The 267,500-nt window shown below is 45.9% G+C and overlaps 2 protein-coding genes across 2 annotated transcripts; one reads left to right on the top strand and one right to left on the bottom strand.

Annotated features, from left to right (window-relative positions):
* Window positions 1-907: 907 nt before the first annotated feature.
* Window positions 908-50,716, top strand: LOC144498422 (transcription factor E2F7-like). The gene is made up of 14 exons (XM_078219495.1): window positions 908-1,020; window positions 1,629-1,727; window positions 4,721-5,005; window positions 9,700-9,868; window positions 11,652-11,951; window positions 13,672-13,833; window positions 14,637-14,774; window positions 22,799-22,945; window positions 24,220-24,304; window positions 25,168-25,735; window positions 26,850-27,059; window positions 41,380-41,482; window positions 43,969-44,351; window positions 46,728-50,716. The coding sequence occupies exons 2-14, from the start codon at window positions 1,629-1,631 to the stop codon at window positions 46,890-46,892; spliced, it is 2,814 nt and encodes a 937-aa protein (XP_078075621.1). The 5' UTR covers window positions 908-1,020; the 3' UTR covers window positions 46,893-50,716.
* A 22,592-nt stretch (window positions 50,717-73,308) lies between these two features.
* Window positions 73,309-231,878, bottom strand: zdhhc17 (zDHHC palmitoyltransferase 17). Its single transcript, XM_078219497.1, has 17 exons — window positions 231,749-231,878; window positions 208,116-208,219; window positions 194,579-194,701; window positions 153,070-153,147; window positions 139,593-139,737; window positions 123,556-123,620; window positions 118,028-118,190; window positions 116,207-116,332; window positions 114,113-114,255; window positions 112,724-112,824; window positions 108,594-108,718; window positions 97,098-97,160; window positions 92,162-92,255; window positions 83,020-83,103; window positions 82,778-82,935; window positions 76,791-76,885; window positions 73,309-75,559 (listed from the first exon to the last, which is right to left on the bottom strand). Exons 1-17 carry the CDS (start codon window positions 231,749-231,751, stop codon window positions 75,421-75,423), a joined length of 1,809 nt encoding a protein of 602 aa, XP_078075623.1. The 5' UTR covers window positions 231,752-231,878; the 3' UTR covers window positions 73,309-75,420.
* Window positions 231,879-267,500: the final 35,622 nt, after the last annotated feature.

Raw genomic sequence — 267,500 nt, 5'->3', positions numbered from 1 at the left:
AGGGAGAGGGAGAGACAGGGAGAGACTGAGACAGGGAGAGGCTGAGACAGGGGGAGAGGGAGAGACAGGGATAGAGAAAGAGGGACATAAGAGAGACAGATAGAGACTGAGATAGAGAGAGACAGATAGGGAGAGAGGGAAAGACATAGGGAGAGACAGATATGGACAGAGGGACATAGGGAGTAGAAGAGACTGAGAGTGGGATAGAGAGACAGGGAGAGACTAAGATAGGGGTAGAGAGAGTGGGAGAGACTGAGATAGGGGTAGGGAGAGACATAGGGAGTGGGAAAGTCTGAGATAGATAGTGGGATAGAGAGAGACTGGGAGTGGGATAGGGAGAGAGACATAGGGAGAGAGGGACATAGAGAGAGAGGGGGACATAGAGAGAGATAGATATACACAGAGAGATAGGGAGTGAGAGAGACAGAGTGGGATAGAGAGAGGGACATAGAGAGATAGGGAGAGTGGGGTAGAGAGAGAGAGACATAGAGACAGATAGACATAAAAAGAGTGGGGGAGAGAGAGACAGGGATAAGGGAGAGTGGGGTAGAGAGAGACAGAGTGGGGGGAGAGAGACAGGGATAGAGAGAGTGAGGGGTTCGACAGGAAGAGAGAGACAGAGAGATAGGGACAGATAGAGAGTGGAGGGAGAGATAGGGACAGGAAGGGAGAGAGACACACAGTGAGAGTGATAGAGGGACAGAGAGAGAGAGGGGCGGGGGGACAGAGATGGAGAAAGAGAGAGTGGGAGAGAGATAGGGACAGAGAGAGGGAGAGAGACAGGAATAAGGATAGAGAGAGAGAAGGACAGAGAGTGAGACTGGGAGAGTCGAAGATACAAAGACAAACAGGGAGAGGAGGTAGTGAGAGAGGGAGGGAGAGGCAGAGATAGGAACATAGAGACACACAGGGACATGGTTAGACAACTCCACTAACCGGGATAGAGTGGCTGCAGACTTTATAATTAGTTTAAATAAATCCCATTTCTCTGTTTGAAAAGGTTCCAGTCACAGCGGCAAAGTGAGTGAATTTCAATAATTTCATACTTAATAATTGTAACATTTTCTAGACGTATTAATGTAAAATTGTTTGGTCTGTTTGGGTGTTTCTGCTTTTCTCTTGCTAGTTTCCTGTATTAATTTCTGGATCATACTGAGTAATGACCCTTTGAGAAACTCCTGTAAACTCTGACACTCAGTTTGTCTGACCCCTTCCTCAGTCTGAGATCTCAGCCACTCAGAAGAGCTAGTTTCTGTAGGAATCCTGCCCTCAACTTCCCATCTTTGCGCCAATTTTAAGCATTAATTTAAGGGGTTAGAATAATTCTGCTGTTTGAACTCGGGGTCAGATTGACGATGTAATTAACCCTCTGATTGAAAACAAAATCCGACTGCCCTGAACCGCTAAAAGGATTTTTCCCAAGTTTTGTGAGAGTTTCTGCAAGAATTGTCTGGAGTTGGGAACTTGGTGCTGGGAAATAGTGACTCAGGAGAGAAATATTCCCAACGTTTAAATCATTCCAACATTCAGGAATAGTTAGAATGTTCGGCAGTGAATTTAACCCAAATGCGATTCTTTAATTCCGAATGATCTTGACTTTGTGTGTCTACATTAATTTTATTTTCTAGATGAACTGTTTGAAGTTAGAGGATCTTGTCAGTTCACGGATCGGAAAATATGAAGCCCCCTCGCAACCCCTGAATGATGGAAAGAAAGCGGCGCAGAAGGTAAAGCTGCAAATCTCTTTAGTGTTGTTAAAATTAACTTGGGGGATACACAACCTGATCAGATCACTGGCTTAATAATAACGATGTGGAGATGCTGACGTTGGACTGGGGTGAACACAGTAAGAAGTCTCACAACACCAGGTTAAAGTCCAACAGGTTTATTTGGTAGCAAATACCATAAGCTCCGAAGGAGCAGTGCTCCGAAAGTTTATGGTATTGGCTACCAAATAAACCTGTTGGACTTTAACCTGGTGTTGTGAGACTTCTTAGTTAATGAATAACCCCAACATTCCCAGGATTAGATTTCGTTTTTGCATCGGGGGTTCAGTCTTTGTTTTCAGGAACAGGAGGAGGCCATTCAGCCCTTCAAACACATTGCACAGGAAGAGGCCATTCAGCCCTTCAAGCCTGTTTCACTGTATAGGTGGAGGCCATTCAGCCCCTCGAGCTCATTACACAGGATGCACTATTAGACGTGGTTCTTGGAAATGAGATGGGCCAGAAGATCAAGTGTCAATGGGAGAACATTTAGGAAACAGTGATCATTGTATTGTAACATTTAGTATGATAATAGAAAAGGATAATCGGCAATCCAGAATAACAAAAATTCCATAAAGTCTGTAGCCTCTGGCTGTGGGTATTATGACAGTGTTGCATTGTGGGAGTAAATTTAAAATATCATCTATCCCAGCGTGTGCTTCCAATTGGCCAGTTGGAATAGTGGAACAGTGATTGGTAATTGCGGTGAGAGTATTTGAATCACAGAATCAAACAGTTCAGAAGAGGCCCTTCAGCCCATCAAGTCTACATCGACACACAGAAACACCTGACCTCCCACCTAATCCCATTTGCCATCACCACCCTCTGGATAACAGCATTTTTCCTCACATTCCTCCCAAACCTCCTGCCCCTCACCTTGAACCCGTGTCCCCTCCTAACTGACCCTTCAACTAAGGGGAACAGCTGCTCCTTATCCACTCTGTCCGTGTCTCTCATAATCCTGTACACCTCAATCAGGTCGCCCCTCAGTCTTCTCTGCTCCAACAAAAACAACCCAATCTTACACAACCTCTCTTCATAACTTAAATGCTCCATCCCAGGCAGCATCCTGGTGAATCTCCTCTGCACCCCCTCCAGTGCAATCACATCCTTCCTATAATGTGGCGACCAGAACTGCAGCTGTGGCCTCACCAAAGTTCTATACATCTCCAACATGACTTCCCTGCTTTTGTAATCTATGCCTAGATTGATAAAGGCAAGTGTCCCATATGCTTTTTTCACCACCCTACTAACATGCCCTTCTGCCTTCAGAGATCTGTGGACAAACACACCAAGGTCCCTTTGTTCCACAGAACTTCCTGGTGTCCTCCCATTCATAGAATACTTCCTTGTCAAATTACTCCTTCCAAAGTGCATTACCTCACACTTTTCCGGGTTAAATTCCATCTGCCACTTATCTTCCCATTTGACTATTCCATCTATATCTTCTTGTAGTCCAAGACACTCCATTTCACTGTTAACCTCCCGGCCAATCTTTGTGTCATCCACAAACTTATTAATCCTACCCACCACATTGTCATCAATGTCATTTATATAAATGACGAATAATAGGGGGCCCAACACAGATCCCTGTGGAACACCACTGGACACTGGCTTCCAGTCACTAAATCAGCCGCCTGTCATCACCCTCTGTCTCCTACAACTGAGCCAATTTTGAATCCACTTCATCAAATTACCCCGTATCCCATGTGAATTTACCTTCTTTACAAATCTCCCATGTGGGACCTTGTCAAAGGCTTTGCTGAAATCCATATAAACTACATCGACTGCACTCCCCTCGTCTATACACCTGGTCACCTCCTCAAAAATTCAATCCAAATTGTTAGGTATGACCTCCCTCTGACGAAGCCATGCTGACTATCCCTGAGCAATCCTTGCCTCTCCAAGTGGAGATAGATTCTCTCCTTCAGAAGTTTCTCTAATAGTTTCCCTACCACTGGCGTGAGACTCACTGGTCTGTAGTTCCCTGGTTTATCTTGACAACCCTTCATCAATAGCGGACCCACATTAGCTGTCCTCCAGTCGTCTGGCACCTCCCCTGTGGTCAGAGAGAAATTGAAAATTTGGGTCAGAGCCCCTGCAATCTCCGCCCTTGCCCCCACAGCAGCCTCGGGCACAACTCATCTGGTGGCTCTGCTGTCAACAGTTACTGGCCTCTGATTGGTTAACAGCTCCCGGCAAGCAGATCTTCCAGCCTCAGAGTCCTTGACTCCAGGGGAAGGACCCCTAGTGGCCTGTCCAGTGCCTGAGTGGAGCAAGATGTGGTGGACATTTCCCATAAAGTGATGACGCAGGGCTTTTGGTGGCTCTCTGGCCAATGCCCCCTCCCCCAGGTCAACACCCATCGCATCGTCACCTCCACAAGATTCCACCGTTTGGTCAAAACGGTGGATTTTAAGGAGCATTTTAAAGGAGAGAATGGAGAGTTAAGGGCCCAAGGAGCTGAAGATAGAGTCACCAATGGTGGAGCTTCCCTTGCTTAATAAAACAAAGAAGAATTGTGTCTGTTCTTTACTGGCTGATTTCGAATCTCTGGTTTTTGATTTGATTTATTATTGTCATATGTATTACCATACAGTGAAAGTATTGTTTCTTGCGCGCTATACAAACAAAGCATGCCATTCATAGAGAAGGAAAGGAGGGAGTGCAGAATGTGGTGTTACAGTCATAGCTAGGGTGTAGAGAAAGATCAACTTAATGCAAGCTAGGTCCATTCAAAAGTTTGACAGCAGCAGGGAAGAAGCTGTTCTTGAGTCGGTCGGTACGTGACCTCAGACTTTTGTATCATTTTCTCGACGGAAGAAGGTGGAAGAGAGAATGTCCGGGGTGTGTGGGGTCTTTAATTACACTGGCTGCTTTGCCGAGGCAGCGAGAAGTGTAGACAGAGTCAATGGATGGGAGGCTGATCTTTCCGGATTTTATTTTTGCTTCAGGAGAATCTCTGTATGGAACCCAGGAGAACGCCACCCAAAACCCCTGTGAAACCCCAGGCGACACCAAGCCTGGTCTCGTGGCGGAAGGCTTGCTCCCTCAATCGAGTTCAGGTTACTCCGGTTAAACTGGGTGACAAATCATCGCCCGAGGCCTGGTCACCCACAGCAAACCTGAGGATGTTGATCAGTGCTGCCAGTCCCGACATCAGGGACAGGGAGAAGAAGAAGGAGCTGTTCCGTCAGATTGAGAACGAGAACATTGGAAACAGCAATCACGTGATTCAGGTATCGAGCTTCACCGGTGCAGCCTGTTCCCCCCCCCCCGTCCTCACTCCCTCCCCCCGTCCTCGCTCCCTCCCCCCGTCCTCGCTCCCTCCCCCCGTCCTCGCTCCCTCCCCCCGTCCTCGCTCCCTCCCCCCGTCCTCGCTCCCTCCCCCCGTCCTCGCTCCCTCCCCCCGTCCTCGCTCCCTCCCCCCGTCCTCGCTCCCTCCCCCCGTCCTCGCTCCCTCCCCCCGTCCTCGCTCCCTCCCCCCGTCCTCGCTCCCTCCCCCCGTCCTCGCTCCCTCCCCCCGTCCTCGCTCCCTCCCCCCGTCCTCGCTCCCTCCCCCCGTCCTCGCTCCCTCCCCCCGTCCTCGCTCCCTCCCCCCGTCCTCGCTCCCTCCCCCCGTCCTCGCTCCCTCCCCCCGTCCTCGCTCCCTCCCCCCGTCCTCGCTCCCTCCCCCCGTCCTCGCTCCCTCCCCCCGTCCTCGCTCCCTCCCCCCGTCCTCGCACCCTCCCCCCGTCCTCGCTCCCTCCCCCCGTCCTCGCTCCCTCCCCCCGTCCTCGCTCCCTCCCCCCGTCCTCGCTCCCTCCCCCCGTCCTCGCTCCCTCCCCCCGTCCTCGCTCCCTCCCCCCGTCCTCGCTCCCTCCCCCCGTCCTCGCTCCCTCCCCCCGTCCTCGCTCCCTCCCCCCGTCCTCGCTCCCTCCCCCCGTCCTCGCTCCCTCCCCCCGTCCTCGCTCCCTCCCCCCGTCCTCGCTCCCTCCCCCCGTCCTCGCTCCCTCCCCCCGTCCTCGCTCCCTCCCCCCGTCCTCGCTCCCTCCCCCCGTCCTCGCTCCCTCCCCCCGTCCTCGCTCCCTCCCCCCGTCCTCGCTCCCTCCCCCCGTCCTCGCTCCCTCCCCCCGTCCTCGCTCCCTCCCCCCGTCCTCGCTCCCTCCCCCCGTCCTCGCTCCCTCCCCCCGTCCTCGCTCCCTCCCCCCGTCCTCGCTCCCTCCCCCCGTCCTCGCTCCCTCCCCCCGTCCTCGCTCCCTCCCCCCGTCCTCGCTCCCTCCCCCCGTCCTCGCTCCCTCCCCCCGTCCTCGCTCCCTCCCCCCGTCCTCGCTCCCTCCCCCCGTCCTCGCTCCCTCCCCCCGTCCTCGCTCCCTCCCCCCGTCCTCGCTCCCTCCCCCCGTCCTCGCTCCCTCCCCCCGTCCTCGCTCCCTCCCCCCGTCCTCGCTCCCTCCCCCCGTCCTCGCTCCCTCCCCCCGTCCTCGCTCCCTCCCCCCGTCCTCGCTCCCTCCCCCCGTCCTCGCTCCCTCCCCCCGTCCTCGCTCCCTCCCCCCGTCCTCGCTCCCTCCCCCCGTCCTCGCTCCCTCCCCCCGTCCTCGCTCCCTCCCCCCGTCCTCGCTCCCTCCCCCCGTCCTCGCTCCCTCCCCCCGTCCTCGCTCCCTCCCCCCGTCCTCGCTCCCTCCCCCCGTCCTCGCTCCCTCCCCCCGTCCTCGCTCCCTCCCCCCGTCCTCGCTCCCTCCCCCCGTCCTCGCTCCCTCCCCCCGTCCTCGCTCCCTCCCCCCGTCCTCGCTCCCTCCCCCCGTCCTCGCTCCCTCCCCCCGTCCTCGCTCCCTCCCCCCGTCCTCGCTCCCTCCCCCCGTCCTCGCTCCCTCCCCCCGTCCTCGCTCCCTCCCCCCGTCCTCGCTCCCTCCCCCCGTCCTCGCTCCCTCCCCCCGTCCTCGCTCCCTCCCCCCGTCCTCGCTCCCTCCCCCCGTCCTCGCTCCCTCCCCCCGTCCTCGCTCCCTCCCCCCGTCCTCGCTCCCTCCCCCCGTCCTCGCTCCCTCCCCCCGTCCTCGCTCCCTCCCCCCGTCCTCGCTCCCTCCCCCCGTCCTCGCTCCCTCCCCCCGTCCTCGCTCCCTCCCCCCGTCCTCGCTCCCTCCCCCCGTCCTCGCTCCCTCCCCCCGTCCTCGCTCCCTCCCCCCGTCCTCGCTCCCTCCCCCCGTCCTCGCTCCCTCCCCCCGTCCTCGCTCCCTCCCCCCGTCCTCGCTCCCTCCCCCCGTCCTCGCTCCCTCCCCCCGTCCTCGCTCCCTCCCCCCGTCCTCGCTCCCTCCCCCCGTCCTCGCTCCCTCCCCCCGTCCTCGCTCCCTCCCCCCGTCCTCGCTCCCTCCCCCCGTCCTCGCTCCCTCCCCCCGTCCTCGCTCCCTCCCCCCGTCCTCGCTCCCTCCCCCCGTCCTCGCTCCCTCCCCCCGTCCTCGCTCCCTCCCCCCGTCCTCGCTCCCTCCCCCCGTCCTCGCTCCCTCCCCCCGTCCTCGCTCCCTCCCCCCGTCCTCGCTCCCTCCCCCCGTCCTCGCTCCCTCCCCCCGTCCTCGCTCCCTCCCCCCCGTCCTCGCTCCCTCCCCCCCGTCCTCGCTCCCTCCCCCCCGTCCTCGCTCCCTCCCCCCCGTCCTCGCTCCCTCCCCCCCGTCCTCGCTCCCTCCCCCCCGTCCTCGCTCCCTCCCCCCCGTCCTCGCTCCCTCCCCCCCGTCCTCGCTCCCTCCCCCCCGTCCTCGCTCCCTCCCCCCCGTCCTCGCTCCCTCCCCCCCGTCCTCGCTCCCTCCCCCCCGTCCTCGCTCCCTCCCCCCCGTCCTCGCTCCCTCCCCCCCGTCCTCGCTCCCTCCCCCCCGTCCTCGCTCCCTCCCCCCCGTCCTCGCTCCCTCCCCCCCGTCCTCGCTCCCTCCCCCCCGTCCTCGCTCCCTCCCCCCCGTCCTCGCTCCCTCCCCCCCGTCCTCGCTCCCTCCCCCCCGTCCTCGCTCCCTCCCCCCCGTCCTCGCTCCCTCCCCCCCGTCCTCGCTCCCTCCCCCCCGTCCTCGCTCCCTCCCCCCCGTCCTCGCTGCCTCCCCCCCCGTCCTCGCTCCCTCCCCCCCGTCCTCGCTGCCTCCCCCCCCGTCCTCGCTGCCTCCCCCCCGTCCTAACAGCCTCCCCCCCCGTCCTCGCTGCCTCCCCCCCCGTCCTCGCTGCCTCCCCCCCGTCCTCGCTGCCTCCCCCCCCGTCCTCGCTGCCTCCCCCCCGTCCTCGCTGCCTCCCCCCCGTCCTCGCTGCCTCCCCCCCCCCGTCCTCGCTGCCTCCCCCCCCGTCCTCGCTGCCTCCCCCCCCGTCCTCGCTGCCTCCCCCCCCGTCCTCGCTGCCTCCCCCCCCGTCCTCGCTGCCTCCCCCCCCGTCCTCGCTGCCTCCCCCCCCGCCCTCGCTGCCTCCCCCCGTCCTCACTCCCTCCCTCAGCCTTACAACTAGACTGTGACTCCTCTCACTCTGGCACCTGTCCGGCCTCCCCCTTCCTCGTTCTATCCTTGACTCCACAGGAATCCACCAACAATCTCAGCAACGTGAGATCAAATCCCACCTCCCCAGCTGGAAAATTTCATTTCAATTCCATTTTAAAATCTGGAGTTAAAAACGGCTGTCAGTAATAAGACTGTAAGATATAGGAGCTGAAGTAGGCCATTCAGCCCATCAATTGTGCTCTGCTATTCAATGAAATCTGATCTGATAATCCTCAATTCTCTTTCCCATCTTACCCCCAGAACCCTTGATTCCCTCACTGTCTCAGCCTTGAACATACTGAATGACCCAGTCTCCACAGCCCTCTGCGGGAAAGGATTCCACAGAATCACTACCCTCTGAGAGAAGAAATCCTCCTTTACTCTGTCTGAAATGGGCGACCCCTCACTCTGATTCCACCCTCTGGTCCTCGATTCTCCCACAAGGGGAAACATGCTGGTCCTAAGTCTACCAGATTATTGTTTAAAAACCCCTCTGGTTCATTAATGTCCTTTAGGGAAGGAAATCTGCCGTCTTTACCCGGTCTGGCCTACATGTGACTCCAGAGTCGCAGCAATGTGGTTAACTCTTAAATGGCCGAGCGAGCCACTCAGTTGAAGGGCAATTAGGGTTGGGCAATAAGTGTTAGCCTTGCCAGCGATGCCCACACCCCATAAAGAATAAAGAAAAAAATCCTTTTGGATCTGGAGGTAGCTGAGTGCAGAATTCAGTAGTTTAACATTGAGATTAATCCAGCGTGGGAGGTAATTTACTCCATCGGTTCTGTCTTGACTCTGTGCGCACTATCCAATTAATCCCTTTCCCAATATCCCCAAAGTTTCCTTTTTCAGTATTTATCCAACCCCCTTTTGAAAGTTCCTGTTGAATCTGCTTCCACCGCTCTTTCAGGCAGCGCCTTCCGGATCACAACAACTCGCTGTAAAAACACAAAACAATCTCCCTTCCGGAATGGTTTGGAATGTGAGTTGTGAGAATGCATTTGATTATCTGTATTTAAAAATAATAAATTATCAGTGAGTTTTCGAGCTCCACAAATGCAAGATTTACCGTGTTTATGGAAAAAATTCCCTGTCTCCCAAGTTTCTTGGAAGGATAACAGAGTAACTAATCGCACCAACCCCAAACTTCGAAACCTGGTCCTCAGACCTCTTCCCCCCAACCCCCCCCGCCCCACCCCTTTGCCGGTTTAATATTCACCTCAACCGCCTCCTGTAGAATGAGTTCCACATTCTCCGGTGAAGTTTCTCCTCAATTCATGTTGGGTTCATGAGGAGTCGTCTCATGTCTGGGGGGGGGAAGAAGGGGGGTTCTCTAGAGAGACTCTGCCTCATTCTTTTCTCCTTAATTTCCAACGAAAGGTAGATTGTTGTTGGAAGGAGAGTTTGTGGACGGAGAGACGGCTGCAGCTCCATGATGGGCAGTTTCTTTACTTCACTTTCAGATCTCTGAGATTGCTGATGGTGCCACAGATGATTTGGAACAGCAGAGGCCAAATCGGAAACAGAAAAGTCTCGGGCTGCTGTGCCAGAAGTTTCTTGCTCGCTATCCAAACTATCCCATTTCAACAGAGAAAACTGAAATCTCCCTGGACGAAGTGGCAGCTGAACTCGGTGAGGCAGTGAGTGGAGGGAGGCCAAGAGCCCAGCAATGAAGGGCGTTGGGTGAGGGGGGGGGGGGGAATATATTGGGTCAGATTTGTGCTGTAGCAATTGAAAATCTAATATTCATTAGACTTTAACAAAACACCTCGAACTTCAAACCCTTTCTGCAGTTATTGGCGGTTTCAGCTGGTATCAGCCGAAGGGGGAAACTGGACATTGAGATTTCAGCGAATGGGGAATAATTCGATTGGGAAATTAACAGATCTTGAGCTGGAAATCAAATGGCACCCTGCTAATCCAGAAAGAAAGCTTCCAGTGTAGACAATAAAAATATAACAAAACATACTCCAACTTATAAATCAGAGAAAGGGTTTAATAAAGAAGCTATATTACTCCAAACTTGAGGCCTCACCCTGGGCCACTCCAAGCTCCCCACAATTTCCAACATGTTTTGGGTGACACAGTGGTTAGTACTGCTGCCTCACAGTGCCAGGGACCCGGGTTCGATTCCCGGCTTGGGTCACTGTCTGTGTGGAGTTTGCACATTCTCCCCGTGTCTGTGTGGGTTTCCTCCGGGTGTTCCAGTTTCCTCCCACAGCCCAAAGATGTGCAGGCTAGGTTAATTGGCCATGCTAAATTGCCCCTTAGTGTCAGGGGGACTAGCTAGGGTAAATGCGTGGGGTAATGGGGATAGGGCCTGGGTGGGATTGTTGTCGGTGCAGACTCGATGGGCCGAATGGCCTCCTTCTGCCCTGTAGGATTCTATGATGCTATGTTCTAATATATACTGTCAGCTGGTCAGCTGATCATCAAATCATTCTGTCATTGGTTACATGGTTTACTGGGTCAGCTGACCCTTTGTAGCTTATTACCATTGGTCACATTACAACAGATCCAATGTTATCACCAGTCATTCTACACACCCCAGCATCACTCCCATCAACTGAAACGTGATTCTCAGGCTCATTAAGGCATTGTTGTTCTGGGTGTTTGTTGTGTACGGAATGGCTGATACATTTCCAACTTCACAACATCGCTTCCCGGCTAAGATCAAACCCAAGATGGGCCAAGTCTCATCGTGTCAGCTTAGACCCTGTTTGTCTCTCTTGTGGGGACCGGGAATTGGATTTAATTTGAATCTGTTTTTTGGGGCAAGGTTCGGGTTTGCCTGGTCCACTCTGCACATTGGCCTGGTCACTCCGAGAATGGAGTAAAAATTAATTAAATAACAGAATCTCGCAGCTCCGCTGATTAGAATAAACTGCAGTCGTGAAAAACTCCATTGGAATTCTGTCTTTGTTTTAATTTAGAATTGGGGATTTAATATTAAATAAATAAATTTAAAAATCACATTTAAAATTTGACTTTTTAAAAAATCTCTGAATTCGTCATAGTTTAGCAATGTAAATAGTTAATTTTTAATTATTTAATTAGCCATCATTAACTATTATCACATTGTTAACAGGTTAGTGTTTACACAAACTTCCCACCGTTCGATACTTCTTAACGGTAAGATTGGCAATTCCGATTAGTGTTTAACGCCATAGCCGGGGTTTTCCAGCCTCGCTCACCCCAGAACTGGAAAATCCTTGGTTCCTTCGCCCACCAGGATTCCATGGCGGGCCGTACGGGGAAATTCCCCCCATTTTTCCTTCTTGCCTGAAGTTTCTGCAGCATTTACAGAGAAATAACCGGAAGGCACTGTTACCATGGCAGCAAATTCCGCAGGCTCCGGTTTGGTTTGCAGTTGTTATTTCGTGGTGTGAACTGATCCTGAATCTTGTCTTTGCAGGAGTGGAACGCAGACGTATTTACGACATTGTCAATGTATTGGAGTCTCTGCAGCTGGTCAGCCGCTTGGCAAAGAACCAGTATTCGTGGCATGGACTCCGCGGCCTCCAGCAGACTCTGGCCATGTTGAAGAAGCGAGCAGAGCAGCAGAAATACGCAGAACAACTGACTCACATCCGTCACAAAGTCCTTGACTTCCACGGGGAGGGAATGGAGAAGAGGGAGTCCGCTCGGAAAACATGGTCCAGCTGTCCAGAGCTGAGCGGGGAAACAAAGTGTGTGGAATCCGAGAATAAATCGGGTAAGTTATTGTGGGGTGGTGTAATCTGATATTTCCAAACTCTTGCTGCATTTATTCTGGGAATAATCTCCAAGAATTGAAATAGGAATCAGAAGTCAGTCATTGAACCTGCTTCAACATCCAATCAGTGTGACGATACTGTGCCTGTAAGAAATGTATTTGTGTCATGTTTCTTGTGCAGGATTTGTTTTGCAGGCAGTTCTATTAACGGTGTGCTTTGTCTATAAACAGGCGGCCCCTGTAGTTACTGCAGCAGCAGAATTGGTCATAATTGTTAAAATGTTTGTTTTAATCTGAACTAATGCAGTTCCTTTATTTTAGTGTTTTCACCTGAGGGTTTTCAGAATGGGGTTTGATTAGGTTGATTGACAGGAAAAATCATGTTTAATTGGTGGGACTAGATTTACACAGAAAAATAAGCTCAGTTGATACTTGGAATTGTTAGAGAGAAGTCGCTCTATCTGTGTGTCCCTCTCTCTCTCTCTCTCTCTCGCTTGATTTGGAGACTGGGAACTGCCAGAAAATGGGTCTCTTGCTCTGAAGTTCTGCTGTTTGAAGATAGATATTTCTCTGGAGGCTGCTGTATGGGAATCAGAAACCAGGTGTTTTTCTGCATCTCTGTCCAGAGTGTTTAAAAGCTGGAATTGTGGCATTCACATGAGCATATCTGTTTTTGTGCTAATTGATTCTGAAGAGGGATTTATGTCTATGGGGATATTGCTTAAATTGGAACTAAAGAGATATCTAGCCATTAATAATCATCATAGAATCCCTACAGTGCAGAAGGAGGCCATTCGGTCCATCGAGTCTGCACCGACAACAATCCCACCCAGGTCCTATCCCTGTAACCCGACATATTTACCCTGCTAATCCCTCTGAACTACGCTCCTGGGACACTAAGTGGTAATTGAACATGGCCAATCAACCTAAACCGCACATCTTTGGAGTGTGGGAGGAAACCAGAGCACCCGGAGGAAACCCACGCAGACACGGGGAGAATGTGCAAACTCCACACAGACAGTGACCCAAGGTCGGAATTGAACCCGGGATCCTGGAGCTGTGAGACAGCAGTGCTAACCACTGTGCTACTGTGCCGCCCACGAGGAGAGTGGCGTGGTGGCACCTTGTCATGTTTAAGTATTTTAATTGTTACCCTGCCCTGACTCTGGCAGTTCTGGTATTTTCTGAATTTATTGCAGATTTCCAGCACGCACGGTATTTGCTTTTGGTTTTCTCCTAAAACAATTCATCAGGGTTCCTGTCTGCTCGTCACCGGCGGGGAGTTTGCTGTGTGCAAATTGGTGCAGTGTATCCCACATCATTGACTACACTTCAGAACAAAAGTGATTAATTGGCTGCTTAGGGCTTTGGGGCACTGTGAAGGGCGCGACAGAAATGAATAACGAGTTAATAGTAACAGGTGGCTGGCTGAGCAGCTTTTGAGTCCGGATTTATCTGCTACTGTTTAAGGTGTCGTTAACTCCCAGTTTACACTGTACAGTATTAAATACAGTGGAGGTGGCTCGGTCTTGTACTGTACTCTGCTGCTCCCTTCTGGCTGTTTATTGAACAGCATGTGGAGACGATGAACGTGATTCCAACCTCTGTACTCTCCAGTGGAATTTGACCATCTGAATTACTGTAATGGACATTCTAAATGTGCAGAAGCTGAAGAATTGGAAGCTGTTGTTCTTTAACAATGCTGTCTGTTGTCTCTCAGCATCTGTGAACAGCAGGAAGGACAAATCTCTGCGCATCATGAGTGAGAAGTTTGTGATGCTTTTCCTTGTGTCTGACCCTAACACTGTCGCTCTCGATGTTGCTGCGAAAATCCTCATTGAAGAAAGTCATCAGGATTCTGCTGATAACAGCAAGTTTAAAAGTAAGTGAAACAAAAGCAAAATTCCACAGTATTACTGCTGCAAACACACATTCACAAACTAGATATTGGAGGCGATTCAGCCACACCTGGGGAGAGAGAAAGCATCATAGTTCAGAAACATTAACTCTGTGTCTCTCTCTCTCGAGAAGCTGCCAGATTCACTTTTCACATTTTCTGCTTTTATTTCAGGTTTTGAGTGTTGGTGCACTTTCTCCACAGTTTGTGTTCTCCCCCTTCTGTCTCTTTCAATATAAATCCCCTTCTCCACTTTAATGTCTTCCTTTCATCCTCTTTCAGAATGTTGTGTTTAATTTATATGAAATGTAACCTGAACTTTGTAGGGTTGGATTGTGGGAGCTGTTGTTTAACCGTCTGTATTTCATTCACAGTCAGTAATCCACTGGGGGGTTGATGACGGAGTCTGCCTTTATTGACATCGGTCACTGCAAACACTTCACTGTGGATCTCAGCTGAAGGTGTTGGATTTGACGTGTTTTATTTGGGAACTTAGGTCCCCCTGGTGTTCAGGACAAGGGCTGATGCTCGAATCAGCTACAGTTCTTCAGACTGATGTTTATCTTTGTGAATAAGTTGGTTAAAAAAACTAAAACCCGAACAGAAATTCCTCGATTTGAATCGTAGCTGAGACTAGAAGCAGCGTCACGTCCGACAGGAATCGGTGTTCGCTGTGAACCTCTCACAGACCCGTGCGAATTCCCTCTCTCTGAAATCTGTCTATTCTGCAAAGCTGCCTATCAGTGAATAGTCTCTATAAAAACTTACACATTTGCTTGGTTTTACAGCTAAGATTCGCAGACTCTATGATATTGCCAACGTGCTGACTAGTTTGGGCCTCATTAAGAAAGTTCATGTGACTGAAGAGAGAGGTCGGAAACCAGCATTCAAATGGGTTGGACCAGCCAATCGGAACCAATCGGGTGGTGAGTATTGCTCAGCTTTACTGGGCAGGGTTTTCTTTTATTCATTCATGGGATGTGGGCGTCGCTGGTTAGACCGGCATTTATTACCCATCCCTAACTGCCCTTGGGAAGGTGGTGGTGAGCTGCCTTCTTAAACCGCTGCAGTCCATGTGGTGTAGGTGCATCCACAGTGCTCTTAGGGAGGGAGTTTGACACAATGACAGTGAAGGAATGGAGATATATTTCCAAGTCAGGATGGTGAGTGGCTTGGAGGGAAACTTGCAGGTGTTGGTGTTCCCTTGTATCTGCTGCCCTTGTCCTTCTAGATGGAAGTGGTTGTGGGGTTATGCTGCAACTGTACAGGACCTTGGTGAGACCACATTTGGAATATTGTGTGCAGTTCTGGTCACCTCACTATAGGAAGGATGTGGAAGCGCTGGAAAGAGTGCAGAGGAGATTTACCAGGGTGCTGCCTGGTTTGGAGGGTAGGTCATATGAGGAAAGGTTGAGGGAGCTAGGGCTGTTCTCTCTGGAGCGGAGGAGGCTGAGGGGAGACTTAATAGAGGTGTATAAAATGATGAAGGGGATAGATAGAGTGAACGTTCAAAGACTATTTCCTCGGGTGGATGGAGCTATTACAAGGGGGCATAACTATAGGGTTCGTGGTGGGAGATACAGGACGGATATCAGAGGTAGGTTCTTTACGCAGAGAGTGGTTGGGGTGTGGAATGGACTGCCTGCAGTGATAGTGGAGTCAGACACTTTAGAAACATTTAAGCGGTTATTGGATAGGCACATGGAGCACACCAGGATGATAGGGAGTGGGATAGCTTGATCTTGGTTTCAGATAAAGCTCGGCACAACATCGTGGGCCGAAGGGCCTGTTCTGTGCTGTACTGTTCTATGTTCTATGTTTGGAAGGTGCTGTCTAAGGATCTTTGGTGAATTGCTGCAGTGCATCTTGTAGATAGTACACACTGCTGCTACTGAGCGTCGGTGGTGGAGGGAGTTTGTAGATGGGGTGCCAATCAAGTGGGCTGCTTTGTCCTAGATGGTGTCAAGCCTCTTGAGTGTTGTTGGAGCTGTATTTGAAGAACAAAGAAAATTACAACACAGGAATAGGCCCTTCGGCCCTCCAAGCCTGCACCGACCATGCTCCCCGTGTGAACTAAAACCCCCTACCCTCCCTCTATTCCCATCCTATTCATATATTTGTCAAGACGCCCCTTAAAAGTCACTATCGTATCCGCTTCCACTACCTCCTCCGGCAGTGATGCACATCAATTTAGACACGAGGCTCGAGGCTTCAGTAAATGAAGGCTTTTATTGACTATTAATGAAGCTATCAGAACTTATATACACTGTCCCAGACTGAAGGGGTCCCGGCCAGAGCAGGGACTCTTATACCTCTCCCAGGAGGCGGAGCCCGACTGGGATGTGCTACAACAGTAACAAACACAGGTGTAACAACCCCACCCTAACCCCAACAGCAACAGTAGTACAATCCAACAGTAACATATGTACATCCTTGTAGTACTGGCCAGCCCTGGCTCAGTACTATCCAGTGGGAACCAACGATGGTTCACCACATTCACCCCTCCTTTGAGAACAAAGCCGGCGGGGTACAAAAACAGAATGAAGTGTCAGCAGTCTATAAGTTCAGACGGTCTGGAGGACCGCACCGTCGTTGTGACCTCCTCAATACCGGCGGTGACACCGGAGTAGGCACTCGCGGTGGCGTTCTCCCCAAAACGGCGTCCAGCTGTTCTTCCACGGACTCACGGGCCGGTTGACCCTGATGAGACGGTAGTGCAGGGGATCCTGACACGCCCTGCGGTGGCGACCATCTTCAGGGCTCAGGCAAGCTGTGCATTGGAGTAAAATTGTTAAGCAATGGTCCCGATGCTGCCCGCGCCGTGTCCGGGGAAGAAATAAGAGATAATGGGTTTGTTACTGGGGGTATGGGAGCGACAGGAGTTGCTACGTCCCCTGCAGGCGCCAGGTCTCGGATCGAGACCATGTCCTCTCGCCCGTCAGGATATGCCACATAGGCATACTGAGGGTTGGCGTGGAGGAGGTGGACCTGTTCGACCAAGGGGTCGGACTTGCGGGCCCTTACATGTCGCCGCAGGAGGACGGGTCCTGGGTACGTCAACCAAGCTGGTAAAGATATCCCCGAGGAAGACTTCCGAGGGAATGAGAACATCCTCTCGTGGGGAGTAGCATTGGTTGCCGTACACAGGAGGGAGCGAATAGAGTGAAGCACATCAGGGAGGACCTCCTGCCAACGGGAGACTGGAAGACCTTTGGATTTCAACGCCAGTAAGACAGCCTTCCAGACTGTAGCATTCTCTCGTTCCACCTGTCCATTACCCCAAGGGTTGTAATTCGTGGTCCTACTAGAGGCAATCCCATATGAGAGCAGGAATTGCCTCAAGTCATCGCTCATGAACGACGAGCCCCTGTCGCTATGGATATAGCTGGGGTACCCGAACAGGGTAAAAAGATCACGGAATGCCTTGATCACCGTGGCAGCGGATGTATCCGAGCAGGGGACAACAAACGGGAACCGGGAGTACTCATCGATTATGTTTAGAAAGTACACGTTCCGATCTGTTGAGGGAAGGGGGCCCTTAAAATCCACACTCAGCCTCTTGAAGGGGCGAGTGGCCTTGACTAAATGTGCCCGGTCAGGTCGGTAAAAGTGCGGTTTGCATTCCGCGCAAATCCGACAGATCCTTGTTACCGACCTGACGTCCTCCACCGAGTAAGGCAGGTTGCGGGCTTTTACAAAGTGGTAGAGCCGAGTGACCCCAGGATGGCACAGATCATTATGGAGGGCGTTCAAACGATCCTCCTGAATACCAGCGCATGTTCCGCGCGAGAGGGCATCCGAGGGCTCATTGAGTTTCCCTGGATGATACATGATATCGTAGTTATAGGTGGAGAGTTCAATTCTCCACCGCAAGATCTTGTCATTCTTGATCTTGCCCCTCTGCGTGTTGTTAAACATAAACGCCACGGACCGCTGGTCCGTGATCAGGGTGAACCGCTTTCCCGCCAGGTAATGGCGCCAGTGTCTGACGGCCTCCACAATGGCCTGGGCCTCCTTTTCCACCGCTGAATGCCGAATTTCGGGGCCTTGGAGGGTGCGGGGAAAAAAAGCGACGGGCCTGCCCGCCTGGTTTAGTGTGGCGGCCAGGGCGAAATCAGATGCATCGCTCTCCACCTGAAAGGGGATGGATTCGTCTACTGCGTGCATCGTGGCTTTCGCGATGGCGTCTTTCAATTTCTTGAAGGCCAATTGGGCCTCTGGCGTGAGGGGAAAAGTCGTGGACTTAATAAGCGGACGGGCTTTGTCCGCGTAGTTGGGGACCCACTGCGCATAATAGGAGAAGAAGCCTAGGCATCTTCTCAGTGCTTTTGCGCTAGCGGGCAAGGGAAGTTCAGCAAGGGGGCGCATACGGTCTGGATCAGGGCCAATGACCCCGTTTTCCACCACGTATCCCAGGATGGCTAAATGGCGCGTACGGAACACACACTTCTCCCTGTTGTAGGTCAAGTTCAGGCGAGATGCAGTGCGTAAGAAGTTTTGGAGGTTTGTGTCATGGTCCTGCTGATCATGGCCGCAGATGGTGACATTATCCAGGTACGGGAAGGTAGCCCGCAGCCTGTTCTGGTCCACCATTCGGTCCATAGCACGCTGGAAGACTGAGACCCCATTGGTGACACCAAAGGGAACCCTAAGAAAATGATACAAGAGACCATCTGCCTCAAAAGCCGTGTATTGTCTGTCCTCTGGGCGAATGGGGAGTTGGTAGGCGGACTTGAGGTCTATGGTGGAGAACACCCGGTACTGCGCAATCTGATTGACCATATCAGATATGCGCGGGAGAGGATACGCATCCAGCTGCGTATATCGGTTAATGGTCTGACTGTAATCAATGACCATCCGGGGTTTGTTCCCGCTCTTGACCACAACAACCTGTGCCCTCCATGGACTAACACTGGGCTGTATGATCTCTTCTTTGAGGAGTCGCTGAACCTCAGATCTGATGAAGATCCGATCCTCAGTGCTGTAACGCCTACTTTTAGTAGCGATGGGCTTGCAGCCTGGTACCAGATTCTGAAAGAAAGAGGGTGTGGTGATCTTTAACGTAGAGAGATTGCAGGCGGGGCGCGTTGGGCAATTTGGAGACTGCAGCTGTTCTCCCACTGCCAGCGAAGGGAGTGGCCCACCGTACTGTAGGATTACACTCCTCAAGTGGACCATGAAGTTTAGTCCGAGAAGTATTGGCGCGCAAAGATGCGGCAACACAAGGAGCTTGAAGCGCTCGTAAACTGTGCCTTGTACTTTCAAGGTTACCACGCAACTCCCCAGCACGGCAACAGACCGGGACCTTGATGCCATAGATATTGTCTGTTTGGCAGGTTGAATCTGGAGTCCACACCTCTTCACAGTGTCAGGGTGGATAAAGTTCTCAGTGCTCCCGCTGTCAAACAGACAATAAAGCACATGATTGTTTACCTGGATATCCATCATTGAACGATCGAGCCTATGAGGCTTAGCCTGGTCCAGGATGATCGACGCCACCGTTGGTTCATGAACGCCACTGCAGGCAGCTGAAGTCGATGCTGAGGACCCCTGCTGGTCGCTCGTGGTCATTGTCAACCAACATGGCCGCCCCCATGAATCGCACGTGAGTGAGGGCGCCAAACTCAGCGACCCCTGGTGGTCATACTCCTCCGACTTCAAAGAACAACAAAGAACAATACAGCACAGGAACAGGCCCTTCGGCCCTCCAGGCCCGCGCCGCTCCCTGGTCCAAACTAGACCATTCTTTTGTATCCCTCCATCGACAGTAATGGCGTCGTCCTGGACTCGCACGTGGACGAACCCCGCGACGACTTCGACGATGATGGTGATGATCCAAGCTCCGAAGAATCGCAGGCCGCACTGCCGTTCCTGGGTTTGGATCTGCACACCTTTGCATAATGACCTTTTTTACCGCATGCGGTGCAGATTACCGCTTTAGCGGGACACTTTTGTCGGGTATGTTTTGCTCCTCCGCAGAAATAGCACCGCGGGCCGCATGGGGCTGCAGCCGTCGTCTGGCCCAAATGGGAGCACGCCATTACACAGCATTTCGAGCCCGAGGGGCAAGGAGGGATTTGCGACTGCTCCTGCCACGTTGTCTCCACGTGGTCCTCTGGATATAAGACTAAACTCTTTGAAGCCGACTCGAGCATTTCAGCTAATTCGATGGCCTGGGTAAGGTTGAGATTACCCTTTTCCAGCAGTTTGAGACGGATGTATGATGACCCGACCCCGGCCACAAACGCATCTCGGGCGAGGTCGTACATGCTCTGCTCAGCCGACAAAGCTTTGCAGTCACAGCCCCTGGCTAGTTGTAAGAGCTCATTGGCATAGTCCTCCATGGTTTCGCCCGACTGCCGACGTCGTGTGGCGAGGAGGTAACGAGCGTGTATCTCGTTAGGCGGTTTTGTACAGCGCTTCTTTAGAAGCTCGAGGGCCTTAGGGTAATTAGTGGCCACACGGATCGCAAGGTAGACTGTGTCGCTTACCCTCGCATGGAGGACCCGAGTCTGTCATCATCTGTAGTGACCGCTGCGGAGGCTGCCAGGTAATCTTCGAAACACTTCAGCCAGTGGTCGAAGGTGTTAGAAGCGCCCACCGCACGTGGATCTAGCGTCAGACGTTCTGGCTTGAGAACTGGTTCCATACTCTCCTTTCTTTTTTCTTCCGTCGAGAGTTTAATAATAGTTAATAAAATTGATGCACATCAATTTAGACACGAGGCTCGAGGCTTCAGTAAATGAAGGCTTTTATTAACTATTAATGAAGCTATCAGAACTTAAGTACACTATCCCAGACTGAAGGGGTCCCGGCCAGAGCAGGGACTCTTATACCTCTCCCAGGAGGCGGAGCCCAACTGGGATGTGCTACAACAGTAACAAACACAGGTGTAACAACCACACCCTAACCCAACAGCAACAGTAGTACAATCCAACAGTAACATATGTACATCCTTGTAGTACTGGCCAGACCCTGGCTCATTACTATCCAGTGGGAACCAACGATGGTTCACCACAGGCAGCGAGGGGTCATAGGTTCAAGGTGAAGGGGGGGGAGGTTTAACACAGATATCAGAAGGACATATTTTACACAGAGGGTGGTGGGGGCCTGGAATGCGCTGCCAGGCAAGGTGGTGGAGGCGGACACACTGGGAACGTTTAAGACTTATCTAGATAGCCACATGAACGGAGTGGGAATGGAGGGATACAAAAGAATGGTCTCGTTTGGACCAGGGAGCGGCACAGGCTTGGAGGGCCGAAGGGCCTGTTCCTGTGCTGTATTGTTCTTTGTTCAGGCACCCACCACCCTCTGTGTAAAAAAACTTGCCTCGTACATCTCATTTAAACATTGCCCCTCATACTTTAAACCTACGCCCCCTAGTAATTGACTCACCCTGGAAAAAAGCTCCTCACTACCCACTCATCCAGCCAAGTGGAGAGGATGCCATCATAATCCTGATTTGTTCCTTGTACATTGTAGACAGGCTTTGGGGGATCAGGAGGTGAATTACTCACCACAGGATTCCTAGCCTTCGACCTGTTCTTGAAGGCGCAATATTTAAACAGCTCGTCCAGGTCAGTTTCTGATTAATGGTGACCCCCAGGATGTTGATAGTGGAGGATGCAGTGATGGTATTTCCATTGAATGTCAAGACATGACGGTTGGATTCTCTCTCTTTGTAGATGGCCATTGCATGGCACTTGTGTGGCTCCAATGTTACTCACCACTTGGGATCCCTAGCCTGCATCTTGTCCAGATCTTGCTGTGTTTGGATTTGGACTGCTTCAGATCTGAGGAGTGATGAATAGTGCTGAACATTGGACACAACCATTCATCATTGGATGTGGCAGGACTGCAGAGCTTAGATCTGATCCATTGGTTGTGGGATTGCTTAGCTCTGTCTATTACTTGCGTAAGAAGTCTCACAACACCAGGTTAAAGTCCAACAGGTTTATTTGATAGCAAATACCATAAGCTTTCGGAGCACTGCTCCTTCAAGGAGCAGTGCTCCGAAAGCTTATGGTATTTGCTACCAAATAAACCTGTTGGACTTTAACCTGGTGTTGTGAGACTTCTTACCGTGTTCACCCCAGTCCAACGCCGGCATCTCCACATTATTACTTGCGTGCCAAACGGCATAAGCAGCAAGTACTCCTGTGTTGTAGCTTCACCAGGTTGACATCTCATTTTTGTGTGTGCCTGGTGTTGTTCCTGGCATGCTGTCCTGCACTCTCCATTCTAACTCCATTGATAACGTGTCGATGGGTATCATTGGCACGGTCGACATTTATGGCTGACCCCAGTATAGCTGGGTGCTTTGTTTGGCCAGTTCATACGAAGAGCTGGAGGCCCTTCAGCCCCTTGCTGCCTATCTCCTGCCTATCTGTCATTCAATCAAATCATTAATTAGTATTTTAATTCCACTGTTCCCCCCGAACCAATCAAACAAAAACCTCGGCTTGACCTTTTCAGTGGCAATCTCATTGGTTAATGGAAATATCCATGATTGTCAGTAACCAATGGGACCTGGGCACAGACAATGTCAAAAGCACTGGCGATCTTGTGCAGTTATTCTGGTCACTGTGTGAACCAGTGAAACTGTCAGTACATAAAAATAAAAACACTTTACAGCAAATACGAATATTTAATTATCTCCGTGCTTTCATCCTCTGATGGATTTCCACCAATCCACCATTGACAGTTGTGTCTTCATCTGTTTTGACCATAAACATCTGGAATTCTCTCCGTTATGGTTCTTGTTAAAACCAGCCTCTTTGGCCACGCTTATGGACATTGGCCTCATGTCTCCTGATGTGGCTCGGAGTTTGAATACTGCTGCTGTCAGGGGGCGTTTTATATTATTGCTGCTAAATCCATGTCATTTTCTAATACAATCGGTTTTTTTGCACAGATGTTGGAATGAAATGTTCTCTTGATTTCTGTGCAGATATTCCGAGTCATTCGATTGCGTTATTCGCATCGGGAGGTTCTGCAGAGACAGAGTTTCCAGTGAACACGAAGGAGAGGTTGGAGTCCGTACCTTTGATCCAGAGTTCCCGTGCCAACCTGTGCAGCCCTGCGAAGTTTCGAAAAGGTTTGTTTTTGAATAAAGTTTGCAGTTAATGAGTGATAATTTGCATGTCCCCCCCCCCCCACTCCCTCCTCTGGACCTCTCCTCCACCGCCCCCACTCCCCCACCTCCTCCGGACCTCTCCTCGCCACATCCCCATGCTCCCCCACCACCACCACCACCTCTCCTCCCCCTGTCACCCCAAACCCTCCTCCCCAAGCTGCCCCCATCTCAAACACGCATGAGTTTACCTGACATGTTTCTCATGGTCAGATGATCTGTGTTTCCCTGGGGATATATCCCGAGCTGTACGGTGAGGTGCAACATTGTCACAAGAACAGGAGGAACTCATTCGCCACCCAGCGCCCAATAAGCCTCCATCGATTAGTCACAGCGTGGTTGATTTTTGTCTAAACTCCACCCACTGCCTTGGTTCTGTAATCCTCAATCCCCGTTTCCAACAAAAAACAATCAATCTCAGCAGCTTTTCTTGGTTCGATTCCCGGCCTTGGGTCACTGTCTGTGGAGTTTGCACGTTCTCCCTGTGTCTGCATGGGTTTCCTCCGGGTGCTCCGGTTTCCTCCCACAGTCCAAGGATGTGCAGGTTAGGTGGATTGGCCATGCTAAATTGCCCCTTAATGTCAGGGGACGAGCTAGGGTAAATGCATGGGGTGATAGGGATGGGGCCCGGGTGGGATTGTGGTCAGCAGAGACTCGATGAGCCGAATGGCCTCCTTCTGCACTGTAGGATTCTATGATTCTATGAAGCAGGAAGTGCTGGGAATACTCGGCAGGTCTGGCGGCAGCTGTGGAGAGTTAATGTTTCAGGCTGATGAGCTTTTGTCTGAACTGGAAGAAACTGATTTAGTCGTTTCAATGCATGGGCAGAGTCGGGGGAAGAGGAAGAACAACGCAAGTGGGTAAGGGAAGCACACGTGTGGGGAGTGGTGTGTGCGGGAGGCAGTGTGTGTGGGGGTAAGGGCAGCGCGCGCTCGGGAAAATGGAAAGTAGGACTATTTACAGAAACTAAAGGGATGATTTTGTGATTGAAGGTGGAGTGGTGCAGAGAAAATAAAAAGATGTGTTTTGCTGATGAATGAATCTAATCTCCAACTCTCTCTCCGTGAACCCTTTAACCAAGCGATAGTTTAATTCTCTTTTGAAAGTCCTTTTAGACTCTGAGGGGCGGAGTTTAAACGTGGAAATTCACTGCCAGAGAAGATGTTTCTCTTTTGTAACCCCTCCTTTTAATGTGTATCTGTGATGATGTTGAATTTGTGTCTTTATTCCGGCTGCAGTGCGGACGATTGAAGCACAAGATTGCTGTAATAAAATGGTGCATCTGGCAGCTGCCTGCAGACTGCAGCTCGAGGAAGATCAGAAGTAAGTTTCAATTACAGAGGAACATGCAGAACCCTCTGGATCCAGTGCAGAATTCACTCAGACAACTCTGGATCCAGGGCAGTATTCACTCACCGACAACTCTGGATCCAGTGCAGTATTCACTCATTGACAAATCTCTGGATCCAGTGCTGTATTCACTCATTGACAAACCTCTGGATCCAGTGCTGTATTCACTCATTGACAAACCTCTGGATCCAGTGCTGTATTCACTCACTGACAAACCTCTGGATCCAGTGCTGTATTCACTCACATTACCAATTGAATGTACTATTTTGACGATGAATGTTTGGCTTTGATGTTGTAAAGTAAATAGTTTATAATTATTTTATACTTTTGGCATTTAAAAAAAAAGTTTTCTAAGAATCTGCCAGAAATGTGACTCTGCGCCACATGGAGAGGTTTTGAGAAGGTGAGAGGGGTAACAACATGAAGGTTAGGGATGGAATTGCAGAGCTTGGAGACAGCTGACAATGATGGAGCGATTAAATCAGGGAGCAGACTCTGCGAAGCTCCAATATCTGAGGGAGAGAGAGGCTGAGACCCTGGAGGGATTGGAAAACAAGATTGAGAATTTTAAAATTGAGGCATTGCTTGACCATGTTGGTCAGTGAGCAGAGAGGGTGATAGGTAAACAGGACTTGGTGTGAGACAGGACAAGGCAGCAGAGTTTACAGAGAGCGGAAATTGGGAGACCCGTCGGGAGAATGTGGGAATAGTCTGACCCCGAGGTTATAGAAGCTCGAGTGAAAGTTTCAGCGGTGAGTGTCTCCGGCGAGCAGGAGCTGAGCGCGGTTACAGCCTTTCATGTTTGATTTTGCTGAAAAATGTATTTTCTTCTGTAGGAGCTCGGAATCTCTCCGCAATCGGGAAGATCATCAACTCAACCCCGTTCCCTCGGCTTGTCCCCTGTTAATTACCGGCACGGCCGGAACTGTTGAATCTCCTGTCATTCCCCGGCAACACTATGCCTTCTCTGTTCCCCAGTCTGAACCGTCACTGCCATTCGGCCTTCCTAATGCTGCCACAGAGCAGCTGACATCCGGGCCTCCACCTGCTGCATCCAACACAGACAAAGGCCACGCTTGCCCCCTGAAGAAGCAGCCAATTGTCTACTTGCAGAGTTTGTCGACAGCCCCGTTGCTCCTGTTGTACAGAAACAGGGAATCCAGCGCTGAACACGCGACGGGATCCAGTGAGGTTCAACCTTCTCCACACGAAGAAGATTCATCGCTCGAACGCAGCGAGATGGAGGCTGCTTCATCCACTCGACCATCACAGAAACGCAGCCCCAGCGAACAATGTGCGCTGCCCGGTGGGCCTGGGCACGATGACAAACCAGAAGCTAAACGAGGGAAAATTCATTGTTGCATTGAACATACGTCTGTGCTGTCTTCATCATCAGTGGAGCAGGTCTGTGTCTGAGTGACAGCATTGAGAGAAAACCAGTCTCCCAGAATTAGATTGTGGGGGTCTGTTACTGTTAAATTATTCCCCATGTCAGAGGGTCAGTGCTGAGGGAGTGCCGCACTGTCAGAGGGTCAGTGCTGAGGGAGTGCCGCACTGTCAGAGGGTCAGTGCTGAGGGTGTGCCGCACTGTCAGAGGGTCAGTGCTGAGGGAGTGCCGCACTGTCAGAGGGTCAGTGCTGAGGGAGTGCCGCTCTGTCAGAGGGTCAGTGCTGAGGGAGTGCCGCTCTGTCAGAGGGTCAGTGTTGAGGGAGTGCCGCATGTCAAAGGGTCAGTACTGAGGGAGTGCCGCATGTCAAAGGGTCAGTACTGAGAGAGTGCCGCACTGTCAGAGGGTCAGTGCTGAGGGAGTGCCGCACTGTCAGAGGGTCAGTGCTGAGGGAGTGCCGCACTGTCAGAGGGTCAGTACTGAGGGAGTGCCGCACTGTCAGAGGGTCAGTGCTGAGGGAGTGCCGCACTGTCAGAGGGTCAGTACTGAGGGAGTGCCGCACTGTCAGAGGGTCAGTACTGAGAAAATGCCGCACTGTCAGAGCGTCAGTACTGAGGGAGTGCCGCACTGTCAGAGGGTCAGTACTGAGGGAGTGCCGCACTGTCAGAGGGTCAGTACTGAGGGAGTGCCGCACTGTCAGAGGGTCAGTACTGAGGGAGTGCCGCACTGTCGCCTGTTCAGCTGATGGAATTTGTGTTCTGATCAACATTCCCCCCTTGAGCAGAATGATTAAACAGATGAATTATTCTGGAGTCTCGCTGTTACTGTGACCTTACTGTGCAAAATGCTGACTGTGTTTGTCCACAAGTGCATGTCATTGGAACAGAAGGAGACCATTCAGCCCCTTGAGTCTGTTCTCCACCCCAGCCATTGGATATCCTTTCCCCAACAGAAAGCTTCACTTTGGGTGTAAGTTGTAATTGGCCAGTTGTTCAGGAGTCCGAATTTCAGAGTAATTTGGATGTTTCAGAGAGGCAGTAAGGTCACATAACAAGGGACTGGGGGGATGATGTAAAAGTATTTGATTTGCTTCTTCGTCTATGACTTGAATCAATATTTATCTGTTTTTAGAAAACATCTACCCAACACACAGTTGTTCTGAGAAATCACACCAAGTGTCTTAACCGTATTTCTGAGGCTGCTGTCTGTCCCCCAACTGGAAGCATCAGTGTGAATGTGGAGAATCATTGCCCCTCGACCCAAACCCAGGATGACGACTGTCACAAAGACCCCAGGTACACTGAGGGGCAGAATCAGATTGGAACGGTCGAGAAGGAGAAGGTAGGTTGATCTGTCGCTCATTAACCTGTTAATGAAAGAGGATTTAAGAACAGAAAATGCTGGAAAAACTCAGCAGGTCTGGCAGCGTCTGGGGAGAGAAACACAGTTAATGATTCGAGTCGTTCAACTCTTCCTCAGAGTTAAAGAGAGTGATAAATGTGATGGATTTTATACTGTGGAAAAAGGGGTGGAGTTGGGTAGAAGGTCAGTGATTGGTGGGAGCTACGAAAGATTGCAACAAAGACAGAGGAAGTGTTATTGGCAGCGCGAAGGACGAGAGTAGGTGCTGATAGTGGCATTGAGGTGAGATATCAGAGCGCAAAGGTTAGTGTTTAGTAAAAGCAAAACTTTTCAGCTTTCATAAGAACATCCAAATGAGTTTTTCGAGGAAGTGACGAAGATGATTGATGAGGGTAGGGCAGTGGATGTTGTCTACATGGACTTCAGTAAGGCCTTTGACAGGGTCCCTCATGGCAGACTGGTAAAGAAGGTGAAGTCGCATGGGATCAGAGGTGAGCTGCCAAGTGGATACAAATCTGGCTCGGTCAAAGAAGACAGAGGGTAGCAGTGGAAGGGTGTGTTTCTGAATGGAGGGCTGTGACAAGTGGTGTTCCTCAGGGATCAGTGCTGGGACCTTTGCTGTTTGTAATATATATATAAATGATTTGGAGGAAAATGTAACTGGTTTGATTAGTAAGTTTGCAGACGACACAAAGGTTTGTGGATAGTGATGAGGACCATCAGAGGATACAGCAGGATATAAATCAGTTGGAGACTTGGGCAGAGAGATGGCAGATGGAGTTTAATCCGAACAAATGTGAGGTAATGCATTTTGGAAGGTCTAATGCAGATAGGAAATATACAGCAAATGGCAGAACCCTTAAGAGTATTGATAGGCAAAGGGATCTAGATATACAGGTACACAGGTCACTGAAAGTGGCAACGCAGGTGGAGAAGATCGTCAAGAAGACAAGTCATGTTGCAGCTTTATAAAACCTCAGTTAGGTTGCACTTGGAATATAGTGTTCAATTCTGGTCGCCACACTACCAGAAGGATGTAGAGGCTCTGGAGAGGGTACAGAAAAGATTTACCAGAATGTTGCCTGGTATGGAGGGCATTAGCTTTGAGGATAGAACATAGAAAGCCACAGCACAAACAGGCCCTTCGGCCCACAAGTTGCGCCGATCACATCCCCACCTCTAGGCCTATCTATAGCCCTCAATCCCATTAAATCCCATGTACTCATCCAGAAGTCTCTTAAAAGACCCCAACGAGTTTGCCTCCACCACCACCGACGTCAGCCGATTCCACTCACCCACCACCCTCTGAGTGAAAAACTTACCCCGACATCTCCTCTGTACCTACCCCCCAGCACCTTAAACCTGTGTCCTCTCGTAGCAACCATTTCAGCCCTTGGAAATAGCCTCTGAGAGTCTACCCTATCCAGACCTCTCAACATCTTGTAAACCTCTATCAGGTCACCTCTCATCCTTCGTCTCTCCAGGGAGAAGAGACCAAGCTCCCTCAACCTATCCTCATAAGGCATGCCCCCCAATCCAGGCAACATCCTTGTAAATCTCTTCTGCACCCTTTCAATGGCTTCAACATCTTTCCTGTAATGAGGTGACCAGAACTGCGCGCAGTACTCCAAGTGGGGTCTAACCAGGGTCCTATAAAGCTGCAGCATTATCTCCCGACTCCTAAACTCAATCCCTCGATTAATGAAGGCCAGTACGCCGTACGCCTTCTTGACCGCATCCTCCACCTGCGAGGCCGATTTAAGAGTCCTATGGACCCGGACCCCAAGGTCCTTCTGATCCTCTACACTGCTAAGAATGGTACCCTTCATATTATACTGCTGCTTCATCCCATTGGATCTGCCAAAATGGATCACCACACACTTATCCGGGTTGAAGTCCATCTGCCACTTCTCCGCCCAGTCTTGCATTCTATCTATGTCTCGCTGCAACTTCTGACATCCCTCCAAACTATCGACAACACCACCTACCTTGGTGTCGTCAGCAAACTTACCAACCCATCCCTCCACTTCCTCATCCAGGTCATTTATGAAAATGACAAACAGCAAGGGTCCCAGAACAGATCCCTGGGGCACTCCACTGGTCACTGACCTCCATGCAGAGAAAGACCCCTCCACAGCCACTCTCTGCCTTCTGCAGGCAAGCCAGTTCTGGATCCACAAGGCAACAGCCCCTTGGATCCCATGCCCTCTCACTTTCTCAAGAAGTCTTGCATGGGGGACCTTATCGAACGCCTTGCTGAAGTCCATATAGACCACATCCACGGAGAAACGTGCTTTGGTCTCACTGGAACGACGGAGGTTGAGGGGTGACCTGATAGAAGTCTACAAGATTATGAGAGGCATGGACAGAGTGAATAGTCAGAAGCTTTTTCCCAGGGTGGAAGAGTCAATTACTAGGGGGCATAGGTTTAAGGGGCAAGGTTTAAAGGAGATGTACGAGGCAGATTTTTTACACAGAGGGTTGTGGATGCCTGGAACCCATTGCCGGGGGAAGTAGTGGAAGCGGATACGGTAGTGACTTTTAAGGGCGTCTTGACAAATACGTGAATAGGATGGGAATAGAGGGACATGGTCTCCGGAAGGGTAGGGGGTTTTAGTTAAGTCAGGCAGCATGGTCGGTACAGGCTTGGAGGGCCGAAGGACCTGTTCCTCTGCTGTTAGTTTCTTTGTTCTTTGAGTCGGAGAGACAATGAAGGGAGGCTGGATAGGCCAGGCTTACTTTCAACAAAGAACAATAGAGCACAGGAACAAGCCCTTCGGCCTTTCAAGCCCGCGCCGCTCCCTGGTCCAAACGAGACCATTCTTTTGTATCCCTCCATTCCCACTCCGTTCATGTGGCTATCGAGATAAGTCTTAAACGTTCCCAGTGTGTCCGCCTCCACCACCTTGCCTGGCAGCGCATTCCAGGCCCCCACCACCCTCTGTGTAAAATACGTCCTTCTGATATCCATGTTAAACCTCTCCTTCCCCCCTCACCTTGAACCTATGACCCCCCGTGAACGTCACCACCGACCTGGGAAAAAGCTTCCCACCGTTCACCCTATCTATGCCTTTCATAATTTTATACACCTCTATTAGGTCATCCCTCATCCTCTGTCTTTCCAGTGAGAACAACCCCAATTTACCCAATCTCACCTCATAACTAAGCCCTTCCACACGAGGCAACATCCTGGTAAACCTCTTCTGCACTCTCTAAAGCCTCCACGTCCTTCTGGTAGTGTGGCGACCAGAACTGGGCGCAGTATTCCAAATGCGGCCGAACCAACGTTCTATACAACTGCAACATCATATGCCAACTTTTATACTCTATGCCCCGTCCTATAAAGGCAAGCATGCCATATGCCTTCTTCACCACCTTCTCCACCTGTGACGTCACCTTCAAGGATCTGTGGACTTGCACACTTCCTTCGAGCAGATGAGGCTGAGGTGGGACCTGATTGAGGTGGACACAATTATGAGAGACATAGAAAGGGTAGAGAGGGGTCAATAACCAGGGGGTACAGATTTAAGGTCAAGGTGCAAGAGTTTTAGAATGTGAGGAGAAACATTTCCACCCAGAGGTTGGTGGGAATCTGGGACTCGCTGCCTGAAAGGGTGGTTGAGGCGAGAACCCTCACAACATTTAAGAAGCATTTAGATGAGCATTTGTAACGCCGCAGCACACAAAGCTATGGACCGAGTGCTGGAAAATGGGATTAGAACATAGAACATTACAGTGCAGTACAGGCCCTTCGGCACTCGATGTTGCGCCGACCAGTGGAACCAATCTAAAGCCCCTCTAATCTACACTATTCCAATATCATCCATATGTTTATCCAATGACCACTTGAACGCTCTCAACGTTGACGAGTCCACCACTGCTGCAGGCAGGGCATTCCACGCCCTTACTACTCCCTGAGTAAAGAACCTACCTCTAATATCTGTCCTATATCTCTCACCCCTCAATTTAAAGCTATGTCCCCTCGTGCTAGCCAACACCATCCGAGGAAAAAGGCTCTCACTATCCACCCTATAGAACATAGAACATAGAAAGCCACAGCACAAACAGGCCCTTCGGCCCACAAGTTGCGCCGATCACATCCCCACCTCTAGGCCTATCTATAGCCCTCAATCCCATTAAATCCCATGTACTCATCCAGAAGTCTCTTATAAGACCCCAACGAGTTTGCCTCCACCACCACCGACGTCAGCCGATTCCACTCACCCACCACCCTCTGAGTGAAAAACTTACCCCTGACATCCCCCCTGTACCTACCCCCCAGCACCTTAAACCTGTGTCCCCTCGTAGCAACCATTTCAGCCCTTGGAAATAGCCTCTGAGAGTCCACCCTATCCAGACCCCTCAACATCTTGTAAACCTCTATCAGGTCACCTCTCATCCTTCGTCTCTCCAGGGAGAAGAGACCAAGCTCCCTCAACCTATCCTCATAAGGCATGCCCCCCAATCCAGGCAACATCCTTGTAAATCTCCTCTGCACCCTTTCAATGGCTTCAACATCTTTCCTGTAATGAGGTGACCAGAACTGCGCGCAGTACTCCAAGTGGGGTCTAACCAGGGTCCTATAAAGCTGCAGCATTATCTCCCGACTCCTAAACTCAATCCCTCGATTAATGAAGGCCAGTACGCCATACGCCTTCTTGACCGCATCCTCCACCTGCGAGGCCGATTTAAGAGTCCTATGGACCCGGACCCCAAGGTCCTTCTGATCCTCTACACTGCTAAGAATGGTACCCTTCATTTTATACTGCTGCTCCATCCCATTGGATCTGCCAAAATGGATCACTACACACTTATCCGGGTTGAAGTCCATCTGCCACTTCTCCGCCCAGTCTTGCATTCTATCTATGTCTCGCTGCAACTTCTGACATCCCTCCAAACTATCCACAACACCACCTACCTTGGTGTCGTCAGCAAACTTACCAACCCATCCCTCCACTTCCTCATCCAGGTCATTTATGAAAATGACAAACAGCAAGGGTCCCAGAACAGATCCCTGGGGCACTCCACTGGTCACTGACCTCCATGCAGAGAAAGACCCCTCCACAGCCACTCTCTGCCTTCTGCAGGCAAGCCAGTTCTGGATCCACAAGGCAACAGCCCCTTGGATCCCATGCCCTCTCACTTTCTCAAGAAGTCTTGCATGGGGGACCTTATCGAACGCTTTGCTGAAGTCCATATAGACCACATCCACCGCTCTTCCTTCGTCAATGTGCTTGGTCACATTTTCAAAGAACTCAACCAGGCTCGTAAGGCACGACCTGCCCCTGACAAAGCCGTGCTGACTACTTTTGATCATACTAAACTTCTCTAGATGATCATAAATCCTGTCTCTCAGGATCCTCTCCATCAACTTACCAACCACTGAGGTTAGACTCACCGGTCGGTAATTTCCCGGGCTGTCCCTGTTCCCTTTCTTGAATATAGGGACCACATCCGCAATCCTCCAATCCTCCGGAACCTCTCCCGTCTCCATCGACGATGCAAAGATCATCGCCAAAGGCTCCGCAATCTCCTCCCTCGCCTCCCACAGTAACCTGGGGTACATCCCATCCGGTCCCGGCGACTTACCAACCTTGATGCCATTCAATAGTTCCAACACATCCTCTTTCTTTATGTCCACATGCTCGATCCTTTCTGTCCTCCGCAATCCAGCAGTACAACCACCCAGATCCCTTTCCACCGTGAATACCGAGGTAAAGTATTCATTAAGCAGCTCCGCCATTTCTAACGGTTCCGCACAAACTTTTCCCCCTTCACCTTTTAAGGGTCCTATGCCTTCACATCTCATCCTTTTACTCTTGACATATTTGTAGAAAGCCTTGGGATTCTCCTTAATCTTACCCGCCAAGGTCTTCTCATGACCCCTTCTCGCTCTCCTAATTTCCTTCTTAAGCTCCTTCCTACATCGCGTATACTCCTCTAAATCCTTAACACCTCCTAGCTCTCTGAACCTTCTGTACGCCTCTCTTTTCTTATTCACCAGGTTCATCACAACCTTCGTGCACCACGGTTCCCGTACCCTACCAACACCCCCCTGTCTCATCGGAACGTTGTCATGCAGAGCTCCAGACAAACATTCCTTGAAAATCCTCCACTTTCCTTCGGTACTTTTCCCCAAGAATGCCTCCTTCCAATTTACCCGTCTAATTTCCTCCCTGATGACACTGTATTTCCCTTTACTCCAGAGAAACACTTTCCTAGCCTGCCTGACCCTATCTCTTTCCAATGCTATCGTGAAGGAGATAGAATTATGATCGCTATCCCCAAGATGCTCACCCACCGAGAGATCCTCCACCTGTCCAGGTTCATTAGCCAGCACCAGATCAAGAACAGCCTCTCCTCTAGTAGGCTTATCCACATACTGTGTCAGGAAACTCTCCTGGACACACCTAACAAACTCCTCTCCATCCAAACCCCTAGCCCTAGGGATATTCCAATCTATGTTTGGGAAATTAAAATCTCCCATCACGACAACTCTGTTATTCCTACATCTCTCCAGGATCTGTTTCCCCATCTGCTCCTCAACATCTCTGTTACTATTGGGCGGCCTATAGAAAACACCCAGCAAAGTTACCGACCCCTTCCTGTTCCTAACCTCCACCCACAGAGATTCCGTAGTCAGTCCCTCCACGGCGTCCACCTTCTCTACAGCCGTGACACTATCCCTGATCAACAGTGCCACTCCCCCCCCTCTCTTGCCTCCCTCCCTGTCCTTCCTGAAACATCTAAAACCCGGCACCTGAAGCACCCAGTCCTGTCCCTGAGACATCCAAGTCTCCGTAATGGCCACCACATCACAATTCGAAGCAGCAATCCACGCTCCAAGCTCATCCACTTTATTCACTACACTCCTGGCATTAAAATAGACACATCTCAGACCTTCAGCCTGAGCACTTCCCTTCTCCCTCACTCGTCTAACCTCCCTCTTACCCTGTCTACATTCCTTATCTATTTGCGAGCTAACCTCCTCGCTCTCAGTCCCCTCATTTCGATTCCCTCCCCCCAACCTTTCTAGTTTAAAGTCTCACCAGTAGCCTTAGCCAACCTTCCCGCCAGGATATTGGTCCCCCTGGGATTCAAGTGCCACCCGTCTTTTTTAAACAGGTCACACCTGCCCCTAAAGAGGTCCCAATGATCCAAGTACCCAAATCCTTGTCCCTTGCTCCAGTCCCTCAGCCACGCATTAATTCTCCACCGATTCCTGTTCTCACTCTCCCGCGGCACAGGCAGCAATCCCGAGATTACTACCTTTGCATTCCTCTTTCTCAGCTGTCTACCCAACTCCCTATATTCTCTTTTCATGACCCCTTCCCTCTTCCTACCTATGTCAGCAGTACCTATATGCATCACGACCTTGGGCTCCTCTCCCTCCCCCTTCAGGATTTCTGGGACTCGATCAGAGACATCCCGGACCCCTGCACCAGGGAGGCAAACCACCATCCGAGAGTCCCGTCTGTGTCCGCAAAAACGCCTATCTGACCCTCTCACCGTAGAGTCCCCAATTAGCACTACCCTCCTTTCCTTACCCCTTTGCACTACTGGGCCAGGCTCAGCTCCAGAGACACTGCCACCGCTGCTTCCCCCAGGTGGGCTGTCCACCCCAGTAGTACTCAGACAGGAGTACTTATTATTAAGGGGCACATCCACCGGGGTGCTCACCATCACCCGAGCTTTCTCCTTCCTCACTGTTACCCAGTTACCCTCCTCCCGTGGTCCCGGTGTGACCACCTGCCGATAGCTCCTGTCAATGACCTCCTCACTATCCCTAACCCGGCGAAGGTCCTCGAGCTGCAATTCCAGTTCCCTAACATGGTCCCTTAGGAACCGCAGCTCAACACACCCAGCACAGATATGGTCGTCTGGGAGGCTAGGAGCCTCCAGGACCTCCCACATCCTACATTGGGAACAACATACTGGCCTGACAGTCATACTTGCCCTTTTAAACACAGGGAAAAAAGTGAATGAAGATTATTCCTCTCTGTTCCAAATTATTTCTACCAAGGTACCCGGAGAAAAGTAACTTATAAATAAAATTTTTTAAAAATAAGAACCCCTGCTCGCCCTTTCTGCCTAAGCCCGATGAGCCAAAGCCCCTCAGTTCTCACTCAGCTCCGTCTCACTCCGCTGCCCGCTCCCAACGCTGCCCGCTAGATAGTGGGACCTGCCTTTTAAACCTCCTGTGCACTAAAAAAAAAACTCAAGAGACCCTTTCCAGTAAACCCCGCGGCCACTGCCGGTTGCGCGCCAAAATTTAACACTAAATTAAATAAATAAATAACACCCGCGGAAAAGTACTTAAAACTAATTCTTACCCCAAAAATCCTGTCACCAGTCACAGCTCTGCCTTTCTCCACAGCAACAAAATCCTCTGATCATCTTGAATGCCTCTATTAAGTCACCTCTTAACCTCCTTCTCTCTAATGAAAACAACCTCAAGCCCCTCAGCCTTTCCTCATACGATTTTCCCACCATACCAGGCAACATCCTGGTAAATCTCCTCTGCACCCTTTCCAACACTTCCACATCTTTCCTATAAAACGGCGACCAGAACTGTACGCAATACTCCAAATGCGGACGCACCAGAGTTTTGTACAGTTGCAGCATGACCTCCTGGCTCCGAAACTCAATCCCTTTACCAATAAAAGCTAACACACCGTACGCCTTCTTAACAACCCTATCAACCTGGGTGCCAACTTTCAGGGATCTATGCACATGGACACCCAGATCCCTCTGTTCATCCACACGACCAAGTATCTTACCATTAGCCCAGTACTCTGTATTCCTGTTACTCCTTCCAAAGTGAATCACCTCACACTTTTCCGCATTAAACTCCATTTGCCACCTCTCAGCCCAGCTCTGCAGCTTATCTATGTCCCTCTGTAACCTGCCACTTCCCTCCACACTGTCTACAACTCCACCGACTTTAGTGTCATCTGCAAATTTACTAATCCATCCTTCCACGCCCTCATCCAAGTCATTAATAAAAATGACAAACAGCAGTGGCCCCAAAACACATCCTTGCGGTACACCACTAGTAACTGAACTCCAGGATGAATATTTCCCATCAACCACCACCCTTTGTTTTCTTACAGCTAGCCAATTCCTGATCCAAACCACTAAATCACCCTCAATCCCATGTGTCCGTTTTTTCTGCAAAAGCTTACCATGGGGAACCTTATCAAACGCTTTGCTGAAATCCATATACACCACATCAACCACTTTACCTTCATCCACCTCTTTGGTCACCTTCTCAAAGAACTCAATAGGTCTGTGTGGCACGACCTACCCTTCACAAAACCGCGCTGACTATCCCTAATCAAATTATTCCTTTCTAGGTGATTATAAATCCTATCTCTCATAATCCTTTCCAATACTTTGCCCACAACAGAAGTAAGGCTCACCGGTCTATAAGAGAGGCGCGAAATGAATATTTTTCATCAGTATTCACGCAGGAAAAAGACAATGTTGTTGAGGGGAGTACTGAGATGCAGGCTGTTGGACTAGACGGGATTGAGGTTCATAAGGAGGAGGTGTTAGCAATTCTGGAAAGTGTGAAAATAGATAAGTCCCCTGGGCCGGATGGGATTTATCCTAGGATTCTCTGGGAGGCTAGGGAGGATATTGCAGAGCCTTTGGCTTTGATCTTTATGTTGTCATTGTCCCCAGGAATAGTGCCAGAAGACTGGAGGATAGCAAATGTTGTCCCCTTGTGCAAGAAGGGGAGTAGAGACAACCCTGGTAATTATAGACCAGTGAGCCTACTCCTGTTCTGGGCAAAGTTTTGGAAAGGATTATAAGAGATAGGATTTATAATCATCTAGAAAGGAATAATTTGATTAGGGATAGTCAACACGGTTTTGTGAAGGGTAGGTTGTGCCTCACAAACCTTATTGAGTTCTTTGAGAAGGTGACCAAAGAGGTGGAAAAGGGTAAAGCGGTTGAAGTGGTGTATATGGATTTCAGTAAAGCGTTTGATAAGGTTCCCCACGGTAAGCTATTGCACAAGATATGGAGGCATGGGATTGAGGGTGATTTAGTGGTTTGGATCAGAAATTGGCTAGCTGTAACAAGACAGAGGGTGGTGGTTGATGGGAAATGTTCATCCTGGAGTTCAGTTACTAGTGGTGTACCGCAAGGATCTGTTTTGGGGCCACTGCTGTTTGTCATTTTTATAAATGGCCTGGATGAGGGCGTGGAAGGATGGGTTAGTAAATTTGCGGATGACACTAAAGTCGGTGGAGTTATAGACAGTGCGGAGGGAAGTGGCAGGTTACAGAGGGACATAGATAAGCTGCAGAGCTGGGCTGAGAGGTGGCAAATGGAGTTTAATGCGGAAAAGTGTGAGGTGATGCACTTTGGAAGGAGTAACAGGAATACAGAGTACTGGGCTAATGGTAAGATACTTGATCATGTGGATGAGCAGAGAGATCTGGGTGTCCATGTGCATAGATCCCTGAAAGTTGGCAGCCAGGTTGATAGGGTTGTTAAGAAGGCGTACGGTGTGTTAGCTTTTATTGGTAGAGGGATTGAGTTTCGGAGCCAGGAGGTCATGCTGCAACTGTACAAAACTCTGGTGCGGCCGCACTTGGAGTATTGCGTACAGTTCTGGTCGCTGCATTAAAGGAAGGATGTGGAAGCATTGGAAAGGGTGCAGAGGGGATTTACCAGGATGTTGCCTGGTATGGTGGGAAGGTCTTATGAGGAAAGGCTGAGGGACTTGAGGCTGTTTTCGTTCGAGAGAAGAAGGTTAAGAGGTGAATTAATAGAGGCATACAAGATGATCAGAGAATTAGATAGGGTGGACAGTGAGGGCCTTTAACCTCGGATGGTGATGGCTAGCACGAGGGAGGGGCATAGCTTTAAATTGAGGGGTGAGAGATATAGGACAGATGTCAGAGGTAGGTTCTTCACTCAGAGAGTAGTAAGGGCGTGGAATGCCCTGCCGGCAACAGTAGTGGACTCGCCAACATGAAGGGCATTTAAATGGTCATTGGATAAAGATATGAATGATATTGGAATAGTGTAGGTTAGATGGGCTTTAGATTGGTTTCACAGGTCGGTGCCACATCGAGGGCCGAAGGCCCTGTACTGCGCTGTAATGTTCTATGTTCTATCTAAAGAGATGGAGAGGTTCCCGGAGGGAATTCCAGAACCAGGATTTCAATGCCAGGAGTATTGTGGGGAAGGCAGATGAGCCGAAGGCGTGGATGGACACATGGAAATATGACATTATCGCCATTAGTGAAACTTGGCTACAGGAGGGGCAGGACTGGCAGCTCAATGTTCCAGGGTTCCAATGTTTCAGGCGGGATAGAGGCAGAGGGATAAAAGGTGGGGGGGTGGCATTGTTGGTCAGGGAAAATGTTACAGCGGTACTCAGGCAGGATAGATTAGGGAGCTTGTCTACAGAGGCCCTATGGGTGGAGCTGAGAAACAGGAAAGGTATGACCACATTAATGGGCTTGTATTATAGACCACCCAATAGTCAGTGAGAATTGGAGGAGCAATTCAGCGGAGAGATAGCTGACAACTGCAAGAAACACAAAGTTGTGATAGTAGGGGATTTTAATTTTCCACATATAGATTGGGACTCGCATACTGTTAAAGGTTTAGACGGGGTAGAGTTTGTAAAATGTGTTCAGGAGAATTTTCTACATCAGTATATAGAGGTGCCAATTAGAGAGGATGCGATATTGGATCTCCTATTGGGAAATGAGTTAGGGCAGGTGATGGATGTGTGAGGGAACACTTTGGATCCAGTGATCATAATGCCATTAGTTTCAACCTGATCGTGGATAAGGATAGATCTGGTCCTCGGGTTGAAGTTCTGAACTGGAAAAAGGCCAAATTTGATGAAATGAGAAGGGATCTGGGAAGTGTGGATTGGCACAGGCTGTTCTCTGGTAAGGATGTAAATGGAAAGTGGGAGGCCTTCAAAGGAGAAATTTTGAGAGTGCAGAGTTTGTATGTTCCTGTCAGGATTAAAGGCAAAGTAAATAGGAATAAGGAACCTTGGTTCTCGAGGGAGATTGTAACACTGATTAAGAGGAAGAGAGAGTTGTATGAAATGTACAGGCAGCAAGGAACAGATCAGATGCTCGAGGAGTATAAAAAGTGCAAGAAGCTACTTAAGAGGGAAATCAGGAGGGCTAAAAGAAGACATGAGGTTGCTTTGGCAGACAGAGTGAAGGAAAATCCAAAGAGCTTCTATAGGTATGTTAGGAGCAAAAGGATAGTGAGGGATAAAATTGGTCCTCTTGAAGACCAGAGTGGTAGACTGTGTATGGAACCAAAAGAGATGGGGGAGATACTAAATGGTTTTCTGCATCCGTATTTACTGAGGAAACGGGCATGGAGTCCAAGGAAATAGGGTAAACTGGTAGGGAGGCCATGGAACCTTTACAGATTAAAGGGGAGGAGGTGCTCGCTGTCTTAAGGCAAATCAGAGTGGATAAATCCCCAGGACCGGACAGGGTATTCCCACGGACCTTGAGGGAAGCTAGTGTTGAACTTGCAGGGGCCCTGGCAGCCATATTTAAAATGTCAGTATTCATGGGGGAGGTGCCGGATGATTGGAGGGTGGCTCATGTTGTTCCGTTGTTTAAAAAAGGTTCCAAAAGAAATCCGGGAAATTATCGGCCAGTAAGTTTGACGTCGGTGGTGGGCAAGTTATTGGAAGGTGTGATAAGGGATAGGATCTACAACTATTTGGATAGACAGGGACTTATTAGGGAGAGTCAACATGGCTTTGTGCGTGGTAGGTCATGTTTGACCAATCTATTAGAGTTTTTCGAGGAGGTTACCAGGAAAGTGGATGAAGGGAAGGCGGTGGATGTTGTCTACCTGGATTTCAGCAAGGGCTTTGACAAGGTCCCTCATGGGAGGTTAGTTAGGAAGGTTCAGTCGCTCGGTATACATGGGGAGGTAGTAAATTGGATTAGACACTGGCTCAATGGAAGAAGCCAGAGAGTGGTTGTGGAGGATTGCTTCTCTGAGTGGAGGCCTGTGACTAGTGGTGTGCCGCAGGGATTGGTGTTGGGTCCATTGTTGTTTGTCATCTATATCAATGATCTGGATGATAATGTGGTAAATTGGATCAGCAAGTTTGCTGATGATACAAAGATTGGAGGTGTCGTGGACAGTGAGCAAGGTTTTCAAAGCTTGCAGAGGGATTTGGACCAACTAGAAAAATGGGCTGAAAAATGGCAAATGGAATTTAACGCAGACAAGTGTGAGATATTGCACTTTGGAAGGACAAATCAAAGAAGAACGTACAGGGTAAATGGTAGGACTCTGAAGAGTGCAGTTGAACAGAGGGATCTGGGAATACAGGTACAGAATTCCCTCAAAGTGACGTCACAGGTGGATAGGGTCGTAAAGAGTGCCTTTGGTACATTGGCCTTTATAAATCGGAGTATCGAGTATAAAAGTTGGAGTGTTATGGTAAGGTTATATAAGGCATTGGTGAGGCCGAATTTGGAGTATTGTGTACAGTTTTGGTCAACTAGTTACAGGAAGGATGTAAATAAGGTTGAAAGAGTGCAGAGAAGGTTCACAAGGATGTTGCCGGGACTTGAGAAACTGAGTTACAGAGAGAGATTGAATAGGTTGGGACTTTATTCCCTGGAGCGTAGAAGATTGAGGGGAGATTTGATAGAGGTGTATAAGATTTTGATAGGTATAGATAGAGTGAATGCAAGCAGGCTTTTTCCGCTGAGGCTAGGGGAGAAAAAAACCAGAGGGCATGGATTAAGGGTGAAAGGAGAAAAGTTTAAAGGGAATATTAGGGGGGGCTTCTTCACGCAGAGAGTGGTGGGAGTGTGGAATGAGCTGCCGGATAAAGTGGTAAATGCGGGGTCACTTTTAACATTTAAGAAAAACTTGGATGGGTTCATGGATGAGAGGGGTGTGGAGGGATATGGTCCAAGTGCAGGTCAGTGGGACTCGGCGTAAAATGGTTCGGCACAGACAAGAAGGGCCAAAAGGCCTGTTTCTGAGCTGTAATTTTCTATGGTTCTATGGTAACTCCATCACTGCTGATGGTGGTGTGGCTAAAACTGGGGAAACTCAAGACAGAGGAGTGGAGAAGTGCAGAGAACTCGAGGGTTGTAGAGCTGGAGGGAGGGTTCACAGAGGGACAGAGACACTCCCTTTCAGAACCATTATTTAAAAAAATTATTTTTAGTCTTTCTTTCTTTCAAACCCGTTTGTCTGAATATTTTGTGGTGAAGGAATGTAACACGTCTAACGTTTGGATAACTGGCGCTGTTCCTCTTAGACGCTGGTGTCCGCTGGGAATCTCATCTCGTCTCCATTTGTTATCCAAGGCTCCAGTGGATTCACCGAAAATAACCAGAGGTGTTGTTTGGCAGCTTCTCCCGGTGAGTGCTTCCCGTTCTGTTCAGATACTTTGCCTTGCTGCAGGCACTGCCTTTCTCTGCAGGACATTGGCCAACTTGTTTGGTCTCTAGAAAACTCTGGAAGCTTCTCTCTGATGCCAGCCCACAGATTATCAGTGATCGTTTCAGTGCAGACAACCCAGTTCATCACTTCTGCCATTGAAATAAAAATGAACATAGCAACAGTAATTGTGGCTGGAAATAGTCCCTCAACTTCACCCCATCCCACCAGAATCAAACCCAATCCCATTTCAATTCAGTTTCACCATGTGTCATTGTCAGATCTCTGGGTCCAATCTTTTATCTTAACAATAGAATAATATATTACACTTTGATCTCACTTCTATCCTTAATAAATCAGCAAATCATTGTGGTTTACCATGGGCAATGGTGCTGGGGATTCACAGCTAACGCAGGTCACTCTTAGCAGTAGAAAAGTCATCAATGTTCAACGTATAAAGAAATTTCCAATTCATGAATTGTTCAGGTCATAGAGGTTTACAGCATGGAAACAGGCCCTTTGGCCCAACTTGTCCATGCCACCCTTTTTTTTAAACCCCTAAGCTAATCCCAATTGCCTGCATTCGGCCCATATCCCCCTATACCCATCGTACCCATGTAACTATCTAAATGCTTTTTAAAAGATAATCTGGGAAGCAAAACATTGCGAAATAAAAGCTCGTGTTGCTGTTTTCTGAGCTGAGATCCACCAGAGCCCAACAATTTCGATCTCGACTGGAACACTTCAAGCTGCAGTTTCCCCTTCCACTACTGACTCACCCTCAGGTTAAAGGCGACGGCATCACCCAAACCAGAGACTCTCCATTTTCCATCCATTTAAATTAATATTTAGAAAGTTGAGTTGTTGCCATTGCAGTTTTCTCACACGGTATCTCTGTGCTTTTTAGCACAAATCTCCCGTGTTTTATATTAGTTTATTTATTAGTGTCACAAGTAGGCTTACATTAACCATGCAATGAAGTTACTGTGAAAATCCCCCAGTCGCCACACTCCGGCGCCTCTTCGGGTACACTGAGGAGAATTTAGCGTGGCCAATGCACCCTAACCAGCACGTCTTTCGGATTGTGGGACAAACCAGAGCACCTGGAGGAAACCCACGCAGACACAGGGAGAACGTGCAGATTCCACACAGTGACCCAAGCCGGGAATTGAACCCGGGTCCCTGGCACTGAGGACCAGCAGTGCTAACCACTGTGCCTCTGTGCCACCTCTGATCTATGATATAAGAGGTTGTGCTCCCAGGGCCCAAGCTTCTATATCCCAAGCTTCTATATCCCAGGGAGACCCCTCGCCCTGCCTCAGCAGAGTCAACCCACACAGCACCAGCGAAGGAGGAACCACAGAAAGGCCAACTGATGGAGCAGTGAGGGGGAACTGGGTCCAGGTGAGGTGGCAGGGAGGGTGGAGCACTGGGGGCGAGATGAGTGGGACGGAGGGGCTGAGTGAGAAGGGGTTTGGGCAGAGGAGCTGGTGAGTGAGTCGGTGGAGGTGGTTTGGGAAGGGGGGGGGGATGTGTGTGGCAGGGAGGGAGGAGCTTTGGGGAACATAGCAATTGGCTGAAACCTACAAGAGTACATCACATATTTTTACAAAATGATTTGAAACACAGGTTGGTTTTATGTATGTATTCTATGTTGATCTATAATATACAAACTTTAACAATTCCATATTGAATAATTCAGCTGTCTGGAGTCATGTTCATTTTCAGGAGTATTTTTCTTTTTGGGCAGGATTTTATGGCCTCACTCGAGCGAGACTGGAAAATCCCGCCCGAAGTCAATGGACATTTCCATTGTCCGCCCCTCGCCCGCTCTGACTCGGTGGCGGGCGGGGCAGTAGAATCCTAGCGAATCTGTTTGATTTGGGATGTGGGTGCTGCCCATCCCTAATTGCCCCTGAGAAGGGGGTGGTGATGAATTAAAATGGGTTCAGAGTGGAGAGTAATTTGTGAAGTGTTGCTGTGTCCTGTGCTTGTGCAGAGTGTAGCGAGGTCACGCTGTGTTTGACTCTCACCCTGTATCGTACACACTAACTGCTGAAATACTGGCGTCACTTTGGTGAAATGAGACAAATGCATTTGTCCAATGCTGATAGAAGGTAAACAAAGGGGAATGAATAGTTCTGGCTGTTTGAATTTGAATAATTCCACCCGTTTGGAGTGGTCTAGACTAGACAACAATTACTTGTCACAGGAAATGTTTAGACCTTTTTGTCCTGAGGCACTTCCAATCCTGCAATAGTGACAATGCTTCAAAAGTACTTCACTGACTGGATTGTTGAAACCCACAATCTAAATGACATCTCTCACCCTATCACCTGCGCCCACTTTGTCTCCATGGTGACTCTCTCGGTTGCTCCTTTCTCATGTTTTATAAACCAACAGTTTAAGATATTTCCGTGTTGTTTAAAGAATGATTTTTGTTTTCTGTCCACTTCCTGTTTCACAGGTTTGAGCGAATTGAATTTATTTATTTCCACCAATCAGAGCCTCAGTGGAATGGCCATACCCCCGGGCCTGGCATCAGTGAATCTTCCCTATCAGCTGATGGTGCCAGTGATTTGCCAGCCAATTCCTCCAACACAATCTGCTGGGAACTCCCTTCACAACAGCGCCCTAGTACACTTCAACCTCCAAAACCTCAACCTGGTACCGAGCGGCCAGCTTCTAATGGCTCCGGGTTCAGTACCAACACCAACCAGAGCCAGTGTGAGAGCCTCTTCACCAGGACAAATCCATTCTCCGGTTCTCACTCCGGCTTCTTGTGAAGATCTTCCCACCAAAACGGAGTCTCCTGTTCAGCAGCCCGTCACTATCAAACTCCAGGAACAGGTATGGGATTGTGGGATGAGGGAGTGGCAGGGATTGCAGCGTGGCCATTTGGGCAGCAAGTGGCTGACGAGATCCTATTCTCAAACCCGTATTTTCTTCATCGTATTGAGTTGCAGCCCACACAGAAACTCCACTTCCTCTTCAATAGTGAGGTGAAAATTCCCGTTTATTTTGGTTTTTTTGTTGGGGGGGCAGGGGGACATCCCTGGAGCTATTCTGGGAAATGTCCACTGCGCCCCCTCAAGGATCCTCCCATCTTTCCAAAACTGTGACAATCGGAATTGAATGCAAACTCGAGGCTGAACCCGAACTTTATAAAAATTCAGCAGAACTTTCCTGCCTTTGGAAACAAATCCTCCACTTCTGAAACCCAAAATTCCATTCTCTTTGCTAACCGTGTGTCAAGCTACCTTGAAAGATCGATACACGTGAATGCCCAGGTGATTCTGTCTTTTGAACTACAACATTAAGTGGACATTGCCTTTCTGTCAAACGACATCAGTCCATTCTTCTCTGTATTAAATTCTATCCGCCATTTGTCTGCCCGTATATCCTGACACAATCTATTTCTGTCGTTTTCATTTCCGCTATCTCTCTGAGTTTGGTATCATCAGTAAATTTTGAAAGTTTATTCTCAATTCCAAGTCATTTGTATCTTAAAAAGCGGTGATCCTAGCACTGAGACCTGACGAGCATCGCTGTGCCATTTTCCAATCTGAAAAATAACTATCCACCACAACACGCTGCTTTCTGTCCTTAAACCCATTTTATATCCAAGCTGACACTGACCCTCTGACTCCGTTGGGCTTCCATTTTGTTGATCAACCCTTTATGTGATACCTTGTCTGACACTTTCTTAAGATCCAAATAGACAACATCCACCACATTCCCTGCATCAACCTTCTCCAAAAGATTCAGTTTGTTTAGTCGAGCACAATCTGCCTTTTAAAAATCACTGCTGGCTCTCTTTAATCCACTGAAGTTCATTAGATGTGTTCAAGAGGGAGCTGAATGTGGCCCTTGCGGCTAAAGGGGCGAAGGGGTATGAAGAGAAAGTGGGAGTGGGATACTGAAAGTGTATGATCAGCAATGATCATATTGAATGGTGGTGCAGGCTCGAAGGCCGAATGGCCTACTCCAGCTCCTGTTTCTATGTTTCTGCTTCTACTGATATTTTGTCAGCATTCTCTTAGTTAAAAACTATAAGACCAGAAGACATAGGAGCAGAATTGGGCCACTCGGCCCATCGAGTCTGCTCCGCCATTCAATCATGGCTGATATTTTTCTTATCCCCATTCTCCTGCCTTTTCCCCAAAACCCCTGATCCCCTTATTAATCAAGAACCTATCTACTTCTGTATTCTATGATGAAAAGGCTGGTTAAACTTAAAGTGGATAAGCCGCTTCATCTGGATCGTTTGTAACCCCGTGTGCTGCCGGGCAAGGTGGTGGAGGCGGACACACTGGGAACGTTTAAGACTTATCTAGACAGCCACATGAACGGAGTGATACAAAAGAATGGTCTAGTTTGGACCAGGGAGCGGCGCGGGCTTAGAGGGCCGAAGGGCCTGTTCCTGTGCTGTATTGTTCTTTGTTTTGTTCTTTGTTGCTAAGGGAAGTGGGAGCAAAGATAGTGGCAAGGCTTGGCATAATCTTCAATCTTTCTTAAATATGGGGAGGCTGCAGAGGATATTACTTCCTTATTCAAGAAAGTTCAGTCCATGCAAATACCAAAACTGATGCAAAGTACTCAATTATTCTCGCCTTTCCCTGTGACTCTAAACTTCCTTTTCTCGAATAGGACCCACTCCACCTCTCACTATCCCCTTTATTATTTACACGCCAGTAGAAGATTTTTGGGTTCTTTATGTTAACTTCCATTCGATTGTCATTTTCTCTTTGCCAGTCTTATTCTCTTCTTCGTTTTCCCCCTCAACCTATCGTATTTAACCTGGTTCTCACTTCAGAACCTTACCGAGTGTGGATCAGACATCATGATCTCTGTGGCCCTCATCTTCCACAGTGCCTTGTTTTTGACTCCCTTGCGTTTTGCCCTTGTTGAAGTGTACGGAACCTGTACCCAAATCACCCATTGTTGGGTTGCAGCTTTTCTCTCCGTCTCTGGTTTTGTTTTACCCTGGCCACATCTCCAGCTGTTGGATCGTCAAGACTGAGATCATTAAACTTTTGGACATTGAGGACATAGGGAGATAATGGGGATAGAGAGGGAATGTAGAATTGTGGATAGATCAGCCATACTCATATGCAGTGGCAGAGTAGGCCTGAGGGGCTGAATGGTCTTCACCTATTTCTTATGGTGCAAGGGATTCATTTGGGGATAGCATTGTACAGATGGCTTCTATTCTTTGCTTTCCAGTCACTGATTCTGAACACACACAAGGATGGTCAGCAGTCGTTTGTGCAAAGCTATTTCCATACACCTGTTCCCACAGTGCAGGGAAAGAAGATGGAGGGACTTCTGGTCAAAGTGTCGTCCCCTGCCCAGCGCAGACTGGAAATTGAGAATAACGTGACAAAGTAATGGATTCTACACAGCATCTTCTGACTAGGAGATTAACAGCAGTTGGCAATAATTTCACCCGGTGGACAGTGTTGGGATTGTTGACATTTAATCCAGTGCGAATATATCTCGCTAATTTGTTTACAAACCCAATCCACATTGAGTCATTGAGAGCCTATTGCTGTGAGGTGAATGGGTGCACGTACAAGACATCTCTAAGCACTAAGAACTTCCAATCATTTTCTTTTTTCCTGCAGTTTATGGGAGCGGTTTTATAATAATGTTACAATTTACATTTTAATATATTAAGATTGTCAGAAAAATTGCGAGCTGGCAATTGAATTCACAGGAAGCCCAAAAACAGCAAACGTCTTTCAACATAAAAATGAAGAGAATGTAAAATAAACACTGGTCATCCACAATATGTCGGAACCTGATTAATAATTCGTTATTATGTGAAAAAACACTTTAATGTCACTTGTATTTACATCTGAACCCAATCTGTGGTAGAACACTGGCTAAGGTGGACACTGAGATGTGAGAGTCTTAAATGATTGCAGAATATTGAGACTTGAATAATTGTACTGCATTTTTGTCTTTACTTGTTGACTGACAAGTTTAAATATATCCTGTCCAAACAAAAACCTCTCGGAACAGAGAGGACAAAGGGCTCATTTCCAGTAATTATACCAGACAACAGGCTAATCAGAGCTGTCCTGTATAATTGAGATTATCACTCAGTGTTAATGTATTGCATCTCTAATTAACATATTCTGTTTCTCCTGAGCCACTCATCAACCATGATTCACAATCTCACCTCCTTGTTAAAGGATCCTTTATAAACCCCGGTCGGTATTTTACGACCTCACTCCGGCGAGGTTTGTAAAATCCTGCCGAGGCCAATGGAGAATTCCATTCTGGGAGCCTTGCCCACCTCGATTCCAGGGCAGGCGAGGCGGTAAAATTCCAGCCCCCAGCTCCCAAACAATGCTGCAGCTAATCATCCACATTAACATCAAAACCGTTCCTGATCCAAACAGTGGTCTCATTGTTCCAGTGTCCTAGACACCCCTCACCCCACCTTTCACTGCAACCAAGTTGTAATCTTTCAAAAAGTCTTGCATTAAAAAATGTTTTTATTTTAAAAAGATCAAGTTAACCATTGAGAAAGGTCTTCAGTTCGCCAGCTAGGCCCTCATTCTTTTAAAAGTTGCTCTTCATTCTTCTTCAGGTTTAGGACGTTACCCGGTTGGTAGCTCTTGACTCTCTGGAAGGAAGAATTGCTTTGGTTGTTCTGAATGGTAATTTATTATCTCCGAGCATGGACACTCCCTGCAGCCCACATTTAAAATTTGAAATTCCAGTTCCTATTAATTTGTATTTCTCCAGCTGGATTTTTGATGTTCCCCTTTTTATTTTCTCGCCTGTGAAGTAACAACTCTTTCCTAAACTCCATTCATGAGACAACCCAGCAAATGAGAAAAAGCTATCCGTAGTTTGAGATAGATAGTCTGTGAGATGGATAGTCTGTGAGGGCCTAATCGATGGGCGTTGAGTGAACCTGGATCATTGTTTGAACACTTGCAGCCAATTACATTCAGCTAGGTGCAAACTGAACATTAATGGGTTATTCCTTTAGATCTGCCTGTCAATTCGCAGTTTGCTTCCTCGAATCCTACTCCAGACCCAACAAAAATATTCCTGATCGCTGCCTTGTAAATCCTGATCTGTGTATTCACAGGAGCTGTGTCTCGCTGGCAAGGCCAGAACTTATTGCCCATCCCAAATTTCCCCACATGGGAGTCATTTTCTTAAGCACAACCGAGAAACCTTTGAGGTAATTTCAGAGGGCATTTTAGGGTCAGTCACATTGCGGTGGATCCAGGGAATACGTAAGCCGGACTGGGTAAGGATGCCAGATTTCCTTTCCTAAAAGATGTCTGTAAACCAGATGGATTTTTAACGACAATTCAGTAGTTTCATGGTCACTGTTATTGAAACTAGACTTTTATTCCAGATTTATTTATTCAAATGAATTTGAAATTTCCAGCTGCTGTCATGAGATTTGAACTAATGTCTCCAGATAATTTGTGCAGAGCTTTACGTTACTAGTTCAGTAACATCCTACAGAAACTCTGAAACTTTTCAGCTTATTTCGGCAGTGATGTAAATTGGAATGATCCTGCAGGTGGCATCAGGGGTTTTAAAATGAACAATATTGTAAAACGATGGCCTTGTATAAAATGTCCTTGTGCTGGTTTTTCTTGTTATTGTAACATTGTCAGTGTAGTTTGGTCAGTAATGAGTTACGGTGGGCAGATTATTCCTGCTGGCACTCTGTGTGTTGCTGCTGGGATTGTTATTAACCAGGAGGGAGCGCTATCGCACAATTGCTTCCAAATGAGAGGAATTGTGATCGTTTCCTCATCTGCCTGCAATCCCAATCAGGAAGCTTTACCACAGAATGTTTTGATTTCTAGCTTCTTAATGGCAAACACTTCTGTGCAATAATTAATTGATGGGCTGAATGGTCTCCTGCGCAGTATGATTCAGTAACGTTGACCAGGATTTTCTAGATTTGTCTGTTACTCCGAGTGCCGGGGGATTTGTGAGGGATAATGTTGGGAGTCTTACCCAGTGACTTCAACATTGGAAAATACCAACATGTAGATGTTTGGTGAGGATGGGCCCAGTTCTGTTCAGCCTCTTATCATCCCCACTAGCCAGGTGAAGACCGAGTAGGCTTACATTAACACTGCAATGAAATTTCTGTGAAATTCCCCTAGTCGCCAGCGTTCGGGTACACTGAGGGAGAATTTAGCATGGCCAGTGCACCTAACCAGCACGTCTTTCAAAGGTGTTGGATTAGTGAATCCTATCGATTAGTGTCAGAAGAGAACAGGAGAAATGGACCTTCTGTCCCTCCATTCAATACGATCCTTCTCACCAATTCCACTTCCCCATCCAGCCCCCAACCCTTCATTCCCTCACTGCTGAAACATTCCACCTCCAATCGGAGGAATCCAAAGATTCATGGCCCACTGGGTTCTCCTCAGTCCTCACTGAATACCCCTTTATCTGAGAATGTGACCCCATGTTCTGGAATGTTGGGTGGTGCAGCAGGTTAATGTGTTAACACGGTGTTATTTTAACTGGGCCTTTCAGTTCATGTGTATGTGAAGCCATGATGACTCCCTGGGTAACTCTCCCTTGCTTTTCCCTTGTTCAAAAGGACCTCAAGTTGATGAAGGGACAAACATGGGACAAAGTCATCCAGCCCCTCAAACCTGCTCTGCCAATCAGAGTGTGGCTGATCTTTCTTGAACCCAATTTGTACCTTTGCTCATTAATCCCTTGTTTATAGGAATTCTCCAACAAAAATCTAGATTTCAGATGTCCTTCAACATCCACTGCCTTGTGCAGGAGAGAACCAACCAGGTGTCTGCATCACTGAGCCATCCCTGCCTCAGGAATTCTGAGGGCCATTACCTAACTGGTTAAATTGGGTCCTAAGTATTTTGGGGAAGTGGGATGAAGTCCGTCCCATAGACTTTATCCATTTGTAAGTGAAAATATCAAATGACAATACTTGACCGTTATAAAAATGTGTTTACATTGTAATGGGTACAGATATGGTGCTGCCTTTGTATCTAAATGCTGGAGTCTTAATTTTGGTGCTACTCGCTGCAATGTATGTATATGGATGTTTGTGCACTGCTAGTTAAATTAGTATTTCTGTCAACTTTCCATGTGATGTAGTAACGAGGCTTGTATATGGAGGCATCTTTGTGCTTCTAGAATGCCTTGTGATGGATGGTGTGATTAAAGTCTTGTTATTTTCTGGTTAATTTATTTTGTCTTTGCTGCAAATGTCATCAAGCCCAGAATTCCAGGAGAGAAATTACCTTAATCTACAAAGCGGAACTTCCTCACCAGGTTTGCCGATGTGCATCTCTGCTGCCAGGATATCCTGAGGCACAAGATAATTTCTGTCTTGTAAGTGGCTGGTCACACTGTTTACACTTTGAACTATCCTCTTACAAATCAGCTTTTTAATACAACTCTAATTCATTGGTGTTGGGTTATCAGTTGATGAGGAAATGTCCTGTGATTACTTTCCCTTCATTTCAATGATATAACATTGCCCGTTCACAATTGGACATCCCACAATAGTGGAATATTTGATGGTAGGGATTGGTGTGAGGACTATCACCACATTCATACTTATTGTAGATGTGCTATTTTTATTTGTTCATGGGACATGGGCCTCTCTGGCTGGCCAGCATTTATTGCCCATCCCTAATTGCCCTTGAGAAGGTGGTGGTGAGCTGCCTTCTTGAACCGCTGCAGTCCATGTTCTGTGGGTTAACCCACAATGCCGTTAGAGAGGGAGTTCCAGGATTTTGATCCAGCGACTGAAGGAATGGTGATATATTTCCGAGTCAGGATGGTGAGTGGCTTGGAGGGGAACTTGCAGGTGGTGGTGTTCCCTTATATCTGCTGCCCTTGTCCTTTAGATGGAAGTGATCGTGGGTTTGGAAGGTGCTGTCTAAGGATCTTTGGTGAATTGCTGCAGTGCATCTTGTAGACAGTACACACTGCTGCTACTGAGCGTCAGTGGTCGAGGGAGTGGATGTTTGTGGATGTGGTGCCAATTGAGCGGGCTGCTTTGTCCTGGAAGGTGTCGAGCTTCTTGAGTTGTTAGAGCTGCACCCATCCAGGCAAGTGGGGAGTATTCCAACACACTCCTGACTTGTGCCTTGTAGATGGTGGATAGGCTCTGGGGAGTTAGCAGGTGAGTTACTCGCCACAGTATTCCGAGCCTCTGACCTGCTCTTGTGTTTATGTGGCGAGTCCAGTTGAGTTTCTGGTCAATGATAACCCCAAGGATGTTGACAGCAAGCAATTCAGTGACGGTTACACCATTGAATGTCATGGGGCGGTGGTTAGATTGTCTCCTATTGATGGTCATTGCCTGGCATTTGTGTGGTGCGAATGTTATTTGCCACTTGTCAGGCCAAGCCTGGATATTGTCCAGATCTTGTTGCATTTGAACATGGACTGCTTCAGTAGCTGGGGAGTTGTGAATTGTGCTGAACATTGTGCAATCATGAGCGAACATCCCCACTTCTGACCTCATGATGGACGGGAGGTCATTGATGAAGCAGCTGAAGATTGTTGGGTCGAGGACACTACCCTAAGGGACTCCTGCAGAGTTGTCCTGGAGTTGAGATGCTTGACAACCACAACCATCTTCCCATGGAAAACTCCCCTGACACCCATTGATTCCAGTTTCGCTAGGGCTCCTTGATGTCACACTCGGTCGAATGCTGCCTCAAGGGCGGCACGGTAGCACAGTGGTTAGCACTGCTGCTTCACAGCTCCAGGGACCTGGGTTTAATTCCCGGCTTGGGTCACTGTCTGTGTGGAGTTTGCACATTCTCCTTGTGTCTGCGTGGGTTTCCTCCGGGTGCTCCGGTTTCCTCCCACAGTCCAAAGATGTGCGGGTTAGGTTGATTGGCTATGCTAAAATTGCCCCTTAGTGTCCTGGGATGCGTAGATTAGAGGGATTAGCGGGTAAAATATGTAGGGGTATGGGGGTGGGGCCTGGGTGGGATTGTGGTCGGTGCAGACCCGATGGGCCGAATGGCCTCTTTCTGTACTGTAGGGATTCTATGATGATTCTATGAATGTCAAGGGCTGTCACTCTCACCTCATCTCTGGAATTCAGCTCTTTAATCCATGTTTATAACTACGTCTGGTCAGGGAGAATGAGGAGGTGATAGATAGGAGTTACAGGCAGGTGGTCACACCGGGGCCATGGGAGACAGACAAGTGGGTCACGGTTGGGAAGGGGAAAGGTCGGGTACTAGAGAGTACCCCAGTGGCTGTGCCCCTTAAAAATAAGTACTCCTGTTTGAGTGCTGTTGGGGGGAGCAGCCTACCTGGGGGAAGCAACAGTGGCCGTGCCTCCGGGGCAGAGTCCGGCCCGGCAGCTCAGAAGGGGAGGGAAAGGGAGGATGAGCAAACTGACCACAGCACCAGGGTACAGGGAGCTGTCCAAGTGGGGGGAGAAACACAAAGAACAAAACAGCACAGGAACAGGCCCTTCGGCCCTCCAAGCCCGTGCCGCTCCCTGGTCCAAACTAGACCATTCTTTTGTATCCCTCCATCCCACTCATTCCCACTCTACACAAAATGTAGTAGAAATTGGAGATAGTACACTTTTGGATGCTGTTGGGGGGGGGGGGACTTTGCAGGGGTAAGCCATGGTGTACAGGTCACTGGCTCAGAGTCTGTCCTTGTTGCTCAGAAGGGAAGCGGGGAGAGGAGTAGAGGATTAGTCATTGGGGACTCCATAGTGAAAGGGACGGATAGGAGATTCTGCGGGAACGAGAGAGACTCGCGGTTGGTGTGTTGCCTCCCAGGAGCCAGAGTCCATGACGTCACGGATCATGTTTTCAAAATCCTTAAGGGGGAGGGGGACCAGCCCCAAGTTATGGTTCACATAGGCACTCAAGACATAGGTAGGAAAAGGGATGGGGATGTAAGGCAGAAATTCAGGGAGTTAGGGTGGAAGCTTAGGGCTAGAACAAACAAAGTTGTTATCTCTGGTTTGTTACCCGTGCCACGTGATAGTGAGGAGAGGAATAGGGAGAGAGAGCAGTTGAACACGTGGTTACAGGGATGGTGCAGGAGGGAGGGATTCAGATACCTGAACAATTGGGGCTCTTTCTGGGGTAGGTGGGACCTCTACAAACAGGATGGTCTGCACTTGAACCAGAGGGGTACCAATATCTTGGGGGGGGGGGAATTTGCTAATGCTCTTCGGGAGGGTTTAAACTAATTCAGCAGGGGGGTGGGTACCTGAATTGTAGCTCCAGTGTACAGGAGGTTGAGAGTAGTGAGGTCATGGATGAGGTTTCAGAGTCGCAGGAGTGTACTGGCAGGCAGGAAGGCGGTTTGAAGTGTGTATACTTCAACACCAGGAGCATCCGGAATAAGGTGGGTGAGTTTGCAGCATAGGTTGGTACCTGGGATTTCGATGTTGTGGCCATCTCGGAGACATGGATAGAGCAGGGACAGGAATGGTGTTGCAGGTTCCGGGGTTTAGATGGTTTGTTAAAAAACTTTTCCAATTCAATCAAATCAAATCCAATTCAGAGTTTCAACAAGTTGAGACATTTCAGATCCAGGCTGACAAGACAGGGCAAGCGACCAAACCACCCTGTCCTGGGCCTGATCTACATGAGTCAAGCTGATTGGAGAAGGGGGAGGTTCCTCCTCCAAGACTTGAGCTCATTTGCATCTTAGCCAAAAGGCCGAGATGCCGCTTTTAAAAATTGCTTCAGATGAAACATATGAAGCTTCAGTGTAACCTAATGACCTCAACCAAGTGCAGGCGATTCATACTACACTTGATCTTAGCCAAAAGGCAATGTTTCAGTAAGTGCAGGGAAGGTGGTAAAAGAGGGGGAGGTGTGGCATTGTTAGTCAAGGACAGTATTACGGTGGCAGAAAGGACATTTGATGAGGACTCATCTACTGAGGTAGTTTGGGCTGAGGTTAGAAACAGGAAAGGAGAGGTCACCCTGTTGGGAGTTTTTTATAGACCTCCAAAAAGTTCCAGAGATGTAGAGGAAAAGATTGCAAAGATGATTCTGGATAGGAGCGAAAGTAACAGGGTAGTTGTACTGGGGGACTTCAACTTTACAAATATTGACTGGAAAAGCTATAGTTCGAGTACTTTAGAGGGGTCGGTTTTTGTCCAATGTGTGCAGGAAGGCTTCCTGACGCAGTATGTAGATAGACCAACAAGAGGCGAGGCCACATTGGATTTGGTACTGGGTAATGAACCAGGCCAGGAGTTAGATTTGGAGGTAGGTGAGCACTTTGGTGACAGTGACCACAATTTGATTACGTTTACCTTAGCAATAGAAAAGGATAGGTATATACCAAAGGGCAAGAGTTATAGCTGGGGGAAAGGAAATTATGATGCGATTAGGCGAGATTAAGCTGGCATAGGTTGGGGAAGGAAACTGCAGGGGATGGGCACAATTGTAATGTGGAACTTGTTCAAGGAACAGCTACTATGCGTCCTTGATAAATATGTACCTGTCAGGCAGGGAGGAAGCAGACATGTGGGGGAACCGTGGTTTACTAAGGAGGTTGAATCTCTTGTGAAGAGGAAGGAGGAGAATTATGTTAAGATGAGGCGTGAAGGCTCAGTTAGGGCACTTGAGAGTTACAAGTTCGCCAGGAAGAGTTAAGAAGAGCCAGGAGGGGACATGAGAAGTCTTTGGCAGGTAGGATCAAGGAAAACCCTAAAGCTTTCTATAGGTATGTCAGGAGTAAAAGAATGACTAGGGTAAGATTAGGGCCAGTCAAGGACAGCAGCGGGAAGTTGTGCGTGGAGTCTGAAGAGATAGGAGAGGCACTAAATGAATATTTTTCGTTGGTATTCTCACTGGAGAGGGACAGTGTTGTCGAGGGGAGTACTGAGATGCAGGCTGTTGGACTGGATGGGATTGATGTTCATAAGGAAGAGGTGTTAGCAATTCTGGAACGTGTGAAAATAGATAAGTCCCCTGGGCCGGATGGGATTTATCCGAGGATTCTCTGGGAGGCTAGAGAGGAGATTGCAGAGCCTTTGGCTTTGATCTATGTGCCGTCATTGTCTACAGGAACAGTGCCGGAAGACTGGAGGATAGCAAATGTTGTCCCCTTGTTCAAGAAGGGCAGTAGGGACAACCCTGGTAATTATAGACCGGTGAGCCTTACTTCTGTTGTGGGCAAAGTATTGGAAAGGATTATGAGAGATAGGATTTATAATCACCTAGAAAGGAATAATTTGATTAGTGATAGTCAACACGGTTTAGTCAACACGGTTGTGCCTCACAAACCTTATTGAGTTCTTTGAGAAGGTGACCAAAGAGGTGGATGAGGGTAAAGCGGTTGATGTGGCGTATATGGATTTCAGCAAAGCGTTTGAGAAGGTTCCCCATGGTAAGCTTTTGCAGAAAATACGGACCCATGGGATTGAGGGTGATTTAGTGGTTTGGATCAGGAATTGGCGAGCTGTAAGAAAACAGAGGGTGGTGGTTGATGGGAAATATTCATCCTGGAGTTCAGTTACTAGTGGTGTACCGCAAGGATCTGTTTTGGGGCCACTGCTGTTTGTCATTTTTATTACTGACCTGGATGAGGGCGTGGAAGGATGGATTAGTAAATTTGCGGATGACACTAAAGTCGGTGGAGTTGTAGACAGTGCGGAGGGAAGTGGCAGATTACAGAGGGACATAGATGAGCTGCAGAGCTGGGCTGAGAGGCGGCAAATGGAGTTTAATGCGGAAAAGTGTGAGGTGATTCACTTTGGAAGGAGTAACAGGAATACAGAGTACTGGGCTAATGGTAAGATACTTGGTCGTGTGGATGAACAGAGGGATCTGGGTGTCCATGTGCATAGATCCCTGAAAGTTGGGACCCAGGTTGATAGGGTTGTTAAGAAGGCATACGGTGTGTTAGCTTTTATTGGTAGAGGGATTGAGTTTCGGAGCCAGGAGGTTATGCTGCAACTGTACAAAACTCTGGTGCGGCCGCATTTGGAGTATTGCGTACAGTTCTGGTCACCGCATTATAGAAAAGATGTGGAAGTGTTGGAAAGGGTGCAGAGGAGATTTACCAGGATGTTGCCTGGTATGGTGGGAAAATCGTATGAGGAAAGGCTGAGGGGCTTGAGGTTGTTTTCGTTAGAGAGAAGGTTAAGAGGTGACTTAATAGAGGCATCCAAGATGATCAGAGGATTAGATAGGGTGGATAGTGAGAGCCTTTTTCCTCAGATGGTGTTGGCTAGCACGAGGGGACATAGCTTTAAATTGAGGGGTGAGAGATATAGGACAGATGTTAGAGGTAGGTTCTTTACTCAGAGAGTAGTAAGGGCGTGGAATGCCCTGCCTGCAGCAGTAGTGGACTTGTCAACATTAAGACTATTCAAATGGTTATTGGATAAACATATGGATGATATTGGAATAGTGTAGGGGCTTTAGATTGGTTCCACTGGTCGGAGCAACATCGAGGGCCGAAGGGCCTGTACTGCGCTGTAATGTTCTATGTTCTATATTGAATGGCAGAGCAGGCTTGAAGGGCTGAATGGCCTACTCCTATTTTCTATGTAATTGGCCTGGTTGGATTTGTCCTGCTTTTTGTGTGCAAGGCATACCTGGGCAATCTTCCACATTGTCAGGTAGATGCCAGTGTTATAACTGTACTGGAAGAGCTTGGCGAGGAGAGCAGTAAGTTCTGGAGCGCAAGTCTTCAATACTATTGCCGGAATGTTATTAGGGCCCATTGCCTTTGCCGTATCCAGTGCCATCAGCTGTTTCTTGATATCACGTGGAGTGAATCGAATTGGCTGGAGACCACTGGAGAAGGCCGAGATGGATCATCCACTCGGCCCCTCTGGCTGAAGATTGCTGCGAATACTTCAGCCTTATCTTTTGCAGTCAACAAGACAGGTTTATTGAGAAGCTGTTCACTATACAAAGGTTTAGTCTACTCTGACTAAAAGCTCACAAGTATTTTCACAGTCATTAAAAGTACCAGGATAGACAACAAATCATTACACAGTAATAAGAGTTAACAGAAAAGGCAATCTGGCGGGCAGATATTCTGCACGGACTGCCAGTGCACTTCACGGATTGGGTTGTTCTTGACCTTCGAGGTATCTCAGGGTCTTCAGAGGATGTCTCGACCCCGGAAGGTGTTACAGTCTCCGGTGCAGAAGGAGGACTAGCAGCAGCAAGATATTCCTCAGCAAACTCGGTCTCTGCTGATGAGTCACAGTCTCCATATCTGGTGGTATTGATGGTGTTCACCCTGAGGTTGTTCTGGCACACGAGGCTGGTATGTTGATGTGTGTGGTTGACAACTGATCCATGTGTTATCTCCAGACAAGCTCACCTTCAGTTTGTATTGTATAGGAGATACGGCCAGTTTGAGCCAATACAGTTACAGGAACCCATTCTTCACCAGTGGACAGTTGTGTGCCAAAATCTGATCACCTTGTCCAAACGAGAATCTTTTGGAATTACCTTCTCTGAGATTTGGTCATACAGCATAGAAAAGGCCTTCTCGCCCATCACCAATATCTACCACTAATGTTGCAGCTAATCGGAGGCTTTTTCCCAGGGCTGAAATGGCTGCTACGAGAGGACACAGGTTTAAGGTGCTGGGGAGTAGGTACAGAGGAGATGTCAGGGGTATGTTTTTCACTCAGAGGGTGGTGGGTGAGTGGAATCGGCTGCAGTCAGTGGTGGTGGAGGCAAACTCGATAGGGTCTTTTAAGAGACTTCTGGATGAGTACATGGAACTTAATAGGATTGAGGGTTATAAGTAAGCCTATTTATAAGCCTTGGTAGGTAGGAACATGACCGGCGCAATTTGTGGGCCGAAGGTACTGTTTGTGCTGCATTTTTTTTCTATGTTCTATGTAATCCCATTTCCTGCACTTGTCCCATATCCTGCTCTGCACAAGATTGCAAGGAACTACAAATGGTCGTGAATGTTGCCCAATTCATCACGCAAACTAGCCTCCCATCCATTGACTGTCTACACTTCCCACTGCCTCGGCAAAGCAGCCAGCATAATTAAGGACCCCACGCATGCCGGACATTCTCTCTTCCACCTTCTTCCGTTGGGAAAAAGATACAAAAGTCTGAGGTTACGTACCAACTGATTCAAGAACAGCTTCTTCCCTGCTGCCGTCAGACTTTTGAATGGACCTACTTTGCATTAAGTTGATCTTTCTCTACACCATAGCTATGACTGTAACACTACATTCTGCTCGCTCTCATTTCCTTCTCCATGAATGGTATGCTTTGTCTGTGTAGCACACAAGAAACAACACTTTTCACTGTATGTTAACACGTGACAATAAATCAAATCAAAAAACCTCAAAAAATTCAAATTTGTTCGGCCTGACCTCCCTCTGATGAAGCCATACTGACTATCCATGTTCAAGCTTTGCCTCTCCAAGTGGAGATAGATACTCAGAATTTTTTCCAATAGTTTTCCTACCACTGCCATGAGACTCACTGGTCTATAGTTCCCTGGTTTATTTCTTAGGGCAGCACGGTGGTTAACACTGCTGCTTCACAGCTCTAGGGACCTGGGTTCGATTCCTGGCTTGGGTCACTGTCTGTGTGGAGTTTGCACATTCTCCTCGTGTCTGCGTGGGTTTCCTCCGGGTGCTCCGGTTTCCTCCCACAGCCCAAAGATGTGCGGGTTAGGTTAATTGGCCATGCTAAAAAATTGCCCTTAGTGTCCTGGGATGCGTAGGTTAGAGGGATTAGTGAGTAAATATCTAGGGATATGGGGGTAGGGCTTGGGTGGGATTGTGGTCTGTGCAGACTCGATGGGCCGAATGGCCTCTTTCTGTGCTGTAGGGTTTCTAAGATTCTAAGATTTCTACACCCCTTCTTAAATAGCAGAACCATATTAGTTGTTCTCCAGTCCTCTGGCACCTCCACCGTAAGAGTTTTAACAACACCAGGTTAAAGTCCAACAGGTTTATTTGGTCGCAAATGCCATTAGAAATCATAGAAACCCTACAGTACAGAAAGAGGACATTCGGCCCATCGAGTCTGCACCGACCACAATCCCACCCAGGCCCTACCTCCACATCCCTACAGATATACCCACTAATCCCTCTAACCTATGCATCTCACGACACGAAGGGCAATTTTTTTTTAGCATGGCCAATCAACCTCACTCGCACATCTTTGGACTGTGGGAGGAAACCGGAGCACCCGGAGGAAACCCACGCAGACACGAGGAGAATGTGCAAACTCCACACAGACAGTGACCCAAGCCGGGAATCGAACCCAGGTCCCTGGAGCTGTGAAGCAGCAGTGCTAACCACTGTGCTACCGTGCCGCCCAATGGTTGACTGTCGAGATTCGCATTCTAATCAGTATTCTGTAACTTGATTTTGTGTCTCTGTGCCCTGTTTGAGAGCAGATTTCCACTCCATCTGACGAAGGAGCAGTGCTCCGAAAGCTAATGGCATTTGCTACCAAATAAACCTGTTGGACTTTAACCTGGTGTTGTTAAAACTCTTACTGTGTTTACCCCAGTCCAACGCCGGCATCTCCACATCATGACCTCCACCATGGCCAGAGAGGAATTAAAAATTTGGGTCAGAGCCCCTGCAATCTCCTCCCTTACCTCCCACAGTGGCCTGGGACACAATTCATCTGACCTGGAGATTTGTCTACTTTTAAGCCTGCCAACACTTCCAATACCTTGTCCTTCCCAATGTCAATCTGCTCAAGAACCTTGCAGTCTCTCTCCATGAATTCCATACCATCATCCTCACTCTCTTGGATGCAGACAGATGTGAATTATTCATTCAACACTCTACCAATGTCCTCTGACTCCATCCATAGATTGCCCTCTTGGTCCCCAATGGGCCCTACTCTTTCCCTGGTTATCCTCTTCCCATTGATATACTTATGAGATATCTTGGGATTTTCCCCACTTTTATCAACCAGCACTTTCTCATATCCCCTCTTTGCTTTCCTAATTGCTTTCTTCAGCTTCACCCTGCACTTATTGTACTCCACTCATGCCCCCGCTGATTTGCTCCCTTTGTACCTGCTAAGTCTCTCTTTTCCTTCTCATCATATCCTTAATATCTCTGGTCATCCATGGTTTTCTAGGCTTGTTACTCCTTCCCATCACCCTAGAGGAAACATGTTGGGCCTGTACCCTCCCCTTTCCTTCTTGAATGCCCCCCCACTGCTCTGATTTCCCCTTGAGTCGCTGTTCCTAGTCTACCTTGGCCAAATCTTGCCTTATTTTATTAAACTTCACTCTCCCCGAATCCAAAACTTTTTTTTGCAACTCGTCTATTTCCTTGTCCCTAACAAGCTTAAATTGTACCATGTTGTAATCACTCTCATTAAAATGTTCCCCATCACCTCAACCACCTGTCCGTCTTCACAGAAAATAGGTGTAGGAATAGGCCATTTGGCCTTTTGAGCCTGCATCACAAATATGATCATGGCTGATCATGCACTTTCAGTATTCCACTCCCACTTTCTCTCCATACCCCTTGATCCCTTTAGGCGCAAGGGTTACGTCCAGCTCCCTCTTGAACATATCTAACGAACTGACTCTAACAGCTTTCTGTGGTAGAGAATTCCACAGGTTCACAACTCTCTGAGTGAAGAAGTTCTTCCTCATCTCAGTCCTGAATGGCTCACCCCTTATTCTTAGACTGTGACTCCGTGTTCTGGACTTCCCCAACATCAGGAACATTCTTATTACATCTAGCCTATCCAGTCCCATCAGGATTTTATATGTTTCTATGAGATTCCCTCTCATTCTTCTAAATTCCAGTGAATAAAAGCCCAGTCGATCCAGTCTCTCTTCATATGTCAGTCCTGCCATTCCAGGAATCAGTCTGGTGAACCTTCGCTGGACTCCCTCAATAGCACGAATATCCTTCCTCAGACCAGGAGACCAAAACTGCACACAATACTCAAGTTGTGGCCTCACCAAGGCCCTGTATAACTGCAGCAAGACACCCTTACTCCTATACTCAAATCCTCTTGCTATGAAGGCCAGCATGCCAATAGCTTTCCTCACTGCCTGCTGTACCTGCATACCAACCTTCAGCGACTGTTCCACCATGACACCCAGGTCACGTTGCACTTCCCCTTTTCCTAAACTGCCGCCATTCCGATATTTTTGCCACCAAAGTGGATAACCTCACATTTATCCACATTATATTGCATTTGCCAAGTCTTTGCCTACTCAGCCAGCCTGTCCAAGTCACCCTGCAGCCTCTTAGCATCTTCCTCACAGCACACACTGCCACCCAGCTTAGTGTCATCTGCAAATTTGGAGATATTGCATTCAATTCCTTCATCCAAATCATTCATGTATATTTTGAATAGCTGAGGTCCCAGCAATGAACCCCGCGGTACCCCACTAGTCACTGCCTGCCACTCTGAAAAGGACCCGTTTATTCCCACTCTCTGCTTCCTCTCTGCCAACCAGTTCTCTATCCACATCAATACATTACTCCCAATACCATGAGCTTTAATTTTGCTCACTAATCTCTTGCGTGGGACCTTGTCAAAAGCCTTTTGAAATTCCAGATACACTAGTTCAGCCTTGTCCCCTCTACTGGTCACATCCTCAAAACATTCCAGAAGATTTGTCAAGCACGATTTCCCTTTAGTGAATCCATGCTGACTTGGACCGATCCTGTCACCGCTTTCCAAATGCTCAGTTATTACATCCTTAATACTGGACTCCAGCATCACCACCACCGATGTCAGGCTAACCGGTCTATAATTCCCCATTTTCTCTCTCCTGCCTTTTTTAAAAGTGGGGTTACATTAGCTACCCTCCAATCCACTGGAACTCTTCCAGAGTCAATAGAATGCTGGAAAATGATCGCCAATGCATCCGCTATTTCTAGGGCCACTTCCTTGAGTACTCTGGAATACAAAGCATCAGGCGTGTTTTAATCCCAGCAATTTCCCCAGTACAATTTCCTGACTAATAAGGATTATTACCCCTTATTCATTTTCTCCTTCATGCTAGACCCTCTGTCCCCTAGTATTTCTGGAAGGTTATTTGTGCCCTCCTTAGTGAAGACAGATCCAAAGTATTTGTTCAGCTAGTCTGCTATCTCTTTGCCATCCTGATAAATGCGAAGTGATGCATTTTGGTAGAAATAATGTAGGGAGGACCTATACGATAAATGGCAGAACCATAAAGGGTGTAGATACGCAGAGGGACCTGGGTGTGCAAGTCCACAGATCCTTGAAGGTGACGTCACAGGTGGAGGTGGTGAAGAAGGCATATGGCATGCTTGCCTTTATAGGACGGGGCATAGAGTATAAAAGTTGGGGTCTGATGTTGCAGATGTATAGAACGTTGGTTCGGCCGCATTTGGAATACTGCGCCCAGTTCTGGTCGCCACACTACCAGAAGGACGTGGAGGCTTTGGAGAGAGTACAGAGGAGGTTTACCAGGATGTTGCCTGGTATGGAGGGGCTTAGTTATGAGGAGAGATTGGGTCAACTGGGGTTGTTCTCCCTGGAAAGACGGAGGATGAGGGGAGACTTAATAGAGGTGTATAAAATTATGAAAGGCATAGATAGGGTGAACGGTGGGAAGCTTTTCCCCAGGTTGGTGGTGACGTTCACGAGGGGTCATAGGTTCAAGGTGAAGGGGGGGGAGGTATCAGAAGGACATATTTTACACAGAGGGTGGTGGGGGCCTGGAATGCGCTGCCAGGCAAGGTGGTGGAGGCGGACACACTGGGAACGTTTAAGACTTATCTAGACAGCCATATGAACGGAGTGGGAATGGAGGGATACAAAAGAATGGTCTAGTTTGGACCAGGGAGCGGCACGGGCTTGGAGGGCCGAAGGGCCTGTTCCTGTGCTGTATTGTTCTTTGTTTGTTCTTTGTTGCCCATTATGAATTCACCTGATTTTATCTGTAAGGGACCTACATTTGTCTTCACATATCTATAGAAGCTTTTGCAGTCAGTTTTTATGTTTTCTGCAAGCTTACTCTCGTATTCTATTTTCCCTTTCCGAATTAAACCCTCTGTCCTCCTTTGCTGGGTTTTTAATTTCTCCCAGTCCTCAGGTTTGCTGCTTTTTTGGGCCAACTTCTATGCCTCCTCTTTGGCTTTAACACTATCCCTGATTTCCCTTGTTTGCCATGGATGAGCCACCTTCCCTGTTTTACACTTATGCCAGACAGGAATGTTGAATTTCATCCATATGTTCTTTAAATGTCTGCCATTGCCTATCCACTGTCAACCCCTTAAGTACCCTTTGCCAGCTTATCCTAGCCAATGCACGTCTCTGCAGCAGAAGGCTATGGAGGCCAGGTCATTGACTGTCTTTAAGACAGAGTTAGATAGGTTCTATGATTAATAAGGGGATCAGGGGTTATGGGGAAAAGGCAGAATGGGAATGAAAAAAATATCAGCCATGATTGAATGGCGGAGCAGACTCGATGGGCCGAGTGGCCTAATTCTGCTCCTTTATCTCATGGTCTTATACCAACAAAGTTAGCTTTCCTCAAGTTCAGGACCCAAGTCTCAGATTTAACTGTGTCACTCTCCATCTTATTGAAGAATTCTACCATATTATGATCACTCTTCCCCAAAGGATCTCGCATCACAAGGTTGCTAATTAATCCTCTCTCATTACACAATACCCAGTCTAGGATGACCTGCTCTCTGGTTAGTTCCTTCACATATTGATCGAGAAAACCATCCCTTTTACATTTCAGGAAATCCTCCTCCATCACATTGCTACCAGTTTGGTGAGCCCAATCAATATACAGGTTGAAGTCACCCATAATAACTGCTGTACCCTTAATGCACACATCTCTAATTTCCTGCTTGATGCCATTCCCAACCTCACGAATACTGTTAGGTAGTCTGTACACAACTCCCACCAGTGCTTTTTGTCATTTGGTGTTCCGCAGCTCCACCCATACAGATTCCACAGGCTAATGTCCTTCCTCACTATTGCATTAATCTTCTCTTTAACCAGCAATGCTGCCCCATCCTCTTTCCTTTCCATCTATCTTTCCTGAATATCGAATACCTCTGGATGTTGAGTTCCCATCCCTGGTCACTCTGGAGCTTGGTCTCCGTGATCCCAATTATATCATATCCATTAATGACTGTCTGCGCAGTTAATTCATCCACTTTAATACAAATGCTCCTTGCGTTAAGCCACAGAGCTTTCAGGCTTTTTTTCTTTGGCATTTATTGCCCTCTTAGAAGTATGATGTAACGTGGCCCTTTTTGATTTTTGTCTTTGGTTTCTCTGCCTTTCACCTTTCCCCGTTCTGCCTTTTGTTTCTGTCCCCACTTTACTTCCCTCTGACTTCCTGTATCGGTTCCCATCCCCCTGCCACATTAGTGTAAACCCTCCCCAACAGCACGAGCAAACACTCCCCGAGACATTGGTTCCAGTCCTGCCCAGGTGCAGACCGTTCGATTTGTACTGGTCCCACCTCCCCCAGAACCGGTTCCAATGTCCCAGGAATTTGAATCCCTCCCTGTTGCATCATCCCTCATGCCTCGTATTCATCTTAGCTATTCTGACATTCCTACTCTGACTAGCACATGGCACTGGGAGCAATCCTGAGATTACTACCTTTGAGGTCCTACATAGAATCATAGAATCCTACAGTGCAGAAAGAGGCCATTCGGCCCATCGAGTCCGCACCATCCACAATCCCACCCAGGCCCTATCCCCATATCCCTACTCATTTACCCACTAATCCCTCTAACCTATGCATCCCGGGACACTAAGGGGCTATTTAGAATGGCCAATCAACCTAGCCCGCACATCTTTGGACTGGTATTTGGACTAGAACAAAGAACAATACAGCACAGGAACAGGCCCTTCGGCCCTCCAAGCCAGCGCCGCTCCCTGGACCAAACTAGATCATTCTTTTGTATCCCTCCATTCCCACTCCGTTCATGTGGCTATCTAGATAAGTCTTAAATGTTCCCAGTGTGTCCGCCTCCACCACCTTGCCCGGCAGCGCATTCCAGGCCCCCACCACCCTCTGTGTAAAATACGTCCTTCTGATATCTGTGTTAAACCTCCCCCCACCTCACCTTGAACCTATGACCCCTCGTGAATGTAACCACCAACCTGGGAAAAAGCTTCCCACCGTTCACCCTATCTATGCCTTTCATAATTTTATACACCTCTATTAGGTCACCCCTTACCCTCCGTCTTTCCAGTGAGAACAACCCCAGTTTACCCAATCTCTCCTCATAACTAAGCCCCTCCATACCAGGCAACATCCTGGTAAATCTCCTCTGCACTCTCTCCAAAGCCTCCACGTCCTTCTGGTAGTGTGGTGACCAGAACTGGGCGCAGTATTCCAAATGCGGCCGAACCAACGTTCTATACATCTGCAACATCAGACCCCAACTTTTATACTCTATGCCCCGCCTTATAAAGCCAAGCATGCCATATGCCTTCTTCACTACCTTCTCCACCTGTGACGCCACCTTCAAGGATCTGTGGACTTGCACACCCAGGTCCCTCTGCGTATCTACACCCTTTATGGTTCTGCCATTTATCGTATAGCTCCCCCCTACATTAGTTCTACCAAAATGCATCACTTCGCATTTATCTGGATTGAACTCCATCTGCCATTTCTTTACCCAAATTTCCAGCCTATCTATATCCTTCTGTAGCCTCTGACAACGTTCCTCACTATCTGCAAGTCCAGCCATTTTCGTGTCGTCCGCAAACTTACTGATCGCCCCAGTTACACCTTCTTCCAGATCGTTTATATAAATCACAAACAGCAGAGGTCCCAATACAGAGCCCTGCGGAACACCACTAGTCACAAGCCTCCAGCCGGAAAAAGACCCTTCCACTACCACCCTCTGTCTTCTGTGACCAAGCCAGTTCTCCACCCGTCTAGCCACCTCCCCCTTTATCCCATGAGATCCAACCTTTTCCACCAACCTACCATGAGGGACTTTAAACGCTTTACTAAAGTCCATATAGACGACATCCACGGCCCTTCCCTCGTCAACCATTCTAGTCACTTCTTCAAAAAAAACCCAGGTTAGTGAGGCATGACCTCCCTCTCACAAAACCATGCTGACTATCGTTAATGAGTTTATTCCTTTCTAAATGCACATACATCCTATCTCTAAGAATCCTCTCCAACAACTTCCCTACCACGGACGTCAAGGTCACCGGCCTATAATTTCCCAGGTTATCCTTCCTACCCTTCTTAAATAACGGGACCACATTAGCTATCCTATAATCCTCTGGGACCTCACCTGTGTCAAGTGGCGAGACAAAGATTTGCGTCAGAGGCCCAGCGATTTCCATAGAACCATAGAAAATTACAGCTCAGAAACAGGCCTTTTGGCCCTTCTTGTCTGTGCTGAACCATTTTTTGCCTCGTCCCACTGACCTGCACTTGGACCATATCCCTCCACACCCCTCTCATCCATGAACCCGTCCAAGTTTTTCTTAAATGTTAAAAGTGACCCCGCATTTACCACTTTATCCGGCAGCTCATTCCACACTCCCACCACTCTCTGCGTGAAGAAGCCCCCCCTAATATTCCCTTTAAACTTTTCTCCTTTCACCCTTAACCCATGCCCTCTGGTTTTTTTCTCCCCTAGCCTCAGCGGAAAAAGCCTGCTTGCATTCACTCTATCTATACCCATCAAAATCTTATACACCTCTATCAAATCTCCTCTCAATCTTCTACGCTCCAGGGAATAAAGTCCCAACCTATTCAATCTCTCTCTGTAACTCAGTTTCTCAAGTCCCGGCAACATCATTGTGAACCTTCTCTGCACTCTTTCAACCTTATTTACATCCTTCCTGTAACTAGTTGACCAAAACTGTACACAATACTCCAAATTCGGCCGCACCAATGCCTTATATAACCTTACCATAACACTCCAACTTTTATACTCGATACTCCGATTTATAAAGGCCAATGTACCAAAGGCACTCTTTACGACCCTATCCACCTGTGACGTCACTTTTAGGGAATTCTGTACCTGTATTCCCAGATCCCTCTGTTCAACTGCACTCTTCAGAGTCCTACCATTTACCCTGTACGTTCTACTTTGGTTTGTCCTTCCAATGTGCAATATCTCACACTTGTCTGCGTTAAATTCCATTTGCCATTTTTCAGCCCATTTTTCTAGTTGGTCCAAATCCCTCTGCAAGCTTTGAAAACCTTCCTCACTGTCCACGACACCTCCAATCTTTGTATCATCAGCAAACTTGCTGATCCAATTTACCACATTATCATCCAGATCATTGATATAGATGACAAACAACAATGGACCCAACACCGATCCCTGCGGCACACCACTAGTCACAGGCCTCCACTCAGAGAAGCAATCCTCCACAACCACTCTCTGGCTTCTTCCATTGAGCCAGTGTCTAATCCAATTTACTACCTCCCCATGTATACCTAGCGACTGAACCTTCCTAACTAACCTCCCATGAGGGACCTTGTCAAAGGCCTTGCTGAAATCCAGGAAGACAACATCCACTGCCTTCCCTTCATCCACTTTCCTGGTAACCTCCTCGAAAAACTCTAATAGATTGGTCAAACATGACCTACCACGCACAAAGCCATGTTGACTCTCCCTAATAAGTCTCTGTCTATCCAAATATTTGTAGATCCTATCCCTTATCACACCTTCCAATAACTTGCCCACCACCGACGTCAAACTTACTGGCCGATAATTTCCCGGATTTCTTTTGGAACCTTTTTTAAACAACGGAACAACATGAGCCACCCTCCAATCATCCGGCACCTCCCCCGTGAATACTGACATTTTAAATATGTCTGCCAGGGCCCCTGCAAGTTCAACACTAGCTTCCCTCAAGGTCCGTGGGAATACCCTGTCTGGTCCTGGGCATTTATCCACTCTGATTTGCCTCAAGACAGCGAGCACTTCCTCCCCTTTAATCTGTAAAGGTTCCATGACCTCCCTACCTGTTTGCCCTATTTCCGTAGACTCCATGCCCGTTTCCTCAGTAAATACGGATGCAAAAAAACCATTTAGTACCTCCCCCATCTCTTTTGGTTCCATACACAGTCTACCACTCTGGTCTTCAAGAGGACCAATTTTATCCCTCACTATCCTTTTGCTCCTAACATACCTATAGAAGCTCTTTGGATTTTCCTTCACTCTGTCTGCCAAAGCAACCTCATGTCTTCTTTTAGCCCTCCTGATTTCCCTCTTAAGTAGCTTCTTGCACTTTTTATACTCCTCGAGCATCTGATCTGTTCCTTGCTGCCTGTACATTTCATACAACTCTCTCTTCCTCTTAATCAGTGTTACAATCTCCCTCGAGAACCAAGGTTCCTTATTCCTATTTACTTTGCCTTTAATCCTGACAGGAACATACAAACTCTGCACTCTCAAAGAGATTTCATCTCTCATCTCCCTGAGCAGCCTTGGATAGATTCCATCAGGCCCTGGGGATTTGTCAGTCTTTATATTCCCTAAAAAACCTAACACTTCCTCCCTTGTAATGGAGATTTTCTCTAACGGGTCAACTCCCCTCCCCTCCAAGACACTCCCAGTCAACACATCCCTCTCCTTTGTGAATACCGACGCAAAGTACTCATTTAGGATCTCCCCATCTTCTTTGGGCTCTAAGCATAATTCCCCACTTTTGTCCCTGAGAGTTCCGCTTTTTTCCCTGACAACCCTTTTGTTCCTAACGTATGAATAAAATGCCTTGGGACTACTTTTTAGTTTAACTCCTAACTCCCTAAATTCAGCTTGTGGGACCTCATCCCGTTTTTTATCTTATATTGTTGGTGCCTATATGCACCACGACAGCTGGCTGTTCACCCTCCCCCTCCAGAATGTCCTACAGCCGCTCCACGACATCCTTGACCCTTGCACCAGGGAGGCAACATACCATCCTGGAATCTTGTTTGTGTCCGCAGAAACACCTGTCTATTCCCCTTACAATTGAGTCCCCTATCACTATCGTTCTGCCACTCTTTTTCCTGCCCTCCTGTGCAGCAGAGCCAGCCATGGTGCCATGAACCTGGCTGCTGCCACCTTCCCCTGGTGAGCCATCTCCCCCAACACTATCCAAAACGGTGTATCTGTTTTGCAGGGAGATGACCACAGGAGCCCCCTGCACTGCCTTCCTACTCTTCCTCTGTCTGGTGGTCACCCATTCTCTATCTCCCTCAGTAATTTTTATCTGCGGTGTGACCAACTCACTGAACGTGCTATCCACAACTTCCTCAGCATCGTGGATGCTCTAAAGTGAATCTATCCACAGCTCTAGGGCTGTCAAGGGGTCTAACAGGAGCTACAATTGGACACACCTCCTGCACTTGAAGGAGCCAGGGACACCGGAAGGGTCCCTGAATTCCCACATCGCACAAGAGCAGCATGACACGGGTCTGGGGTGCTCTGCCATGACTTAACCCTTAAGTTAACTTACACCTACAATTACAATGCCAACAGAAGAGAGAAAAAAGAAAATAAAAACTACTTACTAGTCACCAGCCAATCACTTACCTGCTCGTTGTGATGCACGGTTCGATTTCTTTCTACCTCTCACTTGCCCAAGAGTCTCCCTCGCAGGTCCACCTCTCCACTCCTGCCAAAGATGAGCACCATTTTCCCCTCAGCACCGAATTCCTACTTAGCCCCAAATTACCGATACCCTCACTCTGGCTGAATGTCACTCCAGCTGCAGTCTCTCCCCCTGGTGTGCGCAGGCTCACTGGCATTCATTTCCAGGGGATAAGGGGGGTGCGCCCTGGACATTGCCAGCCTGGCCCCCTGGCACTGCCCAAGGGGCAAAGTGGCAATGCCCAAGGGGGTGGGGCCAATGGGGGGACAATCAGTGGGTATGGGAGGTTCCGCTGCCACTCTGCATAAGGACCGGTGGCAGGAGTAAAGGAAGCGGCTGGTCAGGGTTGGCCCAAAGACGTCCAGGAGGCCAGCGATGTGGGGTCGTGGGGCTGGCTATCGATCGGATGGCCAGCAGCATGGGACTACTGCGGCAATGCGCCGATCTCCGCTCTGACAGATTGGCACATGCGCAATGGCGCTTTCAGCACTATGCTGCCGGCCTCTCCAGCGGGAATAGGCCCCATCCCCTGATTTTCAGCGTGAATCTCTCTGAGGCACTCTGCAGTGCTCAGAGTGCGAGCAGTAAATCCTGCTAAAATAAACAGCGGGAGTTACTCCAGTTTTTACGCAAATTCGGCATTGAGATTTTTTTTGGGAAAATCCCGGCTCATACGTTCATACAACTACACACAGGAAGACAATTAACGAAACAGCCACAATGTGCAACACTGCATCCAGACCAGCCAAAGCACAGCTAACCGTATACTGCATGGTTCCATTTTCTCCACAGACTGTAAAAATCTTTAAGCCTGTCCTCTTATTCTACCATCTGTAATAGTGTGTGTGTGTGTGTGTGCAAGAGAGTGTGGGTGTGTAAAGCACGTGTGTGTAAAGCACGTGTGTGTAAAAGACTGTGTGTAAAAGAGTGTGTAAAGCGAATGTGTGTAAAAGAGTGTGTATAAAGCGAGTGTGTGTAAAGAGAATGTGTGTAAAGCGAGTGTGTGTAAAGAGAGTGTGTGTGTAAAAGTGTGTGTAAAAGAGTGTGTGTAAAGTGTGTGTGTAAAAGAGTGTGTAAAGTGTGTAAAGAGTGTGTGTAAAGAATGTGTGTAAAGAGACTGTGTGTGTAAAGTGTGTGTGTAAAGTGTGTGTGTAAAGTGTGTGTAAAGTGTGTGTGAAGCGAGTGTGTGAAGCGAGTGTGTGTAAAGAGAATGTGTGTAAAGAGAGTGTGTGTGTAAAAGAGTGTGTAAAAGAGTGTGTGTAAAGAGAGTGTGTGTGTAAAAGAGTGTGTAAAGAGAGTGTGTGTAAAGAGAGTGTGTAAAGTGTGTGTGTAAAAAGTGTGTAAAAGAGTGTGTGTGTAAGAGTGTGTGTGTAAAAGAGTGTGTGTGTGTAAAAGAGAGTGCGTAAAGTGTGTAAAAGAGAGTGTGTAAAGAGTGTGTGTAAAGAGTGTGTAAAGAGTGTGTGTGTAAGAGTGTGTAAAAGAGTGTGTGTGTAAAAGTGTGTGTGTGTAAAAGAGAGTGTGTAAAGTGTGTGTAAAAGAGTGTGTAAAGTGTGTGTAAAAGAGTGTGTGTAAAGTGTGTGTGTAAAAGTGTGTGTAAAGAGTGTGTGTAAAGAGTGTGTGTAAAGAGTGTGTGTAAAGAGAGTGTGTGTGTAAAAGAGTGTGTGTAAAGAGAGTGTGTAAAAAGAGTGTGTGTGTAAAAGAGTGTGTAAAAGAGAGTGTAAAGTGTGTGTAAGTGTGTGTAAAGAGTGTGTGTAAGAGTGTGTAAAAGAGAGTGTGTGTGTAAAAGAGTGTGTAAAGCGAGTGTGTGTGTGTAAAAGTGTGTGTAAAAGAGTGTGTAAAAGAGTGTGTAAAAGAGTGTGTGTAAGAGTGTATGTAAGAGGGTGTGTGTAAAGCGAGTGTAAAAAGTGTGTAAAAGAGTGTGTGTGTGTAAAAGTGTGCACGGGTAAGAGTGCACAATAGTGCACGTAACCAGGGAATGTATCTGATGTATGAATGGTGGTTGTAATTTATCACATCTTTAACATTCAGGAAATAGTTTCAATAAACTTATCTTGTTCTTTGTTTAAACTCCGAAAACCTGTCCAATTCTTGATAATGTGGAAGTATAAAATAGCGGAACTCCTGTAGTGATGGAAAAGTGCATCCTGTCTAAATTCAGGGAAAACCCTGTTAGAGTCAGAGCTGGAGTAATATCAACCCTGACTCACATGGTCATAACGTTACTCACCGCTGAATTTCCAGCCTCTGACTGGCTTTTGTAGCCACAAATCTTTGAAGCCCTCAAGCAGAAAGCAGCCCGATAATGAACAGTTCACAGACAGATGCCTCAGTCTTACAGACACACACACAAAGTGATTTTACACATTGGCATCAGAGATCAAACAGGCTTTTCTAGAACAACGAAGCCTCTATATTGATAACATGGACCAGATCCAGGTGGGAGAAAAAAGATGAGAAGGAATGGAGGACATAGATGGAAGTGAAAGAACAGTGCCCAGGGCTTGGATCAGCTTCAGAAAAGGAGGAACGGTAATGATGAATAATGTTGGCAGGAAAATGGGAAATTAGTGAAGGTTACTGAGAGCTGGAACAATGGAAGAGCAAGTCTTGGGGATAAGTGGAGAGGGGTAACGGTAAGCCCAAGCTTAATGGTGCCAATAAATAATAGTCACCAAATTTATAAAAATAATTCACCTACCTGATGGATAATCCACTCAATGTTCTCTTTGCTATTAGACTTAAATTGGAGTGCTAGAGTGCAGAGTCAGTGAAAATCCACAGAGTGAGGAACCCTGGAGAGTTTGAGGGTGCGAATCAAGTAAAGGTGATTAATGGATGGATTGTGTCTGTGTGAGGGTGGGAAGGGGCTATTGATGGAGGAATGTGTGCTCTTTGTGCAGTGATGGGGCTGAGGTATCTAAAGGTGGAGCTTACAGTCCGTCTGGTGGGTAGTCAGAGCTGAAGATCAGACTGGTTATGCTGATCATGTGGGTGAGAAACTCTGACCAAAATCACAAATAAATGCTGAAAGCATGCACAAAACAAATCACAAATTTTACAGAAAAAATCGAGAGGCAAATTTTGAAGGCACAACTGATAAAGGGATGGACAATGGGTATGAACTTCAACCAGCAACTAACTGCACTCACTAAAAAAAAACATCCTGCAAGCAGCAAGGCATGTTGGATAGCGATGAATGACTAGATACAACTGATTTATTAGTTCAATAATTTACAAAATTGACAAACTGATCCAACCATTGGAAGAACAGCCAGCTTTTTAATATTACAGTCCTATATTTTGTTCTCCACATTGTACATAAAGGGTCTGGATAGTAGCAAAACAAAACACTTGGCACAGTTATAAATAATGTCATACAAAAACAAAACAATATTCACAATTTGCAGAATGTAGTGTCTCCCGATTACTAGTGAAATGTAAAACTCAATTACTTGCGAGTATGAAACTCAGACACGCACACACAAGAAAAACTGGCCTGGGATAGTGATCACAGAAAGTGAGAGTAAATTACAGGTTATTCAAAGTACAAACAAAAAGTCATGATGATAAATACCAGTGTGTTAAACTTTAAAGAGGGTGAGACTCTCCTTTTGAGTTGGTGCAAAGCGTGGTAATAACATCGCACTCTGAACTGGTTTTAATTCCTGCCTGATCCCTGTTGGTCAAACAGTGTAAAGTGGGCCACTTGCTGCAGTCCTGCCTCTCAGACAGGTTTCACATTCAAGAGTCTTGGCGATGTGATGTTATATCCTATGTGAGCACAAACTTGCAACATGCTCCAACCTGACAGAAAGTTTCCTTGCTTTTTTAAAAATCTGATAGACATTCAAATTGACTAAAATTACAATACTGCAAGTCTTGATATCCGGTACACTGCTAACAAACTGTATATGCCTTCTACTACAAAATAAACAGCTACTGAAAATTCTTGTACTTTGCAAACACAGGACACTTGCTATTTACAAATTCACTGATCTTCCGCTAAGGGGAAGAAGCTGAAATAACACTTTATTGTAAGCTGTTGTGATGTTTTATGTCCTACAGTCTAGGGAGCTGCCATTTTTAAAAATTTATTTTTGCCAAGCATCAGACATGCAGTGAATTCAATGGTTGAATAGTTACCAACATCAGAAGCAGCACCAGAAGCAAATGAACTACATTCCTAACTTTTTTCTCATGGAGTTGAAAGTCAAGTTCATAGCTCCAAACTAACACTGACAAAATTACGCACTGGTAAAACTAGTTGATAAATAATTTATATACAGATACGACCGACTTTTACACTGGTTTGACAAGCTGATTAGAAGCGTTTTACACAGGTTTCTTGAGCTTGTAACCATATCAAACTTTCAACTGTCAATGTTAGTTTCCAGAAAGCAGCAGACAGACAAGTGTGATTAAAACCAAAAGGCTGTAAAAATATCTGACAGTAATCTGAGTGGAGAGCTTCTCTTCTCCCCTCAGACACAGGTTTTTTCTCCAGTCAGAGCCACTCGCCACCCTGGGCTGTTCAGACAGGAGACTTGCACCACACTGGGGCTGTGCTCCAGACCTGTGGTCAACCTGTATAAGACACTGTCCGAGTGAGCTTTTCCTCTCTCTACTCTCAACACCCAAAGCGAACAGTTCTGAGGCTCATTTTCGCTCAGCCTGCTTCAGAATTGTGCAAATCCACCCAGTCATGGGTGAGTGAGTGAGAGCGACAGTAATGGAATGCAAGCTCATGATTTTCCTGTCAGCAATTATCAACACCTAATTATCTAGAAATACAAGTTGGACATTGATTCATTCTCTAACATGATTAAAAGAGAAAAAGGAAATATTTAGAATAAACCAACATCTGATAGAAAAGGATTTTAGATGTTACCTCTGCACACAACCTTTGATCATCGATATCTGTCATTCTGCTAAGAAATGTAAAGTACCATGAAAATAACGCACAACAAGCAGCACAACTGAAACAGACACATTTCTGCGTGACTTGGAGCCTCCAAACGAATGGGTCAGAATCAGGATTCCAGAATGCATGCCTCATTGTTCTTCTGACACTGAAATCAGAGCTAAACATAATGTTATGTTAAAAACTAATTCCTGTGAAAAGCAGTCTATATTTCTTTTAAACAAAAGGTCCCATTCGGCCGTCCGCTTATACCACAGTTTGATCATAATGGGGAAAGGAAACAGGCAGCAAAACTGTCCCTGCATAATTTCTGAATGTGACACATCCAGAGGAAATCACTTCCCCTCAGTAATACATTTGCATTGTAGATACTGGAGAAGGAAATGAAGGAGATTTGTCAGGCACCAGTTCAGAGGGTTGACGGTGAAGTGGATTCACCCTGTGGGTTTGGATCCCACTACACAAGCTGATAGCCGCTGCCTGATGTCTGGTCGTAGTCTATCGTATACTGATGTGTCCAGTCCACCATCACAGGACGAAAGAGACCAAAACATCTAAATTCGAAGAAGTCTATTATATTCCTAATGCAACCATGGCTGGGAGAGAAAAGAAGAACAGAAAAAAATTTCAATCATCTGATAGGATCAAAGCTGCTTAGAATTTACAACACATTTGGTCAAACTGGTCTATTTTTGTGTTTATGTTCCACTCAAACTTCCACCGATCCTTCTTCATCTAACCCCATCAACAAATCCTCCCATTTCTTTCTTCATGTGTTTATCTAGTTTCCTCTTAAATGTATCTATACCATTCACCACAACCTCTCCCTGTGAGAGTGAGTTTTGCATTCTCACCACTCTCTGGGTAAAGAAATATCTTCTAAATTCCCAATTGGATTTATTAGTGACTATCTTATATCAATGACCTTCAGTTAGAGTCATAGAGGTTTACAGCATGGAAACAGGCCCTTCGTCCCAACTTATCCATGCCGCCCTTTCTTTTTTACACCCCGAAGCTAATCCCAATTGCCCACATTTGGCCCATATCCCTCTATACCCATCTTACCCATGTAACTTTCTAAATGCTTTTTAAAAGACAAAATTGTACCCGCCTCTACGACTACCTCTGGCAGCTTGTTCCAGACACTCACCACCCTCTGAGTGAAAAAATTGCCCCGCTGGACACTTTTGTATCTCTCCCCTCTCAGCTTAAACCTATGCCCTCTAGTTTTAGACTCCCTTACCTCTGGGAAAAGATATTGACTATTTAGCTGATCTGTGCCTCTCATTATTTTATAGACCTCTATAAGGTCACCCCTCAGCCTCCTACGCTCCAGAGAAAAAAGTCCCAGTCTACCCAGCCTCTCCTTATAACTCAAACCATCAAGTCCCGGTAGCGTCCTAGTAAATCTTTTCTGCACTCTTTCTAGTTTAATAATATCCTTTCTATAATAGGGTGACCAGAACTGTACACAGTATTCCAAGTGTGGCCTTACCAATGTCTTGTACAACTTCAACAAGACGTCCCAACTCCTGGATTCAATGTTCTGGCCGATGTTCTGGTCTCTTCCACAACTGGAAATGTCATGTCAGACTACCCTAACTGCAGCCTGTTCAGCCTTTCCCGCTTGACATCCTCTCTCAGGTCGGCTATTCTCATGTGACAGTGGTGAATTATTTGCAACATTATAAAAATAATCTCCATAGAAACTCTTCCTAAGGTCTTTATCTGGCTGATTTCTTCACTGAAAAGCCACTTTAAATTTCAGTTCAATGCGCCTTAAGTTCACAGTTAGCATCATGCTGAAATATTTACGTAGTTACTCACTTGAAGGGACTTTCAATAGTGGTTGTTGTAACTTTAAAGTGCTTGTAGCGTCTTGCATTCATCCGTTCATTTGTGGTTATTCCAAGGCAAGCAATCTTCATCAATCAGAAATAAACTGGTTAAGATTTCAAAGAGAGGTGACTGCCTTCTCAAAGTAGCAGAATGTTAATGATAGCCCTGTGAATCCTGTGCATTTGGAAACCATTCCCAGGCCTTTTCTTTAAATTTAAATAAAAGCTTCACCTTTTGAAATCATGCAACAACAACTTGCATTTATATAGAGCTTTTAACACGGTAAAACATCCCAAGGTGTTTCACAGGCGTGTCATCAAACAATATTGACAGAGTAATACAAGGAGACATTAGGATAGCTAACCAAAAAAGGCTTGGTTTTAAGGAGCATCTTGAAGGAGGAGAGAATGAGAGAGATGTGGAAAGATTTAGGGAGGGAATTCCAGAGCTTAGGGCCTTGGTAGTGGAAGGCACAGCTGCCAGTGGTGCAACAGTTAAAACTGGGAATGCACAAGAGAGAGAGATCATGGGGGCTTGTGGGACTAGAGGCTGTTACAGAGACCATAAGACATAGGAGCAGAATTAGGCCACTCAGCCCATTGAGTCTGCTCCGCCATTCAATCATTGCTGATATTTTTCTCATTCCCATTCTCCTGCCTTTTCCCCATAACCCCTGATCCCCTTATTAATCAAGAACCTATCTATCTTTGTCTCAAAGACAGTCAATGTCCCGGCCTCCACAGCCTTTTGCGGCAGAGTTCCACAGATTCACCACTCTCTGGCTGAAGAAATTTCTCCTCATCTCTGTCCCAAAGGATCATCCCTTTAGCCTGAGGTTGTGCCCTCTGGTTCTAGTTTTTCCTACGAGTGGAAACTTCCTTTCCACGTCCACTCTATCCAGGCCTCGCAGTATCTTGTAAGTTTCAATAAGATCCCCCCTCATCCTTCCAAACTCCAATGAGTACAGACCCAGAGTCCTCAACCGTTCCTCATACGACAAACTTTTAATTCCAGTGATCATTCTTGTGAATCTCCTCTGGACCCTTTCCAAGGCCAGCACATCCTTCCTTAGGTACGGGGCCCAAAACTGCTCGCAATACTCCAAATGGGGTCAGACCAGAGCCTTATACAGCCTCAGAAGTACATCCCTGCTCTTGTATTCTAGCCTTCTTGACATGAATGCTAACATTGCATTTGCCTTCCTAACTGCCGACTGAACCTGCACGCTGAACCTGAAGAGAATCTTGAACAAGGACTCCCAAGTCCCTTTGTATTTCTGATTTCCTAAGCATTTCCCCATTTAGAAAGTAGTCTAAGCCTCCATTCCTCCTTCCATAACCTCACACTTTTCCACATTGTATTCCATCTGCCACTTCTTTGCACACTCTCCTAACCTATCCAAGTCCTTCTGCAGCCCCCCTGCTTCCTCAATACTACCTGTCCCTCTACATATCTTTGTATCATCTGCAAACTTAACAACAGTGCCTTCAGTTCCTTCTTCCAAATCGTTAATGTATATTGTGAAAAGTTGTGGTCCCAGCACTGACCCCTGAGGCACACTACTAGTCACCGGCTGCCATCCTGAAAAAGACCCCTTTATCCCCACTCTCTGCCTTCTGCCAGTCAGCCAATCCTCTATCCATGCCAGGATCTTACCATGAACACCCTGGGCTCTTAAACTTATTTAACAGTCTCCTATGCGGCACATTGTCAAAGGCCTTCTGGAAATCTATATAAATCATGTCCACTGGTTCTCCTTTATCTGACTTCCTAGTTACCTCCTCAAAGAACTCTGACAGATTTGTCAGACATGACCTCCCCTTGACGAAGCCGTGCTGACTCAGTCCTATTTTATCATAAGAACATAAGAAATAGGAGCAGGAGTAGGCCATCTAGCCCCTCGAGCCTGCCCTGCCATTCAATAAGATCATGGCTGATCTGATAGTGGTTTAGTTCCACTTATCCGCCCGCTCCCCATAACCCTTAATTCCCTTATTGATCAGAAATCTATCTACCTGTGACTTAAACATATTTAACGAGGTAGCCTCCACTGCTTCAATGGGTAGAGAATTACAGAGATTCACTACCCTCTGAGAGAAGAAGTTCCTCCTCAACTCTGTTCTAAACTGACTCCCCCTTATTTTGAGGCTGTGTCCTCTAGTTCTTGTTTCCTTTCTAAGTGGAAAGAATCTCTCTGCCTCTACCCTGTCTAGCCCCTTCATTATCTTATATGTCTCTATAAGATCTCCCCTCAGCCTTCTAAACTCCAACGAGTACAGGCCCAATCTACTCAATCTCTCCTCATAAGCTAACCCCCTCATAGAAACATAGAAAAACTACAGCACAAAACAGTCAGTTGTGCCGAACATATCCCTATTTTTTAGGCCTACCTATAACCCTCCATCCTATTAAGTCCCATGTACTCATCCAGGAGTCTCTTAAAAGACCCTATTGAGTTTGCCTCCACCACCACTGATGGCAACCAATTCCACTCGCCCACCACCCTCTGTGTGAAAAACTTCCCCCTAACATCTCCCCTGTACCTACCCCCCAGCACCTTAAACCTGTGTCCTCTCATAGCAGCCATTTCCACCCTGGGAAAAAGCCTCTGAGAGTCCACCCGATCTATGCCTCTCAACATCTTATGTACCTCTATTAGAACATAGAACATAGAACAGTACAGCACAGAACAGGCCCTTCGGCCCACGATGTTGTGCCGAGCTTTATCTGAAACCAAGATCAAGCTATCCCACTCCCTATCATCCTGGTGTGCTCCATGTGCCTATCCAATAACCGCTTAAATGTTTCTAAAGTGTCTGACTCCACTATCACTGCAGGCAGTCCATTCCACACCCCAACCACTCTCTGCGTAAAGAACCTACCTCTGATATCCGTCCTGTATCTCCCACCACGAACCCTATACTTATGCCCCCTTGTAATAGCTCCATCCACCCGAGGAAATAGTCTTTGAACGTTCACTCTATCTATCCCCTTCATCATTTTATACACCTCTATTAAGTCTCCCCTCAGCCTCCTCCGCTCCAGAGAGAACAGCCCTAGCTCCCTCAACCTTTCCTCATATGACCTACCCTCCAAACCAGGCAGCATCCTGGTAAATCTCCTCTGCACTCTTTCCAGCGCTTCCACATCCTTCTTATAGTGAGGTGACCAGAACTGCACACAATATTCCAAATGTGGTCTCACCAAGGTCCTGTACAGTTGCAGCATAACCCCACGGCTCTTAAACTCCAACCCCCTGTTAATAAAAGCTAACACACTATAGGCCTTCTTCACAGCTCTATCCACTTGACTGGCAACCTTTAGAGATCTGTGGATATGGACCCCAAGATCTCTCTGTTCCTCCACAGTCTTCAGGCTATTAGGTTTCCTCTCATCCTACGTCTCTCCAAGGAGAAAAGACCGAGCTCCCTCAGCCTATCCTCATAAGGCATGCCACTCAATCCAGGTAACATCCTTGTAAATCGCCTCTGCACCCTTTCATCTCCGGCATCAACCTGGTGAACCTTCTCTGTACTCCCTCCAAGGCCAATATATCCTTCCGCAAATAAGGGGACCAAAATTGCACACAGTACTCTAGTTGTGGCCTCACCAGTACCCTGTACAGTTGCAGCAAGACCTCCCTGCTTTTATACTCCATCCCCTTCGCGATAAAGGCCAACATTCCATTTGCCTTCTTGATTACCTGCTGCACCTGCAAACTGAGTTTTTGTGATTCATGCACAGGACCCCCAGGTCCCTCTGCACAGTAGCACATCATGCACTTCCAAGTACTCCGCAATGTCATCTTTAATAATGGACTCTAAAATCTTGATGTGGAGTTGCCGGCATTGGACTGGGGTAGGCAGAGTAAGTAGTCTCACAACACTAGGTTAAAGTTCAACAGGTATATTTGGTAGCACAAGCTTTCGGAGCACTGCCCCTTCATCAGGTGATCTTGCCAATGACTGAAGTCAGGCTAACCAGCCTAAAATTTCCCCATCTGCTGCCTTCCTCCCTTCTTAAACAGCAGTGTTACATTAGCTACTTTGCAGTCTTCTGGGACCCTCCTTGTCTCCAGTGATTGCTGAAAGATCACCACCAATGCCTCCACAATTTCCTCAGCTGTCTGTTTTAGAACCTTGGGGGTGTATTCCATCTGGTCCAGGTGACTTATCCACCTTCAAACCTTTCAGTTTCCCCAGAACCTTCTCCTTAGTGATGGAGAAGGCTCATAAGGACATGGAGGGTTTGGAAAATGAGGATGACGATTTTAAAATTGAAGAACTGCTGAACAGTTAACCAGTATAGATCCGTCAGCATATTTATGTTGGGTAAATTAGACTTGCTGCAAGTTATGATGGCAGCAACATTTTGGACAAAGTCAAATTTATATATTGAAATAGTCTAAAAATGGGACCAGAGGCTGTTACGGAGACCATAAGACATAGGAGCAGAATTAGGCCACTCGGCCCATCGAGTCTGCTCCGCCATTCAATCATGGCCGATATTTTTTTCATCCCCATTCTCCTGCCTTTTCCCCATAACCCCTGATCCTCTTATTAATCAAGAACCTATCTATCTCTGTCTTAAAGACACTCAATGACACTCAATGAAGGAATCATTCATCATTCTATTTCTTTTTAATACATTCCACCCTGATAATACGAGAGCGAAGTTTGTTTTTCTGGGCCTTGTGAATGCAGGAAGGGTCTGGGTCATTTTGTGTGGAGTTGGTTCATCGCAATGCAGGAGCCAATAGGAACTGCAGCAATTGCTCCTTAGTGACTCGAATAAGAACGTTCCAGTGGGGACACTGTCAGCTCCAACCCTGTCCTTGCTTAACGAGATCCTCAAACAAACCGAGTTAAAATTCATTCTACTGTATGTCTGCATCGCAGGCAAGGTGGCATTTATTTACAAAAACAAAACTAATGTAATCATGTCGATCACCACACGTGGAACAAATGCAGGTGATTTTGATGTAAATACGTAACTAGGACTTGGAGACAACGCATTTGGATTTAGGGTTGTGGTTCTAAGTTATGGAACTGATGGGAGTTCCTCACAACATACTAAGTGCTGTTTATTACAATTTAATTTACCGGCACAAAACACTGTGTACAAGGTTTGAAGCTCAAGCCCTCCGGAACCTGTGAATGCCCATCGACTTGGCCTGTTAGCTTTTTTTAAAAAAGGATGACTCACATATATGAAGGAGGACCCATTGCTTTCTTTTTCCAGGTCTTGTTTTGTTCAATCTCTTCTTCAAATTCTCACTGTTCCTCCGGGAAAGATCAGAGGGAAGTGGGACTAATTGCATAGCTTTACCAAAGGGCCAGCATGGGCAATGATGGGCCAAATGTATTCCTTTTGTATTGTATAATTCTTAGCACAACCATGTTGGGAGCTGCCACAAAAAGGTGGGAAGTAAGACTACTTTTGTGAATTCCTCTCAAGGTGAGATTCCAATCTCCCTGTTCAGGTGGGGAAAATATCCAAGGGAAAAGTCAGCATTCTCGTGACTGGTGGCATTCGCAACGACCCAGAGACAGGTGATCTTTCCGGACTTTCATGAGAAAATAGTATCAAAGATCAGACGAGCAGGAGTATTGTGCCCCCACCATCAGCTGGCCAAGGTAATAAAGAGCTGGAAGTTCTTTAACTAAGAAAGAAATACTTCAGTCTCAGTGGCACTGTGCCGACAGCTAGCACAGCAAGTCTGTGTGGCAAAGTGCTCCCAGAATGCTGTTAGGAAAGGAGTCCCGGGACTTTGATCCAGTGATGGAACGCCGATCAATGTCCTGGTGAGAACTGCCCTGTGCAGGATGTGGGAAGGATTTAGTGTCACAGGGAGATTGAAGAGTAAATATGTCAATACAAACAAAATTCAAAAAGCACAAACTGGTGAAGTTCAATGGCTGGAATCTTAAAAGACCGAATGTTTGGGAAGAGAAAGAACAGTTTTCCCTGTTTACCTGATACATCTGACACATGAGTAACACTGCCACCCACAGGAAGTGAAAGAGACTATTCAGAAACATCCAAAACACCCACGGGGAACAGCTCGCAATTTCAGTGATGTACGTCCAAAATCCGTCTTTTGGGTAGTTGGTCTCACAATGGACACTCCAGTCTAAACGATAAAGTTAACGAACCATTAATATCTCCCAGGAACAATGAGCAGCAAAGCAGATTCCAGTTGGTATGCTTTACTTACATAAGAAACAGCCATAAATCATCCAAATGATCATTCCTAATAGGAAAAACAGATATCCAATAAAGTATCTGTGGTTCCCCGCTCCTAGAAAACAGGGAAAAAGTTCAGCTATAACTTCAGGTTTTATGATTTTAGATCACTATCTTCACAAACTGCCGCTTAATTCAGTAACAAATAAAAATCAAAAGGGGATTAAGAGAAGGATAAAGGCCTGTGATAAGGGTGGAAAACTGGAGAGATTAAATGACAGAAGGGACAATTCCCTTGCTGAAAACATCTCTAAATTCTTCCAATTCTGGCAAAAGATCACTGGCTTGAAATGTAAACTCATTTACTCTTCGCAGCTGAGTGTCTGCAGTATTTTTGGTGTGACTTGGCTATTGATAGTTTGCATCCTATCTGCTAGGAACGTATCAGAATTCAAAGATTATCTTTCTATTGTTCCTGTGATTCATCAGGACTTGCCCAATTTCTTATTTACAACACTGATAATCCTCACACAGCACTTACAAATCTTTTTAATCCTACCCCCTCTTATTCTTGCTAACCCATTTAAAATGCAGCAGCCTAGATTTTACAATGGGTATTAGCCAATTAAAATAAATGGGTTAATGCAGGAGTTAGAACAACATTGATTGGAAAATCCAGACAAGTATTTGTTATTTCCTTCCTATTTCAAGCAGCAAGATAAGAGTCATAGAGGTTTACAACATGGAAACAGGTCCTTCGGCCCAACTTGTCCATACCGCCTAGTTTTTACCATTAAGCTAATCTCAATTGCCCGCGGAAATTGGCCCATATCCGTTGAGTATTCCGTTTTGGATACTGTTGGGGGTGACGACTTAACAGGGGTAAGCCATGGGGTAGAGGTCTCTGGGACAGAGTCTGTCCTTATTGCTCAGAAGGGGAGCGGAGAGAGGAGTAGAACATTAGTTATTGGGGACTCCATAGTTAGGGGAACAGATAGGAGATTCTGTGGGAATGAGAGGGACTCGCGGTTGGTGTGTTGCCTCCCAGGTGCCGGGGTCCGTGATGTCTCGGATCGTGTTTCGGGATCCTTACGGGGGAGGCGGACCAGCCCCAAGTCGTGGTTCACATAGGCACCCAAGACATAGGTAGGAAAAGGGATGGGGATGTAAGGTAGAAATTCAGGGAGTTAGGGTGGAAGCTTAGGGCCAGAACAAACAGAGTTGTTATCTCTGGTTTGTTACCCGTGCCACGTGATAGTGAGGAGAGGAATAGGGAGAGAGAGCAGTTGAACACATGGTTACAGGGATGGTGCAGGAGGGAGGGATTCAGATACCTGGACAATTGGGCCTCATTCTGGGGTAGGTGGGACCTGTACAAACGGGATGGTCTACACCTGAACCAGAGGGGTACCAATATCCTGGGGGGGAAATTTGCTAATGCTCTTCGGGAGGGTTTAAACTAATTCAGCAGGGGGATGGGAACCTGAATTGTAGCTCCAGTGTACTAGAGGTTGAGAGTAGTGAGGTCATGGATAAGGTTTCAGTGTTGCAGGAGTGTACTGGCAGGCAGGAAGGTGGTTTGAAGTGTGTATACTTCAATGCCAGGAGCATCCGGAATAAGATGGGTGAACGTGCAGCATGGGTTGGTACCTGGGACTTCGATGTTGTGGCCATCTCGGAGACATGGATAGAGCAGGGACAGGAATGGTTGTTGCAGGTTCCGGGGTTTAGATGTTTCATTAAGAGCAGGGAAGATGGTAAAAGAGGTGGAGGTGTGGCATTGTTAGTCAAGGACAGTGTTACGGTGGCAGAAAGTACGTTTGATGAGGACTCGTCTACTGAGGTAGTATGGGCTGAGGTTATAAGCAGGAAAGGAGAGGTCACCCTGTTGGGAGTTTTCTATGGGCCTCCGAAAAGTTCCAGAGATGTAGAGGAAAAGATTGCAAAGATGATTCTGGATAGGAGCGAAAGTAACAGGGTAGTTGTTATGGGGGACTTTAACTTTACAAATATTGACAGGAAAATCTATGATTTGAGTACTTTAAATGGATCAGTTTTTGTCCAATGTGCGCAGGAGGGTTTCCTGACACAGTATGTAGATAGGCCAACAAGAGGCGAGGCCACATTGGATTTGGTACTGGGTAATGAACCAGACCAGGTGTTAGATTTGGGGGTAGGCGAGCACTTTGGTGATAGTGACCACAATTCGATTACGTTTACTTTAGCGATGGAAAGGAATAGATATATACCAAAGGGCAAGAGTTATAGCTGGGGGAAAGGAAATTATGATGCGATTAGGAGAGATTTAGGATGCATAGGTTGGGGAAGGAAACTGCAGGGGATGGATACAATTGAAATGTGGAGCTTGTTCAAGGAACAGCTACTGGGTGTCCTTGATGAGTATGTACCTGTCAGGCAGGGAGGAAATGGTCGAGTGAGGGAACCGTGGTTTACTAAAGAAGTTGAATCTCTTGTGAAGAGGAAGAAGGAGACTTATGTAAAGATGAGACGTGAAGGCTCAGTTAGGGCGCTTGAGAGTTACAAGTTAGTCAGGAAGGACCTAAAGAGAGAGTTAAGAAGAGCCAGGAGGGGACATGAGAAGTCTTTGGCAGGTAGGATCAAGGAAAACCCTAAAGCTTTCTATAGGTATGTCAGGAATAAAAGAATGACGAGGGTAAGATTAGGGCCAGTCAAGGACAGTAGTGGGAAGTTGTGCGTGGAGCCTGAAGAGATAGGAGAGGCGCTAAATGAATATTTTTTGTCAGTATTCACGCAGGAAAAAGACAATGGTGTCGAGGAGAATACTGAGATACAGGCTATTGGACTAGACGGGATTGAGGTTCATAAGGAGGAGGTGTTAGCAATTCTGGAAAGTGTGAAAACAGATAAGTCCCCTGGGCCGGATGGGATTCATCCCAGGATTCCCTGGGAGGCTAGGGAGGAGATTGCAGAGCCTTTGGCTTTGATCTTTAGGTCGTCATCGTCTACAGGAATAGTGCCAGAAGACTGGAGGATAGCAAATGTTGTCCCCTTGTTCAACAAGGGGAGTAGAGACAACCCTGGTAATTATAGACCGGTGAGCCTTACTTCTGTTGTGGGCAAAGTTTTGGAAAGGATTATAAGAGATAGGATTTATAATCATCTAGAAAGGAATAATTTGATGAGGGATAATCAACACGGTTTAGTGAAGGGTAGGTCATGCCTCACAAACCTTACTGAGTTCTTTGAGAAGGTGACCAAAGAGGTGGATGAGGGTAAAGCAGTTGGTGTGGTCTATATGGATTTCAGTAAAGCGTTTGATAAGGTTCCCCACGGTAAGCTATTGCAGAAGATACGGAGGCATGGGATTGAGGGTGATTTAGCGGTTTGGATCAGGAATTGGCTCGCTGCAAGAAGACAGAGGGTGGTGGTTGATGGGAAATGTTCATCCTGGAGTTCAGTTACTAGTGGTGTATTGCACGGATCTGTTTTGGGGCCACTGCTGTTTGTCATTTTTATAAATGACCTGGATGAGGGCGTAGAAAGATGGGTTAATAAATTTGCGGATGACACTAAAGTCGGTGGAGTTGTGGACAGTGCGGAAGGATGTTGCAGGTTACAGAGGGACATAGATAAGCTGCAGTGCTGGGCTGAGAGGTGGCAAATGGAGTTCAATGCGGAAAAGTGAGAGGTGATTCACTTTGGAAGGAGTAACAGGATTACAGAGTACTGGGCTCATGGTAAGATACTTGGTAGTGTGGATGAACAGAGAGATCTCGGTGTCCATGTGCATGGATCCATGAAAGTTGGCACCCAGGTTGATAGGGTTGTTAAGGCGGCATACGGAGTGTTAGCTTTTATTGGTAGAGGGATTGAGTTTCGGAGCCAGGAGGTCATGTTGCAGCTGTACAAAACTCTGGTGCGGCCGCACTTGGAGTATTGCGTACAGTTCTGGTCACCACATTATAGGAAGGATGTGGATGCATTGGAAAGGGTGCAGAGGAGATTTACAAGGATGTTGCCTGGTATGGTGGGAAGGTCTTATGAGGAAAGGCTGAGGGACTGGAGGTTGTTTTCGTTAGAGAGAAGGTTAAGAGGTGACTTAGAACATAGAAAAACTACAGCACAAACAGGCCCTTCGGCCCACAAGTTGCGCCGGTCATGTCCCTACCTACCGAGGCTTATATATAGGTTTACCTATAACCCTTAACCCTCAATCCTATTAAGTCCCATGTACTCATCCAGAAGTCTCTTAAAAGACCCCATCGAGTTTGCCTCCATCACCATTGACGGCAGCCGATTTCACTCACCCACCATCCTCTGAGTGAAATAATAGAGGCATACAAGATGATCAGAGGATTAGATCGGGTGGATAGTGAGAGCCTTTTTCCTCAGATGGTGATAGCTAGCATGAGGGGACATAGCTTTAAATTGAGGGGTGATAGATATAGGACAGATGTCAGAGGTAGGTTCTTCACTCAGAGAGTGGTAAGGGTGTGGAATGCCCTGCCTGCAGCAGTAGTGGACTCGCCAATATTAAGGGCATTCAAATGGTCATGGGATAAAGATATGGATGATATTGGAATAGCGTAGGTTAGATGGGCTTTAGATTGGTTTCACAGGTCGGCGCAACATCGAGGGCCGAAGGGCCTGTACTGCACTGTAATGTTCTATGTTCTATATCCCTCTATACCCATTGAGGGTTAAGGGTTATAGGTAAACCTATATATAAGCCTCGGTAGGTAGGGACATGACCGGCGCAACTTGTGGGCCGAAGGGCCTGTTTGTGCTGTAGTTTTTCTATACCCATCCTTCCCATGTAACTGTCTAAATGCTTTTTAAAAGACAAAATTGTACCCTACTCTACTCCTACCTCTGGCAGCTTTTCTGCTCCTATATTTATGCATTTTACTTGCTGTCCTCTTTGAAAAGCATCCTTTAATAGCACATTGTGCACAGTTCTGGGCTCCACACTACAAAAAGGATATAGATGCACTGGAGAAAGTGCAAAGAATTTGTAAGGATGTTACCAGAACTGAGAGGTTGTAAGACTTCCAGAATGCATTTGATGTTTTTCATTAGGAATTGTTAGCTAAATCTGAAGATGATGGAATTGACCTAGTTTGGAAATGGGTTGAGCCAGGTGAGACAGTGGGGATCATGGGCAGAAACTCAAAGGATGTGACCTACAAAGGATAAAATGGTGCCTCTCTAAACAGTGAAAAGCCAGAGGCCTGGGGGTTCCAGGTACATCAACATTAAAGTGTCATGAACAGATACAGAAAACAACCAAAAGAGATATTAGAATGCTGGCCTTATTACCGAGAAGACACAAACACATGAGGGTAGGAGTCATGCTTCTGTTATAAAGCGCTGGTAAGACCACACCCAGAGTCACTGTGAGCAGTTCTGGAAACTGCAATTATACCAGTACTCCAAGGGTTAAACTCGATGCAAGAAAAATCTTCACGCAATGAGTGATTTGGGTCTGGACTGCACTGCAGGTTCAATCGAGGTATTCAAGAGGGCATTAGATAATTATTGAATAGAAACAATGTGCAGTGTGACAGGGACAAGGCAGGAGAATGGCACCAAGATATAATGTGCACTTGGAGAGATGGTGCAGACATGATGGGCTGAATGGCTACCTTCTGCGTCATAACAATTCTGTGATTCTGTGAATTACGAGGAAAGAATACACAAACTAGGCTTGAAATTCTGAGAATTCAGAAGGTTGAGGATGATTTGATTGAGGTTTTCAGGATTTTAAGGGGCCAGATAGGGTACCCAGAGAGAAACTATTTCCCCTGGTTAGGAAATCTAGGACGATGGACATGGTATAAAAAATAGAACCAGACCCATCAGGAATGAAATTAGGAAATACTTGTACAAATAAAGGGTGGTGGAGGTTTCGAACTCTCTCAAGCCAATGACAAAATAGAGATTGATGGTTTCCAATACCTGAAAGCATTAAGGGCAAGTATATGGGATTAGGCCGCTGATCAGCCATGATCCCACTGAGTGACAAACAGATCCGAGGGGCTAAATGATCTCCTTCTGTTTCTATGAGCCAATAATTATCAGAGAAAACTGGAGAGATTACGGTTGTGTTCTCTAGAAGGCGAGCTAAAAAAGATGTTTAAAAATGTGGGCAAATGTCTATAAAATGTTTCCAGTTATCAGGAGGGAATTCAAACCAATGGGTCATAACTAAAGTCATCAACTTGAAGCACTAATGTTTTCTCTCTCCAGGAGTTCCCCGACCTGCAAAGTATTTCTATTATTTTTTGTTTTAGAACATAGAACGTTACAGCGCAGTACAGGCCCTTCGGCCCTCAATGTTGCGCCGACCAGTGGAACCAATCTAAAGCCCCTCTAATCTACACTATTCCGAAATCATCCATATGTTTATCCAATAACCATTTGAATGCTCTTAATGTTGACGAGTCCACTACTGCTGCAGGCAGGGCATTCCACGCCCTTACTACTCTCTGAGTAAAGAACCTACCTCTAACATCTGTCCTATATCTCTCACCCCTCAATTTAAAGCTATGTCCCCTCGTGCTAGCCATCACCATCCGAGGAAAAAGGCTCTCACTATCCACCCTATCTAATCCTCTGATCATCTTGTATGCCTCTATTAAGTTTTAGGTTCCCAGAATCTACCATATCCGAACAGTCATTTGGTAATCCAGGCCTCGCGTATTGCTGACAGAGACATTTTGTCAAAGCTTTTCACCTTGCAAGATTCAGGACAATCGCAAGAATGCCAAATGTCAGTAGAAGCAACAGAGGATCGTTATCATGGAGAACGCACGGAATTTCACAGTAACTTCATTGCAGTGATAATACAAGCCCTACATGTGACTAATGAATAAACTGTTAAAAAACATTTTAAAAATGCACCAGTTAATGGTGACTGACAGTTAACTGCCAAGCATTGTTTGAAAAAGACAGCTCGACTCGGCAACGCACCAGAAAATCCCACGCAACGCGCCGGAAAATCCCACGCAACCCGCCGGAATATCCCACGCAACCCGCCGGAATATCCCACGCAACCCGCCGGAAAATCCCACGCAACACATCTTTTTGAACAAAATAAACCATTCTCTGGTTCATTGCTCAGGGTAATGCTTTAGCCAACCTGAGTCAAGCTGCTTTGTTTCAATTTTCAAACAATACTTGGCAGTTAACTGTCAATCGGTGCATTCAGCATGGCAACACCATTACCAGTCAGAGTCCACTTGCCAACCAACCAACAGTCAAGGGCAATTAGGGATGGGCAATGATATTGCCCGAGCCAGCAATGTCCATGTCCCATGAATGAATTTTAAAAACATTCTTCTTGTACAGTATGGTTGTTGTTTTCCTCGACTTTGGTATTCTTGTGACTTTCCTGATTCATGAAGGAAAGGGAAGCGGTGGCGTAGTGGTATTGTCACTGGATTAGTAATCCAGAGACCCAGGGTAATACTCTGGGGACCCGGGTTCAAATCCCACCAGGGCAAATTTGACTTCAATAAAAATCTAGAATTAAAAGTCTAATGATAACCAATAAAACATTGTCAATAAAAAAAGGAAAGGTTCAACAAAATGTCTTTTTTCAGCAATTCTTAAGTATTTTATGTTTATGACCACAACTCAAAAGCAAGATATTAAATAAATCTAATCCTAATAAATGCAGTAAGAAATTCAGGGAAATTCACTGGCAGCGATTGAGGTGAATGTTATAGATGGATTCAAGGGAAAATTTGGTAAGCACGAGGGAGAAATTTAGACAAGTGTTGCTGATATGTTTTGGGGAAAACTGGAGTGGCACAGTGGTTAGCACTGCTGCCTCACAGCGCCAGGGACCCGGGTTCGATTCCCGGCTTGGGTTACTGTCTGTGCGGAGTCTGCACATTCTCCTCGTGTCTGCGTTGGTTTCCTCCGGGTGCTCCGGTTACCTCCCAGAGTCTGAAAGACATGCAGGTTAGGTGCATTCGTCGTGCTAAATTCTCCCTCAGTTTGCGGATGACACAGCAGTTGGTGGATTTGCAGATAGCGATGAGGACCATCAGAGGATACAGCAGGATATAGATCAGTTGGAGACTTGGGCGGAGAGATGGCAGATAGAGTTTAATCCAGACAAATGTGAGGTAATGCATTTTGGAAGGTCTAATACAGATAGGAAATATACAGTAAATGGCAGAACCCTTAAGAGTATTGATAGGCAGAGGGATCTGGGTGTACAGGTACACAGGTCACTGAAAGGGACAATGGAGGTGGAGAAGGTAGTCAAGAAGGCATACGGCATGCTTGCCTTCATCAGCCGGGGAATTGAGTTTAAAAATTGGCAAGTCATGTTGACGCTTTATAGAACCTTAGTGAGGCCGCTCTTGGAATATAGTGTTCAATTCTGGTCGCCACACTACCAGAAGGATGTGGAGGCTTTGGAGAGGGTACAGAAAAGATTTACCAGGATGTTGTCTGGTATGGAGGGCATTAGCTATGAGGAGAGGTTGGAGAAACCTGGTTTGTTCTCACTGGAATGACGGAGGTTGAGTGGCGACCTGATAGAAGTCTACAAGATTTTGAGAGGCATGGACAGAGTGGATAGTCAGAAGGTTTTTCCCAGGATGGAAGAGTCAATTACTAGGGGGCACAGGTTTATGGTGCAAGGGGCAAGGTTTAAAGGAGATGTACGAGGCAGATTTTTTATGCAGAGAGTAGTGGGTGCCTGGAACCCGTTGCCGGGGGAGGTAATGGAAACGGATACGGTATTGACGTTTAAGGGGCGTCTGGACAAATACATGAATAGGATGGGAATAGAGGGATATCATCCCCGGAAGGGTAGGGGGTTTTAGTTCAGTCGGGCAGTATGGTCGGTGCAGGCTTGGAGAGCCGAAGGCCTGTTCCTGTGCTGTAATTTTCTTTGTTCTTTGTACCCGAACAGGTGCCGAATGTGTGGAGACTGGGGGAATTTCACAGTAACTTCATTGCAGCGTTAATCTAAGTCTACTTGTGACTAATAAATAAACTTTAACTTTAAATATTGTGGGAGGAGGCTTTTAAACACCACATGACTAAATGGCTGTTTTTGTGGTGTGCATCTACATAACCCTACTTTTGCTTCACCTTTGGTCAGTCCACTGGTCTTAGCGCTCTCTATGTTCTCCGAAATGCTTTAGGATCAGTATAATGCGGAGACTTACCCACACAGTTACCAACCCAAGGACAGTGATGATCGAACTTGGCGATGCATCTGTTGCACACAGCACAATGCTTGGACCGAACTGGTTTCTGGATCTGATCAGGAAACACAATAACACTTTGAAATAGAGTATGCACAGTTGAATGTTTTTGCACCCATCGGGTGTGTACGGTCATCAATCCCAGATGCTGATGGGTTTTTTGGGATTTTGAAAGATTAGTTTATGGGGCGTGGGTGTTGACGATAAGGCCGGCATTTTTAGCCCATCTTTTCTTTGCTCTTCGAGAAGGTGCTGATGAACCATCTTCTTGGCTGCATCTCAGTGGCATGCTTGACCATTTAAGAGTCAGCCCAATTGTTACGTGCCTGGTGATACGTATAGGCCAGGTGGGTAAAAGCAGCAGATTTCTTAATGTGGAACTTGTTCAAGGAACAGCTACTACGCGTCCTTGATAAATATGTACCTGTCAGGCAGGGAGGAAGCAGACATGTGAGGGAACCGTGGTTTACTAAGGAGGTTGAATCTCTTGTGAAGAGGAAGAAGGAGACTTATGTTAAGATGAGACGTGAAGGCTCAGTTAGGGTACTTGAGAGTTACAAGTTAGCCAGGAAGGACCTCAAGAAAGAGTTAAGAAGAGCAAGGAGGGGACATGAGAAGTCTTTGGCAGGTAGGATCAAGGAAAACCCTAAAGCTTTCTATAGGTATGTCAGGAGTAAAAGAATGACTAGGGTAAGATGAGGGCCAGTCAAGGACAGGAGTGGGAAGTTGTGCGTGGAGTCTGAAGAGATAGGAGAGGCACTAAATGAATATTTTTCCTCAGTATTCACACTGGAGAGGGACAGTGCTGTCGAGGGGAGTACTGAGATGCAGGCTGTTGGATTGGATGGGATTGATGTTCATAAGGAGGTGGTGTTAGCAATTCTGGAAAGGGTAAAAATAGATAAGTCCCCTGGGCCGGATGGGATTTATCCTAGGATTCTCTGGGAGGCTAGAGAGGAGATTGCAGACCCTTTGGCTTTGATCTATGTGTCGTCATTGTCTACAGGAACAGTGCCAGAAGACTGGAGGATAGTAAATGTTGTCCCCTTGTTCAAGAAGGGGAGTAGGGACAACCCTGGTAATTATAGACCGGTGAGCCTTACTTCTGTTGTGGGCAAAGTATTGGAAAGGATTAGAAGAGATAGGATTTATAATCACCTAGAAAGGAATAATTTGATTAGGGATAGTCAGCGCGGTTTTGTGAAGGGTAGGTCGTGCCTCACAAACCTTATTGAGTTCTTTGAGAAGGTGACCAAAGAGGTGGATGAGGGTAAAGCGGTTGATGTGGTGTATATGGATTTCAGCAAAGCGTTTGATAAGGTTCCCCATGGTAAGCTTTTGCAGAAAATACGGACCCATGGGATTGAGGGTGATTTAGTGGTTTGGATCAGGAATTGGCTAGCTGTAAGAAAACAGAGGGTGGTGGTTGATGGGAAATATTCATCCTGGAGTTCAGTTACGAGTGGTGTACCGCAAGGATCTGTTTTGGGGCCACTGCTGTTTGTCATTTTTATTAATGACCTGGATGAGGGCGTGGAAGGATGGATTAAAAATTTGCGGATGACACTAAAGTCGGTGGAGTTGTAGACAGTGCGGAGGGAAGTGGCAGGTTACAGAGGGACAAAGATAAGCTGCAGAGCTGGGCTGAGAGGTGGCAAATGGAGTTTAATGCGGAAAAGTGTGAGGTGATTCACTTTGGAAGGAGGAACAGGAATACAGAGTACTGGGCTAATGGTAAGATACTTGGTCGTGTGGATGAACAAAGGGATCTGGGTGTCCATGTGCATAGATCCCTGAAAGTTGGCACCCAGGTTGATAGGGTTGTTAAGAAGGCGTACGGTGTGTTAGCTTTTATTGGCGGAGGGATTGAGTTTCGGAGCCAGGAGGTCATGCTGCAACTGTACAAAACTCTGGTGCGGCCGCATTTGGAGTATTGCGTACAGTTCTGGTCGCCGTATTATAAGAAAGATGTGGAAGTGTTGGAAAGGGTGCAGAGGAGATTTACCAGGATGTTGCCTGGTATGGTGGGAAAATCGTATGAGGAAAGGCTGAGGGGCTTGAGGTTGTTTTCGTTAGAGAGAAGGTTAAGAGGTGACTTAATAGAGGCATCCAAGATGATCAGAGGATTAGATAGGGTGGATAGTGAGAGCCTTTTTCCTCGGATGGTGATGGCTAGCACGAGGGGACATAGCTTTAAATTGAGGGGGCGAGAGATACAGGACAGATGTTAGAGGTAGGTTCTTTACTCAGAGAGTAGTAAGGGCGTGGAATGCCCTGCCTGCAGCAGTAGTGGACTCGTCAACATTAAGAGCATTCAAATGGTTATTGGATAAACATATGGATGATATTGGAATAGTGTAGATTAGAGGGACTTTAGATTGGTTACTCTGTTCGGCGCAACATTGAGGGCCGAAGGGCCTGTACTGCGCTGTAATGTTCTAATGTACTCTGAAGGACATTCATGAAACTGATGGGTTTTTATAGCAGTCCGTTAGGTTTATGATCACCATTGCATGGAGTAGCTTTTTATTCCAGATTTAGGCCACATAGGACTGAGATGAGAGAAACCTCTTCACGCAGAAAGTGGCATCTTCTACCATAGAAGTTTGTAGAGGCAAAGTCACTCAGTAAATTTGAGGAAATAGGTAGATTTCTCGACTCTATAGGCATCAAAGGGGAGAGCGTGGTAATGTGCCATTGAGATAGAGGATCAGCCATGATCATACTGAATGGTGGAGCAGGCTCGAAGGGCCGAATGGCCTACTCCTGCTCCTCTTTTCTATGTTTCCGTGTTTGTTAATTGCCGGAATTTAAATTCCTCTAGATGCCATGCTGGGATCTGAACTTGTGATATCTTGACTCTGGAGCATTTAGTCAGGGCCTCTAGTTTAGTATAGTAACATAGCCACTATGTTGTTGCCGTATGCACTGTCCTTTGCCCCAATCTTTGTGCCTTGAAGATTGAGCAAACAACCCAAGCCTTGGGCACAATAGTGAAAGCATCCTCAGAAGGGAAGCACTGGTTTGGAACAGGGCACGAGTACATGAATAGAGCCCAAGCCAATTACACAATTTATTTTAAGATTTCCAGCATCCACAGTATTTTCTCTGACACTCATATCTGATCTGATGAGGATCAGCTAGTTATCTCGCTCTATGTGTAATAGATTAAAATGTTTCAATTTAAACACACACATTTAATATGCAGCTGATTTCCCATTTAAGAACATAACATAGAACAGTAGAACATAGAACAGTACAGCACAGAACAGGCCCTTCGGCCCACGATGTTGTGCCAAGTTTTATCTGAAACCAAGATCAAGCTATCCCACTCCCTATCATCCTGGTGTGCTCCATGTGCCTATCCAATAACCGCTTAAAGGTCCCCCATGGTCGGCTTATGATGAAAGTGAGGAGGTGTGGGATAGAGGGAAAGTTGGCCGATTGGATAGGTAACTGGCTGTCTGATCGAAGACAGAGGGTGGTGGGGGATGGAAAATTTTCAGATTGGAGGCAGGTTGCTAGCGGAGTGCCACAGGGATCAGTGCTTGGTCCTCTGCTCATTGTGATTTTTATTAATGACTTAGAGGAGGGGGCTGAAGGGTGGATCAGTAAATTTGCTGATGACACCAAGATTGGTGGAGTAGTGGATGAGGTGGAGGGCTGTTGTCGGCTGCAAAGAGACATAGATAGGATGCAAAGCTGGGCTGAAAAATGGCAAATGGAGTTTAACCCGGATAAATGTGAGGTGATTCATTTTGGTAGGACTAATTTAAATGTGGATTACAGGGTCAAAGATAGGGTTCTGAAGACTGTGGAGGAACAGAGAGATCTTGGGGTCCATATCCACAGATCTCTAAAGGTTGCCACTCAAGTGGATAGAGCTGTGAAGAAGGCCTATAGTGTGTTAGCTTTTATGAACAGGGGGTTGGAGTTTAAGAGCCGTGGGGTTATGCTGCAACTGTACAGGACCTTGGTGAGACCACATTTGGAATATTGTGTGCAGTTCTGGTCAACTCACTATAAGAAGGATGTGGAAGCGCTGGAAAGAGTGCAGAGGAGATTTACCAGGATGCTGCCTGGTTTGGAGGGTAGGTCTTATGAGGAAAGGTTGAGGGAGCTAGGGCTGTTCTCTCTGGAGCGGAGGAGGCTGAGGGGAGACTTAATAGAGGTTTATAAAATGATGAAGGGGATAGATAAAGTGAACGTTCAAAGACCATTTCCTCGGGTGGATGGAGCTATTACAAGGGGGCATATCTATAGGGTTCATGGTGGGAGATATAGGAAGGATATCAGAGGTAGGTTCTTTACGCAGAGTGTGGTTGGGGTGTGGAATGGACTGCCTGCAGTGATAGTGGAGTCAGACACTTTAGGAACATTTAAGCGGTTATTGGATAGGCACATGGAGCACACCAGGATGATAGGGAGTGGGATAGCTTGATCTTGGTTTCAGATAAAGCTCGGCACAACATCGTGGGCCGAAGGGCCTGTTCTGTGCTGTACTGTACTGTTCTATGTTTAAATGTTCCTAAAGTGTCTGACTCCACTATCACTGCAGGCAGTCCATTCCACATCCCAACCACTCTCTGCGTAAAGAACCTACCTCTGATATCCTTCCTATATCTCCCACCATGAACCCTATAGTTATGCCCCCTTGTAATAGCTCCATCCAATTTAAAATATCAGAATTAAACAAAATATGTAAAAACTTGAGTTATCAGCAATGTAATTATTTATTTCGATGACACAACTGATAAAGCAGTTACACTTTTGCAAACTGCATGACATCCTAGTCCAGCTTAGTTTAAGACCCCAGTGAGCATCTTAGGCTAGGGTGGAGAAAAGCAACTGAAGAATGAAACAGAAAAACTAAATGAAAAAGCAGGTTGTATCTTACCAAACAAGTGCTGCAAAATATACTAAGATCCAAGTGCCCAGATTCAGCAAGTTCCACTATTGTCTGTAATACAAAAATAAATACAACAGCAAAAATAAGTAATGTCTCGCTCAACGCTTGAACTTCAAACTATTTAGTCATGACACATAATCCGACAGCTGAACCAGTTCAACAACAACTTTGATATATACAGCACCTTTTAAAGTTGTAAAATGTCAGAGGATACTTCACAGAAAGGTAATCAGACTAAAACTGAATCAGAGTCAGAGGAGACAACATTAGGACAGATGACCAAATGCTTGGTTAAAAAGATAGGTTTTAATTAAGCAGCATCTCAGAGGAAGAGGGAGAAGGGAAGAGTTTAGGGTGGAGCATACAGCAGAGGCAGTTAAAGCCACAGCTAACACAGGTGGCGCTACCCAAGTTGAGGATGTACAGGAGTCTCACAACACCAGGTTTAAGTCCAACAGGTTTATTTGGTAGCAAAAGCCACTAGCTTTCGGAGTGCTGCCCCTTCATCAGGTGAGTGGGAGTTCTGTTCACAAACAGGGCATATAAAGACACAAACTCAATTTACAAAATAATGGTTGGAATGCGAGTCTTTACAGGTAATCAAGTCTCAAAGGTACAGACAATGTGAGTGGAGAGAGGGTTAAGCACAGGTTAAAGAGATGTGTATTGTCTCCAGACAGGACAGTTAGTGGGAATTTGCAAGTCCAGGCAAGTCATGGGGGTTACAGATCGTGTGACATGAACCCAAGATCCCGGTTGAGGCCGTCCTCATGTGTGCGGAACTTGGCTATCAGTCTCTGCTCAGCGACTCTGCACTGTCATGTGTCGTAAAGGCCGCCTTGCAGAACGCTTACCCGAAGATCAGAGGCCGAATGCCCGTGACCGCTGAAGTGCTCCCCAACAGGAAGAGAACACTCTTGCCTGGTGATTGTCGAGCGGTGTTCATTCATCCGCTGTCGTAGCGTCTGCATGGTCTCCCCAATGTACCATGCCTCGGGACATCCTTTCCTGCAGCGTATCAGGTCAACAACGTTGGCCGAGTCGCAAGAGTATGTACTGTGTACCTGGTGGAAGGCAAGAAGCGGGGGTGTGGGGGTGGCCTTGGCGAGATGTTCGTCTTCATCAATGACATGTTGAAGGCATTGACATTGATGAAGACAGACATCTCGCCAAGGCCATCCCCACACCCCCACTTCTTGCCTTCAAACAACCGCACAACCTCAAACAGACTATTGTCCGCAGCAAACTACCCAGCCTTCAGGAGAACAGTGACCACGACACCACACAATCCTGCCACAGCAACCTCTGCAGGAGGTACATATCCCTCTATTTCCATCTCATTCATGTACTTGTCAAGACGCCCCTTAAAAGTCACGACCGTATCCGCTTCCACTACTTCCCCCGGCAACAAGTTCCTGGCATCCACCACTTTCTGTGTAAAAAATCTGCCTCGTACATCTCTTTTAAACCTTGCCCCTCGCACTTAAACCTGTGCCGCCGAGTAATTGACTCTTCCATCCTGGGAAAAACCTTCTGACTATCCAGTCTGTCCATGCCTCTCATAATCTTGTAGACTTCTATCAGGTCTCCCCTCAACCTCCGTCACTCCAGTGAGAACAAACCAAGTTTCTCCAACCTCTCCTCATAGCTAATGCCCTCCATACCAGGCAACATCTTGGTAAATCTTTTCTGTACCCTCTCCAAAGCCTCCACTTCCTTCTGGTAGTGTGGCAACCAGAATTGAACACTATATTCCAAGTGCGGCCTCACTAAGGTTCTATAAAGCGTCAACGTGACTTGCCAATTTTTAAACTCAATACCCCGGCCGATGAAGGCAAGCATGCCATATGCCTTCTTGACTACCTTCTCCACCTGCATTGTCACTTTCAGTGCCCTGTGTACCTGTACACCCAGATCCCTTTGCCTATCAATACTCTTAAGGGTTCTGCCATTTACTGTATATTTCCTATCTGTATTAGACCTTCCAAAATGCATTACCTCACATTTGTCCGGATTAAACTCCATCTGCCATCTCTCCGCGCAAGTCTCCAACTGATCTATATCCTGCTGTATCCTCTGATGGTCCTCATCGCTATCCGCAAATCCACCAAACTTTGTGTCGTCTGCAAACTTACTAATCAATCCAATTACATTTTCCTCCAAATCATTTATATATATTACAAACAGCAAAGGTCCCAGCACTGATCCCTGAGGAACACCACTTGTCACAGCCCTCCATTCAGAAATGCACCCTTCCACTGCTACCCTCTGTCTTCTTTGACCGAGTAAGAAGTCTCACAACACCAGGTTAAAGTCCAACAGGTTTATTTGGTAGCAAATACCATAAGCTTTCGGAGCACAGCTCCTTCGTCAGATGGAGTGGATATCTGTTCTCAAACAGTACACAGACACAGAAATCAAATTACAGAATACTGATTAGAATGCAAATCTCTACAGCCAGCCAGGTCTTAAATGTACAGACAATGTGGGTGGAGGGAGCATTAAACACAGGTTAAAGAGATGTGTATTGTCTCCAGACACAACAGCTTGTGGAATTCTGCAAGTCCAGGAGGCAAGCTGTGGGGGTTACTGATAATGTGACATAAATCCAACATCCCGGTTTAGGCCGTCCTCATGTGTGCGGAACTTGGCTATCAGTTTCTGCTCAGCGACTCTGCACTGTCGTGTGTCGTAAAGGCCGCCTTGGAGAACGCTTACCTGAAGATCCAAGGCTGAATGCCCGTGACTGCTGAAGTGCTCCCCCACAGGAAGAGAACAGTCTTGCCTGCATTGTCACTTTCAGTGACCTGTGTACCTGGTACACCCAGATCCCTTTGCCTATCAATACTCTTAAGGGTTCTGCCATTTACTGTATATTTCCTATCTGTATTAGACCTTCCAAAATGCATTACCTCACATTTGTCCGGATTAAACTCCATCTGCCATCTCTCCGCGCAAGTCTCCAACTGATCTATATCCTGCTGTATCCTCTGATGGTCTGATGGTTCTTTGACCGAGCCAGTTTTGTATCCACCTTGCCAGATCACCTCTGATCCCATGCGACTTCACCTTCTGCACCAGTCTGCCATGAGGGACCTTGTCAAAGGTCTTACTGAAGTCAATGTAGCCAACATCCACTGCCCTACCCTCATCAATCATCTTCGTCACTTCCTCGAAAAACTCGATCAAGTTCGTGAGACACGACCTCCCTTTCACAAAACCATGTTGCCTCTCACTAATACGTCCACTTATTTCCAAGTGGGAATAAATCCTGTCTCGAAGAATCCTCTCCAATAATTTCCCTACCACTGATGTAAGGCTCACCGGCCTGGAATTACCTGGATTATTCTTGCTACCCTTCTTTAACAAAGAAACAACATTGGCTATTCTCCAATCCTCTGGGACCTCCCCTGTAGCCAGTGAGGATACAAAGATTTCGCGTAAGGCCCCAGCAATTTCCTCTCTTGCTTCTCTCAGTATTCTTGGGTATATCCCATCAGGCCCTGGAGACTTGTCTACCTTGATGTTTCTCAGGAACCCCAATACCTCTTCCTTTTTGATGTCAACATAACTCAAACTATCTACACATCCTTTCCCAGACTCATCATCCACCAAGTCCTTCTCTTTGGTGAATACTGATGCAAAGTACTCATTTAATACCTCACCCATTTCCTCTGGCTCCACACATATCTTAAGAGTTTTAACAACACCAGGTTAAAGTCCAACAGGTTTATTTGGCAGCAAATGTCATTATTTGGTAGCAAATGGCATTTGCTACCAAATAAACCTGTTGGACTTTAACCTGGTGTTGTTAAAACTCTTACTATATTTACCCCAGTCCAACGCCGGCATCTCCACATCATGTCGACACATATACCCAAGGTAAGAGAGATTGCTGACTGAAAGAACTTCATGTTACAACAGGAAGATCCTCTAACCCAACTGGAACGTGCAAGTTATAAAATTTATTAAAGCACAAAACTTTAATTAACTAACAGGATTGTTGATCACAGACCTGTGTTCGATAAACACACAAGAAAGGACTAGAAAGATATGCTGAAAATAGATGAACAGGGGATGGGAGCAGGTTCATGCGGAGCACAGAACCTGGCATGGTCCTGTTGGGCTGTAGAATCTCTTTCTGGACTATTTCATCAATGCTCGTGATTCTCACGAATGAAAACGCTCAATAATTTCATAGCCCCTTCGAACATTCACAGACCAAACATTCGAGGAGCTTATGAGAAAATCTGCTGCACTATTCCAATACAAGACCTTTCAGAAAGATTGGCATTCCAGCAAGAAGCCAGTGTGAGGGTGACACCTTTGCTTCTCAGATTAAACTGTCAATGGGATGTTTTTGAGCTGCAGGCACTGTGGCAATACTGGAAATGTGTCACTAATTTGTGCACACGAAGATCCCACAAACATTAATGTGATAATGATTGGACAACGCATTTTCTTTTAGCTCTGACAGACTCGAAACATTGGCTCTTTTCTCTCTCCACAAACACTGTCAGACCTGCTGAGATTTTCCAGCACTTTCTGTTTTTGTTTCAGGTTCCAGCAACTGCAGGAATTTGCTTTTTTAGTTATGTTGGTTGACGGATAAACATGGGGAAAAACTCCCCCACTCTTCTTCGAATGCTGCAATAGAGGCAGATGGAACCTCACCTTTATGTTTTTTAAAATTTGTTCATGGGATGTGGGCGTCACTGGCAAGGCCAGCATTCATTGCCCATCCCTCATTTTCCTTGAACTGAGTGGCTTGCTAGACCATTTCAAAGAGCAGTTCAGAGTCAACCACTTTGCTGTGGATCTGGAGTCACATATTACAGAGGAGGTGGTGCTGGAAGTCTTCAAGCGCATCAAAGTAGATAAATCCCCAGGACCTGAAGAAGTGTATCCCAGGACATTGTGGGAGGCTGGGGAGGAAATTGCGGGTCCCCTAGCCGAGATATTTGAATCATTGATAGTCACGGGTGAGGTGCCTGAAGATTGGAGAGTGGCAAATGTTGTGCCTTTGTTTAAAAAGGGCTGCAGGGAAAAGCCTGGGAACTACAGGCCAGTGAGCCTCACATGTGTGGTGGGTAAATTGTTGGAAGGTATTTTGAGACATAGGATCTACAGGCATTATGGGGCACAAGGACTGATTAGGGACAGTCAGCATGGCTTTGTGAGTGGAAAATCATGTCTCACAAATTTAATTGAGTTTTTTTGAAGGAGTAACCAAGAAGGTAGATGAGGGCAGTGTAGTTGATGTTGTCTACATGGACTTTAACAAGGCCTTTGACAAGGTACCGCATGGTAGGTTGTTGCATAAGATTAAATCTCATGGGATCCAGGGTGAGGTATCTAAATGGATACAAAATTGGCTTCTTGACAGAAGCCAAAGGGTGGTTGTAGAGACTTGTTTTTCAAACTGGAGGCCTGTGACCAGCGGTGTGCCTCAGGGATCAGTGCTGGGTCCACTGTTAATTTGTCATTTATATTAATGACTTGGATGAGAATATAGGAGGCATGGTTAGTAAGTTTGCAGATGACACCAAGATTGGTGGCATCGTGGACAGTGAAAAAAGTTATCTCCAATTACAACGGGATCTTGATCAATTGGGCCAGTGGGCTGACGAATGGCAGATGGAGTTCAATTTAGACAAATGCGAGGTGATGCATTTTGGTAGATTGAATCAGGGCAGGACTTACTCAGTTAATGGTAGGGCGTTGGGGAGAGTAACAGAACAAAGAGATCTCGGGGTACGTGTTCATAGCTCCTTGAAAGTGGATAGGTGGACAAAGTGGTGAAGGAGGCATTTGGCATGCTTGGTTTCATCGGTCAGAACATTGAATACAGGAGTTGGGACGTCTTGTTGAAGTTGTACAAGACATTGGTAAGGCCACACTTGGAATACTGTGTGCAATTCTGGTCACCCGATTATAGAAAAGATATTATTAAACTGGAAAGAGTGCAGGAAAGATTTACTAGGATGCTACCGGGACTTGATGGATTGAGTTATAAGGAGAGGCTGGATAGACTGGGACTTTTTTCACTGGAGCATAGGAGGCTGAGGGGTGACCTTATAGAGGTCTATAAAATAATGAGGTCTATAAAATAATGAGGGGCACAGATCAGCTGGACAGTCAATATCTTTTCCCAAAGGGAGGGGAGCCTAAAACTAGAGGGCATAGGTTTAAGGTGAGAGGGGAGAGATACAAAAGTGTCCAGAAAAGCAATTTTTTCACAGAGGGTGGTGAGTGTCTGGAACAAGCTGCCAGAGGTAGTAGTAGAGGCGGGTACATTTTTGTCTTTTAAAAAGCATTTGGACAGTTACATGGGTAAGATGGGTAGAGAGGGATATGGGCCAAATGCAGGCAATTGGGATTAGCTTAGGGATTTTTTTTTAAAAAAGGGCAGCATGGACAAGTTGGGCCGAAAGGCCTTTTTCCATGCTGTAAACCTCTATGACTCTATGACACATGTAGGCCAGACCAGGTAAGGATGGCAGATTTCCTTCCCTAAAGGGCATCAGTGAACCAGATGGGTTTTTCCGACAAGGGTTTCATGGTCATCAGTAGATTCTTAATTCCAGATATTTTTTATTGAATTCAAATTCCACCAATTGCTGCGGCAGGATTCGAGTCCTCAGAACATTAGCTGAGTTTCTGAATTAATACCACGAGACCATCGCCTCCCCTTGAAACAGTGGCAACGAAAGATACTGAATGACAGAGCAGGATGCTTCTGCATCAATACAAGGATTAGTTTACAGTCCAGTTGGGGAGGCAGCCAAGCAATGAATGAAGATGCAAAGGCCATCTTTTTAATTAGGTGAATCACGCAGATTTTAAAAAATAATTGCCAAAACATTGAGAAGTTGCTTAAATACTTGCAGTATTTCCAAGGTTAGCTTGATAATTTTTAATCATGAATTAAAATAGCTGTTAAAATAAAACAGAATTGAATTAAGAAAGAACAAAGAACAGTATAGCACAGGAAACAGGCCCTTCGGCCCTCCAAGCCTGTGCCGCTCCTTGGTCCAACTGGACCAATCGTTTGTATCACTCCATTCCCAGGCTGCTCATGTGACTATCCAGGTAAGTCTTAAACTATGTCAGCGTGCCTGCCTCCACCACCCTACTTGGCAGCGCATTCCAGGCCCCCACCACCCTCTGTGTAAAAAACATCCCTCTGATATCTGAGTTATACTTCGCCCCTCTCAACTTGAGCCCGTGACTCCTCGTGATCGTCACCTCCAACCTGGGAAAAAGCTTCCCACTGTTCACCCTATCTATACCCTTCATAATCTTGTACACCTCTATTAGATCTCCCCTCATTCTCCGTCTTTCCAGGGAGAACAACCCCAGTTTACCCAATCTCTCCTCATAGCTAAGACCCTCCATACCAGGCAACATCCTGGTAAACCTTCTCTGCACTCTCTCTAACGCCTCCACGTCCGTCTGGTAGTGCGGCGACCAGAACTGGACGCAGTACTCCAAATGTGGCCTAACCAGCGTTCTATACAGCTGCATCATCAGACTCCAGCTTTTATACTCTATATCCCGTCCTATGAAGGCAAGCATACCATATGCCTTCTTCACCAGCTTCTCCACCTGTGTTGCCACCTTCAAGGATTTGTGGACTTGCACACCTAGGTCCCTCTGTGTTTCTATACTCCTGATGACTCTGCCATTTATTGTATAACTCCTCCCTACATTATTTCTTCCAAAATGCATCACTTCGCATTTATCCGGATTAAACTCCATCTGCCACTTCTCCGTCCAATTTTCCAGCCTATCTATATCCTGCTGTATTGCCCGACAATGCTCTTCGCTATCCGCAAGTCCAGCCATCTTCGTGTCATCCGCAAACTTGCTGATTATACCAGTTACACCTTCTTCCAAATCATTTATATATATCACAAATAGCAGAGGCCCCAGTACAGAACCCTGCGGAACACCACTGGTCACAGACCTCCAGCCGGAAAAAGACCCTTCGGCACTACCCTCTGTCTCCTATGGCCAAGCCAGTTCTCCAACCATCTAGCCACTTCTTGTATCCCATGAGCCTTAGCCTTCTTAACCAACCTGCCATGTGGGACTTTGTCAAATGCCTTACTGAAATCCATATAGATGACATCCACGGCCCTTCCTTCATCAACCGTTTTTGTCACTTCCTCAAAAAACTCCACCAAATTTGTAAGGCCGACCTCCCTCTTACACAACCATGCTGTCTGTCACTAATGAGATTGTTCCGTTCTAAATGCACATACATCCTGTCTCTAAGAATCCTCTCCAACAACTTCCCTACCACGGACGTCAAGCTCACCGGCCTATAATTTCCTGGGTTATCCCTGCTACCCTTCTTAAACAACGGGACCACATTCGCTATCCTCCAATCCTCAGGGACCTCACCCGTGTCCAAAGCAGCGACAAAGATTTCCGTCAGAGGCCCAGCAATTTCATCTCTCGTCTCCCTGAGCAGTCGAGGATAGATGCCATCAGGCCCTGGGGCTTTGTCAGTTTTAATGTTCCCTTAAAAAACCTAACACTTCCTCTCTTGTAATGGAGATTTTCTCTAACGGGTCAACACCTCCCCCCGAGACACTCCCGGTTAACACACCCCTTTCCTTCGTGAATATTGATGCAAAGTATTCATTTAGGCTCTCCCCTATTCCCTTGGGTTCTAAGCATAATTCCCCTCCTTTGTCCCGGAGAGGTCCGATTTTCTCCCTGACAACTCTTTTGTTCCTAACGTATGAATAGAATGCCTTAGGATTCTCCTTAATCCTGCCTGCCAAGAACATTTCGTGACCTCTTTTTGCCCTTCTAACTCCCCGTTTGAGTTCTTTCCTACTCTCTCTGTATTCCTCCAGAGCTCCATCTGTTTTCAGTTGCCTGGACTTAACGTACGCCTCCCTTTTCATTTTAATCAGATCCTCAATTTCCCTGGTTATCCACGGCTCTCGAATCCTACCTTTCCTTTTTACAGGCACATGCCTATCCTGCAGCCTTATCAATAGTTCCTTAAAAGACTCCCACATGCCAGACGCGGACTTACCCTCGAACATCCTCTCCCAATCAACATCCACCAATTCCTGCCTAATCCGGCTATAGTTAGCCTTCCCCCAATTTAGCACCCTGCCCGTAGGACAGCACTCATCCTTGTCCATTACTATCCTAAAGTTAACAGAGTTGTGGTCACTATTTGCCACATGTTCCCCTACCGAAACTTTGACGACCTGACCGGGCTCATTTCCCAGAACTAGGTCCAGTATTGCCCCCTCTCTAGTCGGGCTATCTACATACTGTTCCAAAGAACCTTCCAGTACGCATTTTACAAATTCCTCCCCGTCCGGTCCCCCAGCTCTCAGCACTTTCCAGTCTGTGCCAGGGAAATTAAAGTCCCCCACTACAACAACCCTATTTTTTCTGCACCTATCCAGAATCTCCTGACATATCCTTTCCTCCACTTCCCGTGGGCTGTTGGGTGGTCTGTAGTACACCCCCAGCATAGTGACTGCATCCTTCCTGTTTCTGAGTTCCACCCACAGCGAGTCAGTACATGACCCCTCTAAGTTGTCTACCCTCTGCACCGCGGTAATATGCTCCTTCACTAATATCGCTACTCCCCCACCTTTTTTAGCCCCTCCTCTGTCTCACCTAAAACACTGATACCCCGGAATATTCAGCTGCCAGTCCTGTCCTGCTTTTAACCAAGTTTCCGTCACCGCAACCACATCCAAATTCCGCATAAGCATTAAGGCCCTAAGTTCGTCTGTTTTACCCGTTACGCTCCTCGCATTGAAGCAGATGCACTCCAGACCTCCAGGCCCACTCAGGTTATCCTCCTCCAGAGTGCTCCTCTTCTTAGCTAGCCTTGCCCTGGCCCCCAGCTCAACCCCAGCCTCAGTATTTACTGACCTACTGTTTTGTTCCCCACCCCCTGCCACACTAGTTTAAATCCTGCCGAAACACTCTAGCAAAACTCCCAGCCAGGATATTTGCTCCCTTCCAGTTAAGGTGTAACCCATCCTTTCTGTACAGTTGCCATCCTGACTTGAAGATTTCCCAGTTATCTATGAATTTAAAACCCTCCCTCTTGCACCAGTCCTTTAGCCACGCGTTCAACTGTAGAATCTCCCTGTTCCGAGCCTCACTTGCACTAGACACCGGGAGCAGTCCAGAGATTGCTACCCTGGAGGCTTTACTTTTTAGCCTAGCACCCAACTCCCTGAATTTCTCTCGTATGACCCCCCTGCTCTTCCTACCTACATCATTTTCACCAATGTGTATAATCACATCCGTTTGACTACCTTCCTTTTTAAATATGCTTCCTACCCTCTCGGAGACATCCAGTACCCTAGCACCAGGGAGGCAGACTACCATCCTGGATTCTCGTTCACTCCCACAGAACCGCCTGTCCGTGCCTCTAACCATTGCGTCCCCCACAACTATCGCTCTCCTAAACCCCTTCTTTCCCTTCTGGACCCCCGAGCCTGTCTCCGTGGAGGCGATCTGGTCCTCGTGGCTTACCCCTGGAGGGTCATCCCCCTCCACAGAATCCAAAACAATATACCTATTTTGGAGGGGGATAACCACAGGGGATCCCTCCACAGACTGCTCACTCCCTTCCCTTCTCCCATCTGTTGCCCATCCCTTTCTTTTATGGGAGACTGCCACTGGGGTACTTTCTGGCACATCACCCTTCTGACTATTACCCCTCCTAACTGTGACCCATGTGTCTTCCTTCCAAGACCCTGGTGTCACTACCTGACTATAACTTTTATCTATTAATCTCTCATTTTCCCTAACTAAACTGAGTTCATCGAGCCTCAGCTCCAGCTCCCTTACACGATCCTTCAGGAGTTGCAGTTCCACACATCTGGCACAGATATGGACTTCCGGGAGGCAAGTTGTCTCCAGGAACTCCCACATCCCACACCGAATGCAGTATACTGGCCTCCCAATCATACCAGCCATGTCCTTTTTAGTTTATGGGAGATAAAACAAAAAAGGGGGCCTACTCCCTGTTTTGAAAAAAACCTCCGATTTTTAAGCCAAATTTAACTGAAAAATAAATAAATAAAATGCAGACACAATCTTTCTTACACTCAGCCTGCTCCTGTGGAACAATGAGGCTGAAAGGTTTCTGTTCAGTTTTGCAAGTTCAATTGCAACTACCAGCAGGCACAAAGAGAATGAACTAAGTGAAATATTGATGTTGTGACCCAACACTAAATATAAAATTGCTTTGAAATGGAATCTACTTATAAACAAGGTTGGATTTAGTGCGTGGTCAAGTTTAATTCATGCTCCTTTTTAATAGGATCTGAATTCCAGGAATTGACCACATGCATTATGCATGGCCAGTGAAGAAAGTGTGGGCCACCTTTAGAGTGACTCAGTGTTGACTCTTAACAATCCATGCATGGATCATAATGTAGGGTTTAAAAGTGTAGGAACTGCAAACGATCATCTCCTTTTTACCTTCTTCTTTTGTTCTTCTGTGGCTTTGATGACTCCTGGGTCCGATTTCCATGACTTTCCAAAATTGTAAAACAGTCCGACACTATTGACAAGAAATGGGAGGTGAACGGACAGAACAGGAAGATGTTTTTTGGTGTTAAGGAACAAAAATTTGGAGTTGTAAGATTTATGCTTCCTTTCTAATACAATGAAGTTTTACAATCACTAGTTCCATAATATTAGCTTCCCACGTGTACAATATAGTTCCAGCCAGTCATCTCAAACTTGTTGGTGTCAACATACCACGTTTACAGACAAAAATTAATTCTCAGAGCCTGATTTTATCACTTGGAGTCTAAGTGCCGAATCCGGGTGTCAAATAGATCGGCGCCTGGAATCCTCTTTCCAGCGCGCTCATACCGCTTTGCCGGCTCCGGTCCGATTCGCGCTGTGGGCGGGGCTTAGCGCTGCCGGACCGATCGGAGCTCTGAACTGCGCATACGCAGTTCGAAAAAAATCTCTCACAGCACGCCCGGGCGCGAAAGGAAAAAAAAGCAGAAAGCGGACAGAGCGGCTCTCTGACGATCATCCTCTGGTCGGGGTGGGGGGCCGCCAGTGTGCTGCCGATTGGTGGGGAAGGAGTGAGCAGGGGGGTCCGCCGCCACTCTGCGGGTGATCCCTCCTCACCACCGGAGGAACGAATCCCTCCTGCCGGAGTGGACGTGCGGCCATGCCATCCCACAAAACCTTCAGGATGACACGATTCCTCGCTAAGAAGATGAAGCAGAACCGGCCGATTCCACAGTGGATCCGCATGAAAACTGGCTACAAGATCAGTACAAGTTCAAGAGGAGACACTGGAGAAGGACCAAGCTGGGCCTGTAAAGGGATACACCATCACTGGTACACTACCAGCCACAGATTACTCTTCCCTGCAGGGGCAAGAGAGCGGGAGAGATGGCTGCGGCTGCTAGTGTACCAGTGATAGAACATAGAACATAACAGCGCAGAACAGGCCCTTCGGCCCTCGATGTTGCGCAGACCAATGGAACCAATCTAAAGCCCCTCTAATCTACACGATTCCAATATCATCCATATGTTTATCCAATAACCATTTGAATGCTCTTAATGTTGACGAGTCCACTACTGCTGCAGGCAGGGCATTCCACGCCCTTACTACTCTCTGAGTAAAGAACCTACCTCTAATATCTGTCCTATATCTCTCACCCCTCAATTTAAAACTATGTCCCCTCGTGCAGGCCATCACCATCCGAGGAAAAAGGCTCTCACTATCCACCCTATCTAATCCTCTGATCATCTTGTATGCCTCTATTAAGTCACCTCTTAACCTTCTTCTCTCTAACGAAAACAACCAAAGCCCCTCAGCCTTTCCTCATACGATTTTCCCACCATACCAGGCAACATCCTGGTAAATCTCCTCTGCACCCTTTCCAACACTTCCACATCTTTCCTAGAATGCGGCGACCAGAACTGTATGCAATACTCCAAATGCGGCCACACCAGAGTTTTGTACAGTTGCAGCATGACCTCCTGGCTCCGAAACTCAATGCCTCTACCAATAAAAGCTAACACACCGTATGCCTTCTTAACAACCCTATCAACCTGGGTGCCAACTTTCAGGGATCTATGCACATGGATACCCAGATCCCTCTGTTCATCCACACGACCAAGTATCTTACCATTAGCCCAGTACTCTGTATTCCTGTTACTCCTTCCAAAGTGAATCACCTCACACTTTTCCGCATTGAACTCCATTTGCCACCTCTCAGCCCAGCTCTGCAGCTTATCTATGTCCCTCCGTAACCTGCCACTTCCCTCCGCACTGTGTACAACTCCACCGACTTTAGTGTCATCCGCAAATTTACTAATCCATCCTTCCACGCCCTCATCCAAGTCATTAATAAAAATGACAAACAGCAGTGGCCCCAAAACACATCCTTGCGGTACACCACTAGTAACTGAACTCCAGGATGAATATTTCCCATCAACCACCACCGTCTGTTTTCTTACAGCTAGCCAATTCCTGATCCAAACCACTAAATCACCCTCAATCCCATGGGTCCGTATTTTCTGCAAAAGCTTACCATGGGGAACCTTATCAAACGCTTTGCTGAAATCCATATACACCACATCAACCGCTTTACCCTCATCCACCTCTTTGGTCACCTTCTCAAATAACTCAATAAGGTTTGTGAGGCACGACCTACCCTTCACAAAACCGCGCTGACTATCCCTAATCAAATTATTCCTTTCTAGGTGATTATAAATCCTATCTCTTATAATCCTTTCCAATACTTTGCCCACAACAGAAGTAAGGCTCACTGGTCTATAATTACCAGGGTTGTCCCTACTCCTCTTCTTGAACAAGGGGACAACATTTACTATCCTCCAGTCTTCTGACACTGTTCCTGTAGACAATGACAACACAAAGATCAAAGCCAAAGGGTCTGCAATCTCCTCTCTAACCTCCCAGAGAATCCTAGGGTAAATCCCATCCGGCCCAGGGGACTCATCTATTTTTACCCTTTCCAGAATTGCTAACACCTCCTCCTTATGAACATCAATCCCATCCAGTCCAACAGCCTGCATCTCAGTACTCCCCTCGACAACACTGTCCCTCTCCAGTGTGAATACCGACGAAAAATATTCATTTAGTGCCTCTCCTATCTCTTCAGACTCCACGCACAACTTCCCACTACTGTCCTTGACTGGCCCTAATCTTACCCTAGTCATTCTTTTACTCCTGACATACCTATAGAAAGCTTTAGGGTTTTCCTTGATCCTACCTGCCAAAGACTTCTCATGTCCCCTCCTGGCTCTTCTTAACTCTCTCTTTAGGTCCTTCCTGGCTAACTTGTAACTCTCAAGTGCCCTAACTGAGCCTTCACGTCTCATCTTAACATAAGTCTCCTTCTTCCTCTTCACAAGAGATTCAACCTCCTTAGTAAACCACGGTTCCCTCACACGTCTGCTTCCTCCCTGCCTGGCAGGTACATATTTATCAAGGACGCCTAGTAGCTGTTCCTTGAACAAGCTCCACATTACAATTGTGCCCATCCCCTGCAGTTTCCTTCCCCAACCTATGCCAGCTAAATCTCGCCTAATCGCATCATACTTTCCTTTCCCCCAGCTGTAACTCTTTCCCTTTGGTATATACCTATCCCTTTGATGGTGTATCCCTTTACAGGCCCAGCTTGGTCCTTCTCCAGTGTCTCCTCTTGGACTTGTACTGATCTTGTAGCCAGTTTTCATGTGGATCCACTGTGGAATCGGCCGGTTCTGCTTCATCTTCTTAGCGAGGAATCGTGTCATCCTGAAGGTTTTGTGGGGTGGCATGGCCGCACGTCCACTCCGGCAGGAGGGATTCGTTCCTCCGGTGGTGAGGAGGGATCACCCGCAGAGTGGCGGCGGACCCCCCTGCCCCCTCCATCCCCACCAATCGGCCGCAGACTGGCAGCGGAACCACCACCACCCCCCCCCCCCCCCCCCCCCAACCAGAGGATGACCTGGGTCAAAGAGCCGTTGCAGGCTCTGACCCCGCTCTTCGGAAGCTGCAGTGACGACTTCAGACTTTTATTTTGCAGGTCGCTTACAGCGCGGATGCGGAATGGACCAGAAGACAGTAAAGTGGGATTTGGTGGTAGGGTTTGGCGTGCGATTCATTAAGTCGATTTAAATGCATGCAAATGCATTTAAATCGCCGGGCCGCCCGATTCAGGCGCGGGCCGGACCCACGACCGAATCGAGTGTCGGTAAAGCCGCGATCTGCTCGGAATCGGGTGCAGATCGCGGTATAGGCCCGACGCCCAACTTTACCCCGATTTTGCACCCATTTCTGGGCGTGAAAGTTTGGTAAAATCGGGCCCTCAGTCTCTGCCAAGTTAGTTGATTACAAAGAAAGTGTAAGCAGATCCTGGGGCAGGGACCAGGACAAGATCACACCTTCACCATTTAGCCAAATGGTCATGACAATGGACAGAACATTAAACCCAAATCAGATGGATAAATGCACCTCCCCAATTGGATCGGAGCTTTCAGAACCCCCACCACAACATCTCACCTCCCTCCTACATGTCCCATGAAATGAACTCACAAGAAAGGAATGATCAAACTGACTTTTAAAAGGATATCAGTCCACAGCCAGAAGAACCAGGTAGCATACATCCAGAATTTTGTTGCCAGGTAGATTCCAAGAGGAAGTGCACTGTGCATGGAGTGATCAAAGAAAGATCTGAAAGAGACAATAACACCAATAGTGCATGCTGCTTGCGTTATTACGTTAGTGTACCTTTAAGAATTGTTTTTAAAAATTATGTTCTCTGCAGTTTGTTGCCAGGCTGTCTGCAAGAAGTCCTTTCATTGCTGCTTCAATGGTTTAAATGGGGTTTTGTTTATTTTTTTACTCTGGGCCTCTGGTACTTTCTGGGATTTGTTTTATGACCCTGCATGGTTGGGAGGAAGACTGGCTGGCAGGTCATGTGTTTTGGACAGTTTTTCTCCATAGTGAACTCAGGGTTTCATTTTCAGTTTTGCTGCTGACTGCAGTTTTAGTTTAGAAGGGGATGGACATGGGAAACAGTATCTCTCTCTCTCTCTCTCCCTACCAAAATGAATTCACGTTTAGCTGCCATTTCACCAACTTGTCTATGTTCTTTTTAAGTTCTACACTATCACTCTCATGGTTCACAATACTTCCAAGATTCACATCATCCACAAATTTTGAAACTACACCAAGTGCTTTATATCAGGAACATATATCAGGAAGTTTTACTCTAAACTATCCTCCAGTCCGAGTCAAGTAGCTGTTTACCCTTTGTGTTCCCTGTCACTCAGCCAATTTAGTATCCATGTTGCTACTGTCCCTTTTATTCTGTGAACTCAGTGATCACAAGTCTGTTGTGCAGCACTATATCAAACACCTTCTTGAAGCTCATGTACACCACATCAACAGCACTGCCCTCAGCTACCTGAAAGCAGATTAGCTAAACACAAAATTAAAAAACGCTGGTAAAGCTCAGCAGTTGCGTAGAGAGAGAGAGTTAATGTTTTGAGTCTATATGACTCTTCTTTAGAGCTGAAGAGAGGTAGAAATGTGATGATGCACACTGATCACAAATTCCTTAGATATATTCAAACTTGGCTGCATAAATAACAGCAGATTTTCATTCCCTACACCACAATCAAGTAGTATCTGAGCAGTGATGTTTTTAATACTGTGTTTAAAAATATATAATGCTCAGGAACTGGGCATTTACTAATAGCTCTGTAGATATATACACCAAATCACAAATACTGATCTCAAAGTATAATTTACTGTATTTTCCAGGGGAATTCGACACACAGAATATATTATAAACACTGTAACTGATATTTATGAAGGACTGTAATCAAATCAAGGAGCAGAAATAACATCATACAGAGCTCAAGAACAGCAGCATTGGGTTACTAAGAAATGCAGAAGGTTTGGGATGAACAGAAAAGAAAGGTAACAGTTGCCAAGTTTCATGTAATTCACTTACTTCGAAAGGAATTGTACCATTGCCCAGACCCCAGCGTACATAAGTCCCTTTATTAACCATGAGTCAATGTCAAGGTCAGCGATGAATCCCATCAACCAGATCACCAAAAATGGAGTTCCCAGCATCACCTTCTGACGAAATTCCTGTTCCAAAAAAGGCAGCAAAATCTAATTATACCACAGTTCCAAAAAAAACAAAACTCTCCAACATAAACTCCAAACTCCCACTTGGAGTACTGTGCTCCCACTTGGAGTACTGTGCTCCGTTCTGGTCGCCTCACTATAGGAAGGATGTGTAAAAGATTGAAAGGGTGCAGAGGAGATTGACAAGGATGTTGCCTGGATTGAGTGGCATGTCTTATGAGGATAGGCTGAGGGAGCTCGGTCCTTTCTCCTTGGAGAGACGAAGGATGAGAGGAGACCTAATAGAGGTGTATAAGATGTTGAGAGGCAAAGATCGGGTGGACTCTCGGAGGCTTTTTCCCAGGGTGGAAATATCTGCTACGAGAGGACACAGGTTTAGGGTGCTGGGGGGTAGGTACAGGGGAGATGTTAGGGGTAAGTTTTTCCACACAGAGGGTGGTGGGCGAGTGGAATCGGCTGCCATCAGTGGTGGTGGAGGCGAACTCAATAGGGTCTTTTAAGAGACTCCTGGATGAGTACATGGAGCTTAATAGGATGGAGGGTTATAGGTAGGTCTAGAAGGTAGGGATGTGTTCGGCACAACTTTTGGGCCCAAGGGCCTGTTTGTGCTGTAGTTTTTCTATGTTTTCTATGTTTCTATGTTTCAAACTCAGTAAAGCCAAAATGGTTTATCTTGAGTGCAGTAATGAACACAGGACTGATTGAACAGTTGAAAGCATCCAACTGATTTCATGCCAAATTTGTTCATGTCACCAGGCAAAAATGTATTTCAAGAATATGCAATTTAAACAAAACAACTGCATCGTATTTCCAATTCCAGCATGCACCAATGACAATAAAACAGTCTGACACGCAATCTGTCCGGTTTACAATTTGCCAAGTTTCTTTTGTAAACACTAAAGCTAATTGTCATTGCATGAATAAATTACACTTCCATATATTTCTTGATCATAGTTATTTTTAAATGATCAAAGGTCAGCTAAATAAATGCTAAGATGTCTCAAAAATATAATTTCCAAATGTGTGGATGCGCATTAGCCAGTTCCAAAAGCAAGAAAATTAATCCTGGGAGAAATAAATGTCACTTCATGTTTTTCACAATTAACGAATATTTCTTCAATTTCCCAGGTCAGAAGGTTCTAGACTTTCCAGGCAGAGTAGCTAATCTCATCCTCAACAGCGGGGCACTCTGCAAAGATTCTTGGTAAACCCTGGGCTCGGGGAAGAGAGAGGGAAAAAGGCTTGAAGAATAAAAGCGCAAAAGAAACCATCTGTGTGCTCTGTCAAGATCTTGGCTTTTTATTAATTCATGGAATGTGGGTGTCGCTGGCTCAGTCAGCATTTATTGCCCACGCCTTATTACCCTTGAGAAGGTGTGGTGAGCTGCCTTCTTGAACCGCTGCTGCAGTCTGTGTGGTGTAGATACACCCACAGTGCTGTTAGGGAGGGAGTTCCAGGATTTTGAATCATCAACAGTGAAGGAACAGCGATATGTTTCCAAGTCAGGATAGTGAGAGACTTGAACGGGAACCTCCAGGTGGTGGTGGTTTCCAGATATCTGCTGCCCTTGTCCTTCTAGATGGTAACAGTCATGGGTTTAGAAGGTGCTATGCAAGTACATGGGCAGTATAACGTGTGTTAAATGTGTGCAATGTGGTTGACTCTCAATTGCCCTCGGGCAACTAGGGATGGGCGATAAATGTTGGCCCATAAAAAAAGAATTTAAAAAACTGTACACCACTGCCCGAGTTCATTGCCATAGTTTATCTCAGAAATTAACAAACTTGTTCTGACTTTATCTCATTAAAATAGTCTCAGGACAGTTGGGGGTTTAAAACGTTCAAAAAAATGCAACAATATCTCCGAAGTATTTCATTGGCTGTTAAGTGCTTTGGGATATCTTGAAGTCATGAAAGGTGCAAAAATGTTTGTACTTTTTCATCTCACTCACCTTGTCAGCCTTCAGCTTTTTCAGGAAAGAAGGACTGTCAAAGCCTTTTGCTTGCCTTGCTTCTTGTAAATGGTTAATCATCCAAACATTTTTCCTCTGTTTAGCAAGATCTAATGGTGTTTCACCCTGTGAAAATAAACAATGTAGAAGCAAATACTGGCGTTTCCCATCACATTGTAAATTTCAAATTAAAAAAGTGCTGGAAAAACTCAGCAGGTCTGGCAGCAACTGTGGAAAGAAGAAGAGTTGAATACTGCTTTTTCAGAACTTGTAAACTTGATGCCTGTTCAGTTTCTACAAAAATAAACTTCAGGTCATAAGAAATAGGATTAAGCCATTTGACCCCTGGAGCCATCTCTGCCATTCAATAAGATCAGAGCTGTTCTGAATGTGGCCTAAACACCTGCCTACTGTCCATAAACTTTGACTCCATTTGATCAAAAAATTTGTCTAACTCGGCCTTGAATATACAAAGAACAAAGAACAATACAGCACAGGAACAGGCCCTTCGGCCCTCCAAGCCCGTGCCGCTCCCTGGTCCAAACTCGACCATTCTTTTGTATCCCTCCATTCCCACTCCGTTCATGTGGCTATCTAGATAAGTCTTAAATGTTCCCAGTGTGTCTGCCTCCACCACCTTGCCATATATTTGCTGACTCCACCTCCACTACACTCCAGGGAAGTGAATTCCAAAGACTAACGACCTCCTGAGAGAAGAAATTATTCCTCATCTCTGTCTTAAGTGGTAGACTATTCTGTGTTTCCTAGTTTTGGATCCCCCATGAGGGGGAACATCTTCCCAATATCTATCCTGTCAAGCCCCCTCAGAATTGGTCTCACCAATGTCCTGTTGTAAAAAGGCTTCCCTCCTTTTATACTCCATCTTCTTTACAATAAAGGCCAAACAGTTAAATGAGGTGTTAATGTACACAAAGGGTGTATAATCCTCTTTAAGTAGTGGATTGCAAATATTTTAACACAAAAGAAATTCAGTCACAAGTAGCAACCCAGTTCAGGATTCTGTTTAAAGTTTATTTATTAGTGTCACAAGTAGACTTACATTAACACTGCTAAGTTACTGTGAAAATCCCCAAGTCGCCACAGTCTGGCTCCTGTTCAGATACACTGAGGGAGAATTTAGCATGGCCAATGCACCTAAGCAGTACATCTTTCAGACTGTGGGAGGAAACCGGAGCACCCGGAAGAAACTCACGCAGACATGCAAACACCAGACAGTGACCCAAGCCGGGAATCGAACCTGGATCCCTGGCGCTTGTGAGGCAGCAGTGCTAACCACTGTGCCACCGTATCTGGTACCAGTAAGTCTGCAAAAAGCAAAATTCTTCACTCCTCCTGAACCAGCATTCAGAAAGGATGGAAAATGCTCACTCAAAGTTTCACCTAGTCCCTCAGAGCTTCTCGAGAAAAGCAAAGGAGGTATCCTCTGTACTGGACCCAAAATTTACCCCTCACCAACATCGCGATAGCAGAGCTAGATTTAATTCAATGCTGTTAATGAGATCTTGCTGCACACAGATTTGCTGTTGCATTTCCTATATTATAACAGTGACTACACTTCATTGCTTGCAAAGTGCTTTGGAAATTCCTGAGATTGCGAAGTGCATGGATAAATGTCTCTCTCACTGACACCATAGATTTTTTAAAAACACATTCCATTGAAAACAAAAATTAGTGCACTCTGCAATATTACTTAAAACAAGATATGCCAATTTTCATTACATGTTTGCAGCAGAAATCCCTAAACTCTATTGTAAACTGTTCTCATACTTTATATGGATAATATAAAATAGAAATTCACACCTTGATATTCTGAGCATCGACATTAGCCCCAGCCTCGAGTAGCAAGCTGATCACAGTGGTGTTTCCTGCCAGCACTGCCCAGTGTAATGCTGTGTTCTTGTGGTACTTGTCCCCAAGATTCACTGACACATTAAACGTGAGCAACAGTCTTGTGGGATCCACACTGAAACCAAAAACAATTATAACGTTGCTGTTCAAACAGACGGGTTACTGGCTCCAATAAAATACAATGAAGCAAATCAGCCTTCAAAAAGTTGATAGCCATAATTTTCAGTATGGCTTTGGAGGCAATTCTAATTTTGTGTTTACCAATTATGAAAAGCCTTATAAACTTGCTAATGCTGTAAAACATTTCAAAATAAAGCACATTGAATATTACAAAGAATCACTCTCCATCTTAATGGACAATAAATAATCTTTGAAATCATAGCTATTTCAAGCAGATATGATCAATATAAGTACAAGTCATTACTTCACAATATTCCGACACAACTGAGAAAGAAAGCCTGAAAAGGTCCGTTTTACCTTTCCCTCGTAATCTAGGCAGTGGTGGGATACACAGGCTAGAATTTACAACACGAAAACATTCTCAGTATTGGTGTTTGTTAGTAAGGCCGGCATTTATCACTCATCCTTACTTCCACAGGAGCTCCTTGAACCTGTTACTACAGAAGGTGAAGTCGCATGGAATCAGAGGTAAGCTGGCAAGGTGGATACAGAACTGGCTCGGTCATAGAACACAGTAAGAGTTTTAACAACACCAGGTTAAAGTCCAACAGGTTTATTTGGTAGCAAATGCCATTAGCTTTCGGAGCCCTGCTCCTTCATCATGAGATATTCACTCCACTTGATGAAGGAGCAGGGCTCCGAAAGCTAATGGCATTTGCTACCAAATAAACCTGTTGGACTTTAACCTGGTGTTGTTAAAACTCTTACTGTATTTACCCCAGTCCAACGCCGGCATCTCCACATCATGACTACCGTTGGTCATAGAAGACAGAGGGTAGCAGTGGAAGGGTGTGTTTCTGAATGGGGGGCTGTGACAAGTGGCGTTCCTCAGGGATCAGTGCTGGGACCTTTGCTGTTTGTATATAAATGATTTGGAGGAAAATGTAACTGGTTTGACCAGTAAGTTTGCGGACGACACAAAGGTTGGTGGAATTGTGGATAGCGATGAGGACCATCAGTGGATACAGCAGGATATAGGTCGGTTGGAGATTTGGGCAGAGAGATGGCAGATGGAGTTTAATCCAGACAAATGTGAGGTAATGCATTTTGAAAGGACTAATACAGATAGGAAATATACAGTAAATGGCCGAACCCTTCTGAGTATTGATAGGCAAAGGGATCTGGGCGTACAGGTACACAGGTCGCTAAAGTGGCAATGCAGGTGGAGAAGGTAATCGAGAAGGTAATCAAGAAGGCATACGGCATGGTCCTTTAGAGGATGAGAAGGGGCATGTAATAACTGGAAATGAGAAAATGGCTGAGGCATTAAACAGGTACTTAGTGTTGGTCTTCACAGTGGAAGACACAAATTACATGCCAAAAATTGATGATAGGAAGGCGATGGCAGGTGAGAACCTAGAAACTATCATTATCATGAACGAGGTAGTGTTGGGCAAGTTAATGGGGCTAAAGGTAGACAAGTCTCCTGGTCCTGATGGAATGCATCCCAGGGTACTAAAAGAAATGGCAAGGAAAATAGCAAATGCACTAGTGGTAATTTACCAAAATTCGCTGGACTCTGGGGTGGTTCCCGCAGATTGGAAAACAGCTAATGTGGTGCTACTGTTTAAAAAAGGAGGTAGACAAAAGGCAGTTAACTATAGGCCGGTTAGCTTAACTTCTGTAGTAGGGAAAATGCTTGAATCTATCAAGGAAGAAATAGCGAGACATCTGGATATAAATTGTCCCATTGGTAAGACGCAGCATGGGTTCATGAAGGGCAGGTCATGTTTGACTAATTTGGTGGAATTCTTTGAGAACATTACATGTTCCATGGACAATGGGGAACCTGTGGATGTGGTATATCTGGATTTCCAGAAGGCATTTGACAAGGTGCCGCACCAAAGGCTGCTACATAAGATAAAGGTGCACGGTGTTATGGGTAATGTATTAGCATGGATAGAGGATTGGTTAACTAACGGAAAGCAAAGAGTGGGGGTAAATGGGTGTTTTTCTGATTGACGATCAGTGACTAGTGGTGTGCCTCAGAGATCAGTGTTGGGACTGCAATTATTTCTGATTTACATAGATGATTTGGAGTTGGGGACCAAGTGTAATGTGTCAAAATTCGCAGATGGCACTAAGATGGGTGGCAGAGCAAAGTGTGCAGAGGACACTGAAAGTCTGCAAAGGGATATAGATAATCTAAGTGAGTTTGCGAGGGTCTAGCAGATGGAGTACAATGTTGGTAAATGTGAGGTCATCCATTTTGGTAGGAATAACAGTAAAATGGACTATTATTTAAATGGTAAAAAATTGCAGCAAGCTGCTGTACAGAGGGATCTGGGTGTCCTTGTACAGGAATCCCAAGAAGTTGGTTTGCAGGTGCAGCAGGTAATTAAGAAGGCAAATGGAATTTTGTCCATCATTGCTCGAGGGATGGGGTTTAAAAACAGCGAGGTTATGTTGCAGCTGTGTAAGGTGCTGGTGAGGCCACACCTGGGGTACTGTGTACAGTTTTGGTCTCCTTACTTGAGAAAGGATATACTGACACTGGAGAGGGTGCAGGAGATTCACGAGGTTGACTCCGGAGTTGAGGGGGTTGGCTTATGAGAGACTGAGTAGACTGGGGCTATACTCATTGGAATTTAGGGGAGATCTTATAGAAACATATAAGATTATGAAGGGAATAGATAAGATAGAAGCAGGGAAGTTGTTTCCACTGGCAGGTAAAACTAGAACTAGGGGGCATGGCCTCAAAATAAGGGGAAGCAGATTTAGGACTGAGTTGAGGAGAAAATTCTTCACACAAAGAATTGTGAATCTGTGGAATTCCCTGCCCAGTGAAGCAGTTGAGGCGACCTCATTGAATGTTTTTAAGGCAAGGATAGATAAATTTTTGAACAGTAAAGGAATTAAGGGTTATGGTGAGCGGGTGGGTAAGTGGAGCTGAGTCCACAAAAAGATCAGCCATGATCTTATTGAATGGCGGAGCAGGCTCAAGGGGCCAGATAGCCTACTCCTGCTCCTAGTTCTTATGTTCTTATGCTTGCCTTCATTGGCCGCGGCATTGAGTTTAAAAATTGGCAAGTCATGTTGCAGCTTTATAGAACCTTAGTTCGACCACACTTGGAATATAGTGTTCAATTCTGGTCGCCACACTACCAGAAGGATGTGGAGGCTTTGGAGAGCGTACAGAAAATATTTACCAGGATGTTGCCTGGTATGGAGGGCATTAGCTATGAGGAGAAGTTGGAGAAACTTGGTTTGTTCTCACTGGAACGACGGAGGTTGACGGGTGACATGATAAAAGTCTACAAGATTATGAGGGGCATGGACAAAGTGGATAGTCAGAAGCTTTTTCCCCAGGTTGGAAGAGTCAATTACTAGGAGGCACAGGTTTAAGGTGCGAGGGGCAAGGTTTAAAGGAGATGTACGAGGCAGATTTTTTACACAGAGGATGGTAGGTGCCTGGAACTCGCTGCCGGGGAAGATGGTGGAAGCGGATACGGTGGTGGCTTTTAAGGGGCGTGTTGACAAATTCATGAATAGGATGGGAATAGAGGGATATGGTCCCCGGAAGGATAAGGGGTTTTAGTTAAGTCGGGCAGCATGGTCAGTGCAGGCTTAGAGGATCGAAGGGCCTGTTCCTGTGCTGTAATTCTCTTTGTTCTTACAAGGAAGAAAAGAGGGAAAGGTAGATAAATGAATGAGGGAGAAGAGAATAGTAGGGTGAATGGGTAGGATGAAATAACGTGGGAGGAGGGTCCTCCAATAAGCACTTTTTCTGAGCTGCAGATTGTATGCAAATTACATGTCATTATGTGCAACTAATTTCAATGGCATAAAATGAGGTGTTAATCTGAAGGACCAAGGATATGGCTACACAGGATACAGTAGCGCTGTTGTATTGATAGAAGGTTTCTATATTATTACAGCACTTCCTCATAATATACAAATTGCTGTGGTAGCTTACATTGGAACATAAGAACTGGGAGCAGGAGTAGGTCATTTGGCCCCTCGAGCCTGCTCCGCCATTCAAAGAAAAGAACAAAGAACAATACAGCACAGGAAAAGGCCCTTCGGCCCTCCAAGCCCGTGCCGCTCCCTGGTCCAAACTAGACCATTCTTTTGTATCCCTCCATTCCCACTCCGTTCATATGGCTATCTAGATAAGTCTTAAACGTTCCCAGTGTGTCCGCCTCCACCACCTTGCCTGGCAGCGCATTCCAGGCCCCCACCACCCTCTGTGTAAAATATGTCCTTCTGATATCTGTGTTAAACCTCCCCCCTTCACCTTGAACCTATGACCCCTCGTGAACGTCACCACCGACCTGGGGAAAAGCTTCCCACCGTTCACCCTATCTATGCCTTTCATAATTTTATATACCTCTATTCAATTCCTTTACTGTTCAAAAATGTATCTATCTTTGCCTTAAAAACATTCAATGAGGTAGCCGCAACTGCTTCACTGGGCAGGGAATTCCACAGATTCACAACCCTTAGGGTGAAGAACTAGCTTGCTCAAGTTTCTCTTTGGGATTTGGGCAACCTGGCACTTACCATCTGCCATATCATAACAAGACCTACTTTATAAAGATATAGCATAATCTATGTACTTTTTTTTGGGTTGAGGGACAGGCAGTGAGGTGGAATGGAGGGAACTGGAGAGAAAAGAAAAGTGCATATCATCTGAGATGGAGACGAAAATAGGATAACAGTTAAAATGAAATTGGATTTATGGTTTAAACACTGCGTGTCTGACCAGGATCAGGTTTAACCCACCAGTCTACAATGAGTTCAACTGATTTCAATCATGGTGATCAGTTGTGGGGATAAAACTGCACCAGGAAACCCTGAGCCAAAGAGGGGAAAAACTGGGCAGTTACCACAAGCCATTCTTACAGAGTCACCTCTGCTAGAAATGTGCAAACCTGCACACTGGGCGAGGGCAACGCCAGGTTCAATTCCACACATTATAACCATGTGGCTCGCTAGCACTTTTGCTCTAGATTCACAAATGAAGGACAAACCAAGGACATAGAGTGTACACTGCCATGCCTAACTCAGATAGCCCAGCAGTGAAAAAAGAGGCTATTCGGCCCATGGAATCCGCACTGACTCTCCGAAAGACCATCTTACCCAAGTCGGTCCTCTGCCCCCACGATCCTATTTGCATAACCACACATTTAGCATAGCCAATCCACCTAATCTGTGCATCTTTGAGTGTGAGGGTAAACAGGAGCAACCGGAGGAAGCCCACACAGACAGAGAGAGAATGTGCAAACTCCACACAGACAGTGATAGAATCCCAGAATCTAGTAAATGGTTGGACATTGAAGGGCTAAAACCGCTCTAACCTGTGTGTTCGATACGATGCCCACATCAATGGTGTCATTCCATTCTGGTCCATCATATCTACGTCCTGAAACAAGTGGTCAAAAAAATATTTGAAAAGTATAAATCCAAGTACATTTATTATCTTTTTGTTGCTATTAATTTCCCACTCAGTTCAGCAGTTATAGAACATAGAAAAAATACAGCACAAACAGGCCCTTCAGCCCACATGCGCCAGTCATGTCCCTACCTACCTAGGCTTATATATAAGCTTACCTATAACCCTCAATCCTATTAAGTTCCATGTACTCATCCAGAAGTCTCTTAAAAGACCCTATCGAGTTTGCCTCCACCACCACTGACGGCAGCCGATTCCACTCACCCACCACCCTCTGAGTGAAAAACTTACCCCCGACATCTCCTCTGTACCTACCCCCCAGCACCTTAAACCTGTGTCCTCTCGTAGCAGCCATTTCAGCCCTGGGAAAAAGCCTCCGAGAATCCACCCGATCTATACCTCTCAACATCTTGTACACCTCTATCAGGTCACCTCTCGTCCTCCGTCTCTCCAAGGAGAAAAGACCGAGCTCCCTCAATCTATCCTCATAAGGCATGCCAACCAATCCAGGCAACATCCTTGTAAATCTTCTCTGCACCCTTTCAATCATTTCCACATCCCTCCTGTAATGGGGCGACCAGAACTGAGCACAGTACTCCAAGTGGGGTCTGACGAGGGTCTTATCAAGCTGCATCATTATCTCCCGACTCCTAAACTCAATCCCTCGATTGATGAAGGCCAGCACACCATACGCCTTCTTAACCACCTCCTCTACCTGCAAGGCCAATTTAAGAGTCCTATGGACCCGGACGCCAAGGCCCTTCTGATCCTATAATTGACATCGACTGGAATCTGACTTCCCTGAAGTGGGGGGGTTCCCCTTCGTACTGCTGCATGAATGAAATCTAGGTCAATCAAGCAGAAAAATTGGCAGCAGCCACAGAGATAGACAAGAAGTCAAGGACTGACACATGCATAACATCATTGAATCACCGAATTGTTACAACACAAGAGGCTGCCATTTGGCCCATCTTACCTGTGCCAGCTGTCTGTTTGAGCAATCAACCTAGTGCCATTCTCCTTCCTTTTTCCTGTGACCTTGCACATTCACTCTTTTCAGATAACAAGTCAATTCCCTTTTCACTGCCCCAATTGACAGTGCATCCACCACCCAGACTGCGTATTCCAAATCATAACCGCTCGCTGCATTAAAAGATTCTTCATCCATTGCATAGTTTCTTTTGTCAATTAACTTAAATCTGTGTCCTCTTGTTCCCAATCCTTCAATGAGAACAGGTTTTCTCTGTCTGCTCTGTCCAGGTCCCTCAGTTCCGAATACCTCTACCAAATTTCCTCTCAAACGTTCCCTTCTCAAAGAAAAACAGTCCCAACTTCTCCAATCCATCTCTGAAGATGAAGTTCATCATCCCTGGGACTTTTTCCAGTGAATCTTTTCTACACGTCTAGTGCCTTCACATTTTTCCTAAAGTGTGATGCCCAGAACTGGACACAATATACCAATTGTGGGCAAACCAGTGTTCCATACCAGGGGCATCCTTGCTTTTGTACTCCACGCCCTTATTAATAAAGCCATTCAAAGCCCTATTAATTCGGAAATACATACCTGCCATGGAGGGAATCCAACAGAGGTTCATCAGACTAATCCCTATGATGTCAGGATTCTCTTATGAGGAGGCTGAGAAAACTGGGCCTATGCTGGCTGGAGTTATTCCTGGGATAGCGGGACCGCGCATGAGGAGAGATTGAATTAGTGAGGATTATATTCGCTGGAATGAAGGATGAGGGAGATCTCATCAAAACCCATTAAATTCTAATAGAACCAGACAGGGGTGATGCCGGGGGAGTCCAGAACCAGGGATTATAGTCTAAGGATATGAGCCGAACTGAGATGAGGAGAAATTTCCTCACCCACAGAGTGGTGAGCCTGTGAAATTCACTACCACAGTAAGCAGTTGAGGTCAAAACATTGTACGTTTTCAAGAAGTAATTAGCTATAGTTCTTGGGGCTAAAGGGACCACAGGATATAGTGGGAAAGCAGAAACAGTTTACTGAGTTGGATGATCAGCCATGATCACAATGAATATGGAGCAGGCTTAAAGGGACAAATGGCCTACTCTTGTTCCTATTTTCTTTGTTTTTATCTCATTGAAATTTACAATATTGTTCCAGGGAATGACAGGATAGCTGTATATAGGAAGTTTCCCATGGCAGCTGCGTCTCGAACCAGGGGACAAAATAAGTGTCTCAAAATAAGAGGCAGGCTATTTAGAACGGAGATGGGGGAATTTCTTCACGCAGGTTGTGGTGAATCTTTAGAATTCTCTACCCCAGAGGACTCTGGAGCTTCAGCCATTGAGCATGTCTAAGTCAATAAATCTCTGGATACTAATGACATCAAGGGATATGGGGATAGCACTGGTAAGTAGTCTCGAGTTTGATGATCACCAAATGGCCTAAGATGCTGCATGCTTTATGAACCCCCTTCTCAACTTCCTCTGCCACCTTCAATGATTTATACTATACACCCAGGTTCCTCCACTCCTGTACCCACAAAAGAATTGTTCCCTTTATTTTATATTGTCTCTCCATGCTTTTCCTACTAAAATAATCACTCCACACTTCTAATTTCTCTGTAATTCAATGTTATCCCTCTAGAAATGAACCCCAATGTTTTAATTGTTTTATTATGGCATCATTACTTTTTAGTGATTTGTGTTTTGGCAACTCTCAGATCCCACTGTTCATCAACTCCATTTAGATTATTACCCAAGTAATATGTGGTCTCCTGTTCTTCCCACCAGAATATAAGCCTCATTACTTACCTAGACTGTAATTATTTTGTTGATTACATAGCCATTCTGCAATCTATTCATGTCTTCCTGTATTTTGTTGCAGTTCACTGTGTTAAGTGCACACCTTAATTTGGTACCATTTGCAAATTTTGATCTCATCAGTCTAATTTATTTATTTAAATGATGAACAAGAGGTTCAACATAGATGCCTGTGGAATCACAGTGGCCTGTTTCAATGCTGTAAAGTCTGTGTAATACTATAAAAGATTGACTTGCATTTACATCGTGCCTTCTCTAACCACCAGTTGTCTTAAAGCGCTTTATAACCAATTATGTACTTTGGAAGTATAGTTACTGTTGTAGGATACACTGCAAGCTCTCACAAACAGCCACAATGATGAGATGATCTGCTTTGTGATACTGATCGAGGGATAAATATTGGTCAGAATAATGTGTTGCAAACTCTTGCATGGGGTAAAGGCCCAGCCAATGAAAGACTGTACCAATTTAAGTGTGTGCGCAAAGATTTGACAGATGGAGTTGTTTTAAAGTTTATTTATTAGTGTCACAAGTATGCTTACATCAACACTGCAATGAAGTTACTGTGAAAACCCCCTAGTCGCCACACTCCGGCGTCTGTCCGGGTACACTAAGGGAGAACTTAGCATGGCCACTGCACCTAATCAGCACATCTTTCGGAAACCAAGGAAATCGGAGCACTCGGAGGAAACCTACTATGACACGGGGAGAACGAGCAGAGTCTGCTCAGACAGTGACCCAAGCCAGGAATTGGACCCAGATCCCTGGCATTGTGAGGCAGAATACTATTTAATGGAGACTGACTTTAGGATGTTGCAGCACAGAGGGATATGGGTGTCCTTGTACATGAACCACAAAAAAAATTAGCATGTAGATATAGCAAGTAATCAGGAAGGCAAATTAAATGTTGGCCTTTATTGCAGGGGGATTCAGCATAGTAGGCAAGTTTTGCTGCAACTGTACAGGACAGCGGTGAGGCCACACCTAGAGTTCTGTGTACAATTTTGCTCCCCACACTTGAGGGATATACTTGCTTTAGAAACAGTTCAGAGAAGGTTGATGAGTCTGATCCTTGGATGAAGGGTTTGTCTTCTGAGGAAAAGTTGAGCAGGTTGGGCCTATACTCATAAGAAGAATAAGAGGTAACTTATTGAAATGTTAAAAGATTCTGAGAGGGATTGAAAGGGTAGATGCTGAAAGTAGACACCATTTCCCCTCATGAGGCGATCTGGAACCAGTGGGGCATAGTTTCCAAAAAAAATGGTTTCCCATTTAAGACAGAGGTGAGGAGCAATTTCTTCTCAAAGGGTTGTTGGTCTTTTTAATTTTCTTCCACAGACAGCATCTGTGACTGGTTCATTGAATATATTCAAGGTTGAGTTAGGTAGATTGTTAATTCACAAGGGAGTCAAGAGTTATGGGGAAAGATGGAAAAGTGGAGTTAAGGCCACAAACAGATCAGCCGTGATCTTATTGATTGGTGGAGTAGGCTTGATGGGCTGAATGGCACACTTCTGCTTCTTTTTTTATCATCTTATGAACGCACTGTATTCACTGTGGATGCTGTTCAAAGTAAGGTTTTGTTATTTCACCAGCGTATTACAAATGCGAGGTTTAAAGACTATGAAATTTTGTACGGTATCTTTAATTTATGGAGTCACTTGACCTGCTCCAACTTCTGCCCACAGCAAGCTTAGGTTCTTGGTTGTTTAAGATTAAGGGAGAGCCCAGATTGTCTTACTGGGAAGAAGGTGCAAGATATTCACACCTGAGCAGGACAGCTATCTAGACGATGGATAGACTGCAAGTCTCCAAATGCTAGGGAGGTGTTAAGCTCGATTGAGGGTTACAAGTTAGCAAGGAATGAGCTGAAAAAGGGGCTTAGGAGAGCTAGGAGGGGACACGAGAAGTCCTTGACAGGTCAGATCAAGGAAAACCCCAAGGCTTTTTACTCTTATGTGAGGAATAAAAGAATGACCAGGGTGAGGTTAGGGCCGGTCAAGGACAGTAGTGGGAACTTGTGTATGGAGTCAGTAGAGATAGGCGAGGTGATGAATGAAAACTTTTCTTCAGTGTTCACCAAGGAGAGGGGCCATGTTTTTCAGGAAGAGAAGGTGTTACAGGCTAATAGGCTGGAGGAAATAGATGTTCGGAGGGAGGATGTCCTGGCAGTTTTGAATAAACTGAAGGTCGATAAGTCCCCTGGGCCTGATGAAATGTATCCTAGGATTCTTTGGGAGGCAAGGGATGAGATTGCAGGGCCTTTGGCTTTGATCTTTGGATCCTCGCTGTCCACGGGGATGGTGCCAGAGGACTGGAGAATGGCAAATGTTGTTCCTCTGTGTAAGAAAGGGAATAGAAATGACCCTGGTAATTATAGACCGGTTAGTCTTACTTCGGTGGTTGGTAAATTGATGGAAAAGGTCCTTAGGGATGGGATTTACGACCACTTAGAAAGATGCGGATTAAACCGGGATAGTCAGCACGGATTCGTGAAGGGCAAGTCGTGCCTCACAAATTTGATTGAATTTTTTGAGGAGGTAACTAAGTGTGTTGATGAAGGTAGGGCAGTTGATGTCATCTACATGGATTTTAGTAAGGCGTTTGATAAGGTCCCCCATGGTCGGCTTATGATGAAAGTGAGGAGGTGTGGGATAGAGGGAAAGTTGGCCGATTGGATAGGTAACTGGCTGTCTGATCGAACATGAGGACGGCCTAAACCGGGATGTTGGATTTATGTCACATTATCAGTAACCCCCAAAGCTTGCCTCCTGAACTTGCAGAATTTCACTAGCTGTTGTGTCTGGAGACAATACACATCTCTTTAACCTGTGTTGAATGCTCCCTCCACCCACATTGTCTGTACATTTAAGACCTGGCTGGCTGTAGAGATTTGCATTCTAATCAGTATTCTGTAATTTGATTTCTGTGTCTGTTTGCACTGTTTGAGAACAGATATCCACTCCATCTGACGAAGGAACTGTGCTCCGAAAGCTTATGGTATTTGCTACCAAATAAACCTGTTGGACTTTAACCTGGTGTTGTGAGACTTCTTACTGTGTCTGATCGAAGACAGAGGGTGGTGGTCGATGGAAAATTTTCGGATTGGAGGCAGGTTGCTAGCGGAGTGCCGCAGGGATCAGTGCTTGGTCCTCTGCTCTTTGTGATTTTTATTCATGACTTAGAGGAGGGGCTGAAGGGTGGATCAGTAAATTTGCTGATGACACCAAGATTGGTGGAGTAGTGGATGAGGTGGAGGGCTGTTGTTGGCTGCAAAGAGACATAGATAGGATGCAAAGCTGGGCTGAAAAATGGCAAATGGAGTTTAACCCTGATAAATGTGAGGTGATTCATTTTGGTAGGATTAATTTAAATGTGGATTACAGGGTCAAAGGTAGGGTTCTGAAGACTGTGGAGGAACAGAGAGATCTTGGTGTCCATATCCACAGATCTCTAAAGGTTGCCATTCAAGTGGATAGAGCTGTGAAGAATGCCTATAGTGTGTCAGCTTTTATTAACAGGGGGTTGGAGTTAAGAGCCGTGGGGTTATGCTGCAACTGTACAGGACCTTGGTGAGACCACATTTGGAATATTGTGTGCAGTTCTGGTCACCTCACTATAAGAAGGATGTGGAAGCGCTGGAAAGAGTGCAGAGCAGATTTACCAGGATGCTGCCTGGTTTGGAGGGTAGGTCTTATGAGGAACGGTTGAGGGAGCGAGGGCTGTTCTCTCTGGAGCGGAGGAGGCTGAGGGGAGACTTAATAGAGGTTTATAAAATGATGAAGGGGATAGATAGAGTGAACGTTCAAAGACCATTTCCTCGGGTGGATGGAGCTATTACAAGGGGGCATAACTATAGGGTTCGTGGTGGGAGATACAGGAAGGATATCAGAGGTAGGTTCTTTACGCAGAGAGTGGTTGGGGTGTGGAATGGACTGCCTGCAGTGATAGTGGAGTCAGACACTTTAGGAACATTTAAGCGGTTATTGGATAGGCACATGGAGCACACCAGGATGATAGGGAGTGGGATAGCTCGATCTTGGTTTCAGATAAAGCTCGGCACAACATCGTGGGCCGAAGGGCCTGTTCTGTGCTGTACTGTTCTATGTTCAATGTCAGGTTTTGCAAACGGTTATACTTTAATCTGTCTTTTTAATTTCAATATAGAATAGAATCGGGGCAGTCCAGAGGATAGCTAAATAACATTTTTACTTGGATACAAGGCCCATGAAATTCATGTTCCCATGGTCCTAGGCTTTAAGAGGGCAAGAGTCGATGTGAAGACATTGCAGGATCAGGTTTCAGATTTTCCTTGTGTCACTGAACTGCAATCCACTAGAATTAGACAGCGCGAAAGAAAATGAGAGCAAGCAGAAAGGTAAAGGGGCGGCACGGTAGCGCAGTGGTTAGCACTGCTGCCTCACAGCTCCAGGGACCTGGGTTCGATTCCCGGCTTGGGTCACTGTCTGTGTGGAGTTTGCACATTCTCCCCGTGTTTGCGTAGGTTTCCTCCGGGTGCTCTGGTTTCCTCCCACAGTCCAAAGATGTGCGGGTTAGGTTGATTGGCCATGCTAAAATTGCCCCTTCGTGTCCTGGGATGCATAGAATAGAGGGATTAGCGGGTAAAATATGTAGGGATATGGGGGTAGGGCCTGGGTGGGATTGTGGTCAGTGCAGACTCGATGGGCCGAATGGCCTCTTTCTGTACTGTAGGGTTTCTGTGATTTCTATGAAAGACAGCAAGTCTGTATGTTCACCACACAAAATGCGTGGGAACATGTTTTTGGATCAAAAAGACCAAGGTTGTGAGGGTTTAAACAAAACTGGAAAATTCACTTCGCTTTGACGAGAGGGAGAGATCGCCAGGGCAACCCACATTGTGAAAAACAGTTCAAGGATTAAAAGTTATCTGGCTGGAAAAAGAAAAGGGTGCTAAGAATCACTTGGGATTCTTAGCACTTGGAATCACTTGGGACTGGTTCCTGGAGAATGAAATGTCTACCTAAAGGACAAAGGATAATCCTACAGGGAAATTTTCACTAACTTTCAATATTAAATGGGGGATAAGTTGCTGACTGAATGAGTGTCAAGTTAATGTTGCTTTTAGTTTGTGTGTCACAGTTAAAGTCTTAAATCTTGAAATGTGATCCTTTCAGCCATTGACTGGAAGTTCAAATTTCTTTTGAACAGCTATCAGTCTCTATGGAGATCATAAACAGTGCCATGGACTATAATTTGCTATTACTCAACTACTTTCAAACATTGCAAAATGGAAGTTTAACAAATTTGATTTATTTTGAAGTTACTGATGGAGAATAAACACCGACAGATCAATAGAATCAAATAGCCTGTTTCTGATGCTGCAAATTTTATACAAGTTGCAAAATGCAATTTTGATGATCATCCATGCTCAAAATGAATGGCAGAGCAGGCTCGAAGGGCCTATTCCTACTTCTAGTTTCTATGTAACTGCTCCCAACAGCACGGTAGCACAGTGGTTAGCACTGCTGCTTCACAGTTCCAGGGACCTGGGTTCGATTCCCGGCTTGGGTCACTGTCTGTGTGGAGTTTGCACATTCTCCTCGTCTCTGCGTGGGTTTCCTCCAGCTGCTCCGGTTTCCTCCCACAGTCCAAAGATGTGTGGGTTAGGTTGATTGGCCATGCTAAAAATTGCCCCTTAGTGTCCTGGGATGCGTAGGTTAGAGGGATTAACAGGGAAAAATGTAGGGATATAGGGGTAAGGCCTGGGTGGGATTGTGATCAGTGCAGACTCGATGGGCCAAATGGCCTCTTTCTGCACTGTAGGGTTTCTATGTTATGATCTGGAGTGTCAGTCTGAAGTATTTTTTGAAGAAGCGAGTACACAGAGGAAGTTTAACCACAGCATTAGATGCAACTGTATTGTACCATTACAGAGTTTCAGGGTCATCACAACTTAAGATGCAGCTCCTAAAATTACACAAGAGTTGTAACACAATGTGGTGAAGAGTGATATAAATCAGTTTGTGCTGTGTTGGTTTTGAGAGTGGAGACCTGGTGCTGCAATGTAAATAAATGACCTTCAATATTGCAATCAGGCTAATCTTTAACCTCTTGATATTTAATTAGCTGAAAGTGTGGAATTAATTTTAATCCAATTAAAGTTCAAACTTCATCAAGGCGACCCGAGTTCAAGTTTCGACATCAGCAACAAAAGCACTGAATTAAGTTCAATTTAGGATTTCTCATTAAACGGGGCCGAACTTAAAAGAAACATTACAAAGCAGACTGCTTCCAGAAACATCACAAACAATCTCCACATTCTAGTAATTGCTACGGTGGAACAGCGGGGCTGGAAAATAGCCAAACCAGTGGAATTATCATTAGAAAGATATAAGAAACCGCTTTAGGTCTGGATATAAATGCTGCCTCCCAGGTGCTTCACGAATGACGACCGTTACAATTTTAAGGCTACTTTTGATGGAGCTTTTCACTGATCTGTCATTTGGAATGAAAGCTTTAAAAATTGCTTTTCCCCCACCCTTTCCCTGATTCTATAAATTTGCTTTCTGTAATCCTGATGCTGTGAACCCAACCGGAAAGGGATTGTAAAATGTCATTAATTCAATCTGAATTTCTAAAGCCTTGCTGGAATAATCTGATCAGACTTTTATAGGATCAAGGGAGGCAATGAGTATTTATTTAACAGTCAAGATGTCAGCATGCATCATACTGAGTGCCACTGTGAAATTCATGATCCTTCACACTGTATCACCATTACATCATCATCATCACCACCTATAGCCAATAACTGCGACAAATACAGCCAATTCTAAGCGCAGCCTATTGGGATGGAGTCGAGGAATGATTTGAGCAACGTGCTGGAATGCCAACATGTGGCCAAAGTGTTCCCTCCTCTGCCATATCCCAAAATTTTATTGTGCTCATTTGGCAAAATCCCAAAGACATTTTCCCATGAAAAGGAAGGTGACTGGGCAGAATAAAAGAACTCTCTGGCAACGCAAAACATAGCTGAGCAACACTGCTCTGGGAGTCTGTAAATGGATCACCAAACACAATGACACAAGTCAGCTTGTAACCTCAGAGACAAAATTGGAACTTCATAGTTCTAAATAAGCTAGTTTGTTTTTAAGCCACTTATTCCTGTTGGGCTCTTCTTCATTTTTACTGGCACAGAGTTTGATTTTTGCTGTTCGCACGGGACTGCCTTTCTTCCTCACTATTCCCTGCCTGAACACTGAAGCAACCAAATCTGCTTTTGCTGAAGCTCTGGAAAGGAACAGGATTTATGTTGGTTGGTATTCATTCACAAAGCTTCCATCACTGTCCCTCGCTTCACCTATAAACGGTGGCAGAGCAAGTTATTGATATTTGACTATCTTGTTGAACTAACTCATCAATTTCTTACCCCAAGCCATCATCATTAAATGGGGCTGGCGGAAGGAGGGGAAACAGCCAAAAAAATGATTTTTGCAAGTATATAAAAAAGTATAAACCTGAGTGAATCTTGAGAATTGACTACTTAGGTGCTTGTTAAAGATTTGTGGAACTACTTGAACAAGATGATGAAATATATCCTAGGATTCTTTGCGAGGCAAGGGATGAGATTGCAGAGCCTTTGGCTTTGATCTTTGGGTCCACACTGTCCACGGGGATGGTGCCAGAGGACTGGAGAGTGGCGAATGTTGTTCCTCTGTTTAAGAAAGGGAATAGAAATGACCCTGGTAATTATAGACCGGTTAGTCTTACTTCGGTGGTTGGTAAATTGATGGAAAAGGTCCTTAGGGATGGGATTTACTACCATTTAGAAAGATGCGGATTAATCCGGGATAGTCAGCACGGATTCGTGAAGGGCAAGTCGTGCCTCACAAATTTGATTGAATTTTTTGAGGAGGTAACTAAGTGTGTTGATGAAGGTAGGGCAGTTGATGTCATATACATGGATTTTAGTAAGGCCTTTGATATGGTCGGCTTATGATGAAAGTAAGGAGGTGTGGGATAGAGGGAAAGTTGGCCGATTGGATAGGTAACTGGCTGTCTGATCGAAACGATGTGGAGATGCCGGCGTTGGACTGGGGTAAACACAGTAAGAAGTTTAACAACACCAGGTTAAAGTCCAACAGGTTTATTTGGTAGCAAAAGCCACACTAGCTTTCGGAGCTGCAAGCCCCTTCTTCAGGTGAGTGGAAATTCTGTTCACAAACAGAGCATATAAAGACACAAACTCAATTTACATGAATAATGGTTGGAATGCGAATACTTACAACTAATCAAGTCTTTAAGAAACAAAACAATGTGAGTGGAGAGAGCATCAAGACCGGCTAAAAAGATGTGTATTGTCTCCAGACAAGACAGCCAGTGAAACTCTGTGGGGGTTACAAATAGTGTGCCATGAACCCAATATCCCGGTTGAGGCCGTCCTCGTGTGTGCGGAACTTGGCTATCAGTTTCTGCTCAGCGACTCTGCGTTGTCTTGTGTCACGAAGGCCGCCTTGGAGAACGCTTACCCGAATATCAGAGGCCGAATGCCCGTGACCGCTGAAGTGCTCCCCAACACGAAGAGAACAGTCTTGCCTGGTGATTGTTGAGCGGTGTTCATTCATCCGTTGTCGCAGCGTCTGCATAGTTTCCCCAATGTACCATGCCTCAGGACATCCTTTCTTGCAGCGTATTAGGTAGACAACGTTGGCCGAGTTGCAAGAGTATGTACCGTGTACCTGGTGGATGGTGTTCTCACGTGAGGTGATGGCATCTGTGTCGATGATCCGGCACGTCTTGCAGAGGTTGCTGTGGCAGGGTTGTGTGGTGTCATGGTCACTGTTCTCCTGAAGGCTGGGTAGTTTGCTGCGGACAATGGTCTGTTTGAGGTTGTGCGGTTGTTTGAAGGCAAGAAGTGGGGGTGTGGGGATGGCATTGGCGAGATGTTCGACTTCATCAATGACATGTTGAAGGCTCCGGAGGAGATGCCGTAGCTTCTCCGCTCCGGGGAAGTACTGGACAACGAAGGGTACTCTGTCCACTGTGTCCCGTGTTTGTCTTCTGAGGAGGTCGGTGCGGTTTTTCGCTGTGGCGCGTTGGAACTGTTGATCAATGAGTCGAGCGCCATATCCTGTTCTTATGAGGGCATCTTTCAGCGTCTGGAGGTGTCTGTTGCGATCCTCCTCATCCGAGGAGGATCACAACAGATACGGAGGGCTTGTCCGTAGGGGATGGCTTCTTTAACGTGTTTAGGGTGGAAGCTGGAGAAGTGGAGCATCGTGAGGTTATCCGTGGGCTTGCGGTACAGTGAGGTGCTGAGGTGACCATCCTTAATGGAGATGCGTGTGTCCAAGAATGCAACCGATTCCGGAGAGTAGTCTATGGTGAGTCTGATGGTGGGATGGAACTTGTTGATGTCATCATAGAGTTGTTTCAGTGATTGTTCACCATGAGTCCAAAGGAAGGAAATGTCATCGATGTATCTAGTGTATAGCATCGGTTGAAGGTCCCGTGCGGTGATGAAGTCTTGTTCGAACCTGTGCATGATGATGTTGGCATATTGAGGTGCAAATTTGGTCCCCATGGCTGTTCCGTGTGTCTGGATGAAGAACTGGTTGTTGAAGGTGAAGATATTGTGGTCCAGGATGAAGCGGATGAGATGTAAAATTGCATCTGGAAACTGGCAGTTGTTGGTGCTGAGCACTGAGGCCGTTGCAGCAATGCCATCGTCATGGGGGATGCTGGTGTAGAGTGCCGAGACATCCATTGTGACGAGGAGCGCTCCTGGTTCAACTGCTCCATGTGTGCCGAGTTTCTGTAGGAAGTCCGTCGTGTCGCGACAAAAGCTGGGGGTTCTTTGTACAATGGGTTTCAGGATGCCCTCGACATAGCCGGAGAGGTTCTCGCACAGGGTCCCATTGCCCGATACGATGGGATGGCCGGGTGTGTTTGCCTTGTGTATCTTCGGGAGGCAGTAGAGATCTCCAACGCGGGGAGTATGTGGGATGAGAGCACGGAGGGTGTTCTGAAGGTCCGGATCAAAGGTCTTGATCAGAGCACACTATCATGGCACACTATTTGTAACCCCCACAGAGTTTCACTGGCTGTCTTGTTTGGAGACAATACACATCTTTTTAGCCGGTCTTGATGCTCTCTCCACTCACATTGTTTTGTTTCTTAAAGACTTGATTAGTTGTAAGTATTCGCATTCCAACCATTATTCATGTAAATTGAGTTTGTGTCTTTATATGCTCTGTTTGTGAACAGAATTCCCACTCACCTGAAGAAGGGGCTTGCAGCTCCGAAAGCTAGTGTGGCTTTTGCTACCAAATAAACCTGTTGGACTTTAACCTGGTGTTGTTAAACTTCTTACTGTATCTGATCTAAGACAGAGGGTGGTGGTGGATGGAAAATTTTCGGATTGGTGGCAGGTTGCTAGCGGAGTGCCACAGGGATCAGTGCTTGGTCCTCTGCTCTTTGTGATTTTTATTCATGACTTAGAGGAGGGGGCTGAAGGGTGGATCAGTAAATTTGCTGATGACACCAAGATTGGTGGAGTAGTGGATGAGGTGGAGGGCTGTTGTAGGCTGCGAAGAGACATAGATAGGATGCAAAGCTGGGCTGAAAAGTGGCAAATGGAGTTTAACCCTGATAAATGTGAGGTGATTCATTTTGGTAGGACAAATTTAAATGTGGATTACAGGGTCAAAGGTAGGGTTCTGAAGACTATGGAGGAACAGAGAGATCTTGGGGTCCATATCCACAGATCTCTAAAGGTTGCCACTCAAGTGGATAGAGCTGTGAAGAAGGCCTATCGTGTGTCAGCTTTTATTAACAGGGGGTTGGAGTTTAAGAGCCGTGGGGTTATGCTGCAACTGTACAGGACCTTGGTGAGACCACATTTGGAATAGTGTGTGCAGTTCTGGTCACCTCACTATAAGAAGGATGTGGAAGTGCTGGAAAGAGTGCAGAGGAGATTTACCAGGATGCTGCCTGGTTTGGAGGGTAGGTCTTATGAGGAAAGGTTGAGGGAGCGAGGTCTGTTCTCTCTGGAGCGGAGGAGGCTGAGGGGAGACTTAATAGAGGTTTATAAAATGATGAAGGGGATAGATAGAGTGAACGTTCAAAGACTATTTCCTCGGGTGGATGGAGCTATTACAAGGGGGCATAACTATAGGGTTCATGGTGGGAGATATCGGAAGGATATCAGAGGTAGGTTCTTTATGCAGAGAGTGGTTGGGATGTGGAATGGGCTGCCTGCAGTGATAGTGGAGTCAGACACTTTAGGAGCATTTAAGCTGTTATTGGATAGGCACATGGAGCACACCAGGATGATAGGGAGTGGGATAGCTTGATCTTGGTTTCAGATAAAGCTCGGCACAACATCGTGGGCCGAAGGGCCTGTTCTGTGCTGTACTGTTTTATGTTCTAAGATCGGGTGCTTTTCCCCCATTACTCTGTCCTGTTACCAAAACAGATTAACTGATCATTTACCTCGCTGCTGTTTGTGGGACTTAGTTGTGGACAAACGTGTTGCCATGTTTGCCTATAAATTAGTGACTATCTTTCAAAAGTAATTGGCTGTGAAAGACTTTGCGATATCTTGAGATCATAGAAACATAGAAGATAGGAACAGGAGGAAGCCATTTGGCCCATCGAGCCTGCTCCGCCATTCGTCATGATCATGGCTGATCGTCCAACTGAATAGCCTAATCCTGCTTTCTCCCCATAACCTTTGATCCTATTCGCCCCAAGTGCTATATCCAGCCGCCTCTTGAATACATTCAATGTTTTGGCATCAACTGCTTCCTGTGGTAATGAATTCCACAGGCTCACCGCTCTTTGGGTGAAGAAATGTCTCCTCACCTCCCTCCTAAGTGACCTACCACAAATCCTCTACGACTAAGACTATGACCCCTTGTTCTGGACTCCCCCACCATCGGGAAGATCCTTCCTGCATCTACCCTGTCTAATCCTGTTAGAATTTTATAAGTCTCTATGAGACCCCCCCTCATTCGTCTGAACTCCAGCAAAAACATTGCTAACCTCGTCAATCTCTCCTCATACATCAGTCCTGCCATTCCCATCATGAAAGGCAATTGTCTCAACGAAAGACGTTTCCTTTTTTATTCATTTGTTGGATGTGAGCGTCTCTAACTAAGACAACATTTATTATCCATTACTAATTGCCTTTCAGTAAAGATTATTTATTAGAACAAGTACAGCTTATATTAACACTGCAATGAAGTTACTGCAAAACTCTCCTGGTCGCCACACTTTGGCGCCTGTTCAGGTCAATGCACCTGAACAGCATGTCTTTCAGATTGTGAGAGGAAACCCACACAGACACAGGGAGAACGTGCAGACTCCACAGAGACATTGACCCAAGCCAGGAATTGAACCCTGGTCCATGGCGCCGTGAGGCAGCAATGCTAACCACTGTGCCACTGCACCGCTCATATAAAATGGTGGTGAGCCACCTCCTTGAACTTCCGCAATCCATGTGGTGCAGGTTCACCTACAGTGCTCTGAGGGAGGGTGTTACAGGATTTTACCCAGTCACCATGAAGGAATGGCCATGTATTTCCAAGTCAAGATGGTGTGTGTGTGACTTGAAGGCAAAATTGATCATGTCCCCATACAATGGATACCCTTATCCTTCTCGTTGGTAGAAATCATGAGCTTTGAAGATGCTGACATTAGAAGTTTGTCAAAATGATGCAGTGTATCTTGTGTATGGTACACATGGCAGCCACTAAATGCCATTGGAGAAGGGAGTGAACATGTCAGGTGATAGATGGGGTGCTGATCAAGTAACTGCTCTGTTGGCATTTTTTCCTGTGTTGATTATTATACATAATGTGGAGATGCCGGCGTTGGACTGGGGTAGGTACAGTAAGAAGTCTCACAACACCAGATTAAAGTCCAACAGGTTTATTTGGTGGCACGAGCTTTCGGAGCGCTGCCCCTTCATCAGGTGAGTGAAGAGTTGGGTTCCCAAACAGGGCATATATAGACACAAACTCAATGACGAGGTAATGGTTGGAATGCGAATCTTAACAGGTAATCAAGTCTTTACAGGTGCATACAATGCGAGTGGAATGAGGGTTAAGCACTCTATAACCTGATTATTATACAGTGGTGTACAAACAAAATTAGGCTGAAAGTTACCTGCCCCTTTGCAATCAGGTATGCAACAATAGAGGTATGACCAAACTGAGCAGCTAGGTGTATACAGCTACAGCCTTCTCCATCAATAAGTGAGGGTTCCGCACCATACTTCATCAGATGTACAACCATGGACAAGTGACCCTGTCTGGAAGAAATGAGGTAAACACAGTAAGAAGTTTAACAAAACCAGGTTAAAGTCCAACAGGTTTATTTGGTAGCAAAAGCCACAAGCTTTCGGAGCCTTAAGCCCCTTCTTCAGGTGAGTGGGAATTCTGGAATGGAAGAAATGAGTGGAAGAAATGACACAGAATATTTTGCAGTGACTATTAACCTGACCTATAATGATTACACATAGGGGTTGCTGAGGATTTGCCCAACCTCTAAGGGGAAAGGAAACCCTACTGTAGGGTGCCAAGAGTCTTTTAGTCCACAAAGAACACAGAATGAGAGGACAGTTATGCCGTGTGTAAGACTGTTAGGTTAACAGAATATGAATTGTCACAATCTAGCTTCATTAGAAACACTCGACTTCACTGGATACCTTCTTGATAGTATAGAACAGTGGGAAAACAATGAGAAAGTTCTGCTATCTGGCACTCTTCCAACCGGAATTCTCTATTACCCAGAATTTTGGGGTCAGGTCTGCCTTTTGACCAGATGCGTCAAACTCATGGGGAGTTGCTATCCGTGGCCGGCCCTCGCTCCAATCTCAGCCTCCCACTGTGCCCTCAGTGCCACTCACTAGATTCACACACTCCTGCAACTCTTGCAAGACCTCCACATTCACATGACAACCCTGGAGCTCTCTGTGGGTGAAAATGTGGATCTCAACTTACACCTTCATTAACTGGGACCTCCCAATTCCACAGTATGCCAGATAACTGATTTTCCTGCAGTTTAGAAAAGGTGCCAAGATAGTGAGACCATGAGAAAGCTATATCAAATTTTAAAAAGAGTTTGCTTGCAGCAAAAAGCCAAGACCTTGAGACGATCTGTCTGAATTGCTTGTGCATGTAAAAACATAGGATTGGAAAATCTAGCCCCTCCAGGAGATAAGGTCTTGGAGCCTCGAGCTAAGAGACAGTGATCACAGATGGATGTGAAAAACATTAGGTAATAGTGTGATGTGCATCTGAAAGATACCTGATTGGACGATGCTCACCACGAGTTGATGATGATTAGGGATTGATTTTCACTTGGAAATAAGTGGTTGTATCAACGAGAGGCAACATGGTTTTGTGAAGGGGAGGTCCTATCTCACGAACTTGATCGAGTTTTTCAAGGAAGTGACGAAGATGATTGATGAGGTTCGGGCAGTGGATGTTGTCGACATGGACTTCAGTAAGGCATTTGACAAGGTCCCTCATGGCAGACTGGTGCAGAAGGTGAAGCCGCATGGGATCAGAGGTGAACTGGCAAGGTGGATACAGAACTGGTTCGGTCATAGAAGACAGAGGGTAGCAGTGGAAGGGTATGTTTCTGAATGGAGGGCTGTGACAAGTGGCATTCCTCAGCAATTAGTGCTGGGACCTTTTATATATATATATAAAATATACATATAAATAAATGATTTGGAGGAAAATGTAACTGTATTGATTAGTAGGTTTGCGGATGACACAAAGGTTGGTGGATTTGCAGATAGCGATGAGGACCATCAGAGGATACAGCAGGATATAGATTGGTTGGAGACTTGGGCGGAGGGATGACAGATGGAGTTTAATCCAGACAAAGGGTTGGGTGCTAAATTGGGTGAAGGCTAACTGTAGCCGGATTCGGCAGGAATTGGTGGCCGTTGATTGGGAGAGGCTGTTCGGGGGTAAGTCCATGTCTGGCATGTGGGAGTCTTTTAAGGAACAGTTGATAAGGCTGCAGGACAGGCATGTGCCTGTAAAAAGGAAGGATAGGAAAGGTGGGATTCGAGAGCCGTGGATAACCAGGGAAATTGAGGATCTGATCAAAAAGAAAAGAGAGGCGTATGGTAGGTCCAGGCAACTGAAAACAGATGCAGCTCTGGAGGAATACAGAGAGAGTAGGAAAGAACTCAAAGGGGGAGTTAGAAGGGCAAAAAGAGGTTACGAAATGTTCTTGGCAGACAGGATTAAGGAGAATCCGAAGGCATTTTATTCATATGAGACAGGGGGGTGTTGGTAGGGTACGGGAACCGTGGTGCACGAAGGTTGTGATGAACCTGGTAAATAAGAAAAGAGAGGCGTACAGAAGGTTCAGAGAGCTAGGAGGTGTTAAGGATTTTAGAGGAGTATACGCGATGTAGGAAGGAGCTTAAGAAGGAAATTAGGAGAGCGAGAAGGGGTCATGAGAAGACCTTGGCGGGTAAGATTAAGGAGAATCCCAAGGCTTTCTACAAATATGTCAAGAGTAAAAGGATGAGATGTGAAGGCATAGGACCCTTAAAAGGTGAAGGGGGAAAAGTTTGTGCGGAACCGTTAGAAATGGCGGAGGTGCTTAATGAATACTTTACCTCGGTATTCACGGTGGAAAGGGATCTGGGTGGTTGTACTGCTGGATTGCGGAGGACAGAAAGGATCGAGCATGTGGACATAAAGAAAGAGGATGTGTTGGAACTATTGAATGGCATCAAGGTTGGTAAGTCGCCGGGACCGGATGGGATGTACCCCAGGTTACTGTGGGAGGCGAGGGAGGAGATTGCGGAGCCTTTGGCGATGATCTTTGCATCGTCGATGGAGACGGGAGAGGTTCCGGAGGATTGGAGGATTGCGGATGTGGTCCCTATATTCAAGAAAGGGAACAGGGACAGCCCGGGAAATTACCGACCGGTGAGTCTAACCTCAGTGGTTGGTAAGTTGATGGAGAGGATCCTGAGAGACAGGATTTATGATCATCTAGAGAAGTTTAGTATGATCAAAAGTAGTCAGCACGGCTTTGTCAGGGGCAGGTCGTGCCTTACGAGCCTGGTTGAGTTCTTTGAAAATGTGACCAAGCACATTGACGAAGGAAGAGCGGTGGATGTGGTCTATATGGACTTCAGCAAAGCGTTCGATAAGGTCCCCCATGCAAGACTTCTTGAGAAAGTGAGAGGGCATGGGATCCAAGGGGCTGTTGCCTTGTGGATCCAGAACTGGCTTGCCTGCAGAAGGCAGAGAGTGGCTGTGGAGGGGTCTTTCTCTGCATGGAGGTCAGTGACCAGTGGAGTGCCCCAGGGATCTGTTCTGGGACCCTTGCTGTTTGTCATTTTCATAAATGACCTGGATGAGGAAGTGGAGGGATGGGTTGGTAAGTTTGCTGACGACACCAAGGTAGGTGGTGTTGTGGATAGTTTGGAGGGATGTCAGAAGTTGCAGCGAGACATAGATAGAATGCAAGACTGGGCGGAGAAGTGGCAGATGGACTTCAACCCGGATAAGTGTGTAGTGATCCATTTTGGCAGATCCAATGGGATGGAGCAGCAGTATAAAATGAAGGGTACCATTCTTAGCAGTGTAGAGGATCAGAAGGACCTTGGGGTCCGGGTCCATAGGACTCTTAAATCGGCCTCGCAGGTGGAGGATGCGGTCAAGAAGGCGTATGGCGTACTAGCCTTCATTAATCGAGGGATTGAGTTTAGGAGTCGGGAGATAATGCTGCAGCTTTATAGGACCCTGGTTAGACCCCACTTGGAGTACTGCGCGCAGTTCTGGTCACCTCATTACAGGAAAGATGTTGAAGCCATTGAAAGGGTGCAGAGGAGATTTACAAGGATGTTGCCTGGATTGGGGGGCATGCCTTATGAGGATAGGTTGAGGGAGCTTGGTCTCTTCTCCCTGGAGAGACGAAGGATGAGAGGTGACCTGATAGAGGTTTACAAGATGTTGAGGGGTCTGGATAGGGTGGACTCTCAGAGGCTATTTCCAAGGGCTGAAATGGTTGCTACGAGAGGACACAGGTTTAAGGTGCTGGGGGGTAGGTACAGGGGGGATGTCAGGGGTAAGTTTTTCACTCAGAGGGTGGTGGGTGAGTGGAATCGGCTGACGTCGGTGGTGGTGGAGGCAAACTCGTTGGGGTCTTTTAAGAGACTTCTGGATGAGTACATGGGATTTAATGGGATTGAGGGCTATAGATAGGCCTAGAGGTGGGGATGTGATCGGCGCAACTTGTGGGCCGAAGGGCCTGTTTGTGCTGTGACTTTCTATGTTCTATGTTCTATGTCAGGAACAAAAGAATTGTCAGGGAAAAAGTCGGACATCTCGTGGAATTATGCTTACAACCCAAGGGAATAAGGGAGATCCTAAATGAATACTTTGCATCGGTATTCACAAAGGACTGGGAGTGCCTCAGAGGGAGGTGTTGACCCGTTAGAGAGAATCTCCATTACAAGGGAAGAAGTGTTAGGTTTTTTAGGTAACATTAAAACTGACAAATCCCCAGGGCCTGATGGCATCTATCCTAGACTGCTCAGGGAGACAAGAGATGTAATTGCTGGGCCTCTGACGGAAATCTTTGTCTCTTCATTGGACACAGGTGAGGTCCCTGAGGATTGGAGGATAGTGAATGTGGTACCGTTATTTAAGAAGGGTAGCGGGGATAACCCGGCGAATTATAGGCCAGTGAGCTTGACGTCCGTGGGAGGGAAGTTGTTGGAGAGGATTCTTAGAGACAGGGTGTATGCGTATTTAGAACGGAACAATCTCATTAGTGACAGACAGCATGGCTTTGTAAGAGGGAGGTCGTGCCTTACAAATTTGGTAGAGTTTTTTGAGGAAGTGACAAAAACGGTTGACGAAGGAAGGGCCGTGGATGTCGTCTCTATAGATTTCAGTAAGGCATTTGACAAAGTCCCTCATGGCTGGTTGGTTAAGAAGGTTGAGGCTCACGGGATACAAGGAGAGGTGGCTAGATGGGTAGAGAACTGGCTTGGCCACAGGAGACAGAAGGTAGCAGTCGAAGGGTCGTTTTCCGGCTGGAGGTCTGTGACCAGTGGTGTTCACAGTAAGAAGTTTAACAACACCAGGTTAAAGTCCAACAGGTTTATTTGGTAGCAAAAGCCACAAAAGCTTTCGGAGCTCTAAGCCCCTTCTTCAGGTGAGTGGGAATTCTGTTCACAGAGCTTATAAAGACACAGACTCAATTTACATGAATAATGGTTGGAATGCGAATACTTACAACTAATCAAGTCTTTAAGAAACAAAACAATGGGAGTGGAGAGAGCATCAAGACAGGCTAAAAAGGTGTGTATTGTCTCCAGACAAGACAGCCAGTGAAACTCTGCAGGTCCACGCAACTGAGGGAGTTACAAATAGTGTGACATGAACCCAATATCCCGGTTGAGGCCGTCCTCGTGTGTGCGGAACTTGGCTATCAGTTTCTGCTCAGCGACTCTGCGCCGTCGTGTGTCGCGAAGGCCGCCTTGGAGAACGCTTACCCAAATATCAGAGGCCGAATGCCCGTGACCGCGGGCATTCGGCCTCTGATATTCGGGTAAGCGTTCTCCAAGGCGGCCTTCGCGACACACGACGGCGCAGAGTCGCTGAGCAGAAACTGATAGCCAAGTTCCGCACACACGAGGACGGCCTCAACCGGGATATTGGGTTCATGTCACACTATTTGTAACTCCCACAGTTGCGTGGACCTGCAGAGTTTCACTGGCTGTCTTGTCTGGAGACAATACACACCTTTTTAGCCCGTCTTGATGCTCTCTCAACTCACATTGTTTTGTTTCTTAAAGACTTGATTAGTTGTAAGCATTCGCATTCCAACCATTATTCATGTAAATTGAGTCTGTGTCTTTATAAGCTCTGTTTGTGAACAGAATTCCCACTCACCTGAAGAAGGGGCTTAGAGCTCCGAAAGCTTGTGTGGCTTTTGCTACCAAATAAACCTGTTGGACTTTAACCTGGTGTTGTTAAACTTCTTACTGTGTTTACCCCAGTCCAACGCCGGCATCTCCACATCATGACTACCAGTGGTGTTCCACAGGGCTCTGTACTGGGACCTCTGCTATTTGTGAGATATATATAAATGATTTGGAAGAAGGTGTAACTGGTGTTATCAGCAAGTTTGCGGATGACACGAAGTTGGCTGGATTGCGGATAGCGATGAACATTGTCGGACAATACAGCAGGATATAGATAGGCTGGAAAATTGGGCGGAGAAATGGCAGATGGAATTTAATCCAAATCAATGCGAAGTGATGCATTTTGGAAGAACTAATGTAGGGGGGAGTTATACAATAAATGGCAGAGCCATCAAGAGTATAGAACACAGAGGGGCCTAGGTGTGCAAGTCCACAAATCCTTGAAGGTGGCAGCACAGGTGGAGAAGATGGTGAAGAAGGCATATGGTATGCTTGCCTTTTTAGGACGGGGTATAGAGTATAAAAGCTGGAGTCTGATGTTGCAGCTGTATAGAACGCTGGTTAGGCCACGTTTGTAGTACTGCGTCCAGTTCTGGTCGCCACACTACCAGAATGACGTGGAGGCTTTAGAGAAAGTGCAGAAAAGGTTTACCAGGATTTTGCCTGGTATGGAGGGTCTTAGCTATGAGGAGAAATTGGGTAAACTGGGCTTGTTCTCCCTGAAAAGATGGAGAATGAGGGGAGACCTAGTAGAGGTGTACAAAATTATGAAGAGTATAGATAAGGTGAACGGTGGGAAGCTTTTTCCCAGGTCGGAGGTGACAATCACGAGGGGTCACGGGCTCAAGGTGAGAGGGGCGAGGTATAACTCAGATATCAGAGGGACGTTTTTTTACAGAGAGTGGTGGGGCCTGGAATGCGCTGCCAAGTAGGGTGGTGGAGGCAGACACGCTGGCATCGTTTAAGACTTACCTGGATAGTCACATGAGCAGTCTGGGAATGGAGGGATACAAACGAATGGTCTAGTTGGAGCAATGAGCGGCACAGGCTTGGTGGGCCGAAGGGCCTGTTTCCTGTGCTGTACTGTTCTTTGTTCTCATAAGATAAGATAAGAAACAGGAGCAGGAGTAGGCCATCTAGCCCCTCGAGCCTGCCCCACCGTTCAATAATATCATGGCTGATCTGAAGTGAATCAGTTCCACTTACCCGCCTGCTCCCCATAACCCTGAATTCCCTTACCGATCAGAAATCCATCTATCCGTGACGTAAACATATTCAACGAGGTAGCCTCCACCACTCAGTGGGCAGAGAATTCCAGAGATTCCCCACCCTCTGAGAGAAGAAGTTCCTCCTCAACTCTGTCCTAAACTGACCCCCCTTTATTTTGAGGCTGTGCCCTCTAGTTCTAGTTTCCTTTCTAAGTGGAAAGAATCCCTCCACTTCTACCCTATCCAGCCCCTTCATTATCTTATAGGTCTCTATAAGATCACCCCTGAGCCTTCTAAATTCCAACGAGTACTAACCTAATCTGCTCAATCTCTCCTCGTAATCTACACCCCTCATCTCCGGTATCAGCCTGGTGAACCTTCTCTGCACTCCCTCCAAGGCCAATATATCCTTTCGCAAGTAAGGGGACCAAAACTGCACACAGTATTCCAGCTGCGGCCTCACTAATGTCTTGTACAGATGCAGCAAGACTTCTCTGCTTTTATATTTTATCCCCCTCGCAATAAATGCCAACATCCCATTTGCCTTCTTGATCACCTGTTGTACTTGCAGACTGAGTTTTTGCGACTCAGGTCCCCCAGGTCCCTTTGCACAGTGGCATGTTGTAATTTTTTTCCATTTAGATAATAATCCAATTTGCTATTATTTCCTCCCAAGTGAATAACCTCGCATTTGCCAATGTTATACTCCATCTGCCAGATCCTCACCCACTCACTCAGCCCATTCAAATCTCTCTGCAGACCTTCTGCTTCCTCCACGCAATTCACTTTCCCACTTATCTTCGTGTCGTCAGCAAACTTTGTTACCCTACACTCAGTCCCCTCCTCCAGATCATCTATGAAAATAGTGAACAGTTGAGGCCCCAGTACCGATCCCTGCAGCACGCCACTCGTTACCATCTGCCAACCAGAAAAGCACCCATTTATTCCAACTCTCTGCTTCCTGTTGGATAGCCAATCCCCAATCCACGCTGACACCCTACCCCCAACTCCATGTGCCCCAATCTTCTGCAGCAACCTTTTGTGAGGCACCTTTAGGGGTTATAGGAATCAGGCGGGTAAGTGGAGCTGATCCACTTCAGATCAGCCATGATCTTATTGAATGGCGGGGCAGGCTCGAGGGGCTAGATGGCCGACTCCATAGAACCATAGAAAATTACAGCTCAGAAACAGGCCTTTTGGCCCTTCTTGTCTGTGCCAAACCATTTTTTGCCTAGTCCCACTGACCTGCACTTGGACCATATCCCTCCACACCCCTCTCATCCATGAACCCGTCCAAGTTTTTCTTAAATGTTAAAAGTGACCCCGCATTTACCACTTTCTCCGGCAGCTCATTCCACACTCCCACCACTCTCTGCGTGAAGAAGCCCCCACTAATATTCCCTTTAAACTTTTCTCCTTTCACCCTTAACCCATGCCCTCTGGTCTTTTTCTCCCCTCGCCTCGGCGGAAAAAGCCTGCTTGCATTCAATCTATCTATACCCATCAAAATCTTATACACCTCTATCAAATCTCCCCTCAATCTTCTACGCTCCAGGGAATAAAGTCCCAACCTATTCAATCTCTCTCTGTAACTCAGCTTCTCAAGTCCCGGCAACATCCTTGTGAACCTTCTCTGCACTCTTTCAACCTTATTTACATCCTTCCTGTAACTAGGTGACCAAAACTGTACACAATACTCCAAATTCGGCCTCACCAATGCCTTATATAACCTTACCATAACACTCCAACTTTTATACTCGATACTCCGATTTATAAAGGCCAATGTACCAAAGGCACTCTTTACGACCCTATTCACCTGTGACGTCACTTTGAGGGAATTCTGTACCTGTATTCCCAGATCCCTCTGTTCAACTGCACTCTTCAGAGTCCTACCATTTACCCTGTACGTTCTACTTTGATTTGTCCTTCCAAAGTGCAATATCTCACACTTGTCTGCGTTAAATTCCATTTGCCATTTTTCAGCCCATTTTTCTAGTTGGTCCAAATCCCTCTGCAAGCTTTGAAAACCTTCCTTACTGTCCACGACACCTCCAATCTTTGTATCATCAGCAAACTTGCTGATCCAATTTACCACATTATCATCCAGATCATTGATATCGATGACAAACAACAATGGACCAAACACCGATCCCTGCGGCACACCACTAATCACAGGCCTCCACTCAGAGAAGCAATCCTCCACAACCACTCTCTGGCTTCTTCCATTGAGCCAGTGTCTAATCCAATTTACTACCTCCCCATGTATACTCAGCGATTGAACCTTCCTAACTAACCTCCCATGAGGGATCTTGTCAAAGGCCTTGCTGAAATCCAGGTAGACAACATCCCCCGCCTTCCCTTCATCCACTTTCCTGGTAACCTCCTCGAAAAACTCTAATAGATTGGTCAAACATGACTCTCCCTAATAAGTCCCTGTCTATCCAAATATTTGTAGATCCTATCCCTTATCACACCTTCCAATAACTTGCCCACCACCGCCGTCAAACTTACTGGCCGATAATTTCCCGGATTTCTTTTGGAACCTTTTTTAAACAACGGAACAACATGAGCCACCCTCCAATCATCCGGCACCTCCCCCGTGAATACTGACATTTTAAATATGTCTGCCAGGGCCCCTGCAAGTTCAACACTAGCTTCCCTCAAGGTCCATGGGAATACCCTGTCCGGTCCTGGGGATTTATCTACTCTGATTTGCCTCAAGACAGCAAGCACCTCCTCCCCTTTAATCTGTAAAGGTTCCATGACCTCCCTACCTGTTTGCCCTATTTCCGTAGACTCCATGTCCGTTTCCTCAGTAAATACGGATGCAAAAAAACCATTTAGTATCTCCCCCATCTCTTTTGGTTCCATACACAGTCTACCACTCTGGTCTTCAAGAGGACCAATTTTATCCCTCACTATCCTTTTGCTCCTAACATACCTATAGAAGCTCTTTGGATTTTCCTTCACTCTGTCTGCCAAAGCAACCTCATGTCTTCTTTTAGCCCTCCTGATTTCCCTCTTAAGTAGCTTCTTGCACTTTTTATCCTCCTCGAGCATCTGATGTGTTCCTTGCTGCCTGTACATTTCATACAACTCTCTCTTCCTCTTAATCAGTGTTACAATCTCCCTCGAGAACCAAGGTTCCTTATTCCTATTTACTTTGCCTTTAATCCTGACAGGAACATACTCCTGCTCCTATTTCTTATGTTCTTATCGAATGCCTTTTGGAAATCCAAAAACACCACATCTACCGGTTCCCCTCCGTCAACCGCACTCGTCACATCTTCATAAAAATCCAGTAAGTTCGTCAAACACGACTTTCCTCTCATGAATCCATGCTGCGTCTGCTTGATCGAACCATTCTTATCCAGATGGCCTGCTATTTCTTCTTTAATGATGGATTCCAGCATTTTCCCAACTACAGACGTTAAGCTAACCGGCCTGTAGTTACCCGCCTTTTCTCTACTTCCTTTTTTAAACAGCGGCGTAACAGTAGCCGTTTTCCAATCCGCCGGCACTACCCCAGAGTCCAGTGAATTTTGATAAATAACCACTAACGCATCCGCTATTGCCTCTGACATTTCTTTCAGTACCCTGGGATGCATTCCATCCGGGCCCGGGGACTTGTCCACCTGCAGTCCCGTTAGTCTACCAAGCACTGCCTCTCTAGTAACAATAATTGTATTGAGTTCCTCTCCTCCTACCAACACTCAATCGTTAATATTCGGTAAACTATTTGTGTCTTCCACCCTGAAGACCGACACAAAAAACCTATTTAAAGTCTCAGCCATTTCCTCGTTTTCCACTATTAAATCCCTCCTCTCGTCCTCCAAGGGTCCAACATTCACTCTAGCCACTCTATTCCTTTTTATATATTTGTATAAACTTTTACTATTATTTTTTATGTTTAGAGCTAGTTTAGTTTCATAATCTATCTTTCCTTTCTTTATCGCTTTCTTAGTCATTCTTTGTTGTTTTTTAAAGCTTTCCCAATCTTCTAAGTCTCCACTATTTTTGGCCACTCTGTACGCATCGGTTTTTAATTTCATACTCTCCTTTATTTCCTTCATTATCCACGGCTGGCTATCCCTATTCTTACAGTCCTTCTTTATCACCGGAATATATTTTTGCTGAGTACTGAAAAAGATCTCTTTAAAAATCCTCCATTGTTCCTCAGCTGTCCTACCTATCAGTCTGCTTTTCCAGTCCACCCTAGCCAATTCAGCCCTCATCCTATCGTACTCCCCTCTGTTCAAGCAGAGGACATTGGTTTGGGACCCTACTTTCTCCCCCTCCATCTGCACCAGAGATTCGACCATTTTGTGATCACTCGACCCAAGAGGGTCCTTCACAAGAAGATCCCTAATTCTACCTGTCTCGTTACACATTGTTCTAAATGTGAGGTAATGCATTTTGGAAGGTCTAATATAGATAGGAAATATAGAGTAAATGGCAGAACCCCTAAGAGTATTGATAGGCAGAGGGATCTGGGTGTATAGGTGTCCAGGTCACTGAAAGTGGCAACGCAGCCGGGGCATTGAGTTTAAAAATTGGCAAGTCATGTTGCAGCTTTATAGAACCTTAGTTAGGCAGCACTTGGAATACAGTGCTTAATTCTGGTTGCCACACTGCCAGAAAGATGTGGAGACTTTGGAGATGGTACAGAAAAGATTTACCAGGATTTTGCCTGGAATGGAGGACATTAGCTACGAGGAGAGGTTGGAGAAACATGCTTTGTTCTCACTGGAACGACGAAGGTTGAGGGGCGACCTGATAGAAGTCTACAAGATTATGAGGGGCATGGACAGAGTGGATAGTCAGAAGCTTTTTCCCAGGGTGGAAGAGTCAATTACTAGGGGGTACAGGTTTAAGGTGCGAGGGGTAAGGTTTAAAGGAGATGTACGAGGCAAGTTTTTTTACACAGGGGCTGGTGGGTGCCTGGAACTCACTGCCGGGGGAGGTAGTGGAAGCAGATATGATAGTGACTTTTAAGAGGCGGCTGGACAAATATATGAATAGGATGAGAATGGAGGGATATGGTCCCCGGAAGGGTAGGGGGTTTTAGTTCAGTCGGGCAGCACAGTCGGTGCAGGCTTGGAGGGCTGAAGGGCCTGTTCCTGTGCTGTAACTTTCTTTGTTCTTTGAGGGGTTAATTGGATGAGAGCCAGGGTAAAAAAAGAAACCCAGATCCGAAATCTCTGAAACAAGAAACCAAGATGAGGGAGAGGGAGATGAGGAAGAAAGAATGGTTTGAAGACCAAAAGACAAAAGCCATGAGAAAAAACATTTGTGCATTCAGTTCTCAACACAGATAGTATAATCTGCATTCAACTGGGAAACTCTGTCTGAGTTTATTTCTATCATTTACCTGAAAATTTCATAAATTGCACTGACTTTATCTCACTAAAAATGTCTTTTGTGACTGAACATTTTGGCTGTCCCTTCCAATAACAATAAGGAGTTCAGAACCTCCAAAAACCCGACACTTGTCACCTGAATAATGGTGTCAATATTGGAATGGCATTAGCCTGATCCACAAGGAGTGTGGTTGGAATCTGGAAGCCAATGCACAAAGTTTAGTTAAGGCAATTGGCATTTATGGGGAAGCTCGACAAACAAAAAGAGGGAGAAAGGAATAGAAGGATCTACTTAAGTGAGATATAATAGGATGGGTGGAGGCTCACAGAGCAGTTAGGCTGAATGACCTGATACTCTCCTTTGTGTTCCATATATTCCTATGTAAAGTTTCAGAGTTTCTACAATATACATTAACTTTTGCAGCAACTTGAAAACGATCATGTTTTGAAAAAAACAATCCTGGTGTGTTTTATTGGTTCGAAGATAGTGTGTCCTGGAATGTACTCCCAGAATGTCCTGTTCCCCGTGAGAGAACAGGACCAGCAATGGTAATTTCATAGAATCATAGGGGGCAGAAGAGGCCCTTTGGCCCATCGAGTCTGCATCAACACGCAAGAAATAACTGACCTCCTACTTAATCCCATCTACCAGCACTTGGCCCATAGCATTGAAAGTTATGATGTGTCAACTGCTCATCCAGGTACTTTTAAAAAGATGCGAGGCAACCCACCTCTACCACCCTCCCAGCCAGTGCATTCCAGACCGTCACCACCCTCTGGATAAAAATGTTTTCCCTCACATCCTCCCTTCTCACATTGAACCTATGGCCCTCGTGATTGACCCTTCAACTAAGGGAACAGCTACTCCTTATCCATTCTGTCCATGTCTCTCAATCTTGTACATCTCAATCAGGTCGCCCCCTCAGTTGCCTCTGCTCCAACAAAAGCAACCCAAGTCTACCCAGCCTCTCTTCATAACTTAAATGTTCCTTCCCAGGCAGCATCCTGGTGAAACTCCTCTGCACTCCCTCCGGTGCAATCATATACATTTGATTTAATTTAATTGAAAAAAGGCAATTGGAAGCCAAGTGCATCTTTACCTTGTTGCCCAGTGAAGAGGGGTGGAATTTAGGTCTCCTCCAAGCTGATCCACAATTGCACCTTTTGATATGTAGTATCTGAAATAGGAATAACTCCATTAGCAGATCAAGACAGTTCCAGAAAAACATTTACACAAACATCTGACTCACCCATTTTGAGGAATTGAGATGTTTCAAGTTGTTAGACATTTCGTTTTGGTAACATTGTTCTGTAATGCTTAAATATTTGAAGGAGCTTTTTAGGTATAGGAACAGCTATATTTTGTTCTCACTGCCACAGCTTTAAAAGCTGGGTTGCGTAAATTTTTAATTAAATATTATTCTGTTAAATGAAATGGCCACAGGCATCCTTTAATAGCGTTTCTGTATGAAAATAGACACTCGGGTTTATTTTTCAGGCAGAAATACCACTGTAATTTTCAAGGGTTAGTAAATTAAATATTCTGAGGAAGAATCAACATATTCACTAGCAAAGATGGGTTTTAAAGATGCAATGACAATACTGAAAGAAAGCGTGTCTAAGTGTACCCTGGCCAACATTTTTTGATTAACATGGCTACAAAATTCATGAACAGTTCATTCATTTGTTGGACATTACCATGTGTAAAATGGCTACCTCCTTGACCTATCAAACAATGATACCATCTATTTTGCTATGACACTAATGTTATGATGAAAGGTCTCAACATTTTCTGTTATAATTTTAGATTTCCAGCATCAATAATGTGACACCATTTCGCTAGTGGAACCTTTGCAACACAGTACGAGGTGCCTCAGAGACTCAAGTTCTCTCTATCAAATGAAAAAATTGCCAAAGTATAAAACCAGTCCAATAAATGAGGCACTGCCTTTCAGCTGTGACCAAATCATTCTTAGAGAAAATGGTCATTTATTTTAGTTAATAATGACAAAGGCAGTCTGACAATGCAGGGATCACTCAAGCACAATTTGAATAAGAGTGCCAGAGAGAACCCTGAGGTATGCATTATTGTCAATAGATCACGGCCTTGTTCTGAATGTGCAAGGTTGGGGTAAAGATGTTTTCACCTTCCACAGTTTGTGTTCACCAGTTCAGTGCAAATATAACTTAGACAAAGAACAAAGAACAGTACAGCACAAGAAACAGGCCCTTCGGCCCTCCAAGCCTGTGCCGCTCATTGGTCCAACTGGACCATTCGTTTGTATCCCTCCATTCCCAGAATTTGACTTTGAACTTCTTCATCTCAATATCCCAACAACATTTTCTAAAAGCAAATTAACTTCCAACCATCATTAGACCAAACTGAGTGTTTTACTAATTAGTAGTAATTCCTTGGATTGTAATCGTCAACCTTTGAGATGTTTAGGATCCAAACTGCTGGCAGTTTTCCAGTCTCAGTTTGCTCAGACTCAGTTATAGCCAAGGCTCACACTTGGTGAAAGGACAAAGAGATTTTCCTCTTCCGAGTATGGAAAATAATTGTGCCAGGGTCCCAGAAGTAAAATGAATGGTTGTTTAAATCACTGTGCTACTTTCATCACTGCTATCATGTACCGCTAAGATATAAAATATTTAGAAAAAATAGGATTCACAGAAAAAGAGTGGCTCGCTGCATGTGACAGATAGCTGGGAGATAAAGGGGAGAGATAGAAAAATAAATTATTCTGGATTGCCATCTCTCATGTAAAAAACTGGTTAATGCCAAGAGGAAGCTTATAGATTTCCTGGTCAATAAAAAAAAAGGAAGGCACTTCCATCTTTGAAGGAATATAAAAGATATGCAAGAACAGAAGAGTAATGTTAAATCAGCTTAATTTGTAAAACTCCAAGTTATCCAGAGACCGGAGTTGGTTAACGTAATACACAATTGCGTCATGGTCCAGTGTGCCAGAAATACAAGAGGTAATGTTCATGTCGACCTGATCAGTGTAAGTGACCCAGACCTTATGTCTTGGCACTCCTTGCAAACATTGAGCACGAAATGATTAATGACAATGCGCTTTGGAGATACTAAAGGTGAGGAATCATGTGCACAGCTTTAAAAGCAATAATTTAAAAGAAAAAATGGAAGAACTGCACAAGGAAATTGATTGGAGAAGATGGTTTAACAGCACATCAGCTCAGGGCAAATGAGCAGCTTTAAAAAGGTTCAGTGTTCAGCATGAAGGACAAACACATGCCCAAAGTCACTATACACAAAGGGAAGGGATGGAGTTTATGAGGGTAAATTAAAGAACATGCAGAAGTCTGCTAAAAGATTTGAGAGCCCAAGGGAATAAAGGCATAATGGTTAACAGTGAACTATTTCTGTATTTCAAATGTTAAGTCAGTCAGAGACTGGGTGAGAACCATAAAATCAGGAGACAGTCATGAAACTAAGGGTGAAACCAGGACTGACCCCCCCCCCCCCCCCCCCCACCCCCCAACCACCCTTTTCCATTACAACGGGGCACAGGTTCAAGGTGGGAGGGTGAAAGTTTAAGGGAGGTCTGCAGGGGAAGTTTTTCATGCAGAGAGTGGTGGGTGCCTGGAATGCGCTGCCAGAGGAGGTGGTGGAAGCAGGCACATTAGCAACATTTAATAGGCATCTGGATGGGTGCATGAATAGGGAGGGAATAGAGGGATTCGGACCGAGTAAGAAGATTTTGTTTTAACTTTAGTTTGGGCATCATGATTGGCACAGGCTGGGAGGGCCGAAGGGCCTGTTCCTGTGCTGTACTGCTCTTTGTTCTTATCAACATTCTGAATGACAGTTCACTGTAGGTATTCACAAGGGAGAATATGAGGAACACACTTCCCCTGAAACAGTCATCCAGGTAAAATTAATGACTGATGGAGATGAAATGGACCTAGAAAGATAAAAACAATAAATCTCCAGGGATATACTGTGATTTATCCCAGAGCCCTAAACAAAACCATCAGTGAGGTATCAACAAGCATTATGAGGAAGACATTAGACACCAGGGAGGTACCAGTGGATTGGAATGTGGCCAATATAATGTCTCATTTTAAAAGCGAGGCAATTCAAACAGAGGGAACTAGAAATCATTAATCTCCTTCAATCCTGTGCAAAACCACATAAATCTGATATCAGGTGTAAACATAGATTACCAGCGCAATAATAACTCAAATTAACAGTTGTTAACTGATTCAGAAGGAAAAATTCCTGCTTGACCCACTCCTTCTTAAAGGAAGTTAAATCACAAAGGTGCTGTACCAAACCTTCCAGATATCATTTGATAAACTTCTACACGAAAAAGTTCTGAAAGCTGTGGGGATTTAAGGTAGATCTTAGGAAGGGATAAGAATTGTTTCAAGGATAGAAAACAATCAGTATTTGCAGAGGAGCTTTTAGTTGCATAGAAACAGAGAAACCAGGAGAAGTAGGCCATTCGGCCCTTCAAACCTGCTCCGCCATACAATATGATCATGGCTGATCTTCGACCTCAATGCGATATTCCCGCTTTCTCCACATACCCCTCGATGCCATTAAAATCTAAAAAATTATCTCTTTCTTGAATTCAGTGATGTGGCCTCCACAGCCTTCTTTAGAGAGAATTCCATAGGTTCACTACATTTTGAGTGAAGATATTTTCCTCCTCTCAGTCCTAAATAGTCTACCCTGTATCCTGAGACTGTCCCCACTGGTTCCAGATTCCCCCACCAGGGAAAACATCTTCCCTGCGCCTCGTCTGTTCAGCCCTGTCAAAATTTTATACACTTCAGATCTCCTCTTATCCTTCCAAACTCTAGTTAGTACAGCCCAGTCAAACCTCATAGGACAGTCCTTAATTCATTTATGGCATGCTGGCTAGATCAACATTTATTGCCCATCCCTTAAACTGCTGCAGCCCAATGTGTAAATACACCCACAATACTGTTACCCAACGATAGTGAAGGAACAGCAACATACTACCCAGTCAGGATGGTGAGTGGGTTGAAGAGGAACTTCCAGATGGTGGTGTGCCCATATTTCTGATGCCTTTGTCCTTGTAGATGGCAACGGTCGTGGATTTGGAAGCTGCTGTCCAAGGAGCATTAATGAGTTCCTGCAGTGCATCTTAATGTAGATGGTACATACTGCTACCCTTGTTTGTCAGTGGTAGAGGGAGTGAATGTTTAATAAATCCCCTCAGGGAACTCACCATTAAAGGCTTCACACTCTTTCTCCCCACCAACTCTTGAATTCACTTATGAATGCAGAGGAGCTTTTAATTACATAGAAACAGAGAAACCAATAGGCCATTCGGCCCTTCAAGCCTTTCTGGTTGTATCACAGCTTGGTATGGCTCCTGCTCTGCCCAAGACCACAAGGAACTACAACAGGTCGTGAATGTAGCCTAATCCATCACACAAACCAGCCTCCCATCCATTGACTCTGTCTGCACTTCCCGCTGCCTTGGCAAAGCAGCCAGCATAATTAAGGACCCCACGCACCCCGGACATTCTCTCTTCCATCTTCTTCCTTTGGGAAAATGATACAAAAGTCTGAGGTCATGTACCAACCGACTCAAGAACAGCTTCTTCCCTGCTGCTGTCAGACTTTTGAATGGACTTATCTTGCATTAATTGATCTTTCTCTACACCCTAGCTATGACTGTAATACTACATTCTGCACTCTCTCGTTTCCTTCTCTATGAACAGTATGTTTTGTCTGTATAGCACGCAAGATACAATACTTTTCACTGTATGTTAATACATGTGACAATAATAAATCAAATCAAATCGAATGAAACAAAAAGACTAACATAGGTCAACAAATTACAAAATACAAGGAGAACACCCCAGTGAACTCAGCATAAGTTTAGTCGGTCCTGGGACTTCCACACCTTGGTAGAATGTCTTGATTCTGTGCCAGGATCCTCTGGAAATGAACATAAGAACTAGGAGCAGGAGTAGGCCATCAGGCCTCTCGAGTCTGCTCCGACATTCAATAAGATCATGGCTGATCTTTTCATGGACTCAGCTCCACTTACCCTCCCGCTCACCATAACCCTTAATTCCTTAACTGTTCAAAAATGTATCTATTCTTGCCTTACAAACATTCAATGAGATAGCCTCATCTGCTTTACTGGGCAGGGAATGCCACAGATTCACAACCCTTTGTGTGAAGGAGTTCCTCCTCAACTCGGTCCTAAATCTGCTTCCCCCTTATTTTGAGGCCATGCCCCCTAGTTCTAGTTTCACCTGCCAGTGGAAACAACTTTCCTGCTTCTATCTTATCGATTCCCTTCATAATCTTATATGTTTCTATAAGATCTCCCCTCATTCTGCTGAATTTCAATGAGTATAGCCCCATTCTACTCAGTCTCTCCTCACAAACCAACCCTCTCAACTCCAGAATCAACCGAGTGAATCTCCTCTGCACCCCTTCCAGTGCCGGTATATCCTTTCTCAAGTAAGGAGACCAAAACTGTACACACTACTCCAGGTGTGACCTCACCAGCACCCGACACAGCTGCAACATAACCTCACTGTTTTTAAACTCCATCCCTCTAGCAATGAAGGACAAAATTACATTTGCGCCTTCTTAATTACCTGCTGCATCTGCAAACCAACTCCTTGTGATTCTTGCACAAGGACACCCAGGTCCATTTGCACAGCAGTATGCTGCAATTTTTTACCATTTAAATAATAATCCATTTTGCTGTTATTCCTACCAAAATGGATGACCTCCCATTTACCAACATTGTACTCCATCTGCCAGACCCTTCCCCACTCACTTAGACTGAGGAATCAGGTCAGATGGTCACGGACTGCAAACTGATCAACCCAAGGTCCAGGTCCTCCTCTGTCTCTTCATTTACATGATGTGGCGATGCCGGCGTTGGACTGGGGTAAACACAGTAAGAAGTCTCACAACACCAGGTTAAAGTCCAACAGGTTTATTTGGTAGCAAAAGCCACTAGCTTTCGGAGCGCTCGCTGCTCCTTCGTCAGGTGAGTGGGATTTCAGTTCACAAACAGGGCATATAAAGACACAAACTCAATTTACAAAATAATGGCTGGAATGCGAGTCTTTACAGGTAATCAAGTCTTAAAGGTACAGACAATGTGAGTGGAGAGAGGGTTAAGCACAGGTTAAAGAGATGTGTATTGTCTCCAGCCGGGACAGTTAGTGAGATTTTGCAAGCCCAGGCAAGTCGTGGGGGTTACAGATAGTGTGACATGAACCCAAGATCCTGGTTGAGGCCGTCCTCATGTGCGCGGAACTTGGCTATCAGTCTCTGCTCAGCGACTCTGCGCTGTCGTGTGTCGTGAAGGCCACCTTGGAGAACGCTTACCCGAAGATCAGAGGCCGAATGCCCGTGACCGTTGAAGTGTTCCCCAACAGGAAGAGAACACTCTTGCCTGGTGATTGTCAAGCGGTGTTCATTCATCCATTGTTGTAGCGTCTGCATGGTCTCCCCAATGTACCATGCCTCGGGACATCCTTTCCTGCAGCATATCAGGTAGACAACGTTGGCCGAGTTGCAAGTGTACGTACCATATACCTGGTGGATGGTGTTCTCACGTGAGATGATGGCATCCGTGTCGATGATCCGGCACGTCATGCAGAGGTTGCTGTGGTAGGGTTGTGTGGTGTCATGGTCACTGTTCTCCTGAAGGCTGGGTAGTTTGCTGCGGACAATGGTCTGTTTGAGGTTGTGCGGTTGTTTGAAGGCAAGAAGTGGGGATGGCCTTGGCGAGATGTTCGTCTTCATCAATGACATGTTGAAGGCTCCGGAGAAGATGTCGTAGCTTCTCCGCTCCAGGAAGTACTGGACGACGAAGAGTACTCTGTCCGCCGTGTCCCGTGTTTGTCTTCTGAGGAGGTCGGTGCGGTTTTTCGCTGTGGCGCGTCGGAACTGTTGATTCATGAGTCGACCGCCATATCCTGTTCTTATGAGGACATCTTTCAGCGTCTGGAGGTGTCTGTTGCCATCCTCCTCATCTGAGCCGATCCTGTGCATACGGAGGGCTTCTCCATAGGGGGATGGCTTCTCTGCATCCTCCTCACAGCTCACCCTCCCACCCGACTTTGTATCATCCGTAAATTTGGAGATTTACATACCATCCCCTCTTCCAAATCATTAATATATAACGTGAACAGTTGGGGTCCCAGCACAGATCCCTGCGCAACTCCACTAGTCACTGACTGCCAATCAGAAAAAGACCCATTTAGAACATAGAACATAGAAAGCCACAGCACAAACAGGCCCTTCGGCCCACAAGTTGCGCCGATCACATCCCCACCTCGAGGCCTATCTATAGCCCTCAATCCCATTAAATCCCATGTACTCATCCAGAAGTCTCTTAAAAGACTCCAACGAGTTTGCCTCCACCACCACCGACGTCAGCCGATTCCACTCACCCACCACCCTCTAAGTGAAAAACTTACCCCTGACATCTCCTCTGTACCTACCCCCCAGCACCTTAAACCTGTGTCCTCTCGTATTTATGACAACTGTTTGCTTCCCATCTGCTAATCAGCTTTCTATCCATCTCAAGGACCTGCAATCCCATGTGCTTTAACTTTACATAGTAGTCTGTTAGGTGAGACCTTGTCGAAAGCCTTCTGGAAGTCTAAATAAACCACATCCATTGGTTCCCCTTGTTCAACTCTACTCGTTAAGTTCTCAAAAAATTCCAATAGATTCGTCAAGCATGTTTCCCTTTTGTAAATCCATGCTGACTTTGTCTGATTATACCACTGCTTTCTAAATGCTGAGTTATAAAATCCTTGATAATAGACTCTCGCAACTTCCCCAGTACCGACGTTAGGCTCACTAGTCTATAGTTCCCTGTTTTCTCTCTATCTCCCTTTTTGAACAGCAAGCTTACATTAGCTACCCTCCAATCTGTAGGAATTATTCCAGAATCCAAAGACTTTTGGAAAATAACTACCAATGGATCTACTATTTCCAGGGCCACTCTGGGATGAAGATCATCAGGACCTGGAGATTTATCCACCTTCAATCCCATCAATTTCCCAAAAACCATTTCTCTACTAATGCTGATTTCCTACAGCTCCTCACCAAAAACATGTTTCTCTCAGCACTTCTGGCACATGTCTTCCTTTGTGACGACTGAAGTAATGACTAAAGTACAAAGTTAATTCCCCAGCAATTTCTTTATTCCATTACGAATTCTTCTGTTTCTGACTGTAAGGGGTCTACATTCATTTTTGTCAAACTTTTTCTCTTTACATATCTATAGAAATTTTTACAGTCAGTTTTTATGTTCCCCATTATCTTACTTTCATACTCTATCTTTCCCTTCTTAATCAATCCTTTGGTCCTCCTTTGCTGAATTTTAAACTACTCCCAATCTTCAGGCCTATTGCTTTTTCTTCCAATTTGTTTGGTTCTTCCTTGAATCTGATACAATCACTAATTTCCCTTGTAAGCCATGGTTTGGCCACAATTCCCTTACCACTCTTGCGCCAAACAAGAATAAACAACTTCTGGAGTTCACCTAATCGTTCTTTAAATGCCTGCCATTGCCTGTCCACTGTCTTTCCTTTCAGGAATGTTTCCCAGTCCATCATGGCCAATTCATGTCTCACACCATCATAGTTACCTTTATTGAGATTCAGGACCCTGGTCTCAGAATCAACGACATCATTATCCACCTTGACAAAGAATTCTATTATATTATGGTCACTCGTCCCCAAGGGTTCTCTCAACTAGATTGTCAACTAATCCTTTCTCATTGCAAAACACCCAGTCCAAGATGGCCGGCTCCCTTGTTGGTTCCTCAGCGTATTGCTCCAGAAAGCCATCCTGTATGCACTCCAGAAATTCCTCCTCTATTGTACTATGACTAATTTGGCTCTCCCAATCTATATGCAGATTAAAGCCGCCCATAATCACAAGTGCTCCTTTAACACATACATCTCTGATTTCCCGTATAATTACCACAACATTACCAATACAGTTTGGTGGTCTGTATACCACCCCCATCAATATTTTTTGCCCCTTGTTGTTTCTTAACTCAACCCATACTGGTGCAGAAGGTGAAGTCACAGGGGTTTTGGGGTGAGCTGGCAAGGTGGATACAAGACTGGCTCGGTCATAGAAGACAGAGGGTAGTAGTGGAAGGGTGCGTTTCTGAATGGAGGGCTGTGACAATTGGCGTTCCTCAGGGATCAGTGCTGAGACCTTTGCTGTTTTTACTATATATAAATGATTTGGAGAATGTAACTGGTTTAATTATTAAGTTTGCGAACCACACAAAGGTTGGTGGATTTGCAGATAACGATGAGGACCATCAGAGGATACAGCAGGGTATAGATCGGTTGGAGGCTTGGGCGGAGAGATGGCAGATGGAGTTTAATCCGGACAATTGTGAGGTAATGCATTTTAGAAGATCTAATACAGATAGGAAATATACAGTAAAATGGCAGAACCTTTCGGAGTATTGATAGGCAAAGGGATCTGGGTGTACAGGTACACAGGTCACTGGAAGTGGCAATGCAGGTGGAGAAGGTAGTCAAGAAGGTATACAGCATGCTTGTCTTCATCGGCCGGGGCATTGAGTTTAAAAATTGGCAAGTCATATTGCAGCTTCATAGAACCTTAGTTAGGCCGCATTTGGAATATAATGTTCAATTCTGGTCGCCACACTACCAGAAGGATGTGGAGGCTTTGGAGAGGGTACAGAAAAGATTTACCAGGATGTTGTCCTGGTATGAAGGACATTAGCTATGAGGAGAGGTTGGAGAAACTTGGTTTGTTCTCACTGGAACAGTGGAGGTTGAGGGTGCAACAGGCAATTACTAGTGGGCACAGGTTTAAGGTACGAGGGGCAAGGTTTAAAGGAGATGTACGAGGCAAGTTTTTTTTACACAGAGGGTGGTGGGTGCCTGGAACTCACTGCCGGGGGAGGTAGTGGAAGCAGATACGATAGTGAATTTTAAGGGGCGTCTGGACAAATACATGAAAAGGATGGGAAAGAGGGATATGGTCCCCGGAAGGGTAGGGGGTTTTAGTTCAGTTGGGCAGCATGGTCGGTGCAGGCTTGGAGGGCCGAAGGGCCTGTTCCTGTGTTGTAATTTTCTTTGTTCTTTACACAGATTCCATTCATTGATGCTAATATCTTTCCTCAGTATCGTATCAAGATCATTAATCAACAATGCAGATTCATAGCTTCTTGAAAGTGGAGTCACAAGTCGACAGAGTAGCGAAGAAAGCATTCAGCATGCTTGGATTCATTGGTCAGAACATTGAATACAGGAGTTGGGACGTCTTGTTGAAGTTAACATAGAACATAGAACAGTACAGCACAGAACAGGCCCTTCGGCCCACGATGTGGTGGCGAGCTTTATCTGAAACCAAGATCAAGCTATCCCACTCCCTATCATCCTGGTGCGCTCCATGTGCCTATCCAATAACCGCTTAAATGTTCCTAAAGTGTCTGACTCCGCGATCACTGCAGGCAGTCCATTCCACACTCCAACCACTCTCTGCGTAAAGAACCTACCTCTGATATCTTTCCTATATCTCCCACCATGAACCCCACAGTTATGCCCCCTTGTAATAGCTCCATCCACCCGAGGGAATAGTCTTTGAACGTTCACGCAATCTATCCCCTTCATCATTTATAAACCTCTATTAAGTCTCTCCTCAGCCTCCTCTGCTCCAGAGAGAACAGCCCTAGCTCCCTCAACCTTACCTCATAAGACCTACCCTCCAAACCAGGCAGCATCCTGGTAAATCTCCTCTGCACTCTTTCCAGCGCTTCCACATCCTTCTCATAGTGAGGTGACCAGAACTGCACACAATATTCCAAATGTGGTCTCACCAAGGTCCTGTTCAGTTGCAGCATAACCCCATGGCTCTTAAACTCCAACCCCCTGTTAATAAAAGCTAACACACTATAGGCCTTCTTCACAGCTCTATCCACTTGAGTGGCAACCTTTAGAGATCTGTGGATATGGACACCAAGATCTCTCTGTTCCTCCACAGTCTTCAGAACCCTACCTTTGACCCTGCAATCCACATTTAAATTAGTCCTACCAAAATGAATAACCTCACATTTATCAGGGTTAAACTCCATTTGCCATTTTTCAGCCCAGCTTTGCATCCTATCTATGTCTCTTTGCAGCCAACAACAGCCCTCCACCTCATCCACTACTCCACCAATCTTGGTGTCATCAGCAAATTTACTGATCCACCCTTCAGCCCCTCCTCTAAGTCATTAATAAAAATCACAAAGAGCAGAGGACCAAGCACTGATCCCTGTGGTACTCCACTAGCAACCTGCCTCCAAAGAACAAAGAACAAAGAACAGTACAGCACAGGAAACAGGCCCTTCGGCCCTCCAAGCCTGTGCCGCTCCTTGGTCCAACTAGACCAATCGTTTGTATCCCTCCATTCCCAGGCTGCTCATGTGACTATCCAGGTAAGTCTTAAACGATGTCAGCGTGCCTGCCTCCACCACCCTACTTGGCAGCGCATTCCAGGCCCCCACCACCCTCTGTGTAAAAAACGTCCCTCTGATGTCTGAGTTATACTTCGCCCCTCTCAGCTTGAGCCCGTGACCCCTCGTGATCGTCACCTCCGACCTGGGAAAAAGCTTCCCACTGTTCACCCTATCTATACCCTTCATAATCTTGTATACCTCTATTAGATCTCCCCTCATTCTCCGTCTTTCCAAGGAGAACAACCCCAGTCTACCCAATCTCTCCTCAGAGCTAAGACCCTCCATACCAGGCAACATCCTGGTAAACCTTCTCTGCACTCTCTCCAATGCCTCCACGTCCTTCTGGTAGTGCGGCGACCAGAACTGGACGCAGTACTCCAAATGTGGCCTAACCAGCGTTCTATACAGCTGCATCATCAGACTCCAGCTTTTATACTCTATACCCAGTCCTATAAAGGCAAGCATACCATATGCCTTCTTCACCACCTTCTCCACCTGTGTTGCCACCTTCAAGGATTTGTGGACTTGCACACCTAGGTCCCTCTGTGTTTCTATACTCCTGATGACTCTGCCATTTATTGTATAACTCCTCCCTACATTATTTCTTCCAAAATGCATCACTTCGCATTTATCCGGATTAAATTCCATCTGCCACCTCTCCGCCCAATTTTCCAGCCTATCTATATCCTGCTGTATTGCCCGACAATGCTCTTCGCTATCCGCAATTCCAGCCATCTTCGTGTCATCCGCAAACTTGCTGATTACACCAGTTACACCTTCTTCCAAATCATTTATATATATCACAAATAGCAGAGGTCCCAGTACAGAGCCCTGCGGTCCGAACATTTTCCATCCACCACCACCCTCTGTCTTCGATCAGATAGCCAGTTACCTATCCAATCGGCCAACTTTCCCTCTATCCCACACCTCCTTACTTTCATCATAAGCCGACCATGGGGGACCTTATCAAACGCCTTACTAAAATCCATGTATATGACATCAACTGCCCTACCTTCATCAACACACTTAGTTACCTCCTCAAAACATTCTATCAAATTTGTGAGGCACGACTTGCCCTTCACAAATCCGTGCTGACTATCCCGGATTAATCCGCATCTTTCTAAATGGTCGTAAATCCCATCCCTAAGGACCTTTTCCATCAATTTACCAACCACCGAAGTAAGACTAACCGGTCTATAATTACCAGGGTCATTTCTATTCCCTTTCTTACACAGAGGAACAACATTCGCCACTCTCCAGTCCTCTGGCACCATCCCCGTGGACAGCGAGGACCCAAAGATCAAAGCCAAAGGCTCTGCAATCTCATCCCTTGCCTCCCAAAGAATCCTAGGATATATTTCATCAGGCCCAGGGGACTTATCGACCTTCAGTTTATTCAAAACTGCCAGTACATCCTCCCTCCGAACATCTATTTCCTCCAGCCTATTAGTCTGTAACACCTTCTCTTCCTCAAAAACATGGCCCCTCTCTTTGGTGAACACTGAAGGAAAAGTATTCATTCATCACCTCGCCTGTCTCTACTGACTCCATACACAAGTTCCCACTACTGTCCTTGACCGGCCCTAACCTCACCCTGGTCATTCTTTTATTCCTCACATTAGTGTAAAAAGCCTTGGGGTTTTCCTTGGTCCGACCCGCCAAGGACTTCTCATGTCCCCTCCCAGCTCTCCTAAGCCCCTTTTTCAGCTCATTCCTTGCTAACTTGTAACCCTCAATCGAGCCATCTGAACCTTGTTTCCTCATCCCTACATAAGCTTCCCTCTTCCTTTTCACAAGATATTCCACCTCTTTCGTGAACCATGGTTCCCTCACTCGGCCATTTCCTCCCTGTCTGACAGGGACATACCTATCAAGGACACCCAGTATTTGTTCCTTGAAAAAGTTCCACTTTTCATTAAGTGCCTTTCCCTGACAGTTTCTGTTCCCATCTTATGCCCCCTAATTCTTGCCTAATCGCATCATAATTACCTCTCCCCCAATTGTTAACCTTGCCCTGCCGTACGGCCCTATCCCTCTCCATTGCAATAACAAAAGACACCGAATTGTGGTCACTATCTCCAAAGTGCTCTCCCACAACCAAATCTAACACTTGGCCCGGTTCATTTCCCAGTACCAAATCCAATGTGGCCTCACCTCTTGTCGGCCTATCCACATATTGTGTCAGGAAACCCTCCTGCGCACACTGCACAAAAACTGCCCCATCCGAACTATTTGACCTACAAAGGCTCCAATCAATATTTGGAAAGTTAAAGTCCCCCATGACAACTACCCTGTGACCCCCACACATATCCATAATCTGCTTAGCAATTTCTTCCTCCACATCTCTATTACTATTTGGGGGCCTATAGTAAACTCCTAACAACGTGACTGCTCCTTTCCTGTTTCTAACTTCAGCCCATATTACCTCAGTATGCAGATCCCCCTCGAAGTGCCTTTCCGCAGCCGTTAAACTATCCTTGATTAACAATGCTACTCCTCCACCTCTTTTACCAGCTTCCCTGCACTTACTGAAACATCTATACCCCGGAACGTCCAACAACCATTCCTGTCCTTGTTCTACCCACGTCTCCGTAATGGCCACAACATCGTAGTCCCAAGTACCAATCCACGCCCCAAGTTCATCTACCTTGTTCCGGATGCTCCTTGCATTGAAGTAGACACACTTCAACCCACCTTCCTGTCTACTGGTACCCACCCTTGACCCTGATACCTTCCCCAATACCTCACCACCCTCAACACTGACTCCTGGACTACAACTCCTTTTCCCACTCCCCTGACAAATTAGTTTAAACCCCCCTGAAGAGCCGTAACAAATTTCCCTCCTAGGATATTGGTGCCCCTCTGGTTCAGGTGCACCCCGTCCTGTTTGTACAGGTCCCACCTTCCCCAGAATGTGTTCCAATTATCGACGTATCTGAAACCCTCCCTCCTGCACCATCCCTGCAACCACATGTTTAAGTGCACTCTCTCCCTGTTCCTCAACTCGCTATCACGTGGCACCGGTAACGTACCAGACATGACCACATGTTTTGACTTGGCTCTCAGCTTCCAGCCCAGCTCCCGAAATTCCGGTTTTAAATCGCCGTCCCTTCTCTTACCTATGTCGTTGGTACCAATGTGTACCACGACTTGTGACTGTTTCCCCTCCCCGTTAAGAATCCGGAAAACACGGTCCGAGACGTCACGGATCCTGGCATCCGGTCAGCAACATACCATCCGTGAGTCTCTTTTGCTGCCACAGAACCTCCTATCTATTCCTCTAACTAACAAGTCCCCAATAACTATTGCCCTCCCGCTCTGCCCCTTACCCTCCCGAGCCACAGAGACGGACACAGTGCTGGAGATCCTCTCACTGCGGCTCACCACTGGTATGTCGTCCCCCTCAACCGTATCCAAAGCGGAATACTTGTTGCTAAGGGGAACGACCACAGGGGATCCCTGCACTGACTGCTTCCTCCCAGCCCCTCTCACCGTTACCCATCTGTTTTCATTCCTCAGAGTAACTGTAACCCTAAAGCTTTTGTCTATGGCCACCTCTGCGTCCCTAATGATCCGAAGTTCATCCAACTCCAGCTCCAGTTCCCTAACACGGTTTTGGAGGAGCTGCAGATAGGTGCACTTCCCACAGCTGTAATCAGCAGGGACACTGATGTCTTTCCTCACTTCAAACATAGTGCAAGAGGAACATTGCACTGCCTGCACACCCATCCCCTCTAGATAACTTGCCAGAACCAGGTAGAAACAACAAAAATGAATTAAACTCACCCCTGCTCGCCCTTTCTGCCTAAGCCCTGTGAGCCAAAGCCCTTATAGCTTTCACTCAGCTTCCCACTCACTAAGCTGCCCGCTCCCGACGCTGCCCGCTGTATAGAGTGACTTTTATAGTAAAAAACACAATCTCCCAGAATCCCCTGCAGCCTACTCGCACTTCCTTTAGTTTCAACCCTTGAAAAAAGCCCGCGAAAAAACGGATTAAATAAATAAATCACAGCACTTTACTCACCCTCAGTACTCCTGCTGAGAATCTCTCCCTCTGTCCTGCACCACTTCGAACATATGAGCAAGACATTCATAGAATCATAGAAACCCTACAGTGCAGAAAGAGGTCATTTGGCCCATCGAGTCTGCACCGACCACAATCCCACCCAGGCCCTACCCCCATATCCCCACATATTTACCCGCTAATCCCTCTAACCTACGCATCTCAGGACACTGAGTAATTTTAGCATGGCCAATCAACCTAACCCGCACATCTTTGGACTGTGGGAGGAAACCGGAGCACCCAGAGGAAACCCACGCAGACACGAGGAGAATGTGCAAACTCCACACAGACAGTGACCCAAGCCGGGAATCGAACCCAGGTCTCTGGAGCTGTGAAGCAGCAGTGCTAACCACTGTGCTACCGTGGCCCATTGGTAAGGCCACACTTGGAATACTTATACAGTTCTGGTCATTCTATTATAGAAAGAATATTAAACTGGAAAGAGTGCAGAAAAGATTTACTAGGATGCTACCGGGAGTTGATGGTTTCAGTTATAAGAGAGGCTGGATAAACTGGGACTATTTTCCCTGAAGTGGAGGCGGCTTAGGGGTGATCTAATAGAGGTCTATAAAAAAATGAGGGGCATAGATAAGGTAGATAGTCAACATCTTTTCCCAAAGGTACGGGAGTCTAAAACTAGAGAGCGTAGGTTTAAGGTGAGAGGGGAGAGATACAAAAGGGTCCAGAGGGGCAATTTTTTCACAGAGAGGGTGGTGAGTGTCTGGAATGAGCTGTCAGAGGTAGTAAAGTTAAAAGTTTATTTATTAGTCACAAGTAAGGCTTACATTAACACTGCAATGAAGTTACTGTGAAATTCCTCTAGTCGCCACAGTCCGGCGCCTGTTCGGATCAAAGCACCTAACCAGCACATCTTTCAGAATATGGGAGGGAGCCGGAGCACCCGGAGGAAACTCACGCAGACACAGGGAGAACGTGCAAACTCCACACACAGTGACCCAAGCCGGGAATCAAACCCGGGTCCCTGGCGCTGTGAAACAGCAATGCTAACCACTATGCTAGCATGCCGCCCCTTCTAAGTAGTAGAAGTGGGTACAATTTTGTCTTTTAAAAAGCACTTAGACAGTTACATGGGTAAGATGGGTATAGACGGATATGGGCCTAATGCGGGCAATTGGGACTAGCTTAATGGGAAAAGCTGGGCAGCATGGACAAATTGGGCAGAACGGTCTGTTTTCATGCTGTAAACCTCTGACTCTAACTGGGCATCCAACCACTTAGATTGTGTGTCCACTAGTATAAGAAACATTATGTTCTATAAATTATCCTGTAAAGCCGATATATATTCTTGTCCAGGGTCTACCAGGCCACTCCCAAGGATGCACAGTCGCTGGTGGCAGAAATCCCTTTGGGCTTCACAACTGAGGCAGTGTCCGACATTGGTGACCGAACAGCCACCAAAACTAACTTCTGGCTAGTGCTTTCATCCTGCTTTGTCCCTGATGTGAGTCACGAAATTCATGTAATAAGTAGTCTTCCTTGGGGGTGGGATGATACCCCGAGCCCCCCAGAATATGTGAGGACTGTGTTATCTCTGTCCTTCTGTGTTGGTCGGGTTTAAACAGCTCTGACCTTTATATCGCCACCCTTGCATCATCATCATCTTAACTTTTGATAACATTGGGTTTCTTTCTGTCCACATCTTTATATGTTTGCTTCAGACTGGCAAAGTCTCAACAGGCGTAGCACCAAAAACTTACACAAAGAACCAGGTTTAATCAAGGCACCTTGAGTGCTGCAGAGGGTTTTTTTGAATGGTAGAGGGGCCGACAAAATCCAGAGCTTCGCGCTTCAGCAACTAAATTCCTGAATTAAAATCAAGAATGAGCAAGAGGTCAGGACTGAAGGAGTGCGGAGATTTGGAGGGCTGTGAGGCTGGATGGTGATGGCATTGAGGCCATGGTGGGATTTGTAAATAAGAATGGAAATTATAAAATCAAGTCCTGAAGGCACTGATTGTCTATGAGCAGAAGGGTGAGAGAACAAGACTTGGTGTTAGTCATGATTACAATTACATAATTTCAACACAAATCCTCTGAGTTTAACCATGAAATGGACCACTTAAATGTTAAAAATGGCAAGACATTTATCTTACATAGGTTATCCATCCCCATAGCCTTTGTTTTGATCTAATCCCAGAGTTTGAGCTTCAACTCAGTCCCCACCCAATGAGAATTTCACACGTGTGAGCTGTGTGCATGAGGCATGCTTCTCACCCCGTTCTGAACTGTCATACCCTGGGGGCATTACAGCACCAGTGTGTGTTAATGAGGCACTTTGATGCTGAGCTAACGCACTGCAGCTGGAATCAGTCAGCCAGCCATGGATCACAGCACGTTACCTGTCAATCTGGTAACTGAACTGTACCATGGGAAGTTTGGGGAGAAAATAAAATCAAGTTCTGCAGGAGAGGTTGACATCTGCTTCAGATTGAGGAAAGGGAAACCAATAAAAAATGATGTTGTGGATAACATCTTCTGAAGTTGGGAGGAGGTGACAATGATGATAATAAATACAATCGGTTTTGGTTAAATCTTCCTCAGGACTCAAAGAGAACAAAGAACAAAGAACAGTACAGCACAGGAACAGGCCCTTCAGCCCTCCAAGCCTGCGCCGCTCGTGTGCCCATGAGACCATTCTGATGGTCTCGCTGATTCTTGCCTCTGCACATCTTCCAACCTCACGGCTCAGCTTATACTCGCTAAGAGACTGGAGAAAGTGGAGGTTTAAAAAAATAATCCTCACACACAAGGCAATTGGGATATGGAATTTTCTGTTATGAACCAGTGTTAAACATAAATACATTTTAAAAGTGAATTACACTGTTGTTGAAAAAAAGGAATATGAACGAATGTAAATAGTGATCAGAGAATGGGATGAGGTAGTTCATTTCGAAAAATACAACAGCAGCTGTGATGGACAGAATGGCCTGGTTACGTGCCAGAATTGAGAAAAAGAACGATTTTGTAGAGACCGTGTTCAGAATAATACCGAACAACTGCAACTTCAGTTGGCATGGATGGAGGATTGGCAGAGTAAGGGATAAACGGACATTTGCAAGTTGGCAAGCTGTGACTAGTGGAGTGCCAAATGCATCAAAACTGAGGCCTTACTTGCAATCTATCGTTAGGCGCCAAGACCTCGCTCTTACATTGTTGTAGAAGTTATCATCACGGCTAATTTCGAAGATTTAAAAACCCGGAAGCTGAAGCTTAGGAGTGGCACAATGACACAGTGATTAGCACTGCTGCCTCAGCGCCAGAGGCCCGGGTTCGATTCCCGGCTTGGTCACTGTCTGTGTGGAGTTTGCACATTCTCCCCGTGTCTGCATGGGTTGCCTCTGGGTGCTCCAGTTTCCTCCCACAGTCTAAAGATATGGGGGTTTGGTGCATTGGCCATGCTAAATTCTCCCTCAGTGTACCCGAACAGGCGCCAGAGTGTAACGACTGGGGGATTTTCACAGTAACTTCATTGCAGTGTTAATGTAAGCCTACTTGTGACACTAATAAATAAACTTTAAATGTTAAATCTGTGTCTGTGACTCTCGAACAGTAAGAGCGAAGATGGCAGTTTTGCAGAACCTGACACCTTGTCATCTCTTAAGAGACCCTAACAACCCCCTTGTGGTGTTTGCACGATTGATGTTAGGAGGCCACAGAGGTTTGACAAACCAAGGAGCTTTATTAAGGAGATGTGTTCAGTACTTTTAGCCCTCCTTACTTAAGGAGTAAGGAGGCTCGAAGGGGTCACAAAAAGTCATTGGCCAGCAGGATTAAGGAAAATCCCAAGGCTTTTCATACAAAGATAAAGAGCAAGACGGTTGCCAGGGAGAGGAAAGAGGGAATCTATTCGTGGAGCCAGAGGAAATGGGTGACGTATTAAATGAGTACTTTAACATAGAAACATAGAAGATAGGAGCAGGACATTTGGCCCTTCGAGCCTGCTCCGCCCTTCATTAAGATCATGGCTGATCATCCAAATCAATGGCCTAATCCTGCTTTTTCCCCATAACCTTTGATCCCACTTGCCCCAAGTGCTATATCCAGCCGCCTCTTGAATGCATTCAATGTTTTGGCATCAACTACTTCCTGTGATAATGAGTTCCACAGGGTCACCAGTCTTTGGGTGAAGAAATGTCTCCTCACCCCTGTCTTAAATGGTCTACCCCAAATCCTCACACTGTGACCCCTGGTTCTGGACTCCACCACCATTGGGAATATCTTCCCTGCATCTACCCTGTCTCGGCCTGTTACCATTTCAAAAGTCTCTGAGATCCATCCTCATTTATTTGAACTCCAGTGAAAACAATCCTAACCTAGTCAATCTCTCCTCACACATCAATCCTGCCATCCCTGGAATCAGCCTGGTAAACCTTCGCTGCTCTCGCTTGAGAGCAAGAACATCCTTCCTCAAAAAAGGAGACCAAAACTGCACACAATACTCTAGGTGTGGCCTCACCAAGGTCCTGTATAGTTGCAACAACATATCCCTGCTCCTGTATTCAAAACCTCTCACAATGAAGGCCAGCATGCCATTTGCCTTCTTTACTGCCTGCTGCACCTGCATGCTTACCTTCAGTGACTGGTGCACAAGGACACCCAGATCCTGCTGCACACTCTCCTCTCCCAATTTATAGTTATTCAGATAGTAATCTGCCTTCTTGATTTTGCTTCCAAAGTGAATAACCTCACATTTTTCCAAATTATACTGCATCTGCCATTGATTTGCCCACTCACCCAACCTGTCCAGATCATTCTGAAGGATCTCTGCATCCTCATCACAGTTCACCCTCCCACCCAACTTGGTATCATCTGCAAACTTTGAGATGTTACATTTTGTTCCCTCATCCAAATCATTAATATATAATGTGAACAGCTCCGATAGTGTGGCAGCCCACTAGTTACTGCCTGCCAATTTGAAAATCACCCATTAATTCCTACTCTCTGTCTCCTCTCTGCCAACCAGTGGTCTATCCACCTCAATACACTTCCCCAATCCCATGCACTTTAATCTTGTACGATAATCTCTTGTGCGGGACTTTGTCAAATGCTTTCCGAAAGTCCAAATATACCACATCGACTGGTTCCCCCTTGTCAACTCTACTAGTTACATCTTCAACGAATTCCAACAGATTTGTCAAGCATGATTTCCCCTTCATAAATCCATGCTGACTCTGTCTGATCCTGCCACTGCTTTCTAAATGCTCCGCTATGAAGTCCTTGATAATGGATTCAAGAATTTTCCCCATTATCGATGTTAAGCTTACTGGTTTATGATTCCCTGTTTTCTCTCTACCTCCCTTTTTAAATATTGGAGTGACATCGCTACCCTCCAATCTGCAGCGACTGTTCCAGAGTCTATTGATTCCTGGAAGATGACCACCAATGCATCCACTATTTCGACAGCCACTTCCTTAAATACTCTGGGATATAGAGTATCAGGCCCTGGGGATTTATCCACCTTCAATCCCATCATCTTTCCCAGTACCATTTCTCTACTAATATTGATCTCCCTCAGTTCTTCCCTCTCACTAAATCTTGCATTCTCCAACATTTCTGGCATCTGATTTGGGTCCTCTTTTGTGAAGACAGAACCAAAGTACGTATTCAGTTTCTCGGCCATTTCTTTGTCCCCTTTTATACATTTCCCCATTTCAGTCTGTAGGGGACCTATATTTGTCTTCACCAACCTCTTTCTCTTCACATATCGATAGAAACTCAGTGTCAGTCTTTCTGTTCCCTGCAAGCTTACTTTCGTACTGTATTTCCCCATCTTAATCAATCCCTTGGTCCTTATTTGCTGAATTCTAAACTGCTCCCTATCCTCAGACCTATTATTTATCTTGGCCAATCTGTATTATTCTTCCCTATATCGAATACTCTCTCTAAGTTCGTTTGTAAGCCACGGATTGGCCCTCTTACCCATTTTGCTTTTGTGCAAGACAGGAATAAACAGTTGCTGCAGTTCCGCTATGCGTTTCTTGAATGTTTGCCATTGTCCATCCAACTCACACCTCATATCCTCATAGTTTCCTTTATTAAGATTCAGCACCCTAGTCTCTGAATCAACTACTTCATATATATATATAGAATAGAAATGACCCTGGTAATTATAGGCCGGTTAGTCTTACTTCGGTGGTTGGTAAGTTGATGGAAAAGGTCCTTAGGGATGGGATTTACGACCATTTAGGAAGATGCGGATTAATCCGGGATAGTCACCACGGATTTGTGAAGGGCAAGTCGTGCCTCACAAATTTGATTGAATTTTTTGAGGAGGTAACTAAGTGTGTTGATGAAGGTAGGGCAGTTGATATCGTATACATGGATTTTAGTGAGGCGTTTGATAAGGTCCCCCATGGTCGGCTTATGATGAAGGCAAGGAGGTGTGGGATAGAGGGAAAGTTGGCAGATTGGATAGGTAACTGGCTATCTGATCAAAGACAGAGGGTGGTGGTGGATGGAAAATTTTCGGACTGGAAGCAGGTTGCTAGCGGAGTGCCACAGGGATCAGTGCTTGGTCCTCTGCTATTTGTGATTTTTATTAATGACTAATGAGGGATACAAACGATTGGTCTAGTTGGACCAAGGGGCAGCACAGGCTTGGAGGGCCGAAGGGCCTGTTTCCTGTGCTGTACTGTTCTTTGTTCTTTGACCTAGAGGAGGGGGCTGAAGGATGGATCAGTAAATTTGCTGATGACACCAAGATTGGTGGAGTAGTGGATGAGGTGGAGGGCTGTTGTAGGCTGCAAAGAGACATAGATAGGATGCAAAGCTGGGCTGAAAAATGGCAAATGGAGTTTAACCCTGATAAATGTGAGGTGATTCATTTTGGTAGGACTAATTTAAATGCGGATTACAGGGTCAAAGGTAGGGTTCTGAAGACTGTGGAGGAACAGAGAGATCTTGGGGTCCATATCCACAGATCTCTGAAGGTTGCCACTCAAGTGGATAGAGCTGTGAAGAAGGCCTATAGTGTGTTAGCGCTTATTAACAGGGGGCTGGAGTTTAAGAGCCGTGGGGTTATGCTGCAACTGTACAGGACCTTGGTGAGACCACATTTGGAATATTGTGTGCAGTTCTGGTCACCTCACTATAAGGAGGATGTGGAAGCACTGGAAAGAGTGCAAAGGAGATTTACCAGGGTGCTGCCTGGTTTGGAGGGTAGTCTTATGAGGAAAGGATGAGGGAGCTAGGGCTGTTCTCTCTGGAGTGGAGGAGGTTGAGGGGAGACTTAATAGAGGTTTATAAAATGAAGAAGGGGATAGATAGCGTGAACGTTCAAAGACTATTCCCTCGGGTGGATGGAGCTATTACAAGGGGGCATAACTATAGGGTTCATGGTGGGAGATATCGGAAGGATATCAGAGGTAGGGTCTTTACGCAGAGAGTGGTTGGGGTGTGGAATGGACTGCCTGCAGTGATAGTGGAGTCAGACACTTTAGGAACATTTAAGCAGTTATTGGATAGGTACATGGAGCACACCAGGATGATAGGGAGTGGGATAGCTTGATCTTGGTTTCAGATAAAGCTCGGCACAACATCGTGGGCCCAAGGGCCTGTTCTGTGCTGTACTGTTTTATATCTATTCTATATCTTCACTCTCCACCTCTATCATGTTATGGTCGCTCAGCCCCAAGGTGTCTCATACAACTAGATTGGCAATGATTCCCTTCTCATTACACAGAACCCAGTCTAAGATGGCCTGCTCTCTGGTTGGTTCCTCCACATATTGGTCAAGAAAACCATCCCGTATACACTCCAGGAATTCCTCCTCTACAGCATTGTGGCTAATTTGATTTGCCCAATCTATGTGCAGATTAAAATCACCCATGATCACTGACATTTCCTTATCACATGCATCTCTAATTTTGTGTTTAATGCCATTCCCAACATCACCACTGCAGTTTGGGGGTCTATATGTGACATCCACTGATGTTTTTTCCCTTTGGTATTTCGCAACTCTACCTATAGAGACTCTGTGTTGTCAGAGTGATTAACCTTCCTCACTATTGTGTTAATTTCCTCTTTAACCAGCAGTGCCACTCCACCGCCTTTTCCTTTATGCCTGTTCTTCCTAATTATTGAATACCCTGGGACATTCAATTCCCACCCCTGGTCACCCTGCAGCCATGTCTCCGTCATCCCAATTATATCATACCCGGTTGTATCTATCAGCGCGATTAGTTCATCCACTTTATTGCAAATGCTCCGCGCATTAAGACGCAGAGCCTTTAAGCTTGTCTTTTTAACACTGTTTGCCTTGCTCCCAATATTTTTCTCTATAGCGCTGTTTGGACTTTGTCCTTGGTTTCTCTGCCCATCACTCTTCTTATTCTCTTTTCTACCTTTTGTTTTTGTCCTTACAGGGGAGGTCATGATGTGGAGATGCCAGGGTTGGATTGGGGTCAGCACAGTAAGAAGTCTCACAACACCAAAGTCCAACAGGTTTATTTGGTCGCACAAGCTTTCAGAGCACTGCTCCTTCATCAAATGAGTGAGGAGCTGTGTTTCACAAACAGGACATATATAGACACAAACTCAATTTACAAGATAATGGTTGGAATGCGAGTCTTAACAGGTAATCAAGTCTTAAAGGTACAGACAATGTGAGTGGAGAGAGGGTTAAAAGCACAGGTTAAAGAGGTGTGTATTGTCTCCAGCCACGACAGTTAGTGAGATTTTGCAAGCCCAGGCAAGTCGTGGGGGTTACAGATACGTGAACCCAAGATCTCGGTTGAGGCCATCGTCATGTGTGCGGAACTTGGCTATCAGTTTCTGCTCAGCAGTTCTGTGTTGTCGTGTGTCGTGAAGGCCGCCTTGGAGAACGCTTACCCGAAGATCAGAGGCTGAATGCCCGTGACTGCTGAAGTGTTCCCCAACAGGAAGAGAACACTCTTGCCTGGTGATTGTCGAGCGGTGTTCATACACCCGTTGTCGTAGCATCTGCATGGTTTCCCCAATGTACCATGCCTCGGGACATCCTTTCCTGCAGCGTATCAGGTAGACAACATTGGCCGAATCGCAAGAGTATGTACCGTGTACCTGGTAGATGGTGTTCTCACGTGAGATGATGGCATCCATGTCGATGCTCCGGCACGTCTTGCAGAGGTTGCTGTGGCAGGGTTATGTGGTGTCGTGGTCACTGTTCTCCTGAAGGCTGGGTAGTTTGCTGCGGACAATGGTCTGCTTGAGGTTGTGCGGTTGTTTGAAGGCAAGAAGTGGGGGTGTGGGAATGGCCTTAGCGAGATGTTCGTCTCCATCGATAACATGTTGAAGGCTCCGGAGAAGATGTCATAGCTTCTCCGCTTCGGGGAAGTACTGGACGACGAAGGGTACTCTGTCTGGCGTGTCCCATGTTTGTCTTCTGAGGAGGTCGGTGTGGTTTTTCGCTGTGGCGCGTCGGAACTGTCGATCGATGAGTCGAGCGCCATATCCTGTTCTTATGAGGGCGTCTTTCAGCGTCTGTAGGTGTTTGTTGCGATCCTCCTCATCTGAGCAGATCCTGTGTATACGGAGGGCTTGTCCGTAGGGGATGGCTTCTTTAATGGAGGGATATGGTCCCCAGAAGGATAGGGGGGTTTTAGTTCAGTCAGTCAGCATGGTCGGTGCAGGCTTGGAGTGCTGTAATTTTCTTTGTTCTTTGTACAGGCTGTAACCCTATTTTGTACAGTTATCCACGCAAACGATCGATGACATCATTTCCGACGACGTCAGTAAGTCAGACGGTTTAGAGATCGTGGTTCTCTGAATGGTTGTCGGTGAACCTCAGAGATCTGCTTCTTAGCAATTGCTGTAACCACTGTTTTAAAGTTTATTTATTAGTATCACAAGTTGGCTTACATTAACACTGCAATGAAATTACTGTGAAAATCCCTGAGTCACCACACTCCGGCATCTGTTCGGGTCAATGAACCTAACCAGCACGTCTTTCGCACTGTGGGAGGAAATCAGAGCACCTGGAGGAAACCCACACAGACACGGGGAGAATGTGTAAACTCCGCACAGTGACCCAAGCCAGGAATCGAAGCCGGGTCCCTGGCTGTGCAATTTGAGGTTGATTTGGTGATAGATTTGTAATTGAGATGCCTTTTCCCGCAATCGGTTCTATGTCAGGTTTTCGGGATGGCCCAGCTCATTGCTTGGGACAGTTAGATTTCTGCAGGTTCTGCTCCAAATGGATTGGTTCTCCCAGCAAATAGTTGATCCACGTGCCTCCTCCAGATGTCATGGTCTTGGGTTTGAATGGAGTCGCACACAGATCCGGTCTGTGCTATGATCATGGCAGCAATCCATTTTTCTCTTGTAGTATAGCTTCTTGCCAGAACTTCTGGCAGAAGGCACGGTGTTTTGTTATGTTTTTCCACTATACGATCTGATTCTGATGCTTTTTCTGGACAATTGGTTTAACCTTTGGTGGTTTTAATAAGTTGAATGCTGTACATAATTGTCGTTTAATCAGTAACGCCAGAGAAACATTTATCTTGAGTGAGGAGTACTTCTGTGCATGAGCAGGAATGAACTCAAACACTTGGCCAATGAACCTTGTTCCCTAGTTGCCTTTAATGATTGATTCATCTTTGCACAAAAAATACTGCTAGTCTGATTGGAGCAGGATGGTATGGTACTGATCAATTATATTCTATTCAGCTTTCCTTCAAGAAGCTTTCAAATTATTGAGATACAAACTGTGGTCCATCACCACTCACCAATTGCTCAGAGAAACCAAATCTGCTGAAAGATTTCTCCCAGTCTCTCAATTGTCTTCTCTGATGACACTGACTTCACGATGGCAACTTGTGGACATTTTGATTGAGCATTGAATGATTCATGTTTCTCATTATAGTCAGACGGTCCTGCCTAATCAACGTGTATCTGTTGCCAAGACTATTCTGGACATTCCCGTGCTGCTAATAGAACATAGAACAGTACAGCACAGAACAGGCCCTTCAGCCCACGATGTTGTGCCGAGCTTTGTCTGAAACACAGATCAAGCTATTTCCTCCCTATCATCCCGAAGTACTCCATGTGCCTATCCAATAGCTTCTTAAATGTTCCTAAAGTTTCTGACTCCACTATCCCTGCAGGCAGTCCATTCCACACCCCAACCACTCTCTGCATAAAGAACCTACCTCGGACATCCTTCCTATATCTCCCACCACGAACCCTATAGTTATGCCCCCGAGTTACCGCTCCATTCACCCGAGGAAATAGTCTTTGAACGTTCACTCTATCTATCCCCTCATCATCTTATAAACCTCTATCAAGTCTCCTCTCAACCTCCTCCGCTCCAAACAGAAAAGCCCAAGTTCCCTCAACCTTTCCTCATAAGACCTACCCTCCAAACCAGGCAGCATCCTGGTAAATCTCCTTTGCACTCTTTCCAGCGCTTCCACATCCTTCTTGTAGTGAGGTGACCAGAACTGCACACAATATTCCAAATGTGGTCTCACCAAGGTCCTGTACAGTTGCAGCATAACCCCACGGCTCTTAAACTCAAACCCACTGTTAATGAACGCCAACACACTATAGGCCTTCTTCACGGCTCTATCCACTTGAGTGGCAACCTTCAGAGATCTATGGATATGAACCCCAAGATCTCTCTGTTCCTCCACATCCTTCAGAACCCTACCTTTGACCCTGTAATCCACATTTAAATTTGTCCTACCAAAATGAATCACCTCGCATTTGTCAGGGTTAAACTCCATTTGCCATTTTTCAGCCCAGCTCTGCATCCTATCTATATCTCTTTGCAACCTACAACAGCCCTCCACCTCATCCACTACTCCACCAATCTTGGTGTCATCAGCAAATTTACTGATCCACCGTTCAGCCCCCTCCTCCAAGTCATTTATAAAAATTACAAATAGCAGAGGACCAAGCACTGAACCCTGTGGCACTCCGCTAGCAACCTGCCTCCAGTCCGAAAATTTTCCATCCACCACCACCCTCTGTCTTCTGTCAGATAGCCAGTTACCTATCCAATCGGCCAAACTTCCCTCTATCCCACACATCCTTACTTTCTTCATAAGCCGACCGTGGGGGACTTTATCAAACGTCTTAGTAAAATCCATGTATATGACATCAACTGCACTACCTTCATCTATACACTTAGTTACCTCCTCAAAAAATTCTATCAAATTTGAGAGGCAAGACTTGCCCTTCACAAATCCGTGCTGACTATCCCGGATTAAGCTGCATCTTTCTAAATGGTCGTAAATCCTATCCCTAAGGACCTTTTCCATCAACTTACCAACCACCGAAGTAAGACTAACCGGCCTATAATTACCAGGTCATTTCTATTCCCTTTCTTAAACAGAGGAACCACATTCGCCACTCTCCAGTCCTCTGGCACCACCCCCATGGACGGTGAGGACGCAAAGATCAATGCCAAAGGCTCTGCAATCTCATCCCTTGCCTCCCAAAGAATCCTAGGATATATTTCATCAGGCCCAAGGAACTTATCATCTTTCAGTTTATTCAAAATTGCTAGTACATCTTCCCTCCGAACATCTACTTCCTCCAGCCTATCAGCCTGTGACACCATCTCTTCCTCAAAAACATGGCCCCTCTCCTTGGTGAACACCGAAGAAAAGTATTCATTCATCACCTCTCCTATCTCTTCTGACTCCATGCACAAATTCCCACTGCCGTCCTTGACCGGCCCCAGCGTCACCCTGGTCATTCTTTTATTCCTCACATAAGAGTAAAAAGCCTTGGGGTTTTCCTTGATCCGACCCGCCAAGGACTTCTCATGCCCCCTCCTAGCTCTCCTAAGCCCCTTTTTCAGCTCATTTCTTGCTAACTTGTAACCCTCCATTGAGCCAACTGAACCTTGTTTTCTCAACCTAACATACGCTTCCTTCTTCTTCTTGACAAGACATTCCACCTCTTTTGTGAACCATGGTTCCCTCACTCGGCCATTTCCTCTCTGCCTGACAGGGACATATCTATCAAGGACACACAGTATTTGTTCCTTGAAAAAGTTCCACTTATCATTAGTGCCTTTGCCTGACAATTTTTGTTCCCATCCTATGCTTCCTAATTCCCGCCTGATTGCATCATAATTACCTCTCCCCCAATTGTAAACCTTGCCCTGCCGTATGGCCCTCTCCCTCTCCATTGCAATAACAAAAGACACCGAATTGTGGTCACTATCTCCAAAGTGCTCTCCCACAACCAAATCCATAGTAGCAGGTGGCAGGTTTCACACTTCTGCTCACGATGAACATGTCCTGCCTTTTCTTGTCTCATCCAGGCCATCAGAAATAGCTCCTCGCTATTTCCTTTATTCTCTCACTTCCACAATGGCCCTCCTGCAACCGGTTCAACATTCATCTTCTCAAAGATGGTGGAATGGTGACTCTCATTCCCCAAAGGAGTCATCCTGCCTGTATAAGCGGCACAGTGGTTAACACTGCTGCTTCACAGTGCCATGGACCCGGGTTTGATTCCCGGCTTGGGTCACTGTCTGTGTGGAGTTTGCACATTCTCCCCGTGTCTGCGTGGGTTTCCTCCGGGGGCTCCGGTTTCCTCCCGCATTCTGAAAGACATGCTGGTTAGGTGCATTGACCCGAACAGGCACCGGAGTGTGGCGATGAGGGGAATTTCACTAACTTCATTGCAATGTTAATGTAAGCCTTACTTGTGACTAATAACAAAAAAAAAACAATCAGGGTTTACTCCAGAGGTCTTGCCTCAAAGCACCAGGTCCATTACCTTGGAGAGTGTTAGATTACTTCGCCTATACTTCTTCACTTGTCCTCAGGTGACAGGAGTATTATCTACCAATTCATAGCAGAAGATGCTTCTGCTCAAACTAGCTTTGATGAACTCGCTGGAAAAGCCCATCTGCATTACTATGAATGCTTCACTGACTGAAATAGAGGAGAAGAAGGGAACATGTTTATCTTGCTCTTGGACTTCAAATGCTGCTGTACAGAGTGAAATAGAAAAGGAATATTGGTGTTGCAGACTAAACCCTGAACAGCTTCAACTCTTTCATTTGGTCACTTGGAGCAATGCCCATCAAAACATCCTTCCAGAGTTTGTGTGCTGACTGCTTTTGCTCCTGTTGCTGTAGTTGTTTAAGATGAGCAATCTTTTTATTCTTGTTGACCATTGATACATGAAGGACGTCAGCAGCTCTTTTACCAAACAGAATATTCTTTCCAACAAACTCAACAGTTTCCATATGGTAAAGAGTTCTAAGTTATGCCTCAAGTTCTTGTCCCTGTGGTTCGAAATTTACAAAGGGAGCTTTCCAGTAATCCTCACCGTATTTCTCAGTATCCTTTCAACCTTCCTTTTTGTCAAAGCATTCCTTTATATCTTTCGTAAATTCTTCATCCTTAGTTTCTTGATCTTGAACCATATTTGCGACAGTAAGCTGAGCTTTCATGGCCTTGGTCCCAGCACTGCTAGCTTCAGCCACAGCTGCTTTTCGAGCTCTCTCAGCAGCTGCTACTTTCTGTTTCTTCAGAGTTTTGGTCAGGCCTGATTCCGAATCAGTCATTAGGTTTATTTTGGCCCAATTTAGTCAGATCTTTTCCAATCAACTTTGATCCATTGGTGTCGATGATTGCCTTTGACAATGTGCGAGGGCACATCTGCCGTCTGTCCATTTAATTGTACTGCTACGTCAATATGGTCCTTCAATGGAACCACTTCACCAGTGTAAGTCTTCAACACTATTAGAGGGTCTCAGAGGACTATGTCAGAGCTTTTCTTTGTAGACAGTCTCTTGCACCAGTGAGACTGATGCCCCAGTGTCCATGTCCATCTTTACTGGCTGTTCATCCAGGAGTGGAATGAACCAGTATCTGTTTTTAACATCAGCAATGGCTCGCACAGTGACAATTCACCCTCAGATTGTGAATCAAGCCTCTCCTCTGGTTATATTTGTACTACATGGATACTTTTTCCTTTGTTCTGTTTGCCAATTCGCCTTTTTGCCTGAAGCTTGCTTCTTTTTCCAAGAAGAAAGCTTAATGCAGCCTTTCTCCAACAGTTTCTGCACATGGCATCTTTGCACCAACAATCTGCAGCTGAGTGTCCGGTCTTTGCATATCTTTGGCAATTACGAGTGTGTTTGCATTCGGGTTTTGGCCGACATCTTGTGAATCCTTGTGTCTGAACTCAACTGCTAAGCTTCTCTGGTGACTAGCTCCATTGATTAAAGAAAGCCGTGGAAGTTGCTTAAAGTCAGCTTGCTTTCGATTAACAACCACTTCTGAATTGCCTCTTTCCCCAAACCACAGAGCATCAATGGGGTTCAACAGCCTTGGGTACAACCTTTGCTCTAGTTTGCAGAACTAGTTGGTAGAAACGAAACACAAAAGGAATGCATTTTCCCTGGTCTCAAGCTGGACAGATGGTATATTTGAAGCCTTGTAACAATATTTTAAACACAAAAAACTTTTGCTGCAAGAAAATGCAAATCTGCTTGCCTTAACGTAAACTTTTTAGAAAGTTGCTGGAAGGTTTCAAGTGGTTACAGAGTTTGACGAATACAAAGCTTTCAACTACATGATTGTCCGTATATCTTAATACCTCTGAAACAGTCACTTTAAATGTCATGCACTGACAGCAACTAACAGATTATTTCCATTGGTCGGGGGATCTAAAACACGGGAGCACAGTCTCAGGAAAAGGCGATCGATCATTTGAGACTGAGGTGAGGAGAAATTTCTTCACTCAGAGGGTTGCGAATCTTTGGAATTCTCTATCTCAGAGGGCTATGGATGCTCCATCGCTGAATCTATTCAAGGCTGGGTTAGATGGATTTTTGGGGTCTCAGCAAATTAAGGGATTAGAAAGCGGATGAGAAAATCGGGTTACATTGAAACATTTAGAAACACAGAAACCAGAAGCAGGATTAGGCCATTCGGCCCTTCGAGCCTGCTCTGCCATTGATTCGCTGATCATCGAATTCAATATCCTGATCCCCCCTTCCCCCCCATATCCCTTGATCCCTATATCAAGAGCTATATCTAATTTCTTCTTGAAATCAGACAACCTTATGGCCTCAACTACTTTCTGTGGTCGTGAATTCCACACATTCACCATCTTCTGGGAGAAGAAATGTCTCCTCACCACAGTTCTAAAAGGTTTACCCCTCATCCTCAAAATATGAACCTGGACTCCCCCATTATTGGGAACATTCTTTCTGAATCTGCCCTATCGAACTCTGTTAGAATTTTATACGTCTCTATGAGAACCCCTCTCACTCTTCTAAACCCCAGAGAATATAATCCTAATCGACTTAATCTCTCCTCATATGACAGACCTGCCATCCCAGGAATCAGCCTGGTAAACATTCACAACACTCCCTCGATAGCAAGGACATCCTTCCTCAGATAAGGACACTAAAACTGCACACAATATTCCAGGTGTGGCCTCATCAACACCCTGTACAATTGCAGTAAAACATCCCTAACCCTATACTCAAATCCTCTCGTTATGAAGGCCAACATACCATTTGCCTTCTTTACTGCCTGCTGTACCTGCACGCTTTCAGTGACTGATGCACGAGGACACCAAGGTCTTGCTGAGTATCCATGTCTCTCAATTTATACTCATTCAAGTTATAATCTGGCTTCCTATTATTGCTACCAAAGTGGATAACCTCACATTTATCCACATTATGCTGCATCTGCCATGCAGATACCCACACATTCAGCCTGTCCAAATCACAATGAAGCATCTCTGCCTCATCCTCACAGTTCACCCTGCAACCCAACTTTGTATCATCTGCATATTTGGAGATAATACATTCAGTTTCCTCTTCCAAATTAATAATAAATGTGAACAGTTGGGGTCCTAGCACAGATCCCTGTGGAACTCCACTAGTCACTGCCTGCCATTCAGAAAAAGACCCATTTATGACAACTCTTTGCTTCCTATCTGCTAACCAGCTTTCTATCCATCTCAAGACATTAACTGCGATCCCATGTGCTTTAACTTTACGTAGTAGTCTGTTAGGTGAGACCTTGTCAAAAGCCTTCTGAAAGTCTAAATAAACCACATCCATTGGTTCTCCTTGGTCAACTTTACTAGTTACATCCTCAAAAAATTCCAATAGATTCATCAAGCATGATTTCCCTTTCGTAAATCCATGCTGACTTTGCCTGATTATACCACTGCCTTCCAAATGCCGAGTTATGAAATCCTTGATAATAGACTCTCGCAACTTCCCCAGGACCAACATTAGGCTCACTGGTCTATAGTTCCCTGTGTTCTCTCCACCTCCCTTTTTGAATAGTGTGCTTACATTAACTACCCTCCAATCTGTAGGAACTATTCCAGGGTCCAAAGAATTTTGGAAAATAATCATCAATGGATTTACTATTTCCAGGACCATTTCCTTAAGTACTCTGGGATGAAGATTATCAGGACCTGGAGATTTATCCATTTTCAATCCCATCAATTTCCCCAAAACCATTTCTCTACTAATACTGATTTCCTTCAGCTACTAAATAAAACATGTTTCTCTCAGCACATCTGGTACATTATTCAGGTCTTGCTTTGTGAAGACTGAAGCAAAGTACAAATTTAATTCCTTGGCCATTTTTTTATTCCCTGTTATGAATTCTCCCATTTCTGACTATGATGGGCCTACATTCGTTTTTGTCCATCTTTTTCTCTTTACATAGAAACCTTTACAGTCAGTTTTTATGGTCCCTACTAGCTTACTTTCATATTCTATTTTTCCCTTCTTAATCAGTCCCTTGGTCCTTGTTGCTGAATTTTAAACTGCTCCCAAGAAGTCACTACCGTATCCGCTTCCACTACCTCCCCCGGCAAGAGTTCCAGGCACCCACTCCTCTGTGTAAAAGATCTGCCTCGTACATCTCCTTTAAACCTTGCCCCTTGCACCTTAAACCTATGCCCCCTAGTAATTGACTCTTCCACCTTGGGAAAAAGCTTCTGACTATCCACTCTGTCCATGCCTCTCATAATCTTGTAGACTTCTATCAGGTCTCCCCTCAACCTCTGTCACTCCAGTGAGAACAAACCATGTTTCTCCAACCTCTCCTCATAGCTAATGCCCTCCATACCAGGCAACATCCTGGTAAATATTTTCTGTACCCTCTCCAAAGCCTCCACATCCTTCTGGTAGTGTGGCGACCAGAATTGAACACTATATTCCAAGTGAGGCTTAACTAAGGTTCTATAAAGCTGCAACATGACTTGCCAATTTTTAAACTCAATACCCTGGCCAATGAAGGAAATCATGCCCTTTGCCTTCTTGACTACCTTCTCCACGCACATTGCCACTTTTAGTGACCTGTATACCTATACACCCAGATCCCTCTGCCTATCAATACTCTTCAGGGTTCTGCCATTTACTGTATATTTCCTATCTGTATTAGACCTTCCAAAATGCATTACCTCACAATTGTCCGGATTAAACTCCATCTGCCATCTCTCCGCCCAAGTCTCCAACTGATTTATATCCTGTATCCTCTGATGGTCCTCATCGCTATCTGCAAATCTACCAACCTTTGTGTCGTCTGCAAACTTACTAATCAATCCAGTTACATTTTCCTCCAAATCATTTATATATATTCCAAATATCAAAGGTCCCAGCACTGATCCCTGAAGAACACCACTTGTCACAGTCCTCCATTCAGAAACGCACCCTTCCACTGCTACCCTCTGTCTTCTTTGACCGAGCCAGTTTTGCATCCACCTTGCCAGTTCACCTCTGATCCCATGCGACTTCACCTTCTGCACCAGTCTGCCATGAGGGACCTTGTCAAAGGCCTTACTGAAGTCAATGTAGACGACATCCACTGCCCTACCCTCAATCATCTTCGTCACTTCCTCGAAAAACTCGATCAATTTCGTGAGACACGCCCTCCCCTTCACAAAACCATGTTGCCTCTCACTAATACGTCCACTTATTTCCAAGTGGGAGTAAATCCTGTCTTGAAGAATCCTCTCCAATAATTTCCCGACCACTGATGTAAGGCTCACCGGCCTGTAATAACCTGGATTATTCTTGCTACCCTTCTTTAACAAAGGAACAACATTGGCTATTCTCCAATCCTCTGGGACCTCCCCTATAGCCAGTGAAGATACAAAGATTTCTCTCAAGGCCCCAGCAATTTCCTCCTTTGCCTCTCTCAGTATTCTGGGGTATATCCCATCAGACCCTGTGAACTTGTCTACCTTAATGTTTCTCAAGAACCCCAATACCTCCTCCTTTTTGATCTCAACATGACTCAAACTATCTACACATCCTTTCCCAGACTCATCATCCACCAAGTCCTTTTCTTTGGTGGTTACTGACGCAAAGTACTCATTTAATACCTCACCCATTCCCTCCGGCTCCACACATAGATTCCCTCCCTTGTCCTTGAGCGGGTCAACCCTCTCCCTAGCTACCCTCTTGCTCTTTGTATATGTATAAAAAGCCTTGGGATTTTCCTTAATCCTGCTGGCCAATGCTTTTTCATGACCCCTTTTAGCCCTTCTTACTCCTTGCCTAAGTTTTTTCTATTTCTTTGTATTCCACACTTGCTTCGTGTGTTCCCAGCCTCCTACCTTTGATGAATGCTTCCTTTTTCTCTTTGACTAGGCTCACAATATCTCTCGTTATCCAAGGTTCCCAAAACTTTCCTTCTCTATGAATGGTATGCTTTGTCTGTATAGCGCGCAAGGAACAATACTTTTCACTGTATGTTAATACATGTGACAATAATAAATCAAATCAAATCCTAAACACTGAATAGCCCTCAACGTTTAACTCCCATCCTTGCTCACCTTGGAACTACGTCTCCGTAATGCCGACTATATCACACTGTGCAACTAATGCATAATTTTGTTTCGATTGCTCCGAGCATTTAGGTACAAAACCTTAAGGTGAACACTTTTAACATGTTTTTTCCCTTTCCTACTATTTTTTTCTCGGTCCTCATTTGACACTGGCCCTTCATTTCGCTGCCTATCACTTTCCATATTCTCCTTCCCGTCTTTCAGTTGAACCCCAAGATCAGCAAAGATCATATTGAATGGCAGAGCAAGGTCAATGAGCAGTGTGGTCTACTCATGCTCCCATTTCTTATGTTCTTCTGTTCACAGGCTGCAGAGAATATACATTACAGCGTAATATTACTACATGCCTCATTCCGAAGAGGCATCTTCTGTTTCTGGCTGTTTGGTTGTTGATCTACTCATTCCGGCTGATGGTCAGTTGAACTCCTCAGAGGGTGACAAGGTAGGGAGGCAACCTGGCTTGGAATTCCATGATACCCATCAGTTGTATTTGTGCAGGCAAGCACCTTTTTGAACCATTTGAACTCTGGAATCAAGGTAAGCCTTTTGTCAAGTCTTCAGCTAATGCTATGCAGAGGGGGGTGGATGTGGACGAGAGAGAGAAGAGGCAGACCCAAATTCTTTGCATCCATTTTATAGGCATCTCTTTATCCAGAGACTCCCAGATATATATTTATACTTGACGTCCTTCACCTATGTCAAATGTTTATGGAACATCAGTAAAATCGCTACATTAGGCTCATACAGGGGCATGTCTCAAGGTTCAGCTTTTATGGCAAAGCAGGCACAGAGGAAGCACGATTGTTGAGAGATACATTTCTAATCAAAAAAAGGGATAAGGGGATACGGTGAACAGGTGGGGCAGTGGATTTGTGACCAGGAGAGATCAGCCATGATCTGATTGAATGGTGGGGCAGGCTCGAAGGACTGGATTTACCTACTTCTGCTCCTAATCCCTGTGTTCGTTGTGTCCTGTGGAAGTTAAGTACATAACTACTTTAAATCTATTTGGTCTTGCTATAAGTCACTAATAGATCCACTGATCCTCCCTCTGACAGCTGTGAATGCTTCATCGTTGAAAACATTTAAAGATTGGTCAGAGAGATTTTTTAGTTTCTCAGGGAATTCAGGATATGCAGAATGGACGGGAAAATAAGCCCAAGCTCAGCCATGATCCTATCGAATGGCAGAGCATGTGGTCTTCTCCTATTCCAACGTCTTACATTCTTATCCAAATTAAATAGATTCTAAAGAGAGGGATAAACCAACCGTAGCTAACCAAGGTAGTTAAGGAGAGTATTAAGTTGAAAGAAAAAGCATACAAGGAGACAAAAGTCAGTGTTAGCTCCAAAGACTTGGATGTATTCAGAATCCAGCAAAGAAGGATGAAAAAGATAATAAAGAGAGAAAATAAACGACAAATATAAAAACTGTCAATTAGAGGTTCTTTACATTTATCAAAAGGATGAGAAGTCAAACTGAACATGGGTTCCTTAGAGAAAATAAATCTGGGGAGATAGTCATGGGGAACAAGGAAATGGCACAGGAGTTAAACAGATATTTTGCATCAGTCTATATGACGGAAGATACTTCGAACATCCCATTAATACTAAAGAATACAAGGGCAGAATGAAGTACCCTTGCCATCACTGGAGGGGTATTATAAAATTAATGGGGCTAAAAGCAGATCAGTCCCCTGCCCCTGATGGCTTGCATCCAAGGATCTAAAAAGCAGCAGCTACAGACATAGTGGATATATTGTTTGTAATTTTCCAAAAACCTTGGATTCTGGAGAAGTACTGGAGGATTGGAAAACTGTCAATGTGACACCCCTATTCAAGGGAGGCAAAAAGTGGGTAATTATAGGCCAATTAGCCTAACAGCTGTTGTTGGAAAAATGTTGGAGTCAGTTAAGGCAGTAACAGCAGCACAGTTGGAAAATCAAAATCTAATCAAGCACAGTCAGCACGGCTTCATGAAAGGGAAATCGTGTCTGACTAATTTATTAGGGTTTTTCAGGTAAGTTTCAACCAGAATGGGGAACCAGTAGATGTGTTGGATTCAGACTTCCAGAAGGCGTTTGACAAGGTACCTCACAAAAGGTTATTGGTATGGATAGCGATTTGGTTAATGGGCAGGAAACAGCGAGTGGAGATAAAGGGTTCTTTTTCAAGTTGGCGGTCTGTAACCAGTGGGGTTCCACAGGGATCAGTGCTGGGACCGCAACTGTTACCAATATATATTGACTTGGAGGAAGGAAGCAAATGTATTGTCGCCAAATTTGCAGATGACACAAAAAATAGGCGGAAAGGCAAGTTGCGAGAGGAGTGCAATCAGTTTACAGGGAGATATTGATAGGTTAAGTGGGCAAAAAGTCGGCAAATGGGGTATAACATTAGAAAACATGAAGTTGTTCATTTTGGAAGGGAAAACAAAAGAACAGAGTATTATTTAAGTGGAGAAAAACTGCAGATGGGACTTAGAACATAGAACAGTACAGCACAGTACAGGCCCTTCGGCCCACGATGTTGTGCCGAACCTTTTCCGAAACCAAAATCAAGCTATCCCACTCCCTATCATTTTAGTGTGCTCCATGTGCCTATCCAATAACCGCTTGAAAGTTCCTAAAGTGTCCGACTCCACTATCACAGCAGGCAGTCCATTCCACACCCCAACCACTCTCTGAGTAAAGAACCTGAGTAAAGAACTTGTGGGTACCTGTGCAAGCAACACAGAAAGCGAGCACATAGGTTCAGCAGGTAGTCAGGAAGGCTAATGAAATGTTGGCCCTTATTTCAAGGGGGGTTGAAGTCTCAGAGTTGGGAATTCTTGCTGCAAGTGTGCAATGTACTATTGAGGTGACATCTGGAGTACTAGGAACAACTTTGGTCCTCTTATGTAAAGAGGCAGCTCAGAGAAGATTCACTCGGATGATCTACAGCATGGAGGGATTGTCTTATAAGGAAAGGTATAGGAACTGGTTGACTCTACTCATTGGACTTTAGAAGAATGAGAGCTGATGTCATTGAAATATATAGGTTTCTTAAGGGGTTTGACAGGGTAACTGCTGAATGTTTCCCCTCATGGGAGAGTCTCGGACCAGAGGGCATAATCTCAGAATAAAGGGGTGCAAATTTAAGACTGAGATGAGGAAGAATTTCTTCTCTCAGAGGGTTGAGAGTCTTGGGAATTCCTTGCCACAGAGAGCTGCGGGGGCAGAACCCTTGTGAATATTCAAGGCTGAGATCGATAGATTTTTGATCAGTCAGGGAATCAAGGGTTATGGGGAAAGGGCAGGAAAGTGGATGTGAGGAATGTCAGATCAGCCATGACCCTATTGAAGGATGGAACAGGCTCAAGGGACCAAACGCTCTCCTCCTGTTCCTCTTTTTTAAAAATCCTGCTTAACTCCTAGACTTTGCTGCAATGAGCAAAATATTGCTTCGTAAAAATGTATTTTGGTTCATCAGGATCAAGGGCTCAGTTACAAGAAAGTCTGTCACTCTGAAGTTGAAATAAATATCTCGGGCTAAAAACATCCCAAAAAGTGAAGTTAGAAAGTGTATTTTGAGTTAGAAAGTGTATTTTAAGAAAGCCAGAAATACTATGAAGTGCATGTCAAGTTAATCAAGTAGGACGAGTATTTGAAGTTCAGAAGGGTATTAATTCACCTCTAACAAATGCCTGTGCATAAATGATGTTATCATTTGGGCTGGTGAGCTCTTTTGTTATGAATCTGAACCTTTATCAATCTGTGACCAACTTTTGTCCGTTCTCCTCCAATTCCACCCAAACTCCTTTCTTCCATTGTCTAACTACCTCTGCCTCTAATTTTAGCCTGACTACAAAGTTCAAGTTCAAAAAGAAAGCTACGGCTACAGACAATTCATAACATATGTATTCCAAAGATAAAAACTAGAGTGTTGTAGAGGGACACCAAATCAGAGGGCAGCAATTAGTCTGCTCAATAAATTGGAATATATTTTGCTCTCATCATGCAAGTGACAGACTTCTAATGCAAGTCCAAAGATGATAATTTGAAAATAAACTGGACATCGTTAAACTTACCAAGACCAAATTGTGTTGGACAACATTGTGTGGGGAGATGATGGCGTCATAGTAATGTCACTGGACAACTAATCCAGAGGCCCAAGCTTATGCTCTGAGGACACAGGTTTAAATCCCATCAATGGAACTTGAATACCAATAGTGAAGTCTAGAATTGAAAGCTATTCATCAGTAATGGTGACCATGAAACCATTATTGATCATTAGAACCATAGAACCATAGAAAATTACAGCTCAGAAACAGGCCTTTTGGCCCTTCTTGTCTGTGCCGAACCATTTTATGCCGAGTCCCACTGACCTGCACTTGGACCATATCCCTCCACACCCCTCTCATCCATGAACCCGTCCAAGTTTTTCTTAAATGTTAAAAGTTACCACTTACCATTTACCACTTTATCCGGCAGCTCATTCCACACTCCCACAACTCTCTGCATGAAGAAGCCCCCACTAATATTCCCTTTAAACTTTTCTCCTTTCACCCTTAACCCATGCCCTCTGGTTTTTTTCTCCCCTAGCCTCAGCGGAAAAAGCCTGCTTGCATTCACTCTATCTATACCCATCAAAATCTTATACACCTCTATCAAATCTCCCCTCAATCTTCTACGCTCCAGGGAATAAAGTCCCAACCTATTCAATCTCTCAATCATTCTAAAAACCAATTTGATTCATTAGTGTCCTTTAGAGAAGTTAAATCTGCCATTCTTAAATTCTGGCCTGCATGTGATTCCACATCCACAGCAATGTAGTTGACTCTTAATTGCCCTCTGAATTGGCCAAGGAAGCCACTCAGTTTAAAGGCAATTTGGGATGGGTAATCTTGCTCGTGGTAGAAGCATAGAGTTCCTACAGTGCAGAAGGCGGCCATTCGACCCATCGAGCCACACCAACAACAATCCCACCCAGGCCCTATTCCCGCAACCCTACGTAGTTACCCCGCTAGCTCCCCGACACGAAGGGGCAATTTAGCATGGTCAATTCAGCTAACCTGCACATCTTTGGGTGGGAGGAAACCAGAGCACCCGAGGAAACCCACGCAGACCACGTGGATAATGTGCAAACTCCACACAGACAGTGACCCGAAGCAGGAATTGAACCAGGTTCCTGGCGCAGTGAGGCAGCAGTGTTAACCACTGTGCCACCCAGATGCCCACATCCCATGAAATAATTTTTTTTTAAATGCACATGCCTGCGGCACTATATTTAAATTGAACCCAGAAACTGTTGGTATTTAAAAGGTTTTTTTAGGCTAATCAGTTATATTACACTAATCCCTGACCCGATTGCTGTAATGACCGTAGCAAAATAGGAATAGCCAAATGAAGTAACATAAAATACAAACAGAAAATACTGTAATTCCTTGCAATCTTTCTTCCAGGCGTGTCAACCTTCTGCACTTCTCCCTGTAAGGATTTCTGTTTATCTCTTTGCTGTTCTTGTACAGGCCAAAACATCTGTCTGGCTCGTCCCATTAGCTAATTAATAGTTAAAGATTCTTCTCTTGATATTGAAGGTGGCCCAGCTCATGAGAGTCCTGCATAATCAATGTTCCACAAACTGACTTACTACTTTGTTGATTACCTGAGGGCATTTATCCACATTAGATGGATCTACGTTGTTCGCTAAGTCCAAGTTACTGTTGGGTTAGATTGAGTTGGGATTAAGTGATACATTGGATTGTAAATCCACTTTCCCTCAAACACTAGTTCTGAGACCAGAAATTCAATTCATCTTGCAAATAAGCTGCATATCCAGACATTTTGCCCCTTGACCTTTTCTGCTGTGACTTGTATCCTCAAAATGTGAATCCTCCTTCAATGTTAATCAAAAATTTTAAAATTTGGGTAATTTTGAACTAATATTAGTTTGCTTTCATAACAAGGTGTCACAAACTGCAAATTCTTGAAAGAAATTAACAGCATGGCATAAATAACTGGACCTCGACTCAGCAGAGAGAGGGTTTCAAACATAAACTAATGGTTGTAGTGACATCATAAGTAGTGATGATGAGTGAGATTCTTTCTGGACAGGCATTCAGCAAAGTATAAGAGATACAAGACATAACGATGTAATTTTCATTTCATAAATCGGACCATCACCAAGCACCAATCTTGTTATCAGGTGACATTTAAACAAAGTTACTACAAGCAGCGTATACCATTGCACAATCAGTCAAATAGCAATGAATCTCGAGGACCTACCTGCTCAGATCAATTCTGTTATTAATAGCAGCCCAGTGCAGAAGTGTAACATTTTCTTTGTCAGGTTGCCGCACATCGTAACCTGCTTCCACAAGCTCTCGACAGCGGTCAAATATTCCATATCTACAAAAGAGAGGAGAAATTTTTGCTATACCTATGTATCTGTTTGTGTTTGTATACTTTTTTAAAATCCAGACTTAGATTCATTAATTTCCTTTTTATTTCTCAGGGTCTATATACAACTCTGAAAAATACATTCCGGAACTTCCTAGCTGGTAATTGTATCACTCAATATTGTATCAATCAGATCAGGAAATTCCTGGCTTCATTCCGAGATACGTGTGGAGCTCCTCAGAAGGGGAACAGTCGGAATGCTACAATTAGCCTCACGATACTTTGGCTGAATAAAGCACTGTGGAGGTGAAGGTACAAAGAGACATTCGGTGGGGGAGGGGAAAAAGACCCTGACTCCAATTCAACACCTCCTGCTGGAAATTGCCCATGTGTGGACAGTGTCGCCCTTTGCTCCACTGTTCCCAAACTCCTTGGTGTCCTACCAATATTCACAGTTAAGCTGGCGCTGAGCTCTTTGATCAGCTCGGTTACTGCTCCCAAGCATCAGACAGCACTGAGATGACACAAAAGTGTTTCATAAACGAGTATGAAGTCACTACATGACTCATTGTTGCGTCCTGTACATAGGAGAGTCCTCTCAGAATTCATTAATTCCATATAATTTACAGCACAAACACAAGCCATTCAAACTATCAGGTCCACACCAGCCTCCTCCAACCCCCCTTTATTTGTGTATCAATAAATAGTTCAATTTCTTTTTTCCCTTATGGATACAACACAAGAATGAGGGGGAATAAACCTTTTAATTCCACTAATTGTATGTTGAGAAGCAATGAGCCTGAAGCTATCCTTTACCTTAAAATAGGTTTATTTCCATGATAGCAAGGTCACAGACTCTCCCAGCTCCTCCTCCCCTCAAGTGTTACGGCTGTCCTTTTATATTCATTTGAGTAAAACAAAACAATTAAAGGAGACAAATTAATGAAAAATCAAATCAACACAGCCTGAAAAGAGGGTTTGCCAATTCCAATCACCTCTTTAACAATGCAACTGCCACAACGTAATCGTCATTAAAACGGTACAATGCAATTGTCATTTAACAAAGTGATTGCCATTGGACCGCAACACTGAATCAGACATTGAAAATCTATTTGGCCTTTGTGCTGCTGAGCCACAGTCCAAAGATGCGCAGGTTAGGTTGGTTGGCCATGCTAAATTGACCCGAGTGCCAGGGGGATTATCAGGGTAAATGCGTGGGGTTACGGGAGTAGGGCCTGGGTGGGATTGTGGTCCGTATAGACTCGATGAGCCGAGTGGCCTCCTTCTGTACTGTAGCGATTCTATGAATCATGGCTGATCTGACTGTGGCCTCAACTCTACCTTCTGATCCATAACCCTTGATAATCAAAAGTGCAACTCTGTTTTTGATACTGCAAATTCAATGGCCCAGTTTGGACTACATTCCAGAGTAGAAAACTCCACAGACCAGCAACCCTTTAAAGAAAAAAATTGGCCCCATTTCCATCTTAAATGGGAGACCCCTAATTTCCAACCTGTGTCCCCCCAATTGTAACTCAAGAATCCCCGCAAAGGGGAATTATCCTATCAGCATCCACCCTGACAAATGATCCACAGGATCCCACATTTCAACAAGGTCACCTCTCATTTCTCCAAACGCCAACGATAATAGGTGCAAACTGTCGCACCATGCCCCATCAGGTAACCCCTTCCTCCGAGAAATCTGTCCAGTGAACCTTCTCTGAATATTTTCCAATGCAATTTCTTTTTATTCATTCAAGGAATGTGGGCAAAGCTGACAACACCAGCATTTATTGCACATCCCTAAATGCCCTTACTGCCTTCTTAAACTGCTGCAGTGCATGTGTAACTGTTAGGGAGGGAGTACCAGAATATTGACCCAGGAACAGTGATGGTAAACACTGCCGTTACTTTGTCGGTGGTAGAGTCCAATTAAGTGGGCTGCTTTTTCCAGGGTGGTGTTGAGCTTCTTGAGCGCCAGGGACCCTGGTTCGATTCCTGCCTTGACTTGTGTGGAGTCTGCACATTCTCTCCATGTCTGCATGGGTTTGGAGGAGGCAGATGAGGAGCATAAACGCTGGTGTGGACCTGATAGCTTGAATGGTTTGTGTTTGTGCTTTAAATTGTGTGGAATTGATGAATTCTGAGGGGACTCTCCTATGTACAGGACACAACAATGAAGGAAATAGGAATGACCCTGGTAATTATAGGCCGGTTAGTCTAACTTCGGTGGTTGGTAAGTTAATGGAAAAGCTCCTGAGGGACAGGATTTACGACCATTTACAAAGATGCAGTTTAATCCGGGATAGTCAACACGGATTCGGGAAGGGTAAGTCTTGCCTCGCAAAGTTGATTGAATTTTTTGAGGAGGTAACTAAGTGTGTCGATGAAGGTAGAGCAGTTGATGTCATACACATGGATTTTAGTAAAGGCGTTTGATAAGGTCCCCCATGGTCGAGTCATGAAGAAAGTAAGGAGGTGTGGGATAGAGGGAAATTTGGCCAATTGGATAAGTAACTGGCTATCTCATAGAAGTCATGATGTGGAGATGCCGGCGTTGGACTGGGGTAAACACAGTAAGAAGTTTAACAACACCAGGTTAAAGTCCAACAGGTTTATTTGGTAGCAAAAGCCACACAAGCTTTCGGAGCTCTAAGCCCCTTCTTCAGGTGAGAGGGGGCTTAGAGCTCCAAAAGCTTGTGTGGCTTTTGCTACCAAATAAACCTGTTGGACTTTAACCTGGTGTTGTTAAACTTCTTACTGTATCTCATAGAAGACAGAGGGTGGTGGTGAATGGAAAATTTTCAGACTGGAGACCAGTTACCAGCGGTGTACCACAAGGATCAGTGCCGGGTCCTCTGCGATTTGTGATTTTTATCAATGACTTGGAGGAGGGGGCTGAAGGGTGGATCAGTAAATTTGCGGATGACACCAAGATTGGTGGAGTAGTGGATGAGGTGGAGGGCTGTTGTAGGCTGCAAAGAGACATTGATAGGATGCAGAGCTGGGCCGAAAAATGGCAGATGGAGTTTACCCCTGATAAGTGCGAGGTGATTCATTTTGGTAGGACAAATTTGAATGCGGATTACAGGGTCAAAGGTAAGGTTCTGAGGAATGTGGAGGAACAGAGAGATCTTGGGGTTCATATCCACAGATCTCTGAACGTTGCCACTCAAGTGGATAGAGCCGTGAAGAAGGCCTATAGTGTGTTAGCGTTTATGAACAGGGGGTTTGAGTTTAAGAGCCGTGGGGTTATGCTGCAACTGTACAGGACCTTGGTGAGACCACATTTGGAATATTGTGTGCAGTTCTGGTCACCTCACTATAAGGAGGATGTGGAAGCACTGGAAAGAGTGCAAAGGAGATTTACCAGGATGCTGCCTGGTTTGGAGGGTAGGTCTTATGAGGAAAGGTTGAGGGAGCTAGGGCTTTTCTCTTTAGAGCGGAGGAGGTTGAGAGGCGACTTAATAGAGGTTTATAAGATGATGAGGGGGATTGATAGAGTGGACGTTCAGAGACTATTTCCTCGGGTGGATGTAGCTGTTACTAGGGGGCATAACTATAAGGTTCGTGGTGGAAGATATAGGAGGGATGTACGAGGTAGGTTCTTTACTCAGAGTGGTTGGGGTGTGGAATGGACTGCCTGCTGTGATAGTGGAGTCGGACACTTTAGGAACTTTCAAGCGGTTATTAGTTAGGCACATGGAGCACACTGGAATGATAGGGAGAGGGATAGCTTGATCTTGGTTTCGGAAAAGGTTCGGCACAACATCGTGGGCCGAAGGGCCTGTACTGTGCTGTACTGTTCTATGTAATGAAACATAGGAGTAGGAGGAGGCCATTTGGCCCTTCAAATTGCTCCGCCATTCATTAAGATCATGACTGATCATCCAAGTCAATAGTCTAATCCTGCATTTTCCCCATAACCTTTGATCCCATTCGCCCCAAGTGCTATATCCAGCCGCCTCTTGAATGCATTCAATGTTTTGGCATCAACTACATCCTGGGGTAATGAATTCCACAGGCTCACCACTCTTTGGGTGAAGAAATATCTCCTCACCTCCATCCGAAATAGTCTATTCTGAGTCCTCAGGCTGTGAACCCTGGTTCTGGACTCCCCCACCATCGGGAATAGCCTCCCTGCATCTATCCCGTCAAGTCCTGTTAGAATTTTAGAAGTCTCCATGAGATCCCCCCTCATTCATTTGAACTCCAGCAAAAACAATCCTAACCTAGTCAATCTCTCTTCATACATCAGTCCCGCCATCCCCGGAATCAGCCTGGTAAACCTTCACTGCACTCCCTCGAGAGCAAGAATATCCTTCCTCAGAAAAGGAGACCAAAACTGTACACAATACTCGAGATGTGGCCTCACCAAGGCCCTGTATAATTGCGACAACACATCCCTGCTCCTGTACTCGAAACCTCTCGCAATGAAGGCCAACATATAATTTGCCTTCTTTACCGCCTGCTGCACCTTCAGTGACTGGTGCACAAGGACACCCAGGTCCCGCTGCACACTCCCCTCTCTCAATTTTCAGCCATTCAGATATTAATCTGCGTTCTTGTTTTTGCTTCCAAAGTGAATAACCTCACATTTATCCAAATTATACTGCATCTGCCATTGATTTGCCCACTCACCCAACCTGTCCAGATCATTCTGAAGGATCTCTGCATCCTCATCACAGTTCACCCTCCCACCCAACTTGGTATCATCTGCAAACTTTGAGATGTTACATTTTGTTCCCTCATCCAAATCATTAATATATAATGTGAACAGCTCCGATAGTGTGGCAGCCCACTAGTTACTGCCTGCCAATTTGAAAATCACCCATTAATTCCTACTCTCTGTCTCCTCTCTGCCAACCAGTTTTCTATCCATCTCAATACACTTCCTCCAATCCCATGTGCATTAATCTTGTACGATAATCTCTTGTGCAAGACTTTGTCAAATGCTTTCTGAAAGTCCAAATATACCACATCTACTGGTTCCCCCTTGTCAACTCGACTAGTTACATCTTCAAAGAATTCCAACAGATTTGTCAAGCATGATTTCCCCTTCATAAATCCATGCTGACTCTGTCTGATCCTGCCACTGCTTTCTAAATGCTCCGCTATAAAGTCCTTGATAATGGATTCGAGAATTTTCCCCATTACCAAATCATGTAGTGACTTCATGCTCGCTTATGAAACACTTTTGTGTCACCTCAGTCTGATACTTGGGAGCAGTAACCTACCTGATCAAAGAGCTAAGTGTCAGGTTAAACTGTGAGTATTGATAGGCCACCAAGGAATTTGGGAACAGTGGAGAAAAGGGCAATGCTGTCCACACATGGGCAATTTCCAGCAGGTGTTGCTGAATAAAAGATTGGAGTCAGGATCTCTTTTACCATCAATCTTTCCCATCAGAACCTTCCATCCGATGTTAACGTAACAATTTGTCTTCCTGTTTGAGCTTTTCATTCTTCACTGTACTATTACAATTATTGTTCCACAGGAGCAGGCTGAGGGTAAGAAAGATTGTGTCTGCATTTTATTTATTTATTTTTCAGTTAAATTTGGCTTAAAAATCGGAGGTTTTTTTCAAAACAGGGAGTAGGCCCAGGAGCAGCCTGGGGAAGGTTTTTTGGAGGGTTTAAAAGCAGGCCGCACTTTTGAGCGGGCAGCGTCTGGAGCGGGCAGGGAGCAGAGTGTGAGCTGTAAGGGCTTTGGCTCACAGGGCTTCGGCGAAGGCGAGGGAGGTTGTTTGCTTTTCTTCTGTTACACCCCCTTTTTTGTTTTATCTCCCATAAACTAAAAAGGACATGGCTGGTATGAGTGGGAGGCCAGTATACTGCATTCGGTGTGGGATGTGGGAGTTCCTGGAGACAACTTGCCTCCCGGAAGTCCATATCTGTGCCAGATGTGTGGAACTGCAACTCCTGAAGGACCGTGCAAGGGAGCTGGAGCTGAGGCTCGATGAACTCAGTTTAGTTAGGGAAAATGAGAGATTAATAGATAAAAGTTATAGTCAGGTAGTGACACCAGGGTCTCGGAAGGAAGACACGTGGGTCACAGTTAGGAGGGGTAATAGTCAGAAGGGTGATGTGCCAGAAAGTACCCCAGTGGCAGTCTCCCATAAAAGAAAGGGATGGGCAACAGATGGGAGAAGGGAAGGGAGTGAACAGTCTGTGGAGGGATCCCCTGTGGTTGTTCCCCTCCAAAATAGGTATATTGTTTTGGATTCTGTGGAGGGGGATGACCCTCCAGGGGTAAGCCACGAGGACCAGATCGCCTCCACGGAGACAGGCTCAGGGGTCCGGAAGGGAAAGAAGGGGTTTAGGAGAGCGATAGTTGTGGGGGACGCAATGGTTAGAGGCACGGACAGGCGGTTCTGTGGGAGTGAACGAGAATCCAGGATGGTAGTCTGCCTCCCTGGTGCCGGGGTACTGGATGTCTCCGAGAGGGTAGGAAGCATATTTAAAAAGGAAGGTAGTCAAACGGATGTGATTATACACCTGAAAATGATGTAGGTAGGAAGAGCAGGGGGGTCATACGAGAGAAATTCAGGGAGTTGGGTGCTAGGCTAAAAAGTAAGGCCTCCAGGGTAGCAATCTCTGGACTGCTCCCGGTGTCTAGTGCAAGTGAGGCTCGGAACAGGGAGATTCTACAGTTGAACGCGTGGCTGAAGGACTGGTGCAAGAGGGAGGGTTTTTAATTCATAGATAACTGGGAAATCTTCAAGTCAGGATGGCAACTGTACAGAAAGGATGGGTTACACCTTAACTGGAAGGGAGCAAATATCCTGGCTGGGAGTTTTGCTAGAGTGTTTCGGCAGGATTTAAACTGGTGTGGCAGGGGATGGGGAACAAAACAGTAGGTCAGTAAATACTGAGGCTGGGGTTGAGCTGGAGGCCAGGGCAAGGCTAGCTAAGAAGAGGAGCACTCTGGAGGAGGAGGACCTGACTGGGCCTGGAGGTCTGGAGTGCATCTGCTTCAATGCGAGGAGCGTAACGGGTAAAACAGACGAACTTAGGGCCTTAATGCTTATGCGGAATTTGGATGTGGTTGCGGTGACGGAAACTTGGTTAAAAGGACAGGACTGGCAGCTGAATATTCCGGGGTATCAGTGTTTTAGGTGAGACAGAGAAGGGGCTAAAAAAGGTGGGGGAGTAGCGATATTAGTGAAGGAGCATATTACTGCGGTGCAGAGGGTAGACAACTTAGAGGGGTCATGTACTGAGTCGCTGTGGGTGGAACTCAGAAACAGGAAGGGTGCAGTCACTATGCTGGGGGTGTACTACAGACCACCCAACAGCCCACGGGAAGTGGAGGAAAGGATATGTCAGGAGATTCTGGATAGGTGCAGAAAAAATAGGGTTGTTGTAGTGGGGGACTTTAATTTCCCTGGCACACACTGGAAAGTGCTTAGAGCTGGGGGTCCGGACGGGGAGGAATTTGTAAAATGCGTACTGGAAGGTTCTTTGGAACAGTATGTAGATAGCCCGACTAGAGAGGGGGCAATACTGGACCTAGTTCTGGGAAATGAGCCCGGTCAGGTCGTCAAAGTTTCGGTAGGGGAACATGTGGCAAATAGTGACCACAACTCTGTTAACTTTAGGATAGTAATGGACAAGGATGAGTGCTGTCCTACGGGCAGGGTGCTAAATTGGGGGAAGGCTAACTATAGCCGGATTAGGCAGGAATTGGTGGATGTTGATTGGGAGAGGATGTTCGAGGGTAAGTCCGCGTCTGGCATGTGGGAGTCTTTTAAGGAACTATTGATAAGGCTGCAGGATAGGCATGTGCCTGTAAAAAGGAAAGAGAGGAAAGGTAGGATTCGAGAGCCGTGGATAACCAGGGAAATTGAGGATCTGATTAAAATGAAAAGGGAGGCGTACGTTAAGTCCAGGCAACTGAAAACAGATGGAGCTCTGGAGGAATACAGAGAGAGTAGGAAAGATCTCAAACGGGGAGTTAGAAGGGCAAAAAGAGGTCACGAAATGTTCTTGGCAGGCAGGATTAAGGAGAATCCTAAGGCATTCTATTCATACGTTAGGAACAAAAGAGTTGTCAGGGAGAAAATCGGACCTCTCAGGGACAAAGGAGGGAAATTATGCTTAGAACCCAAGGGAATAGGGGAGATCATAAATGAATACTTTGCATCGATATTCACGAAGGAAAGGGGCGTGTTAACTGGGAGTGTCTCGGAGGGAGGTGTTGACCCTTTAGAGAAAATCTCCATTACAAGAGAGGAAGTGTTAGGTTTTTTAGGGAACATTAAAACTGACAAAGCCCCAGGGCTTGATGGCATCTATCCTCGACTGCTCAGGGAGACGAGAGATGAAATTGCTGGGCCTCTGACGGAAATCTTTGTCGCTTCTTTGGACACGGGTGAGGTCCCTGAGGATTGGAGGATAGCGAATGTGGTCCCGTTGTTTAAGAAGGGTAGCAGGGATAACCCAGGAAATTATGGGCCGGTGAGCTTGACGTCCGTGGTAGGGAAGTTGTTGGAGAGGATTCTTAGAGACAGGATGTATGTGCATTTAGAACGGAACAATCTCATTAGTGACAGACAGCATGGTTTTGTAAGAGGGAGGTCGTATCTTACAAATTTGGTGGAGTTTTTTGAGGAAGTGACAAAAACGGTTGATGAAGGAAGGGCCGTGGATGTCGTCTATATGGATTTCAGTAAGGCATTTGACAAAGTCCCACATGGCAGGTTGGTTAAGAAGGTTAAGGCTCATGGGATACAAGGAGAAGTGGCTAGATGGGTGGAGAACTGGCTTGGCCACAGGAGTCATGATGTGGAGATGCCGGCGTTGGACTGGGGTAAGCACAGTAAGAGGTCTCACAACACCAGGTTAAAGTACAACAGGTTTATTAATGGTATTTGCGACCAAATAAACCTGTTGGACTTTAACCTGGTGTTGTGAGACTTGTTACTTGGCCATAGGAGACAGAGGGTAGTGGTCGAAGGGTCTTTTTCCGGCTGGAGGTCTGGGACCAGTGGTGTTCCGCAGGGCTCTGTACTGGGGCCTCTGCTATTTGTGATATATATAAATGATTTGGAAGAAGGTGTAACTGGTGTAATCAGCAAGTTTGCGGATGACACGAAGATGGCTGGACTTGCGGATAGCGAAGAGCATTGTCGGGCAATACAGCAGGATATAGATAGGCTGGAAAATTGGGCGGAGAGGTGGCAGATGGAGTTTAATCCGGATAAATGCGAAGTGATGCATTTTGGAAGAAATAATGTAGGGAGGAGTTATACAATAAATGGCAGAGTCATCAGGAGTATAGAAACACAGGTGGAGAAGGTGGTGAAGGCGGCATATGGTATGCTTGCCTTTATAGGACGGGGTATAGAGTATAAAAGCTGGAGTCTGATGATGCAGCTGTATAGAACGCTGGTTAGGCCACATTTGGAGTACTGCGTCCAGTTCTGGTCGCCGCACTACCAGAAGGACGTGGAGGCGTGAGAGAGAGTGCAGAGAAGGTTTACCAGGATGTTGCCTGGTATGGAGGGTCTTAGCTCTGAGGACAGATTGGGTAAACTGGGGTTGTTCTCCCTGGAAAGACGGAGAATGAGGGGAGATCTAATAGAGGTGTACAAGATTATGAAGGGTATAGATAGGGTGAACAGTGGGAAGCTTTTTCCCAGGTCGGAGGTGACGATCACGAGGGGTCACAGGCTCAAGGTGAGAGGGGCGAAGTATAACTCAGATATCAGAGGGATGTTTTTTACACAGAGGGTGGTGGGGGCCTGGAATGCGCTGCCAAGTAGGGTGGTGGAGGCAGGCACGCTGACATGTTTAAGACTTACCTGGATAGTCACATGAGCAGCCTGGGAATGGAGGGATACAAACGATTGGTCTAGTTGGACCAAGGAGCGGCACAGGCTTGGAGGGCCGAAGGGCCTGTTTCCTGTGCTGTATTGTTCTTTGTTCTTTGTATTACATTCTGATAGGATTTTCTTTTTCAACACTACTACACAATTTGCTTTCTTACAATTTATGTTCAGCTTTCTTTTCACTTTCACTCACTACTCTATCCAAAATCTTTTGCAGTTTCTCTTCAGAGTTGGCAATAAGAATGGTAGCATTGGCACATATTATTAAAGTTGTAATCTGCAACTAATAATCCAGGAATGTTTTCAATCTTTCCAAGTCTTTCCCCACAACCATGTAAATTTTTTCCTTCAAGTATTTATCCAACAGCCCTTTGAATTAGCTTCCACAGCCTTCCTCGACAACGTGTGTAAAATATAACACTTTTAACACCATAAAACATCGCAAGGTACTGAGTCTAATTGCCATCAAGCTTTCTCATTTGAATGATCCTCGGCCTTCTTGTTTTGCAAGGATCATAAGAACATAAGAAATAGGAGCAGGAGTAGGCCATCTCGCCCCTCGAGCCTGCCCCGCCATTCAATAAGATCATGGCTGATCTGACGTGGATCAGTACCACTTACCCGCCTGATCCCCATAACCCTTAATTCCCTTACCGCTCAGGAATCCATCCATCCGCGCTTTAAACATATTCAGCGAGGTAGCCTCCACCACCTCAGTGGGCAGAGAATTCCAGAGATTCACCACCCTCTGGGAGAAGAAGTTCCTCCTCAACTCTGTCTTAAACCGACCCCCCTTTATTTTGAGGCTGTGTCCTCTAGTTTTAACTTCCTTACTAAGTGGAAAGAATCTCTCCGCCTCCACCCTATCCAGCCCCCGCATTATCTTATAAGTCTCCATAAGATCCCCCCTCATCCTTCTAAACTCCAACGAGTACAAACCCAATCTCCTCAGCCTCTCCTCATAATCCAAACCCCTCATCTCCGGTATCAACCTGGTGAACCTTCTCTGCACTCCCTCCAATGCCAATATATCCTTCCTCATATAAGGGGACCAATACTGCACACAGTATTCCAGCTGCGGCCTCACCAATGCCCTGTACAGGTGCATCAAGACATCCCTGCTTTTATATTCTATCCCCCTCGCAATATAGGCCAACATCCCATTTGCCTTCTTGATCACCTGTTGTACCTGCAGACTGGGCTTTTGCGTCTCATGCACAAGGACCCCCAGGTCCCTTTGCACGGTAGCATGTTTTAATTTGTTTCCATTGAGATAGTAATCCCATTTGTTATTATTTCCTCCAAAGTGTATAACCTCGCATTTATCAACGTTATACTCCATTTGCCATATCCTCGCCCACTCACTCAGCCTGTCCAAATCTCTGCAGATCTTCTCCGTCCTCCACACGATTCACTTTTCCACTTATCTTTGTGTCGTCTGCAAACTTCGTTACCCTACACTCCGTCCCCTCCTCCAGATCATCTATATAAATGGTAAACAGTTGCGGCCCGAGTACCGATCCCTGCGGCACGCCACTAGTTACCTTCCTCCAACCAGAAAAACACCCATTTATTCCGACTCTTTGCTTCCTGTCGGATAGCCAGTCCCCAATCCACTTTAACACACTACCCCCAACTCCTACTGCTAACATCTTCAAAGTCTTACGATCATCTAGTAAAATACAGGTACACAGCTGAGTATGTTTATTCAAACAATCTTGTAATTAAAAGCAGCATGAAACAGAGTACAAGCACAAGGACATAAACCATGTTCTCTGGTGCTGCTTCCACAACCCTGACCTTATGTTCTTCCTGATAAAAGGCAGAGATTGCAGACAAATTATCAAAATGCTGCTCAGTCATAGCTCAGCCATCTGTCTGACCCAATAAAGATCGGTAAGAAGTCTCACAACACCAGGTTAAAGTCCAACAGGTTTATTTGGTAGCACAAGCCACAAGCTTTCGGAGCGCTGCTCCATCAGGTGAGTGGAATTTCAGTTCACAAACAGGGCATATAAAGACACAAACTCAATTTACAAAATAATGATTGGAATGCGAGTCTTTACAGGTAATCAAGTCTTAAAGGTACAGACAATGTGAGTGGAGAGAGAGTTAAGCACAGGTTAAAGAGATGTGTATTGTCTCCAGCCAGGACAGTTAGAGAGATTTTGCAAGCCCAGGCAAGTCGTGGGGGTTACAGATAGTGTGACATGAACCCAAGGTCCCCGGTTGAGGCCGTCCTCAATAAAGATCAGCACTCATTGCTGAATACTTCAAAATACTCTTGACTTAAATTAAAATTCCTTTCAATGTCTTCAGCGAGTGGTTATATCATAAATGGTGCACAGAACCTGAATACCTGTAATCTAAGTGATAAATGACATATTCTGTGATTGGGATCATGTTGCATTTTCCCTCCTCACTCTCTTCAACTTCTGTGGCCTTTGATGTGACTGACCGCACCATTCTCCACCAACTTGTCTTCTCTGTATTCAAGCTCACTGAAACTACTTCACCTGGTTCCATTCATATCTGTTCAATTTTAGCCAGAGCATCATTAGCAATGATCCCCCGAGGATCAATCCTTGGCCTTTGACTCCTCATCTACACTGGACTCTTTGGCAGCTTCACCCAAAGAGGGGGGCCAGCTTCCTTGCACATGTTGGCAGTGGCCATTGTCTGAGTTGTTAAAACAACATAACCAACATCCAGTCTTAAATGTGCCACAACTTCTTTGTTAAACCGTGGAAGAAGCAAAGTCACCATCACCGGCTTTGCCAACCTGCCAAGACTTCTGCATCCTGGTTCCCATTTCCATTTTCCTTCAAGTCACTGTTTCTTGCTGAACTACGTTGTTTGCAACCTCAACATTTTATCTGGTCCCAAACTAAGTTTCCAGCACAATCTTAGACACTCTGTTTTCAGCTGTATGACATCGCCTGCCTACATCCCAGAATGTCACTGAAATTCTGGCATGCCTCTCTCACCTTCAGACACAACCATTCCAGTGTTCTCCAGGCTCTCCAAACTCTGCTGCCTATCTTCTGTTGCGCGCCAACTGCAACTCACCCGTTATCCTTGCCCTCACTGGCCAACATCGGTAGTCAATCCCCCAGTGTCTCCAATTTAAAATTCTCTTGCTGATTAATGGCCTCACCCCCTCCCCATCTCGACAACTTCTTCTACACTTCCAATCCTTATATTCTCCATTCCTTCCACTGTGGCTTCTTCTGCATCCCTCCCTTTCTGTGCCAGTATCTGCAGCTGAACTTTCAGCTCTGTAATTCTGCTCCTGATTATTTTTGTTCCTTGCCGCTTTAAGACCTTCCTTAAATCTTATCTCTATGACCAAACATTTGGTCACCCCTCTCAATAGTTCCTTTGCTACCTTGTGATCCATTCTTCTCTGATTACACTTCTACAATATGCTGTTGATATCTATGTGAAAGTCAATATTAATTCAAAAAGGTGTTGTTGATATCAGAATATGAACTGTTTCTGTGCATTAGCAACGCTGCTTTTAACTACGATTAAAGCAGAGATAAAATCTGAATGGAGCCCGATAGGGTTCTGAAAACATTGTGCACTTACTGTGTGGCTTTGACGATGTCCCACGTGCTGTAGTCATCGATATGGCTTTTCCGTGCCAGTGAATCACTGTAGCCATGGCTGTAATGGCTTTGAGTTTTGACATCCTATGTTATATTGAAAGAGAAAAGTCATAATGAGTATGCAATAAGCATTACAGGTTTCCCAATTTGTCATTGATACCTTTGCTTTTTTTTATTCATTCATGGGTAGTGGGCATCGATGGCTAGGCGAGCATTTATTGTCCATCCTTAATCACCCTCGAGGAGGTGAAATGGTGCAGTGACAATAATCTCTCCGTCAATGTCAGTAAAAATGAAGGAACTAGTCATCAACTTCAGGAAACATAGTAGAGAATATGCGCCTGTCTATATCAACGGTCATGAAGTGGAAATGGTCGAGAGCTTCAAGTTTCTAGGTGTCCAACAATCTATCCTGGTCCTTCCATGCCGACGCTATAGTTAAGGCGGCCCAACAACGCCTCTACTTTCTCAGAAGGCTAAGGAAACTTGGCATGTCCACTACGACTCTCAGCAATTTTTATAGATGCACCATAGAAAGCATCCTTTCCGGATGTATCACAGTTTGGTATGGCTTCTGCTCTGACCAAGACCACAAGAAACTACAAAGGGTTGTGAACATCGCCGAGTCCATCACGCAAACCAGCCTCCTATCCATTGACTCCATCTACACTTCCCGCTGCCTCGGAAAAGCAGCCAGCATAAACAAGGACCCCACGCACCCCGGACATACTCTCTTCCACCAGGAAAAAGATACAAAAGTCTGAGAACATGTACCATCTGAGAATACATACCACCCGAGTCAAGAACAGCTTCTCCCCTGCTGCTATCAGACTTTTAAACGGATCTACCATATATTCAAAGGGGGTGCTGGTTAAGTGCATTGGCTATGTCAAATTCTCCCTCAGTGTACCCGACAGGCACTGGAGTGTGGCAACAAGGGGATTTTCACAGTAACTTCATTGCCGTGTGAATGTAAATCTACTTGTGACAATAAAAATAAAGAAACAAATAAAAAACAACCAATGTATTGAGCTAATCTTTCTCTACACCCTGTGTCTGTAACACTATATTCTGCACTTTCTCCTTTCCTTCTCCCCATGCACTCTATGAACAAATCAATTCCAGCCTCTCGGTTGTCTGGATCCACGACAGTTTGCCTACCGCCACAACAGGTCCACAGCAGACGCCATTTCCCTGGCCCTGCACTCAATCATGGAACACCTAGATAACAAAGACACCCATGTCAGACTCCTATTTATCGACTACAGCTCAGCCTTTAAACACCATTATTCCTACAAGAATCATCTCCTAACTCCGCGGCCTGGGGCTCGGCTCCTCCCTCTGCGACTGGATCCTGAACTTCCGAACCCGGAGACCACGATCAGTCAGGATAGGCAACATTATCTCCTCCACAATCATCCTCAACATGGAAGCCCCACAAGGCTCCTACTATACTCCTTATACACCTATGACTGTGTGGCCAAATTCCCGTCCAATTCGATTTTCAAGTTAGCTGATGACACCACCATAGTGGATCGGATCTCAAACAATGACGAGACAGAGTACAGGAATGAGATAGAGAATCTGGTGAACTGGTATGACAACAATAACCTTTCCCTCAATGTCAACAAAATGAAGGAGATTGTCATCGACTTCAGGAAGCATAGTGGAGGGCATGCCCCAGTCTTCATCACTGGGGACGAAGTAGAAATGGTCGAGATCTTCAAGTTCTTAGGTGTCCAGATCACCATCAACCTGTCCTGGTCCCCCCATGCCGACACTATAGTTAAGACTAAGGAAATTTGGCATGTCAGCTACGACTCTCACCACCTTTTACAGATGCACCACAGAAAGCATTCCTTTTTTCTGGTTGTATCACAGCTTGGTATGGCTCCTATTCTGCCCAAGACCACAAGAAACTACAAAGGGTTGTGAATGAAGCCCAATCCATCACACAAACCAGCCTCCCACCCACCGATTCTGTCTACACTATGTAGAGATTTGCATTCTAATCAATATTCTGTAATTTGATTTCTGTGTCTGTTTGCACTGTTTGAGAACAGATATCCACTCCATCTGACGAAGGAGCTGTGCTCCGAAAGCTTATGGTATTTGCTACCAAATAAACCTGTTGGACTTTAACCTGGTGTTGTGAGACTTCTTACTGTGCTTACCCCAGTCCAACGCCGGCATCTCCACATCGGAAAAGCAGCCAGCATATTTAAGGACCCCACATACCCCGGACATTCTCTCTTCCACCTTCTTCCATTGGGAAAAAGATACAAAAGTCTGAGGTCACATACCAACCCACTCAAGAACAGCTTCTTCCCTGCTGCTGTGAGACTTTTGAATGGACTTACCTTGCATTAAGTTGATCTTTCTCTACATCCTAGCTATGACTGTAACACTACATTCTGCACTCTCTCCTTTCCTCCTCTATGAACGGTATGCTTTGTCTGAATAGCGAGCAAGAAACAATACTTTTCACTGTATACTAATACATGTGACAATAATAAATCAAATCAAATGGTATAGATCCAGCAATGTTATCTTCAAGTAACGGAAACAGCTGCAGCGATTATACTTTTACTTCTCAGCTTCCAAATCCATCATCTGTCTTCTTCAGCCTGTCTGGACTCATCATCCACCAAGCTCTGATGGACCTGTCTCCTTGTACATGGTTTCAGCCAGAAGGTTTGGCTTCCAATTTCAGTTTCCTGAATGGGTCAATTTCCCTGTTCAATTAGGGTCTTCCTCAAAAAATAGAAGCCTTGTCTCCATACTCCATCGCTCTGTACATACTGTATACAAATTGGCTGGTCATGTTTCCTACACTGCAATAGTGACTACACTTCAAAATATCTCATTGGTTGTAAATTGCTTTGAGATTTGCTGAGATCTTGGCAATAACAATGTAATTATAATATAAATGTACTTAGCACGCCATAGCATTCAAAGCTATGGGCCAAGTGCCGGCAAGAGCGATTAGGTGGGCAGGTCAGGGCTTTCATACGTTGGTGCAGATTTGATGGGCCGAAGGGCCTCTTCAGCACTGTCGGATTCTGAGATTCCGTGATAAGCTGTTCTTTCTTCCACATGGACTTTGGAGTTCAATATACATTCCAAATGATTAACCATATCCACACCTCAATTAAATTGGTTAAAATAGGACAATATATACATATATTGCATGAAGAAACAATACTTTCAGTCTTAGCAAACTCAATCTGTGCAGCTGGGTTACACAGAACTCCAATTAAACTGCTGCATAATGCTCCACATAGCATTCTGGCCACAAGTACAATGACACGCTGCAACACCCACCGATCAGATGCTGAAAGTTATTCTACATTTTTAAACTTGGTGGAAAATAACTGGCACTGAATATCGTATTTACAATGCATCTACTTTTCACCAATACGCAAAGACAGCAATTCCTCTTTAATCCACATGAAGGAGTCAAAATTGTTTAAATATTCTTTACTACCTCGAAATCCAAAACCATTAAAAGATAAAATCAGATCTATTCCATCCCAATTTTCCAGCTAAATGTACCAGAAAGTGCTCCCTTATAAAGCATCCGAAAAGGAAATTCTACCTCTGCAGCATGTTATCTGTAACTCTGGAATACAGGGAGCGACTGGCAGCAAACCAGCGTAGTGGGTCAGATCTCAAACAATGACGAGACAGAGAACAGGAATGAGAGAGAGAATCTGGTGAACTGGTGTGGCGACAATAATCTCTCCCTCAATGTCAACAAAACGAAGGAGATAGTCATCGACTTCAGGAAGCGTAAAGGAGAACATGCCTGTCTCCATCAATGGGGACAAAGTAGAAAGGGTCGAGAGCTTCAGGTTTTTAGGTGTCCAGATCACCAACAACCTGTCCTGGTCTCCCCGTGCCGACACTATAGTTAAGAAAGCCCACCAACGCCTCTACTTTCTCTGAAGACTAAGGAAATTTAACATGTCAGCTACAACTCTCACCAACGTTTACAGATGTACCATAGAAAGCATTCTTTCTGGTTGTATCACAGCTTGGTCTGGCTCCTGCTCTGCCCAAGACCACAAGAAAGTACAAAAGGTCGTGAATGTAGCCCAATCCATCACGCAAACCAGCATCCCACCCATTAACTCTGTCTACACTTCCCGCTGCCTCGGCAAAGCAGCCAACATAATTAAGGACCCCACGCACCCCGGACGTGCTCTCTTCCACCTTCTTCCTTCAGGAAAATGATACAAAAGTCTGAGGTCACGTACCAACCAACTCAAGAACAACTTCTTCCCTACTGCTGTCAAGACTTTTGAATGGACTTACCTTGCATTAAGTTGATCTTTCTCTACACCCTAGCTATGACTAACACCACATCCTGCACTCTCTCGTTTCCTTCTCTATGAACGGTATTTTTTGTCTGTATAGCGCACAAGAAATAATACTTTTCACTACATATGTTAATACATGTGACAATAATAAATCAAATCAAAATGGGAGATTCAAAGCTCATGACGAAACTCTGCCAGATTTGGTAAAACAATTTTATAGAGACTCCAGCAGCCTAACACTGTACTGGGGAGTGTAGGTTTTAATTGTGCACTTGATACGGGTTTTGTGAATCTATTTGATAATCTGGGCACCTATTAATGCAAACTAGCTAAATAAATAAAATCATATTATAGGCTTGTCCAAGCAGGCAGTCCACGGGCCAGAACTCAGGCCACCAGGTCTCTCCAACCGGCCCAGAAACAAAGCTGAGGCCTGGAGCTGGAGTGTAGTCCAGGGCTGGAGTGTAGTCCAGGGCTGGAGTGTAGTCCAGGGCTGGAGTGTAGTCCAGGGCTGGAGTGTAGTCCAGGGCTGGAGTGTAGTCCAGGGCTGGAGTGTAGTCCAGGGCTGGAGTGTAGTCCAGGGCTGGAGTGTAGTCCAGGGCTGGAGTGTAGTCCAGGGCTGGAGTGTAGTCCAGGGCTGGAGCAGTTCCCAGAGCGGGAATGGGACCAGGGAATGGAGTTGGTACCAGGACCAGAACTGGACATACAAGAGGCTGAATTAATGTGGGTAGGGCCTCCTGGAGCAAGTGAGTGTGTGAGAAAAAGTATGTGACAGACAGGAAGTATGCCAGAGAGAGAGAGAGACAGTGTCTCTGTCTGGTTTTATTTATTCATGATGTGGAGATGCCGGCGTTGGACTGGGGTAAACACAGTAAGAAGTTTAACAACACCAGGTTAAAGTCCAACAGGTTTATTTGGTAGCAAAAGCCACACAAGCTTTCGAAGCTCTAAGCCCCTTCTTCAGGTGAGTGGGAATTCTGTTCACAAACAGAGTTTATAAAGACACAGACTCAATTTACATGAATAATGGTTGGAATGCGAATACTTACAACTAATCAAGTCTTTAAGAAACAAAACAGTGGGAGTGGAGAGAGCATCAAGACAGGCTAAAAAGATGTGTATTGTCTCCAGACAAGACAGCCAGTGAAACTCTGCAGGTCCACGCAACTGTGGGCGTTACAAATAGTGTGACATGAACCCAATATCCCGGTTGAGGCCGTCCTCCTGTGTGCGGAACTTGGCTATCAGTTTCTGCTCAGCGACTCTGCGCTGTCGTGTATCGCGAAGGCCGCCTTGGAGAACGCTTACCCGAATATCAGAGGCCGAATGCCCGTGACCGCTGAAGTGCTCCCCAACAGGAAGAGAACAGTCTTGCCTGGTGATTGTCGAGTGGTGTTCATTCATCCGTTGTCGCAGCGTCTGCATAGTTTCCCCAATGTACCATGCCTCGGGACAGCGAGGCATGGTACATTGCGCGACAGCGCAGAGTCGCTGAGCAGAAACTGATAGCCAAGTTCCACACACACGCAGACGGCCTCAACCGGGATATTGGGTTCATGTCACACTATTTGTAACGCCCACAGTTGCGTGGACCTGCAGAGTTTCACTGGCTGTCTTGTCTGGAGACAATACACATCTTTTTAGCCTGTCTTGATGCTCTCTCCACTCCCATTGTTTTGTTTCTTAAAGACTTGATTAGTTGTAAGTATTCGCATTCCAACCATTATTCATGTAAATTGAGTCTGTGTCTTTATAAACTCTGTTTGTGAACAGAATTCCCACTCACCTGAAGAAGGGGCTTAGAGCTTCGAAAGCTTGTGTGGCTTTTGCTACCAACTAAACCTGTTGGACTTTAACCTGGTGTTGTTAAACTTCTTACTGTGTTTATTTATTCATTCATGGGATGTGGGTGGCACTGGCTGGGCCAGCATTTATTGCCCATCCCTAATTGCCTTTGAACTGAGTTAAACATATTGCTGTGGGTCTGGAGTGATAGAATGTGGTTGATTCTTAACTACCTTCTGAAAACGCCCAGTAAGCCAGAGTTCAAGGGCAATAAGGAATGGGTAACAAATGTTGGCCCTGCCAGCGCCACTCACACCCCATGAACAAATATTTAAAATAGCCAAGGAGAACAGTCCCACCTTCTTCTATCTATCCATGTAACCGAAATTCCTTATCCCTGGAACCATTAAACTTTTCGGCACTCTCTCGAATACCTTCTCACCCTTCCTAAAATGTAGTGCCCAGAATTGGATGCAATACTCAGTTCAGGCTGAACCAGTGTTTGATACAGGGTAATCATAATTTCCTTGCTTTCATACTCTATGCCCCTATTGATAAAGCCCAGAGTATCCCGTACACTTAATTAACCACACTCCCGACCTGTCCTGTCACCTTGAATCATTTGTACACATTGACACACCCAGGTTCTTCTACTCCTGGACCACCTTTCGAATTGTGCCTTTTATATTGTGGCTTCCCATTCTTCATACCGCAATGAATCACTGCACACTTCTCTGCATTCAATTTTACCTGCTACATGCCTGCCATTCCACCATCATCCTGTGTCCTTTTGAAGTTCTGCACTATCCTCCTCTCGATTCACAACGCTTCCAAGTTTTGTGCCACTTACATATTTTACCCTGGACAAGTCATGAATATAGATGAAGAAAGGCATCTATCCTAACAGCGACCCCTGCAGCAGACTGCTCTAAACCTTTTCCAGTCTGAAAATCAACCATTCACCATTACGCTGAATTTCCTGTTACTCAGCCATTTTTGTAACCATGCTGATACTGTCCCTTTCATTCCACGAGCTCTAACTTTGCTCACAAGTTTATTGTGTGGCACTTTGTCAAATGTGCCTCGAGGCAATGATAGGCTCTCCTGGACCATTACAACAGAGATGTTTGAATCATGCAGGGTGCACAAGGTAAATGCACTGCCCATTAAACATTTGTTGAACCAAATGCATGACAATATTTCCAAATATGTCCCTGGGACTGAGGTTTGTGGGTATTTTGAATTTGTTTTTTTTTATAGAAACCCTACAGTACAGAAAGAGGCCATTCGGCCCATCGAGTCTGCACAGACCACAATCCCACCCAGGCCCTATCCCCATATCCCTACATATTTTACCCACTAATCCCTCTAACCTACGCATCTCAGGACACTAAGGGGCAATTTTTTAGCATGGCCAATCAACCTGACCCGCACATCTTTGGACTGTGGGAGGAAACCGGAGCACCCGGAGGAAACCCACGCAGACACGAGGAGAATGTGCAAACTCCACACAGACAGTGACCCAAGCCGGGAATCGAACCCAGGTCCCTGGAGCTGTGAAGCAGCCGTGCTAACCACTGTGCTACCGTGAGGTTGTGACCTCAAACAGAAATACTACAATCCCAAAAATAGAAGAAATAAAATTACTGCCATTCGGAGGCAACTGTTTCTTCTCATTTTAATTTGAGTAAAAATAATTTCCTTAAACGGACTAAACATCTGAGGGACAGCAAAGTCCATAAAACAAATTAGAACTGCATGCGGAAAACTGCGATAGCAGGATACGGTGACAGTCCGTGGAACTTCAATTGTAACTATTTAACTAAGCTGCTTGATGTAGAAGTTAACTGGCAAGTGGTGAGGGGCTGAGGGGATTATTTATTGAAGCTAAAAAAAAGCACCAAGTTCGTAAATCCTGCTTGCAGTTATTTTGAGTAGAAATGACGGGGCTCCAATGTATCACAGGCCTGCATTCATCGTATTTTTCGTTCCAATTGTGACGTTTAAATTGGGTGATCCTTCAGAAGGGCTGCTCATACCTTGTGAGGAACACCACCAAGATGTGTTATTATCAGCAACGTTGGAGGACAGGAACAGTGATTAAAAATTTGCATTTGGAGCTGAAACTCCATGACATAAGGTGTGCATTCCATGAGAAACGCACAACCGGACACCTGTGCTATTGACATTTCAATTTCTACAGGGTGTGGTTTAAAATAATAGACAAGACAAATTGGAGTGTCAGTTTTATCCCTAACATTGTGGTGAAGGTTTTCATATTGCCATTATGAGTGAAACCCGGGACAGCAGGCAGAAACCCGGGATAGCTGGCAGCCCGAGTGAAAACTTTCATGAAACACATTTGCGCTTTAAAATTAAATCATGAGCCATGGGCATCACTGGCTGGGCCAGCATTTATTGCCAATCCCTTACTGCCCTCGAGAAGGTGGTGGTGAGCTGCCTTCTTGAAGCACTGCACTCACGTGCTGTGGGGAGACCAAAACACCGATTGATACAACTGAGTGGCTTGTTAGGCCACTTCAGAGGCCAGGTGAGAGTCAACCACTGCAGTGGCTCTGGAGTTACATGTAGGCCAGACCAGGTTAATACCGCAATGAAGTTACTGTGAAAATCCCCTAGTCGCCACACTCCAGCGCCTGTCGGGTACGGAGGGAGAATTTAGCATGGACAATTCACCTAACCAGCATGTCTTTCTGACTGTAGGAGGAAACCGGAGCACCCAGAGGAAACCCACACAGACACGGGGAGAACGTGCAGACTCCGCACAGACAGAGACCCAAGCCGGGAATTGAACCCAGGTCCCTGGAGCTGTGAGGCAGCAGTGCTAACCACTGTGCCTCCGTGCTGCCCGAGTTAGAAACAAAATTTAAAAGAAGTTCTGTGACAAATGGGACTATATCCTTCTTGTGGTATTAGTTCTCACACTTCAATTCTGTAATAAACTTTTAATTTGTTCTTGGGATATGGGAATCGCAGGCAAAGGTAGCATTTATTTAAATGGTAAAAAATTGCAGCATGTTGCTGTGCTGAGGGACCTGGTTGTCCTTGTGCAGGAATCTCAAGGAGTTGGTTTGCAGGTGCAGCAGGTAATAAAGGCGGCAAATGGAATTTTGTCCTTCATTGCTAGAGGGATGGAGTTTAAAAACAGCGAGGTAATGTTGCAGCTGTATAAGGTGCTGCTGAGGCCACACCTGGAGTACTGTGTACAGTTTTGGTCTCCTTACTTGAAAAAGGATATACTGGCACTGGAGTGGGTGCAGAGGAGATTCACGAGGTTGATTCCGGAGTTGAGAGGGTTGGCTTATGAGGAGAGACTGAGTAGACTGGGGCTATACTCATTGGAATTCAGAAGAATGAGGGGAGATCTTATAGAAACATATAAGATTATGAAGGGAATGATAAGATAGAAGCAGGGAAGTTGTTTCCACTGGCGGGTGAAACTAGAACTAGGGGGCATAGCCTCAAAATAAGGGGAAGCAGATTTAGGACTGAGTTGAGGAAGAACATCTTCACACAAAGGGTTGTGAATCTGTGGAATTCCCTGCCCAGTGAAGCAGTTGAGGCCTCATTGAATGTTTTTAAGGCAAGGATAGATAAATTTTTGAACAGTAAAGGAATTAAGGGTTATGGTGGGCGGGCGGGTAAGTGGCGCTGAGTCCACAAAAAGATCAGCCATGATCTTATTGAATGGCGGAGCAGGCTTGAGGGGCCAGATGGCCTACTCCTGCTCCCAGTTCTTATGTTATGTTCTTATTGCCCACACTAGTGAATAAGCTGATGGCGTGCTTCATCTTGAATCACTGTGGTCTGTGTGGTGAAGGTATTTCCACAATGCTGTTAGATCAAAAGTTTCAGACTTTGGCTCAGAATGCCAGGTGTCTGGCCATGTTGGGATGTGTATAACCGATTCAGGAGAGCTTGGAAGCGAGGGTGCTTCCATGCACCCAATACCCTGTCCTTTCCAGTTAAAAGAGGACACAGGTTTGGGGAGAATCCAGGATTATATTTGCGGAGTTAAGAATGAGGGGGATCTCATAGAAACCTATAAAAGTTGAACTGGACTAGACAGGGTAGATGCAGGAAGGATGCTTCTGATGGCAGGGGAAGTCCAAAACCAGGGGTCACAGTCTGAGGATACGGGGTAAACCATTTAGGACGGAGATGAGGAGAAATTTCTTCACTCAGAGAGTGATGAACCTGAGGAATTTCTTACCACAGAAAACAGCTGAGGCCAAAACATTGTTTGTTTTGGAGAAGGAGTTTGATATAGCTCCTGGAGCCAAAGGGATAAAGTATATGGGAGAAAATGGGAACAGGCTACTGAGCTGGAGGATCAGCCATTACCATAATCAATGGCTGAGCAGTGTCAAAGGACTGAATGGCCTACTCCCGGTCCTATTGTCTGTGAAAAGCCTGCAAGTTTCTGCAGTACAATTTGTTGATGGACATATGTGCCAATGGTGGAGGAAGATGTGCACAATAGGTGCATTGGTCATGCTGCCCCTTAGTGTCTTTAAACACGTGCAGGTTAGGTGGATTAGCCTTGGTAAATGTGTGGGAATAGGGCAGAAGGGAGAGCCTTAGTGGAATGATCTTTCGGAGAGTCAATGCAGACGTGATGGTCCGGAAAGCCTCTTTCTGCACTGTGAGGATACTACAGTTCTAAGTGAATATTTAATCTGGTGGTCTGGTTTGTCCTGGATAATGTTGGGCCTCTTGAATGTTATTGGAGCTGCACAAGTGCAGAGTATTTCATCCCACTCGTAGATGGATGACAGATTTTGGAGAGTCACAGAGTGAGATACCACCGGGTTCCCAGCCTCTGACCTGCTCTGATAATCTCCATCTGACGAAGGAGCAGTGCTCCGAAAGCTAATGGCATTTGCTACCAAATAAACCTGTTGGACTTTAACCTGGTGTTACATAGAACATAGAACAGTACAGCACAGAACAGGCCCTTCGGCCCACGATGTTGTGCCGAGCTTTATCTGAAACCAAGATCAAGCTATCCCACTCCCTATCATCCTGGTGTGCTCCATGTGCCTATCCAATAACCGCTTAAATGTTCCTAAAGTGTCTGACTCCACTATCACTGCAGGCAGTCCATTCCACACCCCAACCACTCTCTGCGTAAAGAACCTACCTCTGATATCCGTCCTGTATCTCCCACCACGAACCCTATAGTTATGCCCCCTTGTAATAGCTCCATCCACCCGAGGAAATAGTCTTTGAACGTTCACTCTATCTATCCCCTTCATCATTTTATACACCTCTATTAAGTCTCCCCTCAGCCTCCTCCGCTCCAGAGAGAACAGCCCTAGCTCCCTCAACCTTTCCTCATATGACCTACCCTCCAAACCAGGCAGCATCCTGGTAAATCTCCTCTGCACTCTTTCCAGCGCTTCCACATCCTTCTTATAGTGAGGTGACCAGAACTGCACACAATATTCCAAATGTGGTCTCACCAAGGTCCTGTACAGTTGCAGCATAACCCCACGGCTCTTAAACTCCAACCCCCTGTTAATAAAAGCTAACACACTATAGGCCTTCTTCACAGCTCTATCCACTTGACTGGCAACCTTTAGAGATCTGTGGATATGGACCCCAAGATCTCTCTGTTCCTCCACAGTCTTCAGAACCCTACCTTTGACCCTGTAATCCACATTTAAATTTGTCCTACCAAAATGAATCACCTCACATTTATCAGGGTTAAACTCCATTTGCCATTTTTCAGCCCAGCTTTGCATCCTATCTATGTCTCTTTGCAGCCTACAACAGCCCTCCACCTCATCCACTACTCCACCAATCTTGGTGTCATCAGCAAATTTACTGATCCACCCTTCAGCCCCCTCCTCTCAGTCATTAATAAAAATCACAAAGAGCAGAGGACCAAGCACTGATCCCTGCGGCACACCGCTAGCAACCTGCCTCCAATCCGAAAATTTTCCATCGACCACCACCCTCTGTCTTCGGTCAGACAGCCAGTTACCTATCCAATCGGCCAACTTTCCCTCTATCCCACACCTCCTCACTTTCATCATAAGCCGACCATGGGGGACCTTATCAAACGCCTTACTAAAATCCATGTATATGACATCAACTGCCCTACCTTCATCAACACACTTAGTTACCTCCTCAAAAAATTCTATCAAATTTGTGAGGCACGACTTGCCCTTCACGAATCCGTGCTGACTATCTCGGATTAATCCGCATCTTTCTAAATGGTCGTAAATCCCATCCCTAAGGACCCTTTCCATCAATTTACCAACCACCGAAGTAAGACTAAGCGGTCTATAATTACCAGGGTCATTTCTATTCCCTTTCTTAAACAGTGGAACAACATTCGCCGTTCTCCAGTCCTCTGGCACCATCCCCGTGGACAGCGAGGACCCAAAGATCAACGCCAAAGGCTCTGCAATCTCATCCCTTGCCTCCCACAGAATCCTAGGATACATTTCATCAGGCCCAGGGGACTTATCGACCTTCAGTTTATTCAAAACTGCCAAGACATCCTCCCTCCGAACATCTATTTCCTCCAGCCTATTAGCCTGTAACACCTTCTCTTCCTCAAAAACATGGCCCCTCTCCTTGGTGAACACTGAAAAAAAGTATTCATTCATCACCTCGCCTATCTTTACTGACTCCATACACAAGTTCCCACTACTGTCCTTGACCGGCCCTAACCTCACCCTGGTCATTCTTTTATTCCTCACATAAGAGTAAAAAGCCTTGGGGTTTTCCTTGATCCGACCCGCCAAGGACTTCTCATGTCCCCTCCTAGCTCTCCTAAGCCCCTTTTTCAGCTCATTCCTTGCTAACTTGTAACCCTCAATCGAGCCATCTGAACCTTGTTTCCTCATCCCTACATAAGCTTCCCTCTTCCTTTTCACAAGACATTCCACCTCTTTTGTGAACCATGGTTCCCTCACTCGGCCATTTCCTCCCTGCCTGACAGGAACATACCTATCAAGGACATGCAGTATTTGTTCCTTGAAAAAGTTCCACTTTTCATTAGTTCCTTTCTCTGACAGTTTCTGTTCCCAACTTATGCCCCCTAATTCTTGCCTAATCGCATCATAATTACCCCTCCCCCAATTGTAAACCTTGCCCTGCCGTACGGCCCTATCCCTCTCCATTGCAATTACAAAAGACATCGAATTGTGGTCACTATCTCCAAATTGCTCTCCCACAACCAAATCTAACACTTGGCCCGGTTCATTTCCCAGTACCAAATCCAATGTGGCCTCACCTCTAGTCGGCCCATCCACATATTGTGTCAGGAAACCCTCCCGCACACACTGCACAAAAACTGCCCCATCCAAACTATTTGACCTACAAAGGTTCCAATCAATATTTGGAAAGTTAAAGTCCCCCATGACAACTACCCTGTGACCCCCACACATATCCATAATCTGCTTAGCAATTTCTTCCTCCACATCTCTATTACTATTTGGGGGCCTATAGTAAACTCCTAGCAACGTGACCGCTCCTTTCCTATTTCTAACTTCAGCCCATATTACCTCAGTGTGCAGATCCCCCACGAAGTGCCTTTCCGCAGCCGTTAAACTATCCTTGATTAACAATGCCACTCCTCCACCTCTTTTACCAGCTTCCCTACACTTACTGAAACATCTATACCCCGGAACGTCCAACAACCATTCCTGTCCTTGTTCTACCCACGTCTCCGTAATGGCCACAACATCGTAGTCCCAAGTACCAATCCACGCCCCAAGTTCATCTACCTTGTTCCGGATGCTCCTTGCATTGAAGTAGACACACTTCAACCCACCTTCCTGTCTACCGGTACCCACCCTTGACCCTGATACCTTCCCCAATACCTCACCACCCTCACTGACTTCTGGACTACAACTCCCTTTCCCACTCCCCTGACAAATTAGTTTAAACCCCCCTGAAGAGCCGTAACAAATTTCCCTCCGAGGATATTGGTGCCTCTCTGGTTCAGGTGCACCCCGTCCTGTTTGTACAGGTCCCACCTTCCCCAGAACGTGTTCCAATTATCCACGTATCTGAAACCCTCCCTCCTACACCATCCCTGCAACCACATATTTAACTGCACTCTCTCCCTGTTCCTCAACTCGCTATCACGTGGTACCGGCAACGTACCAGAGATGACCACATGTTTCGTCTTGGCTCTCAGCTTCCAGCCCAGCTCCAGAAATTCCTGCTTTAAATCCCCGTCCCTTCTCTTACCTATGTCATTGGTACCAATGTGCACCACGACTTGTGACTGTTTCCCCTCCCCCTTCAGGATCTGGAAAACACGGTCTGAGACATCACGGACCTTGGCATCCGGTAGGCAACATACCATCCGTGAGTCTCTTTTGCTGCCACAGAACCTCCTATCTATCCCTCTAACTAACGAGTCCCCAATAACTATCGCCCTCCCGCTCTCCCCCTTTCCCTCCCGAGCCACAGAGACGGACACAGTGCTGGAGATCCTCTCACTGCGGCTCCCCACTGGTATGTCATCCCCCTCAACCGTATCCAAAGCGGAATACTTGTTGCTAAGGGGAACGACCACCGGGGATCCCTGCACGGACTGCTTCCTCCCAGCCCCTCTCACCGTCACCCATCTGTTTTCAATCCTCGGAGTAACTGTATTCCTAAAGCTTGTGTCTATGGCCATCTCTGCGTCCCTGATGATCCTAAGTTCATCCAACTCCAGCTCCAGTTCCCTAACACGGTTTTGGAGGAGCTGCAGATGGGTGCACTTCCCACAGGTGTAATCAGTAGGGACACTGTCGTCGTCCCTCACCTCAAACATAGTGCAAGAGGAACATTGCACTGCCTGCACACCCATCCCCTCTAGATACCTTGCCAGTACCAGGTAGAAAGTGCAAAAATGAATTCAACTCACCCCTGCTCGCCCTTTCTGCCGAAGCCCTGTGAGCCAAAGTCTTATAGCTCACACTCTGCTTCCCACACACTCCACTGCCCGCTCCTGACGCTGCCCGCTGTATACTGCAGCCTACCTTTTATACTTCACGCGCTTAAAAAACCCTTCCCAGACTCCTTTGCTGCCCACTTCTAGTTTTCACTTTAAACTTGAAAAACTGCTGTTAAAGTAAAGGCCAAAAAAATACACACACTAGTTGACTAATTAAATAAATAAACAATTCAATTAATCTCTCACCAGCACTGCTGCCTTCAATCACCCCTCTCAGCTTGCTCCAGTGGATCAATGAGGGGGAACCTCCCAGGTAACTGACTTTTAAAGTTAAAATAAAAACCCTTCCCAGACTCCTTTGCTGCCCACTTCTAGTTTTCACTTTAAACTTGAAAAACTGCTGTTAAAGTAAAGGCCAAAAAAATACACACACTAGCTGACTAATTAAATAAATAAACAATTCAATTAATCTCTCACCAGCACTGCTGCCTTCAATCACCCCTCTCAGCTTGCTCCAGTGGATCAATGAGGGGGAACCTCCCAGGTAACTGACTTTTAAAGTTAAAATAAAAACCCTTCCCAGACTCCTTTGCTGCCCACTTCTAGTTTTCACTTTAAACTTGAAAAACTGCTGTTAAAGTAAAGGCCAAAAAAATACACACACTAGCTGACTAATTAAATAAATAAACAATTCAATTAATCTCTCACCAGCACTGCTGCCTTCAATCACCCCTCTCAGCTTGCTCCAGTGGATCAATGAGGGGGAACCTCCCAGGTAACTGACTTTTAAAGTTAAAACTCTTACTGCTCTGATAACCACAGGATTCATAGGGGTGGTCATAGAACCACAGAACATTACAGCACAGAAACAGGTCTTTTGGCCCTTCTTGCCTGTGCTGAACCATTTTTGTGCCTAGTCCCACTGACCTGCACCTGGACCATATCCCTCCACACCCCTCTCATCCATGTACCTGTCCAAGTTTTTCTTCAATGTTAAAAGTGAGCCCACATTCAGCACCTCATCTGGCAGCTCATTCCAAACTCCCACCACTCTGTGAGAAGAACCCACCCGTAATATTCCCTTTAAACTTTTCCCCCTTCACCCACGTCCTCTAGTTTTTTTCTCCCCGAGCCTCAGTGGAAAAAGCCTGTTTGCGTTCACTATCTATATCCATCATAATTTTATACACCTTTATCAAATCTCCCCTCATTCTTCTACGCTCCAGGGAATAAAGTCCTAACCTATTCAACCTTTCTATGTAACTCCGTTTCTCAAGTCCCAGCAACATCCTTGTAAACCTTCTCTGCACTCTTTCAACCTTATTAATATCCTTCCTGTAATTAGGTGACCAAAACTGCACACAATACTCTAAATTCGGCCTCACCAATATCTTATACAACCTCACCATAACATTCCAACTCTTATACTCAATACTTTGATTTATAAAGGCCAATGTACCAAAGGCACTCTTTACGACCTTATCTACCTGTGACGCCACTGTTAGGGAATTATGTATCTGTATTCCCAGATCCCTCTGTTCAACTGCACTCTTCAGTGTCCTACCATTTACCTTGTATGTTCTACCTTGGTTTGTCCTTCCAAAGTGCAATACCTCACACTTGTCTGCATTAAACTCCATCTGCCATTTTTCAGCCCATTTTTCTAGCTGGTCCAAATCCCTCTGCAAGCTTTGAAAACCTTCCTCACTGTCCACTACACCTCCAATCTTTGTATCATCAGCAAACTTGCTGATCCAATTTACCACATTATCATCCAGATCATCGATATAGATGACAAACAACAATGGATCCAGCACTGATCCCTGTGGCACACCACTAGTCACAGGCCTCCTGTGACTTTATAGTCAAATAGTTTAAAAATATATATATTCATGCTTAGGATGTGGACATTACTGACATCAACAATTAATGCGTATTGCTCAGTGACCTCCAAAGCTTTTTCACTTTTGTGGTTTGGCATTTGGTTTTCTTACACCTCAGTGATGCACCTTAGAAAGCTTAGTTACGGTAAAGGCACCTTGCAACTACAGTTTCAACGAAACAACAATCTTAGATGTTTCAGAACTTGCACTGTAACAACTTGGATAAAACAAAGTTTTATTTGAAGAGAAGCAAAGAGAATGTTTTGGGTCAATAACCTTTCAACAGAACTGAGGTGATCTGATGGAAGGTTGTTGAATTGAAACTTTAACTTCATTCACCCAAGGTGCTGTTTGACCTGCTGAGTATGGCCAACATTTTCTGTTGTTATCTGATAATAAACTAATTGGCTGATATGCATCTACAGTATTTTGATTTTCTATTTTATTTGATAAAAACATAAAACTTTACATCTTTTTGGATTGATCATTAAGCATGGCAGATGGCAGCATCAATGATTCCCTCACCTTTGTTGCCTCTTGCAGTTCCAGCAATCCCCCTGAGATTCAGCGTCTCTATAACTTGTTCCAGGGGCACTGGGACTTTGCACTATTTGGTGGCACTCGCATTTCAAGCCTTACTCCAGAAACTTGAGCATAAAATCTAGGTTGACACTTGCAATGCAGTATCTGAGAAGGTGCTGCGCTGTTAGAGGTGATGACTTTCGTTTAGATGTGAAATCAAGACATTGTCTGCCCTCTCAGGTGGATGCAAGAACAAATGGCACTCTTTTAAAGAATTCTCCCCAGAGTCCTGGCCAGCATTTATCTTCACACTGTACCAGAACAGTGACACTTCAAAGTAAAATAGCTCATTAGCACTTTGAGATGTCCTGTGGTTGTGAAAGACGCTGTATAAACACGAGTGAAACGTGTGCAGAATAATCAATAATACAGGACAGCTCAGTTGAGCCTGTGCTCCCCCATAGTGTGAACATATTTCTGTATTCACTTCCTACAGTTAACATTGCAATCACGCTAACATTTTTATAAAAAGAAAATAAGAAATTGGAGGAGTCCATGCAGCCCTCAAGCCTGCTCCACTATTCACTAAGAACAGAGCTGAGCTGATCTTGGCCTCAACTCCACTTTCCGGTTTGTTCTTCAGAACCCTTGAATCCCCGACAGTTCAAGGATCTATCTCAGCCTTGAATATATTCACTGACCCGCCTCAAATAAGAGATAACTGGATGAGAATGTCAAGCTAAGATTAATTGTTGGTCTTATTTCCTGATCAGATTATTGGCTGAGAAATATTTTTCCACAGCACTGGTTTCAAATTTGCTTGTGCATTTAGCCCTCTGCTAACACTGGCTCGTTTCTGAGGAACCCCTGCTAACAAAAATAGCATGTTACATTTATCCGGTGTCTTTAAGACTGTAACATGACCAAGGTCCTAAAGGAACAGAGGCAATGCAGTTCAGTTGAAGGCACAGTCCCCAAAAGCAGGATGAAAACTGGTGATGTAAAAGTGATGTGGCGATGCCGGCGTTGGACTGGGGTAAACACAGTAAGAAGTTTAACAACACCAGGCTAAAGTCCAACAGGTTTATTTGGTAGCAAAAGCTACCAAATAAACCTGTTGGACTTTAACCTGGTGTTGTTAAACTTCTTACGATGTAAAAGTGGTCAGAACTGATGGAGTGCAAAAATAGCAATGCTTGGGAAGGATTGAGAAAGGTACAGAGATAGAGGGGGCAGTGCTACGGAGAGATGTGAAAACAAGAATTAAAGCATTGTTCGGTAAGTCAGCAAGTGCAGAGCTGGTGAATGCAACTTTGTATTAGGCAGAGTTCTGGATGAACTCACATTTATGTTGGATGGAAGAGGGAAGGTAAGGATTGGAATAGTCCAGTTTGGGAGCAGCAAAGCAAAGAGGTTATCAGATTGAGCAACTTCAGCAGGCAATGTCCCTTCCCTCCACCAGAAACTGAGAAGTTTGTGCAGATGTTGCTTTGAGTTCAGGCAGTATAGGATAAACTTTGCCCATGATAAGCTAAAGTCCTTCACTGTGGGTTCAATAACCAGCTTTGCCATGACAACCACGCTTTAGAACATAGAAAAAATACAGCACAAACTGGCCCTTCGGCCCACATGTTGCACCGGCCATGTCCCTACCTACCTAGGCTTATATATAGGCTTACCGAAAACCCTCAATCCTATTAACTCCCATGTACTCATCCAGAAGTCTCTTAGAAGACCCTATCGAGTTTGCCTCCACCACCACTGACGGCAGCCGATTCCACTCACCCACCACCCTCTGAGTGAAAAACTTACCCCTGACATCTCCTCTGTACCTACTCCCCAGCACCTTAAACCTGTGTCCTCTCTTAGCAGCCATTTCAGCCCTGGGAAAAAGCCTCCGAGAATTCACACGATCTATACCTCTCAACATCTTGTCCACCTCTATCGGGTCACCTCTCATCCTTCGTCTCTTCAAGGAGAAAAGACCAAGCTCCCTCAGCCTATCCTCATAAGGCATGCCAACCAATCCAGGCAACATCCTTGTAAATCTTCTCTGCACCCTTTCAAGCATTTCTACATCCTTCCTCTTTTGAGGTGACCAGAACTGAGCACAGTACTCCAAGTAGGGTCTGACGAGGGTCTTATCAAGCTGCATCATTATCTCCCGACTCCTAAACTCAATCCCTCGATTCATGAAGGCCAGCACACCATACGCCTTCTTAACCACCTCCTCTACCTGTGAGGCCGATTTAAGAGTCCTATGGACCCGGACCCCAAGATCCTTCTGATCCTCTGCACTGCTAAGAGTCTTACCCTTGATATTATACTCCTTCATCCCATTTGACCTGCCAAAATGGACCACTACACATTTATCCGGGTTGAAGTCCATCTGCCACTTCTCCGCCCAGTCTTGCATCCTATCTATGTCACGCTGCAGCTTCTGACATCCCTCCAACCTTTCCACAACACCACCAACCTTCGGGTCGTTGGCAAACTTACCAACCCATCCTTCCACTTCCTCATCCAGGTCATTTATGAAAATGACAAACAGCAAGGGTCCCAGAACAGATCCCTGGGGCACTCCACTGGTGACCGACCTTCATTCAGAAAAAGACCCGTTTACAACCACTCTCTGCCTTCTGCAGGCAAGATGTGGAGATGCCGGCGTTGGACTGGGGTAAACACAGTAAGAAGTTTAACAACACCAGGTTAAAGTTCAACAGGTTTATTTGGTAGCAAAAGCCACATAAGCTTTCGGAGCTCCAAGCCCCTTCTTCAGGTGAGTGGGAATTCTGTTCACAAACAGGGCATATAAAGACACAGGCTCAATTTACATGAATAATGGTTGGAATGCGAATACTTACAGCTAATCAAGTCTTTAAGAAACAAAACAACGTGAGTGGAGAGGAGTGGAGATCATCGACACAGATGCCATCATCTCACCTGAGAACACCATCCAGGTACACGGTACATACTCTTGCAACTCGGCCAACGTTGTCTACCTGATACGCTGCAGGAAAGGATGTCCCGAGGCATAGTACATTGGGGAAACTATGCAGACGCTGCGACAACGGATGAATGAACACCGCTCGACAATCACCATGCAAGACTGTACTCTTCCTGTTGGGGAGCACTTCAGCGGTCACGGGCATTCGGCCTCTGATATTCAGGTAAGCGTTCTCCAAGGCGGCCTTCGCGACACACGACGGCGCAGAGTCGCTGAGCAGAAACTGATAGCCAAGTTCCGCACACACGAGGATGGCCTCAACCGGGATATTGGGTTCATGTCACACTATCTGTAACCCCCACAGTTGCCTGGACCTGCAGAGTTTCACTGGCTGTCTTGTCTGGAGACAATACACATCTTTTTAGCCTGTCTTGATGCCCTCTCCACTCACGTTGTTTTATTTCGAAAGGACATCTGGATATTCTGGCAGAGTTGTAACCAGTAGTCACTGACCCACTGCTTAGCAATCTGTTAGCTTTGAACAGCTGCTAGCAGATTCAAACTCATCTCACTTGGATCCCTCTTGTAATTACTGAGACTGAACCGCTTGACTTCAATGACAGCTTCCATCACAGTGATGTCAGTCTCTAGCCAATCAGCATTTTTCTGCTCTTGCTTTCCAAATATTGGGAGCGCATTATTATAGAGGTATATTCCATTTCACTTCTGCACTGCATGATGTGGGAATCATGATGTGGAGATGCCAGCGTTGGACTGGGGTGAACACAGTAAGAAGTCTCACAACAGCAGGTTAAAGTCCAACAGGTTTATTTGGTAGCAAATACCATAAGCTTTCGGAGCGCTGCTCCTTCGTCAGATGGAGTGGAAATGTGCTCTCAAACAGTGCACAGAGACACAAAATCAAGTTACAGAATACTGATTAGAATGCGAATCCCTACAGCCAGCCAGGTCTTAAAGGTACAGACAATGTGGGTGGAGGGAGCATCAAACACAAGTTAAAGAGATGTGTATTGTCTCCAGACAGAACAACCTGCAAGTCCAGGAGGCAAGCTGTGGGGGTTATTGATAATGTGACATAAATCCAACATCCCGGTTTAGGCCGTCCTCATGTGTGCGGAACTTGGCTATCAGTTTCTGCTCAGCGACTCTGCGCCGTCGTGTGTCGTGAAGGCCGCCTTGGAGAAGGCTTACCTGAAGAACCGAGGCTGAATGCCCGTGACTGCTGAAGTGCTCCCCCACAGGAAGAGAACAGTCTTGCCTGGTGATTGTCGAGCGGTGTTCATTCATCCGTTGTCGTAGCGTCTGCATGGTTTCCCCAATGTATCATGCCTCGGGACATCCTTTCCTGCAGCGTATCAGGTAGACAACGTTGGCCGAGTTGCAAGAGTAGATACCGTGTACCTGGTATATGGTGTTCTCACGAGAGATGATGGCATCCATGTCGATGATCCGGCACGTCTTGCAGAGGTTGCTGTGGCAGGGTTGTGTGGCGTCGTGGTCCTGAAGGCTGGGTAGTTTGCTGCGGACAATGGTCTGTTTGAGGTTGCGCGGTTGTTCGAAGGCAAGAAGTGGGGGTGTGGGGATGGCCTTGGCGAGATGTTCGTCTTCATCAATGACATGTTGAAGGCTCCGGAGGAGATGCCGTAGCTTCTCCGCTCCGGGGAAGTACTGGGCGATGAGCGGCACGGTAGCACAGTGGTTAGCACTGCTGCTTCACAGCTCCAGGGTCCCGGTTCGATTCCCGGCTCGGGTCACTGTCTGTGTGGAGTTTGCACATTCTCCTCGTGTCTGCGTGGGTTTCCTCCGGGTGCTCCGGTTTCCTCCCACAGTCCAAAGATGTGTGGGTTAGGTTGATTGGCCAGGTTAAAAATTGTCCCTTCGAGTCCTGGGATGCGTAGGTTAGAGGGATTAGTGGGTAAAATATGTGGGGGTAGGGCCTGGGTGGGATTGTGGTCGGTGCAGACTCGATGGGCCGAATGGCCTCCTTCTGCACTGTAGGGTTTCTATGTTTCTATGTTTCTATGAAGGGTACTCTGTCCACCGTGTCCCGTATTTGTCTTCTGAGGAGGTCGGTGCGGTTTTTCGCTGTGGCGCGTCGGAACTGTTGATCGATGAGTCGAGCGCCATGTCCTGTTCTTATGAGGGCATCTTTCAGCATCTGGAGGTGTCTGTTGCAATCCTCCTCATCTGTGCAGATCCTGTGTATTCGGAGGGCTTGTCCGTAGGGGATGGCTTCTTTAACGTGTTTAGGGTGGAAGCTGGAGAAGTGGAGCATCATGGGGTTATCCGTGGGCTTGCGGTACAGTGAGGTGCTGAGGTGACCGTCCTTAATGGAGATGCGTGTGTCCAAGAATGCAACCGATTCCGGAGAGTAGTCCATGGTGAGTCTGATGGTGGGATGGAACTTGTTGATGTCACCATATAGTTGTTTCAGTGATTGCTCACCATGAGTCCAAAGGAAGAAAATGTCATCGATGTATCTAGTGTATAGCATCGGTTGAAGGTCCTGTGCGGTGAAGAAGTCTTGTTCGAACCTGTGCATGAAGATGTTGGCATATTGAGGTGCGAATTTGGTCCCCATGGCTGTTCCGTGTGTCTGGATGAAGAACTGGTTGTTGAAGGTGAAGACATTGTGGTCCAGGATGAAGCGGATGAGTTGTAAAATTGCATCTGGAAACTGGCAGTTGACGGCATTGAGTACTGAGGCCGTTGCAGCAATGCCATCATCATGGGGGATGCTGGTGTAGAGTGCCGAGACATCCATTGTGACGAGGAATGCTCCTGGTTCAACTGCTCCATGTGTGCTGAGTTTCTGTGTGGGAATGCCAGAGGACATGTGTTTACTCTAGTCCATTTAGGACTGACATGAAGGGAAACTTCTTCATTCAAAAGGGTCGTGAAGCTGTGGAATTCTCTGCCAGAGAAGGCTGTGGAGGTCAAATCACTGAATCATATTTGAGGAGGAAATAGATAGATTTCTCGACTCTAAAGGAGTCAGCTGATATAGGGAGAGAGCAGGAGTATGGCGTTGAGAGAGAGGATCAGTCACGATCATACCGAATGACAGAGCAGGTTTGAGGGGCTGTATAGCCTGCTCCAACTTTGTGTTTCTATGTCACATAAGTGCTGTTTTTAATCCGGGTGGGTTGCATGGCTGGCTTTGATAAAACAACAGCATTTCTGTTGAATAAAAAACATCCTCACCATGGTACACAGCAGGGAATGATCTGTATCACAGTCTGCACGATGTTGAGAAAGCTGCTCAAGATGATCCGATCCAACTGGTGGAAATGCCCATTTCTTGGATGCCTTCAGGATATCTTTTGGCAGGATTTGTTCTGAAAGATGTTACCACATACACTCGTGTAAAAGTACAATTTCCAAGACTAAATCTTTGGCTAAAAAGTACAGGTTGACCTTTACACAAGTATTATGTGAGTGGTTGAAGCACACCCTCTCCCATCATTTCGGTATGGCAGAGTTGCCAGGTCAGGGACTGATAGCACCAACGCGGCCCCAAATGCAGCACAAAAGGAGCCAAAAAGCATTGCTGAATTTTTATTTATAAATAAATAATAACCTCGATGGAGATGGACATGAATTTGTGCACACTAAATTCAAAATTCAGATGCATCATAAAAGACAGACATATACAGATCTATACAATTTAATTCACTTGTTTTCATGCCCAGTTGTCTTCACGGACGCTGGTTTCTTGCCAATTTAGCTCACCATTTGACTGGTTGACTTTTTCTTATTCATTCGTGGGACAGCTTGCCAGAATTTATTGCCCATCCCTAGTTGCCCTTGAGAAGGTGGTGGTGAGCTGCCTTCTTGAATCACTGAATTCACAGACAAGAGGAGCCAAAAGGCCTGTTTTTGAGCTGTAATTTTCTATGGTTCTAATTCCAAAATTTTGACCCAGCAACTGCGAAGGAATGACAATATACTTCCGAGGATGGGGAGTGGCTTGGAGAGGAACTTGCAGATGGTGGTGCTCTCATATATCTGTTGCCCATGTCCTTCTAGATGGAAGTGGTCATGGATTTGGAAGGTGCTGTCTAAGAATCTTTGGTGAATTGCTGCAGTGCATCTTGTAGATAGTACACACTGCTGCTACTGAGCGTCGGTGGTGGAGGGAGTGGATGTTTGTAGATATGGTGCCAATAAAGCAGCTGCTTTATCATGGATGGTTTTGAGTGTTGGTGGAGCCACACCCATCCAGGAAAGAATAGGCTTTGGGGAGTCAGGAGTGAGTTACTCATCACAGTATTCCTAGCCTCTGACTTTCTCTTGCAGCCACTGTATTTATGTGGCAAGTCCAGCTGAGTTTCTGGTCAATGGTAACCCCAAGGGTGTTGACAGTGAGGGGTTCAGTGATTATAACATCACTGAATGTCAAGGGGTGGTGGTTAGATGGTGTTTTTTTGGTGAAGGTCATTGCCTGGTATTTGTGTGGCGCAAATGTTACTTGCCACTTGTCAGCCGAAGTCTGGATATTGTCCAGATGCAAAATTCTTCTCGCAAAGACTTTAAATATACTGGGATCAGACTCATTGGAATTCAGAAGAATGAGGGGAGATCGTATAGAAACACAAGATTATGAAGGGAATAGATAAGATAGAAGCAGCGAAGTTGTTTCCACTGGCAGGTGAAACTCAAACGAGGGGACATGGCCTCAAAATAAGAGGGAACAGATTTAATACTGAGTTGAGGAGGAACTTCTTCACACAAAGGGTTGTGAATCTGTGGAATTCCCTGCCCAGTGAAGCAGTTGAGGCTACCTCATTGAATGTTTTTAAGGCAAGGATAGATAAATTTTTGAACAGTAAAGGAATTAAGGTTTATGGTGAGCGGGCGGTTAAGTGGAGCTGAGTCCACGAAAAGATCAGCCATGATCTTACTGAATGGCGGAGCAGGCTCGAGGGGCCAGATAGCCTACTCCTGCTCCTAGTTCTTATGTCCCTGTGTAAATTATGAGGTAGGCTGGAATGTTGATTTGATTTATTGTCCCATGTATTAGTATACAGTGAAAAGTATTGTTGCTTGCATGTTGTACAGACAAAGCATACCGTACATAGACATGGGAAGGAGAGAGTGCAGATTATAGTGTTTTAGTCATAGCTAGGGTATAGAGAAAGATCAACTTAATGCAAGGTAGGTCCATTCAAAAATCTGATGGTAGCAGGGAAGAAGCTGTTCTCGAGTCGGTTGGTATGGGTCCTCAGACTTTTGTAACTTTTTCCCGATGGAAGAATGTCCAGGGTGCATGGGGTCCTTGATTATGCTGGCTGCTTTTCTGAGGCACGGGAAGTGTAGACAGAGTCGATAGATGGGAGATTGATTGGGCTTCATTCACGATCCTTTGCAGTTTCTTGCAGTCTTTGACAGAGCAGGAGTCATACCAAGCTGTGATAGAACCAGAAAGAATGCTTTCTCTGGTGCATCTGCAGAAATTGAAGAGAGTTGTAGCTGATGGGGTTTCCTGACACAGCATGTGGACAAGCCTACAAGAGGAGAGGCTGTACTTGAGCTGATACTGACCAATGAGCCTGGACAGGTGTCAGATCTCTCAGTGGGAGAGCATCTTGGGGAAAGCGATCATAACTCTATCTCCTTTATGCTTGCATTGGAAAAAGAGAGGATCAGGCAAGCTAGGAAAGCGTTTATATGAAGGGGAAATATGAAGACATAAGGCAGCAAATTAGAGGAGTAAATTGGAAGGAGGTATTCTCGGGGAAATCTACTGAAGAGAAGTGGCAGTTTTTCAAGGAATGTCTGTCTAGAGTTCTACAGCACAATGTTCCGAGCAGACAGGGATGAGTTGGTAGGTTAAAGGAACCGTGGTGCATGAAAGCTGTGCGGGACCGAGTCGAGAAGAAAAGGAAAGCGTACAAAAGGTTCAGAGAGCTTGGCGAAGATAGGGATCTAGATGAGTATACGGCTTGTAGGAAGGGACGAAAGGAGGAAATTAGGAGAGCCAGAAGGGGTCACGAGAAGGCCTTGGCAAGTAGAATGAAGGAAAACCCTAAGGCATTCTATAAATATGTGAAGAGTAAAAGGATGAGACGTGAAGGAATAGGGCCTATAAAAGGTGAAGACGGGAAAATCAGTACGGAACCAGTAGAAATGGCAGAGGTGCTGAATGAGTATTTTGCCTCGGTTTTCACAGAGGAGAAGGACATGGGGGTGGATGTACTGTGGGCTTGCGGTGGACTGAAAAGATTGAGTATGTGGACGTTAACAAAGGGGTTCTGCTGAAATCTTTGAATGGCATCAAGATAGATAAGTCAGCGGGTCTGGATGGGATGTACCCCAGGTTACTGTGGGAGACGAGGGAAGAGATTGCAGAGCCTCTGGCAATGATCTTTGCGTCGTCGATGGAGACGGGAGAGGTGCCGGAGGATTGGAGGATTGCAGATGTGGTTCCTATTTTCAAGAAGGGGAATAGGGATAGCCCAGGAAATTACCGAACGGTGAGTCTAACCTCAGTGGTTGGTAAGCTGATGGAGAAGATCCTGATGGACAAGATTTATGAGCATTCAGAGAGGTTTAGTATGCTCAAGAATACTCAGCATGGCTTTGTCAAAGGCAGATCGTGCCTTACGAGCCTGGTGGAGTTCTTCGAAAATGTGACTAAACACATTGACGAAGGGAAAGCGGTAGATGTGCTTTATATGGATTTTAGCAAGGCCTTCGATAAGGTCCCCCATGCAAGGTTTCTCGAAAAAGTGAGGGGGCATGGGATCCAAGGGGCTGCTGCCCTGTGGATCCAGAACTGGCTTGCCCAAAGGACAGTAAGAAGTTTAACAACACCAGGTTAAAGTCCAACAGGTTTATTTGGTAGCAAAAGCCACACAAGCTTTTGCTACCAAATAAACCTGTTGGACTTTAACCTGGTGTTGTTAAACTTCTTACTGTGTTTACCCCAGTCCAACGCCGGCATCTCCACATCATGATTGCCCAAAGGAGGCAGAGTGTGTATAGATGGGTCTTTTTCTAATTGGAGGTCGGTCACCAGTGGTGTGCCCCAGGGATCTGTTCTGGGACCCTTGCTGTTTGTCATTTTCATAAATGACCTGGATGAGGAAGTGGAGGGATGGGTTGGTAAGTTTGCCGACGACACGAAGGTTGGTGGGGTTGTGGATAGTCTGGAGGGATGTCAGAAGTTACAGAGGGACATAGATAGGATGCAAGACTGGGCGGAGAAGTGGCAGATGGACTTCAACCCAGATAAATGCGTAGTGGTCCATTTTGGCAGGTCAAATGGGATGAAGGAGTACAACATTAAGGGAAAGACTCTTAGTACTGTAGAGGATCAGAAGGACCTTGGGGTCCGGGTCCATAGGACTCTAAAATCGGCCCCGCAGGTGGAGGTGGTGGTTAAGAAGGCGTATGGTGTGCTGGCCTTTATCAATCGAGGGATTGAGTTTAGGAGTCGGGAGATAATGATGCAGCTATACAAGACCCTCGTCAGATCCCACTTGGAGTACTGTGCTCAGTTCTGCTCGCCTCATTACAGGAAGGATGTGGAAAAGATTGAAAGGGTGCAGAGGAGATTTACAAGGATGTTGCCTGGATTGAGTGGCATGCCTTATGAGGATAGGCTGAGGGAGCTCGGTCTTTTCTCCTTGGAGAGACGTAGGATGAGAGGAGACCTAATAGAGGTATAAAAGATGTTGAGAGGCATAGATCGGGTGGACTCTCAGAGGCTTTTTCCCAGGGTGGAAATGGCTGCTATGAGAGGACACAGGTTTAAGGTGTTGGGGGGTAAGTACAAGGGAAATGTTAGGGGGAAGTTTTTCACACAGAGGGTGGTGGACGAGTGGAATCGGCTGCCATCAGTGGTGGTGGAGGCAAACTCAATAGGGTCTTTTAAGAGACTCCTGGATGAGTACATGGGACTTAATAGGATGGAGGGTTATAGGTAGGCCTAAAAGGTAGGGATATGTTCGGCACAACTTGTGGGGCCGAAGGGCCTGTTTTGTGCTGTAGTTTTCTATGTTTCTATATGCCAAATTTCATTGCTTCTACATTCTCAGGAGAGTATCGGTGGACTTTCTTAACTATAACGTCCGCATGTAGGGACCAGGACAGGTTGTTGGTGACTTGGACACCGAAACGTTGGAGGTCTCGACCATTTCTACATTGTCCCCATTGATGTAGACAGGGGCATTTTGTCCACCTACTTATTGTAGATGGCGAGAACATAGGACGTAGGGCTAAAGTTAGTCAGATCAGCCAGAATCTGACTGAATGTTGGGAGTAGGCTCAAGGGTTTTACTCCTGCTCCTAATTTGTATGTTCGTTTGACCAAGGATCTGAACAGCCAACTTCAATGGTGTGCTATTCCAGGGTTTTCTCAATGCATAGGTTTGCACCATGGCGAGTTTGACTTCAGCAGCAAACAGATGGCAAATATAGAGAGTTTGGACTTTTTGACCAAATGTCATGGGTTGACTTTTACACAAGATCGACCACAACTCAGGTGTATATGATTGATACACAAGCTCATGGTATCAGCTATTCTTGTGTATCTTTCCCAGGCCATGATGTCTGAGGCAGGTGGGTCATGCTTCATGGTCTGCACTCACTCGTGTTGAAAGCCCCCAGGAGGTAAGGATATTCTGCCTTGAAGATTCTGCTGATAGTGTCTAGTTCCTCTGTAGTGGAACACAGCATTGGAGCACAGATATTTGAGAGGTTGTCTGGCCCTGTTTGAGTTGAAAGGCAGATAGAGAGAACATTATTTGTGAGTATTGCATCTCAAAGTAGTGAGTTGCTTACAACAAAGCCTATTCTTTGTTCACATGTTTTTTCCAAACTCTGCCCATGCCAGATGAATGTTCAATGTTCCTGGTGGGCCTGGTCTCTTGCGTGGCTGTAATGCTGATGGAAAGCCTATCAAGGTCCATGTCAATCACAGCTGTCTTGTGCATGCTGCCCACCAGCTGCAAGGTGTCTGTCAGTCCTGTGCACATGGTCCTGGATGTTCCAGCTTGCTAACTGAAGAGCTTGCATATTCTTAGTTTCCGAGACAACTTGATGGGTTCGGTCAACTATGACAAGGCAACATCGAAACACTTTCATATCTGCAGCAGGGTCAAACAGGGTTGTGTTCTGGTACTGACACTCCAGGATACTCTCCTCTTTGTTTATATCATCCTCAGAGGGTGTCTTACTTACATACCAGAACTGATGGAAAACTACTCTGTCTCGCTCACCCGGGATCCAAGACAAAGGTGTGCCAAGTCTTCATCAGAGAATTGCTCTATGCTAACGATGCTACACTAACATTCCACACTGAGGAACACCTTCAGTGGCAAATGGAAAGATACTCGTGCCTATAAAGACTTTGGTTTGACCATCAACATCAGGAAGAGAAATGCCATGGTCCAGGATGTTGCCGTACCGACATCAATTAGTAAATGACAATGTGACGCTGGAGGTTGTTGATAGCTTCACATATCTACGCTCCGCCATCATCAGCAATCTAAGGGTTTGGAACAACAGCAATTTGAAAACCGACCGAGTCTATCAAGCTTACATCCTCAGCACACACCTCTTCAGTGGTGAGATCTGGGCAATATCAGCTAGGCAGGAGAAAAGGCTCAAAGATTTCCACCTTTGTGGTATCAGACATTTCCTCAAAATCTCTTTGCAGGACCAGATCAATTCAAAGATCTTGGTGAACCATAGAACCATAGAAAATTACAGCTCAGAAACAGGCCTTTTGGCCCTTCTTGTCTGTGCCGAACCATTTTTTGCCTCGTCCCACTGACCTGCACTTGGACCATATCCCTCCACACCCCTCTCATCCATGAACCCGTCCAAGTTTTTCTTAAATGTTAAAAGTGACCCCGCATTTACCACTTTATCTGGCAGCTCATTCCACACTCCCACCACTCTCTGCGTGAGCGTTAATTCCATCAGCATACACATTGTTAAATTGATCATGTCCACGCTGGTTTGAACAAAGTTCACTCAAAAACCTTCTGTTGGTGAAATGGCCACTGGGTCATGACTTCCTGTGGGTCCATATCTCCGCTACATGGATATCGGTAAAAGAGATTTGAAGATGGAGATTGACATTGACAACTGGGAAACAGTCATTGATGGTCATGCCCCGCACAAACACACCTTAGTCCCATCAACAAAACACAAGTGAGAGTGTATTCAATTAGGCCCTCAGGACTCAACATTGAGTTCAACAATTTTATACCATGACCTTTCTCCTTCATGTGACGCCACTGTTTAAAAAAGGAGGTAGACAAAAGGCGGGTCACAATAGGCCGGTTAGCTTAACTTCTGTAGTAGGGAAAATGCTTGAATCTATCATCAAGGAAGAAATAACGAGACATCTGGATATAAATTGCCCCATTGGTAAGACACATGGGTTCATGAAGGGCAGGTCATGTTTGACTAATTTGGTGGAATTCTTTGAGAACATTACATGTGCAGTGGACAATGGGGAACCTGTGGATGTGGTGCATCTGGATTTTCAGAAGGCATTTGACAAGGTGCCGCACCAAAGACTGCTACATAAGATAAAGGTGCACGGTGTTACGGGTAATGTATTAGCATGGATAGAGGATTGGTTAACTAACAGAAAGCAAAGATTGGGGGTAAATGGGTGTTTTTCTGGATGGTGATCAGTGACTAGTGGTGTGCCTCAGGGATCAGTGTTGGGACCGCAATTGTTTACGATTTACATAGATGATTTGGAGTTGGGGACCAAGTGTACTGTGTCAAAATTCGCAGATGACACTAAGATGGGTGGAAGAGCAAAGCGTGCAGAGGACGCAGAAAGTCTGCAAAGGGATATTGATAATCTAAGTGAGTGGGCGAGAGTCTGGCAGATGGAGTACAATGTTGGTAAATGTGAGGTCATCCATTTTGGTAGGAATAACAGCAAAATGGACTATTATTTAAATGGTAAAAAATTGCAGCATGCTGCTGTGCAGAGGGACCTGGGTATCCTTGTGCAGGAATCTCAAGGAGTTGATTTGCAGGTGCAGCAGGTAATTAAGAAGGCAAATGGAATTTGGTCCTTCATTGCTCGAGGAATGGAGTTTAAAAACAGCGAGATTATGTTGCAGCTGTTTAAGGTGCTGGTGAGGCCACACCTGGAGTACTGTGTACAGTTTTGGTCTCCTTACTTGAGAAAGGATATACTGGCACTGGAGGGGGTGCAGAAGAGATTCACTAGGTTGATTCCGGAGTTGAGAGGGTTGGCTTATGAGGCAAGACTGAGTAGACTGGGGCTATACTCATTGGAATTCAGATGAATGAGGGGAGATCTTATAGAAACATATAAAATTATGAAGGGAATAGATAAGATAGAAGCAGGGAAGTTGTTTCCACTGGCAGGTGAAACTAGAACTAGGGGGCATAGCCTCAAAATAAGGGGAAGCAGATTTAGAACTGAGTTGAGGAGGAACTTCTTCACACAAAGGGTTGTGAATCTGTGGAATTCCCTGCCCAGTGAAGCAGTTGAGGCTACCTCATTGAATGTTTTTAAGGCAAGGATAGATAAATTTTTGAACAGTAAAGGAATTAAGGGTTATGGTGAGTGGGCGGGTAAGTGGCGCTGAGTCCACAAAAGAATCAGCCATGATCTTATTGAATGGCGGAGCAGGCTCGAGGGGCCAGATGGCCTATTCCTGCTCCGAGTTATGTTCATCTTGACCTTATTTATTTATCGTCCTTTTTCGTCCAATGCAAACCCCCCCTCCCCACCCCCCCAAACCCACCACCACCCCCTCACAGGGTAATCTGTCACTTAAGTTTTGCCTCCACTAAGCACTGAGCTTTTCTATCCATTAACACATTCTGATCTCTTATCTTTATGCAACAACGCGTACCCTTGCATCTTTGTTGTTATGTCTCCTGGCTCCCCCCAATCACTCACCTTCTACTTTTGTCCCAACTGCTCCACCTCCCCTATAGTATATAATCCATTACATTTCTCCCTCTCTTTAGCTCTGTAGTCATAGACTTGAAAAGTTAACTCTATTTTACCTCTCTACAGATGCTGCCAGAATGCTGAGTTTTTCCAGCATTTTCTGTTTTTGTTTCACAGTCCAGGAGATCCACCCTGATTTTCTAGAGTGATGACTGACCAAAGAGCTACAATTGCAGGAAACTAAACGTAAAAGATTTACAAAGAGGCAAGTCTCTCCTCTTCCAAACACTACTCTCCCAATCTTGCTTCCTAACAAGTACAATATACTCTGACTGTGAATCATCGAAACAAGTCAGAGTATGAATTTTTAGCTGCATGACTCAACAAAGTCACCAGAAAACAAAAAAATCTTTGTAAACCTGTAATCTGGGAGGAGATATTATTGTCTTGTTGTTTCAGTCCCATAAACAGGCTGCAAGTATTAGAACATAGAAAGCCACAGCACAAACAGGCCCTTCGGCCCACAAGTTGCGCCGATCACATCCCCACCTCTAGGCCTATCTATAGCCCTCAATCCCATTAAATCCCATGTACTCATCCAGAAGTCTCTTAAAAGACCCCAACGAGTTTGCCTCCACCACCACCGACGTCAGCCGATTCCACTCACCCACCACCCTCTGAGTGAAAAACTTACCCCTGACATCTCCTCTGTACCTACCCCCCAGCACCTTAAACCTGTGTCCTCTCGTAGCAACCATTTCAGCCCTTGGAAATAGCCTCTGAGAGTCTACCCTATCCAGACCTCTCAACATCTTGTAAACCTCTATCAGGTCACCTCTCATCCTTCGTCTCTCCAGGGAGAAGAGACCAAGCTCCCTCAACCTATCCTCATAAGGCATGCCCCCCAATCCAGGCAACATCCTTGTAAATCTCCTCTGCACCCTTTCAATGGCTTCAACATCTTTCCTGTAATGAGGTGACCAGAACTGCGCGCAGTACTCCAAGTGGGGTCTAACCAGGGTCCTATAAAGCTGCAGCATTATCTCCCGACTCCTAAACTCAATCCCTCGATTAATGAAGGCCAGTACGCCGTACGCCTTCTTGACCACATCCTCCACCTGCGAGGCCGATTTAAGAGTCCTATGGACCCGGACCCCAAGGTCCTTCTGATCCTCTACACTGCTAAGAATGGTATTGTGGTAGCTCCAAAACTTCTCTTGCCAAGATCGAAATCCTCTTTCACTCTACAACTAGATTTGTGACTGGTGCCCCTTTCAACACCCGTCACTATGACCAGTACTCCCTGATTAACTGGCCCACAATGCACACAAAGCAGCAACTCCACTGGATCAAACCTTGCTTGGAAACACCTGAGTATTTGAAGTAATATGAGGTCGTGAGACTTGGTCAAATTGGTGATTGAGTAATTAATTTCAATTTGCTGCTACCAATGGCTGCAACCAGATACAAGTAAAGCTGAAGCTAATTAATTTTTATTACCGTAGATGCTTTTTGTCAAAGGGTTTTTTTAAAGTTAAAGTTTATTTATTAGTCACAAGTTGGCTTACATTAACACTGCAATGAAGTTAGTGAAATTCCCCTAGTTGCCACACTCCGGCGCCTGTTCGGGTCAATGCACCTAACCAGCACGTCTTTCAGACTGTAGGAGGAATAGAACAAAGAACAAAGAACAATACAGCACAGGAACAGGCCCTTCGGCCCTCCAAGCCCGTGCCGCTCCCTGGTCCAAACTAGACCATTCTTTTGTATCCCTCCATTCCCACTCCGTTCATATGGCTGTCTAGATAACCCGGAGCACCTAGAGGAAACCCACGTAGACACGGGAGAATGTGCAAACTCCACACAGACAGTGACTCAAGACAGGAATCGAACCCAGGTCCCTGGCGCTGTGAGGCAGCAGTGCTAACCACTGTGCTACCATGCTGCCACGTTAAGGTTCTGTTGACTGATACATGTACTTGGTAAACTTTAATTCTCTTGTACTGCTAATTTGTATTTTATGATTTTTGATGTTTAAATGAATCGTATTGTTGCGATGACAGTAGCCTCTTGGCCAGGTCGTTATTGTACAAAGAACAGTACAGCACAGGAAAAGGCCCTTCAGCCCACCAAGTCTGTGCCGACACAGATGCCTCATCAATCTAATATTTTCTTGCCTCTGCGAGGTCCATCTCCCTCTATTCCTGTATCTATCCAAATGCCTCTTGAACGTTGTTATAAAATCTGCTTCCACCACCTCCGGCAGCGCTTTTCAGGCATTCACCACCCTGTGTGTGTGGAAAAACTTGCCCTTGCATCTCTTTTAACTTTCCCCCTCTCACTTTCAAACCATGCCCCTGAGTGATTGACCCTTCGACCCTGGGAAAAAGATTCTGACTACCCACTCTATCCAAGCCTGTCATAATCTTGCAAACCCCTATCAGGTCCCCCTCATCCTCCAACACTCCAATGAAAACAATCCAAGTTTGTTCAACCTTTATTCATAATCCACATCCTCCAAACCAGGCAACATCCTGAGAAATCTTTTCTGCACCCTTTCCAATGCATTAAGATCCTTCCAAGAGTGTGGCGACCACAATTCTCCAAATGCAGCTGAACCGAAGTCTTATAGAGCTGCAACCGACCAATGAAGGCCACCATGACATATGCCTTCTTGACCACCTGAGTTGCTACCTTCAGGGAACTGTGGATCTGCACACCTAGATCCCTCTGTATTCTAATGTTTCTAAGGGCTATATCATTTACTGTATACTTTGCTTCTGCAGTCGACCTTCCCAATTGCATCACCTCACATTTGTCCGGGTTAAATTCCATAAGACCATAAGACATAGGAGCGGAAGTAAGGCCATTCGGCCCATCGAGTCCACTCCACCATTCAATCATGGTTGATTTCAACTCCATTTACCCGCTCTCTCCCCATAGCCCTTAATTCCTCGAGAAATCAAGAATTTATCAATTTCTGTCTTGAAGACGCTCAACGTCTCGGCCTCCACAGCCCTCTGTGGCAATGAATTCCACAGACCCACCACTCTCTGGCTGAAGAAATTTCTCCTCATCTCTGTTCTAAAGTGACTCCCTTTTATTCTAAGGCTGTGCCCCCGCGTCCTAGTCTCCCCTGTTAATGGAAACAACTTCCCTACGTCCATCCTATCTAAGCCGTTCATTATCTTGTAAGTTTCTATCAGATCTCCCCTCAACCTCCTAAACTCCAATGAATATAATCCCACGATCCTCAGACGTTCATCGTATGTCAGGCCTACCATTCCTGGGATCATCCGTGTGAATCTCCGCTGGACCCGCTCCAGTGCCAGTATGTCCTTCCTGAGGTGTGGGGCCCAAAATTGCTCACAGTACTCCAAATGGGGCCTAACCAGTGCTTTATAAAGCCTCAGTCATAGGTGTATAAGGAGTATAGTAGGGGGCTGAGAACACAGCCTTGTGGGGCACCGGTGTTGCGGATGATCGTGGAGGTGTGTTGTTGCCTATCCTTACTGATTGTGGTCCGAGAGTTAGGAAGTTCAGGATCCAGTCGCAGAGGGAGGTGCCGAGGCACAGGCCACGGAGTTTGGAGATGAATTCCGTGGAATTTGGCAAAGAAATAGTTGCCAAGTGCTCCGACAATTCTGGTTCATAGTCAACCTTTGAGGATGGAATTCTGTTTATCCCCAAGGCCCCATTCTCCCAGGAAACTGGCCGTCCTCACCCGGTCTGGCTTACATGTGACTCCAGAGCCATAGCAATGTGGTTGAGTCTTCACTGTCCCTGAAATGCCCGAAAAAACTCTCAGTTCAAGGGCAATTAGTGATGGGCAATAAATGTCGGCCCATCCAGCGACGCCCATGTCCCGTGAAGGAATGGAAAAATCTTCAGCTACGTGGAGAGATTGGAGAAGCTGGGCTTATTCGCTTCCGAGGAGAAAAGTTTAATGTGGAGATTTAATCGAGCTGTTTGAAAATGAGGACGGGTTTTGCTGGAGTAAATAATGAGCAGCTGTTTCAAATGGACGCAGGTGGTCAAGAAGGCATATGTCATGGTGGCCTTCATTGGTCGGTTGCAGCTCTATAAGACTTCGGTTCAGCTGCATTTGGAGAATTGTGGTCGCCACACTCTTGGAAGGATCTTAATGCATTGGAAAGGGTGCAGAAAAGATTTCTCAGGATGTTGCCTGGTTTGGAGGATGTGGATTATGAATAAAGGTTGAACAAACTTGGATTGTTTTCATTGGAGTGTTGGAGGATGAGGGGGACCTGATAGGGGTTTGCAAGATTATGACAGGCTTGGATAGAGTGGGTAGTCAGAATCTTTTTCCCAGGGTCGAAGGGTCAATCACTCAGGGGCATGGTTTGAAAGTGAGAGGGGGAAAGTTAAAAGAGATGCAAGGGCAAGTTTTTCCACACACACAGGGTGGTGAATGCCTGAAAAGCGCTGCCGGAGGTGGTGGAAGCAGATTTTATAACAACGTTCAAGAGGCATTTGGATAGATACAGGAATAGAGGGAGATGGACCTCGCAGAGGCAAGAAAATATTAGATTGATGAGGCATCTGTGTCGGCACAGACTTGGTGGGCTGAAGGGCCTTTTCCTGTGCTGTACTGTTCTTTGTACAATAACGACCTGGCCAAGAGGCTACTGTCATCGCAACAATACGATTCATTTAAACATCAAAAATCATAAAATACAAATTAGCAGTACAAGAGAATTAAAGTTTACCAAGTACATGTATCAGTCAACAGAACCTTAACGTGGCAGCATGGTAGCACAGTGGTTAGCACTGCTGCCTCACAGCGCCAGGGACCTGGGTTCGATTCCTGTCTTGAGTCACTGTCTGTGTGGAGTTTGCACATTCTCCCGTGTCTACGTGGGTTTCCTCTAGGTGCTCCGGGTTATCTAGACAGCCATATGAACGGAGTGGGAATGGAGGGATACAAAAGAATGGTCTAGTTTGGACCAGGGAGCGGCACGGGCTTGGAGGGCCGAAGGGCCTGTTCCTGTGCTGTATTGTTCTTTGTTCTTTGTTCTATTCCTCCTACAGTCTGAAAGACGTGCTGGTTAGGTGCATTGACCCGAACAGGCGCCGGAGTGTGGCAACTAGGGGAATTTCACTAACTTCATTGCAGTGTTAATGTAAGCCAACTTGTGACTAATAAATAAACTTTAACTTTAAAAAAACCCTTTGACAAAAAGCATCTACGGTAATAAAAATTAATTAGCTTCAGCTTTACTTGTATCTGGTTGCAGCCATTGGTAGCAGCAAATTGAAATTAATTACTCAATCACCAATTTGACCAAGTCTCACGACCTCATATTACTTCAAATACTCAGGTGTTTCCAAGCAAGGTTTGATCCAGTGGAGTTGCTGCTTTGTGTGCATTGTGGGCCAGTTAATCAGGGAGTACTGGTCATAGTGACGGGTGTTGAAAGGGGCACCAGTCACAAATCTAGTTGTAGAGTGAAAGAGGATTTCGATCTTGGCAAGAGAAGTTTTGGAGCTACCACAATACCATTCTTAGCAGTGTAGAGGATCAGAAGGACCTTGGGGTCCGGGTCCATAGGACTCTTAAATCGGCCTCGCAGGTGGAGGATGTGGTCAAGAAGGCGTACGGCGTACTGGCCTTCATTAATCGAGGGATTGAGTTTAGGAGTCGGGAGATAATGCTGCAGCTTTATAGGACCCTGGTTAGACCCCACTTGGAGTACTGCGCGCAGTTCTGGTCACCTCATTACAGGAAAGATGTTGAAGCCATTGAAAGGGTGCAGAGGAGATTTACAAGGATGTTGCCTGGATTGGGGGGCATGCCTTATGAGGATAGGTTGAGGGAGCTTGGTCTCTTCTCCCTGGAGAGACGAAGGATGAGAGGTGACCTGATAGAGGTTTACAAGATGTTGAGAGGTCTGGATAGGGTAGACTCTCAGAGGCTATTTCCAAGGGCTGAAATGGTTGCTACGAGAGGACACAGGTTTAAGGTGCTGGGGGGTAGGTACAGAGGAGATGTCAGGGGTAAGTTTTTCACTCAGAGGGTGGTGGGTGAGTGGAATCGGCTGACGTCGGTGGTGGTGGAGGCAAACTCGTTGGGGTCTTTTAAGAGACTTCTGGATGAGTACATGGGATTTAATGGGATTGAGGGCTATAGATAGGCCTAGAGGTGGGGATGTGATCGGCGCAACTTGTGGGCCGAAGGGCCTGTTTGTGCTGTGGCTTTCTATGTTCTAATACTTGCAGCCTGTTTATGGGACTGAAACAACAAGACAATAATATCTCCTCCCAGATTACAGGTTTACAAAGATTTTTTTGTTTTCTGGTGACTTTGTTGAGTCATGCAGCTAAAAATTCATACTCTGACTTGTTTCGATGATTCACAGTCAGAGTATATTGTACTTGTTAGGAAGCAAGATTGGGAGAGTAGTGTTTGGAAGAGGAGAGACTTGCCTCTTTGTAAATCTTTTACGTTTAGTTTCCTGCAATTGTAGCTCTTTGGTCAGTCATCACTCTAGAAAATCAGGGTGGATCTCCTGGACTGTGAAACAAAAACAGAAAATGCTGGAAAAACTCAGCATTCTGGCAGCATCTGTAGAGAGGTAAAATAGAGTTAACTTTTCAAGTCTATGACTACAGAGCTAAAGAGAGGGAGAAATGTAATGGATTATATACTATAGGGGAGGTGGAGCAGTTGGGACAAAAGTAGAAGGTGAGTGATTGGGGGGAGCCAGGAGACATAACAACAAAGATGCAAGGGTACGCGTTGTTGCATAAAGATAAGAGATCAGAATGTGTTAATGGATAGAAAAGCTCAGTGCTTAGTGGAGGCAAAACTTAAGTGACAGATTACCCTGTGAGGGGGTGGTGGTGGGTTTGGGGGGGTGGGGAGGGGGGGTTTGCATTGGACAAAAAAGGACGATAAATAAATAAGGTCAAGATGAACATAACTCGGAGCAGGAATAGGCCATCTGGCCCCTCGAGCCTGCTCCGCCATTCAATAAGATCATGGCTGATTCTTTTGTGGACTCAGCGCCACTTACCCGCCCACTCACCATAACCCTTAATTCCTTTACTGTTCAAAAATTTATCTATCCTTGCCTTAAAAACATTCAATGAGGTAGCCTCAACTGCTTCACTGGGCAGGGAATTCCACAGATTCACAACCCTTTGTGTGAAGAAGTTCCTCCTCAACTCAGTTCTAAATCTGCTTCCCCTTATTTTGAGGCTATGCCCCCTAGTTCTAGTTTCACCTGCCAGTGGAAACAACTTCCCTGCTTCTATCTTATCTATTCCCTTCATAATTTTATATGTTTCTATAAGATCTCCCCTCATTCATCTGAATTCCAATGAGTATAGCCCCAGTCTACTCAGTCTTGCCTCATAAGCCAACCCTCTCAACTCCGGAATCAACCTAGTGAATCTCTTCTGCACCCCCTCCAGTGCCAGTATATCCTTTCTCAAGTAAGGAGACCAAAACTGTACACAGTACTCCAGGTGTGGCCTCACCAGCACCTTAAACAGCTGCAACATAATCTCGCTGTTTTTAAACTCCATTCCTCGAGCAATGAAGGACCAAATTCCATTTGCCTTCTTAATTACCTGCTGCACCTGCAAATCAACTCCTTGAGATTCCTGCACAAGGATACCCAGGTCCCTCTGCACAGCAGCATGCTGCAATTTTTTACCATTTAAATAATAGTCCATTTTGCTGTTATTCCTACCAAAATGGATGACCTCACATTTACCAACATTGTACTCCATCTGCCAGACTCTCGCCCACTCACTTAGATTATCAATATCCCTTTGCAGACTTTCTGCGTCCTCTGCACGCTTTGCTCTTCCACCCATCTTAGTGTCATCTGCGAATTTTGACACAGTACACTTGGTCCCCAACTCCAAATCATCTATGTAAATCGTAAACAATTGCGGTCCCAACACTGATCCCTGAGGCACACCACTAGTCACTGATCACCATCCAGAAAAACACCCATTTACCCCCAATCTTTGCTTTCTGTTAGTTAACCAATCCTCTATCCATGCTAATACATTACCCGTAACACCGTGCACCTTTATCTTATGTAGCAGTCTTTGGTGCGGCACCTTGTCAAATGCCTTCTGAAAATCCAGATGCACCACATCCACAGGTTCCCCATTGTCCACTGCACATGTAATGTTCTCAAAGAATTCCACCAAATTAGTCAAACATGACCTGCCCTTCATGAACCCATGTGTCTTACCAATGGGGCAATTTATATCCAGATGTCTCGTTATTTCTTCCTTGATGATAGATTCAAGCATTTTCCCTACTACAGAAGTTAAGCTAACCGGCCTATTGTGACCCGCCTTTTGTCTACCTCCTTTTTTAAACAGTGGCGTCACATGAAGGAGAAAGGTCATGGTATAAAATTGTTGAACTCAATGTTGAGTCCTGAGGGCCTAATTGAATACACTCTCACTTGTGTTTTGTTGATGGGACTAAGGTGTGTTTGTGCGGGGCATGACCATCAATGACTGTTTCCCAGTTGTCAATGTCAATCTCCATCTTCAAATCTCTTTTACCGATATCCATGTAGCGGAGATATGGACCCACAGGAAGTCATGACCCAGTGGCCATTTCACCAACAGAAGGTTTTTGAGTGAACTTTGTTCAAACCAGCGTGGACATGATCAATTTAACAATGTGTATGCTGATGGAATTAACGCTCACGCAGAGAGTGGTGGGAGTGTGGAATGAGCTGCCAGATAAAGTGGTAAATGCGGGGTCACTTTTAACATTTAAGAAAAACTTGGACGGGTTCATGGATGAGAGGGGTGTGGAGGGATATGGTCCAAGTGCAGGTCAGTGGGACGAGGCAAAAAATGGTTCGGCACAGACAAGAAGGGCCAAAAGGCCTGTTTCTGAGCTGTAATTTTCTATGGTTCTATGGTTCACCAAGATCTTTGAATTGATCTGGTCCTGCAAAGAGATTTTGAGGAAATGTCTGATACCACAAAGGTGGAAATCTTTGAGCCTTTTCTCCTGCCTAGCTGATATTGCCCAGATCTCACCACTGAAGAGGTGTGTGCTGAGGATGTAAGCTTGATAGACTCGGTCGGTTTTCAAATTGCTGTTGTTCCAAACCCTTAGATTGCTGATGATGGCGGAGCGTAGATATGTGAAGCTATCAACAACCTCCAGCGTCACATTGTCATTTACTAATTGATGTCGGTACGGCAACATCCTGGACCATGGCATTTCTCTTCCTGATGTTGATGGTCAAACCAAAGTCTTTATAGGCACGAGTATCTTTCCATTTGCCACTGAAGGTGTTCCTCAGTGTGGAATGTTAGTGTAGCATCGTTAGCATAGAGCAATTCTCTGATGAAGACTTGGCACACCTTTGTCTTGGATCCCGGGTGAGCGAGACAGAGTAGTTTTCCATCAGTTCTGGTATGTAAGTAAGACACCCTCTGAGGATGATATAAACAAAGAGGAGAGTATCCTGGAGTGTCAGTACCAGAACACAACCCTGTTTGACCCTGCTGCAGATATGAAAGTGTTTCGATGTTGCCTTGTCATAGTTGACCGAACCCATCAAGTTGTCTCGGAAACTAAGAATATGCAAGCTCTTCAGTTAGCAAGCTGGAACATCCAGGACCATGTGCACAGGACTGACAGACACCTTGCAGCTGGTGGGCAGCATGCACAAGACAGCTGTGATTGACATGGACCTTGATAGGCTTTCCATCAGCATTACAGCCACGCAAGAGACCAGGCCCACCAGGAACATTGAACATTCATCTGGCATGGGCAGAGTTTGGAAAAAACATGTGAACAAAGAATAGGCTTTGTTGTAAGCAACTCACTACTTTGAGATGCAATACTCACAAATAATGTTCTCTCTATCTGCCTTTCAACTCAAACAGGGCCAGACAACCTCTCAAATATCTGTGCTCCAATGCTGTGTTCCACTACAGAGGAACTAGACACTATCAGCAGAATCTTCAAGGCAGAATATCCTTACCTCCTGGGGGCTTTCAACACGAGTGAGTGCAGACCATGAAGCATGACCCACCTGCCTCAGACATCATGGCCTGGGAAAGATACACAAGAATAGCTGATACCATGAGCTTGTGTATCAATCATATACACCTGAGTTGTGGTCGATCTTGTGTAAAAGTCAACCCATGACATTTGGTCAAAAAGTCCAAACTCTCTATATTTGCCATCTGTTTGCTGCTGAAGTCAAACTCGCCATGGTGCAAACCTATGCATTGAGAAAACCCTGGAATAGCACACCATTGAAGTTGGCTGTTCAGATCCTTGGTCAAACGAACATACAAATTAGGAGCAGGAGTAAAACCCTTGAGCCTACTCCCAACATTCAGTCAGATTCTGGCTGATCTGACTAACTTTAGCCCTACGTCCTATGTTCTCGCCATCTACAATAAGTAGGTGGACAAAATGCCCCTGTCTACATCAATGGGGACAATGTAGAAATGGTCGAGACCTCCAACGTTTATGTGATAGAGCCGTCCTTGTGTGTGCGGAACTTGGCTATCAGTTTCTGCTCAGCGACTCTGCGCTGTGTGTCGCGAAGGCCGCCTTGGAGAACGCTTACCCGAATATCAGAGGCCGAATGCCCGTGACCGCTGAAGTGCTCCCCAACAGGAGCACACACAAGGACGGCCTCAACCGGGATATTGGGTTTATGTCACACTATTTGTAACTCCCACAGTTGCGTGGACCTGCAGAGTTTCACTGGCTGTCTTGTCTGGAGACAATACACATCTTTTTAGCCTGTCTTGATGCTCTCTCCACTCCCATTGTTTTGTTTCTTAAAGACTGGATTAGTTGTCAGTATTCGCATTCCAACCATTATTCATGTAAATTGAGTCTGTGTCTTTATAAGTTCTGTTTGTGAACAGAATTCCCACTCACCTGAAGAAGGGGCTCAGAGCCTCAAAAGGTTGTGTGGCTTTTGCTACCAAATAAACCTGTTGGACTTTAACCTGGTGTTGTTAAACCTCTTACTGGTTATAGCAACAGAGCCCAAAACAAACAGAAAAAATAACTTGCTTCAACAAAATCAAACTCAAATCGACTATGAAACACACAATACCACAATCCTGTCACCTAATTTCTCAGTATGATACAAAGCCACTCAAGGTAAAGCCTGCACTTCTGCGATCCTGAATCACTGTTCTGAATTAACCCTGCCACCAACAACCATTTGAACAGAACACGCAGACAAACAATTACCAGAAGTTACAAGGTCAATTTCCTTGTACATTTTCCAGTTAGCTCCTCGGTTGTTATATCTCTCTGGCGCCAATTTAATATCCCCCAATTATCAAGTTGAATATTTCCATCTTTGCACTTGTATTACCAAAATCTACAGGAACCACAAAATCTGAAACACTGATATTATTTGGAATAGAATTCAATGTATTTTAACAACTTAAAGCTTCAAAATATGCTCTAGCTGTAACTTCCTTTATTTATTCGTTGGAATTTAGAAGGCTGAGGGGGGATCTTATAGAGACCTATAAGATAATGAAGGGGCTGGATAAGGTAGTGATGGAGAGATTCTTTCCACTTAGAAAGGAAACTAGAACGAGAGGGCACAACCTCAAAATAAAGGGGGGTCGGTTTAGGACAGAGTTGAGGAGGAACTTCTTCTCTCAGAGGGTGGTGAATCTCTGGAATTCTCTGCCCACTGAAGTGGTGGAGGCTACCTCGTTGAATATGTTTAAATCACGGATAGATGGATTCCTGATCGGTAAGGGAATTAGGGGTTATAGGGATCAGGCGGGTAAGTGGAACTGATCCACTTCACATCAGCCATGATCTTATTGAATGGCGGGGCAGGCTCGAGGGGCTAGATGGCCTACTCCTGCTCCTATTTCTTATGTTCTTATTCTTGAATATGGGTGTCGCTAACACAGCCAGCAGGGTTAGAATTTTTTTTAAATTGAAACGGAGGGAAGAAGTTGTTGAACTCAATGCTTAGTTCAAACGGCTGTGAAGTGTCCAATTGGATGATGAGGTGCTGTTCCTCCAGTTTGCATTAGACTTTACAAGAACATTACAACAGAGTAAAAGTTTTAACAACACCAGGTTAAAGTCCAACAGGTTTATTTGGTAGCAAATACCATTGGCTTTCTGAGCGTTGCTCCTTCATCAGATGGAGTGGAAATCTGCTCTCAAACAGGGCACAGAGACACAAAATCAAGTTACAGAATACTGATTAGAATGCAAATCTCTATAGCCAACCAGGTCTTAAAGATACAGACAATGTGAGTGGAGGGAGCATTAAGCACAGGTCAGAGAAATGTGTATTGTCTCCAGACAGGGCAGCCAGTGAGATTCTGCAAGTCCAGGAGGCAAGATGAGGGGGTTACCGATAGTGTGACATAAACCCAACATCCCGGTTTAGGCTGTCGTCATGTGTGCGGAACTTGGCTATCAGTTTCTGCTCAGCGACTCTGCGCCGTCGTGAAGGCCGCCTTGGAGAACGCTTACCCGAAGATCAGAGGCTGAATGCCCGTGACCACTTAAGTGCTCCCCCACAGGAAGAGAACAGTCTTGCCTGGTGATTGTCGAGCGGTGTTCATTCATCCGTTGTCGTAGCGTCTGCATGGTTTCCCCAATGTACCATGCCTCGGGACATCCTCTCCTGCAGCATATCAGGTAGATAACGTTGGCAGAGTTGCAAGAGGAGGTACCGTGTACCTGGTAGGTGGTGTTGTCACGTGAGATGATAGCATCCATGTCGATGATCCGGCACGTCTTGCAGAGGTTGCTGTGGCAGGGTTGTGTGGTGTCGTGGTCACTGTTCTCCTGAAGGCTGGGTAGTTTGCTGCGGACAATGGTCTGTTTGAGGTTGTGCGGTTGTTTGAAGGCAAGTAGTAAGGGTCAATGTGTTATCAATGGCATGTTGAAGGTGGACAGAGTACCCTTCGTTGTCCAGTACTTCCCCGAAGCAGAGAAGCTATGGCATCTCCTCCAGAGCCTTCAACATGTCATTGATAAAGACGAATATCTCGCCAAGGCCATCCCCACACCCCCACTTCTTGCCTTCAAACAACCGCACAACCTCAAACAGACCATTGTCCGCAGCAAACTACCCAGCCTTCAGGAGAACAGTGACCACGACACCACACAACCCTGCCACAGCAACCTCTGCAAGACGTGCCGGATCATCGACACGGATGCCATCATCTCACGTGACAACACCATCTACCAGGTACACGGTACCTACTCTTGCAACTCGGCCAACATTGTCTACCTGATACGCTGCAGGAAAGGATGTCCCGAGGCACGATACATTGGGGAAACCATGCAGATGCTACGACAACGGATGAATGAACACCGCTCGACAATCACCAGGCAAGACTGTTCTCTTCCTGTGGGGGAGCACTTCAGCGGTCATGGGCATTCAGCCTCTGATCTTCAAGTAAGCGTTCTCCAAGGCGGCCTTCACGACACACGACAGCGCAGAGTCACTGAGCAGAGACTGATAGCCAAGTTCCGCACACGAGGACGGCCTAAACCAGGATCTTGGGTTCATGTCACACTATCAGTAACCCCCACAGCTCGCCTCCTGGGCTTGCAGAATCTCACTGGCAGTCCTGTCTGGAGACAATACACATTTCTTTAACCTGTGCCTGATGCTCCCTCCACTCACATTGTCTGTATCTTTAAGACCTGATTAGCCGTCAAGGTTTGCATTCTAATCAGTATTCTGTAACTTGATTTTGTGTCTCTGTATGCCCTGTTTGAGAGCAGATATCCACTCCATCTGACGAAGTAGCAGTGCTCTGAAAGCTAATGGCATTTGCTACCAAATAAACCTGTTGGACTTTAACCTGGTGTTGTTTAAACTCTTACAGTGTTTACCCCAATCCAACGCCGGCATCTCCACATCGAAATTACTATAACCAGGGAGAACGTACTCAGTACACTAAAGGGTTTAAAAGTAGATTAGTCTCTGGGGCCTGATGTCCTACACCCTAGGGTATTAAAGGAGGTAACTGCAGAGATAGTGGATGCATTAGTTATTATATTCCAAAATTCTATGGATTCCGGAAAGGTACCAGTGGACTGGAAGCATGCTAATGTGACGCTCGAATTTTATTCAAGAAAGGAGAGAGACAAAGTGGAAAACTATGGACTATTTCCCATTATTAAATCCCCCTTCTCATCCTCTAAAGGACCAATGTTTACCTCAGCCGCTCTTTTTCATTTTTTATATTTGCAGAAACTTTTGCTATCTGTTTTTATATTCTGAGCTAGTTTAATCTCATAATCGATGTTACTTTACTTTATCGTTTTTCACATGGCTTTCTGTTGACCTTTAAAGATTTCCCAATCCTCTAGTTTCCACTAATCTTTGTCACTTTGTATACATTTTCTTTCAATTCGATACGCACCTTTATTTCCTTAGATATCCATGGCTGATTATCTATTTTTCAGTAAGAAGTTTAACAACACCAGGTTAAAGTCCAACAGGTTTATTTGGTAGCAAAAGCCACACAAGCTTTCGAGGCTCTGAGCCCCTTCTTCAGGTGAGTGGGAATTCTGTTCACAAACAGAACTTATAAGACACAGACTCAATTTACATGAATAATGGTTGGAATGCGAATACTTACAACTAATCCAGTCTTTAAGAAACAAAACAATGGGAGTGGAGAGAGCATCAAGACAGGCTAGAAAGATGTGTATTGTCTCCACATCATATCTATTTTTCTACAGTCCTTCCTTATCACTGGTATATACTTTTGCTGAGCACTGAAAAATCACTTTGAAAGTCCTCCACTGTTCCTCAATTGTCACACCGTAAAGTTTTTGCTCCCAGTCTACCTTAGCCAACTCCTCCCTCATCCCTTTGTAGTCTCCTTTGTTTAAGCACAAGACACTGGTATTGAATTTTACCTTCTCACCATCAATCTGTATTTTAAATTCAACCATACTGTGTTCGCTCCTTCCAAGTGGATCCCTATCAGTAAGGTCATTAATTATTTCTGTCTCATGACACAGGACCAGATTTAAGATAGTTTGGTCCCTCGTAGGTTCCATTACATACTGTTTGAGGAAACTATCACAGATACATTCTATGAACTCTTCCTCAAGGCTGCCTTGACCAACCTGGTTTGACCAAGTAGCGGCTTGGATTGAGGATTGGCTGACTGATAGAAAGCAGAGGTTGGGATAAATGGGCCCTTCTCCAGTTAGCGATCTGTAACTAGTGGGGTCCTGCAGGGTTCAGTTCTCGGACCACAACAATTTGCAATCTCTATCAATGATCTACAAGCAGGGACAGAGTGTAACATAGCGAAATTTGCTGACGACACAAAAATAGGTGGGAAAGCTGGCTGTGATGAGGAGATAAAAAGTTTACAAGTGGATACTGACTGGCTCGAGGAATGGGCCAGAATCTGGCAGATGGAGTTTAATGTGGATAATTGCAAGGTTATCCATTTTGCTCGGAAAAATAAAAGGGCAAATTACTATTTAAATGGGAAACAGATTTAAAAGGTGTCTGTGCAGAGGGATCTGGGTGTCCTTGTGCATAAGTCTCAAAGTGGGTATGCAAGTGCAGGATGTGAAGGCAAATGGAATCTTGGCATTTATTGCAAAGGATCTAGAGTATAAAAGTAGAGAAGTGTTACAATTGTATATGGCATTGGTGAGACCACACTTGGAATAGTGTGTTCAGTTCACCATCGTTGAGGAAAGATGTTATGGCACTGGAGGCAGTTCAGAAGAGGTTCACTCGATTGATTCCAGGTTTGATGGGGCTGTCATTTGAAGAGCAGTTGAATAGTTTGGGCTTGTACTCGCTGGAGTACAGAGCAATGGAGGGGGGATTTCATTGAGGGAAATTAAATACTTAACGGGATTGATAAAGTAAATGTTAACCAAATGTCCTCCTTTCTGGAACAGTCTAGGACAGGAAGTCATAGTTGGAAAGTAAGAGAGGGGAGGTTCAAGACAGAGATAAGGAGAAGCTGCTTCTCAGAGGGTTGTGAATATATGGAACTCGCTGCCCCAGAGTGCAGTCGATGCAGAATCAATGGATTCAAAAAAGAGATAGATAAATATTTGATTAAAGTGGGATAAGGGCGATGGGGAAAAGGCAGGAAAGTGGAGTTAGGATGAGATGGAGATCAACCATGACCATATAGAATGGCAGAGTGGGCTCAAAGAGCTGAATTGCCCACTCTGGCTTCTAATTCCTATGTTCCTAACCCTTTCATGCTTCTGGGAGGAAGGGGAAAGGATGAGGGCAGGGGTAAAGGAGATGGGTTGGACACAGTTGAGTGCCTTGTCAACCAGTGCGGGTTTGGGGGATAATGTGTCATTTTGAAAAGTAGCATCATTGGAACAGTTTCAACGATGTCAGACGAACTGGGATGGATTCCTTACAGGAAGCAAGGCATGAGAACTGTAGTCGAGGTAGCTATGAAAGTCATGGACTTATGACGAATGTTGGTAGGCTGTCTTTCATCAGAAATGGAGACAGAGAAGTCAAGGAAGAGAATGGAAATGTCAGAGATGGACCATGTGTAGATGATAGGGGTGGAAATCGGAAGCAAAATGTTTCCTAAGCTCCTGAAGAAGGGAAAGGGTTAATGTTTTTTGTACTCAATGTATTTTGTGCCTAAAAGGTTGAACTTTGTATCTGGAATGTATCAGAAACATAACGCTTCCTTGTGGCTAGTCACCCCTTTGTTTATATTGCTCCTGGTAGAAGTATAAGCCATTTGTTCATGTCTTTCATCTTTTACTAGTATGAGCCATTTGTTCTTGGTTTCATCTTTTACTTTTAGTATAAGCCATTTGTTCATGGTTCCCTCGCTTGTTTATATCATTCTGATAAAACAGACAGTTGAATATAGATGTTAGTCTTTCTTTCCCGTAGGCTTGTCTATGATTTAAACAGAGGAAGCAGCGACCAAATGGTAGAGTGCGAGAATGGCCGTTTGAAGGAGGACTCCCACTGGGACAGCTGCACTCGTACTCAGTCACCTCAAAGGAAAAGCTGCGGGAAGAGCAGGGGACCAGAGGTGGCACCTTGGCTTCGACTACCAGGAGAATTGTGCTTTATGACCCAAGGATACCAGATAGTCTCTAACCATGATCCAGAGACTATCAGAAGCTGTTAAAGGAACTATAATTTACGATCAAGGGCTGTTAACTGGACTTTGCTTTATGGCTTGTATTGGGAACCCTGCTGTATAAATATCCACGCTTCTTGTGTTCAGAGAGAACTTTGGCTTCCGCTTTCAAGGGGTCAAGTTCTCCCATAAGCTTGTGAGAATAAAGCCTGACTGTATTTTGATTCATACCAGCCTCAAAAGGTATATTTTCCGACTTCAGCTCCCACCTATATCACTGACCTTCTATTCCATTTAACCCACCTCTCCACGCCTTCCACGTTTGAAAGATGTGCTGGTTAGTTGCATTGACCTGAGGTGCCAGAATGTGGTTAATTAGGGGAAATTTCACAGTAACTTCATTGCAGTGTTAATGTAAGCCTTACTTGTGACTAATAAATAAACTTTAAAATGATAAAATCTACCACATTTCTGTCTACCTTTCTTCAGCTGAGGAGCCGTATTATTTCAAACCATTATTTCTCTCTTTACAAGTGCTACCAGACTGCTGGAGGTTCCAGTATTTCCTGTTTTTATTGCAGATTTCCAGCACTGCAGTGTTTTGTATTTAAATTAGTGTTTACCTCTCGAAATCAAGCTCCACAAGACTCGGTACTGAATAACTCAAGAATTATAAAATTCTAATCTTAGAATGTAAACACGACGCACAGCATGTCATCAAAACGTGTGAAAAATTTTACTATCTCACTAAATTGCTTGTCAATAAATTCCAAACAAGTTGGAGTGACAAAATACAGAACAACACTTCAATGCAGCACTGAAGGAGTACTGCACAGTAGGTGCAAATTTGGGACGAAACCTTAAACCAAACCTTGTCTGCTCCCTCAGGTGAATGCAAAAGACCCTATGGCATGATTAGAACCATCGAATCCCTACAGTGCAGAAAGGGGCCATTCTGGGAGATCAGGATATTGAATTCGATGATCAGCCATGGTCAAAATTAATGGCGGAGCAGGCTCGAAGGGCCGAATAGCCTCCTCCTGCTTCAAGTTTCTCTGTTTCTAAGACTTGCCAAAAGATTATCTCACCCAGGCCCTCTCCTCCACCCTAACCCCACACATTTTACAAATGGTTCATCCTCCTAACCTGCACATCTTTGGAGTGTGGGAGGAAACTGGAGCACCCAGGAGGAAACCCATGCAGACATGGGGAGCATGTGCAAATTCCACACAGTCACCAAAAGCCAGAATTGAACCTGGTGCCAACCACTCTGTCTCCCTATTCTAGAAAGTGTTTGGAGTACTTCCGGTTTCCTGGCCAATATTTATCCCTCAACCAACATCATTAAAGCAAACCATTATCACATTGCTGTTTGCACAATCTTGCCACTTCTCTCTTGCTGCAAAGAGTTTTGGGAAATCTTTGGTGTAAGGTGCGATACAAATCCATGTCTTTCTATATCTGCAGCCAATAAAGAAGAGTAGATTGCACTACTTTTAAATATTTGATGAATTTATTCTAAGAATATGTAAATAAAAACAGACACAGGTGTGTACGTCGATTGTATTTCACCTGTTGTCGTGCTTCAGGCTTCACATTGTACTGCGGCTCTTTATTGGAGCAGGTTTGCACAAAGCCTCCATGAGAGCCGTACAGATCCCATGTGCAAACACTCAGCAAGCTGCTTTCCCAGTGGGAAATGGTATTTCTGCATCACACGTCCAAAACAAAGGAGGAAGTCTGATAACAAGTGATGTTATTTGTTGGAAGCCTGGGGAGAACACGCGGCCAAGCGAAACCTGTATTTCCCCGGATGCAGTGGCACGATTCAAAACACAGACTGTTAGGTAAGCTGTGTCACTGGGAGTGATGTGCCTCTTGATCAGATACTCAAGTCCAGTGACAGATCAGCAGTAAATAACACTTCCGATAACTCAAGCAAGAGCATCATTAAGAGGATGCCAACAACTCCGATGCTAATTATAATTTTTAAGTTGTGACTGTGCCGAAATCAGCAAATGAAAATGCTCGGATAAAAATGCAATTTTCTACAAAATGGATCTTTTTCCATGCACTAAACAATATAACCAATTGATGAACACTATCTAGCCTTACTGTGCAAAACATACATCGGGGTTCTCAAGTTTTATCCTTCTAAGCTGTTAGTTACACAGGCCTTGTGACAAAGTATGTGTGTAAAATTTAGTTCTACAACTAAACATGGCTTTTTTTCCCCACTTACAGCAAGATTAGTCCTAATCTCCATTGCAGTGACTGAGGAAGGTTGGAAATGAGAGTGAGATCAACTGACAAGCTTTTGCAGCCAGACAGGACCGTCAGACACACAGAACATAGAACATTACAGCGCAGTACAGGCCCTTCGGCCCTCGATGTTGCGCCGACCAGTGGAACCAATCTAAAGCCCCTCTAATCTACACTATTCCAATATCATCCATATGTTTATCCAATAACCACTTAAATGCTCTTAATGTTGACGAGTCCACTACTGCTGCAGGCAGGGCATTCCACGCCCTTACTACTCTCTGAGTAAAGAACCTACCTCTAACATCTGTCCTATATCTCTCACCCCTGATGTTATAAGAAGAGAAATTCCTCTTTATAGATACACTTTGGTGGATAACAACATACTGCTGTTTAAATTCAGATAGCAGACAATTCGGGAAACAATCTTGAAATAATTCATCAGCATTGGGGCATTCAACAACTAATTTCATGAGTATGAAACAATCCCACAATGCCTCTAACATGCAGAGTTATACTTTAGATTTAGTACAATGATTTCATATATGCATATATGTGTATGTATATAATATGTACACACACACTAAGTCTATTAGCCAATGAGTCAATATTCAATCATAAGAATCCACACTTTTTGGTTGATAACTGGAAATTTGAGATGCAATTTTATTTTTCCATCACCATGTTAGCAATAAACAAAATCTGACGAAGGAGCAGCGCTCCAAAACCTTATGGTATTTGCCACCAAACAAACCTGTTGGACTTTAACCTGGTGTTGTGAGACTTCTTACTGTGAGCAATAAACAAATGCAGAATAAGACCTGAAGCAAGCCAGAAACCCCAGCAATACTGGCACCCCCTTCCCCAGAGTATAAAAAGGAAAGTCTTCTTGCTGTCTCTTTTGTTACCACCACTGAAGGGAAAGGGTTAATGTTTTTTGTACTCAATGTATTTTGTACCTAAAGGGTTAATGTATTTTGTACCTAAAAGGTTGAACTTTGTACTTAGAATGTATCACCAACATAACCCTTCATTGTGGCTAATCTCCCCTTGTTTATACTACTCCTGGCGTTAATACAAGTTATTCATTCTTTAAACTCTTATTCTTATAACGATAGACAGTCAATGTGAATGTTAATTGTAAAGTTTTACCTTTTCTACAAGCTTGTGTATGGTTTGAGGAAAGAGCAATTACAAGATGTGGAGTGCGATACGGCCGTTTGACAGGAAGACTCCCTGCTGGGACAGCTGCAATTGCGCCGGTAACTTCAAAGGGAAAGCCGCAGAAGAGCAGGAAACCGGAGTTTACTTCGTGACCAGAAGCTGCACATTGTATTTTTGATTTGTAAATGGTCTGGAGTTTGCTTCGTGACCAACAGTTGTGAATTGTACTTTTGAGTCATGACTAGTCTGAAGTTTGCTTCGTGACTAGTATTGGGAGCCATGCTGGATATATATCCCCACTTTTCTGTGTTCAGGGAGAACTTTGGCTTCCACTTTCAGGGGTCAGGTACTCCCGCAAGCTTGTGAAAATAAAGCCTTACTGTACTTTGACTCAGACGAGTCTCAGAGGTATTTTTTTTACCTACAACAACCACTCCTCACGAAAGAACTGACTTTTGAATGCTGCTGGTGATAACCTCAACTTTCTCCTTGTTGGTTTAGTCCTGGTAAATCGCTCTGCACTCACCTCCCAGTGACACCACACCTAAAACATCCTTTGATTCCACTTTGCCTGCACTAATTGGACAGGATACTGCAATAACAATGGACCAAAAAACATTCCAACAATAGTACTGAAGACTTGTGCTCCAGAACTTGCCGTTCTAATACAGCTACAACACTGGCATCTACTTGACAACATGGAAACTTGCCCAGATATGCCATACACTAAAAAAGCAGGACAAATCCAACCCGGCCAATTACTGTCCCATCAATCTATTCTCGATCATCAGTAAAGTGTTGGAAAAGGTCATCAACAGTGCCGTCAAACAGCACTTGCAACAACCTGCTCACCAACACTCAGTTTGAGTTCTGCCAGGGTCACTCAGCTCCTGACTTCATTACAGCCTTGGTTCAAACATGGACAAAAGAGCTGAATTCCAGATGCGAGTCAATGGGAATCAGGAGGAAAACCCTCCATTGGTTGGAATGATAGCTGTGGTCATTTGAGGTCAATCATCTTAGTTCCAGGACATCACTGCAGGAGTTCCACAGGTAGTGTCTTGGGCCTAACCATCTTCAGCTGTTTCATCAATGACCTTCCTTCCATCATAAAGTCAGAAGTGGAAATGTTCACTAATGACTGCACAATGTTCAGCACTATTCACCGTTCCTCAGATACTGAGAGATCAACAAGGAAGCTAATATTTCTTGTAATGAACAGAATATTGGACAACCGAAGGCAATATATTCTCTGTTCATTGAGATATGGGTCATGTGTGAAATAGGATCTTTTTTTTTATTCATTCATGGGATGTAGGCATTACTGGCTGGGCCAACATTTATTGCTCAGAGGGCATTGCCATTTCAGAGGGCATGTTACGACTACATTGCTGTGGGGCTGGAGTCACATGTAATCCACTCATGATGGGTTTTTATGACAATGGTTTCACGGTAGTCATTAGACTTTTAATCCCAGTTTTTTACTAAATCCAAATTTCACCATCTGCTGTGGTAGGATTTGAACTTGGGTCCTCAGGGAATTACCTCGAGTCCAGTGACAAAACCACTGTGTCACTGTCTCCCCTAATACTCTCCATTTCAGAAATGCTGTTTAAACATCAGGCCCTCCTAGCTAAACGACAGCACAATTAAAAGCTCCCTCAATGCTGCACAAACATACCTCATTCTCCATTGCAAAAGATGACCTTCCTGCACCAGTGTGTTCTCAGTGAGGCTGTCCAAAGAATTATTCAATCAGCATCCAGTTGTTCCTAATGCAGGTCAATGTTGCACTGGGAGATCCATTCTGCGAGAAGGGAACTGCCCAAAATCAATGCAGCGAGAATCCCAAGAACGAGAAGAAATTTTCAGTCTCAATTTCTGAGTGACAGAGACTCTGAAAGTCAATGTCTAACCCATTGTGTTATGTCTCCAATCTTGCATTCTTTCAATAATACATTACAATAAGTTCAATTGAAGTGAACAATGGATGAAACACTATGAACGAATACTTCAGCACATTTTTCGAAGAATCCTGGTCTCTCCCTGGATTGCTTGCTGAACAGTTCCACAGCATCCTGGTGGCCTTTCATCATCCGTATATACGGACCAAGATGGGGAGGAGACTGCATTGTAGCCAAGGCTCTCAGCCCCATCCAAACACGAGTGGCAACTGACTCTTCGAGGTCAAAAGTCAGCAGGAACAAAAGGGCTCTGTATGAATTATAGCTCTTCTGGCACCGTGCTCGCGATCAGCAGACTCAGCACACAGTGAGTTGAACACAGGACATAATATCATGAAAGACTTCCATTTATAAATGACCTTACACAATCTCAGGACATCCCAAAGTGCCTCCCAGCCCTTGAACTACTATGGGATTGTGGTCACTGACGTAAAGAAAGAAATACAGCAGTCAATTTATACATAGCAAGTTCCCACAAACAATAAATAAATGGCCAGATAATTCATTTCAATTGACGGTTGAAGGAAAAATTTCATATGGGAGCCCCAGGCTTACCTTTGAGTAAGGGCATGGAATCTCCTACACCAATCTGAGGGGGCATACAGAGCCACAGTTGCATTATGCAACAGATAAATGTATAGAAATTACAAAAGGCCGTGAATGTAGCTCAATTCATCACATAGACCAGCCTTACATCCATTGACTCTGTCTACACTTCCCGCTGCCTCGGCAAAGCAGCCAACATAATTAAGGACTCCACATACTCCGGACATTCTCTCTCCCACCTTCTTCCATCAGGAAAAAGATACAAAAGTCTGAGGTCACATACCAACCGACTCATGAACAGCTTCTTCCCTGCTGCCATTAGACTATTGAATGGGCCTACCTTGTATTAAGTTGATATTTCTTTACACCCTAGCTATGACTGTAACACTACATTCCGCACTCTCTCCTTTCCTTCTCTATGAGTGGTATGCTTTGTCTGTATAGAGTGCAAGAAACAATACTTTTCACTGTATCCCAATACAGGTGACAATAATAAAATAAAATCAAATATGGGGAGACAGTGACAGTGATAATGTCACTGGACTAGTAATCCAGAGAGCCAAGCTAATGCTCTGATGAAGCAAATTCAAATTCATTTAATAATCTGGAATTGATGAGCTAGTCTTTGCATGCCTTCAGTGGTAGCTGTTGTCGGGGCAAACTCAATGGGCCAAAGGGCCTTTTCTACTCTGTATTACTCTGTGACTATGACTCTAATAGTGATCTTTAAACCACTGTTGTAAAAACTCATCCTTTTCGGAAAGAAATTTGCTGTCTTTACCTTCAATATTCAATCTATACCATATGTCTGCAATTGACCTGAGCACACCTGACAATCAGATGCAAGCATGATATATACATTAACGATTTGGAAGGAGGAACTGAAGGCACTGCTGCTAAGTTTGCAGATGATACAAAGATATGTAGAGGGACAGGTAGTATTGAGGAAGCAGGGGGGCTGCAGAAGGACTTGGACAGGTTAGGAGAGTGGGCAAAGAAGTGGCAGATGGAATACAATGTGAAAAAGTGTGAGGTTATGCACTTTGGAAGGAGGAATGGAGGCATAAACTATTTTCTAAATGGGGAAATGCTTCGGAAATCGGAAACACAAAGGGACTTGGGAGTCCTTGTTCAAGATTCTCTTCAGGTTAATGTGCAGGTTCAGTCGGCAGTTAGGAAGGCTGTTAACATTCATGTCGGGAGGGCTAGAATACAAGAGCAAGGATGTACTTCTGAGGCTGCATAAGGCTCTGGTCAGACCCCATTTGGATTTTTGTAAAGAGTTTTGGGCCCCCTATCTAAGGAAGGATGTGCTGGCCTTGGAACGGGTCTAAAGGAGGTTCACAAGAATGGTCTCTGGAATTAAAAGCTTGTCGTATGAGGAACGGTTGAGAACTCTGGGTCTGGACTCGGAGTTTAGAAGAATGAGGGGGATCTTATTGAAACTTACAGAATACTGCAAGGACCTCGCTAAGTGGCCTAATTCTGCTCCTATGTCTTATCATAAACACAGTAAGAAGTCTCACAACACCAGGTTAAAGTCCAACAGGTTTATTTGGTAGCAAAAGCCACTAGCTTTCGGAGTGCTGCTCCTTCGTCAGGTGAGTGGGAATTCTATTCACAAACAGGGCATATAAAGACACAAACTCAATTTACAAAATAATGGTTGGAATGCGAGTCTTTACAGTTAATCAAGTCTTAAAGGTACAGATAATGTGAGTGGAATGAAAGTTTGAGCTAAAGGCTTTAATATATCTAGTACACTGCAGCTCATTTGACAATGCCAATGAACAAGATGATTTGGGAAGATGAACCAGAAGTTACACCTCGCTGATCCTCTCTCAACTTTGCTCGCCTCAAAGTGAGGGTTCCTCGTGCCTCAAGTTGCATTAACTGAGTTACATAACCTTTTGTCGGGGTGATTAACTGCTTCCAGCCATAGCAACTCATTGGATGTCATGAATCTAAGCTCCTGCATTTAACTGGGAGAAGGTATCGGGTTCCCACACACAGTGTCATCTATGGGTGTAAACAAGGAAAGGATGATGCAGAGTTTCCACCAGTCATTGCTATAATTGAGTAAACAGTGCCACCAGCGGCCAGGCCCACCACGAGAAAAACCTTCATGATTCAGAAGAATTGGCAGAAAAATTGTCAAGAGAAACAGGAATACGATTCCCTGGAGTTCACAAATCCACCCAGTTCACATCTCTTGTGGGAAGAAAGTCACTTCCCACAAACTGCGTGGTACACACACTCACTCCCACAGTAAACATCTGGGCAATGGAAGACATTTATATTTTCAGAGAAGTGACAGGGGGGGCAATGTATGGAACTGAAAAGCACTGAATAGGTCCCTTCAAAGAAAACATGATCCATGGCACGCAAAATGTCCAGAATGCATCTGGAAGTAAATCTGCATTGTGCAATTACCCGACAACACATTAGAACCTTTGCAAAATTCAAATTTTAAAATCGAAGAAAAAAGACAGAATTGGACAGTCCTGATGAAAGGTACAAACCCAACTCCCTTGCAGAATTATTTTCCAGTGGGTGTTTTTGACAACAGGGACTAATTAATTACAAATCATGAAAGGACAAGGGGCGGATAGCTTTTCCTTCACACTCACCTCCACGGTTTATCTGCCCTCACTCATTCAAATTTACATGCAACCCAAATCAATTGACTTGTCTCCATTAGAAATCTCCACCAACCACTGATATGAGAATCAAGTTCAACCATACCTTCAGCAAAGAGTTGCACAAAAATGTTTCAGATTACGAATAACAAACAACATTGGCCCTTTCAACCCAAGGGACGGCGGAAGGAGTGGTGGCAAAGTTGAGCGGGGGGGGGGGGGGGGGGGGGGGGGACGCAGATGACGAGGGGGGGCGGCGGCGAACCCGAGGGGGGGGGGGGTAACGGGTGGGGGGGGAGGTGGGGTGCTGGGGGGGAGCTGAAGGGGGGGGTGGGGGGGAGCCGAGGGGGGGGGGTGGGGGGGAGCCGAGGGGGGGGGTGGGGGGGGAGCCGAGGGGGGGGGGTGGGGGGGAGCCGAGGGGGGGGGGGGGGTGGGGGGGGAGCCGAGGGGGGGGTGGGGGGGGGAGCCGAGGGGGGGGGGTGGGGGGGGGAGCCGAGGGGGGGGGTGGGGGGGGAGCCGAGGGGGGGGAGCCGAGGGGGGGGGGGTGGGGGGGAGCCGAAGGGGGGGGGGGTGGGGGGAGCCGAGGGGGGGGGTGGGGGGGCGCCGAGGGGGGGGGTGGGGGGCGCCGAGGGGGGGGGTGGGGGGGAGCCGAGGGGGGGGGTGGGGGGAGCCGAGGGGGGGGTGGGGGGGAGCCGAGGGGGGGGTGGGGGGGAGCCGAGGGGGGGGGGTGGGGGGGAGCTGAGGGGGGGGGGGGGAGCTGAGGGGGGGTGGGGGGGAGCTGAGGGGGGGGGTGGGGGGGAGCTGAGGGGGGGGGGTGGGGGGGAGCTGAGGGGGGGGGGTGGGGGGGAGCTGAGGGGGGGGGGTGGGGGGGAGCTGAGGGGGGGGGGGTGGGGGGGAGCTGAGGGGGGGGGGTGGGGGGGAGCTGAGGGGGGGGGTGGGGGGAGCTGAGGGGGGGGGTGGGGGGGAGCTGAGGGGGGGGGTGGGGGGAGCTGAGGGGGGGGGTGGGGGGAGCTGAGGGGGGGGGTGGGGGGGAGCTGAGGGGGGGGGTGTGGGGGGAGCTGAGGGGGGGGGTGTGGGGGGGAGCTGAGGGCGGGGGTGTGGGGGGGAGCTGAGGGGGCGGGGGTGTGGGGGGAGCTGAGGGGGCGGGGGTGTGGGGGGGAGCTGAGGGGGGGGGTGTGGGGGGGAGCTGAGGGGGGGGAGTGTGGGGGGGAGCTGAGGGGGGGGGGGTGGGGGGGAGCTGAGGGGGGGGGTGTGGGGGGAGCTGAGGGGGGGGGGGTGGGGGGGAGCTGTGGGGGGAGCTGAGGGGGGGGGTGTGGGGGGAGCTGAGGGGGGGGTGTGGGGGGGAGCTGAGGGGGGGGTGGGGGGGGGGAGCTGAG

This window comes from Mustelus asterias, chromosome 9 (genome assembly GCF_964213995.1).
Source record: "Mustelus asterias chromosome 9, sMusAst1.hap1.1, whole genome shotgun sequence".
In the NCBI taxonomy this organism is placed as follows: Eukaryota; Metazoa; Chordata; class Chondrichthyes; order Carcharhiniformes; family Triakidae; genus Mustelus; species Mustelus asterias.
The sequence above is the reverse complement of the archived record's forward strand: the minus strand, read 5'-3'. Positions and strand labels throughout refer to the sequence as shown.

What these genes read in the sequence shown, in the direction of transcription:
- LOC144498422 (XM_078219495.1), top strand. Translation starts at nt 1,629, where the DNA reads ATGAACTGTTTGAAGTTAGAGGATCTTGTCAGTTCACGGATCGGAAAA. An exon ending in GAACGGTCGAGAAGGAGAAG is followed by an intron (nt 27,060 to 41,379) that starts GTAGGTTGATCT and finishes TGTTCCTCTTAG; the next exon opens with ACGCTGGTGTCCGCTGGGAA. An exon ending in CTATCAAACTCCAGGAACAG is followed by an intron (nt 44,352 to 46,727) that starts GTATGGGATTGT and finishes TTTGCTTTCCAG; the next exon opens with TCACTGATTCTGAACACACA.
- zdhhc17 (XM_078219497.1), bottom strand. An exon ending in TCATGTGTCAGATGTATCAG is followed by an intron (nt 76,886 to 82,777) that starts GTAAACAGGGAA and finishes TGATTGATGAAG; the next exon opens with ATTGCTTGCCTTGGAATAAC. An exon ending in ACTATTGAAAGTCCCTTCAA is followed by an intron (nt 75,560 to 76,790) that starts GTGAGTAACTAC and finishes TTTCTCTCCCAG; the next exon opens with CCATGGTTGCATTAGGAATA.